Below are 243,793 nucleotides of genomic sequence, written 5' to 3' on the forward strand. Positions count from 1 at the left end.
GTCATCATCGTCACTGTATTTATTTTGGTGGGAGGTATTATTTCTTCCTGTACTTGCAATGATTTTTATGAGGGCTCTGTTTTCATTTATTTACAAATTACATGAGGCCACTGTGCCTGGTATTCAAGTCCCAAATGCTCATCCTGGCAGTTGAGGCCCTCTTTTATTCGTTTTTACCCAGAATAGTTCCACCTCACCTTCCACTGTTATTAACTTCTCTCTCGCCCTTCACACCCCAGAGATCTCCTCTCACAGGTAACCTCCATACTTTTAATCAGGCTGGTTCCCACCCAGGGTGGGAAGTCTTCCTTCTTCACTGTAGTAAAATGTGTTGAGTGTCTACTCTGTGCCAGCCATCAGGGTGGGCACTGTACATAAATGATCTCTTAATCCTTACCTTGTGAAGCAACAAGACTCGGAGAGGTGAATTTCCTGCCAAATCAAGGCAGCCAGGAAGCAGTGGAGGAAGATTGGTGATAACTGTGCAGATCCATTCAATACTGCGAGGCAGGACTGCAGAATGACTTCCTCCATCTCTCTGATCCAGGATCAGGCCTCACTGGGCCTCAGTCCATGTGGTCCAAAGTAGGAAGACAGAACCAAGGGCAGGTGAACCAAGGGCAGAGGGACAACCTAAAGAGACTTGCCTCAGTGAGTCCTACCCACTGTGAAGAGCCATTGGAGGTTAGTGCTAAATTTTCTTAGTTCCAGATGGAATCCTGTCCTGTGTCCTTCCCTTGCTGAAACGTCCAGGGTAAAGTGAGTGCATGGGTACAAGAGTTTCCTCAGAGCCAACTGAGTCAAATCAGCCTAAAGAAGAGCATGACTTTTAGTAGATGGAGAAAATATGGGTCAGTCTTGGAAAGCTATAGCCAAAGAAGAGCTTTTAACAGGAAGCCATCAATAAGTCAAAAGCAAGGAAAATCAGCATGAGTGAGGACGCAGAGCACAAATAATTCAGGGCCAGAGAGTGAGACATAAGGCTGTCAACACTCCGTGCCAGCCAGGGTGGCAAGAAGGTGCTTTTCTGGAGCGCAGAAGTAGGGCCGGACAGATACTTCAGCTGTCGGTTGCTTTCCAGAAACCACGTCCACAAAGCCCTTCTCCTGGCTTCCCGCCAGCCTGGCGTCCCGGGAATGAGCATCCAGGGATCCTGGTGTGATTTAGGCCTGAGATCAGGATTGAGCATCAGCAACCGTGAGGTCCTTCAGGGGATGATCGAGGGGTCTCCCCACAGGACATACTCTCTGATACCAGTTTCAAAGTAATTTTAGGAGACATGACAAAGTGATCAAACCGAAATCCTGTTCGTCCTAAGGGAGTGGATATGTAATGGGAATTTGGGGGTGGGATTGGCCACTTCCACGTGACTGCATCCAAAGTCCCCCCTTCTCCTCCTGCCTGTGGTCACTGTGACCTCAGGCCCCCTGACCTTTGGAGACAGGCAACTGAGAAGGTACATCTAAGAAGCAGTTCTCCATGTACGTGCATATGTGAAAGGAACAGAGAAGTTTGGATTTTTCTGCTGCAATTGCTGGACTCGTGAGGAAGCAAGAACGTTGTGCAGGTTTACAAGCTGAGGTGAGGCTCTGTCCTTCCTGTAAAAGCAGCTGTGGAAGAGAAGACACAGACAGCCAGAGTGCCCTGCTCTGCGCCGCCTGGCAGCAGGCACCCCACAAATACTATTCAAGGGACGAAAAATTAAGAAACAAGTGAGAGAAAGAAACTGCACTCAGTTAAATTGGAATGAAAGGAAGAATAAAAGTTTTGAAGATGCCAGCTCTAAGCTTCCCGGCGCTCGAGCCCATCTGACATTAGGGGCCTCTTCCAGGTGCTCACAGAGGTCCTCTCATTTACCTCAAACATTAGGATGTGCAGGCAGCTTATTGTCCCATTTTACAGATCAGGAAACTGAGAAACCGCAGAGTGAAACTGTGGCCAAGGGTCATACCGGTCATTTGAAGACGGGACCATTCATTGGAAGATTGTTATGAGCTGATAATGTGCTTCTTGATGCAAAATAACAAATAACCATTCTACAAATGAGAGATAAGGTGAGCTTTACTTGAACCAGGGTGAGGGTTATAACCCGGGAAGGCAGTCTCCACAAAGGAAGAAAGCTTTCCAGAGAAGCCTGGTTTCCAGTAGAGTTTTATACATTTTTAGAACAAAGAGGGGCAAGCCCGGTGGCGCAGCGGTTAAGTCTGCACGTTCTGCTTCTCGGCGGCCGGGGTTCACCGGTTTGGATCCTGGGTGCGGACATGGCACCGCTTGGCATGCCGTGCTGTGGTAGGCGTCCCACATATAAAGTAGAGGAAGATGGGCATGGATGTCAGCTTAGGGCCAGCCTTCCTCAGCAAAAAGAGGAGGATTGGCAGTAGTTAGCTCAGGGCTAGTCTTCCTCAAAAAGAAAAAAAAATAGAACACAGAACATACATCAAACGTGCCCGGGATACGTTTTATAGATGAGGAAGCTAAGGCCAGGTGTCACACTGCATTCTAGATGAGTAGAGATTGGTCCACTGCTGGCACAAAATAATTTTCAAGGCCTGGGTTCCAGCATTAGCCTGGAACTGGGTTCACCGAGCGTTAGAATTATTGCCGTATGTGGTGGTATTTCTTATTTCTGGTGCTGAGAAGGCTCAGAGCCAACAGGACAACACCTTTTGACCAGGAGAACATCTCTCTCCACTCTGAACGTTGGGCATGCCTCCATGACTCAGAGAGGAAGACAATAGGGACCACCCCCCTCTGGCTGAGCCCCTCTCACTTACGTCACCTGTGCTGCTTATCAGCTGCTCCAGGAATGGCCGGGCCTGTCTTGGAACGAGACCTGACCCCATCCTGGCCTAGCAAGCCCAGAGCTGTGCACTGGCAGAGTCGCTATGTGAGCCCAGCTGTGTCTGGCACTTTTCAGGATCTTATCAGGACTTTTACCTGTTTTTACTTTTCTTCCGGAATGACACAAGTGAAGACCCCCCCATCCTTCTCAGTTACTCCTTTCCTGAACAAGAGACAGACTACTTCATTTTGTGTCTGGGAAGGGGAGGCCTAGGAAGGATTTTTTATTTTCTTTATTTTTTGAGGATAGAAAAGTAGATTATATGGTTTCTAAATGCTTCTCCTCATTCTCAGAATGCAAGTACTTAGGGCGTGCCCCCACCCCTATTGCAGTCAAAGGCATCCCTCAGGGGTTCCCCTATCCCCGGTTCTTCCCTTCTCAGGGCACCTAGCAAAATGCATTGCCGTTGCTCATGCATGGCTCCCCACTAGACCTTGAACTCAGGAGGAGCAGGGGTCACGTCTGTTGCAGCACAGTGTCCCTAGGGTCCGGTACAGTGCTTAGAAGGTAAGACTATTCACTCAGCAATGTCACTGAAAGAACAAATACCTAGATACAGTGGTGAGAACCAATGTCCCCCTGAGGGCATGTCCTTACAACAGCATGTCCTCTCAGGAGGCACACATCCTCATTCCGGGCCAGGAGAGACTCAGCCCGGTGCTTTGCTGCATCCAATCCCACAGGGAGAGGAATGCAAGTGAGAGTCTCAATGATGCATTGAAAGAGTCAAATCCCAACTCGTCCACTTCCTCACCGGGTGGTTTGGGCCAGTTCCAGGGTCCTCTCCACTGCAGGAGGATGTGCACAATAGGAGAAGGTACATATTCACAAAGAAACAAAAACCAAAAATAAGCAAAAATCTAACACAATGTTTACTAGATGCCAGACACTATTTTAAGTGTATTGAATATTATAACCCAGTTAATCGTCACAACTCCATGAGATAGATACTATCGTTATGCTCATTTTCCAGATGAGGAAACTGAGGCACAGAGAGGGTACTTGTTTACCCAAGGTCACATAGCTGGTTAAGGGGCAGAGCCAAGATTTGAAGGCTGGCAGCCCAGTTCCAGTGTCCGTATTCTTAATCTCTGTACTTACTGCTTCTATCAAGATGATACGGAAAGAGCTTAGATTTCTGAGCTTAGGATTCAGGTCCTCAAGGGTGCTGATTCCAGACCTGCTGCTTCCTACATGTGACTTTGGGCTGATTACTTAGCCTCTCTGGGCTAAGTAACTTCCTTATTGTATGATGGAGATAATAAAACAAGATAATGAAAGACATAATAAATGAAGAGAGCTTTAAAAGCTATAAAGCTCTTTGCACATATAAGCATGAAACAGATATTAACTGTCAGAGGCCAGAGCCTTGAACAATACAATGAGGTGCTTGCCTTATGTGCTGTGGGCCTACGAAAGCAATGGGAAGTTTTTATCCAAACAGGGAGGTAAAGAAAGGAGATGGGGGAAAGAGGAAGGGAGGGAGGGAGAGAGATGGATGTAGAGACAGCTGATGAGTATTTTAGGAGACATACTTCGGGTAGAGGACACTAAACGAGGGAAATGTGTAGGAGGCAGTGTGTTATCATGCTGTTGGATTTGGGAATTAGACCATTGCGGGTGTGGGGGGTCCAATCCCAAGACTTCCACTTTCCAGCTGTTCCAACTTAGGCCTACAACTTCACTCTCTGAGCCTCAGTGTCTTCTGTCAAATAAATAGTCAGTAAAACCTTCCTTGCTGGCTTGTAATGAGAATTAAATCAATCCCATAAGATAAGCATCAGACATGTAGGAGGGGCTCCAAAATGCGCCCCCCCACCCACCGCCGAGTCCGTTGATGTTTCCCATTGCATCCAAATGATACACAATAATACCTCTTTATTGGAATTAATTTCCTGAAGTGGGGCGGGAGGGACCCTGGGTCTTCATCCTTTTCTCACCTGCTGGCAGGTGCAACTGGTGAGGGATACGTTCCCTTCAGCAGGGGTCTTTGTTCTGCTGCAATTAAAGGCTCCTAGCTAATCCTTCTGCTTCCCAGATGCTCTTGGTGCCGGCTATATTTTTAGCTCATCTCTTTCATATGCCTCACTCCAAAAACATCTTATTATTCATTTCAAAACTTGACAACTCCTATCACTTTGTCCCCTCGTTCCATTCTGGTACACAAAGGAAAAATGCGATGTAGCAGCCTCAAGCCAAGTTTTGCTTCTGCTCAGTTGAGTCAGACCTTCCAGCATTTCTTCTGGCCATGTCTGCTCGTGGACCCACTCTGGGTGTCATGGGTTCTCACTCACATCCTCGTCTGCCTCATATTACAGAATGTGCGGGTACATCCTGTATGTACGAGCACCAAGGATGCTGCCAAAGTTGCTGTGTAGACCCAGTCCAGTGGGCACAGTGCAGTCCCGGGACAAGACTGGGAAGGATGTAGGAGCGAATAACAGCAAGGATAAGCTTTTCTAACATTGTCGTTTCCTCAACAAGTGTTTGCTAAGTGTTGACTGTGCACCAGGGTATGTGCCAGGTGAGGGCATATATTTTGCATAAACAGAAAAGATATTTCCACATGGGATATGCTTTGAATGACTTTGAAATAACACTGTTACATTTATTAAGCACTTACTGTGTGCTGAGCACCATGCTAAGTGTGTCATGTGTGTTAATTCATATAATTCTCGTAACAACCATTGTGAGATGGAGACAGTCATTCCCATTACACAGGCGAGAAAGCAGAGTCCCGGAAAGGGTCAGGGACTAGCCCCGCTATACAGAGCTTGTGCAGAGAGGCCAGGCTGGGACCTCTGACCACAGAGCTGTGCTCTTAGCCACGTGCCACAGTCTCTATCCCAGGGTCAGAGTCAGAGTCAGAGAGTGCGTTAGTCACTCAGCCAGGCCCTGCTGGTGCTCTAGGCAGAGATTGTGTCACCTGTGTGCTGTCAAAGATAAACACAGCTGGACGTTACAGGGTGTAAACAGATTTTATTCAGGAACTGCGGCCAGTAGGAGAAAGAGCCGAGCTCCACTCCGATTATGCAGAGATGACTGGGCTTTTTAAAGGGAGGAGAAGGGAGAGGGCAGAGCAGGGCCTCCTGCAGAGTCAGCCCAGGTAGTTTTGAAAAATTACAAACAGTGGAAAGGCGGGGAGGGTTGGTCCGTGTGAAACCCATCTGGGTTTACTCGCTGATACTTATCCAAGCTTAGGCCCCTCCCCTCCCACAGAGACTGGGAGACGCCTGTTTTCAGGTGTCTCTGGAACAGCCAGTTCTCTCAGGCAGGCACTTTAAGGGGGCTGGGGTCACCCTAGGGGTATGGCCTTGAGCTGTCAGAAACTATGTTAGTGCTTTATTTGAGTCTTTGTAGGCCAAGGTTGAGGCCTAGGAGAGAAGAGGGCTTAGAGGAGCCCAGCTTGAGTTTGGCCAAAGAGAATCTGTCAGTGGTGCCTTCTGCTTTCCACCGCGGGTCTGTGTGATCCTCCCACCAGCTCTGCCAAGTGGGTGAGCCACTGGTGTCCTCCCGCAGATTCACGAATGGACACTCAGGTTAAAGAGAGGTGGTTAGAGATAATACATTTTTGCAAATTGTAATAACAAGTATTCTGAGCACAGGGGCAGCAGACAAGAGGCTCAGGGAGCACAGAGGGGGAGCAGCTAACCCAGCTGGGAAAGGAAACCCTGTCAGGAGTGCCAGGCACCAGTCCTTCAGTGGCTCCTCCCGAGGTCTCAGTAGAATCCTCAGAGCGACACGACAGGCCTCTGCCTTCTGCCCTGGCCCAGCTCTCCTTTAGGTGGCACTGGGAAGTTGCCCTGGAAAGTGTACAGAAGGATCATACCTGTCTGTATGACCTCACACCAGGGTCCTCTGAACACCCAACTCTAAACCCCTCAGACTTCCCCAAAGCCAGCTTCTTCCCTCTGGCTTTGTGGATGATGCTGCCTGTGCCTTGGAGTGTCCTCCTCCTTTCCACATTGTAACTCCTTGTATTTTGTGAGTCAGCCTGGATGCCTTCTCATCCTGGCAGCCTGCCCCAGTGGGGTGAACTGCCCCTATTGTGTGCTCCCTCAGCCCCATCTGGCATCTAGCTCTCGCTGAGAACTTACCACGTCCTATTGCAATGGTCTGTGCACCCGGCTGTGTCCTGCAGTTTGTGTGCTCCGGGAGGGCAGGCACGGCCTCTGGTCATGTGCATTTCATTTGCCCTCCACCTGCACAGCATCCAGCCCTTAGCAGGCCCACAGCACCTGCGCTCTGAAAGGACAGCAGGTGCGGGAAGCCAGGTTGTTTAGCTCTGCGCCCAGTGTGCTTTCTGCCCCTCCCCATTGCCGCACCACTTGCATCTGCCAAGCACCTGACAGCTTACCATGCAGCCTTCTTGGTGGCCCTCTGAGAGAACATCTCACACATGGAGCCACCAAGGCCCGGTGCAGCCTACGACTTCCCCAAGGTCAAAGAAAGTGGTGGAGCCAAGGAACAGTCCAGACCCGTCTTACCCTGGCACATAGACCGTGCTTACTCATACATTTCACCATAAAGCCTTATGCTATGAGGTAGGAAAATGTATCCAGTTTTCTCCAAAAGCTACAAGTGCAGCCTGTTAAAGAGGCAACCACCATCCCCACTGCTGCCACCAGCACCACCGTGCAGGTTTCCTCCTAAGACAGAACCTCTGTCCTCTGTTACAGGGAGCTTGGAATCACCTTCTGTGGGTCATGGACTGTGGGCCAGGAGCAGTGCTCTGGGGTGGAGGAAGGCAGGATCATCTTCAGCTGACAAACATTTTGCCAGACTGTCCCCAAACCAAAATGTGTGGCCTTTGTGACCCGGGGCAGAAGGGTAGTTCTCCAAGTCCAGCTGCACAGTCTCGCCAGGGCCCTTGGGCCCTCCTCTCCAGAGGACAGCCAGGTTCACCTGTAACCATTGTCACCTGTGATTCACCCTTCTGGACACTTCAGCTGCGCATCCCCTTGGCACACACGTGCTAGTGGCTCCCGTTCCGATGGCACCCAGCTGGCAGGGACTGCTCAGCTCACGTCCTTCTTCACGCTAGAGAAGGACAGTTGCTGAAAGGGTCAACTGCAGTTAAGATTAACAGCAGAGTCAAGCAGAAAGGAGCCAACAATTTCAACCACCCGGTGTTTTAACCTGGCCTTCAAAATCCTGCATCCCTGGCCCCCGCCTCCCTTCTCGCACTGCTGCTCTCTGCCTAGCATCTTATGGTCTAATAATCCCAAACTGATTGCAGTTGCCTACACATAGCATGTTATTTTATAGCTTCACGTCTCTTTGTTAGCCCTCTGGATTGAACTTCTTGATCCCCACCACCCGCACAGTCACTAATTTTTACCTAGTCAGCTCCTACTGATCGAGTCAATTCACACCCCCTTAACTTTATCATGGCCTGAGCACAATATTCACTTATTTATTCCACAGGTCATTACTGAGCTCCTTCTAAGCGTCAGGCACTGTGCCGGGTGCGGGGTGCTGGGCGTCAGTGGTGACCCAGGAGCTGACGCGGGCCCTGCTTTCCTGGCCTCTGTAGTCTGATGGAGGAGACAGATGTTCACCAGGTAGCCAGGCCAATGAGGGGATAATTACAGGCTGGTGTGTGCCAGGAAGAAAGGGAGTGGGTTTCTCTGAAAACACGACACAAAGGCATCTGCCTCCCTGTCTCCCCAGAGCCTGTGAGCATCTCAAGGGCGGGATCTTGCCAGCTCCAGGTGGTATCCCAGCAGCCAGTGTGGAGCCTGACAAGAGCTTCTGCATCAAGGGCGAGGCCTGGTACTCGGATGGAGTCCGGGGCGAGTCAGAGCTGGGCCCGCAGCTAGTGGTACCGCATGCAGGAAGCACTGGACTAAGCAGGGCTCCCCACCTCTGCTCTCACGTGGCTGCAGCTGTCTCTGAGTCTGGACAGAGGTGAAAATAGTGCCAGGAGGGGTAAATGAGCAGAGAGCTGGGCAGGACCTGCCGACCACTGCCCAGCTTGACATAGTAAAGTGGGCATGAAGTTAGCCCTCACATTGGCTGCTAGCCCCAGCTCGGAACTTCACCATTGATTGAACGTTGATTGGGCAAGTTGCTTAACCCCTCTGAGCCTCAGTTTTCTCATCTCTAACAGGAAGACGATAGAGCCAAGGGTTAGAATGTATTAGTTCATGTCAATTTTGCCCTCTGAGACCCTAAGGTGAGTTGAAGGAGATGGCTACAGGACGGCGTTTGGTGTGTTTTCGACTAAGGGGACAATTTTGTGCTAATTTCTTTTAGTGACAGTTCATTTTCCAAGGCAACAGCCTAACAAATCATGGGCCCAATTAGTGTAAGAGAAACAATTGATCCTGGTACTCAGAGACCTCAGCCCACCACCTCAGCGGTTTGGCGCTGTATTTGGGGAAACGCTACACAGCATTAAATGGGGAATAATTGGATAGATGCAGCTGTAAATTGCATGGCGCTGCACTGCACTCAGCTTCTGATTTAAGTAGCAATGCCTGGCAGCAATAGGAAAACGAAAGAGTTTGCTATTCTGCATTGAAGAGCAGAGCAGAGCAGAGCTGGCGGGACCAGTCCTGGCCCTCATTTTACAGGTGGGAAGATGAAGCCTCCCTGAGGGGGCAGAGAGGGGAGCGGATACCTAAGATTTGGTTGTTCACCACCGTATTCTGTTGGCAAACTCCTCAAAGGGATCTGGAGATAAAGCTAAGGAGACGGCCGCATTCCTTCCCTGGGGCTGCCGAAATAAGTCACCAGGACTGAGGTGGCTTAAACAACAGGCGTGTATTGTCTCATTGTTCTAGGTGCTAGAAGTCTGAGATCAAGGTTTTGGCCAGGTTGCTTCCTTCTGAGGGCTCTGAGACAGGGTGTGTTCCAGACCTCCCTCCTGGCTTCTGGTGGTTTGCTGACAATCTTTGGTGTTCCTTGGCTTTTAGACACATCACCCCACTTCTGCATTCATGTTCACAAGGCGTTCTTCCTGTGTGTATGTCTGTGTCCAGATGTCCCCTTTCTGTAAGGACACCAGTCATATTGGATTCGAGGCACACCCTATTATGATTTTAATTAATTACATCTGTAATGACACTGTTTCTAAATAAAGTCACATTCTGAAGTTCTGAAGTTTAGAACTTCAACATATGAGTTTTGGGAAGGCACAATTCAACATGTAACAATGGCTGACAACTTAGGTAACAATCTTTGAGCTGCAGAGGTCCTGCCGTTTATTGAGCATCATCAGGTGTCAAGCATGAGACCAGGAATTTTACCAGCATGATCTTTATTCAGTTCTCACCCCAGACTAAAGGCGTTACAGATAAGAACACCAAGGTTCGGAGAAGCTAGGTAATTTGTCCAAAGTGATGCAAGTTGTACAGAATAGGTCCAGATTTCAGATGCTGACCTGTGTCCATCCAAAGTGATGTGTTTCCTCAGCACCCAAGTGTCTTAGTAAGATGGATCTTAGAAGCCATGTTCACCATGGTCACCACCTGCTATCCACCTCAATTTATAGACGAAGACACCAGGACCTGGAATCCCAGCCTTCTCACTCTTAATTCCAATGTTCTTTCCATTGACTGCGTTTTAGTCAATTCACTTTTTTGTAAGTTTCTATCTGGCAGGCAAGACTTCTTTATGACCAAGGCAGAGGTTAATTTCAGACTGGTTACAACACAAAAAGTAATTTTCCATTAAATATAATGACTTCACTTCTGCAATGACTTGTGGCAAAACATGCTGTTTCATTTCCATTCATCCACACTCATTTACCTACTTACTACAATAATTTTACACCACAAGCTAAACTATTGAAATCATTGGTTACATTACTAAACACCTACGATGGTTATTAGGATTCTTCATGCAGAAAGAAACAGAAATCAAAATAAGAATTTTAGGAGTATGAAAATATAGGCAGTTAGAGTACTGTGTTCAAAGTGCACAGAGGCTGCCTGGGGTCTGAAGCCTCCATACCTGGCAGCAATCCAGGGTCTACCTTATCAGCAGTGTGACCTGGGGAGAGTTACTCAACCTCTCTGTGTCTCAGTTACCTCAACAGTAAAAGCAGGGAAATAATCTGTAAGGTTGCTGGGTGAGGGACATAAATGAGGATTATGTATGCAGAGTACCTGGCACAGTGCCTAGGCACTCTCTGAATAGTACTGGGTTTTTTTTTTTAATATAATAAAAATAAAATCTGAATCATTATGCATATTTGGAGAATCTTCCAAGCTTGGGATATTTTTTCCCTAGAGTTTCAGAAGTATAAATCGTTCCCATATTTATTCAATCTGAACTCTTAAAAATGCTGTTGTTGAAAATAGAAAGGTACAGGCTGCGGTTTATTTATGCTGGCCGTGGGCGTGCAAGATGAACAAAGAAGACTGGCAACTCTCACTCTAACTTCTGAGCACATTGAAAGACCCTCTTATGTTTTGGACCAATGGCTGCCTGAGGTGGACTTGGTAAAGGCCTTTATTGTCCGCCGCCTACTCTCAGTTAAGTCATTGAAGTGTTCAGTGCCTTGGTTTCTCCTGTTCTCGGAAGAGGAAGAGGAAGTGGGAGGTAGAGAAAAGAGCATGCCAGGATTTAATTTTTTTCTGTAACATATTCCCATGAAAATGTTAAAACAAACAGAAAATTTCACCTTTTGCCATATTTGCTTTCTCTGACTCTCTTTCTCTCTAGATGGGTAAAGCGATCAATAGATAAGTAGAAAGCTAGATAATAAATAGCTCCATAGGGTGAGCTCACTGCTTCTAGGCCTTTTTTTCTGTGAACGGTGCTAGGAATGTAGTTTTTAAATCGTGAGTTCATATTGATATTTCCAATTCAAATTTAAAATTATTGGGTTATTTCGTAACTTTTATATTTATATCGCATTTTTCTTTCACTGAAAATCTTGCTTTCTAATAACAATGTATCTATTGTATCCTAATATATACCCGGAGCAAATTCAAAATTGCAATTCCAATATTAATTACTACTAACAATAAACCAGGCATAGACTCAAGTGTCCCTGAGACTTGCTAAAGACTACGTCAGCCTGATGTTTCTTGGGCAGGTCGCTGCTTTCTGAGCCTGTTTCCTCCTGTCTAAGATAGGGATAATGATGGTCACTATGTTGTTCAGAAACCTCTTGGTTGTGAGTAATACAAAGCTCCCTTAAATAGACTTAAGCAACAAAAGAATTCACTGATTTACATAACTGAACAGTACAGGGTTAAATTCCCCAGGGTGGTGAGATCCAGGCTGTTAGATGACATCACGAAGTTTGAAACCCTAACTCTCAGCTCCTCTTTCTTTCCTGGTGACTTGACTTCCCAGTGGACTCTCTCTCACCATCTGTTGGCCACTCCAAGACTATTATCCTGTCGGCTCTAAAGAAGGGCTCCCCGAGGGAACCGTGCTTGGTGATTGAACACTGTATAACGTAGTCATTAGAGCAAGAATCTTAAACTCAGTTGCCTGGGAAAAGATCCAAAGTATTAAAAGCCTCCTGTCTTCCAAATAGACTGCCAGACACTTCCAGTGACCTTCCTCACATCCCTGTGAGGAAGGGATCATTCCCATTTTACAGATGAAGAAACTGAGGCTCAGTGAGATAAGGTGACTTGCCCATGGCCACAAAGCTGAGATTCAGATCCTTCCATCATACCACATGCCTTTTGGAAATGGGGACAGGACAACACAATATACAAAATACTCTGAGTAAGTAGCCGAAACGGAGCCCCTTTCTTACACACACACATGCATGCACGCACATGCTCATGCACATTGCCGACTTTTGAGAGCCCAGACTGCATCTTACTCATCTCAGTATTTCCAGGGTCTAGTCTGGAAGGGCTTTTGGGAATGAATGAGAGAGGACAGCTAGTCCGACCTACTGCCAAGTGTGACGATGCTGTAGCCACGTCCTTGGTCATGGGACGTGGAATTGTGGTTGAACCCCAGTGTTAGGAAACTAGTGCTTCACGTGGAAGCCAGTTTCCTGCTTAAGGTGGTTTTTACTTCTCCTGAGCAGAACTCTGCTTCCTTGTCATTTTGGTGATTGCTAATTGATTAAGCACGCCTGGCTCCACTTTTCCTCTTAGACAAATGTAAGCCCAAATCACAGGTCTAGGATGCTCTCCATGAGTTAACTAGTTCCTCTCCCTATTTTTAGGCAAGGACTTCACTCACATCTTTTCAGAGCTGTGTGGATAACATAGGTTTTGAGAGCTACTAAGAAGAAGCTGGGATTTTGTAGCTATTGATTTGTTATAAAATTTTAAAAAGGATTGGAAAGTGTCTAGAGCAAAAGAGGACATGAATGTTGACTGAGTCTGACCTGCTCGTTTTCACAGCTGAGGACATGGGGGCTTAGAGACGGAGGCGCTGGGAGAGCCGGGGGTGGACGGGGGACTTGGACTCAGGATCCTGCTGACAGATTTATTCATTCAAATTATTCATTTAAAATATGTACTGACAAACTCAGAGAGACAGAAAGTAGAATGCGGTTGCTAGGGGCTGGGGGAGGGGGAATGGGAAGTTGGTGTTTAATGGTACAGGCTGTCAGTTTGGGAAGATGATAAAGTTCTGGAGATGGATGGTGGTGACGGTTGCAGAACACTGTGAATGTACTTAATGCCACAAAACTGTACACTTAAATATGGTTAAAGTTATCGATTTATGTTATGTGTATTTTACTACAATAGAAATATGTGTGCACCGAATCCTTACTCTAGGTCAAACACTGTACTTGATGCTCAGGATAAGAAGGTGAGAAAAGAGATATTGTTGCTGCATCCTGGGGCTGACTATTGTGTATATGTACCCACATGCATAATGACAAACCGAACAATTCCCCACATGGACAAGTCCAGGCAGCTAAGAGGACTTGTGTTATGGGAACCAGGTCTCTATTGGAAAGTCAGGGAAGCTTTTGAAGAGAACAGACATCTGTGCTGAGGTCTGAAGAGGAGGAGTTGAGCTTTCTAGGCAGATGGAACAGCACGTGCAAAAACCTGAGAGGGGAGTGTGGCGCGTTTGAGGACGGAATAATGACCCAGGGTGGTGGGAAACAAGGGGGCCATGGTGAGAGACCCTGGGGAGGTGGACGGAGGCCCTGGCAGAGATTTTGGTCTTCATCTTAAGAGCAATGGGAAGCCTTTGATGTGTTTTAAGTACTAGATAGCCGTGATCAAATTTGCCAGATTTTCTCTCAATCCCTTCTCACCGTGGTGTGACTATTAGAGCAGAGGCCAACAAAAGTGGACGTGTAGGGACTGAGGCCATTGCACTTATCCAGGCTAGAAATGATGGCTGTGACCTCAGTCTGGTGGTGTAGATGGAGAGAAATGGACAAAGTGAAAGATATTTGGAATGTGACATTGACACGTCTTGGTTATGGGGGTGAGAATGCAAGAGGCTGAGTGGGCTCAAAGATGGTTGTAAAAAGGGATCAGTGATGGTGCCTACACTAAATTCACTAAATTCAAATATGAGAGAAAAAAGCGTCTTATGTTTTTTCTTTATTTTAATACTTAGTATTTTAATATTTATTTAATACTTAGTACTTGAGGTAATCAGTATGAATTAGTATAATTTTTAAAAAATTACTATAAATAAGCAAAAGTCAGGCTTTTAAAAATCACTGGTAATTCCACCACTCAAGAGAGAACTCTTGTTAAGATTTTGTTGCATGTGCTTCCAGACTTTTTAGACACATATATATGGATATGCATCCTTTTTTTCAAAAGCAGGATCATATTAAACATACTATTTTGTAATATGCTTTTTTCATTCAGCAAGATGCTGTGAATATATTTCCACAGCAAAAAACACATACATTCCCAAGATAATTTTCAGTTACTGCATATTATTTCATCTTATAGCAAAATGCAGTTTCTTCAACCAATCGGTTACCGCCCAGCACTTCAGACATTTCTAATTTTTCACTATTCTAGCAGCACTGCAGGGAATATCTTGTATCTGAGTCTTTGCCCACATCTGACATTATTTACAGACAATTGAGTCCCTACAAGAAGAATCATGGGGTCAAAGTTCATGCATGTCATTAAGGCTTTGAAACGTACAGCCAATCTGCCCTCCAGAAAAGTTGCACCAAATCACACTCCCACAAATAACAAAAATGGCCACAATGGCCAACACTCCCACAGCCCTGACTGTGCGCCCTGGCCTGTTCCAAGCCCTTTCAGGCACTAACTCGCTCATCTTCCTAACAGGACCACGGTGGAGGTCCTGTTATTATCCTTGTTGTACACACAGGAAACCAGGAGCCCAGGAATGTGTCTGTTTCCCCACACTTTTATCAACTCTGGGTGTTACCTTTTTTTTTCACTCTGGTGGGGAAAATGGCATCTCATTTATATCTGGTATGTTTTATATGAATCAATTTAACATTTCCAACAGCCTTTTGGCTTCTGTATCATTCTCTGTATTATACAAAAAGAGAAAATGAGGCTCAGAAAGTTGGAGTGACGTGCCCAAAGCTACGTCTAAATAAGAGAGCTTAAATTTGAATTGTCTTCTCTCTGGCTCCAGAGTCCACATTCCTTTCTCTGTTGTCACACAGCCTCTTCAGCTAGAGACTAGGATGTTTGGAACTTTGGTCTTATCCTTGAGTAAAACCTTCTAGAAGATTTCAGGATGGGAACTCAGGGAAGAATTCGCTCTGACCTGCTCCATTTAGCATTTGACAATGAGGGGCCTGGGGGCTGCTGCAGAGGTTGCCACCCAGCCTCACTGGCACTGCAATGCAGCAAATGCATCCAAAAATATGTTAGAAAACAGAAAGGCCTTTATAATGAGTCTGGGCCTTCCTTTGTCTTGTGAGGTTTTAACTACTGTAATTGCCTGTAGTGTGAAGTAGTGTATTTTTCATGTATCTATTTTTATTCTGTGTCTATCTGCTTTTTTGTTTTGTCTTGTTTCGTTTTTTTGTTAACTCACTTGAATCCTGGCGGGTAGTTTTCCTGTGAATAGCATTGCCTCGGGGAAGCACCCACTCTCACACACACACGCACACACATACACACGCACACATAATAATAATATGAAGACTAAAGAGGGTAGAATTTATTCTTTAAAAAAAGCTAATGGTAAAGTCTGAGTGGGTGACTTTCTCATCCATACTGTATTTAATTGGCTGTATTGAGCCATGCTACAAATTAAGTCTTCTCTGTAATTTATTCTGTCAGATAATAACCCTCCAAACAATTTGATACTTCATTGAAACATTGGTAAATGGCTTATGGAAATGCTACGGAAAAAAAAAGGATTTAATGATGTCAGATAAGAAACCCTCTGTTCACAGAATGAATCCTATGTGAAATGTCGTGAATCAATCTGACTCAATCATTCATTGAGCATTTCTTGAGCAACTACCTTGTGCATGTATATCTTCAGATGGCTTAGTTCTTCCTTCCTTCTTGAATTCATCGAACATTATTTAGCACTTACTGTTCAAAAGGAACCGTATTAGGAGCTGGGATAAGACTGAGGAGACCAGACATGGCTGGTTCTGTGGAGTTGATGAAGCTTGGGTCAGGGATGAAGAGGGCAATGGGTGGAGAAAACAATGTGAGCAGTGGCCCAGAGGTGGGAAAGTCCAGAACCCAAAGTGGGAGTGATGAGCTCTTTAGATTATCTGCAGCCTCACTTACCTGAAGTTCACCTCTGGGAGGAAGGGTGGACTGGATAGACCAGGTTGACCTCTGGATTGTTCCTGGAATTCTTCGGTGACAACTTTCATCCACACCGTAAAGAACAGGGTTCAGAATGGGAGGAATACGTGAAGCTGTGGAAGAGAAGCAGGCTGTCTTGAAAACTCTATCTTTAAAATACCTGCTTTTATTTTTTGGCAGTACTTTAATATCTAGACTAGTTTTCCAAGACAAAAACTATTTTCCAAAGGAAATGTAGAAGGGCAACCAGAATCTGCCTTTCCTCTACCTTTTCCCTCCCTCTCCAGCCTAGTATTTTCTGCTGCCTCCAGAACAACCCATGATGCTCCAAGAATTCCCCACAGAAACACTCCTAGAATGAGCAGTCTTTGTCTCCTGTGGCCCTGGACCCCACTTTGCCTTTCCAGCCTTGGCTGCTTAACAGAAACCACAGATGGCCAGGCTCCTGAGAACACACTTCCAGATCACGCTGTCTTGACCTTTCCTTTGAGATCCTTATAGCTGGTCTTTACCCCAAACCTTCTGATACATGACCCTCTCTGACCTCAGATACCTGACAGGACAGCCTCAGCTCTACCTTCTTACCCAGCTCTCCCCTTCTCTTGCCTTCCTCTTGCCAGCTTGTCGGGGGATCATGGCTCTGTTGTTGACTAGGGAGCCAGGAGTCTAAGGGAAGGTGACCTTGATTCGACACAATATTATTTCCTCTTTTGAAAGCTTTGTCACCCTGACTAGGGAGAATGAGGCCTGGTTTAGGACTAGTTCTGCCAAAACGCTCTCTGACCCTCTGTCCTTTCATGAATAAACTCAGAGTTGACCTGTGTGATGTATAAGGTTCCTCTGGCTCCAATTGTCTTTGATTGTGCTGATAAAATCTGCTTAAGACATGGAGCAGTTTTGAGGCTCAGTGAACAAGTATTTGCCAGATCCTCTGAGTTGCTGAGATGAACGTGGTGATACAACTGTGGCATTAGCAGGATTGTGATGTCTTTGTATTTCCAAGTATCTGTGTTTTGTATGCGTGGTTAAGGGTGGAGAAAGTGGAGACATATTCCCTCACTGACTCTTAGTTTCCAAATGAATGAGCCACTTTCACAGTAATCCTTTTTAACATGTCATAAAATTAACTGTGGGAAAAGATAATGGTACAAATATCTTTAAGCACTCCACGCGCACACACAGTTATACTTGGTGAGGCAAGTATATTATTAGGTATCATCAGGCATTAAAAATGTTTTGATTTTAAAACACTTAATGAGGAGGCCCAGATAAATTAAAACATCTCCATCTGCTGTGTGCATAGGAAGTGATATTTGACCACTGCACAGTCATCTCCAAATCTAATTCCACCAGGAAGACTTCTAATCGCAGTTTAATTTCAGAGCAATATCCCACTTGGCAATCAATAAGGCACTGTCGTCAAACTTTGATTTAGTAGGAGACGAGGATAACATTCTGCACATTATCCAGAGAGAGAAATACTTTCAGCAAAGGCAGAGAAGGAGAACATGTTTGTCTCCCACTTTCTCCTGCTGCCTACCATTCGAGCTCACAGAAGCCTATAAATCAATACCCCCATGTTGTGTGAGTGTAAATCTCATCAATTTTACATCATTAACACCATAAAAAAGCTACCGTTCTTCGAGCAGCTTTCCTCTGCTAGCTAAGTATGTCCTCTTAATGAAACGAGAATAAATAGATCCTGATTATTTTACTAACAACGCTCCCTTCTTCGCCAACTTTATTTGTGTTGAAATACACTAAAATTAAACAATTACCCTTATGACCACTTGAGGAGCTGAGGTGACTGGGCAGTGACACCACCCCTCAAGTATGATGTACAGTAGGCAGCAGGCAACCTGGACAGAGCATGAAGCTGAAGGGAGAGCTCCCAAGAGTAGTCAAAGAGGTTAATGAATATCAGACTCTAGAAGGTTAAGGTGTATCAGCAAATTCTACTGCAGAAGTGATTCCTAAACTCAGAAGCCTGGAAAGATGGCAATGGGCTGGGAATGGACATTATGGAAGGCCAGGACGAATGGTCCAGAACTACGATGATGACCATCGTGAGAGCCAGATGCCCGCTGTTCCAAAATGCTGGCTGTGTGGTTCAAGGTCCTAATGCCTAAAGGATCTGGGGAGATGAAACAAGACCTTAGAGAACATCTACTCCAGTGGTTCCCAACATTTTCATAACAAAGTTCCCCTTGTGTTACATTCTCACTCCATGGACTCAGTAACGAGGAAGATTTTTTCCACCAAAAAAATGCATGTATAATCATTCACTCTCCTCTTTGGATTCTTTGAACTCATAACTAATTGCCAAAGAGAATCTGCTCAAAGATTAGCTAAAGAGGACAACAGTAACCTGATACAATTCCAGTAAATTGGTGTTTTTATTTGCATGCACAATGAAATGTGTAGTCTTATCAGCAATAATTATAACTTTCTGTTTAGCTTTTTGAAATATTGAAAATTGCTTAGGACCTCTTTTTATTACCTTTAATGACCCCAGTAGACCCAGGGCTTTGGGTTAAGAGCCATGGATCTGGCACAAACTTCTCATTTGATAGAGCAATAAACTGAGGTCCAGAGAGGTACAGTGAGTGCCTTGGGTTCACATAGTGACTAGAATTCAAGCCTCTTAACACCCAGTATAATGAAAAGGCCCGTTATAAGGACTTTAAACATGTCGTATAACACCCAGACGCATACATAAGCCTTTACAGAATACTGTTGAGTGAGGATTGCTTTAAGTAGGTTTAATATAGGAAAATGGCCATAAAAATCAACATCACCAAAAGGATGGTGAATATTATTTGTTGCAGCTTAGACAATAAAAGCAGGAAGCTCAGTTTCAAAAGATTTTCAAATTGCTGATCAGCTATCCCAATTTACTTTAGATGATCAGTTATCGGCCAGGCACAGTGCAAGGTGCCGGGATGATAGAGACGAGGAAGACAGAGCCTGGTGGGGAAGGCCGACCAGGAATAGGGCAAACATGGCAGAGAAGGCAGGTCCCTGGGAGCAGGGGCCCAGGGAGCTGTGTGCGAGGACTCCATCAGGAGTGTCGTTATCACGGGAGACTAACGTGCTACGGAAACACGGAAGAGGGAGGAATTACTTCTGCAGGGAGAGGGAAGGCCGGCCTTTTTCAGGGACAGTTTCACAGAGGTGGTGCTGTTTCAAATGGCCTTTGCAAGAGGAATAGGATTCGGGTCAGTACATAAAAGAAGGAACAGACAGACAAGACAGAGGAACCAACCTGTGGAAAGCCTCAGAGCTACGGGGGACCCGACCTCTAGCCCAAGCAGTGACTTTGGACAAGATAGAGAAAGGTGTTCGTTCCTCAAGACACCCTATCACCATCTGTCAGAAAGGTGTTGTAACCATGTAAACGTCTGGGTCTATGATGTGAATGGCGCCCCGTGTAGTCGTGCAGTGGACATCTTCCACTGTGGCAAGCAGCTGCTCTGCGTGTGTCAGTGTGTTAAGTGTCAGCCCAGAACTTAGACTGGGCTGTGTCATGGAGAAAGACATCTCAGAGCCCACACCCTGAGTTAGACTGGCTGGCTCCGGCAAGCTCACGGAAGCCACCGCACAGACGCTCGTTCAACATGTGAACGGTCCTGTTTGTCTCTCTGGTCACGGCATTAAGACCAGGGAGGGATGCCTCCATTTCTCAAGGGCAGGCATAGCTCTCCTCCTCCCATCTGGACCAAACAGCTTTTCCAAAGCCCTTGGAGCCTCTTCACACGTAGCTGAAACACATCTCTTATTGATCAACAGCTCGAAGGGAAAGTCCCTTGAAATATGTCTTCCTTTTGTCTCCGATAGGCCCTTCAGCATCATCATGCTGTTCACGAAATTTCCTACATTGCAAAGGACATCACAGATCACCGGGCCTTTGGATACGTTTGTGGGAAGGAAGGGAATCACAGATTTGTGGCCATAAAAACAGCCCAGGCGGTGAGTATCCCACCCAAGGAGGGCGCCTTCCTTGTAAGCTCAGGGGACAGCACAGCCACACTGCTGGTCTTTGAAGGCCCACTCTGATGTCTGGCTGAGCGGTGCTGACTCTCAGGTTCCCATCTAGAAAAGATAGACAGCCTCGGAGTGAGGAAACGTGCTCATGCCCATCTAGTTGTTGGTTTTTCTAATGGATATTTCTTAATGACTACTTATTTTCCTCTCTGATTAAGCTGGATGGAGGCACAGTATACAAATAAGTTTCCTTGTGTTCATAGCCTCATTTAAAAAGAAAATAAGAGAAAATAAATAGCTATTTTGCATAAGGCCTACCCTAATTTTATTGTATTCGAAATTACTAATAAATAAAAGTAATGCTTTTTATGCTTATGATTATTATGAATTTGCAAATATAATTAGTTGAAGAAATGAACTTTAGCCTAGATGCAATTTGCTAAACCAACATAAACAAGGTAGAATTAATTAAAGATGGAATGCTTTCAGTTTAGTAGAAAAAGCAAGGACCGCTGGTTGCAGCAGGCAAAACGGAACTTGGTGGCTGCGGCTCAGGGCCGTTCTCTCATTAATGCGCTTTACCACCTTTTACTCCAGGCTGAACCTGTTATTCTGGACTTGAGAGATCTCTTTCAACTTATTTATGAATTGAAGCAAAGAGAAGAATTGGAAAAAAAGGCACAAAAGGATAAGCAGTGCGAACAAGCTGTGTATCAGGTATACCCGTGACTTTATCCTGGTTCCAGAGACGAGTGGGGCTCAGAGTAAACAGGTGGAAACTGACAGTCAGGGCTTCTCCTCCTGCTGCCAAGTGGAAATGAACAAAGAGCGAAGGTTCCCGTGTAAATCACAGGCACCGAGGCAGGCGCTAGAGAGGCTCCCTCATTCTCTGAAATGCCAGACGCCTCAGAGAAAGTGGGATCTCGAATCCGGAGGAGGATTTCAGGGCAGGAGGACTGAAGAAATGCAGCTGCCTTGCTATTGTTAACGATGGGGGTGGGGAGCCGCAAGGGATTTGATTTTTTTCTCTGTGTTTTCTACCTTAATGACCCAGCAGCCTATGCTGCCCAGAGCTGGTTTCTGTACTGTCCTTAATTTCTGAATATAGTCTCACATCTCTTCCTTTTCTATCCTCTGCTTTTTACCCTCCCTTCCCTCATTCTGCTGTAGACAATTTTGGAAGAGGATGTGGAAGATCCTGTATACCAGGTAATTTCTGAAACCAGTCGGGGTTTAGGGTCAGGAATGGCCAGGCCTGTGGTAGAGAGATTCTGCCAGAGACCTGAAGAATCCGCTGACTGCAGAGCTTGGAGAGCGACCAAGGTTATTTCTGACGGGGAGGGCTCCCAGCCCCTCTGGGAGCGAATTCCCATAAAAACTAACAGAAGTTTGGCTGGCATCAATAACATGGGATTTGGAGATTCGCTTCTCCCTTCTTGCCCCGCCTCAGCACCCTCCACAATCTAAAAGTTTGATCCCAGAGCTGAAGGTTTTCAAGAGTCTCTTGAATATTCTGAGTTCGTTAGAGAGACTGTGAATAATGAGGTGGCCTCCCTGAGTTAAGAAGCAGAGATGGGGACTGACATTTTGACAACATTCAAATGCGAACCCGAAGGACAGTTTATAAGCTTTAGAAAGGCTGTGAGGGGAGTCCTCGCTGGCCGCCAGCAGCCGGGCTGCCCCTCTGATTGCCGGCTCTTGTCCTAGGACCTGTTGTGAGGAGGGAAAGGGCCATCCTGGAGACCTTGCAGCCTGCAGCTTTCTCTGGGCTCTCCTCTAGGTTGCAGCCTAGGTGAGAGTAGAGAGGTGATGTCTCTTGAGTTCAATACGTGCTCTGTTCAAACAGACACAGAAAAGAGGGAAGAGAGGGCCTCTCCTGCCCTGTGCTTATTCCCAAGGAGAGAAAGAAGCCACAAATTTGACTTGTTGGACATAAAAGAAAACCTAAAATTTATATTTCTAACTGGGACACACATGGCTTCTATGTGTGTGTGTCACAGATGCGTTATATGTAAATGCATGTTTTCACACAGCTGGTACCACGATGATGAAAGTAAAATAACATGGATTTTTAAAAAGTGATATAATATGGAAAAGCTGAAGTGGAAGAAGTATCTAGCATATATACAAACGAAAGTCCCAGATGCACTTAACGACATTCGCTTGCTCTAGAATGCTGAGGGCAAGGATTTGTGATAATATGAGCTCAGCCAGATGAAGACTCTTGCCCTCTTTGAAATGGCCCAGGACTTTAGAGTCTGAAATAGGCACTATAAAATTTGATTTTCACTATTTAAACCTGAGAATGTAAAATAAGGTGATATTTGTAGGATGAGGGAGTTTGGGGCTTCTGAGCACTTCAGAGTTGGCTTAAGACCTTGAGCCTTTGGAGGTGAAGGGAGTGGCCCTCTAACCCAAAGCTGACAAAGCTGGGATCCAGGCATTCCCACAAGACGTCATTCCCACTCAGCAGAGCCATCACGTGCAGACATTGCGGAGATAAATGCCACTGAACGAAGAGGTGGTCTCTCCAGAAAGATCTGTGGGGCCCCAGGCAATCATCCCTAAGGGACTGATGGTCAGACCTTTGCAGATTTCCTTAGAAAAGACAAGAACCTGAAGGCATGCGTGGTATTTCAGGAACTCAGTTGTCTCTTTAAGGTATTTTCTCTGGTGTCTGTTTCTTTAATGCTCACTGTGATTTGTATCTTGAATTCCAAATGCTTTTTTTCCTCTTTCTTTTCCCTTCTGAATTTTCCTCTCTGGCTGCTCCGTAATAGTACATTGTGTTTGAGGCTGGACACGAGCCAATCCGTGACCCGGAAGCGGAAGAAAACATTTATCAGGTATAAGATCGCTTCCCTCTCCCACCCTTGCACCGCTGCCCATAAATGCATGAAGGGTCTGAGGAGCCAGGGTGCTCTCCTCACCAGCTCCACGGACCTCTCTCCAGGCTTGTTTAAGCACCCGTGCGTGACTGGCTCCTAGTCCTCCTGCAATTTACCAAAAGTTTCCATGACTTATTGTGGAAATGGTTAATGGCCCGTTGGGTACCATGTTTTAATGTTTCATGGATCTTAACTGTTTTCAGTTGATTCAAAAGTCAAACATTCCAGTTCACTAAAGTAATCCACTGGAGGGTTGTTGTCCATAATATAGTACAGGCAAAGACTTTATTCATCCAATTTCTTTAAGAAGCAAACCGCACTACTGAAAATGAAGTACAGATTCAAAAATGCTATTTGAAGACAACATTGGGAATATTAATGGAATAAAGAAAGTATAGCTAAAGGTTTTACCCCTTCTGAAGGGAAGGTATATCAATATTCTTAAATGTCTGCTTATGGGAAGATCCATGAACACACTTTAGCTCATGTAATTCTCACAAATATGGGATAAAGTAGGTATTTAGGTCCCACCATTACAAGGGGAAACTGAGCCTCAGAGAAATAGAGCAGCTTCCACAGGGCTGCACCACCATTCAGAGCTGAGACCAAACCTGGGCAAGTGTGTAAAGGCAGAACTCACGCTTCTGCCTCTGCCTTCCCATCAAAGAGCCTGAGGAATTGCAGCATAGCAACACATCAAACAAATATGACGACCTCCGATTTTTCACTAATTAGAATTTTAGTCCTCATTTGAATATAAACATTGTGGAAGAAGGAAAACATTTAATGTATTTGTAAGTGATTTTAATTTTCTTAATCTACTTTGTCGTGGGGTCTGTTACCCTGCCTTGGGCATGCATTACTTGTGTAATGAAAGTAAAGCAGATTTTCAATTTCCATCAAACGCACAGAATTCTAAATGACCAAAGTGTAGCGTTAGCTCTACCAGCAACTCGGTTCAAACCGGCCCTGTGGATTAACCGTCTAAGTATTTCTATCCACTGGATCCATCTGGAGTGGATTCAAGTGCGAGGTTGTGCTTTGAGGCTTTGCTTAAAAATCATCGCTTACAAAGTTTCGGTCTTTAAACAGAAAAGTTGCAAATTTGTCCTCAGTGTCAGACTTTAAAGTACAACCTTGCAGTGTCTGAATATGAGGCCAAAGGAACCACTAACCAGTCATCCTGTGAAGACAGAACACCTTTTAAAACATAAATAGGCTGTTTGTCATAGGAGGCTCCTGAATTCAGGCTGAGCTCTGGTTGTCAGGCTCCCATTGTGCTTGGGGACTGCTGGTGGGACATCCCCGTGTCCTGGGAAGAACTGGTTGAGGCAAGTGGAGAACTGCGTCCTAGTTCTGGCTCTGTCACCAACTGCGTTTGGCTGAGTGGTAGTGGGCAAGGCACTTGCCCTCTCTGAGCCTCAGTTTCCCCAATGATAAAATAGGGGTCTAATTTCTCCCTGACTCACACGTTGGCCAGAGAATGTAAAGGAGAGGCTTCATCCTGGGTCACACGCTGAGTCCATAGGATCTTAGTACCAGTGCCCACTCAGCCATCAAGCACCCTGTCAAGTTCCTTTCCTTCTCAGGGCCTCAGTTTACCCATCTGTAAAATGAGCAAATATGACTGGAGAGTCTCTCAGGCAAGGCCGTTTTCTATTCCTTGCAACGAGTGCTTCGTCAAAGACTATGATTCTTCAGAGAAGCATGTTGGCTTGCTTTTCAGGGCACAAGGCTCTTAGAAACGGTGTGTGCATGCGTGTGTATGCGTGTGTGTGCGTGCTTTTGGTAACATTTATTGAGGGCTGAGTGTGGGCCGGCTCTGTGAATGGATTTACAGGCAGTATCTTACTATATCTCACAACAACCCTGTGCGGCTTGACCTGCTGTTCCCACCTCACAGAAGAGGAAACCCCACAGAGATCCAAGACCTTGCCCCGGGTCACAGCTGGCCAGAGTTCGAGCCCCCACTCACACTCAGGCCTCTCTAACCTCTGTAAATAAATACATAAATCCTGGGGCTCTTTCCAGCTGAGGATTCCCTGATACTGAGTTTCACCATTAGATTCTGTGTACGGTTCAAGTCACTATCTAAAAATCAACTTGTTTCACAGTCCTGTTAACAGGAGGCACTATTTAAGAGGTTGAATATTTGATCACCCTCTGTGGGAGAGGCCTCTGGTCCTTCTCTCTGCATTGCTGGTCAGCTGGGCCTCAATTTGCTTAACAAGAGGTGAGCTCTGGGGCCTAAAGATAAGACTGGGCTTTGAAGGAGCTGCTATTAGGAGCCTCCTTTTTTTTAAGGGCCCACAAGTGTTCCATAGCTGTTCCTCCTGAGTAGATTGCCATGTTTCTTATGCTTCAGCTTGGCCCACGATGGTTTCAGATTTTATTCCATCCCCTGTTTTCTGGAATGAGGCAAACAGATGTAGGGCCTAATCCTTTAACTGTTTTGTGTCCTTGGGTGAAGGACATAACTTCTGTATCTCAATTTCCTGGGCTCTAACATAGGGATACTCTGTTACCTGCTTCTGGAAGTGACGTGAAGATGTGAGGCGAGAGGATGGCACTTGGTACGGAGTAGGTTCTATGTCAATGTTAGTTCATGTTACCTCCTCATATCGTCAGTATCAGATGCTGTTCAGGATGTCTTAGGTGATGGAGTGAGTGAGGTAGAAAGCGACTGCTCCCCCGTCTTGTCAGAAGCCCAGCAGAAAGCTGCAGCCTCGCCCGACTTTGCTGTTTTAATCCAGCATAAGGGAGGGGAGACAACTGAGTATGCGGAGTGCCGCTTCAAGGATCAGCAGTCTCGTTTTCCAAACTGGATTCATAATAACAATTGTCTTTCTCTTTGTATGTCTCAGAAAACGTTAGCCTCATCTTATTAAAACAACACAGAATCCCACATACAAAGGGTTTTTGCACCTCACTTAATTGTGACCCTTCCAAGGACTCAGTGGGGTAACAAGACGGCTGCAATGACTTGTTTTAAACGTAAGACACTCGGGCCCCTCCAGCTGAAGCGCTGGGCCCACGGCCAGAGCTCCCTAGAAGCTTAGCAAGCGTCCTGTGTAAGAGAGAGCAGCTTTCCACGCAGTCGTTCTCCAAGTTCATTCACTCGAAAATCGTTTTTAATCACCTACGATGTGTCAAGTACCGTTATTTTAAAATAATAAGTCTCTAATCCTGTGTCACCCAACCCTTAAACTGCCTCTCCACACTACTAATATGTTGCTGAGCTGGAAGTGTCTTCTGTATGTACAGTACTCAATGTATAGTTTTCACAGTAGTTTCACATCTGTTAACTTGTTCGTTCAAAAGGTAATGATGTATGGAGCACCTCGCATGTGCTGGGCACATGGTCTTGTAGTAGTGACCACAGCACGTCCCACCCTCAAAGAGTTTATAGGCAACCCCTTGGATGCTCACAACAACCAGATGAGGAGCCTGAAGTTCAGAGAACAAAGTGACCTCTCTGAGGTCACACAGCACGTGGCAGAGCCAGGATTAGGAACGAGCTCTCCCGTTTCCTTTTGGTCCAGAACTGTTATCACTCTACGTCGTGTTCCTGACATGGTCTACACACTGAAAGGACCAGGCGGGCAGAGCTGAGAGCCAGGACCAAGGCTCGCTCTGGTCTTGGTCCTGTAGCACCTGTGCCCGTGTTCTGCCTCAGCACACACGTGGTAAAGGTTTGATGCTTAGACGTTTCGTGTTTAACCAGTGTTTACAGATGGAGGAACAAGGATGAGAAGATATCGGCCTGCCTGTAGCAAGCTTGCAGAGCAGTGGGGACACAGAGGAGTGATAGGCAGCTGCAGTGTGGTTGACAGTGCCCATAGAAGACAACACACATTGATGCCTTACTTTGGTGGCCTGGTTACTTTCCATCTCCCCAACAAGACAAGGAGCTCTGTTCAGCCAGGGGCCATATCCGTCTTGTCCCCATCATTGTTCCAGGCAAAGCACAGTGCAGGCCACGTAAGATGTACTTAGTAACTTTTACTTTTTAATGAAAGGATGCACCAGAGGTTACAAGAGTACAGAGGAAGGTTCGAACTAGGCCTAGAGAGTCAGGCAAGGCTCCCAAGAAGATGTCCTGGCTGAGATAAATCTTAAAGCACAAACAGGCAGATTGATATCTCGCCCATGGGAGAGCCAAGCAGAAAAGCGTTTTCAATTATGCAAGTTTGGGTCTGTCCGTCCCCCTGCTTCTTCTCCGTTTGCAAGGATAATTGACAGTCAGCAGCAGTTCAACTTGCTAAGGGCCCACGGTGAGCAGTGAATTACGGGGAACAGAAATTCTGCTCGTTGTGCTCAGGAAAGGGTAAGCTAGTAAAAATAAAAGTGAGGGCTGGTGATTTATTGGCCCTCGTTAACAAGGGCTCTGTAGGCATTCTCAGAGGGTTCCTTTTAGATGGAGCCCAGTTATCAGGAGCAAAGAAATTACATTCTTCAATGGCCCCCTGCACACTGAGGTTTGCAAGAGCAGCTCTGAAAGTGTGCATCTTCTGCATGTGCGTGCTTGCTGCTGGGCCAGTTTTCTCCAAGAATGTGCACACGCTTCCAGGAGTGGAGGATGTGGTGTCAAAGAGAAAAGAAGCAACCAAAACAGCTGTAGGGACAGTGGGAATGGGGTGAGACGCGGCTGTCTCTATAGTGTAGTGGTGAAGAGGCACACTGCCACGCTCAGCCACCTGGCCCCGGCCCCTGCCCCTGACCGCAGGGCCCTCTCCAGGCTTCATCTTCCTCCTCTGCAACATGGGGACAGTCGTCATCCTCACCTGACTGACTTGTCCTGAGGGTTACGTGAGAATGTACGTCAACACATACGTAAGAGGGCCTGCCACATAGAAAGTGCCCCGTCCACGTTAGCACACACTGTTAGTAATAAATGTCTTGTTTGGTAACCCGAAAGAGGTAGGTTTGATTACTTACGTGTTTTGAAACTTTGGGCAAATTTCCCTGACATCTCTGAGCCTCATTTTCTACTATTTAAAGTGGAGACTATAATACCAACATTTTAGGGTTATTGTAAGGACTTTAAGTTAAGCTAATGAGAGTGAAAATGACAAAGGGACTCAAGGAATAAGCTCAACTCCTTCCTTCTCTGAGAAGAACGGAATGGTCAGCTGGTCCAAGCTGAAAGATACTTTTCTTTCACTATTCCATGCGTTCCTCTGTGGGACGTTCACCCAGCAGACGTTTGCTGAGTGCCTGCTGGTGTTTGGCACTGTGCCTGCTTTAGGGAGCTCCCAGTGTGATGGAAAGGAAGGTTATCAGACAGTTATAAAACCACTGCTGACTCCTCCCTCCAATGGAGGTGAGCTGAGCTGTGCTGGCTGCTAGGAAAGAGCAACTAATGACTGCTTTTGATCTGGAATGTTCCCATGCAAAGCCAGTAATTGACTCATGAGAAAAGTATTCAACATACCTAATGTTGTTGGTGTTATAAAATATGTTCATAGACCTATTTATATAATGTGTCAATGACAAAAGCTATCGTGTTAACATTTTACTGTATTGCGGTTCCTAATAATTTTTATTTACTATCTATTTTCTCATTTGATCCTCACAACAGTCTGAGCGAGAAGCAGAGCCAACAGCACTCATTTGATAATCATGAAGGTCAGAGATGCTGAGCGACCTGCTCAGGGCCCAGTAAGACAGCTGGTTGAGTCAGAGAAGAGAGGGAAGGGAGAAGGTACAGACATGTGTTAAAAACAATCAGGATTTTCTGGATTCTAGTCTCACGCTTTTTGTGCCATTTATGGGCCTTTCTCTTGAAAAAGCCTTTGGTAATTATCACATAGCCTGTATGTGATCCCAACAGAAGCTGTACTTTGTTCTAACACCTTGATATTTGCTATATTTTCAAGAGCCCGGGTCTGTCTTAGTAAGGAGCGGCTTCAGCTCAGCTGCAAACTATTGTAATCACTTTGGACAACTCAGAGCTCCTCTCTGGGCCTCATTTCTGTCTTTGGTGAAATGAGGGTGACTTTTTGCACCACGTGATCTCTGAGGTCTCTGCAGCTTCCTGTGCTGTGAATCTGTAAGGAGCCAATGGCAGGGACAGCCTGCAAACAGTTGTTGACTGGGTCACACACCCTCTCCTCGTGCGCTATTCCTGAGGGAAGGAGCCTGGCCCGAGGCCTTCACTAGTCAGCAGCCCCTGCACTCTGGGCCCCTTGGACCTCAGGAGCTGTTCTCGTACACACTTAGCAGGCTTCGAGTTGAAGTCTGGTTTCTTCATTCTTAGAAAGTGCAGTACCAATGCTGACCGTGTTGCATTTGATTTTTCCCTAGGTTCCCACCAGCCAAAAGAAGGAAGGTGTTTATGATGTGCCAAAAAGTCAACCAGTAAGTGTAAGTATCCTCCCTTCTGCCAGGTCCCCGTGACCTGCGTACATACTGAGCCTGTGTCTGCAACCTAAGAAAGGGAAATGCTCTTCTGGATAAGTGTCGCAACTCATATGGCTTTGCAGGGGACTGCATGCTGGGGACTCTGCACTGGGGCAGGTGGCAGGAGGCGTAAGGCAGAAATGGGGGTGCTGAGGAAGAGGGGCCAACCTGGACCAAGGTCTGGCCCCTTGAGTGGAGTGAATTGAATCGTGCAAACCAGTGTGTCCAATGGACCCAAGGTTCAGGTGTTCCGCGGTGAAAGTCTTCAGCCAGAGACTGTATTCTGCCTGCTCAAACAGGCAACAGTGCCTTGGTTCTGGGAAGAGAGCTGCCCATCTAATTTGAAAGTGGTGGAGAAGCTTCAGAGGGACCATAGGAGAAGGGCTGGCCAGGTCTTTTGGAGTCTTGAGGGTTTGGGCAATGTGTAGAGCACTGTGGGAAAGGCTGCGTGTAGCGGGCTTGCAGAGAACCCACGGGGTCCACTGCGTCTAGACCACATCTGCTGGTGGGACTCTTGGAAACTGAGACACAAAGGAAAATCCCCAGTTCTGTGGGACTGCCCCAAACCACTGCTAGGCCCAAACCCATGTTTAGGACTTCCAGTTGGCACTCAGAAGGCACCCTCCATACATAATTCAGGCAGCACGGGGGAGCCAGTGAAGGCTCTTGAGCTGGGGACGTGTGACTTTGCCACCCCTATGTAAAAGGAACTAGGGTATTTAGTCAATAGTGATTTCATTCAGCTCCACAACGGGTGGAAAAATCACAGGCTTTGAAATCACGCAGACCCTCAAGAATCCCAGCTCTGGCCCTAACAGAGCAGTTGTGAGGCTAAGTGACTCTTATCCAGAAAATTATTATCAGTTCTGGACCCTACACTGTAAGAGACATAAAGACACACCTGCAGATTGCAACATTAGATTGATAAGGGGATTTGAAACGCCATCCCATGAGGAACAGCTGAAAGACCTGGAGGAAAGAAACCATGAATCTGTGGGAGTCCAAAGGGCCGCTGTGCACGAGAGGCCTATGCTGTCTGTGTCAGCCAGCTCATGGGACTGAGACCAGTGGACCAGTGGTGGCAGTGCAAGGAAACCAGTTCCAGCTCAGAGTGAGTGGGACCTTCCTGACAGGCAGAGCTGTTCAGGGTGGAACAGCCAGCACCTAGGAGAGTGAGCTCCCCATCACCAGAGCTGCACAAGAAGAGCCTGGAAGAGCACCCGTCAGAAAGACCCAGGTGGGGGGAATTCTCATGTGGAATGAGGAAAGTGGGAGAGGAGCTCTTGTGCCTTCCCAACCTGAGCTTCCCGATTCTCCGGGTTGGAGTCTCTGGTCCAGACTTACCCCCCGCCCCCACCCTCCTTTTTCCTGGTGATCAATGTCCCTTTCTCTGTCACACTCTACAGTATCTTGAAACCACCATACCCTTCCTAAATATGCTTTCAAAACCCAGTGCATGTTAGTTTTAATGAAAAAACCTATCCGAGTACAGGCTCCTTTTCACAAACCTGAGTGTGGAAACCTGATAGAGAACATGCAGTGTGGAGGCGCCCAGGAAAAGCAGTTTTTCTCCCTGAGGCCTTTGCGTCTAATCAAGCTCCTTGTCACCGCCACCCTGGTCTGCTCTTCGTGTCCCAGTCTGGTCAGCTCCCATCACACAGCTCCCTACAATTCAATTTGTAGCTAAATTCCCTCACTTGCCCCTAACAGCTTTAGATGCGTGAGGACACACACCGCGTCTGCTGCCTGCCCAGTTTCTATGAATTTATTAGCCCGAGCTTAACAGCTGTGAAAAAAAGATCCAAGCTCCTTAGCCTGTTGTCCGCAGCACTGGGGTCCCAGCTCAGCCTGCATCTCTGGGCTCCCTCCTCCTGGTCCAGCTCTGCTGACCCCACACTTTCCTGGAGGAGTCGCGCCCTCCCCCACTCTGCAGCCCTCCCCTCACCCAGCTGGGCTTCAGGCTCTGCCCTCAGGGAGATTTTCTGGACTCCTGCCCCAAACAGTGCCAGCAGATCACGGCTCCCTTTGTGGCCCCGTTCCCTGTCATTCCTCTGTTAACAGCACTTACACACAGTGTCAGAATTCTCCCATTACTTCCAGCAGCTTCCCGAGGTCCGTGTATTACCAGAAGCAAGCCCAGGGCCTGGTTCCTGGAAGCCAAACAACACAGCTGCTCTAGGAATATTTAATAAATATATGAACGACCTTACCCTGTGGAAGGAATTTATGAAAATCCCTGGTACTTTCTTTTAAGGGGAATTCCCTGTCTTTCTGACTCTAAGATAGTCATTAAGTAAACATCCTAAGGTTTTGCTTGGAAAATATCTGGGCTGCCTGAATGGCCTGCAGTGGCTCCCAATCCCCGTTCCCACAGTCCTAGAAGCATCTGACGGGGGTGATGGCTTTTCCATGAGCCATTTCAACATTTCCAGAAGCCTCAGGGAGGCAGCGGCTGACAGCACAGGCTGCAGTGGAGAGGCAGACGGCTGCCGCTGCTGCTGCTGCCTGTGGGGCTTCTGACGAGTCTCCCTGCCCGCTGAGTCCCAGTGTTCTCCTCTGCTGAAGGGGCTATGGAACCTAACTTGCAAGATGGTTTTGAGGAGAAAGTAGTGTCTGTTTTGCAAAGTGGATCCCACTTTTCTAAACGTCCCAGGGGTGCTTTAAGTACCCCACGTCCCTCCCGTTCTGGATCTTGCTGTCCCCTGGACTTGCCCTGTGGACCTGCCTCTCTGACCAGTGCATGTGCCCTGGGATAGCTCTGCGGTCTCAAAATCCCTGCTGTGAGGTTGCTGTTTGCTCCCTCCCCGCCTGCTCCTTTCCCAGAAGGACAAACAGACCAAACACGACCAAAACCACGCAGGTCTAGCAGCTTCCAGGGGATTTGGGGGCCTCCACGAGTTTCCCACAAGAAGGGAAACTGCCCGGCGGCCTATTGCTCTGGGTACCACCTGGTTTCTTCTTCCTTGGGTCCAGGGCTGCACAGAGCCCTGGTGAGGGACTCAGCTTGGGGCCGTCGTTGGGGAAATCTGCCAACCAGCCCAAAAAGAATGGCCGCCTGGTCCCCAGAGTCAGATCTAGGTGCAGTGTGGTCCCGGCCACTTACTAAGGGCCCTTGAGCAGCTTTTTGCATCTCTGAGCCTCAGTGACGCTGTCTGAAAAAGAAAGTAATGGCTGCCTTGTAGCTTTGTTTGGAGGATTAACGGAGATGTTTATGTAAAACCTTTAACAGGCGATAAGGATTAAGTTAAATGAGAACATTTCCATTTATTGCTGTTACAAGCAATATGCCAGCAAACAGTTCTCACTGAGCTGGGGACTGCCAAGTATTCGAGATGCTTACACACCTCCTCCAGGAGGCCTGCCTTACCCCGGAGTAATCAGCCCCTCTGGGATACCTCTGTGCTTCTCTTTGCAATGATCGCAATGGGTAATCTTTCTTGATGTATCCACATGAGCCGTTGGACTTTGAGTTCCATAAAACCTTGGCTTTGGGGTTACTGATAGCACCTGCCATAGTTTTGCGCGAGCACTAAGTGAGCTGAGGTGTGTGGATGAGCCCAGGGCTTGGTGCGCTAGCTGTGAGCTGTTACTATCCTCTGTTTCCCCTGCTTTTCTGTGAGCTCCTTGAAGACAGCAATCCACTTTTAATCATCACTGCCTCTCAAATAACTCTTGTTGGGATTTCTGATCTCTTTCACGGTTTAATGGTAGCTCTTTGCCCAGGAAGAAACCACACATGCACGTGTAAATGTCTGTAGCCTTGGAGCCCACGAGATCCCTCCATCTCAGCCCTAGAGCCTCTGTCCCAGAGCCTGCCACTGGCTCGTCATCTCTCCTCTGTAGTCAGAGATATCCTCAGGAAGAGGCAAATTTGATTACTGGGCAGCAGAAGGGGGAATCTTTGTATTTCTTACTGGTCTTACCCACCTCAGTGTATCAACTTATGGGAGCAAAGTTTGTTTTGTTTTGATTACTTGGGCTCCACGTCCAGACAGCAAGCCGATTCCGTCTTGGTACTTTGTTCCCTCAAGTTGGCTTATCCCAGCTCTAGTTCCCAGCTCCATTGCCCCATAACCTTAGGATGCTCAGCGGTACTGGCCCTTTTCTTGTTCCGCTTTCTCAAATAACACATTAAGATGCTTTTGTTTGCTTATTTTAATATGGACCTGTAGCGTCCCCTTCTTCTAGCAGATTCGTTCTTCGGGTCATGCTATGCTCCCCTCCCCCCTTTCTTAGGAACTCTGTGTCAACGTAGGGATTAATCCTGCTCCTGGAAATATACATTTCATCTCTTCCTGGTCAAGGCAGTTGGAAGCTTTGCACAGGGGCTAATCTTTCCTGTGTCTTAACTACGTGGGTTTACTTTTATGTCAGGGTCTCTGAAATCCAATGGCATAAATGCTTCCTGACAGGAAATGATAGGTGACTAGAGAGATAGGGAGGTTTCAGAAGAGAGGGTGTGACTTGGGCAAAGCTTTGAAGGATGAACAGGATTTGAGCAGGCAAAAGAGAAATGGAAGCCCCTTCTCGGCTGGTCATTGAGGTCCTTCTGGCACGTGAGTCCGTGCTGCCTTTACTTACAGCCCTGAGAGCTGATGAATTTATCATCCATTCCATCTCAAGGGGGTGACGGGAGTACAGGCAGGCTTCCTTTCTGCCAGCTGATAATGCTGGTCGTGGTCTTTAGACAAACATCCTGGCCTCTTGGGACTGTCAGAAAGGCACACTCCTGATGAGGAGAAAGGTGTCTGCTGAGCAGCCCATTCCTACATTCACTGTTCAGCACTTCGTGCCCTCTGCATTTGGGCCCCATTCCAGGTCACAGCGGGACCCAGGCAGATGGGTGGGGTCACAGTCTGCCGACATACGTACTTCAGACCTGTTCATGCCCCATGACACTGGACTTGCTTGAGACTTACTGTTTCAATGACACAGACCTAACTCAGCATGACTCATGTCATTTTTACCTGAGGAATGCTCAGCACCTTTTTTCCCCCGTCTCCCTCCCCGTGTGTAATATTCTTATGGCCGAAAAAGATCTTTTATTCTTCACCTTATAATTGCCCAGTTTAAAAGCCTTTTATATAGTTGCATTAGGCATAAAAGACTTTCTAATTATCAGTAATAACCAGTCAATGGATTGTAGCAGAACTTTTCTTGGCCTTCAAAAGAGAGATTCTTAAAGTTTGGCATAGCGGTAAAAATAAGGACACAGGTTGTCAAATTGATAAGTGGGACTTGACATTAATTTCCTTTTGATGAAATACGATTCAGAAATTGAGAGACATCATCAACCCCCTGAGATTCTTTCCTCACTTTGAGTATGATCTTTGTCAATCACTTCGACTTTTTGAGACTCATTTTCCTGATCTGAACAGTGGAAATGACAACCATCCCCTACCAACATCTTGGGGCTTTTGTGCGACTCACGAGGTGATGCGAAAGCGTTTTCTGTGAAGATGAGGGGCTGCTTTTACAGACGCTGGGAAAGTAAAGGTTGAGGGATGCTAGGGATTAGTTGCCTCCACTTATTTTCTAGGCTGTCCTATGATTAAGAGAAAGGCACGAGTCTTATAACTAGAGAGGACAAATCTGGGCTCGATAGAAGAAAAAAGATTTGAGACCATCCGAGCTGGTTTTCAGAGGAAAGGACGTCCTCTCAGAGTAGTGAGGCCTCTGCCCCAGGAGTATTCAAGCAGGAGGTGAATGGTTCCATGAGGGGTTCCTGTATGGTGAAGCTGACTGCCGTCATCGACCTCAGAATAGTCACCTACTCTCGCATCCGTTTGCCCCTATGTTCATTAGATCTAGTGTTTACACGGTCGTCCTGCTCCCAGTATCTCAGCTCCCAAGCCAGATACTCCAGAGGCCCCGCTCCTGTCTTCGTCACAATCACCGTGGCTTTGAAGTCACCCACTCTGAAGTGCACAGAGATAAGTGTGGCATTGCCCAGTGAAGTTAGTGCTCTGGATGGAAAGAGGTTTACTGAGTATCATAATCAAGTCTTCTCACTGGGAAGCATTGGGCACAGAACAGGTGCTTAGAAAATCTCTTCCTCTTCAGTTTCCTTCTGGAGAGCTTGAGATCAGAGCTCCAGCTCTATCTGGTATGTCCTGGAAAGGAGCCATAGTGGGATAAACTGATAGAAATCCTGATGATTAGATCTGCAGTCCGGTCCTCTAGTTAGTTCCTTCCTTCGTTTTATAGTGCCAGGTCACCTGCCATGTGTCCTAGAGTCGAGGACTCACTGAACAGTGAAAAAGCAGGTAGACTTTACTGAGCATCTGTCGTGTGCTGTGGACATCCCAGGCCTGGTCTAAGTTTATCTCTTTCAGTAGCCACAACCCTGGGAGCCAAGTGACAATTATATATAAGGAAACTGAGGTTTCAAGAGGTCACATAACTCACCCGCGACCACAAAGCTGATACCTGGCAAGCCAGAATTTGAATTCTAGGTTGCTGTAACTCAGGCACCCACACAATTTCCACCAAAACACACTGCCTTTAAGATTAAAGAAAATGAGCCCTCCACCCCCTCACCCTCACCCTAATCGGAATTAGTACTTAGGCCTCAGTTCTGTCTCCCATTGCTCAGCGTTCTTGTCTTTACAACAGCACGTAGTCCTCAGGAGGCCTGGCACTCAGTGGCTGGCTGTGAACACCTCTCTCCTCCTTGGACCGAGTTTCATGAGGGCGTGCCCACGTCTGATTCATTCCTAAACCCTCACTCTGCCTGGCACACAGCTTTTGTCCTCCTAATATTGAAAAGATGTTTGTGAATCCCAAAGAACAAATGTCATGGAGAGCTGCCCACCTCTGCAGATCGGAAAGCTTCCCATTTTGCCGTCCCTGCCTCCCCACCTGCAGACGCCTGTGCGTTTCTGTGCGACACCTCTGTCTGCTTGATTTCCCTGCCCTGGGTTTAATTCAGTTTCCCTACTGCAAATGTAGGAAGAATCAATCGATTAATGTGAGGAATTGCAGGAATTCTCCGGACAACTCTTCCCTACCCCCAACCCCTATCTTTCATGGCAAATAAATTTTCATTCACAATTCAGCAGTTGGTTTTTCCTTTAGTTTGAAATCTGGATCAAGATGTTGCATAATTGGATTAAATCTCGCCTGAACATTTGTCAGTTTCACTTCCTCATTAAGCACCACATTGTAGAGAAATTATAATTATCACACGGCAGTGAACATCGATGTCACACAAGAGGAGACGGTCCCGAAGTGAGGGAAGGGAATCTGAATCTACAGATTCCCATAAATGAAACAGCAGTTGCCCCTTTTGATGTTTCTTATGCGGGCCTTCTTTCAGCTGTACTTAAAACTCGTCCTGAGGTAGAATTCTAAATTCCTAGAATCTGAGAGTCAGTAGGAACATTAAAGGTGCTATCTGGTTTATCCTCCCCACCAAGGCAAGAACCCCTCAAGAACATGTGTGAGAAGTACAGATGAACATTCCAGACTCTTTGGCTTCGGCTCCCATACCTGTAGTGACAGACCTTCACGCCTTTTGTGATCTCAGAGCTCCAATTGCTAGAAAGCCCTTCTTTTTTGAGTTCCTTTACAACTTCTATTTATTTATTTATTCATTCATTCGTCCATGCAGCACGTATTTTCTAAGAACTTCCTAGCTGCCAGATAGTGTTCTAGTCACTAAAGATATAAAGACGAATAAGATAGGCTGCTTAAGAATCTTCATGGTCTCAAGAAAACGATAGACAATTAAGAATAATTATACTCAAGATAATCAGGGCTGTAAGGAGCTGTGGACAGAATGCTGTGGGAGCCAGTGGAGGAGCAGTAGGCTTTACCTGTGGGGCGGGGGGGAGGGTTCAGTGAGGTCTTCACCCCGGGGACAGAGTTTGGGTAGAGTCTTAAACGATGATGGGAGTTTGGCACTGGAGAAAGGGTGGAACAGTATTCAGGAAGAGGAAACCAAATGTTTAAAAGTACTGAAGAGTGGAAAGCCTAATGTATCCCAAGGGCTGATGAGTATTCTGGGGTGGCATGACCACAGGATGCCTTTGTGGGAGCAGGAGACGAGGGTACCAAAGGAAGCTGCTGCAGCGGGCAGAGGACCTGCAGTGTGGTGCTGAGAAGCTGGGGTCTGCTGGGAAGCCACTGATGCTTTCAGGTGGTGGAATGGCACTATTAGAGTTGCGTTTTTCAACATCACCCTGGTGGCCTGTGGCAGGTGGCTTGGCAGGTGGGGAGACTATTAAGAGACTAATGGGATTGTATAGGTATCCATCACGTTGGAGTCAGGAAAACAGAGCCCACACCAAGTAGTTTAATTTTAATAGCTGGAACTTAATGTGGGGAACTAGTTACAAAGGTGTTAGAAGAGCTGAAAAGCCAAACAGGGTTCAGTGGGGCAACCCAGATTAGTGATAGTTGGAAGTTGCTGCCCTCCCTAGGGCTGGAAGGACAAAGGAAGGAGATGGTGTCAGCAGAACCCAGGGGCTGGGGCTGCCAGCAGGCGCTGGACCACAGAGGCAGCTGCCCAATGGGAGCTAGGACCATGACAAGAGGGGCTGTCTGGTGGAAACTAAAACCACCACAGAGGAGACTCAAGCACTGCCAGAAGGCTGCTGAAAGAGAGCTGGGAAGAAACTCACTGCTTCTCCCTTCCTCCCACCCTCCGGTTCCTGACCACTGCCTCCTGTTGGTCAAACCTAAGTGGAAGTGAGTTGGCAAGGGAGCCTGGGCAATGCAGTTTACAGGGGTCAGCCCCCTGGCATACAGCCCAGAGCAGGGGGGGCACCAAGGAGTTTGAGGGCAAAGAGGTAAGCGGTAGGCAAGTGAGGACCATTGTGGGTCCGGACCGAGGGTGAGAACCTACAGACGCTGCAGACAGAGAGAAAGGTAAGGTGGCAAGCTCTGGGAGGTCAGATGACCATACTGGGTAACCAGGCGCTATGGACCCTGACTCCTCTCCGATAGCTCTGTCATTGACGCGCATGCTGTTTTATATCTCCAACTTCTAAGAGTGTTTGTACCTCAGCCTTCATCTGCTGTCTTCAGGTTCTTGCCAGAGACAGTAATGATCCCTTTCATCTTCTCTGTTGTCAGTGAATGACTCACGTTTGGGTGGTGTCACGTTATCGCTTTGCATGGTATCTGGCTCTTTCTTCCAAGGTTGAAAAACTGGGCTGTCATGAGTGGAATCAAACAGAGTCGTAGACAGCTCGCTGGGAATCGTTCCCGAAGCTTGTTTGCCACAAATGCAAATGTGGAGGAGTAAGTGGGGGCATACGCAGTTGCTCCAGGTTGCTCGGTTGTATGTTGGCAAAAATCACATCTGGATAAAACAGCAGTCACTCCATCCCTCTGCGCACATGCCTGCCACCGATCTGGAGGAATGCTCTTCACACTTCTTATAAAACCTGGGAACCTTTAGTCAAACGAAATGTGCCCGGCAGCCTTCTGTATAAACAGACGAAAGAGGAGAGGTGGTTGAAGCTCTGTTGGAGCCTCAAGGCCTATCCACCTGGAAGCCCTCCCTCCTACCCATTCTGAAGGACGGAAGGTTCTGGAAGGGAAGAGATTCAGAGAGGCTGGTGTGAAAACCACTGTCAAAGGAACCCACTAGCTAATTCCGCAAGTGGGGAGGTCAGACGAGGAGAGGAGATCTTTCGCGTTCTCTCCCATCGGAGGCTTTGTCATTCTGGCCCCAGATCCGTGAGCACAGATTGGGAGTCAGCTCTTCGGAAGGCGGTGAAGCAGCCGAGAGCCGCCGAGTGGAAGTTAGTGGGAGCTTCGCACTGCCCAGCCGCATGGCTCCAGGCAGGGTACGCTGTCAGATTCTCCTCAGGACCCTGAACGACCTGAGTTCTTGTGAGGATTAACTAAGAGGACAGCCATGATTGCTGTTGTGTTTGGCACAGAATGGGCATGCAGTCCTTGATAAGCAACATGGCATTGCAGTTAGGACTGTGAGCCTCGCAGCCTGGCTACTGGGCCTGACATTTCTCTCCCTGAATTACCAGCTGGTGACCTTGGAAAGATTATTTAAATTTCTCTGTGCCTGGTATACTCACTTGTAAAATGAGTGTAGTGACTGTGGTACCTACCTCGTAGAGTTCTTTGAGGACTTGAGTAAGATGCTACATGTGAGGCGTTAGAACAGCGCCAGGCACCAGGCACGTGAGTAGTAAGTGCTCAATAAATCTTAGCCATCATTGTTACTATAAGCCGTTACATTGACAAAGGACTGTACCAAACGCTTCAAGAGATATGAGCATGAGCAAGACTTGGCCCGGCCACTAGGGTGCTTTTAGACTGCTAGAGGGAGTAAGATTGGTGTACAGAGCGAGAGACTGGAAGGCCGTCAATTCTCCATGCCCACGCCATAGTGTCAACAAAATCAAGTGTACCTGGGGTGGGGCTGGACTTGCGGGGGAGTGCCATGGCTATGGGATGGCGATAACAAGCAATTGTAACTTCCAAGTGTTGTGCACCCCAGCAAGCAAGGGACTGTGGTAGGCACTTGATGCATGCAAAACTTTAGGACTCTCCCAAACAATGACAAGACGTAGGTCTCTTCTCTGCCGTGAAGAATATTGAAGATCAGAGATGTTAAATCACTTGGCACTGCTATGAGAGGCATCACTAAGGGGCTGGCCCGGTGGTGCCATGGTTAAGTTTGCGCACTCTGCTTCGGCGGCCTGAGGTTCGCTGGTTCAGATCCCTGGCGCAGGCCTAGCGCTGCTCATCAAGCGATCCTGTGGCAGGCATCCCACATATAAAGTAGAGGAAGATGGGCACAGATGTTAGCTCAGGGCAGGTGTTCTTCAGCAAAAAGAGGAAGATTGGCTTAGCTTAGGGCTAATCTTCCTCAAAAAAAAAAAAAAAGAGGCATCACTAAGAGTCAAATCCAGCTCTCTGACCCTAAAACTAGGGGGACCTTGTTTATCATCCGAACTTGTGAAAGAGGGTTTGCTGTTGACAATGACGTCAGGACAATAGGCGTGTACAGGAGGTGTCTTAGGCAAACCAGGATGTATGGCCATTCTACCCAAAGCCAGCGAATTCTCCTCCTGCTGGGCCATGCTGTCTCTAAGACTAGACCACGTGAGATTTCAAACGAAGGCAGGAAGCGTCTGTCCATCTTGTTCCTGAAACTCTTTGCCAGTAGTGCTACCTGTGTTGAAGCAACCACAGTACCACCCGCTGGATGCAGGTGCCCTGAGGCGTTCTTGCTTCTTCAGTGGGCGTAAAGAAGTACTTGGAGATCTGGTCCATGGTAAGAAGGTGTGATTGAGGAGTATCTGTTAACTGCTACTTCTGTGAGTGTGTGATACTTCCTCTAATGCAGATCATTAACATTCGCAGAACCTTAACTGCAGCATCTCTAATGAGCAAAGCTTTAATATACAATTTCCCCATAAATATCCATTGATGCTGACGCTCGTTCTCTCTTGGTACAGTAATTCAGCTTTTCTGGATAGCATCATGTTGAGGCTCTTTCTTTCTCCCTAACTGCCCTTATTAGTGGTTGCAGAATAATGAACAAGCTCTAGTTTTAAATGTAGGAGAAAGAGATGAATGAATGATCATGGAGAATAAAAATAGATATATTGGTGACAGTCCCAACCCAAAGCATGCAAAACCTGTTTTTGCAATGACTTAGAAAGGAGATAGGAACATTTGCTGAGCACTTACTGGGGGCCGGGAGTGTGCACATTCTTTGGCAAGCTGTATCTAGTTCAGTGGTTCCCAAAGCCTGTGTTGCCTAACAGTCCTTTGTGACACTTAAAAACACAACTTGTTGGGCCCCACTCCTATCGATCTGCTTTTGTAAGGCTCTCGTATATTTATATATAAAGGGAGATTTACAAAGCTCCCCTGATGGGTTCCGATGCTCCACTAAGTTGATCCAGTTTAATTAACATGACAACTGTGATTGTCTCCATTTTATGGAGCCGAAGAGTGAGGTTGAGATGCTAAGGGGAGAGGGAAATAGCCTGGTTATGAAGGAGGAGTCCCTTGCTTCTCGACCTGGGATAAAGCACGGCTCACGCCCACTGTTTACACGACTCTCCCTTCTCGCCTCCCGTCTGCTCCCGCTCAGAGCTCTGTCAGCCTGTCAGCGTGTTCCCTGGGTACTGTTCCCCCTCCCCGCTCTTGTGTGCTGTCAGCCCAATATTCTGGGTTGGTTTTTTCCCCCCTTTTCTATATTTTTTAATCTCTCAGCCTTGTCTCTTTGGCTGTTTCTATGTTGTTGTTGTTTCTATAGTCACCTCGGAAGATCTGGCCCCTCTACCCCCGTCGTCATTACAGGGATAACATTTGCAGTGTGGTCTGGCCATGGGCCTCCAGAGAGGATTGGGGTGGACTGTGGCAGGCGGGCTCCTCAACTGTCCACCGTGGCTGCTTCTTCCAGAACTCTTACCTCTCATGCTAGTCTTAAAACACAGGTTGTCTGACACCTTTTTCTCCTCACTGTAGCATAATGGTTAAGAGCAAACACTCCAAAGCTAATCTACTTTGGTGAAAATCTTAGCCCTACTGTTTACTAGCTGTGGCACCTTGAGCAAGTTGATTAACCCTTCTGTGCCTCAGTTTCCTCCTCTGAAAATGAGGATAGCAATAGCACCTACATTGTCATGATAATTAAATGAGTTAATATATGCAAGTACTTTAGAATAGCGTCTGGTATATACAGAGGCAGGTCAACCTAAGCATTAGCTGTTGTTATTGCTCTGCGTGACTCCTGCCTGGCCAAAAACGGATGATGTCTTCATATTACTACTTAGCCCCTTCCTTCCTCTTCAGACCAGAACGGACTATTTGGGATACATTCTAGAGATAGAATCACCGTTTCATAATGAATGATTGGACCTCAGGGTGTGGGAGAGAGATGAATCAAGAGTAACTTGTACATTTGGGGGCTTGAGCATCTAGGTGTCAGTTGGTGGCCTTTACAGAAATCAGAAGACAAGGGAAGAACAGGTTTGGGGAAATGAAAAGTTCTCTGGACATGTTAAGTGTGAGAGGCTGAACGATATGAGATGCAATGGCTTCACCAACCGCCAGCAACTCAGGGAGGGAGTGACAAGCTCAGATATTGGCTAGACTTCAAGTAGAGAGAACTGTCGCCGGTTGACTCACCCTTGAAGCCTTGATAGGTCTGACTACTGCGAAGGACTGGGGGAATTCAGATGACAGTGCCATCCAGAGATTAGAAGGGCTATGAGAACAGCATAGCCCTGTTCTTAGCACTTTTTCTGGGACATCTCCCTAGTATTTCTTTGAAAGTAGAGCTAGGGCCATTTACTCTGATTGCGATGCCTCATTAGGTCAGATGACAGAGTGGATATGATATCTTTTCTGGAGTTTATAATAGCAAATGCCAAATCTCTGTGAGTGAGCAAGTGTGTGTGCACACACACGTGCACACACATACATGCTGAGCTTTCGAAAACACCATATGGACTCCCATCCCTTCCGCTTGGTGAGTCATGCTATCCCCAAGTTTGTTTCTGTTCAGTTTTATGTTCTCTTGTGTAAGCATGTTCATCTATTCACTCATTCTGTTTTGTTAAATGTGTCAATTCACTATAATTTCCTTCTGTGTGCCAGCCACTGGGCTATCTAGGTATTAGGAATACAAATAGGCATAAGATATAGTTTCTCGTACAAGGAACTGAGAGCCCCTACAAGGTCATAGTCTGCAGCAGAGAAGAGAGAGGTAATCAACCATTGTAGACACGTGTGATGGCCAGAGGAGGATCATCTGATCCATCCTGAGGGCCGTGGAGGAAGGCTTGGGAGAGATAATTAGACCAAAGTCTCTAGGGATTTATTACAGTTCTCCTGATGAGTAAGGATGGGAAGGGCAGCTAGTCACAGGAAATAGCTTGTACAAGGCCTGAGAGGGTAAGGAATATACTGAGTGATCTGTTAAGAGGGCATGTGAAATTATGACACAAGGTTACAAACTATTTGTAGGTTGGACAATCAGAGACAGTTGAGGATAACGCTCTTCCGGATTTCCTCTGCCTTCAAACCTTTAGGCAGCCCCCCAAGTCTAGTCTATCGGTGGACATCGCCTCACTTGATCCTCACAGCTCCATGCAGTAGCCATTTCCCTCACTGTTTTACATATGAGCCACCTAAAGTTTCCTTGGGGACTTAGTTTGCTTGTTGTAAGATGCAAGCCAGGGTTCTCTGCTCTGACTTACCATTGTCTCCTCTTAGTCTACACAACTGAGGGGGATTGTGATGGAGTAAAAAGGAACTTTGAGATTTTCTCACAGCTCTGCCGCTCACATGATCATGATTTTGAAAAAGTTGGAGGCCTCTGTTTCTTCATCTGAAAAAAGTATAGGGTTGAATTGGGTTAGAGAGCTCCATAGTCTCTTCTGATTCTGCTACTCTGCGAGTCTGCAACTTATAAAACCATTCAAAATGCCATCAAACAGGCGTTACAAAAATCATCATATTCCTAAAGGAGATTCCACTGAATTGCTCACTTAATATTTGACCGCAATTAGCAGACACTAGTGGAGGTGTTACTGTGTGTCAGGAGCCATGCTAATTAAGCTGTTACCTTAAATCTTATCTGGGATAGTCTTCACGCAGTCTCCTGAGATGGGTATTTCCTTAATTTTACAACAAAGGAAAATTCAAGAGATGAGTAAGCTAGTCAAAATCCATTCCCAGAAAAACAGCATTCCTGGGTAGGTGGTTTGTGCTGGAGTTGGCTGCAGCGCTGTGAATGGCACTGCAGCCGTGAAAATGGCACACGCTTTGTGAAGATGCTCGTGCGGTACCCGTGTTGTGACACCCTTCGTGCTCCGACCTGAATTAGCATCCTCCAATTTCCTGACTTGCCTGTTACAACTCAAGAAAAGGACCTCAGCCCTCACAGCATTGGCACGGTGCCCTGCTCATAGTGGGCATTCAGGAAAAGTTTGCTAATTATGAAATGCATGCCTTCAGAAGTGAATCCAGGAATGAAGGAGTGAATAAGGAAATTAATGCCTAAGCATGTACAGTCTGCATTCCTCTGGAGAAGAAAAGGAGAAACAGTTTGCACAGAACGGCTGTCAGAGCAGCAGGCAGGGCCTCCTGACTATTTTTTCCTTTGCTGTGACATCTCCCCATTTGTGAATTCCTCTGATTTGCTCCGCGTTCAGCCTGAGCCTCTGCTGCTCTCGCTTGATTTCAACTCCATCCAATATTTCTTGTTACCGTTTGGGTGCCATCTGGACCGCAGGAGTGGCCTCTCCAAGAGAGACAAACCAGCAGAGAAAGACGACTGGCTCCCTAGAGGCCCCTGCCCTCCTCCCCAGAGTGTGTGGAGATCCTGTCATCCTGCTGACGGGAGCCAATTTCACATTCCTCTGCTCCCAACTCTCTCCCTTTCCAAAGTACTGAACTCATGCCAAATCTTGTTAGGAGTTTTTGAAAAATCCTTGAGCTCTTGCTAATGTGCAACTAGAATAATGGAGTTTTAAAAGGAGAAGGGATAAAGGAAGAGATCATGAAAAATAAATCATTTTAGGCTTTGGAAAATCATTCCTCTTTGGTGTCTCGTTTTCTCTGTGCCTTTATACCTGCACAGCCATTAAAGTAGCAAAGAGGTACGGCCTGCCCCTGCCCCTAACAGAGGAAGGGGACGCCTCATTCTAAAGTCCTCCTTGCCAAATGTCAGATCTCTGGAATGAGGTCGTGGGTTGGGACTGTGATCTGGAGCCTAGGAAGCTTCTACGCGTCTAAAAGCATGTAGTCATTCCCAGTGCTCCTAGAGAAGCTGGGATGGTCTTGTCAATGTTTCGTCTTAGTTCCCGTCACTGGCCCCATTTTGGCTATCACTATAGAAATAGCTGTGTCATCATCTCTTTACGCACTGTCCACTATCTCCTGACAACAGCACTGCCACTATCAAATCCCAACCCCACTCCTGCCACCATCTCAACATATCTGCTGCTTCCAGCTTCCCCAGCCCCTCAAGAGGGTTGGGTACCACGTGTTTAGTAATAGAGACAATAGAAGCAGTAACCACCGGCATGAATCACATTGTTCTTCTGAACCAGGCACTATGTACTAAAGGTTTTACGTGACTTACCTCATTTATGACGTCAGTTGTATGATGATTGCCTGTTTTCTTTTCCATCTCCCTCATGTGAGGTAGGGACAAGGACTGTGCCTTATCGTAGTTGCTCAATAAATAGATGTGGAGTGAATGAGTGACTGGTTCTCACAGACTTATGACAGCCGTCACTATTGCCACCACCATCACCCCAAACTCTGGCACTGTCACTTCCCAGGCATCACAGTCAGCATCTCCTTTCCTTTGTCACCATTACTGAGATCAAACTTCCTTAGCTATTAGTATCTTATCACATCAGCAGCAGCAGCCTGCAAATCATGCCACCGACTTCATCCTTATGTGTGTTTTCGTGAAATAATGGGTGTGCTTTAGAAAGTCGGGACATGAAAACATGGAGTTGCCAACAGGGCTCTGAAATAGATGTGAGGGATGGAAAAGAAGAGTGGAGGAGAGCAGGGCACAGGGCGAGTGGAATGGGTGAGGGGCTGACTGCCAGGACGGGCCAGCCTTGCAGGGCTAACCGCTGGGGAGGAGGGCCAGGAGCGAGACCTGCTTTCACAGAGTGTCTGCTCAGTGAAGACCGTGTTGCACCTTCATCTGCTCCTGCAGGTGACCTCACCTCTTCCCAGGAGCAGTGTTTCCCAAATTTTTGCAATGGCTTGGAACCTGCCTACCCTCGCCAACTAAGCCAATAATTCCATGGCTATCCCTTCTTTGCTGCCTGCCGATTCCTTCCTTCCTTCATTCTCTCCCTTTCTCCTTCCTCTCCTCTCCCTTCCCCTCCTCTTTGGTCTCTCTCCCTCTCTTCCTCTCTCCCTCCCATTCTTCCTTCCTTTCTATAATTTTGGAAAGAGAACTGACGTCCTTTGAGATTTTACTCTGCCGGATGCTGTGCTAATCCTTTTCATATACATCAACCTGACCGCAGCTTCCTCCCAGCGAGCCCACATTGTAAGCATTATTATCCCTGGTTTGGGGGAGAAAACTAAGGTTCAGAGTGAGGAAGGAGTTTATCCAAGGAAATGGCAATGGTGGAGCAGCAGTTTGAACTGAGAGCTGCTGTTGCTGACATTCCTCTTTCCGCTACTCCACCTGCCTCTCCTAAAGACATCACACTTCTTGCTTTAAAAGGAGCCATTGTTTCCAAACGCAAGCAAACTGGTTTTCTTGACTTTAGATTCAAGTTGGGAAGCTCAAGACTCCAGAATCAGATCCCTTAGCCACAGCTGTCCTCTGTTCGCTCATGTTAGCTTATTCAGGTCAGCTGAGAGCCCTGACCTTCACCCGAGGGGTCTGCCTTTCTCAAACACCTAAAGAAAGCAGCAGCAAATCCCTTTCACCACCAGTCCCCCTCCTGACTCTCTCCTGCATGTGAAGAAAAGCCATTTCAACCTAAAAGTCCATTGATGGATGAATGGATAAAGAAAATGGGGTGTATACATACAATGGAACATTATTCAGCCTTCAAAAAGAAGGATATCCTTCCATAGGGATCAGCGTGGCTCAACCTTGAGGATGTTATGCTGAGTGAAACAAGCCAGTCACAGCAGGACAGATACTGCCTGATACCTCTTACGTGAGGTCTATAAAGTAGTCAAACATAGAAGCAGGGAGTGGAATAGTGGTTGCCTGGGCCGTGGGGAGAGGAAGATGGGGAGTTGCTTTTCAACTGGTATAGAGTTTGTTACACAAGATGATTAAATTCTAGAGATCTGCATTGTGCCTCTTGTTAACAACACTGTAGGAAGTACGCTTTAAAATTGTGAAGAAGGTAGGTCTCATGTTAAATGTTCCCAACACAATAAGAAAAACGTGTGGTGGAAGAGGCTATTTAAAGGACCAACTTAAGTTTCAGGAAGCCACATGTAAATATTTCATTTCCAAGGATTTTCAGATATGTTTCTCTTGTATGCACTTTCAAGGGAAGATATAACTTTAATTATAAGATCTAAGCTTTTCCCTCCACCCTGTAACCTTTTGGACAACATTTGGGACCTTCCTGAAATTGTCACTGGGGGAAGGAAGGCCATTAGCTGCTAACATGAGGCCCAACTTGGAGTAAATTTTAGAGACTTTTCAATCTTTACAGAGATGAATCATCAAACAAGTTCCTTTGGCAGATCAAGTCAATGAGTCCAACAGGACCACACAGCCCCAGATCTCAGCAGGCCTGGAACATTTGGCATTAAATGGGATTCCATTTTGTTGGAATGATGATGAAGCTTCGTGGATTTCTATTTAAAACATGAATCTTAACTTCCTTTGAAGAACCCCACAAATATCTGGCTCTGGCTTAGCCCAGGCAATGAAAAACACTTTATGTACAGAAGAAGGCTGCTGTTTTTGTGAACAGAGTTTGATTTTATGGTACTGTCTGGACATCGTAAAGAACTGAATTTTCTCATAGAACTTTTCCAGTCAATGCAAAGGTAGAATATTCTTTAAAAGGATAGAAGGAAATATATAAGGAAGGAATATGTCTAGTATTTAGAAAGCACCCAGGCAACTGGAAGTGGTTTTTAAAATATATGTTATCTAGAGCTGTGACATCCAGCACAATAGCCACTAGGTACATGTGGCTATTTAAATTGGGATTAAAGCTAAATAAAATTTAAAATTCAGTTCATCAGTCACACTAACCATATTGCTCTATAGCCACGTGTAGCTACTGGCTGCCATATTGGATAGTGCAGATATGGAACTTTCCACCATCACAGAAAGTCCTATTGGAGGGTGTTGCTCTTGGGAAAAATCATTTATTAACATCACAGTTTCTGTTCCCCATATCCACTCCCACCACCCCCTTCCCTACTTTGTTCTTCAACTGTCAGAGTTTTTCTGGTCTCTCTCTGCTGAGAAGTGGGAAAGTAGCTATTTGCTCTTAGGTAAAGATGATAGAGTGTGAAAACGCCTAGATACCCCAGAGGGAATTAGTCTTCATTAGCATGTGTCTTCCCGGTTAAGTTACTCAGCAGGCAAAGGCACAATGCGTTCAAATACCTGGAATCACTACATGCCTTAATAGCACCCACCTTGGTGCAGTTACAAATCAGTTTAGTTAATCCATTTCTCCTCAGCTTTCTAAATGGATAATTGAATTCACTCTTTTGCAGTATTGGCCTGAGTTCTGAGTTTAGATCTAGAAGCCTTGTGCCCTCCCTGTCCCACGCTTATCCCACCCCAAGCTAGAATGATTATCTATACTGGCTCTGCCCTGAGCTTCAGGAGCGCAGGGACCATTTATTATTCATCGTTGTAGCGCCAATGCCTAGCCAGGACATGGCATGTGGAAAGCACCCAGTGAATGTTTGCTGAAGAAATTAGTTAATCAATTACATCGTCAATCAAGATGCCTTCAGTTTTCCCAGTAGGACTTTCATTAATTATTCCTACAGAGTTCGGTCCCCAGCACGGTGATTCGCAAATCTGGCTGCACAGTAGAATCACCTGGGCAGCTTTTAGACCTTCCTGATGCCAGAGCCCCCGCCCCAGACCAAGAGAATCCAAATCTCAGATGGCGGGGCTCAGGCGTCGGCAGGATTGCATTGTGAAGCCAGGGGTGAGAATCGCCACAGGTGTCTGATTTGGCAGCCGTCAATAAGTTTTCCTCCTTTTTGACATGCTTGCCCCGAGTCCCAGCTCATCCACTGTTGCTTTTGCTGCAAGAGTAACAAGAATATGGTCTTAATAGTTACCTTAGTCAATTATGATACAGTTGTGTCCCCACTGCTCCAAAAAGAGATCATGGGAAGAGAAGCTCCCCTCGGAAGCTTGATTTCAATGTCTTAGCGAAGATTCAGGGAGCGATGTATTGAGACAACACATGAGAATCTCTTCCTTTAAACTTCCTCACTGGAAGTTTAAGTTGTGAGTAAATTTGATGTCATGTTGAGTTTTCAAAAGCAGAATACAAAGCTGCAGGCATGCTATGATAGTAAGTGTGAACAGTATGTCTACATGGAAACAAAAAGTCTTCAAGATAAATGAACTAACTCTCTCGTAGTAATTGTGGGTAAAGCAAGAAGTGGGGATGCGGGAAGAGCAGGGAATGGATTCTAGGTCCTACCATGAGAATCAGCTAGGAAAACGTGCACTGACTGCAAGGATCTCCCCATGGGCTGGATGAAGCGCACTGGGTGTTCCCAAAGGTCAGCCCAGACAGGAGGAAGGAGCTCGGAGAAGTGACTGAGCCAGGGTCAGATCAGGAAGGCAACCCCAAGCACCAGATACAAAAGGTGTGGGAGGAAGAAGATGATCAGGCAAGACTAGCCAGGAGGGCGATGGGAGGGAGATGGGGTCAAGTACGGACTGAGGGCTCAGGACTGAGGCCGGGAAGCGCCAGGCGTCCTGTCACCCGGGCCGGCCTACGCTCTCAGACGGGGTGGCTTCTAAAGAGGGGCCTTTGACAAGATTTTTGTTTCTTCTTCTCCTTCCTTTTTCCAAGTATCATAATAGTTTCCTAACATTAAAAAATGTGTGACTGTGCATTGCAAAAATAAACCAAAAGAAATAGGATGAAAACTACTAATAAAAGCTGTTTTTTGAGCATCTACTATGTGCCAAACAGCAAACAAGTCTTTGCATACATGTCTCAGTTAATCCTGTCGATAAACCCGAGATGTTGTCATTATTATCTCCACTCTAAAAAAGATGAGAAAACTGAGGCTAACCGACCTGTCCAGGGTCACGTGACCACCATGTGGTCCGGCCAGGATTCAGTCCATATCTGCATGACTCCAGAGAGGTACCTCTGCTCACATACCCAGATCCAGCTTCATCTGAGTGTTCAGAGATGGCCTCATCCCACCCCAGCTCCACACCTCACCAAAGCCCACCTATCTGTCACCAGGAAAGGGACGGGCTCACGCCAACGCTGGTTCTCCTCTTCATTTTCATTATATGGTGGGGGTTTTTATGAGACTCTACCATGAGCTGTTTTTCAGATTTATTTAATTCATCCATCATGCTCTGAAGCCATTTGCTTTTTTATATTGGACAGATGTAATGAGATTTTGGACACTAAAAAATGTTTTTATTAAAAGTTATGACCCAGAGCTAGTTGGTAGGGGCCATGCTATAAATCCCTAGAAGGGTGTGAATTTATAAAGGATGTAGCGACATAACCTTAACCTTTCAGGCCACACCGTAGATTACAGGATCACTTAGACTAATATTGTCTCGCCACCTCTCCCCACCTCTGGCCAAGTAATAATGATAATAATGCATGTGGTTATCTGATGTGGCTTGCCCTCCTCTCGGCTGCAGTTGACCCTGGGCCAGCCAGTGCCTGGTGGAGGCAGGTCGTTGATGACAGAGTTCGCTGGCAGTTGGCCATGGTGGCCTCAGGCACGTGGGTCCTCCTGCTCTGCAGCCCTGTAACTGGGGCTGAGTGATGTCACAGCCACGTCTGCTACAAACAGGGTGAAATTGATTATGGGGGATGGCTTCTCCACTCCTCCGTTGCCAACAGGAAGCCCTCCTCAGAATTAGGAAATGATGTGATTATTTCTGTTCATACGTAATAACTCCAACTTAATGTCCATATTACCAGATTCATGAACGTTACACTACTTGGAAATCATCCAAAGAATAATTAGCTTATACGTATAGACCAAAACACGGTCATTAGAAATATATATGTATGTATATATAGTAGATATTATGTGTATTATCTATAATATATGTTCCTGTTGTGACTTTGTTAAATTAACATTTGTTAAGCAGAGCCCTGTCGATGGTGAGCCATAGTTCAACAGAAGACGGGAGACGGCAAGGGAGTTGAAACAGAAGTTTATTAGTCACAGGCCCTGGGGGAGGGGCCACGCAGGGAGGTCAAGGCAGGGTGCAGGCAGAGAGAGCCAGGCAGGACCCAGGGCTCAGGCCTTTGTTAGGGAACCAGGGGAGAGTGCTTCAGAGTTCCTGGGCTGAGGCTGAATTGGTCAGCTCAGACCCAGAAGAGCAGGGTTCTGGTAAGCTTCGAGGGGTCTTATTTAAGAGGCACATGGGAGAGGGCCCTGGCAGGCGGGGGGACTGCTTGTCACAGGGGCTGTTGGGGAGGGCTGTGAGGAATGACACCGACCGACACCGACAGCACTCTTGACTCTGCAGGCTGTGCCCTAGGGCGTGCCTCACTGCGGGGTCTGGTGTCAGTTCAAGGCCCCGGCAGGCCACTCAGCCACACAAAGTGGGATGCTGAGGCCGCAATATTACGGAGTAGTTTGGTGAAATTGTCAACAATTATAAACAAATAAAAAATAAACAAAACAATTAGATTTGGTCAACTGCCGGCTACTTTTAGAACATGCATTCGTGCCCGTATTTTTGAGCACTGCTCTGTGCCAGACCCTCTGTGAGCTGCTGGGGATTCAGGAACATGTTCCCTGCTTCAGGAAGCTCACAGGGCAGCAGGCACAGATGATGTGCTGCTATTCTCAGGAGAGGACTCTTGGCTCACAAGACTGAAGAGGGAGGAAGGCTTCATGGAAGAGGTGGCCTTTCAGCTGGGTTGAGGAATCGGGTGAGCTTGGAGCTAGCAGGCGTGAGGAGATGAGCGTTTCAAGCAGGGAGAACACCGTGTGCAAAAGCACTTACAGAACCAGCTGTTCACAGACTGCTCCAAAGAGTCACATTTGCCTAAAGCACACGATGGCATGTTTTCCTTTTAAAACAAAAATCTCAGGGGTTACCATCATGCTCTTATCTGTTGGCATTATTGAGACTGGCTGGGTAAGGTCTGTAATTTTAGAAAGATGTACTTTAAACTTACAAACTTACGGGGGCCAGCCCGGCAGCGCAGTGGTTAAGTTCGTACGTTCCGCTTCAGTGGCCCCAGGTTCACCGGTTCAGATCCTAGGCCCCGACCCACACATCACTCATCAAGCCACGCTGTGGCAGGCGTCCCACATATAAAGTAGAGGAAGATGAGCACAGATGTCAGCTCAGGGCCGACCTTTCTCAGCAAAAAGAAGAGGATTTGCAGCAGATGTTAGTTCAGGGCTAATCTTCCTCAAAAAAACCAAAAAACAAACTGACCTTTGCTGTGTTTCCTAATCAGGCCCATTTTTTTTTGTTTTTTTAAAAGATTTTATTTTTTTCCTTTTTCTCCCCAAAGCCCCCTGGTACACAGTTGTATATTCTTCGTTGTGGGTCCTTCTAGTTGTGGCATGTGGGACGCTGCCTCAGCATGGTTTGATGAGCAGTGCCATGTCTGCGCCCAGGATTCGAACTGACAAAACACTGGGCCGCCTGCAGCGGAGCGCGCGAACTTAACCACTCAGCCATGGGGCAAACCCCAAGCCCATGTTTTATCATCTGCTTATGCTAGGAACATATTCCAGGGTTTTCACAGTACAATGGCAAGGGCTCCCGCCTACTGAGACCACGGGAGTGTAAACCATAGACCCCATCATCATTAAACTCATAAATCCATGTCATTTGTGTGTCATTAACTTTCATCCTCATTCACCATCCCTTACACTTTCAGAACAGCCATGCAATTGAAGATTTTGAAGAACGGTTTGCTGCAGCCACCCCGGTAAGAATGAGAGGGCTCCGTCTGGTTAACTGTTTTTAACTGTTTCATGTCATCACCCCATCGTTCATCTCACGCTCCTAAGTCGTGCCTTGTGGTTACAGAACAGAAACCTGCCAATGGACTTTCATGAGATTTTTGAGGTAACAAAGGTAAGGCCTCCAGGCTCTTGTCATATGACGGTTGTTCTGGTCATTCTCATGCGTTCTGCATTATCCTCACTTGGCCAGGATGAATGGCAGGCGCTCGCTCTGCTCTCTCCGGTGGGTGCCTATTCTGATGTTCACAGAAAGACTATTGGTGAGCCTGCGGTGAGGTCAATTAGTGAGAATGTGTGTATGTGTGTGTGTGTGTTGGAGAGGAAGTGGCACCCCTTCATTTCATTCAACAAATAGTTTTCAAGCTCCCAACATATCCCCGGCATAGTGATAGATGTTAGAGATGCAGTAGAGAGGAAGACATGGGCCCTGTCCTGAGGAAGCTCATTGTACAGCACAGTGACATAGTGCAACACTGCACAGCAAAGGATGGGATGGGGTAGGGTAGAGAGCCAAATGTAGTGTAGTAAACAGACACATAAAGAGGATGTGCTAAGTGCACCTGTGGGAGTGAAAACCAGGCAAGGCTGCTCTTCAGTGGGTATACCCTGGAATCGATGTGCTGGTTGGCAGCCAGTGTTTACTCAGCTTGGTTGATGCACAGGCCAGTGAATAGTATCAGCCCTGAGTACAGGATGTTTGGGAAGCCTCTAGGGCAGGGGTCCTCAATGTTGGCTGCAAACTAGAATCACCAGGAGAGTTTTGAAAGTCCAAGTTACTAGGCTATACTTCAAACCAACTAATTCTTGAGGGGTGGGAACCAGGCATCTGTATTTTTCCCCTGCTGCACCCAAAATTGAGAACCGCTGATCTGAGAGTGTCACATAAGCTGTTCTGAGCAGTGGAATGGGTGCAAATTGAGTTAGGAAACACTTTCCAGGAAAAAAAAAAAAAAAATCCTTCTAATTTATGTCCTAAAGGATGGGTGGGAAAAGCAATGGGGGAAGGAATGAGTGCTCTGAGGAGGACGAGGAGCATGTACAAAGGCACATCTCAGCCTTCATCAACGGCCCTTCAGGGCTTCTCTCTAGCACGCCGGGAGGCCGGTGGCAGCATTCTAGTTGAGAGAAGGACCAGGAGACATCTTGAAACAGCAGTGGTACAGCACTCCAGATATTATTGTGGAAACATCCCTGTTCACATTAAAGAATGGCTGGGGTGGGGACTGGCCTGATGGAGATATTGAGGGGCTCCTCCCTCCACAGCCAAGCCACTCCTCCTCCCCATCATGGGTTTGGCAGCTTCCAGTGTCACTCTGCTTACCTGGAACCTGCCCAGGGCCTAGAGAAGGGGCAGAATCTGCCATCGACAGATGTCTCCTCTAAGACATCTGAAGTGCTGGGATGGATGGGCGAGTGGGCATCTCGAAGCGAGCTCCCTGATGACCTCCTCAGATGCTTGTGCACCATGGCGGAAATTTTCGGACCTGACTTCTGCTTAGGGAAGATGGTGGGGCTGGGCTTCCCCCATTTAGGAGGTCTAACTAGGGCTTGGTAAAGTGAGCGATAGATAAGCAAGGGGCTGCTTGGTCCGTGGTCAAGTCCAGCTGCTTTTAGCTGACTGACGAGAGGCACGACTCTTAAGCTCTCGGTCTCACTTAGTCATCTGCACCATGAGGACAGTGAGAGACCTGCGCTGCCAACCCGGGGGGCCCCGTGAGCGTCAGGCAGGATGATAATGTAGGAAAATGCACTGTAAACTGTAAAGTGTTTTACAAATGTGAATGTTCGTTTTATTCTCTCGAGGTCTTTAAAATGATTAGTTATGACAAAATTATCAGATGGAACATGGCTTATTAGGTTACAAATAAAAGGACTAGGATTAACATGGGGAGAGAGGCTGTGAAAATAGATATTATTCCAGATTTTCAATCACATATGGTTATTAGAATTATTTTTATTTTATGGCCTAAGAATCCCCTTTTTCTATAAAATTTAATTAACTCAAGGTTCTATTTAAACAGCAAATGCAATGGAATGAAATAACAATCTCTGTTTTATGCCTCTGCATGTTTTTCTCGTTTAATCCTTGAGTGAAAATCATCTGGCAAGAGGAAGTCTCTATCTCAAGAATGAAGGTTATTTTCAAAGTTGTGCTGAAGGAGAAAATTAGCCAATAAATTATATTTATGATGTTAGTAAAAGTGTGCCACGAGTTCAACACATTTGAAATGTAAATTGTGTGACTTAATTATTAACTTCATTTTAATATTTTCCTACCACTGAAAATAGTTGTGGGCCATTTTAAAAGCATTGAGTTCCAATTGCAAGAAAGCCCAGAGGCTTCATTTGAATTGATTAAATAGAATTATTTCTTTTATGAATTTAGGAAAGAGCCTAAAGGAGTGGCCTAGTTTCACCAAATAATATAAAATATTGTTAACAAGTTAAAGAAGCCTTACTGAAGACAAGCAAGTATTTAGGATCCAGCCAGACTTGGGAGCAGCCTGCATGCTGGCCACCTCATTGCTGTCTCCTAAATCTGGAATGGTGTTGTGCGAGACAGAATCAAGGCAGTGAAGAGCTCGTGGAAAAGAAGGAAATGCACGCAAGTCCCACCCGACCTTGCCCGCGTGCACGTCACCAGCCTTCCTCTCTGCTCCTCTCTCCACCCTCATGCTGGTTACACCTTCTGCTTGTATCCAGCTACGCAGGCTGTTCCAGGCCTCTGTCTTTTTGCTCACGTCCTTTCATCTACCTGGACCGTCCCCCCTCTCCTCGATTGCCTGGCCAACCGCTTCTCTCCTTCAGGATTCAAATCGGGGCTATTTCCTTGAGAAAACCCTCATGGAACTTCTTTGCCAAAAGCTGGCTGGATCTCCGCTCATCTGTTGGTGGCCAGGAACGGTCCCTTCTTTGTGGGAATCGCAGAGATCCGGCCGCGCCCGGTTAGAACTGCATTAGAGCTCAGGGCCCATACCCCATGCTGCAGGCCAGCAGGCAGGCGCTCCCCGCTCTTTCTGTGGAGCGGTGTTTTTAGGTTTCCCCGATTAGAAGCTATCACTTAAAATCCAAAGATGAGCAGAACATGTCTTCCCCTCAGTGGGCAGGTTTGCACAAAGCACATGATTATATACTTTGTCAGGCCATTTGATTCCTGGCCACAGACTCCCACGGTCTCTGGAGCTGGAAGTGCATGCAGATTAATTTCTGAGTGTATCTTAAAGGGCTTCTTCCGCTGCTCTGGCTGGCCTTGCTCAGACACTGCCGGATGATGGATGGGAATGTAGACGGTACCGTGTCTATGGTGATGGAGTTCCTAGGAGTGATTAATAGTGTATATACTGGGCTGTTTTTGATGTCCTTCCTGGTATTAAATGATATGTTTTCTTTTCCTCCAACTGCATTTGTTATCCTAAAGATGGACTCTTTCAGGGACTGTCATTGAACCGTATGTTCTTTCGACAGAAAATTCACGTCCTGGCTAGGTGACCTTGAGGTTGCATCTGTGAGACTCAGTCGATTCATCTGTAAGAAGGGGAGTGATGATCCCCAGCTCTCAGCGTTAGTAGTGCTGGGAGCACCTCCTGAGAGGTGGCTGGGAAGTCACGTCTTGTGGTACTTAGCACAGGAAGTGCCTCTTGGACATGTGGATACACTCATGAAAGACAAACAAGTGATGAGGTGGGCTTCTTGCCTGTATCTACTGGAGAAGGGGGACAGTGCTGGCATTCGAGGGTCAAGACGTGTAAAGTGGTATTATTATTGCTTATGGGAGGCGGTTAAGCCCAGATAAACAGCCAGACACACTGAAGCAAGAATTGATTCTGGCCACATCCAAGATGCGTCTTTGGGATCCTGAGGTATAGTAATGACCAACTGAGCTTATCATTTATATAGTCATGATGAAAAAGAGAAATGTGTGTCCTCCTATTCTGTTTTTAAAGCAGTATCCAGCAGTGTCAGCGTTCCTTGTAGTTACATCGTTATCTTTTTGTCTTTTCAGGCTGTGACCCAATTAGAACTTTTTGGGGACATGTCCACCCCTCCCGATATAACCTCTCCTCCCGTAAGTACGCACTGCCCTCTCAATCCTGCCTCCCTCCCCTTTCCTTCTTCGGTCACACGGTGGCAAGAATATGGGCTTTGGGTGGAAGAGGCCTGCTGGTGGATTTCAACTTGGGCTCTTTCAAGCTGTGTGATTTGGGCGAATTGACTAGCAATTCTTTTTGAAGAAAGGAATTATGAGAAATAAATGAGACCATGCATCAGCAATTACAGTCCATCCCCTGGGTACTTACTTTTGTGCTTGGCAGTGGAGAGAGGCGTGAATGGGATGTGGTCCCTGCCTGCAAGGCGCACACGGTCTACTTGAGTAAATGGGCAAGAAACCCAACAGGACAACAGACACAATGAGCATTTGTCAGCACCTGCCCAGAGCCCGCGCAGCCAGGTGGTCAGATCAGTGCAGGAAGCATCTTCTCACGGCCCGTTTCTGCTCTTTCCTCTCTCCTTTCTTTCCCTCCTCTCCTCCTCTTCTTTTTATTTCCTCCCCACTTTCAATCCTCCTCCTAGCTTTGCTGAACTTCTCATGAAGTTTCAGATTCCCAGCTCCAGCTTCAGCCAGCAAGAGATTGTAGGGAGCCCTAATTTGAAAATGAAAAGAAGGAAAAAAAGAATGAAAATCAAAGCAAAGTAGAATCCCAGTGCTTTGAGAACTGGATGCATTCAAAGGCACCGCTGCAGCCACTGCAAAGAACAGAGTGCTGACCGGCCTTCAGCTCCCACGGGCCCACGCCCCGGAGCTGGGCGGAGAGCAGCTGGCTGCAGCTGCAGCAGCTCCTCTGGGCACTGCGCAGTGGTGCCAGCCGAGGGATGGTGCTATGGTTCATTGGCGAGATGCGCCTCACAGAGAATAGGCTGTAACCTCACCACTGAGGACAGATGGCGCAAGGCCCTGCTGCCCACAGCTGCCTCCGGGGGATCTCGGCACAGCTGCCCTACTCCCAACACCTGATGTCCATAGCGGCCGAGGGAGGGACAGCAGCTCCTCTCTCCAGGGAGGCTGGATGGCTCTGGGCATTCTCATCCTCTTCTCCATCCCAGGCTAACAGCTGCATCCTGGGCATTTGGAATCTCAGAACCATGGGGCTGTGGAGCTAGAAAGGTCTGAAGAGATCTTCGAACCTGTCCCCTTCATTTTATAGATAAGCAAACTGAGTCCCGGAGAGGGCATGTGACTCACCCAGGGTCACATAGGGGAAAAGAGAAGAGTGTTGATTGTGTTTCAAAATGCTTAACACAGCAGCTCATGGCTGTGTTTCTGGTCCTGAACCCAAGTGCAATCCAAATGGGTATTTAATAATCCTCAGAACAATGCCATTCGTCCTGCAAGCTGCTGGTCTAAAAATGGACTTGACTAATTGCCGTGGTTTCAGGATTAATTGCTTGCCCCAGTCTATTCCAAGGGAAAAAAATAAGCATATTATGGCATGGAATAGACATACTCTGTAGGCAAAAGGCTGCTGTAATCGGGTGTGGACCTCAAAAAGAAAGTGAGCGCTGGTGTGTGTGTTTGAACACCCTCCCCTTGCCCACCAGCTCGTGCTGCGGACCTTTCTGGAATTTCAGCGCCGGCTGGGCGTGGTGAAGTGTGCCGCTGCTCAGGCAATCTTTTATAATCCTCTTGAACATATGTACTTCTTTATGCAAGTGAAGATTCAGGCAGGATTCTGGGAGGCACCGGGATACAAAGGTCTCTGTCTAGTCGCTAAGCTTTCTTTGTTCCTTTAGCCAACGCCTGTCTATTTACCATGCATTGAGTGACAAGCCTTGAGCCAGGTGCACAGTAGGTCCTGGGTGGGTGTACGTCAGTTTTAACTGACCACCTCTAAAGCATGAAAGCCAAACATTATGGAATTACTTGATGGCCTGAAGACACCTCCCAGGGTCTCAGCACCTACTGTATGCCTCAGCGTGATACCAAGTGGTTTAAATGCAGGACCTTATTTAATTCTCACAGCAGCTCTAGAGGCAGGCATCATTTTTCCGGTTTTGTAGATAATCTATGCAACCAGCTCCTGGTCTCCACACCACCTTAGTGGCCTGGACAGTGGCTCGGTTCAGCAGCACCCTCTTCCGCTTAATTCCTGCCTCTCCTGCCTCCCATCCTTGAGGACAGCTGAGCCAGGTCTCCCGGGAGCCTCATGCACCCTCTGCCTCTTTCTGTCTGCAGACTCCTGCCACTCCAGGTGATGCCTTTATCCCGTCTTCATCTCAGACACTTCCGGCGAGTGCAGACATGTTTGGCTCTGTACCTTTTGGCACTGCTGCTGTACCCTCAGGTGAGCCCTCGTCCACTTGTTTCCCTGCCTTTGGCCCCCACTCATCAAGACAGACAAAGGGTTGACTTGAGCCAGCTGCCCAATATGCTAAACACTCATGGAACCACTGTCCTCGCCTTGTGACTCTTCGGGTGACATCAAGAAGCTGTCATTTGGGGTGTGTGGGTGGTGGTTACAAGCTCTGGTATGCTGCTTGGCTGGAATTCAGTGGTGTCTTTCACCCGGAAAGGTCAAAATTCCTGGTTACTGAAGTGTATTTAGCTTTAGGGAGCTTGGGCACACTCAGCCATGCAAATCAGTGCAAGTCCATTTCCTCCTATCCATCTCAGCCAGAGGGAGGGAAGTCGGCGAGTGGGAGAGGAGAGGAGTCAACCCTGCGAGGACCTCCTGAGATCTGGCTGATAGAAGGCGCCTGCCTAGTTCGGTGAAGACTCAGGAAGGGGAGCTTCCCCACACAAAGGGGGACACCTAAGGGACAAAGCAAACGGCTCACAGTCAATTGGGAGGGTGATAGGGCACCTGGGGATTTGCAAAGAATTTGTTCTGTTTTCCTAATATTCTTAAAAATATATTTACTAATTTTACAACAGGGTAAAAAATATATATAGTAACAGTGTTGCAGATGAGTTACAAACTGGTAAGAATCTCAGGCATCTTAACTTGTTTCCATGGCATCAGGCACTCCATGTAGCCAGGGCACTCTACTTGGAAATGGCCAAGGGTGATATTCTGCTTTTTACAGACACGGGAGCCCTAAAGACTTTTTTCCTTCTTTAACTACATATTTGAAATCGGTGGCTTCATCTTTCTGTTTTTACTTTATTTTTGTAAATGGCAAATAGAATTGAATATTTTAGAATACAAATCTTGCATTTTTTGCTATAAATGATTTCTTTTAATTGTATACTGTTAGAAGCAAATTCTTGCCATCAAATATAAACTTTGCTGTTATTCAAAGTGAATTAAAAATTCATAGTCTTTGCAGAAATAGTTACAGTTATTCCTCATGAGCTCAAGGATCATTATGAACTTTTAGAAGCCACAGAAGTTGGTAGCCACTGGATCTAACTTACAATTTCGAGTCTACAGGTAACCTAGAAATTTGTATAATTGCTAAGCTTCCCAGTTGAGTCTGTTTTACCCATCTCTAAAATGGGACAGTGGTGATGACTAGCTTTCCTTACCTAAAATGGATGTTAAAATTTCCTTGGGAATAGTGTAATAGAGTATGTCATTTTAAATAAGAATAATAGTTTTCCATCAGAAATGCACCACCTGGGGCTGGCCCCGTGGCCAAATGGTTAAGTTTGCGTGCTCTGCTTCGGTGGCCCAGGGTTCTCCAGTTCAGATGCTGGGTGTGGACATACACACCGCTCACCAGGCCATGCTGTGGTGGCTTCCCACATAGAAGAACCAGAGTGACCCACAACTAGGATATACAACTATGTACTGGGGCTTTGGGGAGGAAAAAAAAGAAATGCACCACCTTCCTGTGGCACCAGCCTGGCCCAGAACCCTGTGTGTTACCCCGTTATTGGATCCCTGAAGATATACTGGGACAGATGACAGGAAATCCAGGCACCAAACTTACTAATTTGCAGGCATGTTCATTCCACGAATATTCACTGAGTGCCCACTATGGTCCAGGTCCTGCTCTAGGCGCCAGAGGTGTGTCAGTGAGTACGACAGGCACAGACCCCTGCCCGCAGAGGGCCTACTTTCTTTTGGGAGGACAGACAGCAACATAAAAAGAGTGACTTATGTAACATGTTAGAAGATGTTAAGTGGTATGGACAGAAGGAAATGTAGAGTAGAGGATGGGGTTTTGGAGCAGGCGGAGGGCAGCTGTCAATGGAGGTGTGGTCAGGAGGGGCTCACACAGAGGTGAGAGGTGAGCAGACCGGAGGGGCGGGGGGTCAGGAGGTGTCAGAGGTAAAAGGCCATATAAATTCTATATAAATGTTGAGGGAATTCCTTACTTTTAGTGTTTTCCTTACATTTTAGTCTGCCTTTTTTTTTTTTTTTTCCAAATACTGAGGGTATCCCCCGGTACCAGCATCTGGTTATAAATTGCAATTTTCAACATTTTAAAAAACTCTAACTGCAAGGCAATAATGCAGGTGTTTCCTTTCACTTCACAGCAAGATTTATGATTGATCTGAACTCTGTAACATAAACAGATGCTCCTTAGCACCTCCTCCCTCCACTGGTGAACGGTGAACGTTAATGAGTAAACGGTTACTAAGCTGCTAAGTGGCTGCGGTGGCAGCTACCGAGTGGCTTCCTGTGTCCACTGCTACCACAGCCCTGCCCCTGAGGCATCGCATCAGGCATGCACACACCATGTGACCAGAGAGCCTTAGCTCACAGGTCTGGGGAGAGCCCAGGCGGCAGGGACCCCCCAGGAAAAGCCAGTGAGACCTGCAGGTTCCCAAACGTGATACCCACTTACCCTGTGTTGCCTTTCTTTTTTTTTTGAATGTTGTATTTTGGTCTGAAGCAGATGGCATGAAGCCAGAGAGACATGCTAATAGCTCTCCAGAAAAGTGTGCACAGCCCATCTGTTGGTTCCTTGTGTAAAAAAAAAAAGATAAGGGGGAAAAACCTGCCACCAACAGTAGCATCATCAGAGATCACAGCACTTATGGATTTGGGAGTTTAATTGTACACTTGGAAAAATTCAGTGAAGACATTTATTCTACTATGACTCATTCACCTTTATGTAGAGCCTTTTCCAGTCTCAAGCATTTATGGAGCAGCTGATATATGCCAAAAACTGTACTAGACAGAGGGAGGGAGAGAGAGAGAAAATAAAGGGTTCCTGCTAGCAGGAGCTTTCCAGCCTAATGAGGGAAGTCAGAATAACTGAGCAATTACAACCCAGTGTGACAAGTGCCGTGCCAAAGATGAACACAGGGGACAGCACAGGCCCGGCGAAGGAGAATCAACTGGAGTCTAGAGGGCAGGGCAGACCCCTGGGAGGTCATACTGAGCTGAGTCTCAGAGAGCAGGTAAGAAGTAGTGGCCACGTGAAGAAGTTGGGGCCACTTTCCCGGCAGGTGGACCAGCAGAGACGAGAGAACAGGTTGAGTGTCGTTTGCAGCTGCTGCAGGGAAAGGTGCCAATGGCAGTAACGAACTGAAAATGGGGCTGAAGGGGGACAAAGGGGGCTGACCCCCAAAGGCTCATAAACCAAGCTAAGGCATCTGAGCCTTACGCTCAAGACAATGAAGCACTGTATCTGCATTTTAGAACAGACCTCTCTTGGCAATGAGGAGGGTGGGATGGAAGCAAAGTAAAAAGCAGACTGGCTGGAGGCTGAAAACTTCCATCCATTCACCAACATGGGCATCAGGGCGGGTGTGGTTGAAAGATCCGTGGCACGTCTCGACCCTGTCAAACTCAGCGCCCCCTTTTTATAACAAGTATTTGAATGTCTCCTTTAATATCTTGACGTGAAATATGAAATTCATATATAATATAACCTACCTACCCAGTTTTTCAAAAATCAGTGTAATGCCCTATCTGTAAATAAGGCAGAAACAAACAAAAGCTAACTTATAATAGAAAAATATGTATTTCAATGAGGAAAATACCCAGGTCAACCACAGCAGAGGACATGCTGAGTGGTCAGGTGTGTCTCCCCATAAATAAGCCCCACAGGTGCAGACCGCCCCAGGAGTGTCGCGTTGGCTCAGACAGCAGGAGAAGTCAGGGACCACGATTTTCCGAATTGCTGAACAACTCTTGACAGGGTTCCAAATGAGACAAAATACAGCCTTCCCTCAATGTGCACGGTTGTTACATTCCTGGAAAATTAAGTGCATTAAAACTGCAAAGAAACTTTGAATTTCCACGTCATTCAAAGTCGAGTCTATACTCACACAGCTATAAACAGAATGTGAGATAATCCTTTGTTGTGCGCTTCGGTCCCACCGCTACAGGGTCTTTAGTGTCAATGCTCTTGGCTTCTTAAATACCGGTAGTGTTGCCCTGACCACGTTATTATGACAACCAGCACGCCCCACAAACTTCCTAATCATCCCCTAGGGGGTGTTAGCACTCCCATTCAGAACCACTGAGCCCCATCAGAGTAAACCAGAAAAACAAATTCACAGAATTCTTAGTCTGTTGGTAGGTTCAAGTCAGCGCCTTATTATGTGATAGGTGAGGCAAGAAACAACGTAAGCAAGTTTCTGTTTTAAATGCCAGCACCAATGCCGGTTCACCAGTCTTATTTCAGTGCCCCGGGACTAAGGTGATCTCATGAGGATGAGGTCTATTTTGTTTGTTGACGCCCCTTCCTCATTCCATAAAAGCATTTAACACTGCCAGATTAATTAGCAAGAGCCTGCTGTCCTGTCTCTGGCCCTCTGGAGCCTCCTGTCACCTTGCAAGGAAATGACCTGACTGTGAATGTTGGCTCCATCCCTTATCAGTCAATGGAAGGGCAGGCAGATGTGAGATGGGAGCATGAGCGAGAAACCCTGCAAACGATTTCTCTGGGCTCACCAGAGTCCTGATATGACCTGTGTCATGACCAGTGCCCCGGCGCCCGCCTGTCTGCCCTTTGAAAGTTGCTGGGCTATGCTGCACCCGCCTTTCATCTTTTCCTGGTCTCTCTGCTCTGTGCCTGCAAATTCCTTCTGATAGCCATGAAAATGCTGGTTCTGAGAGGCCGGGCAAAGCTAGCTTCTCCACCCTGTGCTCTGCCTGGCCTGGTCGTCTGTCCCCCAGGCTCAGCTGCAACATGCTGGTGGCCGTTGGGCCCCCTGAGAAAGGCAGGGACCACCGGAAACCCTTGGGAGTGTCTCTGGGCCTCCAGAATGCTAAGGCATCTGATGGCTGGGTCAGGGCTTCTGACTGTGCTCAGATCAGAAATCAGCCTTGGCTTCTGGTGAGGCAGTGTGGTGCAGAGGAAAGAACACTGGCTTTGGGGACAGACAGATGACCTCAGTTCAGATCCTGATCCCACTTCACGCCAGCTGTGTGACCCTGAACATGGTGCTTTTCCTGTCTGAGCACCAATTTCCTTATCTCTAAAAGAGAGATAACAATACCTACCCTGCGGGCATTTTATGAAGATGTAAGCACCTGACACTGTACCTCGCACGTTATAGGCATTCAATAAAGGGAACTTATTGTTATTTTTTCTTTTAAAGATTGGCACCTGAGCTAACAACTGTTGCCAATCTTCTTTTTTTTTTCTGCTTTTTCTCCCCAAATACCCCCCAATATATAGTTGTGTGTATATATATATATATATTTTTTAGTTGTGGGTCCTTCTAGTTGTGGCATGTGGGACGCCACCTCCGCTTGGCCTGATGAGTGGTGCCATGTCGGCGCCCGGGATCTGAACAGGTGAACTGGGCCACCAAAGCAGAGCATGTGAACCTAGCCACTTGCCCACAGGGCCGGCCCCAGGAAATTATTTTTGTTACTATTGTTATTGTAAAAAGTGTCACTTGCACTCCTTTTAAAATGATTATATCTCCCCTGAAAGGAAGAATCCAGCAAGCAGTTATCACAGTAACATATGTGAGTACACCCCCTGGAGTTTTGCAGTGCCCAACCTATGCCACTGTGTGAAGTGCTCCTGAGTGGACAATCACCCACACTTTTTCAGTTTAAAATTGGCATAATAATAATACAGAAATAATGTGTAATTATACCTAGAACTACCATTTATTGCATGGCTACTATATATCAGGCAAGCTATTATGTACTTGATAGGCTCTGTCTGATTCAGACCACGTGCATTGCTGACATTTACTGAATGTTCACTTTAATCTCCATTAATCATTAAACCAACCCAATGAGGCCGAAGGTATTTTATGCCCATTTTCCAGATCAGGAGATAGCTTACGAAGTTGCCGCTCAATGCCACGGATGAGAAGTGGTGATCTGAACACTGACCTCTCCTCTAAAACCCCAGCAGTCTGACTCTTACTCGCTTTACGCTCAGCGCTGATGCCAAGAAGGAAGATGCTATAACCAGGCTCTCCCACAAAGAGCCTGCCTTTTAGAGAGCTTCAGCAGTTGAGAATTCCCCAGGGCTAGCAAGAAGGGGGCAAAATTCCAACCAGAGGGGCCTGACTTATGATCTCCGCCCTTTCCCCTGAGACACGCAGGCTCCCGAGGCTGCACCGTGTCAGAAGCCTTTAACAACTGGAGCAGTATTGTTATCATCCACCCAAGTCTGCCTGGCTCGCCCCCTCGCTGCATCCTAGTTTCTGCTTACAAATCATCTCATTAGAGAGGTTTCGTCTGACCTCTGCGCTAGAAGGCAGGCTCCCTGAGAGCAGGGACTTCTGTCTTACTCATCTTTGCATCCCCAATCCCCGGCATACAGCCTGACACTCAGAAGTCGCCTAGTATGTTTTTGCCAATCATTTGACTCCATGAATCATTCTTTCCCAGGATGCCTGACTCTTCTTTTCCACCCTTCCAGGTTACGTTGCAATGGGCGCCGTCCTCCCATCCTTCTGGGGCCAGCAGCCCCTCGTCCAACAGCAGATCGCCATGGGTGCTCAGCCACCAGTCACTCAGGTGATGCCTGGGGCTCAGCCCATCGCTTGGGGCCAGCCAGGTCTCTTCCCTGCCACTCAGCAGCCCTGGCCAACCGTGGCAGGGCAGTTTCCGCCAGCCGCCTTCATGCCCACACAAACTGTTATGCCTTTGCCAGCCGCCATGTTCCAAGGTCCCCTCACCCCACTTGCAACCGTCCCAGCCACGGGTGATTCCACCAGGTCAAGTCCACAGACCGACAAGCCCAGGCAGAAAATGGGAAAAGAAATGTTTAAGGATTTCCAGATGGCCCAGCCTCCACCCGTGCCCTCCCGCAAACCCGACCAACCCTCCCTCACCTGCACCTCAGAGGCCTTCTCCAGTTACTTCAGCAAAGTTGGGGTGGTGCAGGATACAGACGACTGTGATGACTTTGACATCTCCCAGTTGAATTTGACCCCTGTGACTTCTACCACGCCATCGACCAACTCACGTGAGTGCTCGTCTTTGGAGACCTAAACCCAATGAGAGCGATGCCTCATTCCTGGGGTCAGAGAACTCATCTCAGTTTACATTCACAGGCCTCTTGTTCATATCACTACTGGTAGACTTACTGCTAGACTTACCGATTATTAGGGATCAATCATAACACATACCTACTCTATCTGTGTTATATTTATTATTTTTATACTTGCAACAGTGCTAGGGATGAGTTTGTTAGAAAGATGATGAAAGTGAGATTCAGACAAAGAGAACAGACAGAATGGTAGGACTGAACACAAGCCTGCTGTTTTCCACCATGTCACATTGTTGCCTCCTACGGTTTGTTTATTTGCTCATTCGTTCATTTCCGTATATCCCTGCTTATGACACACAGATTTGGTATGGTTTACTGAAATAAAAATGAATGGCGAATGTGAATTTAAAAAAATTTTCAGGCCCAGTCCCGACAGCCTAGCGGTTAAAGTTTGCTGCGCTCGGCTTTGGTGGCCGCCTTTGGTTCCCGGGCACAGAACCACAACGCTCATCTGCCGGTTGCCATGCCTTGGCAGCGGCTCACATAGAAAAGCTAGAAGTTATAACTATGTACTGGGGTTTTGGGGAGAACAAAGAAAGAGAGGAAGATTGACAACAAATGTTAGCTCAGCGCAAATCTTTCCCAGCAAAAATAATTTTAAAAAATAAATAAATATTGGCCACCATGGAGTGCCTACTATGTGCCAGGCACTAATTGATCACTCTACTAAAAAAAGAAAAGAAAAACATTTTGGGAACAAGGATAACAAATTAGAATAGAAAATTAAGATCAGGAGAAAACTTAGGGCCGAGGTTTGGCAGCCATAACATCTCATACAACTGGTGTAGTTGAAGCCAGATTTTGGCTCAGAGCTTTGGGTGGTCAAACAGGAAAAAAGATGGTGTAGCACAAAGCTCTAGACTGGAAACCCGGGTAGCAGCTTTATTACTTAATAGTTTCGTGCCAGTGGGCAAGTCGTTTTATTTGTATGAGCCTCAGTTTCCTCGTCTGTCTTAGTCTAAGGGTTAGTAAAAGGATTTGGTATACCTGTCCTAAACCATTGCATACCTCACAAAGTTTGGAGCATTTTTATCATCATTATTATCACGTACTGAGTGGTTTGGGGCAGAGTTCTGGACCGGGGTTCTAGTCTTGTCTCCTCTACCACGAGCCGTGTCTTTGGGCAAGTGTGTGACTTCTCTTAACTTCAGCAGTTTCATGGGTAAAATGAGTGAGCTGCCTGGATAGTGTGTGCCTCCTGGTTCGGCATTCAGTGATTCTGCCTCAGCTCACTTTTCCACTGCAAGCACCTGGAAAACTGTAGCCACACAGCCAATCAAAATCCAGGTACCCCTGAGCCCGTCTGTGCTTGGTCGACACCATCGAGCAAGGTGTCTGGTGGTTCAGCCTGTGTCCCGACAGTTGATAGAGGGGAAACAAAAGGCTCATGGAACAATGAATTTGGTGTTTTCATTACTGTCACAGACGATACGGATCACTGCTTGGCCGATACTGTGAATTGTCAAAAAAATCTAATGTTAACCCAATTAGGTAGTGTCGTTTCAGCCAGGTTCAGAAGGCTGCTCTGACAATGAGTGCCTTCTGTGTGTATAAACAATCTAGCTCCACACAGGCTGCATGTTCAACATGGTGGGAACATCTCTGTGAACTGGAGCTCACAAGCTTTCAATGAAGAATACTGAATAAAAAATGAAATGCTAAAGAAATGACAGCCATGCCTAAATAAGCAAGCATCTTTTAAAAACAAGTGTCCCTCTCTCAATGGGCTGTGCGCCAGCTGGAATAAACAGGGGAAGTTTAAGTTCTTTGAGGACAGGGGGTCTGTCTGAATCATTCCTACCCTTCTCATAATGCTGACAGGGTGGCTAGCACGTGGGAGGCATTTGGGAAAGGTTGTAGAGAATGAAATGAACAAAACAAAGGTCACCAGTTACTGTTGTGTTCAGAGTGGGGTTTTGCAACCTTGGCACCATTAGCATTTTGGCCCAGATAATTCTTTGTTGTGGGGACTGTCCTGTGCACTGTAGGATGTTTAGCAGCATCCCTGGCTTTCCCCATTAGCTGCCAGAGTAAACCTCCTCTCCCCTCTTCAGACAATCAAACATGGCCCTAGATATGGCCAATATCCCCTGGGAGTGAAGTGCCCCAGACTGAGAGCCACAATTTGAGAGTACAGACCCTTCAAGATTAAAATGCTGGTATAAATACTTCTAGTTACGCTTCCCATCGATTTCCTCAGATAAGTATGAGCAGTATACCTCTCAGAATTGGCAGCTCAGCCTGGGCTCTCAGCCTGTAGTAAGCGATAAACCACTTCAGACACAGTTCAGAATCCAATTGCACTAATATTTACTAAATATCTGCCACATATCACGATGTTTTCATGTTGCTTATCTCGCTTAAACACACTATGACTAGTTCCATAATCATGAAACAAAACAGACTTCTGTTTCAATTTAAAAAAAAAAAACAACATTTTATTTTAACGAAAATGAGTGAAACCAATCTTTATATCCTCTTCTCCATGAGCATCGCCTTTAGACTGCTTTGAGTGGAGCATTGGCTGGACCAAGAGTGAAGCTCAAATAGGAGTAGACAAACCCAGGACCTGGATAGGGTCAGATGCACCTGGTAGATCCCAGTGTCCCTATTTCATAGCTGTGCAATCCTCAGAAAGCCACTTCACCTCTCTGAGCTGCAGTAGGTTCATCAGAAAAAAACAGTAGGTATAATACCACGTTGAGGCGTTTGTATTAGAGAGCATAGTGAATGCACAGTGCTGAGCACAGTGTCTGACTCTCTGGCGCACCGTAAATAGCGTCATTATTCTAAATACGGGTTCATCGAGGCTAGAGGTGCTCACCAAGTTTCACAATCACTCACTGACCGATGTGCAGCCAGGATTTCGTAAATTCTGGGCAGTTATGACAGGGAGGCCTTATCAATGATGTTTGAAATCCAACTACTAAATCAAGCCACAGCACCCCCTCACCTAGGGCTGAGCTGGTGACTGGTATCTCCAATACCAAATTAGAAATTATCAAAAGGAAGCGTAGCTTCAAATGGTCTATTTGTTATAAACCTCTGGGACAAATGAGACAAGGAAAATGTGGGGAGTATAGAAAATGCATATCCTTATGGAACGAGGAATAGAGTTGCCACCAGGTACTTCTATTTTCCCAGATCACTGAGACACTCTTCATTCAACGTGCGTTCATCAAATGTGTGCTGGGACACAGAGCCTGGTTCTGCCAGATGCCACCTATGTGGCCTTGAGCAATTTAGCAACCTTTGCTTTCCTTATCTGTAAAATTGGGAAAAATCCTACCTCCCATAGGCTTTCTGAGGACTGGAGACAGTGTCTGTAAACTTTCTGACAGTGTCTGACACATAGAAGACACTCAATAAATGTACTGTCCTCTGATCGATTTGTTCATATTGAACTAACTGCATGATGTTAAGAAAGAGAAAAGAAAGAAAATTATAGTCTAGTGGCTCTCAACTTGAGTGTGCAGAAAAACAGAGATTCTGACTCAGTAGGCCTGGGATGGGGTCCAAGAATGCACATTTCTAACAAGTTCCCAGATGTGGCTGATGCTGATGATCCAGGGCCCGTTCCTTGAGAACCACTGCCTCACTCATCAGTGTGGACCAGCTCCTTCCTGATCATCAAGTTTGTGAGAGGACAAGATAAATATGTACAGAGAGGGTATTAAACCGTTCAACTGATTTGACTTGTGATAGGAAGAAGAGTCCTGTGACTGGACTTGAGTATAACCAGACCCCTGAAGTTTCTGTGGGACACTTATGGTGCTTCCTCTTTTTGCATGGTCTCTGTGTAGCTCCAACCCCAGCCCCTAGACAGAGCTCTCCATCCAAATCGTCTGCATCCCACGCCAGCGATCCCACCACAGACGACATCTTCGAGGAGGGCTTTGAGAGTCCCAGCAAAAGCGAAGAGCAAGAAGCTGTAAGTGACCAGTTTGTTCTTTCTGTCTTTGTTTTTCCTTAAAGTTAAAACCTGTAGATCTGAAGTGGGCAATGCATGAGGAACCTACATAGAAAAGAATGCTGGCTCAGACGCTCACGTGCTAAAGGGCTTGACTACGGGGCTTTCTTTTATGTTCGGATGAGCAGCTGCAAACATTGTCCTTTCATTAAGTTATTCCTACAAGTTCGCATAATTGAGGGTGTGGCATCCTCTAACTGAAGTTGCTGCCTCCTTTAAAATAACTGACTATATGTGTGCATGAAAATGTACCCAGCTGTGTTTTATTTTCAGTTGTTGAAAAGAAAAAAAAAAAAGTGTTATCTTCTTGTGTTCTAGCCTGATGGGTCACAGGCCTCATCCAACAGTGATCCATTTGGGGAGCCCAGTGGGGAGCCCAGTGGTGATAATATAAGTCCACAGGCCGGTAGCTAGATAGCGCAGGTCTGGGTAGGTATCTGTTCTTTTTATTCCCTTCACCATTAAGCTATCTGCTTTTCCTTTTGCTTGTTCTTCACTTCTGAAGTCACATCCCTAATGTTTGCACCATCTCTCCTTGCCTGAGCGTATCCCTGATGTTCACACCATCTCTCCTTGGCTGAGCGTATCCCTGATGTTTGTCCAATCTCTCCTTGGCTGAGCATATCCCTGATGTTCACACCATCTCTCCTTGGCTGAGCGTATCCCTGATGTTTGCACAATCTCTCCTTGCCTGGTGTCTGTTTGCCACCTTGATTTTCCTCATGGATGCATGACTTTTGACAAATCCTGGGAGGTAGGGGTAAGGTGAAAAGTGTGGAATGGTCATAGTATTTTATTAATGATATGTTCTGAGTGGGTAGTGGTGTTAGAATGAGGCATAACCAATACCACTTAACGTGGATTCAGTTTCTGAAAGCATCAACATTCCGAGATGGACACATTCCGCCCACCCTGATCATTTCTCAGTGAGACATGGTCCAGATGCTCTCATCTTTTAAGCAAAGTGTCACTTCATTTGCCTACACTCCACAGATCTAAAGAGGTTACCAGCCAAGCACACTGAGAAGCCAGACTAAGAAGCAAAAACAAGCAGTGCTTGCAATAAGATTGGTAGAGACGGAAGATCATGGTAGCCCATTTTGTCTAGCCAAAAGGGGCCTGATGAGAAAGTGAAATTCAAAGCCTGAGGACATGTAGCATTCACTTCCGAGGCTCTGCTGCTCACACCTGTGCTACAGCATGTGGTTTGCCGCCAACCCACTTCAGATTCCATCAGCAGCTGCTTCGAGAGCAGTGTGCTTGCATTTACTAGAAGTGGCTTTTGGCACTTGAATTTCAATACATCTGATTTGATAGAAAGACAGAGGAGCTGATGAAGCAGACCTTCTCGGGAGAGAGAAGTACACCTTGTTACCCAGACAGGATTTCTAAGGTCGCTCCTTAACAAATGTGTTCAATTTTCAGATACTTTCCTAGTTTTCCATAAATGTGTAGGCCTACAAGGCGGTACCCACAGAGCTTCTTTTTAGTCTGAACAGCATAGCCAGAACCATTAAAATGGTAAATAGTTTTCACTGGTCATAAATGGATTCTGAGGCTGCCTCAGAATCATTCTCAGTCCACCTGTAAGTTATTCCGACGGTTATTGAAAGCTAATACAGTGTTTGGAAAGTGCATTTTGTTAATGGATTTTATGATTAAACAACTTAACATACCATATATTTTGCCACATTTTATATCAGTATAATAGTACACGAGAACACATCATGCCATGCAAAGCCATGTAATAGCCATCTGAAAATTCAGTCCTGCAAAGCTGTTTGGGGAGCTGGTGAATTAAAGCAAAGTCAATGTTCCAGGAAAGAGAAAAGTTAGGGATAATGGGTGATGCCTTGGGAAGATTCCCGAAGAGGTTTTCTACCCCTTGCATATGTTTTATTTCATGTACTCAACCTTGCCTTGAAAACTTGATGAATGAACTAGACGTGACAGGAGCCATTCATCAGGATATCAGCAAACATCATCCTAACATTGACGTTCTTCTAGAAAACAAAGATGACTTATACCATTTGCAGAGCAATGTATCAAATCCTCATGTTTATGAGCCTGTTCGGCTTGAGACAGTCATACCAGCTGAACTGTTTCGTAGCGCTTTAGCCTGTTCCACGTTGGATGCTCCATCCAGAACCCCAAGCCAGGGCTGAGCTGTCCATGGACGTAGCATGGTATAGTGGGAAGAGCTCAGTTTGAACTTGAGTTCAAATTCTAGCTCAGCTACTTGATAGCAGGAAATCTTGGGCAAGAACTATCATTTCTTTTGTGTCTTGGTTTCTTCATCTGCTAGAAGAGGCTTATATTATCTATTTTGTTAATTGAGATAGCGTATGTTGAGTCTCTAGCAGGGAGACAGATACTTAGTACTTAGCTTAAAATTCAGCTTAAAGATCTGGATTCTGGAGCAAGACTGTCTGAGTTCAGAATCTGGCTCCGCCGATTACTAGCTATATGACCCTAAAGAAATTTCATAGTAATTTTCTAATTTTGAAACGTAAGGAGAAAAACAGCATCTTCCTCATAGGGTTATTGTTTGGACTAAATGAGCTGATGTATGTGGAGCTCTGAGCACAATGTCTGACACATAGAAAGCACCCAAAATGTATTAGCTGCCATCACACCACCAGCACCACCACCAGCACCACCATCACCACCATCATCATCGTCATCATTGTCATCGTCATCATGATCATCATCACCGTCATCATATGTGCTCCCCACTACTTTGGATCTTATACATTTAGCCCTTATTTTGAATAAATTCTACCATAAGGACCCAGGCCATTGGCTAGGAGGTTTTGCTTTGTGCTTTCTATCCTCAGGTAATTAATTTTCAGTATGCCTCAAAACAGCCTTGGGGGAAAAAAAGAAAAAGAAAAATCCCACTTCTTAGCTCTCTGGCTTGCCATGCCCCCTAATCAGAATGACACTGGTTAGGGCCTCCTAGGCCACCTCTCACTCCAAAAAATGAGCAGTCTTGGATTCACATGTAAATCATAATAAGTAGCTCCCAGCTCCAAAGGAGGGCTGGACTGTAATCTTCATTGAAGCAATTTTCTCCCTTTGAAGGCTTAGCGTGGCAGTTTCACAATTGCCTATCAAGAATTGCATGCCAAGACTCTGATGCCTGCCTTGCAGGAATATCCCCTAAAACACCCACAAGGGAAGTCCAAATGAGCTTTCTGGGCCCCTCCATCAACAGCAGCACAAGCCACATGTGATCTTTCTGTCTCCATCCCATTCACCCATCCACCCAACTGGAAATTTACTAACCGCAATCACTTAATGCTTTTCCAGACATTTGGGGAAGGGATACCATGCAGAGAGAGTTATTTCCCTGGCCCTATTTTCCCCTCTGCCTTCGTACAGTTGGAAAGCAAGAGTCCCATCCTTCTTATCGCCCTTGCAGCCATTATCTCCAGCTGCTTTTTATTAGAAATACCTGCACAATTCTAAGTAGGTAGAGGTGACATCTGTAGATAAGTTAAAGCCATGTCACGCCACAGTAAGAGGAGACAGATGGACTCAGTCTTCACAGGTGGAAGCTTCAGGGCCAATCTCAACCTGTTTTAGCAATAAAGAGAAATGTTTCAATTGCTTCAGTTTCCCCCTTACCCTCCCATCTGGGAAAATCACGTGTCTTTGAAAGACTGGGTCAACAGGAGCAAAAAAGAACCAAAATAATATTATAATGGCTGGTGTGGGAATGGCAGGTAATTTATACTTCACTGATGTGTTGCTGGAGCAATTTTAAGGGCGAAATGTTGGCTTTTGAGGAGATGAAAGAAAAATGAAAACATTTATTTGGTTAAATGGCTAAGTAAATAAACTGCCTATCAGACTTTCCCAGCTGTCAAGTCAAAGTAGCATCTGTAACAATGGGGAATTGTTTGGTCTGTCTCCCTTAGTAACAATAGATATTGCCATAAATAATAAGTCGCTGTCATTTTTTTTAATACTGATCTTTGTAGTGGGAACCTAACACATATAAAATATTACCTGATGGATTTCTAGTTGTCCAAGGGAAAAGAAAGCTGAATTTCAGATGCTTAGGGAGGAAGAATCTTTAAAAAAAAAAATTAAAAACGAAAGAAAGACAAGAAATGCACAGAGTCAGGAGACATGGTTTGAATTATGATTCCAAAGCAGATGGCCTTAGACAAGCATTTAACCCCTCTACACCCCAAGCCCCTCTTAGGGGCAATTACAACCACTCCCTCCCCAGGCTGTCCCAGAATCAGAAGATATCATGAGTATGAAAGTGCCTTGTTAAGCTTTGAAAATAAAATACATATATTCGGGATTATTATTACTATTCTGTTTTTTAAATAGAACCAGACTACAGAGCCTTAAAACAAAGAACCACAAAAACAGAAAATAATCCATTTCATGGATATAGCACTCAGAGGCAAGTCCAACCCAGGCCTTGGAGGAGTTCAGCCAGGAGATGGGACAGGCCTGGCTGAGGGAGCATCAGCCAGGATGGAGAGGTGGGCTTGGTGCCAAGGGATATTAAAAGATGAAATCAGGAGGAGGTTGAGACTGAAAGGGAATGGGAGGTGAGGAAGACAGCATAGACCAGGATGATCCCAGGTTCCTGACCTGGAGATGTAGATGGTGCCAATCTGTGCTATGGAGCGCAGGGCAGCATGCTTGAGCAGAAAGAAGGCAAGTTTACTTTGGGACCAGTTAAGCTAGAGATGCCCATGAGACATCGAAATAGAGATGCCGGTAGGCTGCTAGATAACAAGACTGGAGGAGAAAAGAGAACACCAGACCAGAGTGAGATATGAACATGATTTAAGCCATTGGAATAGTGGGCACTAGAATACACTGATCATTTAGATCAGAGGTTGGCGCACACTCTGTGTAGATACTCATGCTTTGTGGGCTATCCGGTCTCTGGTGCATAATCTCCCCACTATTGTAGCAGGAAAGCAGCAAAACACAGTGCGTAACAAATGAGTTTCGATAACACTTTACTGCATAAACAGGCAGCCACCAAAATTGGTCGGTGGGCCGTAGTTTGCTGACTTCTGGTTTAGATCACGCTCAATGTTTCTAGAATCACTCTGCAGAAGGTAATCACAAGCCTTTCATTTACTACTACTAATAAAATATACTAAAAAATTACTGGCATATTTATAGCACTTTCATAAACATCACCTATTCAATCCTAAAGGGAACACTCAAGTATTTTTATTATTCCTGTTTCACAAATACGGCAGGTAAGGTGGCAAGGTTAATGATTTGCTAAAATCATAAAATTCGCGTGTAATGGGGCTAGGATTTGAATCTAGACCCAGATTAAATGGTCATGAGCACTCAAACAGGACCAGGACTCCTGGGTTTTAGCAGCTTCTCTTCGACTTAATCGTTGTATAACGTGAGGTACATGGCTTCATTTCTGACCTTTGGTCTCCTCTTCTGTGAAACAATGCCAGAGGCCCTTCTAGCTTTGACCATCTAGGACCTTCTAACCTGCCCCAGGTCACCCAGCTAGAACGTGGAAGACCCAGTCCTCAAATAAGATCTCCCAACAGCACCCCTCCCCCAGGCTGTCCTTATTCCCAGCTAACAAAGGCCAAGACCTCTGTGCTCACCAAATGGGTTTCAGTACCCGAGACCCCAGGAAGCAAGTGTATTTGGCAGCTGCACCAATCTCTAAGGTATTATCATTAAATCCATCCTATGTTTTGAAGACTTTTCTACCCTGAAGGCCAGATTTATGGCTGAAAGTGGTCAGAAAGCTTTATATTTTTCCATTCTTTTGAATAAAAAGGAAGGGAGGACTCCCCCCACTTGTTAAAATCCTTTATGTTATATGAACTCACTTATTACTTGTTACAGTCCCATGATGTAGATGTTACAAACCCCATTTCACAGAGAAGAAACTGAGGCCGCGCTGAAATGCTTGCCTCAGTTCGTATAGTAGTTAGGAAGATTGCTGGGGTCCTCTGGCTCTAAAACCCTTGCATTTTGATGACCCTATTCATGTATTCACAAGGAACTTTGAGTTATTTCAGCCTTATTTTTCACTCCCTAGCTACTACCACCTTGTTCATTTGCCAAGCCAGGAAATGTGAAACCCACTGAGCTAAGCCCCCGTGTTGGGCTGGAAAACCATGATGCTGAAGTTTCTGCCTCAGCAGAACAACACTAAGAGACTCAAGCTTTCTCACCTCCCTGCTCCCATCTGACCCCTGGCTTGGCTTGGTGCTGACCTCACCCCTAGGCTCCCAGGATGGGGTAGATGGGCTTACTCAGCAAGGAGATTGCATGGCGCACGTTGACCTCACATTCGAGACGTCCTTTCTCAGCATGCCGTGTCTTCTCTTCGCTAATAATCTTTTTTGGAGATACTTTTATTAGATATGACAAAGCTTTCCAAAAACAAACACAATAAAAATTAAATGGATGCAAAGTAATAAGCACAATTAGGTGGCTTTCAAAAGGGGCTCATTCTAATGTGGGGTAAGAAACTATGTGCCCCTATACTCTAAGCCAGAGAGCTGGGCTAGGTAGGGGAGGTGAGAGAACAAGCTCAGAGATGGGAGTCCAGATCCTGGGCTGCCCTCCTGGCTCCACTGCTCCCTGTGGACTCTTGGAAAAACAACCCTCACTTTGCGGGCCTCAGTTTCTTCCTGCAGGAAAGGAGTCGTCAGACTGAGGACCTTGCCTACTTTGAATCGACACAGGGTGATAGCAAGGGAGTGGGCTTTAAAAGACCTGGATGTGTTGACATGAAACTCCAGGGGAAAGCAATCTGATCTGTAGTGGTTGGACACAGCTCAGTGGCTGCAGCACTGGAAGAGTTGACTGAGAAGGACACGGGGGAGGTGTAGGGCGAGGACATGTCCTATAGCCCGACTGTGCTGGGGAGGACCACACGGTGTATGCACGTGTCAGCACCATCAAACTGTCCGCTCAAAATGGGAACATTTCACCGTATGTCAAATATACCTCAATGAAGCTGATGTAAAAATAAGGTAAATTCATAGAGATGGAGAGTAGGCTAGAGGTTACCAGGGGTTGGAGGAAGGGAGAATAAGGAGTTACTGTTGAATGGGTACAGTCTTTTTGGGATGATGAAAGATTTTTGGAAATAGTGGTGATGGTTGCGCAACATTTGAATGTAACTAATGCCACTGAGTTACACACTTAAAAATGATTAAAACAGCAAAAGCCATGCTATATATATTTTGCTGCAATAAAAAAAAAAACTAAAGGAAATCAGACCTGGTTCTATCCCAGCTCTGCTCTGTGCTGTTTGAGTGACACTGGGCAAGTCGCCAAACTGTAGAGAGCCAGACACTGTAAATGGAGGTGAGGATACCCAGAGCGCAGCCCCAGCGTGATGCCCAAGCGAGAGCACGTATGTGATGGAGCAAAGTCCTTTACAGACGGTAAACGTCTCTGTGAAGCTAAGCTCTTCTTACTCTAATTCGATGATTCTACTTGGCTGGTGTACGTGAGCACATAATTCCTACTTAAAGTAGTCTGCAAACGCGTGGAAGGCTCTGTTATCCGCAGGGCCTTGCAATCAGACTTGTTAGATCGACCCCACATTCCTTCTGCACGGTTTCCCTGGGCTGATCCAGAGCCATTATTAGGGTTCATGACAGAACCTAGTTGCAGTTGCAACTATTGATATGAAGGAGAAACAATTTGGAAAGCGACCTACAGGTGATTATTAGGCCTAAAAACGTTTTCTATAAAGGAAGAATAAAGCCACAGGCCCAGACATAAGGGACCCACTCTTTTTGGACTAGCTCTTCTGTGCTGGACCATCAATGTGCATTTTCCCCTGCAATCCTCATCACACCTCTTGCAGAGAGGATTTCTAGCCTCATTTTACAGATGAGGAAACTGGCACTCAGAGGGGTTAAGTAACCTAACAAGTGGGTAACACTGAGAAAGAGAACAGCAGCGGACAGGCAGAGCCAGCGCGGCCCTCGGCCAGTCCTTGGTGTTCTTGTGTTGAACATGAACACGTTCACAGATGCCCCACATCAGACAAGGCCTCTCGTGACCATGATGGGTCAGGACAAACCAAGATCACTCGGCGGCCACGGCTGAGCACAGGCAGACGTGAACATTGTCCCAATTATAACAGTGACCAAACGTCCTTCTCTCCTGGCTTTAGCCTTGCTCCATTCTTCCTGCCTTCCAGATAAGAATTATTAAGACAATCATACTCCCAATTCCTTACAGCATCCAACCCAGAGAAAAACCTTATTTTCTTGACTCTCGCCCAAATCATCTAAGAGAAGTCCAATCCTACTATAAGCCCTTTCTAACACCCTCTTACAGAGATGCCCATGGGTCCCCTCACTGCAGTGAGTAATAAACCCAACTTGTTCAACTGCGAGTGTGCTTCTGGTGGCCTTGGCTGGAGGGAGTTGGCAGTAGGAGTCCTCACCTAGATCTGCCTGACTTCAGATCCGCATCGTTTCACTGCACCTCCCAGCAAACAGGGTATTCAGCTTAAGTCATTTTTACTGTATGGTTTCCATCTACTTTGTCGTCCTCTAGAAACGAAGCTATGACTATGTCAGAACCACAAGTGAGCTTAAAGTTCATAAGTGTTTGCCAACTCCCATTAAGAGACGAACCATTCATTCGCTCACCCACATCCTCATTCTCCATGTTAGCGGGTGGCCTCCTGTGTTCCAAGCTCTGGCTGAGGATTTGGGACACTGGCGTGAAAGGCGCAGTGGAGCTCACTGTGTGGAAGGGGCTACGAGATAACATGATGACAATGCAGACAGAGGCCTCCACAGGGCCCTGCAGGAGTCCAGGAGCGGAGTGGCCCCCATCACCTGCCGAGTCCAGGCTGCCTTTATATTTGAGCTGGTTCTGAAAGTGTGAACTCCCAGGTGCAAGGCAAAGAGAGGCCCCGAAGGCAGAGGAACTGCTGTGCAGAGTCTCAGAGATGGGAAAGTCCTGTCGTGTCTAGGCAACAGAGTACAGAAAGTGGGGCACAGGGGAGGGAGGAAGTAGATGAAGCTGGGCAGGAAGGTGGAGCCAAACTGGAAGAGCCTCGTGCGCCATCCTGAGGGGTTTGCATTGTCCTTGAGCTAATAAGGAGTCAGGAGTATTGTTATAAGCAGGAGACTGGCATGACCAGATCCATTTCTGAAAGATCATTCTGGCAGAGGCATAAATAAGTTTTTTTAAGCGTGATGTATGTGACTGAAGGTTGAGCTTTGATTCATGGTCTGGAAGAGGCATTTATTAGCTCTAATGGACTATGAGACTAATGGGTCTTGTGTGCCCAGCTAAGGAGCTGTGACCTTACCCTGTGGGTGATGCAGAGCCATTGAAGGATTTGAAGTGGGCAGAGATGTGGTCAAATCTGCTGAAAAAAAATATATCAACAGCATGCTGTGTTCATGTGTGATTTCATTTAGGCCTTTTGGAATATCAAAAATAGCCTAAAGACCCCATCATGACCTTGCCAGAAGCCAGGTCAGAAATTTCTGGATCAAATGATTTCTTAGCTCCCCTCCAGCTCTGACAGTCTAAGATTCTGTAACAGGGAAGGTAAAGCTATTGCCAAAACATATAATGTATCACAGTGTCAGGCTTTGGGATTATCTGCTGCTTGGGGTTTTCCGCGCCACTGCTCCCCTTCATTAGTGGGGATAATTGAGAGTTGACTACAGCCCTTACCGCTGTTGTGATGGGTGTTTGAAGCTGAATTCCGGCAAGAGGCAGTGTGTGAATATTTATCTCAGCCGCAGAAAGTTAATGCCGTGTGGCATTAATTACCCTGTCTGAGCCTGCTGTCTTCTGCTGTTTTTAGGTGTCATTCTCAGTTGAATAAATTAGTTTCCAAAATTAGAATAGAGCAAATTGTAAGGTGAGATCAAGGCAGCCTGACTTCTTAGGGCATCTGAAAAGAGAGTGGGCTGAGAAAGTCTGCCCAGGCAAGATGAAGATGCAGCCTCAGAAATGTTTTTCCCAGAAGTCAGTTAGCTCCCTCACTACCCTACGTTTGCTCCGCCCACCCCACCCCAAACACAGACACACCGGAAAGGTCCATGTTTAGCCTCACAACAGGTGTTTGAAACATTTCAGGACATTGGCAGAGAACGGATGAGGTGCTTAATAAGTCACGCTGTAGATTTTGCTAGATGAGATTTGGAGAGAGTAAAGCCAAATTGGAGTGTATTTAGGACAAAGAGATCAGAGCAGTGGAGCGAGTAGAACCTCGATGCGGCATTCGTTAGTTCAGCAAACCTTCACTGAGCACCTGCTGTGCCAGGGCCGCATGTGTGAAATGGCAGGAGGAACTGGCTGACCGTAGGCCAGAGGCAGGATGTGGAAAAATAGGCTGCCATGCTTTCTGTCATCGGACATTCGGCAGAAGGATTACACTTATTCTTTATGTTTCCCAGGACAGTATGAAGTCCCATGGGTGGAAAGCATAGAGGAACATGTTGGCGCTCTGTTATATTACAAAATAGGTGCCTCGAAGGGTGGGAAGCTCCTCCTCCCTGGAGGAACGCAAACGCAATGAGTTCTAGAAGAAAACATGCTGGATCTGATGGCTGGAGTCCTGGATTCTATTCGTGGCATGGCTACTAAGTAACTATGACCCTGAGGAGACAAAAGCTCTTCTCCGGGCTTCAAATTCCTCATCTGTACAATGATGGAACTGTGCAAAATCATTTTCTAGTCCATTCCCACTTTGCAAGAAAAGCAAGCTATGTGATAAATACATGAGAGACAGCACAACGGCCTTGAGATTACACAACCTCTCAGACCTTCAGTTTTTATCTGCAAAATGAGTTGGAAGGAATAAAAGCCATTCCCAGAACTGATAGGCAGATACCATAAGACGTGAGCATGCTTTATAAACTCCAGAGCACTCTACAACTCTACAGATGGAAGGGTTGTTTTATTATTAATATTTATTGCAGCTGTTATAATAAACTGGAAAAAGCACTGGACCCTACTTTCAGGTCTCATGTCCCAAACTTACTAGCTGTGTGACCATAGGCAAATTACTTAACTTCTCTGTGCTTGATTTCTCATTTGCAAAAGAGATAAAGCATCTGCCTTACAAGCCTGTTGTGATGAGTTAAAAAGACGATGTACTTGAAAATACCCAGTATGGTGCCAGACACGTAGTAGGGCTCACAGAATGTCAGTTCAATCTTATGGTTCGAGAATATCAAAAGAATCTGTACTCGCATGGCAGGAGGCAAGCTGATATATCAAATATGGCAGAATTAAGATATCACTGTGTCCATTTAATTCTGGCATAAACATCCCGGAGTGACAGCATAAAGGTCAGTTTTAACAGACGGGCCTATGCATGCTTAAGACCAGAGTATTGATCTCCTCTTCTTGGCCAGCATGCCCTGGGCCATCTCAGCATGAACTGAATCAGGAGAGGTTTCAACAGGGGCAGACACCGTTTCCCGTTTACATTTGGGTTAAAGGTTCACTGTGTCATACACTGGTGAAAATTCCTGCGTATGTGTCAGGACAGCCCCATGGGAGCAGGCAAATGATTGGCCAAACCTAAAATGGCAGACTGAATGGAAACAAATCCCAAAAGATTCTAACTAAGAGCTAAAGGCACCATTGCTATTTCTCTTGCTGCAAAACACACTTAGTCATCACTACTCGTAGAAACCAGAGTCATTTGAAATAGGCTTTCAGTGGTCTCAAGTGGACATTCATGAAACTGTGTTGGAAAAATGTCCACTTGACTCATGATAATTGTTACTATTTTCTGAAGACCTTTTACTACCCAGCACCGTGCTAGATGCTTTATATATGTTATCTCTAGTTCTCCAGAGCCCTGTAGAATAAACAGTATTATTCCCGTTTCATGGTTGGGGAAACTGAGGCTCAGAAAGGATAAGTATTTTGCCCACATCCCACAGTTCGTCCAGCTCTCTCTGCTATACCATGCTATTTCCCTTAACGTGGCAGTCAGTCTCAGCTGGAAAACCAAGGACAAACCTGGGTGAGAGTTCTTGATGATAAAAAAAAGTTGCCAAAATGATATGCACCATGATCAAATAATCCAAAAATAACCTAAGGTCATCCATTATAAACTGTCACCTTTCTGTTCTAATCCCAAACTCCCCTTCCTAAACCATCTCAGAAAATCCTATTTGGGGAAGAGCAGGTCTCACTTTGTCCCTCTATCCGTAGGAGCTGGAGCCTCTCTATGCGCAGATCAACAGACCTAAGAAATAGCATCGATGCAGGCTCGTGGCGGGTGCTTCAAGACTGCCATGGACATCAGCATCGCCACAGGCTCTCTTGCGTTCTTTCACCTCACCTCACCCCATGAAGAAATCATGATTGCCCAATGGAACTCGTTTGGAAGCGGGAACTAAGAGTTTTTGGCAACCAATGGCAGATATCTATGGCAGCACAAAAAAACCCCTCAAAAGTATAAAAAATCATACCCAACATTAAGTCACAAGTCAAGCAAATGCTTACCCGACAAATATTCTGAGCTCTCTTAGCATGGGTTTGAGATGACCCGGTCTGCAAAATCATAATTCTCTTTTTATTTCTCTACCTGTTGACCATTTGGAGTGACAGGCCTCAGAGAGTTACAACAGGGTTGGCACTGACTTCCTTTAGGCAAAGCAAGAGGTCTTCTGTGACCACAACATCATCATCCATAGGCCTTTTGACAGATGATAATGTTTGTCATGACTCCACAGGGCCCGGTCTGCCATTTACCCCCCTTTCCTTTCTTTGTCATGTTTGAAAATTAATGGGTGTACAAATTTTTGTATTGCTTTTGACTTTTTTTAGGTGTGGGTGAAGAAATCTAACTGGGAAAAAAAAAAAGCCTCATATGAAATGAATTAACTTGAAATCACAAGACAAATAAGTGATTGATTATTCTTTATGATCGAGAAGGTTGCCAAAACAGCCCTTTAGCTATTTTGCATCCTGGTGAAGAAAGACAGCTTTCGGTCTGAACCTTCACTCTGTGAGTAGGAGAGGACATCGAATCCCATTGATGAGAAAGACGAAAAACACATCTGATTTCCTAAGAAGCTCTAAACTCTAAGTACAATTAAATGATATTTTTTATTTTTCCGATATCTTGCTGCTGTGACGCTATGCAGACAAGTGTCTTCTCCACGTGCCATTTTCAAAGAAAGTCATTTGCCAAATAATCCTGGTACAATCCTGGTAATGTGGTTTTGGATCTTAAAAACCAACTTTCTAATGGAACAATGGTGACATGAATATTCAGAATAACAAACTGATTCCGTGCTCACGATGGTTCATCTCTATCTCTTTTTGTACATCAGAAAATTCAAATGGGATTTTTATTTTATAACTTGAAAAAAAAAAAACCTTACCATTAAACTCTTTAAATATTTAAGGGAAATGGCTTTAAGGAGTTCTAATGAAAAAAAATTGCCAGTTTTTTTTGTAAATATAAATGTTAATGAAAATGCTTTTTAATAATGCCATTACACTGTAGAGAAGGTAGCAGGTTGAGTGCGAGATGTGACACACTTGATGGATGGGGCTCACTTTCCAGATGTTATTCTGGAGCGTGCGGCAGGAAGCAGGAGTTCAGGGACAGCTGGCAGGAGCAGTCGGGTGATCAGCAGCGAGTGAGCAAGAAGGGGGCCAGTGGCCCCACCGTCTCCTCTAGCCTTTCCATGGGAGCGCCCGCCCTCTGCCTCAGACAAGAGCAAGACGGCCCCTTTCGGCAGGCCTGTCCTTCAGCTGCTGACACCCTCCCACCTCTCCACGCCCACCTACCCCCACAGAGATCACGGGACTGTTTGTACAGGAGACAGAGGAGTTGAAGCTTCCTTTTTTTACGTTTATGAGACAAAAAGTGCAGTGTTCAGTTCGGATGTTTAGCACATGATTTTCATAAAGAATCTATATATTTTTGCCCTACAGAAAATTGTTCTACAGGTCAAATGTGTTTTCCTGATGTTCCTATGCAGTTACAGTATGTTGAATTTAGTGGTTTAACACTAAGAAGAAAACTTTCAAGAATCATGTGGTTAATTGGATTTGGGGTAATTATTATTACTTGGTTTTAAATTTGAAAAGTAGAATTTACATTGACATGTTTGACTTAAATGGGCCTGTATACGTTGATTCTTCATATCAATGGAAACTAAAATGATTTGGAAGAAGGTGTGCTTGTTCACAGAGAGAAAATTGATAAGTCGAGTTGATTGTTACTGTTTGAAGTCCAAATTTTACATTATCAGGCCACTGGAATCTAAATTTTTTCCAGTTAGGTGAACTGACCAAATGTCCATTCCAGAACGTATGTAAATGTCACCCTGATGTGGAAGGTCTGAAGAACCAGAAAGTGAGGCCCTTTACCTCCGTCCGCAGCGGTCACCTGGGGTCCACATGATTTCTCTGGGAATTGCACACATTTTGTGACTAGGTACTCCTTTCACAGGAAGAGGAGAATGGGAAGGGTGTGATAACCACGAGAGTGGTCCTGAACCCAGCTCGATTGTGTTTTCCGGGGATTCGATGAGAGAGGCATTTCCCATGGGGAAATAGCTTAAATTGCTATATCGTCTGTGACTCCGATTCTAAACAAGCGGTGCTATCTCCTCCTCACTATGGCTGTCTGAGTCTGTCTCGCAGTGTCGCACCACTATACTGATTCTTCGGGCGGCTCCTGACACGCTCGCGGTGAGCTCCGGCTGATGCTGCTGTTTCAGGTACACCGTCTAGAGTTAATTTCATAGCAGAAAGTGACAGCCCGGTGGACTTGTCATCATTCATTGAATGCGATGGAGGATGTAAACTGGCTCTGAACTTAAGATGCCCATGTGATGCATTAAAGTGAGGGAAAGAAATTAAGATGTTAAACTGCCATCCATATTATCATTGGCAGAATTCTGACTTTTAACAAGCACTGTTTGGCAAGCTCAGAACCACCAAATCCTATATCCCAAGAGGACAGTGACATTTCCAAATAAGAGCTGAGGTGCCGATACCAAAAGGCCATGGGGAGTCTGCACAGTTCTGGTTAGATCGATAGAAAATCCACGTGTACCACTGTTAATTCCTCATCCTCCACTAGCACTAAATTTGTCACTTTAAATTTTGAAACCAGGGAAACGCCACCTGTCCTTCTGTCCCCATTCCCCATAGCTCTTCAATCTTCACATGCCGCAGACTTTTCTGATAACTCGTGCTCATCCCAGTGTCTACTGAAACCCTGTCGTGTGATGTACCGGCACCTTCTTTTAAAAAAATGTTTACTCTGTGGGTTTGGTTCATTTCAATTTCTGCATTCTGACACATATTTTTTTAATAAAGATGAGAAAGAGAAAATGACTGTTGCAGTACATTTCTAGACCTACTTTAACTTTACCTCAGATGACAGTTTGTTAACATATACGGACACATTATTTTTAACTTTATGTACAACGCATTCAACAGAACAGCGGAATTTTTAGAGATTTTCCATTAATTTCTGTAACATGCCATGTAAAACTGTTACAAATAAACATGTTTGAGATCAACAGCTTAGCCTGGTTTTATTCCACAGTGTCTGCAGGATATCCAGGCGAGGGGTTGGAAGAAGGCGTTGCTTCCGTCTAAGCTTCCATCTGACCCGGGGAAGACCCCTGTTTTGCTGGCACTGGGCCAGGAGAGGAAGCTTCCTTGAGGAGTTAGAGCAGTTTGTCCTCAGCTGAACTCAGGTACTTGTTACACTTGGAAAAGCAGCCACAGTGAAGAATGAGGAGGATGTTGTCAGGAAACGCACACCCTGTGTAGATGTGGTGTTTGGATCACATTTAGCACTTGGGACTTTCCAAGGTGGGGAAGACCCCGGGCACTAGCCCTGTAGATTTGTGTCTTCTCCTCAAGCCCTGCTAACCTGTTGGTTGGAAAACCAAGGTTAATCTAGACTCTCGAAGAATTTGCCATAGTTCATTTCAAGGTCATCTGCTTTAGGGGACCCAAAGAGGGAGGCATTTGTCTTCCTTCACATTCCCTATGCACTCCACAACAGAAAACAGAAGACAAAACGAAGTCTGAAGCTAGATTTTGACTTTTATATGTACTGAAGAACAGAAACAAATGTGCGTGTGCATATATATTTATGCATGTGTGAATATGGTGTAAATATATGTGTGTGTGTGTGTGTATGTGTCATTTTTATCTCCCTTTGTAACTAAGTCAGTTGGTCTATCCAATAATCAGCCAGGTCACAGATTACAATCAAGTCACTGAGATGCCGGGAAACACCTCGATTTAGGGATGGTCGTGTTAGTAGTCGCATAAACAAACACATGCCTCCAGTCTGGCCTCATTAAACAGAAAGTATTAAATGGATGTCACGGCCGACTTTAAGAAAATGAGAGGAGGGACTTAGATTCCAGCAGAATAAATTTGGTGCAGATAGAAGAGACTCTCACGCAATGAGAAATGCTCACTCCGGGCTTAGAGTGTTAGAAAATGTTGCAGAAGCTTTTCTGAATGACAACAGTGGCTCACACCTGTTGAGCAAGTAACATGTGCACAGTTGGTGCTGGCTGCTCTGTCTGTTGCCTCAGTTCATTTTCTAAACAGCGCAGGGTCGATATTATCCCCACTTGTAGATAAAGAAACTGAAACTCGGAGAGATTGAATAATTTCCCTGGCTAACAAATGGGAGAGTTGATATTTGAATTTTGAGTCTCTTTACTCATAGTCTGATTTTAATTTTTGGAAAAAGCTGGATATTCACTCTTTTAAATAGTTCTACATAGGCTTGTTTAAAGGCATTAACCTTTTATGCCTCTTCCCAGATCTCTCTTTGGTCTTTGATAATAAGTTAGATTTCTAAATTCCTTCAGTTTACAGTAAAAAAAAAAAAAAAGTTACTATCTTATGTAGGTTGCTAAATACATGGTTTATTCTCCAACTGGCATTTTCGAAAGAGTATGTGTCTAAAGGATAAAGAATGTAACTTTTTGCCCAACTAGTTCAAGTTTAGCTGAAACCAAGCACTGGTGATTTACTTTTCCAGCCTAAATGAATCTTGAAGAAGTGACAAATTAAAAGGTGTCCTACTTAACTGCCAGGCAGGTGCCAAAATAGATCAGACAGACGTATCTGCTTTCATTTTGTGCTTGAGAGCAAACCCTTGTTGTTTTGACAGTAAATGTTTTTTGTTTTACTCAGAATGACAGTAAGAAAAATGCCCAGAATAAAAACAGGTTTCACTGAATCAAGCTTCAAAGCTTTGAAAGCTTTTAAAAGATGTTTAAATTCAAGGGAAATGTGAGCAGTGGTGCCTGAAAGATTAGAAAAACAAAAAAAGCAAACAGATGTAAATGGCTTTCAAGCCATTTAGTGACCAGTTCTCAGTATGTATGTTGAAAGATGACTAACAGCTGCCGTGTTGTGCTTCTGCTCTGTATGTGCCACTCATTTTCTAGCTAAGTCCCTGCACAAACCCCGAAAGGAAAGAACGTGGTCCCCATTTCACAGTTTAGGACAAGGAAACACAGAGATGCTATGAAACAGCTCTCAGTTAACAGAGCCAAAGAGCTCACCAGAGGCTGGCATAATTCCCAAGGTCTGATTCCCGATTTCCTTCCTCTCCTCGATGGTTGTTTCTGTCTGCGGGGATTCTGTGATGTCAAATTGCTCATGCACCCTCGATAAAATACTTTTGAGTCGGGGCTGGCCCCGTGGCTGAGTGGTTGGGTTCGCGTGCTCCGCTGCAGGCGGCCCAGTGTTTCGTTGGTTCGAATCCTGGGCGTGGACATGGCACCGCTCATCGGACCATGCTGAGGCGGCGTCCCACATGCCAAAACTAGAAGGACCCACAACGAAGAATATACAACTATGTACTGGCAGGCTTTGGGGAGAAAAAGGAAAAAAATAAAATCTTAAAAAAAAAAGAATAAAAAAATACTTTTGAGTCTTTCTGTATTCAATTCCAAGTAGTGTCTATTATATTAGAAAAATCACACCATGCATTACTCTGACTGATTCAGTACAGAAATTGAGTCTTAAGTGAAATGACTAGTTATTTTAAAACAAAGGAAAAATCCAGTTTTCTTCTCAAGAACAGTAATAGCTCTAACCCAGTGCAATGAATATTTAATCTCAAAACAAAACCCTAGAATTCACTTTATCTTCCAAGGCACACAGATCTGAAGAGGGAACCTTTTTGAACAGGTCTTCCGTTCATCCCCTGCTGAAGAATATTAATGACTGCCAAGTGGAAAATGTCTAAATATTCTTGCAAGACGGCAGCCTCTAGTGACGTGGGTCTTTAATCTTCTGAAGAGACTCTTGCCACTTCTATCACTCACGCTGGGGTCACAGCCTGGAGTGAGGAACGAGCAGGAGTGGGTGAGACAGAATAAGCAGAATAGGGGCTGGTGTGGTCGACAGTAAAATGCTCAACTTCCCTTCTTCGTCCTGTACTTTGAGCAACTCTCCTGTGGCTCCCATTTGGGGTGGGGTGGGGAACCCTGAAATCTCTCTCATTGCAGATTATAGGTCCAAGTCACTCACCTCGAGCTCAGGGCCACACGCTCAAGCATCTAGGAACTTAGTTACTAAAGGAAAGTTGTTTCCTCTCACCTATCTTGTGCCCTTTCAGACCTTCACAGAAGGAAAAAGAAAGTTCTCAACCGTTACACAGCCCATGTTTATCCTTTCAGGATAAAGCAACATCACAGCATAAACTGAAGATAAAGGCAGCCTTACTCAGTGGTTAGCCCGCTTTCAACAGAAGACAGACAAATGATGCGAAAGCCAAGCAGGCAGGTCGACGCCGATGGTTTTGCTTCTTCCTATTGCGCGCTAAACTTAGGCAGAACGTGGGAAGCAGACGGTTTGACCAAAGCTTCACCCTTTGCTTATCGTTTGTCTCTTTTCTCACTTAAGTGAAGCGCACCATTTTTACTGGTGTGTAGAGTAGTTTCTAGATGGTGGACTCTGAATTCAGAAAGTGTTGGTTTAGGTTCTGGCTCCACGACTTGCCTGTTGTTTGACCTCAGACAAGTCACTTAAGCTCTCTGAAATTCAGCTCACTCGCCTGTACAACGGAGACAATAAGGTCTACCTCATGGATTGTCATGAGAAATAAATTTGATGATTCCATACCTAGAACATAGTAAATGCTCCATACCTGTTACCTGTTATTAATATCAAAGTCTGATGGCAACTGCCTATTTTGTACTTGATTCTTTCACTTTCTACTTGGTCCTTTCACATCTATTATATCAGGGCAGTGACTCTCCTAAGTGTGCAGAATGGCAGTGAGCGAGGATTATCTCCATTTCATGTCAAAGAAAGGCAAAGAAGCACACACATTATCTCTTTGAAATGTTTTCACTGGCAAAGTTTAAAACAAAAATATATCATGGATTTATTCATGTAACAAAGAGTTATTAAGCACATGCTATGTCCCGGGTCCTGTGATAAGCACTGAAGATTCAGAAATTTTTTAAAAAATGTACACACGACTCTCCCTGATTCAAGAAGCTCAAAATCTACTGGGGAAAACAGGTTAATAGACAAGTGAATTATAGTAGGATTAGTGCTGGACTAAAGGCACGTGCTAGTATTATGGGAATGATGGGAGAAGGCTGTAGAGAAGCCTTGATGGTTGAGTTGGGTCTTGAGAAATGAGTAGGAGTTCCCCACGAGGCGATGGCGTCGAGGGAAAAGTGTTGGCAGGGCTGGCAGGACCGATGAGCCTGGTGTGCCTGGAGTGGCTCTAAAGGAAGGGAGAAAATGACTCACCATTTCAACTGTTGAGTAACACAGAAAACCAAGTCTCTCAATTCATACTTCAAAGCTAGAAAAATAAAACATCAAAAGTGGTACAAATCATAGCCTAATCTTTCTAATGAATAATCAGAAATTCCTAAATTAAACATTAGCGTGTTAAACACAGCTGTAAACCATGAGTGAATAAAGTTGATTCCTGCAATGTCATTAATAGGTCAACAGAGACAGTCTCATCTTAGTGGATGCCAAAAGGCAGCTGATAAAATTCATTATCCTCTTCAAGAAAAAAATTGGAAACTAGAATTAAAGAATTCCCTTCATACGGTAAAGACCGTCTATCTCAAGCCAACAGCCACTACGAAATGGAGCATTGTAACTGGAGGATTTCCCCATTAAAGTCAATTGGAGGTCAAAGCTGTCAGTCATTACCTCTATCATCTGACATTATTCTGAAATTTGAGGCAATGCAATGCACTAATATAAGATAAAGAAATAAAGTATTTAAATGTCAAATGAGAAAATTATCAATACTTGCAGATAATATTTTTCTAATAGGAAATATCTATCAGAAGCTGTAAGAACTAATAAAAGAATTAAAGTGATTAAGAATAAACATATAAAAATCAGCATTTTCTATATTGCTATAAATAGCCTTTTAGAACACTTAACCAGAAAATAGATTCCATTAATAATAGTAACAAAAATAAAATAATCAAGAATAAATTTAATACCAAAGATATAAGTTCTAAATTTTTAAAAAATGATTACAAAACTCTTTGAAAGGGCACAAAGTAACTGAACAAATTGAGGGAGGAAGGTTCAACATTATAAAAATGCCAATTCTCCCTAAATAATTTACAACAATGCAATTCTAATCAAAACCTTGATCCTACATCTTCCATCACATATTCATATTCACTCATATTCTAAAGCATCTGAAAGGGAAAAGCAGGTGAGAACATTCAAGAAAAAAATTAAGGCAATGAGGATAAACTTATATATCAGATCTCAAAACATAAAGCCAAAATAATCTAAAATTATTGGGACAGGACAAAGAATAGAATGATCAGTGAAACAGAATATAAGATACAGAAATAAGCCTGTGAAATTAATGTCTAATTAATTATGTATAATTGAAAGTATTCAGATCAGTGGGGCTAAAGACAATTCAAATAAACGGAACTTGGATAAGAAAAACTAATAGAAAAAGTTAGATTCCTACCTCATGCTATATAGTTAATTTAATTCCAGGTAAGTTAAATATCACATGTAGACATGAAAGTATATGGGAAGAAATTAATGAATATTCATAAGGTGTAGAAAGGGCCCTCATAAGTATAACACCAAATGCAGAAAATATATATTTATAAAAATGTGGATAGATTTAACATCATGAAAATTTATATTTATGTAAACAGTGCCATAAACAATGTTAAAAAGCTATGGAAAATTAGGGAAATATTTACAGCATACATTATAAACAAAACTTTATTATCCTGAATATACAGAAAGCTCCTAAAAGCTTATAGAAAAAAGTTTATAGAAAAATTGGAAAATAATATGAACAAACAATTCCCAAAGAAGAAATACAAAGGGCTCACAAATAATATCTAGATACAGAAAGTAAGTAAGTACTTCATCAATAGGGAGCACATTACCTAAATTATGGCACTATGCAGCATTTTAAAAACATGAAATAAGTCTAAATAAGCTTATATGCAACAATGTCAAAGATGTATGGAAAAAGTGGGTTTGGTAAGTTCCCATTTCTATTAGTAATGTGAAAAGTATTTATGTACGTGCTTACCTATCCATAGAAAATTTTTACTATAGTTTTCAGGAAACTACCCGTTCACTTAATAGATGTCTATCAAGAGCCTGCTGTGTGCCAGTCTTGTTCCATGTGCTGGAAAGGCAAAGTCTTTGCCCACGTGGAGCTCTGTTGGGCACATGCCAACACTTGAGTGAATAACTCTATGGAGCAGGGCCTCCTGGGAGAGGAAACGACCTTCTCATCTGAACTAACTGTACTTTTTGAAATTTTGTGTTACTCCACACTTCATGTTTCCAATATTGTTAATGGCCAAAAAAGTATTTTTTAAATACATAAATTTTTGTAATCAAAGATATTCAAATTAAGGGGGCCAGTCCGGTGGCCTAGTGGTTAAATTTGCATGCTCTGCTTTGGCAGCACAGAGTTTGCGGGTTCAAATCCCTGTCAGGGACCTACACACCGCTCATCAAGCCATGCTGTGGCAGCATCCCACATGCAAAATAGAGGAAGACTGGTACAGATGTTAGCTGAGGGACAATCTTCCTCAAGCAAAAAGAGGAAGATTGACAACAGATGTTAGCCCAGGGCCAACCTTCTTCATCACAAAAAAAGATATTCAAATTAAGACAAGGTAATCTTTGCCTATCAGATTAGCAATGATTAAAAGGAGATTATCCCTGTGTTACTGAGGATATGAGGAAACAAGCACCCACAAACACTTTGAGTGTTTGATTCAAAGATATTTTTAGATCAAAATCTTTTAAAAGTTGCACAATCTTCAACATGGTAATTCCATGTCTAAGACTGGAATTTAAAAGATGGAAATTCCCATGGTAGTGAACAAAAAGGTATTGAGATGCTCTTCACTTATTATGTATAATAGAGAGATACAGGAAATCTAAATTTCTAGAACTGTGAGACTATATAAATGTTAAATCTGTAGAAAGGGGTGCCATGCCTACATGATCGACGCTCAGCTTCTTGAAGACAGAGGCCGTGTCTCTTGCATTTATCTTCAGCATCACTAGCTATAAGTTTATGAATGTGGACTGTGCAGTCGTTAAAATAATGTCATAGAACCTATATTTTATCCCAGGGTTTCCCATGCCACTTTTTTTATTAAGAATTCAATATATCAGAGTGTAAAATCATGTATACTTTATGATCCTAATTTTGTTGTACAAATATGTGCATTCTCATACATTCATAGAAAAAACATATGCAAAAATTACATATGACTTCCATTTTCTTCTTTGTGCTGATTTTTTTTGTTTTCCAGTTTCTCTATAATGAATATCTATTATCTTTTTAAGCAGAAAAAAATGTTATTTTCCGAAAGAAGGAGCCTTTAGGTAAAGGTGTTAACAGCTATGCAGGATTGTAACGATAGGTAGTATTTGTTGAGTTTTATTGGGTTTTTCATTTGTGCCAGACACCAGCCATGCTTCCCCGAATTGTCTCAGGTCGCCACCCTCACCATAGCTCTGTGAGTTCCAGTTATTGTTGTTTCCACTTTACAAATACAGTCATTAGTCGCTTAACGAGGGGAACACCTCCCGAGAACTGCATCGTCAGGCAATGTTGTCATTGTGCGCACATCACAGAGTGCACTTACACAACCCTGGATGCCACAGTCCACTACACAGCAGGCGTGTGGCACTAATCTTACGAGCTTGGAAGGGCTGAGATTCTCACCCAGTCTATGTCCAGAACTCGGGTTCTTAAGTGCACCAGGTTGACTCTCCAGTGAGCATCGGGATGAAAAGTACCCTTTGAATTTACGGGAGGTGATTTGGTTAAGTTGAGCAATATATGTTGGAGAAAAAGAAGAGGATTTGGAATCAACAAAAGTGATTCAAACATGTAAGCAATTTCTCACTGTAGCTTCCAAGCACCCTAGTGAAGCAGTTGGTGGAGATCTGTCAGTCCCCTTCTCAAAGGAAGCTGACACTTGCATAAGGTTTGAATGATTCACTGTCATCCTCTAAACAGGCCCGAGGAGACCACAAGACAGCCCAGGCATCCCGCCCTGCGTGCTTCATCAGAAGAGGCGAGAACGGTGGGGCAGGGTGGCGCCGTTGCACACACTCAACAGGCAGCGAGTCTGCTGACTCAGCAGGCACAGAATTCCACTCTGAGAGCTGGAGATGTTTTAGAGATCCTGGCCATCGGGGAGCAGGAGGAAGAAGAGGGCCTGGAGATCCCTGTGCCCAAGCCCCACTGCATGCCTTTCTTCTCATCACTGTGATGGTACCATCATCACCAGCTCCCCTCACCTCAGAAAGTCATGCCATGGGGCTGGCCCAGTAATGTACTGGTTAAGTTCAGCACGCTCCACTTCGGTGGCCAGGGCTCACCGGTTCAGATCCCAGGCGTGGACCCCCAACGCTCATCAAGCCATGCTGTGGCAGTGACCCACATAGCAAATGGAGGAAGATTGGCACAGATGTTAGCTCAGGGCCGCTCTTCCTCAAGCAAAAAGAGGAAGATTGGCAACAGGAGTTAATTCAGGGCCAATCTTCCTCACCAAAAAAAAAGAGTCGTGCCATGTCAAAGTAAAATAATCTACCTCGATCTGCGAAACTCATTGTCTATCATTTACAACATATAACAACAACATTCTCTTTATTAGGCATGCACTCTTTAGTAAATATAAAAATTAAAAATATAATAAAAATAAAATATATAAATGTATAACTTTTGTAAGTTTGCTCTTAACTCTGCTCTCTCTGCCAACTTTTTTGCCATTAGTTCCTTAAAATGTATTTTTAATTACATAGAGATCATAAACACATTCTTAATATAATAATTTTTTTAGACGTTTTCTTTTTTTTTCTTTTTGCTGGGAAAGAGTCAACCTGAGCTAACATCTGTTGCAAATCTTCCTCTCTCTCTCTTTTTCTTTTTTCTTCCCAAAGCCCCAGGATATAGTTGTATATTCTACTTGTAAGTCCGTCTAGTTCTTCTGTGTGAGCTGCTGCCACAGCATGGCTACTGACAGACCAGTGGTGTGGTTCTGTGCCTGGGAACCGAACTTGGGCCACTGAAGTGTAGCACGCCAAACTTAAGCACTGGACCATCAGGAGTGGCTCAACAATAGCTTAATATTACAGGGAAAACTAACTCTTGACCATGCTCTTCCATCATTTCCTTCCCAGAGAAAACCAGTTATCCATTCCATCTAGTCTTCTAGATTCTTCTAGACATTTACACACACAAGTGATTGCTACAGAAACACATAGTTTTATCTTATAGGTGTTTGCTTGTTAAACAAATAGTTTGCCATATATACAACTTGTTTTTCTTCGCTGAGCCATGAGTTTGGAATATCATCTTTCACGTACACATAGATCAATACAGATAAATGTGTGTGTGTATGAAACTGAGGCACAGTGTTCCTACGGTAAAGTACACAAATCTTCAGTGCACAGTTCAAGTCCCAGCTGCCCAGCTCTGTCCCTGGCAGCTCTATGACATTGGGTGAGTTAACTCCTCTGAGCTACCATATCCTCATCTGTAAAACAGAGACAAGAATATCACTGTAGTGAGGAATAAACAAGCTGGTGCTTGTACAGTGCCAAGCACAGGTGAACTCTGCATTCGTGTCTGTTAAATATGAGCAAAGTGTCTGAGGTCCACAGCTGGTGAGGAACAGAGGTCGATTTGCTCTCACAAGCCCACATGGCTGCTGCTGCTCCTGCCACTTCATGATGATCCTGTCTTAGAAACAGGAGTGATCACCGATCTCACCCTTCCTTTGGGAAGCAGAGGCCCGGCAGAGGAGAAGTGGCTTGAAATTCAGCATGGAAGGAGCTGCTGCGACCCTCCTCCTCCCTCCCTTCCAAGGCTCTGCCTGGGCCACCCTACACGGCTGGCCTCTCAGCCTCACCCCTTCTTACAATCCCAAACTCTCTGGGCTCCTCCAGTGCAGGGGACAGTGGCGTAGGTGAAGCGTCCCAGTCTTTCTCCTGTAGGTGCAAGGTACCCTCAGGGGGCGAGGGAAGAAGTGCTGCCTGAGCCACCACCCAGACCTCCTCCCCCAGCCTTTCCAGGAGAATGATGACGATTCCACCTTGATCACAAGTGTCCACCTATCACCTCTTCTCCATCCCACAGGCACTGTGGGACCAGCCTCGTAAGTGGTCACCTTGTTTTTCCTCTAACCGACATCTGATAAATGTTCCTAAACACAGCTCCGCCCATTTCCTCTGTTCTTCTAAGAACTTCCATGACTCCATGTCACCCGTAGAAGTTAGTCTGGGTGAGTCTGACATTTCCACGCAGGCTTTCAAACAGATAAGGAGGAATTAAAATTGCAATGAGAGGCAAGTTTTGTGGAGTGGCACCATAAAGTTATGCCCTGAACAGCTGCTGGCTCTCCTTGGGTGCCCCAGCAGCCTCGATGGCAGCACGGCCCTGCTTGGCACTGGGCAGGTCCTCCCCACGGAGCTGGATTTGTAGCTGGCCCATCCTCGCCAGCAGGTGGGGTTGGGAGCTGGCCTTCTGTCCCAAACGGAATGAGTCTCCTTATGATGCCACAGCTTTCCTCTTGGACTGTGGCGGTGAGCACCGAGGCCCGGTAATCAAGTTTTAGTTCTAATATTCAGTATCTATTCCAGCATCGCAAGGTCCCGGAAGGCCAGCAGGGGGGTCCTGACACACTTTCCTGAGCCCAGGGCCTGGGTCTCCCTGGGAGACTGGATCACCTGCTGTCTCAGGCTGCGGTGCAGGTTCAAGTCATTCCCCAGTCTCCCAGAAACCTCCCTCTGACTCATTGCTGAGCTGGGCCAGACCCATTTGAACACGCCCCTGAGACACGGTCCTTTGGCCTCTGACCACCAGCCCCTCTGCCTCCTCACCCCAAACAGCTAATCCAGGAGTCTGTCCCTTTGCCGGCTCTTTAGTGGTCTCCTTCTTCCCCACCTCCTCCTTACGACCAGGTCTCTTTTGTGGGGGATGGTATTTGGGGTGCGGATTAGCATAGCTACATTTTGGTTTTTTCTCACAACAGCCCTATGAGATGAGTATCCTCACTTGCATTTCACAAGGGAGGAAGCTGAAGTTCCGAGGCAGGACACACGCTCTCCAGGGAGATGCTGCGGCCAGAATTCACAGCCTGACAGACAGACCCCAAATCCCGTGCTCTTTCACGACTCCGTGCTCCTGGGGAAAGTGAGAGCAAGGCTGCCGTTCTCCCGCTTTCACCTGGGATCCACCTGGCTCCCAGGAAGCCACTGGGCCGTGGTGGGCCATGCTGCCTTTCTCCAGCTCTTTTCGTGTTTACCTGAACAGAGGACGGAAAGAGCGTAGCTAATATCTGTTACACTAACACATGAGATTTGCCACTAATAATGCCATGTTATCTCGGTGAGAACATCTGGTTTATGGATCATGAGGAAGAGGTTTTATCAAACTCCACATGAGCTTACTCCAAAAACAATATTCTCCAAAGCCATCCGTGCTTTGCGCTGATGGCATTTTAGGTGGGGCAAGGACTGGGTCTTGCAAAAGGTGCTGTAATTTGCAAACCAAGTGCTGCACCGGAAACCGTCATCTCAGTAAGATGTGCTTTAGCAGATTTGTTCTCCGCTGAAAGAAAACCGACATGCCAGAGGCACGAAGAAAGGTGGCCAACGGAATTCTCTCTGTAATTGTGCCAGACTCAAGTTAATTTCATTTTGGATGCTGGGACCAGCCCGAGGAAGAGTGAGGGGCTCGCAGCAGGGTTTGTGGGGTCGGAAACTAGAGCGGGGAGTCCTTATGAAGAAATTGAGAGACAGACTGAGGAGAGCCTCAAGATCACGAGAGCGCCTTGGTACAAAATGCTGGAGGAAGGGCCAGACAAACTCCAAAACCAGTGAGCAGGGAAAGAAAGTAGACAGAACAGCTGTCGAAGTCAGAGCACAGAGTGAAGGGTTCAGAGTCAGGGGCCGGCAGAGCAGTGTTCCTGAAGGGGCGTTAGCTGGCCCCTGTGACCCATGCATGGAAGATGGTCAGAACATTAGTGGGCTGGGGGCAGAAATCTTCATGGGTGCTTTAGATGGTGTGGATAAACATCTGCTGCCCCACTGGACTATAAACCCCTTGGGAGCAGGAAATGTGTGTTAACTCCATTTCCGTACATATACCACAGTACCTAGCACACAGTAGGCCAGCAGCAAAGGTTTACTGAACCTATAGGACTGAGAGAAAGGCACGGGGCTGAATTAGGGGTCCTGGAGCCGACTTGCAACTCTGCTTCTTCTGCATAGCTGGGTAGCCTTGGGTAAGTTACTTTACCTCCCTGAGCCCCAATTTCCAAGTTAAATGAAGACGTTGGGTGATAAATGTAATGCCCTTTTCAATGTTATAAAATATTCTGAGTTTATAATCGGTGAATAATAAAGGCTGATTTGCCTTACCAGCAAGGCAGTATCATAAGAGAAGGAGCTCCCTGCCCGTGCTCGGATATGTAATGAATAGGACCCGGCCCTCTCCTAGAGGGAGTGCACAGGTGGAGGCAGATGGAGGAGCAGGCAGTTAAAGAATCACAATGCAGGGTCGAAGATATCACCCTAGAGAGAGCACTGGGGGCCAAAAGAGGAAGCGGTTCCTTACTTGAGATAGTCAGGGAAGGCTTGGCAAAGGAGGTGACACTTGAGCTGGAGCTTGAGAAGATGAACACAAGTTCACCAGATGGAGAATGGGAATCTGAGTGGAGAGTCCATCCAGACAGACGGAATGACATGTACCAAGTAGCACAAGTCAGGAAATTTAGGCTTTATTAATGGAGACCCAGGCTTTGACCTGGAAGATAAGGCATTATGTCGTAGACAGGAAGGAAAGGAAAAGGGGGGAGGGGAGGGGAGGAAGGGGACGGGAGGAGAGGAGGGGGAAAAAAATGCCATTTGATGCTAGGGGTACGTTTGTTTCCGTCCTGTCGACACTGGTGAGTAATATCCAAGAGTGAACAGACAAAGCTGTGAAACAGACAGCATAGCAATGGGTTTCGATTCTAGAGAGCCAGAGTCACAGAATGTGAGTTCCACAAGAAACCTAGAAGGCGTCCAAACTAAGATGTCCTGACAGGAACATTTCTTCTTTTTGTAATGCATCCCTCTCCTGCTGCCTCCTTCTCCCTCAGCCTCATTTCTGGGATTGGAAATGGGAAATGACATTTAAATAGTTTTTTGGTTTCCAGCTACGTTTGGGCTGGAAAACACAAATTCCAGGTGAACACTCTCACTCTAAAGAGGAGAAGGTTGAGGCCTGGGTAAAGGACGGTATGTTCTAAGGCTTCAGAGCTGGTAAGTGGCAGGGCTGGGAATGAAGCCCCAGTCCTCTGCTGTCTTGGCTCGAGTCCCCGAGCTGTAGCTTTTCCGAGCTGCAGGGAGACTGGCTGCCCGCCCGTCAACCTCCCTTGAAGTGGGCCACCGGGACGGGCAGGATGCCTCCCTGTCCAGAACCACGCCGCTGGGTGCCGGCTTCCAGACCACCGGCCGGCATCCTGCTCCAGAGACAGAGACTCAAGGGCATCGCTGCCTCCCAGGTGGCTCTTGTTCCTCACCCCTAACACCCAGAGACCACCAGGTGTTCACCGGGAGAGCCCCGGGGTTCTTGTCATTCACTGGGGTTTTATAAGCTAAGGAAAGAAATGAGAGAGAGAGGGAAACCAGATTCTAATTTCTCTCCAGCAACTGAGGTTTGCAGGTGGGTTCCCCATATCATCTTCGAGCCCCACAAAAGCCCACAAAGGCAGCATCTTCCCCTTTTGTTGGTCAAGAAATGATCCACGGAGAATTTCAACCCCTCCTCCAAGGGCACACTGTGACTCCTGGCAGCCCCGGGTTGAGCGCACATCACCCTGACTCCAAACTTTATTTTTAAGAGCTGTGCGACCTTGAGCAATGCAGGTTTCTCATCTGTGACACAGTGGACAATAATAAAAATTCATGTTGTGGAAAGACTCACAGAGTAAATAAATCAAAATAAATAAAATAACTCCTACCTGTCAGGATTGCCGTCAGGATCAAGCGAGTTAATATGGGAAAGTGCTTTGTAAACTGCAATACACCATACAAATTTTATCATTATTATTATTTCAAAAAATATGGCTGCCCCGATGAAATAAAACAGTCTGTGGCATATATTGATGACAACACGCCTGAGAAACAATTTCCCTTCTGATGGGTTGCCTCCCTATCATGTTATTAAAAGGTTAAGGAAAATGAACACTGGAGGATTACGATTAGGTCTTTCACACATGAAACCACAAAATCAATAGAGCCCGGTAATCTGTCCTGTGATATGGAGAAATATGCCGAGGGCCCGGACCCATTACTCAAGGAAACGTCAACAGGTATCGACACGGATCCCGGCAAGGCAGCCCTGGCGGAGGCCTGGCCACGGCCTCCCTCCCTCTAGCGCCCTCCGGGCAGCCAGACTGGCATCCCCAGACCGTGGAGCAGTGAGGGAGCTGCAGAGAGAGGAGCTCGTCCCTCTCCCGAAGTTCTGCAGAATTTCTGTTTCTGCAATTGGGTCAGAGCTGCTTGGAAAAAGCGACAGCCTGAGCAGAGCAAGGGGTGCCTGTGATCGCAGCTCTTTGTGGTCGATGTAAAGCCATCTTTGTAAACCTGCTGGGACTGTCCTTATGCTGGATGGCGTCATCACTGTCGCTCTCGGCCAGCGTTGAGAGGCAGCCAGCTCTCTTCCTGGACACCTGGGCCATTGAGGCCCAGGAGGAATACTCAGAGCAGTGAGTTCTCCTCCAACGGCTTATTCTTTCCAGCTGGAAAAGGATGCCTGGAGATCTCAAGGAGAGAGTTCTGATAAGCGTTCTGGGACTTTGCAATCAAAAGTCTGAGACTTGGGGGCTGGCCTGGTGGTGCAGCGGTTAAGTGCACACATTCTGCTTCAGCGGCCCGAGGTTTGCCAGTTCAAATCCTGGATGCAGACATATGCACAGCTTGTCAAGCCATGCTGTGGCAGGTGTCCCACATATAAAGTATAGGAAGATGGGCACAGATGTTAGCTCAGGGCCAGCCTTCCTCAGCAAAAAGAGGAGGATTGGCAGCAGATGTTAGCTCAGGGCTAATCTTCCTCAAAAAAAGAAAACGAGTCTGAGACTTGGCTAAATCTAGGATTAAAGTCTGGCCCTAAGGTGCCCTAAAATAGAATGACCTTCTGATTAACCTTTATGGTTGCATGATTCGGCATCTGTGTGCCCCTCCTCCCACAGGCCTGGACATGGACAGGCCATCATGGATGATAGTGTGGCAATAGTTACAATAGGAAGAGCAGCTTCCTATGTTGAACACGGCCAGTGTGTCAGGCACCATGCAGGAAATGTACGCATGTTGCCTCTAATCCTGATAACTCTCATACAAGTACTGTCCTCTCTATAGTGTAAAGGATCAGAGAGGCAAAGAAACTTGCCCAGAGTCACGTGGCTAATAAGTGACAGAACTGAGATTCGAGCCCAGCCCGTTGTTCCTCTGGTGTCCCCACCCTTTGGCACTGCCTCTCAAAAGTGCAAAGCCTCAAACCAGAAGCAAGTGCTGTGCCTGGACTGTTAATGTCGAGCAGAACTGCCCTCCCACCGCACAGACAGCCTGATGGATGGCTCAGGGGCAGTGGAAGTCATGGGAGAAGGTGCCAAGAAGAAGCCGAGGCTCAGAGCAGCCTGGAGGGGCCAGGGCTAGTTCCAGAGGGCTTGGAAAGAGGCCCCGCCAGCAAGGGCTGCACAGGAAGGACAGGCAGACTTGGGGGCCCATTTAGTGCCCCTGAGAACCCACTCACAGGTGGTTCTTCTCCCAGCCTCTGAGGACACAGATCGTCAGATTTGGAGGTCTAGAGACCCCAGCCACTCACTCTGCAGGCATCTAAGCACAAGCCAGCTGGCAGCAGCCTCTCTGGGTCCTTGCACCCCATTTCTAGTAGCTGGGCTCTAGTCACCACCTACTTTCTGGACTTAAGGGAATCCAGGTGACTCTGGCCCAAACACCTGGACATAGGTTTGCCCTGCCTCAGCGAGGCTGCCTGGATCTGCATTGTCCCGGTGTCACATCCACAAGGAGTGTCGTACTTACTGTGCGGGTGGGAGCCTGAGACTCAGAAGGGAAATGTCACTTGCCGAAGGCCACACGCAGGTGGTATGCAGGTGGCAGGAGTGGGTCCTAAACCTTGTTCTCTAGTGTGGATCCCAGGGCTTCTCTCCCATTCCAGTCTGCCTCATAGAAGAATCTCAAAGATGGGGCCAAGCTCTAGGCTACATCTGGAAAAGGCCACCTCTCTGGCCCTTCTCATACTTGTTCAAGGAAGTCCTTGCGGTTCAGAGTCAAGGTCCAGACAGGGGAGACCTGACGACTGGAGTGAACCCCCACACTTGATGGAGAAGCAGAAGAAGAAAAACGGCTGATGCTTATAAAATGTGCTCATCATGCGCCATGAGTTGTTCTAAATATTTTGTGTATGTTAACTCATTAACCTTCACAAGAGCCCTGGGAGGTAGATGCAATTAGCCCCATTTTCCAGACAGGAAAACTGAAGTGGGAAGCATAGCTAGTAAGTGCCGAAGTCCCCTGCTGTAGACTGAATGTTTGTGTCCCCCCCAAATTCATATGTTGACACCTCATCCCCAGTGTGATGGCATTTGGAGGTGGGGCTTTGGGAGGTGACAGGTCACGAGGACAGAGCCTTAATGAATGAGATTAGTGCCCTTATAAAGAGACCCCAGAGAGCTCCCTCACCCTTCCACCATGTGAAGACACATGAAGCTAGAAGACAGTGGCCCGTGAACCAGGAGGGAGTCCTCACCAGACACCGAGACTGCCGTCACCTCGATCTTGGACTTCCCGCCTCCGGAGTCGTGACAAATAAATTTCTGTTGTTGATAAGCCCCTCAGTCTGTGGTGTTTTTCTACAGCAGCCCAGATGGACCAAGACGCCCACTCCTGCAGCAGGCAGCAGGGCTGCAGAGTCTGCACACCCACTGCTCCGTGTTCCCCTCTCGGGAGACAAAGAATTCCCCCAACGTGGCTCCTGTAGAGAGACTGCAGTGTCAACTGCCAGGGTAGAGAACCTCCGAGAAGAGCAACTGCACGCCTTGGCAAATGTGGTTATTTAAATCATGGGTCCAGAGCTAATGGACTCACGTATTCAGGATAAGTAGAAACTTGCAAGGTAATATTTTGAATAAAAATCAAAACCATATTTACTTTCACATAAGACTGCTAAAATATCTTGTTTGTACATCAAATAATTAAAAAAAGTTTTCTTGGGTTGGTCAGCCAGTGTGATTTAGATGACCAGAAGATTCAGCCTTGATGTTGACTCTGCTGTTTATCAACCCGTGCAGCGACCCAAGCTCATAAGGCCAGGGTTTCCTTTCAGCAAATGCCACAAGGTTGGACACTGGCTGCACACAGACAGGTATTAATGGTCCCTTCTGCAAAGAGGGCTATTATTCTGGTATTGCCCACTCTGGGTGCCAAAAGTTTCAGATCAATGGGCAGATACAGGAGCCCTTCCAAGTCAGATGTCTAGCTGGAGGGAGGGTGTAAATTGCAAATTATGAAATTTAACAGCCAGACATATCAATAATGATGCCAATAGTTAACATTTATTGAGACCCTGCTACATAGGGCACTGTGCTAAACGCTTTCACAATCCCGAACAGAAAAGTTAAATAACTTGACACAAGGCCACATGGCCAGCGAGTGAAAGAGGCAGCTTTAGGACCAATGTTCTGACTGCAGAGCCTCTGCTCTCAACACGTATGCAAGGCGAGCCTAGTGTCAGGTGTCCCATGTACTACACAGCTAAGCAGAAACATGCACAACAAACTGTGGGGATGCTAGGGTGGGTGCTGACGTCTCCTCAGCTGAGGGGACAGCCTTGGTTCAGGGAGAACCAGGTCTCCAGCTTTGCTGTGCTGGTAAGATCTGCTGATCTTCTTCTGCATGTCCCTGCTCTTCTCCCTCGCGCTCCGCTTCCGGATTACATCTTTTCCATGTGTCCGGCTCTTAAAAGCTTTTGAAGGAAGACTTGGGTCTTGGCACCTGCCAGTTCTCCAAGTGCATGGGAAGCCCGAGTCCTGATGGGAGAATTGCTGCTTTTCCTGTGAGTCTGCAGACGACGTCTCCCTGCGGAGTGCTGGTACAGTGGCATGCCTATCTCCCTAAGCAGAAAGCTCCGCCTACCTCTGTGACCATCTTCTCCAGCAGCAGCAGCTAAAGGAAGGTACTTTCACCCTCTCTGGGGGAGAAGGAGCCTCTTCCTGATTTAAAAAACAAACCAACCAACCTCATTAAACAAGCCACTTCCTAGATGTGGTAGCTGGTTTCCAAAGATGGTTCCCAGTGAACCACACCTCGCCGTATGCATACCCTTACTTAGCGCCCTCCCACTCTGAGCCTGGGCTGGCCCTGTGACTCACTTTAACCAGTAGAATGTGATGGAAGCAACGCTGTGCTAGTTCCAGGCTAGAACATTAAGAAGGTCTGGCAGCTTCTGCTTTTATGCTCTTGGGAGACCTGAGCTGCCATGTAAGAAGTCCAGCTACCCTGGGGGAGAGACCGTGTGGAGAGGCCTTGTGGAGGGGCCACCTGGAGAGCAGGAGGCCCTGAGGAGGACTGAGGCTTCAGTCAAGCTGTCCTAGCCAGACCTGAGCTGTCCAGTTCCCAAGATGAGTCAACAAACGTGAATGGAGAAGCCATCTGGGATGTTGCAGCTCCAGCAGACATCATATGGAACAGAGATGACCACTCCTGCTGTGCCCTGTTCAAATTCCAGACCTACGGAACTGTGAGTAATCGTAAAATAATTGATGCCTTAAGCCACTCAATTTGGGGGCAGTTCTATATGGCAACATCGGATAATAGAAATGCTGTGTGATACTGCGTAACATAAGTAATTGCATCAGTGATTCCAAAGTCTGACTATTGAACCACTTCGCTCTTTGTTTTGGGCCTTCCAAGCACAGGGGAGGTTTCTCAGAGTTCCTTCTCACCCCCTGCCACCAGTCCAATGACATCAGGAAAGTGTGTGGTTTCACTGCTTAAAGTTACCCAAGTCAAAATTCTAGATACGCACGATCACTCGAGTTTATTTCCTCTATGAAACTGGAAGCTCCATGAGGGCAGGGAGCCTAGGGTGATATTTACTGCTGCACCCTCCACTTTAGCACAGATCTCGTGCACAGTAGACACTGAAAAAATATATATTTGAATGAGTAAATGAATTGGTGGGAAGAGTAGCTGAGGCAAACAGATTGAGCAATCGTTCATTTGCCAGGCTAAGAAGTTTGAACTTGATCCAGTAGTGAGAGAATGAACAGATGAACAAGGAGGCTTAAATTTCACCATTTGCCACAGTTAATCCACAAAATCAATGCAACTACATAATCCATTGAGTTGTTTAAAGTCCCCCAGGGAATTAGTTTCCTGGCACGTTGCCAGGAAGAATCCCATTTTCCCTCCTCGAATATTTCTAGTGTTCTTGGAAATATCTGAAATAGAAAATGAGTAGTCAATATTTTCTTTTTAAGAGTTGCCTGTACTTTAATATAAAAACATTTATGAAAATGTGTTGCTCTGAGTTGAACTTGGATGTTGCATTGCCTTTGCCAATGATGTCAATGGGCAACATGAGGTCAGTGGAATATCCTAAGATTTTACCAAGAAAGTGTTTAATAGGAAATATGCTGTACTGTGCTCCAGTATTAAACACGTAATTACGTACAGACACAGAACCACTGGGTGACCTATGAACCAGCCACCTTGGCCCACATATGGATCCTGGAGACACTACTGCTTCGTGATCAACTTTCAGAAGTTTCCTCCAGTTCGGGGGCCCCATTGAAAGCATAATTTGCATCACTGTTATGGCCCACCTGTCCTCTAGTGTTTCTTCTTTACTCCTTATCCTCACATACGCTGTTGAGTCCTCTCTGATCAGCACTCTGGTCAAGGACCAGAAGCCAACCAATGTGCCCTAAATCAGACCCTAAATCACTAGCACCAGTCCAGTTGTACCTAAAAGGGCTCTCTCCCTGGTCTCCCCAGTTGTATTTGGCAAGTGCATCCCAAGTGATGGCGGCAAAGCCTGCAGAGTCAGCTCTCCGCTCGGCAAGCTGGCCAACCCTCGCCTGGCACCCTGCTGGCGCCTTCTGTCTCCCTGATCTTTACAGTGCTGACCTATCATCGTTAGTGCTGACCTCCTGTTCTTGGTACACTGCCTATGTTTTCCTGAACTATATGGCTTACACTCAGTGTCCTATGTCTGTTCCTCCCTAATTACAGCCGGGGAGAAATATGTATCTATACTTTATAGACCATATACCATAGAAGAAACAGGGCACCTGTGTGTGTCCATAGAGAAATACACATCCGGACTGACGTACAGAGACATACGTGATAGAGGACACAGAATTCCCATATCTGGCAACACAAAGGACAAGCAGAACCCTGAAATAGACAGTGAGCCTCCTCTGTTGAATAGATGCTGTCCTTCTGCCACCACCAGAGCTGGGTCATAGACATTGGCTGCTTACACGGTTGTTTTCAAGGTGGCTCCGTTCCAGTGAGTGCGAGCCAATCCCGTGAGGTGGGCAATGGGAATTGTGGGAAGGAGGGTGTACTCGTTCAGGTTATACTAGGCAACGCACCAGAAAAACTCGGAAAGCTCCGTGGCTTAACACAGTGGAAGACTGTTTCTTGCTGGTGCGCGGTCACATCTGCAGAGAGCGGGAGGATGCCGCCCTGTGCAGCCTTGCAGGAGCCCAGCTGCCTGCGGCCCTGCCCTCCTCAGCGCTGCCTTCCCAGGCCTCCCACTGCCACATCCAGCTGGCAGACGGTGCGCAAGAGAAGGTGGGATTGCACACAGGAGGGTGAAACAGCGCCTGTCCTTCTCCCGATGTTCCAGGCCACTGTAGTCACAAGGCCAACTGTGATTGAGAGGGGCAGCAGGATCCACAGTGTGGCTGGGTGCCTCTGAGGAAGGGGTTGGGGATCCAGGAACAACTATTTTCTTTGCCACAAAAGAGTAGGACAATTAATTTTGCTGGCTTTCTTTTTTTTCTCCTTATTTTTCTCGTTGGGAACAGAGCTGTTTCCTTGTCTCATCTGGGTCTTATTTTTCCCCGGATAATCCTCCAAAAACCTCGCTGCCCACTCAGCCCACCCACACTTCTTTCTGGTCCAATTTTGAACCACGCCCCGGTAGTGATCACACCCCCGTGTGGACAAGGATTCCAGTTTGCAAAACCACCTCAGGCAATGCAGGAACCACAGCGGTCTGCTGAGGGCTCCGGTACCATCAGGCTCCCCCGGCTGCAAGGGGGAAGCCGCAACGACAGCCTTGGAGATCGGGGGTCTCAACACTGACTGGGACTCTGGAACAACAGGAGGGAGATAAAGCCTGCCCTCCGGGACCCAGGAGGGTGAGCCTGGAAGACAAGGAGCTTACCTCAAGGTGGACAAGCCTGTGCACTTTGACCCACAGGCCTGCGGGTGACCAAGAAGGAAGCGGGTGCTGTGCGGAGCAGCGCTGCTATGAACCACCCGAAGCTCGGCCCGGGGACTCCATGTCCGTCCTTAACAGAGACCCGTAATCTCAGCCATGGTGCTCCCGCCTCTGCGCAGAGCTGCGGGGTTTCCCAAGCCCTCCACAAACAGGATGGTATTTACTTCTCTCAACAACAGAAGACAGATACTATGTTGCCGCCCCTTCCCCCAACCCCGCCCCTTCCCCCAACCCCGCCCCTACCACCGCCCTAGTTCAGGTGTTCAGCATCTCTCCATCGACTACTGTAACAGCGCCCAGCCGGCCTCTCCGCTCCTCTTTACCTCCCCCTAGTCCATTGTCTGCACTGCAGCAAGAGTAGTCTTGCACAAAGAAAGCTGCGCCCTTCCCGCCCCCGGAAGCCCTTCAGTGGCTGCCCTCGCACTTCGGATACCATCCACCTCATCAGCACAGCCACCGCGGGGCGATAAGCTCCTGCCTGCCTCTCCAGCTTCATCTCTTTCAACGACACACGCTGAACTCTAGGCTCCCGCTACGCTAAAGGGCTGACCGTTCCCCACAAACACTGTGAAGTTTCTCACCTTTGTATCTTGCTTTTGCTGGCCTCTCTCCCCGTACTGCCACAAGCCGCCCCTTTGGTTCTTTGGTTTGTTAATTCCTGCTCACCCCTTAAGGGCCAAACATCACTGAGAAACCTCTGCCAGTGACCACACACACCCATACACACACACTTGGCTGCACCCAAACTGAACTGAGCCGGTCTCCATCATGGTCCTCATCACACCGTACTGCCCTGACACATTGCTGTGTCCACCCCTCTCACCAGGTTGCCAGCCCTGACAGGGAAGGTCTGTCACCTGTTCATCATTAGGCCAGCACCTAGCATCACGGCTGGCACTGAGTAGGCCGTCAGTAAAGGACCATTGCAGCATGATTTCAATGAGCCTGTGTTTCAGACTAAGGAAAGAAACTGTTGCTCAGAGGGCTTAAAGGATTTGTCCAGGATATAAACTAATAAATGGGAGAAATGAAATACTAATCTAGGTCTGTCTGACTGCCAAACACGTCAGACTACTCCGCGCTACCTTCAAAAGGACCACAGATAATTTTGTGAGCTGAAAAAGTTGTATCTCTTGAGGGAATTTTTTTTTTGCTTTGTTTTGTTTCATTTTTATTCCTTTTGAACCTCAGGAACCAGAGGAAAGCTATGGACTTTCCCCCCAGAAGAACACACACACATACTAAATTTTGTATGTAGTGTAAGAGTATGTAAGTCAGAAGAGGGAAGCTGTGGCTCCAGTGACAAATACATTGTAAAATCACAATGAAAGTTTAATTCTCACTCATGTACAGCCCTTTGTGGGTCAGCAGGGGCTTTCCTCCATCCAGTGACTCAGGGGTGAGGGCTCCCTCCACCACAACACACTGTGACCTCAACACACGCTCCAGATCGCCAGCACAGGAGAAGAGAGAAATGGAGAGGCACACCGGCTTTCAACGGCTCCAGCGTGAAGGTGACGCATGTCTGTGGTAAACTGCAGAATGTGCACAAATTATTTCAAACTGTGTACACATACACCTGTGCAAAGTGACCCTGCCACTCGTCTCATCAACAGGCATTGTCTATGTCTCCATCTCTTGACTGTCAGCTTGGCCATTCAACAGGACATTAAATTATTAAATTGCTAAGAACTGTCCATGAAAAATATGTGTATTATTATGACTGCAGCCTGAGGAGGCCATTCTCCTGGCATGACCTCAGGTGAGCGGCACCTGAAACCACCAGGGGGCGCTATGAGGTTGGAATGCCAGGACACCTAGTGGAGTCCAGAACCAAAGAACCCCAGGACAGTGCATTGAGAAGCCTTTCTTGAGAAAGTGACATTAGGGTGAAACCTAAACGATGAGTTGTATTTGGCTAAGTGGCACATATTCTGGGCAGAGGGAACAGCATGCACAAAAATCTGGAGGTGAGAAAGCACAGGATTCATTCACATAACTGTTGTCTCGAAAATTTGCAGATTCCTCCACGTGTCCGTGAGGTCGAGAAGGTGGAAGGGGAGCCCTATCTTGCAAGGATGTGACTTCTCTTAAATGCAAGAAGACATGAGAGAGGACATGGATCATGTTTTGAAACACAATTTTCTGCTTGTTTACAAATGATTAACTAACTCGATCAATTGTGTCAAAGTTCAGGTCGCTGCATCCTCTGGGACAAAGGTGAGATGGCGCCTGGTGCTCGGGCTGATGACAGGTGGAATGCACCCAGGATGGGCTGACTACAGAGCCGGGTTTGGGGATCCGGGCACAGCTGACGCGAAGGGACTGCTGCCCGCTGTGACTTCTCAGCTGTCCCCTGGCTCTCTTCCCTCTTTGCATTTCCAGCCCCCTCTGGGACTCTGGCAGACAGGGCAGGGTGGGGAGCAGGCTGGCACTCAACACGACTCTAGCCCCTGTCAAGAGAGGTTCAGGGTAAGCCTGTATGTTTTATACATTCAAACCTCAAAACCACCTTATAGTAATGAATTATTACCCCCATTTTACAGATGAGAAAACAGAGTCTTAGGGAAATTAGGTAGGCTGTTGAGGAAGTCAAATCCAGTGTGTGTTCCAGCCCAGCCTCAGGGCGCCTGCCCCTCCGAGGCCCCTCAGCCACGCCCGGGACATCCACGGCAACAAGATGGTCATCCGCCCCGTTCAGGCGGCGCTGTGTGGGCTGCAGGCCGGTTTGGGAAACGCCGGGTCAGTGCGGTCTGGACCCTAACTTGCTGATTTTGAGGCGTCGGTGACGGCTTCGAGAGCCTGGCATTTGCGTCTGGCTCTCCAGCTGGCGTTGGGCGGCTCGCCTCCCGCTCCTGCGCCCTGCGCCCTGGGCGCGGCACGGCGGGGACCTCCTCCAGGCCGGGGGAAGGGCGACACGGGCGGGCGTCCACGCGGGAGACGCCCGTCCCACGTCTGTCACGGGCAGTCCGGATTGCCTCCAGAGGAGGTGAGGTGGACACTGGCTCGGACCACGCCATTTCAAGAGAGCCTATGTGACATCTTCCTTTAATCCAGTTTATGGCGAGGCCACTGGAGATGAGGGAGCAATCAGAGCGCTCTTCAGAATAACGGGAGGACGAAGGGGTCGCGTTCTGCTGGGCTCGGATAAAACAAGCTGGACTCGCAGGCGTGAGTGGCACCTGCCTCTGCTGTGCCGCTCCCGGCGGAAAGGCAAGGCCCTGGTGGCCTCGGGCCTTGTCGGCGGGGGAGGCGGGGCCGAGGTGCTGTACGAGCGAATACTGGAGGCAAACGGGGCTCCCCCAAGCCGACCATCGAGACCCTCCCCTTCCCCACAAGGTCCGGGAAGCCGCCTGCTCCCCCCAGTACCATGAAGTGTGTTATACGACATAAGTTAGCTAACAACAACAACACCTGTTTGCACAATTCCTCTCTTACAGTTACCATTTTTATAATGCCTACTTGTGAAAAGAAACATTTTCACATTTAGTATCTCATCTGACTCTCCCAACTCTGAGTGACAGGTAGCCATAGCCCTCCCAATTTTACATATGCTATTATTATCCCTGTTTTATAGATGAGGACCCTCGGGCCCAGAGACGTTAGGAATTTGCCCTGGGTCACACAGCTGGTGAAATATCAGAGAGAATTTGAACTCAGGTAGACGGACTCTCGGGCTCTCCAGCCTCTTACTCAAAATCACACAGCTAGAAAGACACTGTGGATTCAAAGCTCAGCCTGTCTGACTCCAACGCCTACATTCCGTCAGGAATAATAGCCGGCATGTCTGAGTGCTCGACACGGGGCTGTTCGAAGCACTCTGCTTGTATTCACTTATTTAATCCGCACCATTTGTCAAGTGAGGAGACTGAAGCGTGGACGTGAAGTAACTTGCTCAAGGTCACAAAGCTAGTGAGCGGCAGAGAAAGGGTCTGAACCCAGGCCCTGGAGCCCACAGTCCTTGTTGCCTCACTAACACCTGTCCCCTCGGCCGCTCACCCAAACGTCTGCCACACGTGAATAAAAGCCAAGCTGCTGCAGACCTGGCCGTCGTTCTGGTTGGTTCCCAGAGTCACAGTGAGTCTTCTGTCCGTGCAAAGTCTAAGGAGCTTGCAGTCACTGGTGGCCTCTGTTTATTTTGCAGAACTGTTTGCTCTGTGGGGACAGAAGTTGAGGGCAGCCCTCCCTGCCAGGGGCTTTCACGGATCCAGCAGCCTCGGCCGGACCACCCGCCACTGAGAGAAGATGAGGACGTCCGAGAGCGGGGCTTGGAGGGCGCTGGCACAGCTGCTGCTTCTCTGGGCCGCTCTGGCTTGGCTCGGTTTGCCTGGCTCCAGGTAAGTGATGGTTGCAAACGATTTCCTGATCAATTGCATGACAGGGAATATGACGCCACGTAACGCCGACCGTCTCTTTGTTGCCTGCCTGTTGAATAAGGAACATCTCTTGAAGCCATTTGCATGTATCTGAAAAAATAATATCTACAGCTTTCTTCAAATTATTCAGGAACCAAGAGGCTGACTTCAACAAACGTTCCCGTAAGAAATGGGTATGTTTAGATGTATTTTTTTCAAGCTGAGAAGGATTGGACACTTGTTCTGTATCCTGAACAGAGCCTCGTGTAACTCTTTATGCAAAAGAAGTTTTGATATGTATGGAATAAAAGAGCCAGTTCCTATGGATGCCCTCCATAACCCAGAGTGACCCACTCTTCCTGCTCACCGACCCACATTCTTTCGGTTCCCAGGCTGTCTCCTTTCCTCCCTCTCTCTCACACATACACACACTCTAGATGTTCCCAGCAGGTAAATGCCAGCTGATTTATTTAATCATTTTTTATGTCCATCGATAGGGTACAAAATAGGCTAAAGAAAACACCTGAGTGGAAGCTCACACTTGAGCTCCAGTGAAGGAGGCGCCAGAGACTTGGCAGGATGTCGAGTGTCACCTTGATGACGAGACGGCCCTACCACGGGATGCTGAAGCGCTCCTGCATCCCAGACCTCCTTGTGAGCAATCCTACGGAAGAAGGACTGTCCATGCCGGCCCTCTTATTCATTCCATAAATGCTACCTGAGCACTACCTCTCCTTTATTGTGAGGGGCTCCTAGTACCCACTGGACACACCCCTTGATCTCCTCTCTGCTGAGCGCTCACCAGGTTGGGCATCACCCTGAGACCAGGATGAGTCTTCACTACCCAATGGGCACTCAGTAAATCATAGCTCTTATGATTATCAAGAATCTTAACTTGGCGCCAAGAAGAACCAAGCTGCCAAGGCCTTCCTTGTGTGTACTGTGTATACAGAGAAGGATTCAAGACCCAAGGAAATGCGTCTGGAATGGAGGGTTTAAGGGATCATAGCAACCCTACCCACAGCATTGACCCGTACGTGAGGCCCCTTGTCCCGCTCTGAGGGACACAAAGAGCTCATGTTCTCATGGAGAAAGCTGACGTGTGAGCACATACTATGTGCACTGTTGCCAGAGAGGATTCAGCGGCAGGCAGGAAATGAGAGAGAGTGATCCACTCCACTGGGCATCAGGGCTTCTAGAAGAGATGATGCTTGAGCTGAATCTTTACATATGAAAAGGCGTTTGCAAAGGGCCAAGGCGATGAAGGGTATTCCAGGCAGAGGGAGCAGCAGAGGCAGAGGCATGGAGATGTGAGAAGACCTGGCTTGTTCTGGAAACTGCAGGCCTCCCTTCAGCAAGCCTTGAGCACAGGCCACGGCGGGAGTTCCCAGGACAAGATAGACCAGGAGTAAGCAGGAGTCCGGTCATGGCTGGGGTTGGGGGCACTAGAGCGCCAGCTGAGGAGCTCAAAGTTATCCTCTAGGCAACCGGGAGCCATTGAAGGGTTTTAAGCAAAGGAGCAACCTGCTCACCTTTACGTCTGAGGAGGTTTACTCTGAGGTCGGAGGTGGAGATGCGAGCAGGCGAGCAGAGTATAGGCTGGAAAGCTCGTTTGTCCTTCAGCCACATCGTGAGATGCGTGTTGTTTCTGATTCACACTGTGTAGAAAAGCAAACTGACCCTCAAAGAGGAGAGGAGGTTCGCTCCAGTTTATGAATCTCAAACCCTTGCTTGAAGCCAGGTTCAGTTCTCGGGCCTCTTACCCATGATTCCCTTGGGCAGTCCTGACTGCGGCACGTATTCGAATTCCACACACAAAGTGCAAGAAGAGCCTTCAGTTCTGGCACAGAAAATGCTGGGATGTCCTCCGTATTAGCTAAGGAAGGTTTTGTTTTTAGTTATTCCTAAATAACTATTTCAAATCAGATGAAATAATCATCACATGGCCATGAGACCTTTTATTTTTTTTATTCATTTCTACTCTGTGTCAGGCACTTCAATGCGTCTGCTCTGATCTGGATGTAAGTGCTATTGTTTACAGTTTTTCAGAGAGGAAACTGAGAATTGGAGAGAGAATGGAACTGTCACAAGGCTACTCAATATGTAACAGAATATGGGTACAAATCCAGTTTTGTTCTGGTTCCACAGCCCTTGCATCTCCCTGCACCTTCCTGCCTGGCACTAAGGCATTATCCCCGTCCACCTGCCTTGTGTATCTGATTTGCTGGACTCCCATGCCATTTCTCTATCTCCGGGCCACAGGTTTGTTGCCCTGAGATATTGCTTTAAATTTCCTGTCTACAACTGCAAATGACAGAGAGAAGAGAAATTGAAAATCTGCCACCCAGAAGCTGCCCCTTCTAGCAAAGAGGAAGGATGCTATTTGCAAAAGGATGCCGCTGCCTAACAAATTGTGTGTGACGAGAAAGTTGTTGTGTCAGGGCAATTCCCCAGAAAGCCAAAATATATTGACGCACCCCATCTATATAAGCTGATGGCTCGCAATTTACTGCTGACCTAATCCCGCCGCACCCGGTGGATCCATCTTTATTTTGATCAGAGACTCCTGTTAGAAAGAGAGTGGGAGACAGGGACCCAGTGAAATATATTCTAATGCTGGCAACAGCATTACATGCACGTCAAAGAAAGACACATCTTTGCCAGTCCTTATGTAGAGGGATAGGACTTGTAGAAGCGTTATTGCAATTGCAAATATAAATGTCCTTCAAAAAGAAAAAGAATAAATTGAATGCAGTATATGTCCCATGGTGGAAAAATCTAGATAAAAGGGAAGAACTAGCTCTCTTTATGAATCAATATGGCTAGGCCTCAGAAATACAGTGTTGATTAACAAAAGCAAGTTGAAGAATAATGTATACTATATAAGTCAAGCACACAAAAGCAATACTATATATTGCGTGTATATATATATATGTAAAAATATTTATAAGACTGGAAGGACACACACTCATTCATGACAATAGTTTCCTCTGAAAAGGAGGAGAGGGAAATGGCATTGGGCTGATGTAAAATACTGATGTGAAATTTATAGGAATATTTTTTATTAAAAACAGACTTCAAAGAAAGCATACCAAAATATTAATAATTGCCAATCCTGGGTTGCGAGTGTATGGGTGTTCATTATCTTATTTCCTGTGCTTCTTAGGGCATCTTTAATTTTTCAAAATTAAAATCATACAGAGATTTTGAACGACAGAAGCCAAGTCAGTTGGTCAAAACGTCCATCTGGCATGTTTCTGTGGAAATTCACAGGCACGAGAGGCACGTGCTGTATCTGTACATAGAGGCCCTGACTGAGCCTTTCCTTACTGGCTTCATGCGATTCCCAGGAATTAAAGATGACATGTAATGCTAGCCTTTCTTTCAGATTTGCATGTGTAGTCCTAATAAACCACACACATCTGATGTAATTTACAAACATACTATTAATTCAGCTGATTACTTCATTATTTTGCTGCCTCCATAATGAAAATTGCGTGCAAAAATGAGAGATCTGGTGGCTACAACTACTTTTTACCAAGTTCCTTCTATAAATGATCATCCTGCCCATTAACTGTCTTCCAGATCTCAGAGAGGAAAGTAATCGTGACTCTTAATAGTGTGTGTGTGCATTTCTTATCCACTCCTCTCAACCGCAGCCCTGAATTGGGTTGGTAGTTGCTAAAAATCACCATGTAACTGTTTCATAGTTGAAGCAGGAAGAAGATACCCTGCAGAGCTGTCAAATACATACTTTGGAGAAGCCAAATCACAGACAATATTGTTTTGTCAAACCAGGGCAAATTAGTAGATAAAAGCAGATTCTGAAGCTCCCCTGCTGGTGTGCAGCATCCTGCCTCAAGGAGCCATTTTAACGTATCCACCTGTGGTTTCCAAGAGAGACTTTGACCTTTCGCTAAAGATCCAACTTTACTAGGCAATTGATTTTTGCTGCTCTCTGGGGCGGTCATGGAGATGGATTTCACTGTAGTTAATACTATCCTCTTTTTAGGACTTTTGCCAAGTGAGAATGTATTGTTAATAACCTTGTCTGGAGTGATGTACTATGTATTTGAGACGGTGGAAACGATGTGATGCTCTCTCTAATGACTCAGTCTTGGATGGAGAGATGAAAAGGCCTTGCATGGAGACGGAATGCCTGGTGGAGTGGATGCTGGCCCGGCTCCTCTTCCAGGCAGTGTGGGGCAGTGGACACAGCACAGGCCCTAGAGTCAAACGACCTCGGCCCAGACCCCTAGACCACCACCGCATGCCGCTGCGTGAGTCTCGGCCCTTCCCTCATCTGTCCAGGTGGCAGCGCTGCGTGGCTGCCGTCTAGCACTGCTGTGAGGATGAAATGAGGCGGCGCGGGTTCAACTCCTCACGCAGGGCTTGACATGTTCTGGGTACTCAGCAAATCTTGGTTCTCTTTCTCTTCTCTTCTCCTTTTTGCCTTGAAAAGGAACACAAATTACAAAGAACCTTACAGTGTTATACACTCTTTCAGATGGAAGAAAAATAAAAATCGTCATACACTCAGCTTATTATGCACATGACGGAACTGGAAGCCTGGACAGCTTCGATAAAATGCTCATTCATTCACTTTTACTGAATGTCCCACGGTGTGCTAGGAACTCAACAAAAGTGCCAACTTACCTTCTGTACGTGATGTATTTCAGGTCTCATGTTGTTTGACTGCTCTGCAGATGGGCCTCCACCTGCCTCTCCCTTCCCCTCCCACCCCTGGTCTCACCTCATCCCCCACTCACCTCTGTATACTCTCCATGCCCTGGACAGGCAGGGCACAGGCTCTCCTGCTCTGCTGGTGGTGTGACATCCCCCAAGGGTTGTCTTTGGTCTGTTCCCCTCTCAAGAGCAGTCTTACCTCCCTCATAGCTTTCCACGATCAGATCTGTAACTCCGGTGTGAATCTCTCTCCTGAGTTCCAAAGCTGTGTAGGGACTGTTTATGGAATGGCTCGACATAGGGGTTCTGTGGGCACCTGGAACTCAGCATACCCCAACCACATCTTCCCCCATAAGCTCCCTTGCTCCTGTGTTCCCCACCTGCCCACACTCTCAAACTGGAAACCAGCAACAACCTAAGCCTTTTCCTCTCTCTAACCCACACCCCATCTAATTACCCATCACTTTCTATCCCTTCCACCCGAGAAATGTCTCATAGGTCTGTCCTCCCCTCTCCCTTGGACACTGCCATAGTTCAGGCTCACATCACTCATAGGTACTGCTGCAAGAGCTGCCCACCAGCTTTTCCTGCCTCCAGGCTCTCCCCAGCCCTGTCCAGCCTCCACACAGCAGCCACGGTGATGTCCTAAAGCACGGCTCTGACCATGGAGCCTGCATGCTTAAAAACCTTGTCTACCGGATAAAGTCCCGAAGAGCTAAGACTTGAGACATGTTTCTCTTTTCCTAGTCAAAGACAAACTGTGAGTTCCAGAAGGCAGAACCTGTGTCTTATGTTTGTCTGTATTCCCTGTAGCACAGTACCCTGAATGTGGTTAGTTGTCAGCAAATGTTTCATAGACTCTTGACCTGAGAGTCTTAAACACTGTATACTCCAAACCTTATTTTTCAGGGGATGAAACTGCAGCTCAGAGATGGGGAGTGAACTGCTTCAATCCTATATCCCGCTGTTGTGGGACACCCTGCATATCTATAGCACTTTAGAGTCCGTAAAGTGCTTTCACATATACTTTCTTACTTAATCCTAGAACTAGCCTTATGAGGTAGGCGTGACTCTCTCATTATAGAGGTGAGAAATGTGAGGCTCGTACAGGTTGAAAAACTGGACGAAGGTCACCCAGCTGCCGACGGCCTGTCTTCTGATCTGAGTGCGGTACTCTTGATCACAGCTAGCCATAAGGTCAGCACTTACTGGGGGTTCAGTACATGTTTGTTGGATGAACTGATCTATACTTGTTGATAAACTAATAGCCTCGCACAAGTCAGCAAATATTATAGGATGAATACTTAATTCCCTTCTGATACTTGACTCTCTTCTCTCATGATGACCTTTTAGAGGTGAAAAGCCATGCTCTCTCCAGTCAAATGCCGTCAATGAGAGCCTTGCCAAGCATAGACAGACGCGGAGCGTGGATGTCACACCAACGCCTATTGATTGTGAACTGTCCAGCTGGTCCTCCTGGACCACATGTGATCCCTGTCAGAAGAAAAGGGTAAGTGCCTGGCCCTGGGGGAGCCTGAAGCTTCTAGGAGCCCTAATTCTTAGCAAGATTGGCTGAGGCACCACCAATAGTGCCTGGCACTGGGTAGGACCTCAATAAGTCTTGGATGATTTAATCAATGAATTCTATTCCTTTGTGCCTCCCAGCAGCAATTAGATCCTTTCTTTGATTTTTCCGTTTTTTCCCAAACATGTGTGTCCTTGCTCATGTTAGCAGCTTCCTAATTAGGCTTCCTGCCTCCAACCTTGCTCCTTCAACCCATCTTTCCTGGTGCAACCAGAGGGAGCCATCAGAAATGCAAGTCTGACCTGTCTTTCCCCAGCTTGAAACCATTCAAAGTCTACCCATGGCCCTCCAGACTCATGGTATTCAAGGCCCCCCCGACCTAACCCTACATGTACACAAAACACCCCCACTCCAGCACACCGGACACTTGTGTTTCGCTGACCCTTACACTCTCCCTCTGTGCCTTTATTCATGCTGCTTTCTCAGGCGGGAGAGACCTGCCGCACTTCCTTGGCTGGCTAACACCTACCGGTAATTTAAAACTCTGCTCAGAGGCCATCTCATCTTAGAAGGCTTCTGGGCTTCTTAGCCCTACTTGCAGTTAGTAGACACCTTTTTATGAGCTGCAATAGCTCCCTATTCCTCCTGTATCCTAACATTGATCATTTACTTTCCCTTTTTTTTTTTTTTTTTTGCAAGGAAGATTAGCCCTGTGCCAAACTTCCTCTATTTTGTAAGTGGGTCATCGCCATAGCGTGGCTTAATGAATGGTGTAGGTCTGCATCTGAGATCCGAGCCCGCAAACTTGGGTGGCTGAAGCGGAGTGCACTGGACTTAACCACTGCACCATGGGGCTGGCCCCCTACTTTTCTTTTATTATTTACCTTTCCATTAAACTGTGAGCTCTTCAAGGCTTATTCACTTCTATACCTTCAGTGCGTAGGCCTATTTCTGGCACATAATAGGTGCTCCATAAATACGTGTTGTTTGATCTCATTATATTCTCTGACATCTCTGCGAGGAAGGAGGAGAGTTGTTACTCTTTCCCTTAGGCAGATAGGTAAACAGAGACTCAGCAGGTAAATGATTTCTTGGGGTCACCTAGTAGCAAATACAGGCCTTGAACTCAGGCCACTGGCTTCTTGTCCAGCGTTCTGCCAATCAAAACACAGTCTCTGCAGTGTTAGTCCTTCAGGCTCCCTTGTCAGGAGGGCTGATTCAGGATCCCAGCTCTAGAACAGCACATGTGCCAGAGAAAAGAGAATGGTTGGCATTCCAGGGTCCCTTGGGAAACCAAACCAGCCATGGGCTAGGACACTAAAGAGGCTGTGGAAGTTGGCCCAGGACAATTACACACTTAATTGGATCAATGTGGAAAGCCAAGCAGGACCATTTAATTCCTAAAGTGGGCTTTATGCTAGCTTGTCAGCATTGATCCAGCTATCTGGATAACTGCTTCATCTGCACCATAACCTGGGAAGCCTCAGCATGAGCCATCCATCCATCCGGCCAGCCGGAGCTCTTCACTACACGCTTTCCCTCCGGTGGACATCATCACTGTCTGCAGGGTCACTGGCTGAGGATTCATCGAAACCTTCCACCTGGGATTGGGAGATGTCTGTCCTCCATCATTTCCATACTTCTCATGCCCGGTTTGTCCTTGGCTCCTGGGGCTAGTCTTCTGGCAGTCCTCTTTGCAGACCTTATCCTGTCCTGCTAACCTCTACCTTCCAGAAAGAAAGGCCCTCTGGAAACGTGAAGGAGCATGGGTGAGTGGTTGTCTGTAGTTCTTTTTTGGATTTCCAGATGCCATACAAGCAATAACTATGGCTGGTTAACATGACATTCAGCAAAGGGGCTGCTATCCTGGTTTGGCCCCTTTTATTGTACCAAAGTCTTGACTGCAGCCAGCTTTTGGCAACCACCTAAATCTGATTACTTCCCTCCCCTATGGTGGCTTCTCAATGCCCCATGATAAAATGTTAAATCCAGCCTTCCTGAGGCCTGGAGGAGCCTGCCTTACTTGCTCTTGGCTACGTCTCCTCCAGCTCTTGCCTCTCTCTCCCGCTCGCACTGTCTCCAGCATGGTGAATTTCTTTTTGTTTCATGGAACAAAGCACATTCTCTCTGGTCTCTCAGCTTTGGCACAACAGTTTCCTCCACCCGGATTACTCTGCTGTTGCCTGCTCACGCCAGCTCTCCTTGTTTGCCTGACGTTTCTACTCATCCTGTGGGTCTCAGCTTAGACGTCGCTTCACCATTTTCACGACTGGGGACTCCCTGTGAGTTTATAGAGCACTCTGTACCTTCTCTACCAGGACGCCCACCGCACTGTGCTGTCACTGCCCGGTGCCTGCCATCACCACCACCACCATCTGTGGCCTCCTTGAGGCCAGGCCAGAGGGCATGATTATGATTAAAAGCAAACAACAAGCAAGCATAAATAACACCTACCTTTTTCAACACTGGGTGGGTCAATCGATAGTTTGGAAATTCAATCAAAATTCTGAAATAAACAAACAGGAAGGGACAGAGAGAGAAATATTGACTGCTAAAAATTATCACTAATAAAAAAGAAAAACACGTACAAGAAATTGAGTGCCTACTATGTACCAGACAACATGATGAGATTTCATATATATATCGTACGTATAATTGAAACTCCATAGCTGTACATTTAGGTAATTTATTATCCCCATTTTACAGATTTGGAAATGGAGATCACAAATGTTAACTAACTTGCCGAATGTCACAGAACTAGAAAGTATCGGAGTCAGTTGTGGCTCCAAAGTGCATGCTTTTTCATCTGTAAGATACCGAGTAAATGGCGATAATTGAACCAACCCGTTAAAGTAATCAAGCTGAGAAACTCGTTTTATGCTTACTACCTTCTGACTTCAAAGCCCATGCTTTTCCCACATTCAGCAAATCTTTACTGATCCCCGCAGACGCAGAGATCAGAGACAAGGTCCCTGTCCTCAGAGAGCACAAGTTCTAGTTGGAGAAACAGTCAGGCAAACAGCCAAATGCAACATGGAGCCTGAGGTGTATGTAATGGGGAAGCATAAGGGGCTGGGAGAGCAGCCATCAAACGATCAGATGCTGTCCTGGAGCCCAGATCCCGGCCTGGGGACCCATTTGCATACAGAATTGCTCAGTTCCATGGTCCCTGAGGCCCCACCCTTGGCTCACCTTGCTCCTCTCTGCTACAGTACAGACATGTCTCCTTGCTCCGGCCGTCTCAGTTCCACGGGGAGCCGTGCAACTTCTATGACAAGGAAGTCGAAGACTGTGTTACCAACAGGCCCTGCAGAAGTCAAGTGCGATGTGAAGGCTTTGTTTGTGCACAGACAGGTATAAAAGGTTACAGGAGTGGGAGGGAAAAGCTAGATGGCACATGATGCTGGGGGGCCTGGCCACTGCGTAGTCCTCAAGACCAAGGTCGTGTGTCAGACCAGGAGGCTGCCTTGTCCTTGAATTTTTGACCTCCCTTTACATGTATTATTTCATAAAAACAAGCCTAAAAGTAGGTGTTATTGTTATCCCCATTTTACAAATTAGGAAATTAAGATTTGGAGAAGTTACTTCCCCGAGATCATAGAGCAGGTAGGTGGAAGAGCTGCAATTAGGAATTTGGGGATTCAGATTACATTCACTGACATTAAGGACACCAAGAGGATGTGTGCTAGAATCAGAAATCCTGAGTGAAGTCTTATTTTGACTCTTTGACCTAGAAGAAGTCACTTGACCTTTCTGCATGTTGGTTCTCTCAACAGAAAATCGGAAGTGAGGTTAATACCTACAAGTGTGTTATAAGCATCAGGTGACACAATGGCCATGAGCACTCTTTGCAGACTGTGGGCTCTGCCGGCTCTCAGAAGCCTGAGGCTGAGTACAACGTGGCAAAGCCTCCAACAGTGAAATAGGGCGGCTAGCATCAGTCATCTCCGAAAAATCTTTGGAGAGATAGTCCCTGGCTTTTACATTTTTGCATCACCAAGTCCAGCATAAATACACCTAAAGCGTAATATAGTCAGTAAAACATTTCTGATTAAAGGAAGGAAGGAATAAGGGGACAGATGGATGGTCAGACAGAGGAAGGAAGGAAGGAGCACACGAATGAATAATCATCAGCTGCAGAACTAAGTAAACACTTGTCTTTTCAACTCATTCATGTAGCTAATTCAAGCTAACATATGCCTCTCCATTTCTTCAAGTCGCCAGCAAAAATAAGAATATTTTGCTTCAAATTATCTCGATGGGAGGTGCAGCTCTCTACATTCACCGTGCTTCAGGATATTGCAGGAAAGAGTTAGGGATTCTTAGAGCAATTTCTAGGGCTTATTGCAAATGCAAAATTCCATCCAATAAATCTGAAAGACTTTTTTACAGTGTGTCCACGGACTCATTATGGCCAGCGTTCCGTGATGCTGACCACAGCCATAATGGTTACTCGGGCAGGCTCTAGTTTAAACGCCTTGTAAGAAACAGTTTGAAGACCAGATTGTTATTCTTTTGCCTTTAACCCCTAAGAACTTTGGTTCAAGTGACCAGACACATGTCAGGAAACAGGGTCACCGGTCGCCTTATGGCTTTACCCCAAGAACATACAGATAAGAAAGGAAACCAAGTCAGCGGGGCAAAGAGTTTAAAGGAAGCCAAAGTGCTGTGAATAAGTTTAAACATACAGTCCAAATATTTCTATCGTCTAAAAATAGTCCAAGTAGCTATGGTGCTGAAGACAGTGTGGTTTAGTGGGAAGAATTTGTGATTAGACACTTATAGGTTCCAATCCTGCTGCAAATATTTATTAGCAATGTGGATGTCGCCCACAAAACACGAACTGTAGGAATAGCAGCACTTATCCGCACCTACCGTGAGTCAGTGCTGTGCTATTTGCTCACTTAAAGCCCCAACAACCCTGGGGGGCAGGTATGCTGACTTGCCCATTTTACAGATGAGTAAATTGATGCGGGGTGGGTAACATATGGAAGGGCACACAGTTAGTACTGCTTACACGACCCACCAAACCCACCTCGTCTCCGCAGCCTCAGGGAGCCGAGTGCAGACTTCCCTGCTGCCTGGCCACCTGACCCCTCCCTGTGAGGCACTTCCTCTTTCCCCACCCTTAATAATCTCCCCTCAAAGCTTCCAGAAATGCAACACTGGCCTCTCTGCTGATGCCGTTACCGATCACCTGGGGACATGAGGACTAATTGTTCCAGAGCATTAAAGGCAGCAAAGTGTCTGGCGCACAGTAGGTGCTCACGCGATGTCAGTTCCCCTCTGGACAGCCACGTGACTGTGGGCCACACCCTTTCTCCGTCCAGGGAGGTGTATAAACCGCAGACTTCTCTGCAACGGGGACAACGACTGTGGAGACCAGTCAGATGAGGCAAACTGTAGGAGGATTTATAAAAAATGCCAGCATGAAATGGACCAATACTGGGCAATTGGCCGTCTGGCCACTGGGTAAGTTACCGTCTTCCCATTGTGTGGATGGGAAGGCACAACACTGCATGTAATTCTGGAGAAGAGAGAGGAAGGGAGCTGATAGAAGCAGCGTTCCTTCTTTTTTCCTTCCTGGAAAAAGACTGTAGTGTCAGTGGATGCTTGAGGCTGCTCTCTGAGGACGCTTCCAAGGAGCCTGAGGAGCATGTCCCCTAGGGAGATACGGGCCACACGGGGTGGGGTTAGGAACCCCAGGGACAAGCTGTGCATGGAGACCACACAGGCTCCGGGCGAGGGCTGGGGTGAATGTTTATCTCACACCTGCTGTGTGACTGTGTGAGGTGCTTTCTCAGCTCACCTCGCTCAACTTGCGAGGGGGGTTCCATCTTTTTTTGCATAGCTAGGGCCCAGCAGAGGGCCTGGTCCAGAGGAGAGGCTCCTAAGTAATTAGAGAAGGAACGGATTTCTGGGATGGGCCTGCGGTCGATCTGTGTTTCAAGCTTCTGGGGATCTCTGAGTTGGTCCAGTCCTCTGGTGAGGTCAGAGAGCAAGGTCAGAAGAGGCGGGACTGGCCTGGCGTTTGTCCTGCTTGCCTGCCACCTTCTGCAGTTTCTCAGCCTCCAGGAGGGGGAGTGCGGACCCCTCATATGCAGTAGAAACCGTCCTGCATGACGCAGAGTGGGGAGGACAGTGACCATGAATGGAAGTCACCTTCTTCCTAAACAAAGATCACATTTCAATCCTCAAAGGCTGTCATTAGACAGAGAGACCCCTCCTGCAGCAAGGCCTCCCGTCAGGACCACCTTATGAGCTAGTTATTATAATCCCCACCTCCTGAATAAGGAAATCGAGGCCGGGAAAAGTCACGAGAGTTCCTGGGGTCACACAGCTCGGGAGGGTGACAGAGCGGACATTCGGAGCCAGTGGTAGAGTCCGCTGCACCCTGGAGGAGGGGCAGAAGGACAGCTCCCTGGCTGCGGGACCTCGGGCGGGCCACCTCTCCATGAGGGGCTTTCACCTCGTGGTCTGTAGAGGAAGTGGATAACACCCCTCTGTGAAGGTCTGTGAGGACTGAAGAAGCCAGGGTGATTGTAATCGGCTCGTGCAGTGGGAAGAATGCAGACTCGCTTCATGAACCAGACCCTCAGACTTCCGAATCCTGGCCTACCAGTTGCGGCTGGCCGTGAGACCTGGGGCAGGTCAATCACCCTCTCTGTCCCTCACTTTCCTCATCTGCAAAATGGTATAATAGCAATACCTATCTCATAAGGTTCTTCCTCACAAGGGTGAAATGAGCCAACAGGTGTAAATTAATTAGAACAGTGCCCCACAGAGTAAGCACCACATTATATTTGTTAAATAAAATAAATAAATATGCACTATTATGATACCTGGAACTCTGTCTTGGGAAAGAGAGCCTAAGACAATTCTGTTAGGAACAGAGCCGAGGCCGTGGGGCGGAAGCTGCAAGGAGCCGGAACTCCTTCCACAGAGCCTTCCGTGGAAGAGGAGTCGGGATGGAGGCCGCCCCGGGGGAGGTGAGGGTGCTGTCCAATGAGAGGCTGCATCCATCCTCTCTAAATGGACATAATGGTCTCCACTGCCCAGGGCTTTGGGGACACTAAATAAGGCAGTGCTTAGAGCCACCCACTGCTGTGTCTGTTTCCAGTTAGACCCACAGGAAACGATGACTGTTTTAGTGCCTTGTGATAGGGTCACACAGAATTTCAGAAGGAATCCACCACCCTCTCGAAGCACACACTCTAGTGGGGGCAACAGACCCATAAATAACAGCACACATTTGTCACCGACCAAGCAGTGTTCTGCACACCCAACACGTACGTTCTCGTGTAACCCTCTCAACAACCCTGTGAGGGAGGTGCTTTCCTTGTCCCTGTTTACAGATGAGGAGACCGAGGTACCGAGAGGTTAACTGGTTTGCCCGAGGTCACGTAACTAATAAATGGCAGAACAGGGATTTGACCCCAGGCGTCTGACTCCAGAGCCCGTGTTCTTACCTGTTATGCTAGACCATTCTTGTCAGGCAAGTGTAATAGTACAGAACAATAAATGCACAAGGGGGTGAGCACGGGGTCTTACGAGGGCCTCTAACCCAGCTTGGTACAAGGATCAGTGGAGCCTTCCCACAAGGCAGCAACAGAGCTCATCTTGAAAGATAAGAAAGAGATAAGACTGTGAATGGCTGGAAGGGTGTTCTGGGCACAGGGAACAGCACTAAAACAAAGAGGAGGAGCAGAGCAGGTTGGAGGAAGAGCAGGACCTGCAGATGGCTGCAGACTGGGTACAGTGTGGCTGGGAGCAGCCAGGGACAAAGCTGGAAAGCTGATTCCATCCCATATCAAGGGCCTTGAATACTGTGCCAGGGAATTTTGGTTTCAATTAGTAGATCTACCAGTCGAGATCACACACCTGGATTACCCTAACTTGCCTCCTCTGTGTGCCTCCCCTACAGGATAAATTTGTTTACAAACCGTTTGGAGGGCCCGGTTCTTGATCACAGGTATTACGGTGGTGCATGCTCCCCTCATTACATACTGAACACGAGGTTTAGGAAGCCATACAACGTGGAAAGCTACAGCCCACAGGTACGTCACAGCCAGGATGCCACTGCAGGGCAGTGGAGGGAGCACTCGCTAGGAGCCAGCTAGCGCAGTTGAGGGCCGGCCCTGCTCGCTGTGGGTGCTCACATGCATCACGCTTTCCCTTTGAGCTTCACTTCTTCAAGTGTGAAATGGGTGGTTCCTTCCTGGAGCCTCAGTGGTGAGGCCGGCATGCTGTGTCTACTAAGAGCAGTAGTTGCAGTGGCAGTGATCATACTAACAGTAATTTCACTCGCTACCATGAAGAGAGCCAGCCCGGGGATCTGCTGGTTCAGACGGGGCGCTCTCACACCGAAGCCCAGGTTCGTTTCCCAGTCAGGGAAGCACACCAACGACTGCCGGGTGTATACTGTGGCGGCTGTGTGTTGCTGGGATGCTGAAAGCTCTGCCACGGGTATTTCAAAGTTTCAGTGGACCTTCCAGACTAGACAGGCTAGGAGGAAGGACCTGGCCACCCACTTCTGAAAAAATTGGCCATGAAAACCCGGTGAACAGCAGCGGAGTGCTGTCTGTTGCAGTGCTGGAAGGGGAGAGGCTGGCGCACAAAGACCCAGCCGATTCCACTCTGCTGGATGCGGGCGCCAGGGGTCGGAATCGACTGGACGGCACCAACCACAAACCATGAAGATAGACGTGTGCTTAGGACCTGGAGTCTCAGAGGCTCGGGGGCTCTGCCATTTCCCATCTGTGTGATCCCACGTGTCCCTGTCTTTAAATCGGGGGTCATCGTGGTTCCGCCCCGCAGGGAGAGGATTAGGTAACAGGTGTAAATGCTTCGTGCACACAACACCTGGTTAGTGGTGAGTCCTCAGGAAATGTTAACTCTGGTTGTTACCAAGTCCTGGCCTGTTAGAACCATAATGGTTCAAAGGATAAGTTAGAAAATGCCCTCCTGATAGAAGCCTGTGCTTTGCTTAACACGCAGCCCTAAAGCCAGCCTCACAGAGAGGGCTCAGGACAGACGATGCTACCGCGTGACACGTACCCTTGGGACCGAGGCAGACGCCGTTCCAGGCCCGGCTCTGCACAGCCTGCCATGTCACCTTAGGCTGAGTTCCCTGTCCACTCTGCCTCAGTTTCCTCATCTGTAAAGTGAAGGCGCTGGACTCGGTCAGCTGGATGGTAGCTCCCACTTCTAAATCTGTGCAGCCCTCAAGGCTGGTGCTGCCTCCTCTCGTCTCCTCCTCTTGCCACCCTGCTCCAACCCTGCACAGACTTGTTGGCCAGAAAAGAAGAAAGGGGCTCAGGAGAAACAGGCTCTCCCGGCCCGGGCCCACCAGCTGCAGCCGCTCTGGCGCAGGTGATCGGCCTTCCCACGGCCAGTGCTGAATGCTGTGCCAGTGATTACCGTATAAACTCAACCCTCAGAACAAGCCCAGTGCGAGGAGGCATCTCCATTTTACACGTGAAGAAACTGAGGCTTAGAGAGGTGAAGTCATCTCTCCAAGGTCAGACGACTAAAACTGGTGTTCCACCCCAGGCCGCTCTCAGAGTCACTCTGCTCCCCTTCCTTCCTCAGCAGCTGGGGTGTTATGGGAACTGCAGGCATCCAGAGCCACTGGGAGTGAGGTGGAGACGATTCAGGTCTGGTCACTCCCGGGACACCGAGGCAGCACCCTTGGCAGCTCCCCGTGCACAGGACGATGAGCACTGACTTTTGAGGCAACAGCTCTCCTCTGTAGCCTGCCTCTCTGCCCCCAGTTCCACTGCCCTTCTGTCCTAGAATGATCTGAGGCTCGCTGCCTCCTCTGCTGGCCCATCTTTGGATGAAGTCCAAATTTCAGAGGCGATCCCAGAGCCTCAGCATTGCGAGCCAGCACATCCTCTCATGTGCCCTCCCTTCCCCTCGCTCTTGCGCCTCTGAGTCAAGCGTACTAGAGTCCCTGCAGCCTCTGCAATTCATCCTACTTTTTCCCGCCTTTGTGCCTTCGCCTCCGCGCCTTTGCTTCCGCTGAGCCCACAGCCCCGAATGCTCTCCCCCACGTCTGCCAGTTGGAATCCAAATCAAGCACCCACCTCTGAGTACCGCCCCGCAGTATTGAGCACCTCTGTCTCTCCCAGTGGATCAGGAGCCCTGGGTGGGGACACAGTTGGCCCTGAGTTTTCTGCATTCAGAGCACCTCATCAAGAGCCCAGCATGTGCACAGCGGATGTCTGTTGACTTGGACTCAGCTGATCTAAGTCAAATGAAGTAAGAAACGTTTTCTCTTTTCTTCCTTTAGACCCAAGGCAAATATGAATTTGCGCTGACAGAATATGAGTCGTACTCAGATTTTGAACATAATGTCACAGAGACAGCAACTAGTATGTCTCATTTCAGCTTTGGTTTTAAAAAACCTGGAACATTTGAACTTGGCATTAGTTCAGCAAGTGGTAATGCCAAGCATTTTATTAGCAGAACCAAACGATTCTCTCACACTGTAAGTACCCTTTCCTTCCACTGCTCTTTAATTTCTATGTATTCGTTTGAATTTTCATGCCCACAGATGGTCTGTATTCTGCATCGCTACTAGTCCCAGCAACCAGTCATATTTCTGTTGTTTTGAAAAGCTTTTCATAAAAAATAACTTGGTCTTACATTAACTCACTTTTTAGAAAGACCAGGCGGTGGTGGTCTTTCTTCCATAATTATTTTCTCTCATTTTCTAATAAGCTTCTTTCCTTAGTTTCCATTAAGCTTGAGATTGTAGCCTTTCCAGACAAACCATCTCTGGAGATTTTCACCCCCAGCAATTTGACTTCCATCCTAAGCATTCAGCTGAAATTCCCCTCTGAACACCACCCAAGACTCGTCTCTGACTTCTTGGGGCGTCTGGTGGAGCTGACCACACCACCACCGCCTGTTTCTCCTGCTTTCTTTCTGCTCTTATCAGTTTCCTGCCTGGGTTCTAATATCCCCACCTGTACTTTATTTAACTTGTGGACATCTTCTCTTCTTACTCTCTAGCCACCCCGGGCAGCCTCTTCTGCTCGCCTCCCCTCACCTCTGCAAGGACAAGCCAAGCCCTTCGTCACTGCTTCTGACCTTTCTGTTCAGCTCTGACCGGCACCACCCACCTTCCCGGCCTCATTACCTGGATGCCTTGCTGACACTCCAAAGCAAGCTCTGCCCCTAAATTTTCTGTGTTAAATAGCAGTTTTGTTCCTTCTACTTCTCCAGGCTGAGAGTTTCAGAATGGTGCTTGGCTCTCTTTCCTCTTCATTTCCACATTCATTGGCCACCAAATCCTTCAGTATAATTCTCCACCCTTCTTAATCTAACTCTGATTACATCTTAACCAGCCCAGGCCCTTTCATCTCTTGCTCGGCCCCCCTAAAGTGTCTCCTGTATCCAACTTACCCCTTCAAATTTATGGGCTGCCAGAAAAATGTTTCTGGGGTACTAATCTATTCATATCGTCTGCTCCCTCGCCCCCGTAAGGTGATGGTGAAAGCCGGTGACTTAGAAGAGGTGGGATCGGACTGGGAAGTGAGGGGATGTGATATTGGCAAACAGGTGACAGGCAGACGTGAGGAACCTTGAATGCCAGAGTGAGGAAGGTGCATTTCGTTCTCTAGTCGCTGGGAGTTTTCAACATGGATGTGATGTGGTAGAAAATTAGTCCAAGGCAAACATGGAGGAGGTCAAGATGTCTACGGTGATTCATATGAGAAAAAAGAGATGGTGAGGGCCTCAGACAGGTCTCTGCTGCTGCAAATGGGTAGCGAACATTAGTTAGACTGTCATTGTCTTTCCCTATTCTCCCTTACCATCTAGGCTGTGAGCTCCTCGGGGGCAGAGGCTGTTTCTTTCATCTTTAGATTTAGGATGGCGCTTAGTAGGTGCTCAAGACTGAAAGACTGTGATGAAGGATTGGACTGATTAAAAGGAACTTACCTTGTGAGGGGAGAAAACAAAGAGTCTCATCCATTTGCTCACTCCGTTTCACCTTCCTCCCTCCTTACACAGCCAGTTATATAGAGGGCTTATGTTGTGCTAGGCCCTTCGCTAGAGACTTGAGGCCTAAAGACAAATATAACATGGTTCTTGCCTTCAAGCTCACAGTCTAATGGGAGAGGTAAACGTGTATGCAGATAGCTTACTCTTAATTTTGCATATTGGTTGTAATACAGCATGCTATCCACTATAAAGGAAATATAAGCAAAGTGCAATGCAACCCTGGAAAATGCAGTGTGTGTCTCAGAAATTCAGGGATGGTAGCAAATAGGCAGCACAGCTAAGCGGGAATTTAAAATATAAGTAGGTGTGTGTCAGGCAGAAAAGTGGGGGAAGAGCATTTCACGCAGAAGGAACAGCATGAGCAAAATTGTTTTATGAAAGAGAACGGCAGATGTGGGTAACAGCGAGAAGGTGACGAGTGCTGATGTACGGTGTGGACGGCGGGAAATGGTAAGTTATGGGGAGGAGTACTTCAGGGTTGTAGACATTGACACAGAGAGACCATGGGGGACAGATTGTGAAGTTCTTATGTGCACAGTAAGGGAGTTGATTTTATCCTGGAGGCAGTAGAGAGTCAGTTCAGGGTGTGTTTTAAGCTTAGAGGGGCATTCTAATAATACCATCAGAGTTTTCGGCCGTCGACTCTGATTGGAGCATTGAAGGCAGGCTGGAGGAAGAAGGGTGATCAGTGGGGAAGCTCCTATTATAACCCAAGCAGGAGATGAAACCTAAAATATTTAGAAAACTCATGAACAGAGCACCTCGTGACTGCTTAGGTTGGAAGGGCGAGGGAGCAGGAAGAGGCATGAGTCTTGGGGCAGGACTAGCACGGGCGAGAGCAAGGCAGGAACCTGAGGGGCCTGGCGGTGGGCACGGCCGGAGCTGGCATGGCTTCATAGAGCTGATAGGTCAAGCTGGCAGGAAGTTTTAAGATTGGGGCAGAATGCACCTTCCGCACTTTTCCCCCCTCCGCCTCTTCCTTTGCCGACATCCTGGTGGAGGAACCTCTCCCCTCAGATCATCCGAATCCTCCTGCGTGCTTGCGCCTCATCAGTATCACTGTGTTTCAGTCCGCCTCACCCAACAGGGGTCACCAAACTTTTTCTGTAAAGGGCCAGAGAGTAAATATTTTAGGCTTCATAGGGCCATACGATCTCTGTCGTAACTACTCAGTTCTGCCATGTAGTGGGAGAGCAGCTATGGACATTAACAAATGGGCCTGGCTGCATTCCAGTAAAACTTTAGCCACAAACCAGGCACCAGATGTGGTGTGCGGGCTGTAGTTTGTTGAGTCTTGCCATGAACGGCAATGTCCAGCCTTCCTGAAGCCCCAATTTTACTCTTTCCTGAGTGGATTTTCCTTAGAGTTTAAGAAGCACAGACGAAGAGGTTGCCTTTGTGGGTCAGCAAACCCTGCCCCTCATCAGAGCTGCCCCCTGCGCACCGGCTGCTCCTTGCTGTGTCTGTTTCTGGTTACCCACCCTTCTCGTTCCTTATGTGTTGCTGTAGTGGGGTGAGTTAAGAGCAAGCTCTTCCAAGCCGAAAAGGACATCAGAATATTTATGAGACATGAGGGCTTGTCAAAGAGGCCGTCTTCCCTGAAGCATCCTAAAGGAATCATAAGAGTGCTGACCCCAGGCCACGACATTGGATGGTATTTGTAAAGTTCATCTTCTCGTTCCAGATTCCTAACTTTAAAGGTCTGGTTTTCCCATGTTGGTATTTCATTTAGAAAAGCACATTTCTGCACGCGCGTTCTGACCTTGAAGTGGCCCATTACAAGCTGAAACCCAGAAGCCTCATGCTGCATTACGAATTCCTTCAGAGAGTCAAGCAGCTGCCCCTGGAGTACGGCTACGGGGAGTACCGGGACCTCTTCCGCGACTTCGGGACCCACTACATCACCGAGGCCGTGCTCGGCGGCATTTATGAGTACACTCTCATTATGAACAAAGAGGCCATGGAGAGAGCAGGTACTGCCCGCGGGACTGTGGCCTCCCTGGTGGGGCACGTGAGCTCCGGGAGTCGCTGGGCCCACTTTACTCTCTCTAGACAATGGCATCCCGTCTCACGGCTCTAAATGCTGTCAACATGCAGGGGACTCCCAATGCATGCACCCACCCTGGACCTCTTCTCCACGCCCCAGAGCTTACGGCCAAATGCCTCCTTTATATCTCCACTTGAATGTCTTACGACCATCGCAAACTTAACATGTCTCCAAAGAGAACTTTTGCTTTTCTTCCTCAAATGTGTTTCTTCCACAGGCATCCACATCTCAGAATGGTTCCACCCATCCAACCAGTGGCTCAAGCCAAAAGTCTAGAAGTCAACCTCGATTATTTTTCTTTCCTTCTAATCTATTAGCAAGTTCCATCAGCTCTGTTCTCAAATTGTATTTTCTCTCTCTCTTTACTGTTACCACCTTATGCTCACCTCAGGACCAGTGTTTTGCAAAATTTAATGTGAATGCGAATTATCTTTGAATCTTGTAAGAGAGAGATTCTCGTTCAGTAAGTTTGCAGTGAGACACAAGATTCCACATTTCTGACAAGCTTTGAGGTGATGCCAATGTTGCTGGTCATAGTTCACACTTTAAGTGGCCAGGTCGCAGGTTATGACCATAGCCTCCAAACCAGAACCCGCCTGCCACTCTTCCTCTGCAGTCTACTCTCCATACGGAGATTCCAGGTCTTTCCAAGTGCAGTCAGGTACGAGTCTAAGGGGTGAACCCTGCTTCTCAATCCAGTATTCTTTCCTACATCACGACATTTGTCAGCTTAAGGGACCTGCCCTGGGTCACACGGTTTGCTGTGGCGGAGCCAGGCGTTGGTTGTCAGTCTAGTGAACTAGCAAGAGGACCCATGGTACATAATGTAAATTTATGTCAGCGTGGCCCCAGTCTTGCCAAGATCGAGGGTGCCTTCCTCCATACCAGTAGTTTCAAAAATAGTTTTCTCAGTTCCTCAGACTGCTTCCTATGAACGGGCTCTGTGATCAGCTAAGTGGGGAAAGCATGATAGATCCCACTTCTGGAGTCCCGCAAACACTGCCGTGAAATGACTTTGCCGCTTCTGCTACAACACTGCTCACACATACTTGGCCACAGAAGCTCTTTTCTTGTAATACTTACTATTACAAGAATTGTAAGAGATGTTCTCATAGATTCATGTTTCAAGGAACATGCTTTGGGGACAACTGACCTACAGGAATGTTACTAGACAAGCTCAGTCATCACAGTCGCTCTCCTCTCCTTGTACTGGCCTCAGTGCTACGAAAAGGTGCTTACAAGTCCCACCTGAGATTCCAGCAGGCCCAGGAGAGAAGGATGCCTTGGGGAGAGCTGGGGAGGAACCAGTGGCAAAGGGTCCAAAAATGTTGAAGAAATAAGGGAAGTTGGCTTCTTCCCTTGGCCAGGTCCTATACCCGACACTCCGCCTTCATCATCTCAATTAATCAATCAACAAACTCTTTCTCCTGTAGCAGAGAATGGAGAGGGTGGGTGAGGGAAGGTGGACAGATCACTGGATCAGCGCCTCGAGCCTTGATGAGGAGCCGCAGTTTTAGAAAACAGCTCTGAGCGCTCTCCCTCTTTGGAGGGCAGCAGACCCCTTGGAATCTTTGAGGTGGCTGGAAGGGGCGGTTGACACTGCTCTCTTACGAGGTCTCTGCCCTGAAGCTGCCTGCATTTCTTGTCATCAAGCTGCTCACCCATTCATTTGAGTCTGAGTCCCTGCGGGGCCCCAGGACATCCAGGAAGGGCCGGGCCTTTGGAGTCAATCACAGAAAAGGGACAGGACAAATTACCTTCAGGTCCTGAGCCTCTTCCTTTGCTTTCAGATTACTCTCTCAAGGATGTCCTTGCCTGTGCCAAAAATGATTTTAAGATTGGTGCTGCCATCACAATGGTCTATGTCAAGCTGGGTGTGTCGGTGGACAAATGCCAGCGTATTCTGAAGGAAATCGAAGGTGAGTGGCGGGGACGTGTGACTTCTATGCTTCTCAGCTTTCCCTCTCTAGCACCCTTGGATCCAATCTTTCTTTAAGCTAAAGACTGGATATTCCAAGGCATTTCGATTGAAATAATAGTAATTCATTCAATCAAAATTTACTCCTACTATGTGATGAGTATACAAAAGTGAATAAAATTGTATTCCTACCATCATGGTGCTCCCATGCAGGAGGCAGACAATGAAAGAAGCAATGGCAAGGCAGTGATAAGCACCAAACGCCAGTGTGGAGCATCAGGGCGGCTTCCTAAGGGAGGGATTGTTTGAATTGCCTCTGGAGGAGTAAAGTGTCAAGGTTGTGTTTTAGGCAGAAAATAAAAAGATCTAACAACGGAAATTTACTTCAGGGTCTGGGAGTTGGCCTGGCTAGTGGTGGGATCTGGGGTCGGGGGCAGGGGGAGGAGGTGGGGAGGCAGGTAAGGAAGCTAGTCCTTACCTAAGCCAATGGCAATACAGAAGAGCAGGCAAAGCCACAAAGTGTGAAGCAGGGCCCACGAGGCAGGAGAGACCAGGAGGTGGGTATTGAAGCCAGGAGGTAGAGCCAAGTGTCTGGGATCAGGGAACTTGGAGGCCACGCAAGGGAGCTGGGAATCCACACAGCCCCCGGAGTTGGAGAGAGGCTGATCTGCGGCGCTCAATCCCCGAGCCTCTGCGCCCCGAGCAGCTCTCCTTCCTCTGCTCTGCTTGCTAAGCTTGTGCCTGGATGATCTGTGAAGAAAGAGGTCCATAGCTGAAACAAAACAAAATAAAACAACAGCAACAAAAACTAACTGGTGGTCTAGAACCATCTCTTGCACTGTTACCGATGTGTGGTTGATGTTGTTTGTTCATTTGGTGGGACTGGGTTGAAAGATGCGTCTTACACAGGGAAGCGTGCATAAAATGTAGGTGCTGTTTAAAAAGGCTTTGTAAAGGAAGCTCCCACTGGTCACTAGGTAGAAGCTTGCCAGCACCTCAGAAGCCCTTGCAATCACAACTCCCCCTTCTTTTTTGGAGATAACACCATCCTGACGTCTGCGTTAAACACATCCTTCCTTTCTCAGTAGTTTTACCACCCACAGGTATCATTAACCAATATGGCTTAGTGTTGCTTGTTTTTGAACTTTTACGGATGAAATGTAATCTTTTCTGTTCTGTTTTTTTTTCATTCCACATCCTGTTTTTGTGTAATTCATTTCCATTGCTGCATAGTATTTTATTGTATGAATGTAACACTTGTCTTTTTCCATGCTACCGTTGAATTTGCGTTATTTCCTATTTCAAGGGATTATCAGCAATGCTTCTGTGAACATTCTCGTACCGTCATCTGGTGCACATGTGCAAGTGTTTCTCCAGGGAATACCCAAGGAGTGGAACTGTTGGGTTATAGAGTATGTACTTTTGCTAGGCTAGACAATGCCAAGCTGTTTGCTAAAATGGTTGTACCAATCCACGCTCCTACCAACAGTATACAAGACTCCTTTATGATGCCCAGGTGTTGCAGGCTCAGAGCTGAGTGGTCACTTCACACCAGTTCCTTTGGCATGGGGCACACAGACGAATTAGAGTGAGAATAACTCACAGATATGATTGAAGGCTTTCTAGCAAACTCCGTGAGAAGTCAAAATAATGATCACTTTAGAGTAGACAGTCTTCAGAGGGTATCTATCACATGCAGAGCCCAGGCTTTACAAATGTCCCCACCTTTGACATCCACACAAGGAAGTGATAGAGCTTACAGCTTGGCCAGGGTAGTTGGGTAAATTCTTTCACCCCTAGTGCCTAAGATTTCTTATCTGCAAAGTAAGGATTATATAGTCCTCTTTCATAGTGAAGATTAAGTGAGTTAATACTCATACAAAACTTAGATTAGGACTGACACGTAAATCATCAATAATCCCGCTACCTATCTATTAATCTACTTACCTATCTGTGATTTATCAATTTATCCCTGTGTATGTATGTGTGTATGGATGGATGGATATATCTACCTACCAATCTATTTACCATCTATGGTCTATCAGTCTATCTGTAGGTATGTATGAATCTATCTATCTGTTTATTAGCTCTCTATCTTCCATAGACTCATTTAGTGACTGGCATTTATAGGTGCTCAATAAATATCCTTTCCTTGTCCTGCCCCCAGCTTGTGTCATATATGACCGGGTGAGCCTCTTGCACCATGACTCCCTGGCTGGAAGGGACATGTCTTGTCTAACAGCATCCCCAGGGTAAGCTCAGTGAATATTATGATAACCAGGTTGTTGGTTGGGTTGTAGTAAACTCCAGAGTGAGAAAGTCAATCCTCTGACATGCTGGATCTCTGTCCTTTCCAGAAAGAAACAAGAGAAACACCATGGTGGATGACTTGGTGGTCCTTGTGAGAGGAGGGGCAAGTGAGTACATCACCGCCCTGGCATACAAGCAGCTGCCGACAGCAGACCTGATGCAGGAGTGGGGAGACGCAGTGCAGTACAACCCAGACATCATCAAGATTAAGGTACAGCTGGGCAGCTGCTCAACCCACCCTTTCCTCTATTCAGAAAACAGCTTACGAGGGGCTACTATGAGCCAGGGGATGGCACACAGAGCTCAATAAGACCCAGACCCTAATCTGGAGGCACATACCTTATAGTGGAATATATATCTGGAGTGAACTGCTTACAATATACTGTTCCACACCAGCTAGAAACCCCTGACTCCCTCTCACTTGGGCCCCCAAGTCACTAAAGGAAATGAAACATCGGCTTCTAATTCCAGGCTTCTTCAATTTGTATTGTTTCCATTTCATCAGAAGATCACTCATTCAGTTATTTGTTCATTTAAACATTCGTTCATTCAACCAACAAACAGTTGCTAAGTTCCTGTAATGTAATAGGAGCCAAGGCCCTGGAGGAAAGCAGGGGAAGATGCAAGGATGAAAAATACAGTCTCTGCTGAACAGTAAGATACAGACAGGCATGACGGTCTTACAGGACAGGATAGTACAACCTGCTAGTCACTAACATGTTTGGGGCACCTATTATATTCATGACAGTCTGCCAGGGGTTTCAGGAATGTTATTTCATCTAATTCTCCAGAGGCTGCAAAATTAAGTCTGCTTACCTTCATTTGGTGGCTGATTAAAATCAAGGTCACAGAGGTCGCATCCATCTGTGGCTGCTCAAGAGCCTCTGTTAGGTCCAGACCTGAGACTTTGACCTCTTCCCTCTCCTCCTGACTTTCCTGTGGGTGTGGTGAATAACAAATAATGATCCCCACCACCTGTCACCCAAACAAGAGAAGTTCTGCAACCTTAAACTAAAAAGACATTTGCTAGGACAGGACTGTCATACCCATCAGCAGTGGTAGGTCCTTGCCTGTGGGGACTTCAGCTTGGTATCCATGTCGCATCTTGCACTGTCTTCTTCTTGCCGTTGTCTGTGCAGTCATTGATGGTCCAGGGTCCACCCCCTGGAGATTTACTCTTGCAGCCAAGGAGGGGAGTTGAGGGGCTGGAGCTCTGATGGGAGGCGCTGCAGTTCCCAATGCTGGCAATTTCCCATAGTATCTTTTTTTGTGTGCCAAATGCATAGTTGCTGTAGAGCAGGAAGGCTGCCATTAAGATCCTTTCTTCTGCCACTTATTTAGTAGTGACTCTTAGTATATAGTTGCTGGCAAGCATCAAGAAAGATGCAGTCAGCCACAGGTTGCAGGTAGCTCCAGAGAAATCTGGAATTGGCTGAGGGCATGGTGACATTGGTTGGTATCACATTTGGGCATGGGAGAGAACAGAGTCCAGGGGAAAATAGATCCCTGGTACTTACTTTTTATTTATATCTTACCTAAGTCTCTTTTTTTGTTAACTGAGAGTCAATGGATTGCCCAGGTTGCCTATCTAAATAGGTTGGATGTACCAGCCTGGGGATCGGGAATGTCAAGTGCCACGCATATGACGTGATATGGGATCTGGGGGCAGAGTGTGTGAGTGTGTGTGAGAGAGAGGGCATGTTAGCATGCTAAGCATCTCAAAGAGGCCTGCACACCACCTCAGAGCACTTTACTGAAGGCACGAGGCTTCCCAGTACACGTAGGGTAGAGTGGAAAGTCACACCCACTCTCAGTGTCGTGCTATGAAGGGCTGTGTGGGCTGAAAGGGGCAAGACATCAGAGAATGAGGGGCGTTTTCAGGAGTAGGGGAGGCAGGATTGTTGAAGGTTTTTATGCACTTTCCCTGAAAGTCCGTAACCTGAGTTGGACACATACATTGTGTATGTCTCACTCTTGCTGGCAAGGGAAAACGGCAGATGCCTTCACAATATCTCAGAACCATTCTTCTCTGCAAAGTCAGCTTACCAGGTGGCTGGAGTGGCGATTGCTTTCCAGGACAGCAGAACCCACTAGATAAGCAATGCCTACACAGAGTGTTGGCCAAGGCTTATGTACATAAACCAGTCTTGAAGATCAAGATCTGAAAACATGATTCCTACAGAAGGCAGGTGGGCAGGGAAGGAGGCCCCAGAAGAGCCCATTCACACTGTTTACTGGCAAACTTTAGACACAGAGAGAGAGTTCTTTTGTCAAATAAGAGTTAAGAAAAAGCAATGGACAAATAAAGAGAATTTTGAAAACAAAAGATTGAAATTACATTCAAGATGCAGAAACAAGCATATGTCTAAAACTAGAAGTAAATTTTAGAATGCATTTACTTTGAGATTATAATAAAATTCAAGAAAATGAGGAATTTATGAAATAAAAAATAGAAGCTGAGATGTTTAGACACTAATCAAATGAAAAGGAAAGTGGCGGAATATATGAAACCAAAAGCACAGTAGCAGAATTAAAACTTACATTGACAACTATAAAGAACAGAATTGACGCTGCAGAAAACTGAGTCAGTGATGTGGAAGGTACTATAAAAATGTTCTTGTAATGCAAAAGCAAAAGACAAAGAGATTAAAACAATGACAGAAAAGAAATGTGATGGACAGAGTACAGAAGTGGAAATGTACAACTCAGAGACCTCTTCCTGAGAAAGAGACGAGATTAAACGTGAAGATGCATTAATCAAGCACGTAATAAGGGTAACACTCCTGAGCTGATGATGCAGAATGAACAGCTGAGTGAAAAGTTGGCAAAAGTACTGAAAACGAAACAATACTGAAACACATCCTGGTGAATTTCTGTTTTACTTTTAGGAAAGAATATATCCTACAAAACTAAAAGTCGTTCTGGCCTTAGAATTCTTTGCAACACTAAATGCCTCAAGACAATGAAGGGACAACCACAAAGTCTTGAAGAAAAAGCCCAGTGAAATGGCCATTAGTGGATGAAAAATCCCAAAGACATTCTGAGATATTAACGAGGTCACATAAAGTGTTGCCAGATTTAGCAAATGAAACTGCAAGATGTCTGGTTAAATCGGAATTTCAGATAAATAAGGGCTAATTTTTTAATATAAGCATCTCCCAAACATTTCATGGGATGTACTTACACTAAAAAATTATTTGTGGTTTATCTGAAATTTGGTTTTAACTGGTTATTCTGTATTTGCTGGCAACCCTAGTCACGAAGTCTATCAGCTGTGTACATTTCTGCAACAGTCAGGGTGGTAGGCTGTGGTCCGGGACCCGGGCTGATGGAGAAGTCATTGCGCAGAGCCTGGGCATTGCCTGCCGCAGAATGGAAAAAACAGAGTAGTGCATGGTGCTCACACAGAGGTCAGGGAAGCCTATGGTGTGCTGCAGTGAAACAACCCCTAAACCTCAGCGACTTAGTACAACAAAAATTTCTCTCTCAATCACACAATGTGTCCCAAGTGTATTGGTGAGAGGGCTTTTACAATGCCACCCCAGGACCCAGGCGAGGGAGGATGTATCTTGTCATGTGCTCCCAAGATGAGCACAGCAGTGGGGAGGGAATGGGGAGTCACCTCCCTCGGCTCCAGAAGCTTCAGCCTGGAAGGGACACTCCCTCTGCTCACCTTTCCCTGCTCAGAACATGTCACGTGGCAAGCCTGCCCTTAAGGACAGCGGGGAGTTGCAGCCCTCCCACGTACGCAGAAGGAAAAGAAGCTGATGTGTTTGGTAGGCAGTGATAATGACCATCACACCTTTCTAAATCAACTTACCCCAAGATTCTCTGGAAGCAAATTCTCTGGCCAAGAGAAGGTTCATGGTACAGACATGGTGGTGGCACCGCCTGGTGAGATGATGTTGGGCGTGGACTGCTGGATCTCACCCCCAAGATGAACTCGGAACTTCAAAAAGGGAAGCTGTGAATATATAATTAAATGGCAGATAACCCATCCGCAAAATAATTTTGCCACAAATGAAATCCTTAATGTGTAAGGAATGATGCAATTTATAAGAAAGACACATCTCAAAGGAAAATAGGCAGTGAATAGGATGAATAGTGAAGAACTCAGACAGTGAATAAGGATGTAAAATTTCGAACTTCTCTAGGAATGAAAAATGAAAATTAAAATAACCAGGCACTATTATTTTTTACCTATCAAATTGAAAATGATTAAAAATCTATAACATTCCATGAAATTGAGAGCAACGAGATGGGCACTTTTATAAAATGAGATGGGACTATAAATTGGTACAATACTTTAAGAAAAGAACGTAACCATATATATCCAAAACCTTGAGAATGGTTATAGCTTTTGATCCAGTAACCTCAAATGCAAGAATTGAGTAAAGAAATAACTTAAAAGTTGGTAAAGATGTATGTGTAAAAACATGCCTTGTTTTATATTATTTGTAGTAGCAAAAGAGAAAATAAAGGAAACAATCAAAAGATTCACTAATGGGAAGAGTTGAATAGACTGTCGTTCATCCCTGCTCCAGGACACTACACAGCCATAAGAGATCATTTTATCAAGGAATAGAGAATGGCATGGAAGAATGCTCATAATATGACGTTAAGTGAAAAAACTAGAATATAAAAATGCGCTTTTCTTATGCCACCAATTTGCTGTGCATATCTGTCCATCTACCTCTCCAAAAATATATACTGAAAGGATACAAACCACAATGGTAACAGTTCAGATCCGTTTCCGCTACTTATTGTGTGACTCTGGTCAACCTACTTTTCTGTGCCTCAGGCTTTTCATCTGTAGAATGGGGATACAGAAGACTACCTAGCTGGTAAGATTGTTGTGCAGCTTAACTTAGGTAATGTTTGCATTCACTTCAGCGCCTAATCAATGCTTGCTATGACAACAGTGATTTGTTCTCATTAAGAACGGCCATCACCAGGGTCCATTATAGAGGACGGCATGGACTTTAATAGAGAGCACCAATATCTCCTTGCAACAATATGAGAAATAAAATTTTCACAAGGGCAAGTGTGCTGAGCATCCAATGATCAATGTGAGTAGTTGGGACTGTGTATTTGGGGGAGAAATGAGGAAGAAAGAGGGAGGGAGGAGTTGAGGGGGAAAGGAAGGAAGAAGAGAAGAAAAGAGATCAAAAGACAGGGAAAAGGGACCAGCAAGCCAAAAACACAGATAAATGAGCCAAGTTAAGTTAAAAAGGGAACCGGAAAGTCCTGAGGAGTTGCTGCTCAATTCCAAGGCCAACCGTAGTCTGCAAGATTTGGAGAACCCTGGCAGAGTGGTTGGAAATGGGAACAATCAAGCCATTTTTGTCAATAATGGACATAAACTAGCAGTGAAAGCAAAGACTTGGGGTTAGAATCCTGGCAATACTCTTTTATGAGTTCCCCGACTTTGTTCAAGTTACTTATCCTCACCTGAAATGGGGCTCATAATTGCTGCCCTATGACGATGAAGTGGGATCATATTTGCAAATGGCCCCCACAGCTCCTGGCGCACAGGATATGTGGCAGGTATATTCCAGTTTTGCTGCTGACTTGCTCTCTCTCCTGGAGCAAATCTCAGTGCTGGTGGGAAAATACCTGGTGGCTAAAGGCAGCCTTTCAAGGTGTTCGGGCAGGGGACGTAGATCGTTGGAGGAGCCCATCACTGGCGTGCAGCAAACCCCCGCTTCCCTCACAGCCCGCCCCCGTGGGTGGCCAGCAGGCTGGACGGTTCTGCAAACAGCCTCTGGATCAATTCATTGACCACAAAACGGTGAGACAATGGGACCACCAAGGGGCCTTGCTTTGCCCACTGGCGTGAAGGTCAGCGTCAGGTGCATTAAGAAATGGAAGCAATTTTCTTCCCACTGGAGGCTTCTATTAGGCATGATTGCCTGCATTTAGACAGACCCTAAACTCTCCAGGTCTGGATTAGGGAGGATCACAAACAAAAGCTGGAGAGGAACCTGGCCCTGGAGCTGAAACAAGAGCCAAGAGGCTCTAAACATGTGTGTTTTTGTGGGGTGTTTTTTTGGCTTTGAACATTTTTAACCACCTCTCTGGGCTTCGCCTCTGTTTTTTTCTAGCCCACAAACACCATCACATCCATCTGTGGCTTCCCCTTCTCAAACACTGCTGTGCCCACGGAGCCACCAGCGTGGCCCTCTCTGCTTCTGTGTTTCTGCTCCCCATACCCTCTCCTCCATGCCAGCTGCCACTGCCCTGCTGAGGCCTCACATCCCACCTCATTCATCCCTACACTGCCATCAGGGGTTCTCCCTAGGCTCCCGTGGGTCCCCAGAGACACCGAGCTGAGCGGTGTATAGTCCTGATCTCCAGGAGCTTGCAGTCTAATTAGAGGGGGAAGAAAAGAGACTTCAACACACAAAAATGTAATGACCACAAAGGAGTCAAGAGAGAATTTGTGTCGGATGGGTAGTACAGACGATATTCTGAGTGTTTCCTGGCAGGAAGGTGTTCTGTGAGCCTTGGAGGTCGGGAGAGGCTTCCTGCTGGTGGCTCTTGCGTGACATGAATGATTTTGACAGGTTTGGAGCGGGGAGTGGTGTAGGGACAATGCTCCTATAATGCTTTCAAAGAGCTACTTGAAAATCACCTCCTCTCCCCTCCAAAGACAGATCAGCCACCTGCTCCGCTCTCCCCATCACAACCTTCCGCCGGCACCTGGCTGCCTGTGAGAGCCCGTTAGAGGGCCCGTCTCCATCTGTGGAGGCTGGGGTTCCTGAGAGCAGGGGTTTTATCCGAGTCGGTACTCGTGCTCCATGCCTGGCACTTAGGAGTACTCAGCGAGTGTTTGTTGACCTGAACTTGAATGAGCTTATTTGTGGATTTTGGGTGGGGTGGGACACAGAGAGGATGGGGCATGCATCTACAAGGTGTGACAGACATTTACTTCCATACGAATCCGCTGGTGGTCCCCGGGCGTCGACACCTCGCCGACACCTGTGGAGCCTTGCTTCATGCTCCTGCTTGATGAACGCTGTCTGTTGAAATAAATGCCTTTCCTCCTGCCCAGGCAGAACCTCTGTATGAACTGGTGACAGCCGCAGACTTTGCCTACTCCAGCACAGTGAGGCAGAACATGAAGCAGGCCCTGGAGGAGTTCCAGAAGGAAGTCAGCTCCTGCCATTGTGCTCCCTGCCGAGGGAACGGAGTCCCTGTCCTGAAAGGTGCTGATTCTGGACAGCTGGCGTCCCTCGTGGAAGCCGTCATCTGGAGGGGCTGGCTGTGGGGCCTGGGCACGTTATCAAACCCACAGCCCCTCCAGAGTACCTCGAGAAGAGTTTCTGGGCAGTCCTAGGCCTCTGCCCCGGCCCTGGGGCTGTCTTCATTCTCTGAGGGGAAGAAAGAGCGCCCCAGCCCTGTGGAGCCTCTGAAGCTGAGCTCCTCCGCCCTGGTTGTGCCTTAGAGCCACCTGAGTCCGGATCCCTAACGCGAGGCTCTCTGGAGGAGGCCCCGCCCCAGGTAGTTCTGATCCGCGGCCAGGTGTGACTCGCTGTCACTGAAACGCCCGCTGCCTGGAGCACAGAGAGGTGGCACCGGAGCAAGGAGGCCCCGCACTCAGGCGAAGCGCAAGGTTCCTCTGAGGCGGCAGAGCTCAGCCCAGGCTCACGAGAGGGTCACCCCTGGCGTTTGTCATAGACACGGAGCCCTGGGCCTCGGCCCAAAGCCAGTCAAGTGCATCCCTGGGATGGACCTTAGAAAAGCCCACCAGCGGATTCCGCTGTAGGGCGAGGACGGGGAGGCTCTGCGGCTGGACTCCCTGGCAGATAGGACCCGTGGTTCGCTGAGCTTGTAGGCTAGTGGGACAGGGAGACTTGAGCAAAGAGTTACGCTGGGGTGTACAGGTGTTAATCTCCCAAGACGTCAGGATGCAGGCCACTAGCACATGCTATTCTGGCCATCGGGGTACCCAGGTTCCAGCCGCAGAGGACACCGTGGGTGACAGCAGCATTAAACTAAGGACAGGAGCAGGCTGAGACTGTGTGGTCTCCACCAAGGAGTGGGGCTGGGCTCAGGGAGTCTCTCCTGGTCAGAGAAGGGGCCCAGGCTGAGCAGGAGAAACTCTTTGTGCATCTCCTGAGAGTCCGGGGCAAGAAGATTGGGAGTGGCGGCATGGATGGGCCACTAGAACTTGATTGCTAACTTCAGGGGTCACACCAGGACCACTGCTGTGGGCAGGACAAACTTGGGAGAGGCTGGGACCCGAGATCTGATGCTCCTGTGGTGATGGGCGAGCAAAACTCTAAGGAAGAGTCTAATCCAGCAAGACGCCAAAACAGGGATCAGGAGCAGCTTGTCACAACAGATCCCAGCCTGGGGAGCCAGCTGCGGTCAGGGCAGAACCCCCGTGGATGGAGCAAGCTCAACAGAGGGGACTCCAGAGCCGATCTGTTCTCAGGGAGAAAGAACTGGCTAAAGAAAGGATGAGACATCTAAGGATAGTGAGTTCCCCATCACTAGAGGTATTCAAGCAAAAGCTAGACAGTTACTTCTGGTGAAACTGAGAATCAGTGACCATTGGCCCCAGCGACCTCAGTAATGTAGCTTTTGACCCTGAAAACTTATAAGGCTAGATCAGATGTCAGCTAATGAGTAATTTTCCTCAACAACTCCATATAATTCCCCATGAACACCCTTTCATGAACAAAGGATCCTCAAGAAAGGAGTAGGTATTCTTGGCACTGAACCTTCTTATTTCAAACCACTCAACTAAACGTTTGCCCGATTCTAACCTACTAGGAAAGCGGCGATGTGGAGGGCTGGCTCCGCGAGTTCTGGGCTTCGCATGGTGTCATTCACTCTCTCTGCATTGCCTTCTCAGAGTCACGCTGTGAATGCATCTGTCCTGTCGGATTCCGAGGCCCAGGCTGTGAGGTCACCGATCGGAAAAGTAAGGAGTCTCTGAGAGTCGGCTGGGAATGGGTACTCTGGGGAAGTCCAGAGAACGTTCAAAGGGGCAAGAGCAAGGAGGGGGTGCAGGGGAGGGAGCTGGACGCTCTGAAACTCGAGGCCCATCCTGGCTCCCGGCTTTATATTCGTTATTTTCACAAACGGAGAGTGCTTCATGTTGCAGGACTCCTGATGCCTGGCGCTTGCTTCTTGTCTTTGGGAAGCTTAGCTTCTTTTTTTTTATTTCGTGAACTCTTATTCATCCCTCAAAATCCAGCACAGATGCCCCTCCTTCTGCAACAATTCTTCTAATCCCCCAAGTAGAACGAGTTAATTCCTCCTCCTGGCTCCTGTAGAACTTTGGTCCTATGCCTATTCTAGCTCTTAGCACATCATATTTTGGGCCGTGTGTGTGTGTCTCCCCTGCGTCTGTGAGCGGGGACCATATTTTATTTATCGCTGTGTCCCCACAGCCTGGCACCGTTGCTGCTCAGTGACGTGTTGAATTAACAGATGAAAGATTAGACTCTCGTTGAGATGCCATCCAGCTCTGTCTTTTGGTCGGTTTACTCTAAGAGCTCTCAACCCTCACTCTGCCTCCCTTTCTTTTCCTTTCTGTGACTTTTTAGTAATACCATTAAAAAAGGAAATGGCACATCCAATAAAAACAACAATGTATTAGGTACTTTACTGTGTACCAGGCACCTTGCTGAGTGCGTGGACACAGCTTGGGTTCAAATTCCATCTCCATCATTTAATAGCTGTGACCTTGAGCAACTTCCTTGACTTCTTTGTGCCTCAGTTTCCTCCTCTGTGAAATGGAGATGATGATGTTAACTACCTCACGGACTTGTCTTCAGTTTCTCATGATGCATATAAAGCACCTAGAATGGTGCCCAACACATTGTAAGAGCAAAATAAATACTGGTTAGTTTGTTTTAGAGCAAAATAAAGAGTGTTACTTTGTATTTGACACATATTAACTCATTTAATCCTCACAGTAACCTCAAGAAGTAGATATCATCGCCATGCCCGTTTTCTAGATGGAAAAACTGAGGTTCAGTGGGTCGCTCACTAACCCGCCTGGTGGTCACACAGCAAGTGCGCACAGGTTCAGGTCCAGGGTCCGGGGACACTGCGTTCCCCGTGCCTGCCCGCACTGCTCCCTGCCCGGGAGGTGCTCAGGGCTGGCTTCCCGCCTCTCTTCCTGTCCTGCGTGTGTCTCAGCAGCTGCGCATGCTCTCCCCGTGAGTGTGCAGGCACACAGCCGCAGACTTCCGCCTGCAGGAGGAGACCGGAACCCTCCTCCTGCAGCCTTCCCACTGCACGAGTCGGGAGCGCCCAGAGATGTCGAGTAGTGCATCCCGAGTTACGCTGCCACTTAGTGACTCAGCCAGACACACATGATCATGATGGACGTAATTAATTATTTGCCAATCTCATCAACAACCAAAAACTCCTCCAGGGAGAAACAAAGGTCCCCGGGGGCGGGGAGCACAGTGTGTGTTATCACCCTGTCTGAAATACACGGCGCTCACACTCAGTAACGGAGCTCCTGTTTCACACCTTGCGAAGACATAGCCCATCCAGTGTCCTATAGCTGGGAAGTGTCTAAGCTGGAAACCATTCATTCATTCATTCATTCAATGAATATTTACTAAGGACCTCCTATGTGCCAGCTTAGGTGCTGGGATTCAGTGGTGAGCAAATCACATACTGTTGCTGTCATCACAGAGCTTACTCTTTAGATAGAAAGACCAATATCATTTGAATTGTCCCAGAAATACATGTAAAGTTTCAATTGTAGCAACTGCTATGAAATGCCCCGAGGGTTTAAAATATGGAGAATAGATGGGGAGTTAGGGGTCAGAGAAGTTTTCCCTGAGGAAATAACACTTAAACTGAGACCTGAAGGGTGAATAGGATTGACCAGATGAATAGAGGAAGAAAGAATATTCTGGGCCAGGGGGAACTGCATGTGCAAAGGCCCTGTGGTGGAAGGGAGCATGGCAAGCACGATGACCTGGAAGGAGGACAGTTGACCGGAGTGGCGAGACCGGATATTGGGATTCCCAAAGGCTCTTGGCTTATATACCCCACCCCACCTGTAGGGCACCAGAGTACAATAAGAGCTAATTAATATTCATTGGCCTTCTTTCTTATAGATGTCCCCATTGATGGGAAATGGAATTGCTGGTCAAACTGGTCTCCATGTTCTGGAGGACGTAAAACAAGACAAAGGCAGTGCAACAATCCACCTCCTCAAAACGGGGGCAGCCCCTGCTGGGGTCCCGCCGCAGAAACACTCAGCTGTTAAGGAAGGGAGAGCTTCCAGCAGATGACACGCCTGTGGACTGCGAGCGGGAGAGCTCTGAGCCCGGGAGCTCAGGCCGGCTCACTCCCACACCAGCTCCCGCCTGCAGCTGGCCCAAGGGTGGAGGGCAGCGCCATCAGGATGTTTAAAATAAAGATGTTATTTGTAAAACACACATTGATTTGAGCGAATAGTTAACAATAATTCTAGGCTCCTCGAGGGCTTAAGCGTCTTGGCAATCCTCGCTTTACTCATCTCTCCGATGTTATTCCACTCACGTTAAGGACCAGCCGGGAACTTGTGTTGGGAGTTATTCACACTGAAGCCCTACTTCCCCGCAGCGACTGGCACACGGCAGGTGCCCAGGAACGAAGCCATGACTATGTGTATTGAGATGTTTCTCCCCTGAGGAGTGCACTGTCGCGTTCCACGGCTGTGGCAGTTAGTATTTATTGAAGGATTACTGTGTGCCGGCCGTGGTGCTCGGCGTGTTAATTCACCCCATCCTCGTGCAGCCTTATAAGGCGGATGCTGCGTCAGTCTCACGAGAAGCTGGGCACCTGGAGCTCAGGACGCTGAGTGACTTGTCCAGGGTCACACGGCTGGGAAGGGGCAGAGCTGCGTGTCGCACCTGGGCCCTCGGGCTCCAGGGTTTCAACTTCACCTATCATATGCTTCTTTCCTCTCAATAAGCGGGCGCTTGATTAACAAAGGACTTTTTATGAAATAAAATGTAGAAGAAAGTGCTGACGGCGGGGTGTGCTGTCGACAAGTCCCCGCCCACTGCGTCCCCAGGAGAGTGGATCCTCGGTCCTCAGCTCCCTCGATGCTGAGCACAGGGAGGGGCTGGTTGTGTATGTTGGAAGCAGGAGTTCTGGGGCACAGCTGAATTGTAACGTGAGTGCTGCCCAGAGACGACCCTGAGCTGGAGACAAGAGCCCGGGAACCTGATCACTGAATGAGAGTTAAAAAAGACAGAAGAAAGCTAAAGAAAACAAAAGAGGAGGGGTGGTGGTGACTGGAAGAGGAAGCACTTGAACGGCCAAGTTCAAGGGGACGGCGGAGGGCAGTGTGCCCTCCCCAGCTCTGGGCAGTCTACCGTGCTCACCTGTGCTTTTGAGCAAATCCCATTTTGGAGAGGGAGGTGTTTGAAGAGGAGAATAAAAACGCGGTCCTAAAAACCAAAATATTTCTTTTAGGTTGAGTCAAGTGATCATGGAAGCTTTATCGCTGTCATTCATTCCATCACACTAAAACACCCCTTTATATTTTCTCTGTTCGTGGCTGCTTCCTGTCTGATTGCAGAACTTCATATAATTTGTTGAAATCAAATTGCTGGGGGAAAAAAACCAGTTGGTTGACAATGAATTGGTTCATCCTATTCATTTTCAACCAATTTGTTCTCAGCCACATCATCTGCTTCAAGTTGGCCCCTGGGCTTGGCGCTGGGGCCTCAGCCTTAGCAGGTCCACGACACAAAAGCATCGGTCACCACTGCCCCCAGTCTGGCCCAACAAGCCGTCCTGGAATGGAGTCGATGGAACAACCACAGGGAGGAGCTGATTCTTACTGCTCCAGGGTGTGGCGGCAGGCGTGGGGGATCCGTCTGCCTTGCTGCGTCCCTGTGTCCCCGCCATCGAGCTGACGGCTCTGGGCCTTGTTTGCCTTAATATTATTGCTTTGCTGTCTGCTGTTATTTCAACAGGCTAATCCAATAATGTTTTATCTCTTTCATTATACCGAGGCCGTATAATCTTCTTGAGTTATAATCTATCTTCTTTTAAGATTCCCCAGAGACAGGGACGAGCAGTTCTGTCTTTGCTTGATGGGAGGGTCCCACGAAGCCGACACCGGCACGTTGAAGCCAGCGCCGCCAAATTAAATTCCGAATCGCAATCACAGCCCCCGCTTCTAATGGGAAATTTGAGTTGATTATGGAGATGACAGCCCGGGTTCACATTTATTGCATTTAGCAGAAATTGTTTATCCTATTAAATATGGTCTTGAAGGAGAGACAATTGAATTGCGGAGCACCGGTGAATACCCGGGTGACGCCCAGGCACTACTAAACTGTGTCGTGATTATATTCTTATTTGTGGGCTGAACTTCCCCTCGTGGCTCTTTTTGCAAGCAAATGCATTTAGGAGGAGGCTGAGACATAATGTAAGAATTAAACAAAATAAATGCAAACTGTGCTTTTGGAAAATCTTGGCAACCATAGCTCGCACCGGTGTATGCGTGCAGGAGCTGCCGTGTGCGTGGGGCCCAGGCCGCGCCGTGTAGACGGGGAGCGGTCCTGGAAGCTTGAACCCAGCACAAGATACCTGGATGTGGAAGAGTTTTGCATCCAACAGCAAGAAGCAAGACTCTCTGAAATGCTGTGAGCTCCGCCGTGCACTTGATGTCCGGGCTGGGGGAGGTGGGGGGCCCTGTGTCTTTGCTGCCTCCCTGTGTGACCTTGGGCTAATAACATAACTTCTGTGGAAATTATAATTATTATAATTATTTTAACAATAGTGATAGTAATAATAGCTGCCAATTATAGAATGCTCTTCAGTTTATGAAGTCTTTTAACCCACATTATCTCATTTAATCTTTCTCTGCATTTGATGGGGTAGATATTAATACAATCACCAGGTGACACATAGAGAAAGCTTCAAAGAGAAAGCCGATCCTTAAAATGAATGGGCTGACGCTGGAAATCGAGGTGGGTGCAGAGGGAGGGTGGAAGACAGAGCACCTGCTGGCAGAGAATCCAGAGGAAAATGCCATCTCTGTTTTAAAGAAGAGGACTCTGGCCTGCTCCCAGACACTTATGAAAAAAGCCCCAGGCAGAGAGTGGGCCTGGAGCAGAAAGCATTTGGGACATCGGCCAGTTTTCCCCAGGGATCTTTATGGTTAGCATCTTGATAGAGAAATAGTTTGTTTCACAGTTTGAAGATGTCCTTAGTGACAGTGTGTCTACCCACCAGGGTTTCCAGGCTTTGCAGATATTGTATTTCCATTTACCTGTTTACCATCTCCTATTCTTCCTCAATATGGTGTCCGTGAAGGCAGGGCGGGTGTCAGTCTGCTGTGCTTTTATAGCCCGAGGACCCACCCCAGAGCGTGGCACAAGCAGGCAACAGCAAATATGTGTTGCAAGAGTGAATGAGCTAACGAAGAGGGATGTGAGCGTGGCCAAGGGCAGGCCCCTCCCAGGCTGGTGAGAAATGTTCATGAATTGGCGGCACATGATGGCGGCCTCGAGAAATTTGGGACACAGCAACCCCTGAGACGGGGGCAGCCCACACTGCAGTGCCAAGGGATGCAGCTTCCGCCAGCTCCGTGGGCAACTTTGCAAAAGAAAGTGAAACGAAAGTGGTGGAAAGATGGCTGGTGTCAGGTGATGGTACTTTAGGGGTGTTGGTGACACCCTGGGAACTGCCAGAAATCTTCAGGGAAACTTTACAGAGGAAGGCAGAGAAACTCTGCAGGCACTGGCCGGGGTAGACCTGAGAAGCACGTCACAGGTTGATGAAGAAGCCCCAGAGCGTTAAAAGGCCTGCTAGTGTGCGGCAGATTAAGACACGAATGAAGGGCAACTTAAAAAAGGTGGTTGTCCCACATTCTGCCTCCACCTCGTTCTCTCATCTACAGATTTGTTTCAAACCTGGAATGCCCACTGGACACCCCACAGCCACACACTGGAGCAGTTCACTCAGTCCCCGGGAGACCTGTTTATTGACTGTTGTCATGAAATCAGATGTTTATCTATGGTGTTTCCTCTTTGAGTTGTCTTTCTTCAGTGTCAGGCCAGATTCCAACACTGGGGTATTCAGGACTTGGGGGTGGGTTTTTGGAGATCCTGGGGGTCACGGCACAACGTCTCAGGCGGGACTGGAAACACAGCTGAAGAGAGGAGCGCGTGCTCCGTGCCAGACTGCCTGCACTGCGGACACTGCCTGGCTCTGCGACTAGCCTTGTGGCCTCATGCAGGTTACAGACCCAACTGTACCCCCGTTTCCTCGTCTAAGATGGGGATGGGGGCACTAGCAGCCTCTGCGGTTGTGAGCATCGTAGGAACTACTGTACTCAAGAGAGGGCCTGAGACAAAGTCCACACTCCCTGGTAGCTATATCATTGGCATCATTGTTTCTGGGGATTCTCAAAACAACAAGGACTATGGTTTGTTGATTTTTAAGTCATTTAAAACTGCTTTAAGGACACTTCAGTGCAAAACCCACTACAACACATGAGAACAAAAAAGACACAAAATAGCTTAGCTCCTAGGCAATGTCTCACTAAAGGACATGGAGCGCTTTTATATGCCAAGCTCTGGGTTATTAAGGGAAAATGTAACAGCATAATAACTAATATTTGCAGAGGGCATTACCAGTTACAAAGAACTTTCACGAGCCTAATCCAGCTTAATCCTCTCAATGCCTGCAAGAGGAAGGATTTATTATCTTCCCTTGACAGGTGATGGACGGAGCCTCGGAGACGCTGAGCCATCTGCCCAAGACCACACAGCTCGAGAGCAGCAGAATGGTCTCAGTCCGAGGGTGGCTGCTTCCATGCTCCCATCTTCCCACCGCAGCAGAAACAGATCCAGCTTCACTGTACAGCGGCCGTCTGCGCCTGCGTGGCAGAGGCAGGGAGAGGCCCCTTCTCCAGAATCCCTGCTGGGGGGAACCACAGCCTTTCACAGGGCTTTGGGGCGGACAGACAGAGGCAGAAGGCCCAAGGCCACCACTTCCTAGCTGAGCGACCTCCAGTAAGTCGCTTACGTTCTCTGTGCCTCAGTGTCCCCATCAGAATATGGGGCCAGTACTCCCAAGGAGTGAATGATATGACATATGCAAAGGGACAGCTGTCACCCCAAAGTGCCTGGCCCATGGCAGATGCTCCACCGCCTTTCCATTTTTGTGTGCTGGACAAACCACCCCTGCCAGCATCTGCCTCCTTCTGAGCATGCACATTGCATTTTACAGAAAGGAAAAGGAGAAGAAATAGGGGTTGCTTTTGCAGTGGGGAACTCTTGGAGGATTGTCAAAGGGAGTCAAGTGGCTGGTCTGACATTCACCCCTGTGCAGGAGGCTTCTCCGGAGCCCGGGCGCTCCCATTATCGGCGCCTGCTTCCACCAGTTATCTCGCGTCTACACCTTGCAACCCCGGGTGTTCCTTCATCCATCACTGGCCATTGTCTGGTGTCCACTCCTCCGTCCCCACCACCTCCTGCCAGACAGGGCTCCTTGTTAATAAGCCAGTTTGTTCATATCGTGAAAACTATCTGATTCTAGTCCCTTTTATCCCAAACACCATCCATCCATCAACTGCTGACTCCACATGCTTGGTCAGGAAAATGGGAATGGGGAGGGAGGCAAATACTGGATAAAACTTCTTAGCTGCTCGCTCTAAGGAAAGAGGATGGATAAATTAATCCGTCAGATACGTATGACGCCCCCGGACAACGGAGGCCATTCGTTAAAACCAGGTTAGGATGGGGGATTTATCTCACATTTTAAGCTGTTAATAAAGAAGGGAAACATGTTTTCCTTTCTCTCTCCCAGCAGAGGGAGGAAACCCCCTCCCAAGGCCACGAATGCAGAATTTTTAACTTGATTTCAGGGCCTTTCCTTCACGAAGGGGGATTTTTAGTACAATGAGCTCACAGGGTCTGCAAACAGATATAAAGATGGAATGGTGCCCTGACATCAGATCAGAGAGAACCTTGTGAATCCAGCTGAAAGTACTTGGGCTTTATGACAATGGCTGTGGGCTGTGGAACCACCAGGCGCACCTGAGGCGAGCAGGCAAGTGGCTGGGACCAGCACACTGTGGAAATCTTCCCAGGACCAAGCACCAGCTGCCCCCAGGTAAGGACCAGTGACCAAACCAAAAGCCAGTCCCCAGCCTGAGAAGGGCCAGTACCCACACCCAAGGAGCTGAGCAGTAACCGCCCCCACCCCGCCGTGTGGTTTGCCCGCTCTGTGGCTTTGCGATGCTTTTTCCTCTGCATCGTGCTGCCCCTCCTTCAACTCTCTGCATAACTCCTGCTCATTGCCTGGACCCCACAGGCCATGCTCTCCTCCTCCAGGCTGTCTTCTCTGCTCCCCAGCCGGGCTAGCTCCCACAGCGCCCTGGGCTTCCCGTGCATCCTTCACAGGCTTCTGCCAGCAGACCGCACATTCTTCCATGGCCGGACCACGGCTGATTCACTTCGTACCTAAAGCATCTGTCTCGGGGACTGGCCAGAGCTCGCCGGAGCACTTCGCCCATTTCCCAAGAGAAGGGGCAGCAGCCTCAACTGTCTTTGTGGGCGAGCAGTGTGCTTTGCTTGCCAATGCGCGTCACGTCGCTTCCTCGCCGTGCCCCTGGCCTCTCTCTGCCACCGCTCATCTCTGCAGTGTGGTGTTTGAAGCCTACCCTCTCCCTCGGTCTGTTGTCTGCACCCTAAAGGCACGTGGGTCAGAGGAGAGTCATTGGGTGCTGATCTCTACATCTTCCTCTATCTCAAGGAAGGAAAAAAGGGAAAAGCCTCTCCTTATTGCTTTCATTCTGTTGTTAATTTACTTTTCAAAAGACACCTTGTCAACCTCAAGATTGTATCTTTAAACCATGCGTTTACGTCCCCTACCTCTAAAATCTTCGATTATCTGTCTCCTGAAGGAACTGAGGGCGTGTGACCAGGTTTCTGCCCTGCGCTGAGTGAGAGCCAGCTGTTCTGGAAGGAACAGCGCTGACTGGGGAGGGCGCTGCTTCTGAAACTGGCTGCCGCTGCCATCTCATTTCTACCCCAACCCCGGGCCGCAGCCTCGGGGGCTGGGACAGACCTGGCCTTGGGTCTCGGGCGCAGACGACAGGAAGATGACCTTGTTCAGCAGGCGATTCTGGCTCACAGGCGACCCAGGCCTGTGCCTAATCGCAGCGTCTCGCCTTGCCCCTGGATTAGTACACTTACTCCTAAGGAGCCTCCTTGCCTCTGGTTTCTTCCCTCTTCCTCAGGCCCCACGCACAACCCTACGAGTCCTTCCACTGGCAGACAGCGCAGAGCAAGGGTGGGGGAGCACGTGCTTGACACACTGCATTCAAACCCTGGCCGGCCTGCCAGCTCTGTGACCCATGAGGCTCAGCCTTGCCGAGACTCAGTTTCCTTAGCAATAAAATCTAAAACAAATCTTAAGAGGTCTTTGATAAGACTAGATAATAGCACAGCTAAGCCTTCCTGGGGCTGCCCTTTTGTTTTGCTACACACCCCATTCCCCAAGAACATGTGATAACTCCTTGACTCTCAAAGGTTCTCAACCTTGGCTGCACTGGAATCACCTGGGGAGCTTTTTGTTTGTTTGTTTTTTGGTGAGGAAGATTGGCCCTGAGCTAACATATGTGTTTAGCTTATTTTGTATGTGGGATGATGCCACAGCCTGGCTTGATGAACGGTATAGGTCTGCGCCCAGGATCCAAACCTGTGAACCCCGAGCTGCCAAAGTGGAGTGTGCTAAACTTAACCACTGCACCACCAGGCCAGCCCCCTGGGGAGCTTTTAAAACTACTCCTGTCTGGCTCCCACCTCTGGAGGTTTGGATTTAATGCTTCTAGGGTGCGGTCTCTGGACATCAGGGTTTTTAAAACTCTCCAGGTGATTCTAATGTGCAACCAAGACTGAGAACTACCGCTTTCAGATCAGGCTTGAACGTCCTCTGCAAGGCGGTCAGTTGGCCTGGCCAGTCTGGCCTCCTGTCACTTTCTAGCACGTAACTACCGCTCTCCAGTAAATAATGAAGGGAAGTGAATTATTAATGTAAATTAACTTAAAAAGTAAAAAGTAAATTAAAGACAGGACAAGAAGAAATAAAGGAATCTTCTTTTTCCTTCTTCCAGATAGAAGATCTGAAGAGTTCAGAAATAAACTTCTAAACTATAAGCTTTAATTAATACTGGTAACAATAACAATAAGGGCGATGCTAATAATTTTGTGTGAGACAGGCATTGTGCTGAGTAATTTATGTAACTTATTTTATTTACATTCATCCTCTTCCGCACGCCCCATTCCCAATGCGTATACACTACGCACACCCCCAATATTCCTTCTCGCCTTCAAGCTTTGTTACATGCTGGATCTCTGTCTTAAGGGTCTCCTCCTTTACCTAGTTCAAAAGTCCTTCAAGGCCTGGGTCAAGCCCTATTCTGTGTAGAAAATTCGCGCACACAAAGCAAGGTCAATCTGTCTCCCTCCTGGCCTCCTTTGGCACTTATTTTGTGTGCCGCATATTTTGTACTAACTCAGCAATTAACTTCTTGTGTCCTTAAAACCCCTTCTAATTGTCTCATGTGTATATGTCTTATTATTACGCTAAAAAGACTGAGGATTTCAGAAGGATAGAGAGCACCCATATATATGTCAGTCAACAGACGTTTCTCGTGCTGACGGGGAATGCAGATTCCGCCTTCTAGGAGTTCACAATCTATAGGAGAAGCTTAGAGGGGAACAGAAAAGTCAGTGCAACACAACACGTTCTCTCTCTGAGGCCTGGCTGGGGTGCTGTGGGGAGACCGAGGTAGGCTGGTGGGGTTGGCTCTCCCACAGGTGGGGCAGGCAAGGTGCACCTGTCCCCACTGGCGGCCCCTCCAGACCCATGCTCCACTCTGGGAGGCTGACCAATATGGACCACATCTTTGAACTGACTCGAGTCCAGTCTCTCACTTCGTCCGCAGATGCTTGCTGGGTCCCTCCCAATTCTAGGCCCAGCCTGGCCTCTGGGAATACAGAGCTGAAGCAAATGAAGCTGGGCCCCGTCTTCAAGATTCCCGGCTATGGGGAGACAGGTCACAAACAGTCACGGCAGATACAATATACACAATATATAGTCACTACCGTGAGACACACAGTGAAGGGAAGAATAGCGCGCCTTGAGAAAACCATTGGGAGAAATGTGGTATCTGTGGTAAGAACTTAAGCAAACAAGAGAGATTAATTGGAGGAATACAAGAAAATGTTGAGTCCAAATGAAGGAAAATTGAAGGAACTTCAGTCAAACTTTAATTATTTCAGTGCGTCTGCTTATTAATGTCTTTTAATAACGTTCAGTGCGTCTCCCAATTAATAACGGTTCTATGAATGAACAAATATTGCTATCAAAGAACTGAGATAATTCTCATCATGCTTTTATTGGCCATTGGTGGTTTTAAGAGCATCTGCCTGCCTGGTACCTCTAACATCCTCTAAGTTCTCCTAAGACATGGATCGAGAGTTCTCCTTTATTTATTGATTGATTTTTTGAATGATCCAAGGTGTTGTGAGCAGGCCTGAGCCTCTAGTTAACACTCAACACCCAGGAGTCGAATGACTGAGTTTTGTGGGTAACAGAACAGTTGGTTGTAGATGGCACAGCCTGGTCTTAGGCCTGAGAACTGGCAGGACAGAGAAAAAGTCCATGTCGGTTAGCATTTTCCATCAGCTGAAAGAAATCTTTATCCAGCGGTGGGTGCCGGTGGTGACATTCGCTGCTTCTGTCCCAGCTGGTGCCCAGAGGCCCTCAGCAAGCCCGGGTCTGCACTTCCCGCCCTGGACATGAGGCGCCTCCATTCTGGGGTGCGGGGTTATTGCACTCTCTCCTCCTTTCCTGGGTGCCTGCTCTGCAAGCAGACCAGGAGCTCCAGCAGCTCCAGTGACCATTCGCCTTGGCTCCTGCACAGACAGTTTTCCAGGGGAGGAGGAGGTTAGCACACAAGAAGCAGCCCAGATGGTAAGGAGGGAGGCCCATCACATTGCCCTAAAGTGGTCTGCAGCCTCTCCTTTGGGAAATGCCTTGGTGTAGCCAACCAAGACCTCCATGCTCGCCGCCTCACACTTAATTTGAAAGTCTGGATGGAGTGAGAAGAGGCCACCAGGAGCCCATCTCATGAAATTGGAATCCGGGGTTCCACGGAAGATGGATAGCCAGAGTAAGGCAGGGAGGTGCACTCCTCTGGAAGAATGACACAGAGCCACTGGAGGGCGGAAGAGCAGGGAGCACAGCCCAGCTGGGGATTCACAGACAAGGGCCAACCAGATGCCCCTACTACGGAGAGGATGGCTGGGCTTTTGAAGGAGAGTTTGCAAATTAAACCCCCTCAGACTCTGATGATGGGGCCATGGTGGGTGACAGATTCTCTGCATAGGACATCAGAACACATGCCCTGACTCGGGACTGTCTCTGGAAATGCAGCTCCTCCAATCCCCCTAGCGTGGGGCTGCTGCCTCGTACCGGTTCTGTGCCTCGGGCAAGCCCATCTCCTCTCTCAGCCTAAATTGTCATCTCTATAAATGAAAACGATGGACTAGTCTGCTGGAGTTTTTCCATCATTATTTTTTTCATTACTGGTTTTTCTTTCTTAAATGAAATCTTACATGGTCCCCAACGTGGAAGTAGATGAAAGTGGAGTTGTTCTATTTGAAGGTGGGGTGTCTATCAGGTTCTGCCTGCTCCCCTGGGGCAGCCCCTAAGACCCCAAGTTTCCTCAGATCCCAGTGTGAATATCATTGGCTTCGATTATCTTCACGTCCCTTCCGGCTCTGTAATTATACTCCCTGGTGGGGCAGCCACAGCCGGGCTCTCTGTCTCTATTTCTCCCACCTCTGTGACTCAGGCCTCACCAGCAAAGATTTTCTGGGAAAATCCCTAGTGACCTACATCAATGGTCCCCATGGTGGCCGACTCCCAAGCCTTAGATTTCCTTGCCAGATTGATCCATCAGGCTGAAAGTTCAGTCTGATAGCCCCAAGGCCACCTGATGCCCATACCCTGCTTGCAACAAGGTTAATGGAACACCATGAACTGCCTGCAACGGACTGAATGTAATCTTGCAAGACGAATGGGGCTGTGAGGAGGACCCAGCCCTCTATGTCCTGCCACCGCCCCCAGATCATTGGCATCATGTCCCCCTTCTCCAATGCCCATCATGTGTACATCTGACTCAGCATGGCCGCCACTGAGCATTGGACCATTGAAGAGGCATATGTAGGTAGTCCATACTCCCTGTTCTCTTTGCCCGTATGCTGGCAATCACTGGTTCTGAGGGCCCTTGACATGCTAATTATATTTATCCAACTAGGGCTCACGTCTGTCCCTTTAAGTCACATCAGGCTGATATCCATGAACTGGGACATACCCTCCCTCCCTACTCCCCCAAATGACAGTCAATGCAATCATCTTAGACTCTCTCTCACATTCCTCAAATTTGCTGACTCAGAATGTAAATCAGTAGACTGTAACAGTGAAGAGCTTGGGTTCCAGCATCCGGCCGCCTGGGTCCAAATCCTGGCTCTGACATTCCCGAGCTGGAGGATTTTAAGCAAGTTATATCACCTTCCTCCTGTCCCAGTTTCCTCATCTGTAAATTGGGGCTAATAGCTGTATTTATCTCACAGTGTTCTCGGGGGGATAAATGAGTTCATGCACAGGACGTGTTGCGATAGTGCCTGGCACAGAATAAGGGTTATTCTTTCTGTTCATTGACCTTTGGTCCCTCTGGGAAAGCTGCCTGGCCAATGGGGCAAATGGGCGCTGAAACCCAGTCCACACTCTGCTTGAAAAGTCAAGAAATCCCCAGGCCTTGGAGCTGGGCACTGTCAGCCAAGTGGTTTTCTTTGTTTCTCCCAATTTACCCACCTATCAGGCAATACCTTTTTCAAATTCACACGAGGAAACTGAACCAGGCATGGCCCTGGTAACTGGTCTGCTTGGTTTTTAGTCTCTGTATTCTCCTTCTTTAGGACTCTGGAATTCACTCGCCATCTTGGCTCACCTCTCTCAGAGCCTCTTACAGGACACCAGGCTGCTTGTTAGGACACCGTTTGTATAGCCAGCAAAGGAGGGGTTAAGACAAAGCACCAACCCAGGGCAGAACCTCTACCAATGGAGCTCTTTCTTCCTCTTTTTATCATTATAGCACCTGCCACATGCCTTAGCTGGTTTAATCCTCAATACAAACTGTAACTAAGGTACTGATGTTATCTCCATTTTACAGGGGATGCCCAGATGAGAACTGGCAGCATTGGGATTTAAAGGCCTGTCTGACACCAGAGCTAAGCTATCCTGCCTCCCACTTAGAACTATCTCCCAATGAGGAAACTATAACCCACCATCGCCTCATTTTAAAACCAGGCTCCCACCCCATCTACCCTGTGCTTTACCAGTTTGTTTTATGGGCCCAAGAGTAACGCCTTAGACATATACACCCATCCCGACTTCTTTTTTCTGTGCATTTTCTTCCTTGCAGCTGCCAATTGAGATTGATTTGGTAGCCCCTGTGTTTTTGCCGTCATTCCGTGTACCAAATAAGCAGTTTCGTACGCATGGAAAATTGGAGGCTTAGGTTTTGGAGAATGCCCAGAGATTCTTGGAGCTCAAAGGTAACTTAGATAGGAAAGATAAGATAAGCCCCAGACAAAAGAAGTGACTAAGCAGTGTCTCACAGTAAGTTAGTGAAAGAGTTGAGATTCATGTGCAGGTCTCCAGACTTCTTCATCTCTAAGGGATAAGGATGTCTAACCCTGTTTGAGAGCCTTCTCCTTGGTACCAGTTGGTTCCTGCTGCAGCTCTTCATGTTTAAGCCTAACTGGCCCCAACCTTGTTTTTAGTCATAACTCCTTGCACTATAATGACAATGACTTAACCCTTGTAGTGGATTGAATTGTGTCACCCCAAAAGATATGTTCAAGTCCAAACCTCCATTACCTGTGAATGTGACCTTATTTGGAAATAGGGTCTTTGCAGATTAATTCAAATTAAAGTGAGGTCATGCTGGATTAGGGTGGGTCCTAATCCAATGACTAGTGTTCTTCTAAGAAGAGAAGACAGAGATGTAGACTGGAGAACACCACGTGAAGACAGGCAGAGATTGGAGCGATGCATCTATAAACCAAGAGATGCGAGGCATTGTCAACAACCAGCAGAAGCTTGGAGACAAGCAGGGAAGTCTCCCTCAGAACCCAGAAGATAGCAGCCACAATATCTCAACAAGCAGACTTAAATCTTTTTCCTATCAAATTCTCAGTAAGCAACCTGGCTACCTCACCTGAAGGTTGGACTTCCAACTTCCAGAACTGGAGACAATAAATGTCTGTGGCTTTAAGACCCCCAGCTTGTGGAAACTTGTTATGGCCAGCCCTAGGAAACTTATACATGCCTCCAGAAATGAACCCTGCTGTCCATATGCACCTTGGTAAAAAACAGACCTCATCTGAGAGAGAGTGTGGATGGCAGGGAGAAAGCATAAGAACCATTAAATGTGGGGGGTCAGCCATAAAGCTCAGAGCGTGTGTTCCTAGAGTAGCGGGCAAGAGGCACGGAGAGGGGAGGCTGGGAACCCCAAAGGCCTTTCTGTGCTGGCCCTCTGAGCTGGGCCAGGCTTGAACCCGAGTGAGGATGTAGGGGCCTTACCCTCCAGCTTCATGTGTTCACAGGCAAGGCCCTCACGACCCAGGGGGCACTGACACCTGCAGCTGGTGCCCTGAAGGATGGGCTCCCCATTGTTGAAGCAGGGCCCACAGCGGCAGGCGTTGAACTCCATCAGGTACTGGTCCAAGGCCCGGTGCAGGTTCTGGCGTTTGGCCTCCAGGGGCCCCAGGTTCGTGTGTCGCAGCACCTCATGGATGGGCTGCATCTGCAGGTACAAAAAGAACAGAGGGCCCCTCCCTGGGCTCTGTCCAGCTTCTCAGAGCCCAAGAACTGGCCATCAAGCTTCTGGAAGGCCTGCTACAGACATTCAACTTTATCTCACTGCATTCAATCCTTGCAGCCACTCCATGAAGCAGGTACTAACCTCCCCAGCCTGGGTGAAGAAGTGGAGGTTCCGAGTGTCTGAGGGACTAGCTCAGGATCATGAAATTAAGTGCAACAGCCACTCTGAACATGGACCTGCTTAACTCTGAAACCTGTGGTCCCCCGATCCCAGAGGAAGACAAGAGCTCAGAAGGCGCCTACGTCAACTCATCTGCCCCCTCCAGCACTTTTCGGAAGCAGGAGTGTAAAGTATTTGTGTGTGTGTATGTTTTTGATTGTCATCCTTCAATGCAGAAATTAATAAAGTTCTTGATAGGTAATTGTGTTGCCACTGCTGAACACTTCCCCTAATGGTGTAAGTGTGGTGGTTTTGTGTGTGTGTGGTGGGGGCAGATCATTTACATTTGAGGCAACCCATTCCAGTAATGACTATAGTCCAGGGTTTCCCAACCTCGGCGCTATTGCATGTCCAGCCGGGTCATTCTTTGCTGGCTGGGGTGGGCTGTCCTGTGCACTGTGGGATGTGAGCCACATCTCTGGCTCTACCCACTAGATGCTGGTAGCACCTTCCAGCCACGAAAACCAAAACTGTCTCCTGACGTTGCCCAATGTCCTCTGGGGGGAAATCGACCCCCTGTTGGGAAGTAGTAGGCGTAGTAGAGAGCGCTGAATCTGGAGCCAGAAAATCTGGCTTCAAATGCCAGCTCCACCACTCCAGCTGTGTGATGTGTCAGGGCACACACAGAGCCTGCCTGCCTCGTGTGTATAGTGAGGACCACAGTGCTACCCTCCAGGTCCATCGTGAAGAATAACGTCGACAGATGGGAAAGCCTGTCACACAGCAAAAGCTACATAAATGCTGCTCCCTTCTGCCACATGGCCCCGAACTCTTCACTGGCCCTCTCTAAACCTGAGCCACATTACCTATAAAAGGGGAATAACGACCTGCTTCCAAGAATTCTGATGAGGATCTAAAGAAGTAATGAATGTGAGATACTGTTGCGAAAGGGAAGAACAATATAAAATAAAGCACCATTTTCATTAGATAGATGTGATCATAGTAAAAAATAAAGCCGCTATTTTTCAAATTGCATGTACGTGTGGTTATCTTCAGCATGCTTACAATGCTATATATTTTAACATGCAACCCTAAAATGAAAGCTCTTTTCCAAATCTCTCATTTTACAGGAGAGTGACCCAAGGCCCTGAGAGGGGTGTGACTTGCCAAGGTCATAGTGCAATTCAGAGAGGACTGAGCCACATGGAGCCACCTCACTTCCCCGGAGTCAAGGGTCCCTGGAGGGCACTGGCAAGAGCCTTGAATGGGTTCCTGGAAATGTACACCCAAAGACCTGTGGCACACAGACCTTGGCCTGTGGTCAGGGGCTGCTGCTGAGGTTACCGGGCTGGTCACATAGGGACTGGCTGGGCCCCCAGCCAAGGGGAGAAGGCCCCTTACTGGAAGTTCAGGGAATCTGGCCCTTTGTCAGGAAATCAGTGCAGAATGGGCTGCCCTGTGGCCCTAGTTAAAGTTGACTCAGGTCCAGAGAAGGCAGGACCATTAGGCAACTCCCCTTTGACCTTTGAGTAGGGCTCAGAACTCAGTGCCCCATCTCTCATGGCTCCCTCCTGGAACCCTCAGGCAAAGTAAAGGGGGCCCTCCTGGGGAGGGGCTGGCGGGGTCTTAAAGGAGGGAAGGGGGTGCAGAAAAAGAATCTTTGAATGTTAGAGCTTGAAAGATGTTGGCAATGGTCTTCTTCCCATTTTACAGATGAGAAGACAGATTCAGAGAAGGCAAGTGGCATGATATATAGCGACACAATAAAACACAACACGCAATAATATATAACATAACACAGAATCATAACGTGACCCGGTTTCTACATTCACTCATTCTAAGTACCTGCCATAAATAAGCACTGCTTAGCTCTGGGGATATGCATCTGAATAAGACACTGTTTCTACTGTTTCTACTGTGTGCATCAGTTTCCAAATAATGACCAAACTGGCCTCCTTGTCAGTAGTCTCTCTCTCTTCCATTCATCCTTCCTACCTCTGTGGCATTCTCTTTTTAAAGCACAGCTCTAGCTATGTTGCTTTCCTGCCCTGTAACCTTAATGCGTCGAATCCAAACTTCTCAGTGGGCAACAGGGGTTGTGAAGAGACTGTGGGGGTTAGAGTCAGTCGGGATGGCTCAAGTTGGACGCTGCCATTTACCAGCTATGAGATTTGGCCAGCTTACTTAACCTCCATGAACCTATTTTGACTAACATTTACTAAATACCCAGTTCTCTCTCCCTAACCATGTAACATAACATTTTATTATCCCCATGTTATAGAGCAGGAAACTGGGGCTCAGCAAACGAAGTAACTTGTCCAAGGTCACACACTGAAAAGGTGGCTGAGCCATGAGCCAAACTATATCTTTCTCGCCCCAAACCCAGGCTCTCTTTCCCCAAAGAAAGTATTTGGTCTTCTCCAAACCTTGAATGTCAGCCTTTCCCTTGGAAGTGTTGCTCAGACACAAAATTTTTTTCACCTCTTGCCCATGAAACTTTATATATTACTCCTGATATCAATTTTACAGTTTTTGCCCAAATCACCAGTAGCTCGATGATAGCAATTTTCAGACCCTCTATGAATTACAGGTGCGTGAAAATGGTCCCTTAGTTATTGGAGAAGAAATGAATTCAGGGTTAATCCATCTGACCTCTTTCTTCATAGAGAGCAGAGTTTATAATAGACTTTTATGTTGAACTGTTGGTACATGTTTTAAGAGGAGGAATGTATCCATACCTGGGATTTTACATATATGTAGAAAAATGGGCAAGGGTAGGGAGAAATGGGAAGAAAACAATAACATTTTATTTAAAAGCCCCAAATACAACTCTTTTCTTTAAAATGGACTGAGCTTGCGTATGAATAGAAGTAGCTGACAGCTGGTGGGATGATACACTTCCTTCGCAGTCTGAAGACAATTTTACTCCCTTTGTGAGGTCAGAGAATTAATTAAGGCAGTGTTTCTCAACTTTGGCACTGTTGACATTTGGCCTGATATTTATTTCTTTGTTATGGGGCTGTCCTGTGCACTGTAGGATGTTTAGTATCATCCCTGGCCTCTGCCTCCTGGATGCCAGTGGCACCCTCCCAGTTGTGATAACCACAAACATCTCCAGATATTGCCAAATGTGCCCCGGGGAGCAAAATCACGCCTAGTGGTTGGAAACCATGGCTTTCAGGAAGGTGCTAGGACAGGGGGAGGTGAGAACTGGACATGAAGTCCAAAGTTCTGCGATCTAGATCCAGCTGCCTATGAGCTCTGTGACCTTACCCCATTCATGTGATTGCTTGGAGCCTCAGTTTCCTAATCTTTTCAATGGGGATAATTGTGTCCGGGCCAGAGGTTGACGTGATGAGAGGAGATCATTTAGAGCAGAGCGGGCAACTACTGCTTGGGCGCACACACAGGCCACAGCTGCTTGTTGTATGGCCTTGAGCTAAGAACGGTTTTTACATTTTTAGAGGGCTGTAAAAAAAACAAAAGAACTGGTGCGACAGAGACTGTTCCAGGCCCACAAAGCCTAAAATATGTACTATCTGGTCTCTCACAGAAAAAGTTGGCCCAACTCTCAATTCAGCAAATAGGAGTTTTAAAGTCTTTTGTGTATAAATGCAAATTATTATTTTTTCAATGTGGCCTAACCCTGAAGAAATTCCAGGACTACTAGTGTAAAACTGGGTACTGACCAGATATTAAGTTTCTGATCCCAGCTCTCCCGTGGCCGGGGCTAAAGTTCCGCGCTCCCTATAGCCAGGCGTGGGGAAGGCCACCAGTTCAGTGGCCATTCCATTTAATCTTGTTCTTTGATGGGCTTATAATAAGAAATATGAAATGATCTGGTTGGCTTCACTTTCATTCCCTGTGGACATAGAGTTTCTTCAACTGCGAAAAGACTTACCTCAAAATCAATAACAACAGGATTATACTTTAGCGACCTCCCCCAGGAACGGTATGTAATGATGCTCTCACTTTGTGTCAAGCCACCACCCCAGCCAGAACTGCCACCTCGCACTCGAGAAATGATGTCTTCCACCGCCATGGTCTTCCTGCTGCTTTCTGCCATCAAGAGGATAACTGCATTAGCTCATTTCCCAAAAAGCCAGAGGACTGGTTGGCAAGCTCCACTAATAAGATTTAGGACAAAGTTTATGTGCTCTTCTAGAACTGTCCCGCTTTCTTCTATCTTGCTCGGTTAACTAGCAGACAAGGCAGAAGAGAAGGACCCAGACTTAGAAATGGACTCAACCCCTGGATTAGAGCAAACACTGGGAAGACAGCCTACCCCAACATGGAGAAGGGAGAGGATGGGAAAATGGGTGATCATTCATTCATTCTTTTATTCGTTTATATGTCAAATGTTTACTCAGTGCCTGCTACATGACAAATAGATTCAATTAAGTATTATATGTGCTATGACAGATGTCTCTATGGGGCTCAGTAGGAGTGCAGAGAAAGACGTGGCTAGGTCTATAGCAGGGATGGGGGGAGTCGTCAGGAAGAAAGGTGAGTTGACTATGAAAGTGAATGAATCTTTGCAGGTAACTGGAGAGAGGAGGGAAGGGCATCAGAGAGGAGAAGCAATTTGACTTAAGGCCCCAAGGCATGAGTAGCCTAATGCAATGGGAGTCACTTGAACCTGTTTCATATCTACTTCATCTATTACACTATAAACTGTTTCATCGTCCCTGCATCCTCTGTGTCTCCCACCTGAAAAAAATTATCCTATACTCATTTGATGAGTGAATGAATGAATACATGAACACTCATATTGACTTGTTCTGGAAATGCCACAAAATATTCTTGTACAATCTTTCTCTAATACTTATTCTTTGAGCATGAATTTGGTAGCCGTATTGTTCACTCTCAGCAGACTTGTCTCCTCCCTCTGGACTGTAACACGATGGTCGTTCATCCGAACAGTTGATTTCCCAGGTTCTGTCTGCATATTCCTTTCATCCTAGTTCTTACTTGACCTTTATCTAGTGCTTGAAATCCAGGAGGCTGCACCACAGAAAGTATTTCTAAGGTGGTCTCAGCCCACGGTGAATTCAAAATAGAGCCAATACAGGTGATTGGTTTGGGGTATTTCGCAGCTGCAGAGTGTGACCATTGACTGAAATGGAATCAACTAAGGGGAAAAAAATAGTATCCACGCCCTGAACGTGTGTCCTAGGGAAAGTCTGGCTTCTCTTTTTGGGAGGCCCGTTACTAAATACTCGCCAGTTTTGCCATCCTCAAATTTCTCACAACGTCCTCCCGACAGCCCTCCTCCTATCTGTGTGCCATTTGTATCGTCGTAGGTGATGCCCAGGGAGACTCCAAAGCAGGTCTGGATGTCTTTGCTGCTAAGACCTGCAGTAGGGAGACAGGGAAACACAAGATGCGGAGTTGCTAAAAGAGAGTCAACGTGGTACAACCAGCTCACAGTCGTAAAAGCTAGCTTTGGTTTTGAGTCTAAGAGATCTGGGTTGAAATCCAAGTTCTTTAACCCAATTTCAGTGTTCTCTTCTGTACAGTTTTAACCCAAATTATTCTTGAAATGAGAAGGGACATGTATTGCATATACTAGTTGCTCAAAAGTGCTCGTTCCCTCGTCTTCGCACATTCTCCACGGAGCCCACTTGAGGCAGTGATTCTATCTCATCAATTTCCATAAACCCCTGTGCCTGGCACGGTGCCTGACCCATGATTGGCACCATTTTCACTTGGCAATTTTTCACACGTTGCCCCTTCCCTTCTTCCTTTTTACCATCCTTCCAAAATCCACTCAAGCTCCAACTCAAATATCGTTTACTCCATGAAGCATTTTTGGGCCAGAATACTTCCCTCTTTCTTCAGAGCTGCCAATGTGCTTTGTTTGGGTCTGAATGATTACATTTGTCACTATTCCTTTTGCCCAGGTCCTCTTTGCACCCCAGAGAGGTCAGAGCCCTGTTAGAAGATAGATAGATCTCCATGGGGAGTCTGTCTACCTTCTGACCCCACGAGAACTGAGTCCCACATCACCTGTCTCTGCTTTTGTCTACATCTGAGGACCCACTGAGGAACCTGCGTCTGGCAGGTGGGGAACATAATTCTCCAAGTAGTAAAGTCATCTTGCCCTGATCCCACAGCCTGTAAAGGAACAAAGCTGGGTTTCCAACCCTTGGTCAGCCTGGCAAGATAAGGCCAGCGAAGTAGACTGGAACAAGAGTTCAGCTTTATCTATGGCTAAAGGCTGTGAGCAGGAGTTTGTATTTCTTAAATGTCATTACTTTTAACTGCAACTATACAATAACTTTTACCAGTATCTTCCCGCAACCACAAAGGAAAAATTGTTTAGACCTGTAATTCAAATGAGCTAAGAATTAGATTGAGTATTTTCAAGGGAGTATTGAGCAACAAAGTTGACCTGCCTGCATCCCCACTAAACTGCAGGCTCCATGAGGTCATCAACTTGTGTCTTATTCACCACTCTTGTCAGCACAGCAGGACAATGTCTGCCATGGAGGAGGAGTTCAGTAACTATTTTCAGAATAAATGATTGTTGAATGAAAAAAATGAGTGAATAAATGAATGCATGAGTCCTTTGGTAAGGGCTTCTGACGGCAACAATCTTAGCAGTCAGAAATCCTGAATTCAAATCCTAGTCACTCAGATAAATGGATAAAGAAACATAACGGAATATTATTCAGCCTTAAAAAATAAAGAGATCATGCCATTTGCAACATGGATGAACCTAGAGAACATTGTGCTGAGTGAAATAAGCCAGATTCAAAAAGGAAAAAAAACTGCATGATCTCACTTACATGTGGGCTCTAAAACAGTCAAATATATAGAAGCAGAGAGTAGAGTGGTGGCTACCAGGGCAGGGGTGGGGGCAATGGGGAGATGCTGGTCAGAGGGCAGAGGGAAGAAAATGGCAGTTATGTAGGATGACTAAATACAGAGATCTAATGTCCAGCCTGAGGACCACAGTTAATAATATCGTACTGACTATTGGAAATGTACGAAGAGTGGATTTCAGGCACTCTCATCACATGCACCAAAGGTAACTGTGCGAGGAGGAGAGATGTTAATCAGCCTGACTACAATAATCACTTCACTTCGTATGTGTGTATCAAACCATCATGTTGTATACCTTAAATATATACAGATTTTATTTTTAAAATAGTAAAACAGAACAAATTCCAGCCACTGACACCCTATAGGAGCTTAGAAAGGGCCCGTGATCGTCTTGGGCTTCGGTTTCCCACTTATGGAGAGAAGGGGTTGGACTTGCTTGTCTCCAAGGCCCATTTCAGCCGCAGCCTCGGTGACCACGCGCACCAGGTTCGGAACCCCTCCCAAGCGGAACGAGCTTGGGAAAAGCGATGCTCTGAGCTCCAGCTCTCAGCACTGAGCAAAGGGCTTCTTCCACCGTTTCCGTTCAAGCACTTTTAGTTTTTAATGCATTACTAATTGAGGACGATTTTGCATATTTAATTGTTTTGATTAAAAAATGCTTCAACGGTGATAAACAAAAGTGGGTGAAAGGAATTCTCGGGCAGAAGCTGGAGTGATTACTTAGGTGAGTGGTGGAGAGCTGAATTACAGCCAGAGGACCGGCTGATTAGTTGGGGCTAGAGGGTGCCTGCGGTGTCATTATGCCCATGAAGGGGCTGCCGACAGCCTGCCACATGGTCCTGGGAGAAGAGAATTCCAGCTTGATTTGAGTAGCATGACTTGACTGTAAAGAATTGCCTTCTGAGGACCCCAAAATAGGGTACCAGAACCGGAGGGCTAAAAGTGCCCATAGACACCTAGGCCACACTTCTCATTTTCAGTTGAGATGCCCAAAGTTCATAAAGGTTCATTATCTTGCCTAAGGCCATACAGCTAAAATCAACGGTGGAGCTGAGATTCAAACTCAAGTTTGTCTTGCTTAGAAGCCTGTAGTGTTTTCACTACTTCCAGTTTTTGCATCAGACTCAACAATCCTTCTGTCAGAGAGGATAATTTAGTAGGCACTACAATGTACCATCCCCAGCACATCGTGTGTTGGGCAATGTAGACACTGTGAGAATAAACTAATATGAATGGGATGCAAATCTGAGTAAGTAAGGTCCTGTCCTCGAGAAGCCAGCAGGTTTGGTAAGATATATTAAATGAACACTAATTTGCATCTCAAGAGTGGCTTGTTTCAATACACTAGGACTAGAAGAGGAGTCTCTTGTCAGGAGCTCTGGGGGAATGCCAAATCAGGGCTGCCTACAGAGTACCTGTGAGACACCAAGACCAGCGAGCTGAGGTCGGGGTGGAGGAGGTCAAACCTGGTGCCAAATCTAGGCCTTGAAACTGGTTTTGGAAGCCAAGACGCAGAACCAGGGAGATGGAAGCAAAGAGCAGAGCCGGGCAGAGGAGCAGAAAAACAACTGGAGCAGTTGTGTAGCACTTGGCCACACTTCTGAAAGGAATAAGAAAATAGGACATTCATTGGACACTATTCAGCCTTAAAAAAGAAGGAAACCCTGCCGTACGCAACAACATGGATGAGCCTTGAGGAAGGTAGGCTGAGTGAAATAAGCCAGTCACAGAGGGACAAATACTGCATGATTCCATGGATATGAGGTATCTAAATCATCAAACTCACAGAATCAGAGAGTAGAATCGTGACTGCTAGGGGTTGGGGGAGCGGGAAATGAGGAGTTGCCAATCAACGGGCATAAAGTCTCAGTTATGCAAGACGAGTGAGTTTTAGAGATCTGCTGCACAACATTGTCCCTGTAGTTAAGGATACAATACAGTCTCCTTAAAAATTTGTTAAAATAGGATATCTCCTGTTAAGTGTTTGTACCATAATAAAATAAACTAAAAGAAAGAAAGAAAGAAAATAGGGTATGATTGGAGAGGAATAAGCATGAGAGTTAAGAAATTCAAAGCCATAACCTTTGGGGAAAGTTTGAGGGGATGAGGGATGCTCACCTGAAAAAGAGAGGAAAGGTCTCTCTTTGAGAGACCAATGGAACTAGATGCACGTCTCCAGACGGTTGTCTTGAGCAAGAAAAATAAGGCCTGTGTGGTTACAAGGGCAAGAACAGGGACCAAAAGGGCAGAAGCTGCTGGAAGACAGGTTTAGGCCCCACATAAGGGAAACTATCATGTTGGTCAGACGTCCAGGAGATGAGTTGTTTCATAAGGCAGTGAGCTCCCCATACCTGGAGGACGCCAAGCAGAGGCTGGCTGTTCACCTTTGAGGGGCACAGAAGTAGGGTTTGAAGAGGTGACCAATGGTCTTCTAATGTCTCCTCCAAAGCCAAGATTCTGAAATTTGAAGAGCATGCCAAAACACCTGAAGAGCTTTTGAGACAACCTTGACAAGTGCTTACTGATTTCGTACTGTGTGCCAGGCACCTGGGCAGCACAGGACCAAGGAGTGTTTGCTCTCGTGGGTGCACGGTCGAGTGTGGAGAAATGGACAGGAGACCATTATCGTACAGTGTAATGAGGACTTGAAAGAAGGCAGCAGGGCCAGCAAGTCTTCCTTGGGAGTCAGAGGAAGGATACCAGAGACAAGTCTGAAAGGATGGTAGGGATTTGCCAGACAAGGCAAGGAGGACATTGAGAGCAGAAGGAGACCATGCAGAGGCCTTGTGTCCCCAGCAGCAAGATTCTTCTCAGGAAGACCAACGTGACCTACACTCAAGAGTGGGAATGGGGGGCATGCGAATCAGTCAAGAAAGTTCTGGGAGATGCCCCTGTGTCCCTTCCCACTCTAGTCTGGTCCAAAAGGAACTGTTGGTGTGCCTGCCTGGTAGGCCAGGAGCCCAGAGGATGTGTCTTTGGCCACCATGTCTCCTGCTTGTTTCCCACCTGGTGTTGGCTGGGGTGCAGGTGTGAGAGTTGCCCTCATGCCTCTGTGGAGATGCTGCATCAATGTGGCCTGGAGACAGAACCAGGCAGCCTGACTTCTGAGGAGCCAGAATGCAGCAAGCCTCTGTCATGCCCAGATTAAAAGCATCAGGTAGAAAATAGCAGGTGTAATGCATTGTTTATCTCTTTGCAACAAACAAACTCCATTCAGTTGCTGGGATCTATCTGCTGTGTTCCTCTGCTACATTGGTTGCTCCCAAAGACAGCCTCACATGGAAAGGAAGAATCCTATGGTCTATCTCATGCCATAACATTGGAAAAGAAGATCGCGTAGTGAGTGGCTGTATGATCTGGGAAGTGTTGGCTGACTTACCTGCCCTCTCTGTGCTTCTGTTTATCCACTAAAACTCATGCTTCTTCCCAAGATACTGAGAACAATAGTATCAGTACCTCCATGGCTTTGCATGTGCTGTTCCCTCTGACTAGAAAGCCCCCTTACCTCTTTCATTGGGTTTCTCCCACTCAGCTCTTCCCACTCAGCCTTTCCTCACTCCCAAATGCCCCATGTCTGTGTCCCCATGGTATCCATGTGTCCCCCAGGTGTCCCCTTGCTTCCCTCCAGCATAGTATTTAGCGTATCCTAGTAATTGTCAATTTCTTGGTCTGTTCTTCCAATTATACTGCAAACTTACAAAGTCATCTCTTGGGTTTGCAGTGCTCAGCACAGAGCCTGGCATGTGACAAGGCCCCCAGGAGTGCTCAGGGATGGGCTGATTCCAATCTATCTAGACAACATCTCTAAAATGTTTTTGGAGTCACAGGTCATCTTTCAATTGATGATACAAATCACATCTTTGTAATATCTCATGCTTGATTAAGAGGTGATACTTTATAAGGCACTCTCATCTGCATCATCTCATTGGAGGCTCACAATGATCTTATGGGGCCAGGAGGATTTACCTGTGTTACAAGCTCACTGGGGTTGGGAAAGGCAGTAATTATGGTGGTTAAAAGTGTGAACTCTGGAGTCAGAGTTCCCCCATTCAGAAGCAGTATGGCTTTCGGTAACTTACTGAACCTTTGCGCCTTATTTTCTCCATTTGTAAAACAGGGATGATAATAGTTTCAAATATAAGTCTGGCACAATTAAGTGTTCAACAAATCTTGTAATTTTTGCTATTGTAAGGTAATTTGTCCAAAGTTACAGGACTAACCAGCCCAAGAATCAGAGTTTGATGCAAGGTATGCTATACCCACATTTGTTGCACACTCCACTTCATCTCACTAGTGTCACTCTGCAGGGAAACGCTCATTGTGTGGCAGGAGTAGCAGTGGCCTTACCAAATCCCTCATTCCACAACCAGCTCATCCTACAAAGCAGCTTAGAAAAAGAAATCCACGCTCCCAATGGGCAACGTGGGGACTGCAACCCCAGGCTCCCTTCTGGCTGGTATGGGGCTATCTTCAGGGACTCTGCTCCTTCTAGACGATTTTGATCATGACAAGAGGCAGTACAGCCGAGGGCCAGGCTCTGAAATGGAGACTGCCTGAGCTGGAATTCACTCACCCATGCCCACTTCCTATCTGGGCAAATTGTTTCACCTCTCTGTGCCACAGTTTTCTCATGTGTAAGATGGGGATTTTAACACTGTCTACCTCACAGCGTTGTTGTGGCGGTTAAATGAGTTAATCTAGGCTGAGGACAGTGCTTAGGGTAGTGCCTGGCTCAGAACTAGCAATCACGGTCAAGGCTTACTATTATTACGCTTGTCAGAAATGCCACAGCATACATAGAATGGACTGGGTTCCTGATTCTGAACTGGAAAATTAGAGAATGAGGGAGCCTGAGGAGTTTGTGAAAACAAATGTTTTCATCAATTTCTCTGCAGTGTAAGCTGTAGTATAAACTGAGCGAGAGGGACTGACGGAGATCGAGGGAAACCCACATTTGATAAGTATCTATTATGTGCCAGGCAAAGACTTTCCCTGTGTCATCTCATTTAATAGTCACACATCACTCCACAACAGGTACAATTTTTCCTATTTTAGAGATGAGTAAATCAAGGCTTAGATCGTTTAAGCCACCTGCCCCAAATTATACGATAAATAAATAGTAGAACTGGGATGGAACCAAGGTCTCGACCCAAAGCCAATTTTCTCCATGCCATGTTACCTCACCTGTGGGAGAGAGAGAGCGCTAAGGGTGGCTCGGGGAGTAGTTCTGACATCATCACACCTATTTCTCCTTTAAGGTTGAGGCTGTTTTCAATGAGAGAGGTGGAAATTCAGAATCAGGACAAAATGAGGATGGTGCTGAGAGTCTCTCAGTTCCATGTGTATGCAAATTACTTAAGGGGGGTGGGGACAGAGCCAAGACACCAGGAGTCTGTCAGTCAATCAATACCATCCATTACCATGAAGGCTGGTTGTCATGGTAACTGAGGATAAAGCCTGGAGCTTGTTAGAATCTAGTGCCTGTCTGTTCAGGGTGATTGGTTGGTTAGCAGGCATAGCAAAAAACCTGTGGGCCAGCCCACACTGCTTAGCCATTAATATAAGGCCCTTCACAATCAGGTTCCTGCCCACCTCACCCTCCCCACTGTCCAATCCAGCTCAGACCCTTTAGGAATCCACCCTGGACTCTGCAGAGTGTAAGAAAAGTTCCAGAAGATGCCCTGCGTATATGGGCTAGGATTCTGAACCACCTCAGGTGGAAAGACACTGAGTCTCTACTGTGGGTCAGCCTCAGTCTATGGGCAAGACTCTGGGGGCACACCATCGAGATGCATAAAGGAAACAGGCAGTTGCAATAGTGTGATACACAGAGCTAAGTCCCAGGTGCACTGAAGCACCCAAGACAGGCTTCCAACCCAGAACTGGGGAGACAGAAAGACTGCCTGGAAGAGTCCTATCTAAACAGAGGCCAAGGATGAGTAAGCATTAGCCAGGTAAAGAAGAGACGGTGAAGGGAGGGGAGCAGAGTTCCAGGTACAAGCAGCAGCGCGTTCCTTCTTATAAAGCCCCAAGGAGAAAGCGAGTATGATCCAGTCAAGCGACCAGCAAGGAGCTCAGTACAGCCCAACCCAACGATGAGCAATGGGGCTGGAGGGCCGAGCAGGACCAGAGCGTGCTCACTTGACCGTTGGCCATTTTGTCCAGTGGCAGGGACCCTCCTGTTCTCAATGTTCACCTTTGCACGGCCCCAGTAGCCTGCTATTCTGAAGCTTGTCATCCTCTCTGGGGCTCCCTGGAGGCCAATGCTGACGCCATTTCCAGGTTGCTGATATCATCACTCTTCCTGCCAAAACCCAGCCACAGGATTGCTCTCATTTGTGCACTGGCCTCAGGGGCAAGCCCTCCACAGCAGTGTCTGGCCTTTGGGTGAACCCAGACACTTGTCTCTTACTGCTCACCCTCACCCGCTGGCTGTGCCAGCCACTCTCCCTAAACTCCTTCTGTTAGAAAGCCCGAGCTCCCTTCTCCATCGGGCGAGCTCCTACTCTCACTATTTTGGATGATCAGGTTTGAATGTCTTTGGAATCTAGAAAGTGGGAGGGTCCAAAAGGGTGGGTTGCTCCTTCCTTTGTGCTTTTACTGTGTTTATTTCTATTTGAGTATTTATCATAATATATAATTCTCAGCCCCCAACTGACTGCATGTTTCTCCAGAGCAGGGATATGCGAGTCTCCTCCCCATGTCCCCAGAAGTTACGGGATCTCAGGGAGTAGTCACTGGATGAGTGGATGGCTGCATGGAGGGAGGGAGAGTAGATTATGGGTTTTCCTCAGAGACTGAGTGTTCCCTGTGCCCTACTTTGGGTTACAAGGGAAAATGCTGTATTCAGAACCCTCCTGAAAGAGAATTATAAATAAACAACAGCAATAATATGTAAATGTGGTGGAAAGTATAAGAAATTTGAGGGACTTAAATTATACGCCCACCCCACCCCAGTCACTCTCCATCTACCGCTTGATCATCGAGGCTGCCTTTGTCTCATTCTCGTAAAAGAATAATAAATACACAGCCCAGGGCCCTGTTCCCCCAGTTCAGACCCTTTAGGAATCCACCCCCGACTCTGCAGAATATAAGGAAACCCCCAGGGGATGCCCAGAATATAGGGGCTTGGATTCTGAGCCACACCAGCAAGAAGGACAATGAGGCTCTACTGTGGGTCAGCCTCTGCCTCTGACAGAAGTCACTAATGGATCATCGCACTTCCTGGCTGAGCCCATGCCTGGGGTCACAGTCCTCAACTCAGCAGCCCGGCTGGCATTTTCTATTAAAACCACCTGCCATTGCTGGCTTGGACACGTTTTCTGGCCTATGAGTCTCTTTGAGTGCCATGGGAGCCAGCACACCGTGCTTGTTCCTGGCTCTAAAGACTCAACCTGAGCTTCAGAACAGACAACACAAGCTGGTCAGTTTAACCTTTGACAGTTCCTTCAGTTGCAATTCCCAACCAATGGGTCAAACTGACCCCATACTTCCTTTAGGAATGAATATTCAGTATAATCCTCCCTTAGCTAATTTTAAACCTGATTTAACCACTTTCAAAGCTACCACAAGCAGTTTAATGTTTTTTTAAAGAAGACAGTAAGTGAAATAAATACCCGGATGCACCACAAGAAGCATTGAACTGGGAATTCAAAATCCTCATTTTGAAGTCCACTCTGCTTCCAATCAGCGGTGCCACCTTGTCATTTAGCCTTTATGTGCCTGGTTTTCCTCGTTTGTAAAATGGGGACAGCCATAAAACACAGCTCAAGGCACTGCTGGGAGCTTAAATGAGACGACGTGCATGCTAGAGCTCAGGGACCGCTGTCCTTTCATTTCCGGTTGGATGAACTGTTTCATTACACGGCTTCCCACACCTGTCCTGGCAGTTGTTACCTCTGTCTGCCTCTAGCTTTTCCCCTCGTCTACCTTCCTGTGATGGGTCATTTTGTGTGTCAATTTGACGGGGCCACGAGTGTCCAGATATTTGGTCAAACATTATTCTGGGTGTTCGTGCGACGATGTTTTTGGATGAGATTAACACTTAAATCAGTAGACTGAGTAAAGCAGATGGCCTTCCCTCATGTCAGTGGATTCCCTCATCCTATTATTAGAACTTCTGAATGGAGCAAAAAGGCTGACCCTCCCTCAGTAAGAGAGGATTCTTCCTGCCTGACTGCCTTCAAACTAGGATATCCGCTTCTTTCCTGCCTTCGGACTCCAACTGAAACATCAGTTTCTCCTGGGTCTGAAGCCTGCCAACCTTTCGACTGGATCCACACCGCACGCAGCTCTCCTGCTTCTCAGGCCTTTGGACTCAGACGGAGCTGCACCATAGGCCCTCCTGAGTCTCCAGCTTGCCGACTGCAGATCCTGGGACTAGTCAGACTTCATAACTGTGTAAGCAAATTCCTTCAAATAAATCTCTTCATGTGTATGTACATGTATATACGTATCCTACTGGTTCTCTGGAGAACCCCAACTATTACACTTCCTTCTAGACGTTGATGATTTTTCCTTTATTTAAAGTGATTAAATACATGGCTATAGTCAGCGGTGCACACCGGGTTAAGTCAGAGTTTTTAACACTTTTTGACTACCCCCGAAAGTAAGCAACGCATTTGGCGCTGTGATCCAACCCACACGTGCCCAGCTAAAGTAAGTCTCAATATTTAACCACGCTTAGCCTGGTGCGCTCTGATCTCTCCCAGCCTATTGTATTCTATTTCATTTTGTTAAATGCTGGTCAGGACCCACCAAATTTCTTTTACAATCTACTAATGGGCTGTGGCCTACAGTTTGAAAACATCCTACGTAAAACGTCTCCGAGACGTAGCATGTTGGTTAGGATGCCCAGTTCTTGCGTTTGACCCCTGGCCCCACCAATCAAAGGTACTGTGACCTTGGGCAAGTTATTTAACATCGCTCAGCTTCAGTTCCTCATCTGAAAATTGGGTAAATTTGTAAATTCTTTCCTGAGGATTAAACGAGATAGTGCATCGAAAGCGCTTAACCAGATGTCTGCCACACAGTAAAATGCTCAGTAAACATCAGCTGTCTTACCACCACTGCCAGAGTCTAAGCTCTGGTAGGGAGAGTCAGACATTGACGGAGCGTGTGGGGAATGGGGGGGCGATGAGCACAGGAACAGTCCATAAACCCTACATCGGAAGACCTTGATTCGACACCACTGAATCACGCTGAGCTGTTTACTTGGCTCTTTGGACCTCAGCTTTCTCTCTATAAACTTGGGGACAATAACAATACAAGTCCTCGAAGATCATTTTGAATACCAGATGTGAGTGTGTTGTACTTTCCCAATAATGGGAGTTAGTACAAGTAAACATATTTTCTTAAAACCAAATAGTTCAGTTAACTGTAAGTACAGTGAGTAAAAAGATAAACTGTTCGTTCATTTTAGGTGGTAACCAATTTGGCTGTTCACATAATAAATCATCCCTGATTGTAAAGAGACGATTATAACGAAGAGAAACCTCGAATCCTCTATAAACCCTTGATGAGAAGGACCACGTTGGTGTCTAGACAGTGGTTGCCATGTTATGTGTGCTTGTCTATAATGATAAACAATAAACGCTAGTAAACATTTCTTAAATTAAAAGCTAAAGGAATGAATGAGTAAACGAAGGGAAGGAGGAGGGTGGAAGAGAATGTAGAACTGTAACTGACATCAACTTAGTGGCGTCTTCATTGTGTCCCTGTGGCTGTTTCCTACCCCGTGTGTTAGACGGTAGACCAGCTGTTCCAAGGACCCTATCTGGAAGGTGATGATCAGCGACTGGCTGAAAGCACTGCACTCTCGCTGGAAGGGGCTTCCCTGGGGTCACTGTCATCTGGCACCCATCAACGGGAGGAAGGACGGAACGCAGACACTGATTTGGACAGAGTCGTTAACGCTTTGAAAGATAGTAATGGGAATTCAAAGTGACCTTGATAAATGGGAGGAGCACGCCCTCCAAAACTGGATGAAGCTCTAGGGGCCAGAAATGAATGACGTTGATCAAAAACATGGGCAGGTGGGGGAGGAGGCACGATTGCTGAGGTCCCAAGTCTACAGCAAAGCACTGGCCACTGCAGGCCGGACATCACGGTAACGACTTCCCTTCCATCTGAACAGTGTTTCGGAGCTGACCAATTGCAGGGCCCCATGAGAGAGGTCGTCTTCACCACTTTACAGATGCTGGGACAGTTATAACATCATGGAATTAATAACCAGAAAGCTGGCAACAATAAACATGTGGTAATAACAACATCAACATGGGGCAGGAGTAACAGGTAAGCATTTTGGCTCTTACTATATGCCATGTCACATAGATAGTTTCATTTCATATTCACAACAACCCCATGAAGCATGTCCTGTCCTTGTCTCACTTAGAAGAACAGGAAGCTGAGGCATGGAGAGGCTGACTGATTGGCCTGAGGGCCACACGGCTGACAAACGGTAAAGACGAGACTTGAATCCAGGCAATCTGATTCAGAGCTTGTTCAGCCATGGAGCTTTGCTGAGTGCTTATTAGAGTGTGCGCTGCACTAAGTATTTTCTGTAGATAAGTTCACCTATTCCTCACGACCACCTGTGAGGTAACTGCCATTAGTGCCTCCAGCTTAACAGGTGGCTCACTGAGACCTAACGTGAGTCAATACCCTGCCCATGGTCACACAGCTAGCAGGTGCGAGAACCTGTTTTCAACCACTATGCTAAACTGATATCCCATATTAAAGGGAAAAAATACCTACTTAAACACTTATCATGCAAGATGGACTTGGAATTATTCTCAAACAAACCCTTTTTATCATTCCTATTTGAGTCTTGAAGAAGCTGAGGTTGAGGGGAATTAATTACCCTCATTAAGGTTGTGCAGCTACTAAATGGTACAACCAAGACCCCCACCCAGACATGTCTGACGCCAAAGTCTGGAGTCCTTGTACCACGTCACCAGCATACTTCCTCATTCCGCAAACCTCGGCCAAATGGCTTTACTTCCTACTGATCCCACTGGAAACTGTAACCCACAATAATAACTGCTGTTTAGGCAGTTTTTTACTTATCGCAGTGCTTTTTAAAAGTATTGATTAATTCTCAAAAAAGCCTTTTGAAGTAGTTTATTATCCAAACATTAGTTATGGGAAAACTGAGACCCAGAGATGTGAAGTGTTAGCTTTTAAAGGGTTAAGCCGACAAAAAAGGCAAAGCTGTGTCCGTGAGAAGTCTTTTTCTCCCTACCACTCTGCTGCTGGCCTGTGTGAGGCTGCAGGACTCTACTGCTTCCACACGAGCGAAACAACAACTGGGGTCATTTTCTGTAAGCTCTTCGCAGAGCCCTTTCAATAGAGCCAAAAGCCAGAGAACCATGAAGCTGTGGAATCTTGAGGACTCTTAGTTTACCTTCTGTTCCATGCGTGGTTTTCATGACAGCATCCCTGATAGACAGAGGTACCCTATCAGATGGACTTAGATTCTTTAACTGATAGGAAACTCTTTTTTCAAGTTGCATTTTGAGGCAAAGGGCACAGAAGCTGAAACAAATGTGTCAAGCCCTACCTACATTAGCAAAAAAAAGGGGTCTGAAGCAGACCCCTACCATCTTTGTCCCAAAGGTATTTATGGAATATCCGTCTACCCTCTGATACTTTTCTCATTTTACATCACTGCTTGGCTGGAGGGACCCTGCAGAGGGCACGTGGCACAGCATGGTGAGTAGTAGTCACGGGAATGGAGAGGACAGGACAGATTGTAGATACAGAGGAGGTGACTAATGAGATATGTGTGGAGAAAAAGGGAAGAAGTCAAAATTATTCCCAGGTTGTGAGTCCTGACAAAGGCAGCTGGGATAAAAAGGAAGGAAGCCTGGACTGCAGCTCAGAGCATCTTGGGTATTTTTCACTTACTAGTGATAGGGCTTTTCAGTCTCAGTTCCTTCATCTGTAGAAGTAAGGAAACCTCTCCTCTCACATAGAATCAATGGAAGATTAAATGAGATGTACAAATGACCAACACGTATGTGAAACGGTGCTCAATATCACTCATCATCAGGGAAATGCAAATCAGAAGCACAGTGAGACATCACCTGACACCTGTTAGGATGCCTATTATCAAAAAGATAAGTGATCACAAATGCAGGCAAGGATGTAGACAAAAGGGAACTCTTGTGCTCTGTTGGTGGGAATGTAAACTGGTACAGCCATTATGGAAAACAGTATGACGCTTCCTCAAGAAATTAAAAATAGAAATACCATACCATCCAGCTATCCCTCTGTCTGGGTATCTATCCAAAAGAAAGGAAATCATTCTCTTGAAAAGATATCTGTATTCCTATGTTCATAGTAGCATTATTCACAATAGCCAAAGTATGGAAACAACCCAAGAAAACGGATGACTGGACAAAGAAAATGTAATATAGATATACAATGGAGTATTACTCAGCTTTTAAAAAGAAGGAAATCCTGTCATTTATGACAACATAGATCAAGCTGAAGGCCACTATGCTAAGTGAAAGAAGCCAGACAGAGAGAGACAAGTACTGTGTGGTATCACTTATATGTGGAATAAAAAAAAAAGTCGAAATCATAGGAAAGTGGTTGCCAGGGGCTGCGGGGTGGGGTAAATAGGGAAAGGCTGGTAAGAGGATACAAACCTTCAGTCATAAGATGGCTAAGGTCTGAGGCTCTAAGGTACAACATGGTAACTATAGCTGATAACACCATATTGTATAATTTAAGGAAGGGAGGAAAGAAAAGAAAAAACACATACTCCAACACGTCCAAGTGAGAGATCATGCTGGTTTGGACTAAGCAGACGGTAACAGAGATGGGAAGGACAGATACCACATCTGTCACATTTACTTTACTTCACGTTTACTTTAGAAGTAAAGTCAACAGATCTCGCTAATGGGGAACAGGAAGTAAAGAAGGAACCAAGGATGACAAATGGATTTTTGGCTGTTTATTTAGTTTCTTCCACAAAAACAGGGACCATATTGATTTTGTTCACCTGGCACATGACACAAACTCAATAAACGTGGTTGAATGAATGAATGTGTGAACAAACAAAACTTGGGCGAAGGGGCAGGTTTCACAGAGGGGAAGAAACCTGCACAAGGTTCAGAAGGATGAGTTGAAGTCTGTCAGGTTGGCAAGACAGGGAAGAGCATTGGAGGCTGACAGCACAGCCTGTGCAAAAGGAGGCAGGAAACATACGTGAATAGAAAGGGTCATGAAGTACTTGACCTGCCCAAGGTACAGCGCCAGCTCGGTAACTGGGCCAGACTCCAGAGAAGCCAGAATGGTGAATACACTATTCTCTCTGTCATACCTTGCTATAAAGGCAAATAATAAGATCTCCAAAGGAGGGATGAAGGAGAAAAAAGTCTAGATCCAGGAATTTGAGCCCAAAGCCATCCTGATTCTTGTAGAAGGTAGAAAGCTGTCGCCCACAGCCCTTGAGGAAAGTGTAGGATCCCATTGAAGTCTAACATCACCTCCCCAACATCCAAGACTTCCCTTGGTTTTTGATGCATGGTTTCATGCTGTCTTTGGGGCAGAAGCATTTTATCTAAAGGACGCATTAGAAGAAAACAGCCTTGTGCATCCTCTGGGACGAACCCAGAGCAGATCTGAGGCAAATCGAAGGACAAAAGATGCCCCCAGAGCAAACCAGCTGATGTGTTCAGTTAAATCATCCCATACCAAGCTCAGCACTTTGAGGACATGAATGTACACCACACGGAGTGTTTCTTCGAAACAAGCACTTAAGAGAATATAAATATTATTAAAGTCGTATAGCTCAAAGATACTCAGAGAGAAAAAGACAGCGACAAAGAGGAAAGACAGAGAAACAGGTGGAGAGAGAGAGAGAGAAGGAGAGAGAGAGAGGCACCTAGAAAGAAAGGGAGTAAGAGAGGGGATGAGAGAGACACAAAGAGAAAACTAGACAGACACCAAACATGAGCGTGGAGGGAGGGTGTGCATGATTCCATTTGCCAAAGGGAAAGAAGGTAGATGTTTTTGTTCTTTGTAGGTTAATATGTAAATGACATTCTGATTTATTAGCAGTCTCCAGCAGATGAGGTGATGATTAGCACATTTCCATATTTATAGAAAAGCAACACTAACTTTCCGGATTTATAGAAAATCAGCTCTCCACAAATAGCAAATTGTGCTATTACGGACATATGGTTTTCTATAAACAGAGCTGAGGTAATTAGCCCCAGGACAGTTTGCTGGTGGGCTCCTTTTGAATATTAACCACATTGGAAGCCCATTTCTGCCTCACAGATTTTAAAGAGGAGGGGCCACGAGATACCCCAGGCAATTAATTAGTAACCCAACACCAAAGACGAGCCCGAATGAAAGGCTCCCCTAAGAGCACATGGTGGAAAGACCGTAGGTGCAGGCCTCTGATGCTGGCTTCCTGCAGCCGTGGGCCAAATATTGAACCTCTGGGAGGAGCCGCATAATTTCTGGGGCTAAAACTGGGATAACGCCAACCTCCAAGTGCTGCCAAGAAAATTCAATGAGAATATACACCACAGCACCTGGAACATAGTAGTTGCTCAACAAACGTTAGCTCTTTTTCCTTCCTTACATATTCAAATGATTCTACAAAGACCCACTTGAATTAAATTTTTCAGATTCTTTTTTTCTATTGATCCATACTAAACTATTTATTCTGTATCATGATTCTGTACGTGTATGCATGTCTCTAATTAACTGGAAGAAGTTTCTTGAAGCAATAACTTATCTTGACAGCCTACAATCCACTATGATATTTTCTATTCGTCCTTTGTTGCTGTTGTTGAAAACGTTGTTGGTAATCCGTGCATTGATCTCAATACCTGCCATTGGGTAGCAACCTGCAGTTTGAAAAGTACTGTTCTGCAGGACGGTAGGAGCCATATTCAGATTTGCTCACTATGTATCCCCCAGCACAAACACATGATAGATACTCAATAGATATTTGATTATAGAAAAGTCCATTCATGGATAGATGGGTGAATTAATGAATGACCCTAGCCGGGAATCTAAATTAATGGCCCCCTTTCAAAGTCCATGTCTTGTTTTGCACGCTCACTATGTAATAAGCCGTGTGTTGAGTAATAAAAGAGAGAGAAAAGTGTCAGAAATGCTATTTACTTTCAAAGATTTTGCTATCTAAATGAGGAGAAAAATATTAACATTTGGAAAATTATTTTTTAAAGTCTAAGCAGTGTGGAACTTGTACGAACGTGTTGAAGGAAAAAAGTAGGCTGTCTGGGCTAGTGCAGTCAGGGAACTTCTTGAAACTGGGAATTGGAACTGGCCTTTGAAATCCGGGTCGGTCTCTCACCCTTCCTCTCATTCATTGACGAGATTGGTGGTTCTGGGACTGTCGTGAGCATCAGAATCGCCTGGAGGGCTTGTCAAGACGCAGACTGCTGGGCCCGCTCCATTTACTGAGTTAGCGGGTTTCGGATGGGAGCCTGAGAGTGTGTATTTCCAACAGGTTGCCCAGTGAAGTTGTTGCTACCACTTGGAGCCCACACTTTGAGAACCACTGTTCTAGTAGTTTGGAGTGAGACCATGAAGGTTGTTGATGTCGTGCTACGGAGTTTAGACTTTATTCTCAATTAGTCAGGATATTAGGCAGGGAAGTGATATCATCAGATCAGATCTGTGAAGTAGAAGGAGCCTTCTAGTGGCGATTGCTCAGAATGGATCGGAAGGAGCGAGCCTTCCCCCAGAGATCAGTTAGGAGCCAATGCAGTAGTAAGTGAACGATGAGAACCCAGCCTACCACTGCAGGAGTGGACGTGGAGAAGAGAGGATGGAGGAGAGCTGTCCAGGAGAAAGAGCTGAAGGATCTTAGAGACGTACAGGGGTGAAGCAGACGGGGGAATCTGCGACAACGCCAGGTTTCTGGTATCACTGCCTGATTGTATGGCAGTTCCACTAACCATGAATCTGCATTTAAAATAAGTTTTTAACATCGCAAATAACAAAATCCCAAAGATCCTTTATTATTAAAGAGGTAACTGTAGTGTAATAGCAAACACATAGTTCTAGGGGACCAAACAAGTCTGGTTGTGGTACTTATTAGCAAGTCATTCCACCCTCTGGAGCTCAGTTCCCTGTAAATACTACTGATGCTACCTTATAGGTCGTCATGAGACTAAACGAGGTCATAGAGGGCTCATAGTGCTAAGAAAACCGCAAACCGTGTCCTGGTGTTTGCACCGACCACTGTGTGCATAAAGCTTCTGCTCTACTTACCAAATGATGCCATTTTTTCATTGTCAAGCACCAGGATATATTCATAAATGCCACCCATTGATCCAGACGTGATGTAATGAGTGCCATAGTCATTGATGAACTTGGCATACATGCCGTAATTGTACCGCTCCGGAAGCTCCCTCAGTGACTGCAGCATTCCTTCATCCAGCATGATATTGTCCCTCCTCATCTTAAAGTGAGCAGTCTGCACCTTTGTGAAAACTCTGAGGAAGCTGTATTCCTTCCAACAGAAACAACCGCCATTGAATGAGGAAAAGAACAAAGAGTATACATTTTAGCATACGAGATAATGCAAAAGTCAGCTTTAGGTAGCTGTGGGAAATATATATACTGACATATAAATATATGAGCATAAATACATAAATGGCATATTATTATTTTACAAGCATGTATTAGACACCAGTGTGTGCCCAGCTTCTTCTCCCACGCCTTCATCTCTGTCCCCACTGCCCTGTCCAGGTCAAGTTCTCATCAACTCGCAGCTGGATTAGTTACCACAACGTGCATCACTGTGCTCCTCACTTCTATTCTGCTCCCGGTCCGTTTTCACCCCCACATTTCTCCCTGCTCTAATTAAAGCACTGCATCAAGCAACCTCCTTCAACAGTCTTACGTATCCATTAAAAATTATCCTCAGGAATATGGTTGATGACGTGGCGAAATGCCAATATTATTTATTTATTTAACGTATTGAACAAATGTCTATGAGCGCCAGTAGTCACATGCATTGTGCTAGGTGCAGAGGACACAATCTTGAATGAGGTAGGCCCCTGCCCTCATGGAGCGTACGTCCTAGTGGTAAGCTTGCACTATTAAATAATAAAGCAAAGCAGGATCCTGATATAATCAAAAAGAGACAGGACCGGGGTGATGTTGGATTGGCTTAAGAGGAAGAGGGGGAGTATGGGCATTACTTCCAGGTGACGTAAACCTTGACTGATCGCAAGCCACAGTGAAAGTTGGAAGAGGTCATCCGCTTTTACAAAAGTCCACATTAACGTGTAAAAGCCAGATCTCAGAGCAGCACTTCCCCTTCAGATCAATAGCTAATTAGTAACCAATCTCCCAAATGGAATTTATATTTGTTGAACAAGTTAATTTTTGTAACTCTATTTTCATCATCCAAAATAATTTTTTGAGCCCAAACTAAACCCACAGTTCTGGTACCAATGTTACTGAGGCCCTTTGGTAAATTTCTAATCAATTCAATAAATATTTCTCTGGCTCCCGATTACCTCTCCATCTTCATTTACTCCCCACTTTCCTTTCCCACCCTGAGCTTCAGCCAACTGAAGTACTTTCAATCCCAAGTTAGTGTAAGGCATTCTCTCATCTCCGGGCCTTTGCACATGCTGTTTCCCCAGGCCTAGAACACCCTTATGTTAACTTCTGCCTCCCTCCATCTGGACCACTCGTACTAGTCTTTAGATCTCAGTTTAGGTAGATGCCCTTTCTTCAAGGAAGCACTGCCCAACCCATCGGCATAGCAGGCAGTTCGTGGTGAATGTTTGATGAGTAAATGAAACACAGATTGAGCACTCCAGCTCTGGATCTATGTGGAAAAGCAAAGCTCCTTTAGAATTCTCCAAGCCTCATGTAGAGGGCCTGGCTACTTCTCTTTAAGACATTACCATTCTGAGTATTTCCCTATCTGCTCCAGGTAACCGTGAAAAAGGATGGGTTGTGGTGATAAGAGTTCTAGACTTATTGTTCAATTTTATTCCCTTCATGATGATTCTGTGCATAAAAGCGTAACAAGAAAAACAAACATGATTAGCACTGATCAGACATTTCCAATCACACAAGCAAATGAAGGCTCAATTACTACTGTACTTTTTAATGCAGTTAAGGTAATACGTGTTCAGTGTGGATTATGGAACACTGCACAACACAGGCGTTATGTCTTAATACCTTCTTATTGTACTTGCTTAACTTATCCAAGAGCGAAGAGCCTTGTGAGTTTGACACACCCACATCCACTGTTACAGGGGTGGATGAGAGGCCTACGCCAACGGTCACGCCAGTTGACACAGACCTGTCATTTTTTACTTTAGAAAGAAGGTCATTTGCATTATCGTACAACTCTGAGGAGATTCTAGTATCTGCAAGGGCCTGAAAAGAAACAAACAGACGTTAGCTTCGTGCACACAGAGTTACATTCCAATTCACACTTAATAGTTAAATCTTTGCTTCACAAAATATCTAAAATTTCAGATTATTATAAATAATTCTTTTAAAAGGCTAATCCAGGCATCAGATTGATATTCACCAAAATACAGAAAATACAGCAGTGTAGTTAGTGTTCAGCGGTACTGCTAAAACAGTTACTGAAATGCACACACAGATGATTCTGATAAAATGCTATATTGTTCAGAGCACGGATTTCTCTGTAGCTGGAATGTCCTTCCTGTAGGGAAGATCGTTGGCTCTGCAATGGACAGACTGAAAGCCACGTCTGGGCGTGGACCTGGGAGGAAGGGCACAGGAAGCCATGCAGACGGTGATAGTTCTAGGCAGAGACACATTTCAGTGCTGTCCACTAATGTTCTGTTATTTCATTCCAGGCACACAGTAGGGCTGTGTTTCTCTGCCAAGTTGAACTGAGGCATGGTCTCATGCCTTGCTTGAGCCAAGGAAGCAAGAGTTAAGAGCCCATGAGGGGTTCACTCTGCGGTCACAGGAGCATCTATTGAGATGGAGCCGCCATTAGTTTAGGTCCTGAGTCCTGTGATGACGAGTTTCCTTTCTACCTCAGGATGGACAAGTAGCGTAAGTAGGGCATTGTTGCTTTAAGGCAGTGGGATTTCAGAGTCCTTTGTTGCCACAGCATAGTCTAGTCTATCTTGCCTGACACATAGGTCCTAGACCATTCTCAAGGTCCGGTAAATGGTCTTGTCTGTGTCTTCCATCTTGGCTTACCACAGGCCTGATGGAGGAAGTGGAAATGTGGTGGGAGGAGCCAACTTCATAAAAACAGACTCCATCAGCCTAGCCTTATCCTCTGTCAATATTTTTCTCTGATTAAACTCTTGATAAAAGAGGGGACATGTGGCTAGATAGTTGTTGAGAATTCTCGGATCACGTCATCTCTCTTTATAGACAGAATATATACATGTATGACTATATAACGCATATCATCTGTCCTCCCTTCTATGTGACATATGGCCAGACTTAGTTCAGATGTGGGTTTGAATCTTGTGTCTGCGGCCTACTGCAGTACAGATTTGAGCCTGACACTTTATCCCTCTAAGTCTTTGGGTTTTTTTAATATCTAAAATGAGCAATGAGAATATCCATCCCGTTGTGTTGTTATGAGGATTAAACGGGAGAATTTGTGTGGAAGTAGAAGATCTGACACAGGATAAGCATCCAGGGAAAGTTTGCTGTGTGGATGTCTCACCCAGAGGGTGAGCAGTACAGAAACAAGTGGTCAGGAGCAGACTCTGGAGCCGACCATGGGCTATGCTCCAAGTGACCAGGAGAGCAGAGAATTTTAGAGAGGGAGAGAATCTTAGGGATCATCAGCAGTTTGCAAGCACTTTTCAACAGCAGAACTCTTTCTTTGAACAAAATCGTATACAGAAAACCTAGATGTGAAAGTGATCAGTGGAGCTGCCCAGAGCTTCCGCAAGAGGGAAGCAGGGGAATAGGTCTCGGAACCCTCCCAGCCACCTCTTGTTGGGCACCCCACTTTACATCTTAGGAAATCCGGCCCAGGGAGGGACAGTGAGCTGCTCAATGTCTTAGACACTTATGTTCTGACAAAGTCACAACTTGGAAATAGGTCTTCTGACTAGTAGCCCAGAGAATAGGGCCCCAAATCTATTTTATTGATTTTGGGATGGAGCCAAGATCTGGCAGCTGGGTGGTCACATTTACATGACGTCTCTCAGCACCCTTCAGCCCTGAGCATGTGTGGGGCATCTGAAAAGGGACCTTCAGCCACCTGCAAGCTCTACAGGAAATAAAATCTTCCAAAGCAAGCATCTCTCTCCACCAAGAGCCTCTCCCTCCCTGCCCCACCCTACTGTGGCCTGTGAGCACCCCATTCAGACTTACTTCAAAGTGGTACTTCAGGAAGTTGTAGGGTTTCCGGAAATACTTCTCATCATCTCCATAGTAGAGACGCTCACAGGTGGGGTCATATCGCAGCTCCCTCCATTCCCCGTTGTACACCGTCTCGCACTGGCCCCCGTAGTACCTGGCGTCATACACACTCTGACTTTCTTCCTGGGTCAGGATATTATACCTAAAGTGACAAGGCAGGCAGCTTCTGGGAAAGAACACTGGAAAGGCAAAAATAACACAAAATATCCTCTGGAAGATGTTGTAGCTGGTGGTTTGAGCAGGGTTTCTTTGACTGTTCTGTAGAGCCCTTGGGTTCCTTGAAGCACCTTAAGGGCCACACTGGCAGGCTGAGTGGGCTGGGCCTAGGCCCCTAGTTTTCCTTAAACCGGAGCAGCCAGACAGCTCCATTCAGCATCTGGAACAGTTCCCCCACATAGAAGGGACTACTCAACATTTGTTGAAGACGTTAGAGAGGAATGTGCACAATTATTGAGAGTCCAAGCCTGTTTCCCAGCTCTGTCATATCTAGCTGTGTGACCTTGGGCAAATCATTTAACCTCTCTGTACCTCCGTTTCATCAGCTGTAAAAAGCAGTTGATATTACCACCCTCATAGAGTTAAATATGTGTTAAAACACGTAAAGACATCATACGGCACTTAGCACATATTAAGTACTGAATAAATGTTCCTGTTGCTTTTGTTCACATTGTTTCAGAAGAGGTCTCTGCTGCTAAAAAAGAGATGCTTAGCTGAGAATTTGGTCCTCCGAAAGGCTGCGGTCTTTGAGGCACACGAACCGCTGGAGGTGCCCCGTTTGGAAGTCAGGAGACTCCTGTTTAATTTCCAGCTCCGTCATTTACTGGCTGTGTGGCTTTTAACGCGATCTAGAAGATTTCTGAGGTTCATTTCCCTCACTTGGAGAACAGACGTAACGAAGCTACCTCTCATGGCTTTGTGAAGTCTAAGTGAGTGTTAGAGTAAAACAGAAGCGAAGTTGCTGGAACCTGTTAGATCCTCAACATGAAGTATTTCCTTTCCCCTGGCCCAACACTCATCCAGAAACATTTCCCAACCTGCTGTCTCTGGAGTATTTCACATCTATCTAACCAGGTTCCACGTTTTAGGTCATGGACGGTTTTACCACATTTAAGTAAAAATAATATTAAACAGGTAAAATACAGTTTTAATTTTCTAAAGAGGGAAAGTTAAACTGCACAAAAACGTTTAGACTTGGCTAGGAGTTCCCAGACCTGACCATCAAAGCCTTCTATGTTATAGAGAATAAAATGACTGTTTGTCTCTGCTTCTCAACTCCTCTTCAGCCTTTCAGACCCAACTCAAACTTTGCCTCCTCTGTGATTATCCGGGACAGACAGTTGTCCCTTCTTCTACGTGCCCATGGCATCAGTGATCATCTCTGGCATGGCATTTACCATGCTTGTTTATGCCCTCTGTGAAAAGGCACAAGTCAAGAAGATGAGCAGAGAAAGAACTGTAAATAAAACCGACCTCAAAGGAATAAATAGCTAATTACAGAGCAGCTGACATATGGTAGAAATTCAATGTATGTTAACTTCTGTCTTCTCTTCCTTTCTCCATCGCTTTCTTCATGTTAGTGGAGGTGATGTGATAATAGCGATGATGAATTGAATACACACTCTACCAGACGTTTAGCATACATTAACTTTCAACCATACATTAACTTTCAACCTCATGACAATTTTGCAAATGCAGAAATTGAAGCTCAGAAAATAAATAACTTACCTATAGTCACAGCTAGATTTTTTTCCCTAGATTTTTTTGACACTAAAATTTGTACTCCTTCCCTTTACTCCACCCTACAGTTTCTATCTTCCCCCTGTTGAACATGTTTCTGCCTGCAGGTTGTAAATACAGGGTCTCTAATAGGCCAAACAAAAACTCAAAGGAATAATAAGCCCTAAGATTGTACTATAACCTCTAAGTATAAGTAAAGCCTACATGTATCCTGGCTGCAGAAGCCCCGGTGAAAATGAAAAGACATAGTCTGAGAAATTCCACTTTTTGGAAATCTATGTGAAAATATCACATAGGTGTGTAAAAATACGTGTACAAGGATATCCATTGCAGCATTGTTTATAAAAGGGAAAAAATAGGAAACGATCCAATTACCTTTCAATAGGAAGTAGTCAGATTTCATATAGTTATGCTGTAAGAGAAAAGTCAGCAATTTTTTTTATAAAGGGCCATATAGTAAATATTTTAGGGTTTGTAGGCCATAATTCTCTGTTGCAGCTACTCAACTCTGTCATTGTAGGGCGAGAGCTGTGTTCCAATAAAACTTTATTTACAAAAACAGACAGTAGGCTGGATTTGGCCCTGGTGCCATAGTTTGCTGACCCCTATTCTAGAACACTATGTTGCTTAGATAAAGGCAATAGAAAATATGGGGGAAATTTTTCCAAATATATTATTAAGTGGAAAAAGCAAGTTACAGACAATATGTATAGTATGATCACATCTGTGTAAAATACACTTATAATGCACAATACATATAGGCATATTTTCCATATGATGTATATCGTAAGTGCATTTATACACGGTCTGGAGGTACCCACACCAAACTGATAACAGAGGTCCCCTCCAGGGAGGGAGTGGGAGGGGTGATTGGTGGGGTGCAGCTGGGGAGGGTGAAGGACGACTTTCCATTTTTATCTCAAACACGTATTATTTCTGAAACAATAAAAATTAAAAACGGGGAAATGCTTATATTAGAAAAAAGAAAAGGGGATATCAGGAAAGACCTCTAAGGCCTTGAGATGAATAGGAAAACCATCAAAATGTCAGCTGGTGGGAGCAGAGCAGGAGCCATTCTGTTGGTTTCAGTGTTCAGTGTGGGCAAAGTACACGATTCAGGATGTGTATTTGAAAGGCTCCTGACTGAGTCACATGGCAGGAAGGTCATGGTCTGCAATCTTTTTGCCAAAAAGGAGGGAATTATTTTTTAAGTCAACACCTCCATATTTCATGCTTCTACTCTGTTCATCTCACAGTCACTTTGAAAATCGACAAGAATCACCTTTTATTGGTGTTGGGTCTGAATCATATCCCTTCAACATTCATATGTTGAAGTCTGACACCAAAACTTCCAGATTGGACTGCACTTGGAGATGGGGTCTTCAAAGTTGTAATTAAGTAAAAACGAGGGGATGCGGGAGGTCCCAAATCCAATATGGCTAGTGTCCTTAAAAAAGAGGAAATAAGGACACAGACACACACAGAGGAAAGACCAGGTGGTGACACAGGGAGAGGATGGCCTTCTACAAGCCAAGGAGAGAAGCCTCAGAAGGAACAAACCTGCTGACACCTTGGGCTCAGACTTCTAGCCTGCAGACTACGAGAAAATAAATTTCCATTGCTTAAGCCACGCGGTCTGTGGCCCTCTGTTATGGCAGCCCTAGCACAGCAACACTATCAGTGGGCAAGACAACAGGATTGGGTCAACTCTCCCTATGTGTGTCCACCAGCACTTACAGGCTTCTGTCCTATCTGGTGGGTGGGCTGTGATCTCCGAGCCCTGAAATGATGAACGAGAGCTGCATTTCCCAGAGCCCACGCCCGACCTGAGTGGGATGCAGCAGGGCTTGGTGACTACGTGGTTATTACTACTCTCCCCATTTCCTCATCTGTAAAGAGCTAGCTGGTCATATTGATTTGTTTCAATTCAACCAATCTTCAGTGAGAGGCTTTTATAGAAAAAGCTCTGAAGAGGCAGAGGAGATGGAAAAGATGAATCAGAAGCAGCCTCTCCCCTCAAAGAGTTTGCATTCAAGTTAGGGGACAAGACCCAAAGCAAAGACAGAGTGGCAGGGAAGTAACAACACCAAGTGTCACTAGGAGCTCGGCCCTGTGCTGGGTGCTGGGGAAGCAGAGATGACAAGGAGCTCTTAGCCTGGGCAGACCGACACTCCAACGGATGTCCCAGCCCTTTTGGAGAAGCACTGGGAGGGCAGGACACACAAGGGACTCTGGGATCAATGGGAGGGGACGAAGCCAGCCTAGACAGCGTCTAGGAAGGGAGGAGGGTGTCAAGAAGAGAGCCTAGAGAAGGCAATGCCTACGTGTCTTACTCAGCTTGAGCCGTCACAACAAAATACCACAGACTGGGTGACTCAAAGAAGAGCTATTGATTTTCCCCCAGTTCTGGAGGTTGGAGGTCTAGGATCAGGGTGTTGTCAGGGTTGGGTTCTGGTGAGAGCTCTCTTGTTGGCTTGCAAACAGATGCCTTCTCCCTGTGTCCTCACATGGCCTCTTCTCTGTGCACATGATGAGAGAGCTCTGGTGTCCCTTTCTCTTCTTATAAGGACATCAGTCCTATCTAATTAGGCCCCACCCTAATGACTTTAGCCTTAATTACTTCCCGAAAGGCCATTTCTCCAAATATGGTCGCACTGAGGGTTATGGCTTCAACATGTGAATTTTAGGGGGACAGAGTTCAGCCCGTAACACTATGTAAGGAGTTAACCAGGTTAGAAACATGGGGAATGACATTCCAGAAAGAAGGAACTGACTTTATTAAGTCTAAGAAGAAAAGAGGGTCAAGGAACTGAACCTGAACCTAATGTATACGATGAAGAGACGTTAGAATCAAGGCTGGTTGAATCTCAACAGATAAGGACACTGTGGCCTGCGAGGTGTAAGTAAGTAATGGCAGAGCGTAGATTCAAGCCCCTCTCCATCTCACGCCAAAGCCCATTTTCTTTGTACTGGGTCGCACATTAGCCCTGTAGCCCTGGTTATACCAGCAACTACAGTGCAAAGCAGAATGTGAACAGGGCTACCGGAAAGTGTGCTTGGGTCAGAGAAGAGCTATCTTTGGGGGACATCAGGGAAGGCTGCATGGAAGACGTGGCTTTTTAAGTGGGCCTTGGGAATGGAATTGGGGTGAAAGGAGTGAGCAGTAGAGTGGTAAGGGGTGAAAGGAGAGGAGGACCCTCAGGTAGAGACATGGAGGGGAAAGCATGAGCTGTGTTAAATAGGCGAGACTGGGCAAGCCACCTGTTGTGGACCACATGTCTGTGTCCCCCCAAAATTCAAATTTTGAAACCCTACCCGCCATGGGATGAATTAGGAGGTGGGGCCTTTGGGAGGTGCTTAGGTCATGAGGGTGGAGCTCTCATGAATGGGATTAGTGCTCTTGCAAAAGAGACCCTACAGTGCCCCTTCCACCCGTAAGGATACAATGAGAAGTCTGCAACCCAAAAGAGAGCCCTCACCTGACCATGCTGCCACCCTGATCTTGGGCTTCCAGCCTCCAGAACTGTGAGAAATAAATTTCTGTTGTTTATAAGCCACTCAGTCAGTCATATTTTGTTCTAGCAGCCCAAACAGACTAAGACACCACCTTAGGGGGACCGTGAGAGCTGCCTCACAGGAGGCACTCCAGTGGAATCCTCCAAAAAGACCCTCTTCTGTCCCCAAAACTAATACTCACGTTTGAAGGGAGATCGTTCCTTGGCCCTGAGCAGCCAGAAGGCAGAGACTCACCCCAAGGCCGCCCTCTCTGATCCTGGAATCGGGTCGTACTGGCTGCAGTCATCTTCAATGGCCCTGACATCTTCACAGTCATCCTCATCAGAGCCATCAAGGCAGTCCCTGTCTCCATTACACACGAGGTGGCGTTTCAGGCAGCGACCTGAGAGAGGAGAGGCTGCGAATGCTTCAAGAGCCTCTGGGACTCCTCGCTCTTCCTCACGACCCACATCCGTAGTTACCAAGTCCGGTCCACCTCTGAAATAGCCCTTCAATCCTCTCCGTCCTGTTCCATTCCTCACTGCCTCTGCCCTCCTTCCAGCCTCAGTGTCTCCCACCCACAGCCCCTCAGCTAAGGGCCTGCCCCAGGATCCCCTCTAAAATCCATCCTCCACACCGCAGCCCAGTGATCTTTCTAAAATGCCAATCTAGTCATGTCATCCCCCAGTTCTTTATCCTCCATTGGCTCCCCATTTCCCTTCTTCCAAATGCCACAGTCCGGTCCCTGCTTACCTTCCTGGCCCATCCCCTGCCTCTCTTCGCAAGGCCCTGACCTGCAATTATCCTGCACTGGTTGCCAGTCCCTAAAGCCCAATGCTTTTGCACATTCTTTCTCCTGGAAAACTCTTTGTTATTTTCTAAGTCTCAGCTCAAGTACCATTTTGAAGCCTGCTCGGACACCCCAAAGCAGCTTTGGGCGCCCCCTGCCAGAGAGTCCAACTGGACCACGGACGTATCACATGGACCATATGATAGTCCGTTACACTGGCTATCACACAATATTGTCATCGACTCCTTGTAGGTCTCTTTCCCAGCGAGACTAGGAGTACCTTGATGTCAGGCATATTTTTTCATCTCTATGTAACCAGCAGGTAGCACACTGCCTGGTACATAATATGTGCCATTATTCAATGAATGGATGAATGAGTGAATTGTACCATTTTTAAGTGAATCAACAGATGTTCCTAAAAATTTGCATCAAAATTACTTAGGCTGGTGGCTTGACATAAAATCCAGATTCCTGGGCCCCATCCCAAACCTACAGAATGACAGCTTCTAGGGGAAGGGCTCAGGAGTCTGCATTTTCACAAGTTCCTGGATAACTGTTTTGCACATTAAGTTTGACAAGCATAGCACTTGTCCTGCCGGAATGCTACTCACCTGTCTCCTTGCACTGGAAATCCTGTCCACACTGTGCTTGCTGTAGACAAGATGCAGGACTGTGACAGCTGGCTTGATCCCAGACGTCGCCACTGCAGATGGTTCCCCCATACTTGTTTGGCTGCAGGAGGCTCCGGTATCGGTACTAAATCAGATTTTGAACCAGACACATTCATTGTCTGTCAATCAACCAGGATTTGTGCAGGCAGATCCCAGCTCAACATAAGGAATAGCTGTCTAGTGATTGAGAGCTGCCTAAAGAGCTGTCTTTTTAGGGGATTTGTTCATCAACGGTGGTGTTCAACCAGAGGCGGCACGATCACCAGCTGGAATGTTAAATAGGGCCTCCGAGCATCAAGTGAAAGGTTTAGACAACAGATTTCTGGGGTCTTCCTACTTGCTAGGAAGGACCTCTGTTCCCTCTTCTTCAACCAGTTAGTACCTATTCATCTTTCACGATTCATAGTTTACCACCTCTGAAGGCCTTCCCTAACTCAGCAATGTATTCTGCAGTTCCCTGTGCTTCCGTCTTTCCTGGCTCTTGTCATATAAGGTTGTGATCGATTATCCACTTATTTGTTTACCTTTCCCACTAGTTTAGGAGCAATTTGCATATGGGGGCAGGGCTGCTAATGGGAACCCATGTCTTATTTGGCTTCATGTGCTTGATCTAAGGTCACGGACACAGAAGGCACTTTTAGAAGATATTTGTCGCTGTTTCTTTGCAGCATTTCTTCTGGTCATGGCATCCCCTGTTTCCTTGTGACATAGCTCAGGGTTCAGTTGGGGCTGACCGAAACACCTAAGTCACGGGGATGTGGGAGTAAGAACCAGGCTGGCCACCCAGGACACCATGTCTGCCAATTTGCAATGACTAATTCAGGGACTGGTTCACGACTTCACCTCACGCAATCATAGTCTTCCTTGGGGATTTGCATTCGGAACTACTGGAAAAGACAGTTTCTTTTTATTGAAGTTGCTAGGAACTGCGGGCATCAAGCGGTCACCTTGCCTACTGTATTGAAAGAGCCGATCCGAGAGACAGAAAGAGAGCTGTGAAAACATTGTCTGACCCAGCTTTGACTGCCGATGAATAAATGCTTGTTGAAGGAAGGGCAGAAAGAATAAAAATGCATCCCAATCTTGGAGCTCTATGGTTTCACAATACTGCTTTCTACAGGGGGTATAGTGTCAGGCCCTAGTGCAGAAAGAGGAAGCTGAACAGTAGGCCATTCAGAGAAACACAAGAAATATGAGGTCCCATCCCTTCCTTCCAGAAGTTTAGAGTCCAGTTCAGAACATAAAATATCTAACAATACAAAACATGCTGACGGAGAACGCCATACAGAATGTCTAACAAGGGAAAGTGCGGTGCCGTATTTTTGGCTGCATCTTACCTTGGCTCAGCCCACAGACCCCTCCTTCAAGACTGTTGTAAGTAAGTAAGAAGGTGATGATTTGAGCAGCAAGAGAAATGAGTTCCTGACTTGAATCTATTTCTTACTCGCTGTGTAAAGTATCAGTGCCTAGTACTCTGTGCCTCAGTTTATCAATCTGTAAAATGAGGTGGCTGACCTAGTTGACCTCACTAATTACCATGCCTAATGATTCTTTCACCTGTATCCTCTAGATGAAAGAGCGTTGGTATGAGAATTTAGACCGAGTGGGTCCAGATCCCAGATTCACTTACCAACTGACCATGAGCAAGTCACTTACCTTTTCTGAGCCTCCGTTTTCTAATACGTAAAATAGGTGTGACGACACCTTCTCTTGAAAGGGTTTTGTGAGAACTGAATGAGAGAATGTACTAGGAAGCACCTAGTCCTGTGCCTGGCATATCGCTGGTGCTCAATAAACAGAAGTAGTTTCCACCTCATTATCCTTATCGGCGCAGCCTTTTCCAAGGCATTGCAGTGGGGCAAGTCCAGGAGTTGTGGAGCAATGCAGCTTTGCCCCCCTCTCCACTGGCCCACTTCTGTCAGCCTAACTGCTCATTAGCAAAGAGACAGAGGTAGCAAAAAGAGGTGAAGAAACCCGCCTATTCACCTGCCTCGCCTTTCAGTTGAGAACACTGATAAGAGATTTGTAAACTGCAGGAAGAGATTATAATTACTGATCAATTTGGGAAGATGAGGATATTTTAATTTTCTACCCACATCTTGCCCCACTATGAAGTAAATAAAACAGTGCTCAGCATTCCAATGTAGAGCCAAGTCTCTTCCCGACTCTTTAATAGGTTCATCAGAATTTTAAGACCTGCCGTTACCAATGTGAGGATAACAGTGATGGTAGCTACTATTTTTTGAGTGCTTACCATTGGCCAAGCACTTCACAGTCTTTATCTCTTTTAATCCTCACAAGTTTAGGTCAAGTACTCTTATGAATCCCATTTTAAGCTGGATTGGAATTCCAGTTCTGCCACTTACTGTATATGTGTCGCTAGGTAAGTTACTTAACGTCTCTGACTCTCAGTTTTATCATCTGTAAAATGAGATATATCTGAGAGTGTTGTGAAGATTAGCGATAATTCGTGTAAAGAAATCAGTATTTTGCCTGGCTCCTGGTAGGTACTCAATAATACTAATTATCGACGACATCGTTATTCTTGTGGCCAGCTGTTGGGCTACTCCAGAGGATTTTTGACTGAGTGGGAATTGGATTAGGTGACCATTAATATTACTTATTACTGTCCATATAGTTCTGAGTGAGGCATTAGAGAGTGAAGTGATCAGGCACATGGGCATTTTGGAATCAGAATGACCAAGTTTTAAATCTAGGCTCTGCCTCTTTCTTAATGGGAACTAACCAAAGGGGACAATGGTATTTATCACTTACAGTTGGCTGTGAAAGTCAAATAAGACAATTTATTTAAAGCATTAAAACAGTGCCTGGGAGGAAATAATAAAAATCAGAGCAGAAATAAATGAAGTAGAGAATTAAAAAACAATAGAAAAAAATCAATGAAACCAAAAGCTGGTTCTTTGAAAAGATACACAAAATTAACAACCTTTAGCTAGACTCACCAAGAAAAAAAGAGAGAAGGCTCAGATAAATAAAATCAGAAATGAAAGAGGAGAAATTACAATGGATACATCAGAAATACAAAAGATTATAAGAGAATACTACGAAAAGCTATATGCCAACAAATTGGATAATCTAGAATAAATGGATAAATTCTTAGAATCATACAACCTTCCAAAATGAGTCAAGAAGAAATAGAGAATTTGAATAGGCCAATCACCAGTAAGGAGATCGAAACAGCAATCAAAAACCTCCCAAAAAATAAAAGTCCAGGACCAGATGGCTTCCCTGGTGAATTCTACCAAACATTCAAAGAGGACTTAATACCTATCCTTATCAAACTCTTCCAAAACATTGAAGAGGAGGGGAGGCTTCCTAACTCATTCTATGAAGCCAACGTTATCCTGATACCAAAACCAGACAAGGACAACACAGAAAAAGAAAATTCCAGGCCATTATCACTGATGAACATCGATGCAAAAATCCTCAACAAAATACTAGCAAATTGAATACAATAATACATTTAAAAAATTATACACCATGATCAAGTGGGATTTATTCCAGGGACGCAGGGATGATTCAACATCTGTAAATCAATCAACGTGATACACCACATTAACAAAATGAAGAATAAAAATCACATGATCATCCCAATAGATGCAGAAAAAGCATTTAGCAAGATTCAGCATCCATTTATGATTTAAAAAACTCTGAATAAAATAGGTACAGAAAGAATATACCTCAACATAATAAAAGCCACATGTGACAAACCCACAGCTAATATCATCCTCAATGGAGAAAAACTGAAAGCTATCCCTCTAAGAACAGGAACCGGACAATGATGCCCACTTTCACCACTCTTATTTAACATTATATTGGAAGTCCTGGCCAGAACAATCAGGCAAGAAAAAGAAATAAAAGAGATCCAAATTGGAAAAGAAAAAGTGAAACTGTCACTATTTGCAGACGACATGATTTTAGATATAGAAAACTCTAAAGAACCCACCAAAAAACTTTTAGAAATAATAACTGAATATGGTAGTTTTAGGATACAAAATCAACATACAAAACTCAGCTGCATTTCCATACACTAACAATGAAGTAGCAGAAAGAGAAATTAAGAATAAAACCCAATTAACAATTGCAGCAAAAAGAATAAAATACCTAAGAATAAACTTAACCAAAGAAGTGAAAGATCTGTGCACTGAAATCTATAAAACATTGTTGAAAGCAATAGAAGAAGATATAAAGAAATGGAAAGATATTCCACGCCCTTGGATCGGAAGAATTAACATAGCTAACATGTCCATACTTCCTAAAGCAATCTACAGATTGAATGCAATCCCTATCAAAATTCCAACAACATTTTTCACATAAATAGAAAAAGAATCCTAAAATTTATATGGAACAACAAAAGACCCCAAATAGCCAAAGGAACCCTGAGAAAACAGAACAAAGCTGGAGATATCACACTCCCTGATTTCAAAATATACTACAAAGCTATAGTGACCAAAACAGCATGGTACTGGCACAAAAACAGACACACAGATTCATGGAACAGAACTGAGAGCCCAGAAACAAACCCACACATCTATGGACAGCTAATATTTGACAAGGGAGCCAAGAGCATACAATGGAGAAAGGAATGTCTCTTCAATAAATGGTGTTGGGAAAAGTGGACAGCCACATGCAAAAGAATGAAAGTATCTTGCACCGTACACAAAAATTTACTCAAAATGGATTAAAGACTTGAATATAAGACCTGAAACTATGAAACTTCTAGAAGAAAACATAGTACGCTCTTTGACATCAGTCTTAGCAGCATGTTTTCAAGTATTATGTCTGACTGGGCAAGGGAAACAATAATGAAAATAAACAAATGGGACTACATCAAGCTAAAAATCTTCTGCACAGCAAAGGAAACCACCAACAAGACGAAAAGACAACCTAACAATTGGGAGAAGACATTTGCAAACCATATAGTTGATAAGGGGTTAATATCCAAAATACATAAAGAACTCAGACATCTCAACAACAAAAACATCTAACAACCCAATTAAAAAATGGGCAAAAGATCTGAGCAGACATTTCTCCAAAGAAGATACATGGATGGCCAACAGGCATATGAAAGGATGTTCAACATCACTAACTATCAGGGAAATGCAAATCAAAACTACAATGAGATATCGCTTTGCTCCCATCAGAATGGCTATAATTAACAAGATAGGAAATAACAAGTGTTGGAGAGGATGTGGAGAGAAGGGAACTCTCATTCACTGCTGGTGGGAGTGCAAACTGGTGCAGCCACTGTGGAAAACAGTATGGAGTTTCCTCAGAAAATTAAGAATAGAACTACCATAGGATCCAGCTATTCCACTGCTGGGTACCTATCCAAAGAACATGAAAACACAAATGCCTAAAGATATATGCACCCCTACGTTCATCACAGCATTATTCACAATAGCCAAGACTCGGAAGCAACCTAGGTGCCCATCAAAGAATGAATGGATAAAGAAGATGTGGTATATATACACAATGGAATACTACTCAGCCATAAGAAATGATTAAATCTGGCCATTTGTGACAACATGGATGGACCTCGAGGGTATTATGCAAAGCAATATAAGTCAAAGGAAGAAAGTCAAATACTGTATAATCTCAGTCATAAGTAGAAGATAAAAACAACAATAAACAGAGACTGAGATTGGATTGCTGGTTACCAGAGGGGAAGGGGGGAGGAGGAAGGGTGGGTGAAAGGGGTGATCAGGCACATGCGTGTGGTGATGGATGGTAAGCAGTCTTTGGATGGTGAACGTGACGTAACCTACACAGAAATCAAAACACAATGATGTACACCTGAAATTTATATAATGTTATGAACCAATGTTACTGCAATAAAAATAAATAAATAAAACAGTGCCTGGTATATAGAAATTATTTAATAAATGGTAACTAGTAATGCCATTATCATCCTTCCTGTGGTTTCTGTACGGTCACGTGCCACTTAATGATGGTGATACATTCTGATAAATGTGCCATTAGGTGTTTTCGGCATTGTGTGAACATCATGAGTGTACTTACACAAATCTAGATGATGTAGCCTACTGCACGCCTAGGCTCTATGGTACTGATCCTAAGAGGCCACTGTCATGTATGCGGTCCATCGTTGACTGAAGTATTGTTATGTGACACATGACTGCACTTGGAATGATGGTGCAGCCATGGGGTTTGTTCCCTCCAGCTCCCTATTTTCTAGGTTGTTATCAAATAGAGAAGACACTGTGTTGCAGAAAGATTGGTGCAGACACGCCCTTAGGGACTTCTCTGTCTCTTGCCTGTGGTTGGTATCATTAAGACATAATTTTATTTCTAGCTAGCAGATAATGTGTCTGTCCCAAAATGCACATCTTTGTTTGGATAATTTTGAGAGGAAGAAACATATTAATAAAAAGAAACTAGGGTGGTCTTTCATTTAAGTAATTAACAGAATTTAATTACTTTAAGGATTACTTTAAAGACCTTTTTTGAGTCATTGAGGAAATACTTCAATTCTGATTTAAACTGTAAGTCATTCACCTGTGCTGTCTGCTATAGAAACTGCAACACATGAGAAAAATGTAGTCTAGGATGTATGATAGGTTGAGTAACGGCCATGCAAAGAAATCAAGTCCTAATCCTTGAAAGTTATAAGTGTTACCTTATTTGGAAAAGGGTCTTTGCAGATATGATTAAAGTTTTTGAGATGAGGTTACTCCGGATTATCCAGGTGGGCCCTAAGTGCCATCACAGTGTCCTTGTAAGAAGGTAGAGGGGGATTTAGCACAGACACACAAAGGAGACTCAGAGAACAGGAGGAGGCCATGTGGCCACAGAGGCAGAGATTCCAGTGATTCGGCCACAAGTCAGGGATTGTCAACAGCCACCGGAAGCCGGAAGGGGCCTAGAACAGACTCTCCCCCGGAGCCTCCAGAGGGAGCGTGGCCCTGCCAGCACCTTGCTCTCAGACTTCTGGCCCCCAGCGCCGTGAGAGGGTAAATCTCTGCTGTTTTAAGCTAGTCGGTTGGTGGCAATTTGTTACAGCAGACTCAGAGAGCTAGTACAGATATCAGAGGAAAAGGAGGTTTTGGTGGCAGATGTTGTTAAACAGGCGTAGTCTAGGATTTCTTGGCATATCTCAGAGATAGGAGAGGTAAAATAACCAATTTCAGGCTTTGAAGTTGAATAAACTAGGCCCAAACTGCATTTCCATCTGTGATGATTTAGAGCTCTGTGTGACTTGGAACAACTTATCAAACGTGCACAGGGTCGCTCCACACCTGACTGAGGAGTGGGTCTGCAGGCAGGAGGACATCAGGCGACTCTGCAAGAGCTCAGGTGAGAGAAGAGCTGGGTTTGAGTCAAGGCGTGGGAGTGGGATTGGAGAGGAGGACACAGATAGAAATAATAAAAACAGCTAACACTTATTCAACACTTGCTCTGCGCCAGATGCTATGAAAAGCACTTTGCATGCATTACTCATTTAATACTCACAAAAGCTCTAGGATGTAAGTACTATTACTACTCCCGTTTATAGATAAGGAATCAGAGCACGGACAAGATAAAAAATATGCCCAAAGTAACACAGCAAATAAGATGCAAAGCCAGGACCTAAAGTACAGAAGTGGGGCTTAAACACTTAGACTTGACAGTAATGTGCCAATAGACAAGGTTCGGGCAGCAGTGTACCAAGTGGGGCAGGTGGGACGCTGGATGCATCCCATCCTGATCCATCCAATATAGGAATGTGTCATCAGAAGAGATTTTTAAACAATAATAAACCAGAGGTTAGTCTGATTTTTACCACCACAAGCCAGTGATTGTGAAAAATGTCAGAATTTTAATTTTGTTTATTTATTTACTTATTTTCATTGAAGTATAGTTGACATACCGTATTATGTTAGTTTCAGATGTACAACATAGTGACTTGATATTTATATACAACATGAAATGATCACCATGGTTTAAACCTCGTAAGCATCTGTCAATGCAAAGTTATTACGATATTATTGACTACATTCCCTATGCTGTACATTGCATCCCCATGACTGACTTGTTTTATAATGTACCTCTTAATTCTCTTCATCTATTTTGCCTGTCCCCCGCCATCTTCCCCTCTGGCAACCACCAGTTTATTCTCTGTATGTCTGAGTTTGGTTGTTTTGTCTTGTTTGTTCGTTTTGGTTTTTAGGTTCCACATATGAGTGAAATCGTACAATATTTGTCTCTGTCTGACTTATTTCACTTAGCATAATACCCTCTAGGTCCATCCATGTTGTTGCGAATGGCAAGATTTCTTTTTTTTTTGTAGCTGACTAATATTCCATTGTATATATGTCCCATATCTTCTTTATCCATTCCTCTAGCAATGGACACTTAGGTTGCTTCCATATCTTGGCTACTGTAAATAATGCTGCAATGAACATAGGGGTGCATATATCTTTTCAAAATAGTGTTTTAGGGTTTTTTTGGTATAAATACCCAGAAGTGGAATTGCTGGATCATATGGTAGTTCTATTTTTAATTTTCGTGTGTGTGTGTGTGAGAAAGATTGGCCCTGAGCTAACATCTGTTCCCAATATTCCTCCTTTTGCTTGAGGAAAACTGGCCCTGAGCTAACATCTGTGCCAATCTTCCTCCATTTTTATATGTGGGATGCTGCCACAGTATGGCTTGATGAGCAGTGTGTGGGTCCATGTCCAGGATCTGAACCCGTGAACCCTGGAGCACACAAATCCAACCACTACACCACGAAGCTGACCCCTGTATTTTTAATTTTTAAGGAGATTCCATACTGTTTTCCACAGTCACTGTGCCAATTTACATTCCCACCAACAGTGCACAAGGGCTCCCTTTTCTCCACATCCTCGCCAACACTTGTTATTTGCTGTCTTTTTGATAACAGCCATTCTAACAGGTGTGAGATGATAGCTCATTGTGATTCTGATTTGCTTTTCCCTGGTGATTAGTCATGTTGAGCTTCTTTTCAGGTACTTGTTGGCCATATGTATATATTCTTTGGAAAAATGTCTATTCAGGTCACCTGCTCATTTTTTAATCAAACGCTTGGTTTTTTAATATTGAGTTGTATGAGCTCTTTATATATTTTGGATATTAACCCCTTACCAGATATATAATTTGTGAGCATCTTCTGCCATTAGGTAGGTTGTCTTTTCATTTTGTGGATGGTTTCCTTTGCTGTGCAAAAGCTTTTTAGTTTGATGTAGTCCCATTTGTTTATTTTTGCTTTTTTTGCCCTTGACTGAGGAGATAGATCCAAAAAGAATATTGCCAAGAATGATGCCAAAGAATTTGCTGCCTATGTCATCTAGGTGTTTTATGATTTCAGGTCTTATATTTAAGTCTTTAATCCATTTTGAGTTTATTTTTGTATATGGTATAAGAAAGTGGTCTAGTTTCATTCTTTTGCATGTAGCTGTCCAATTTTCCCAACATCATTTTTTGAAGAGATTGTCTTTTCCCCATTGCATATTCTTGCTTCTTTTGTTGTATATTACTTGACCATATAAGTGTGGGTTTATTTCTGAGCTCTCTATGCTGTTCCATTGATCTATGTGTCTGTTTTTGTGCCAGTACCATACTGTATCGATTACTATAGCTTTGTAGTATAGTTTGAAATCAGGGACCGTGCTGCCTCCATCTTTGTTCTTCTTTCTCAAGATTGCTTTGGCTATTCAGGGTCTTTTGTGGTTCCATGCAAATTTTAAGATTTTTGTTCTAGTTCTGTAAAAACTGCCATTGGTATTTTGATAAGGATGGCATTGAATCTCTAGATTGCTTTGGGTAGTATGATCATTTTAACAATATTAATTCTTCCAATTCATAAGCATGGAATATCTTTCCATTTATTTGTGTCAGCTTCAATTTCTTTCATTAACATCTTATCGTTGTCAGAATGCAGGTCTTTCACCTCCTTGGTTAAATTTAATCCTAGGTATTTTATTCTTTTTGATGTAATTGTAAATAGGATTGTTTTCTTAATTCGTCTTACTGATAGCTCGTTATTAGTGTAAAGAAACACAAGAGATTTCTGTATATGATTTTGTACCCTGCAACTTTACTGAATTCATTTATTAGTTCTAATAGTTTTTTGGTGTTTGGGGGGTTTTCTATACACGGTATCATGTCATCTACAAATAGTGACAGTTTTACTTCTTCCTTTCCAATTTGGATGCCTTTTATTTCTTTATTTCTTTTCTTGTCTGATTGCTGTCTAGGACTTCCAATACTATGTGGAATAAAAGTGGTGAGAGTGAACATCCTTGTCTCATTCCTAATCTTAGAAAAGCTTTCAGCTTTTCACAGTTGAACATGAAGTTAGCTCTGGGCTTATCATATATGGCCTTTATTATGTTGGGGTATATTCCCTCTCTACCCACTTTGTTGAGAGTTTTTATCACAAATGGATGTTGAATTTTGTCAGATGTTTTCTCTGCATCTATTTAGATGATCATATGATTTTTATTCTTCATTTTGTTAATGTGGGGTGTCACATTGATTGATTTGTGGATGTTGAACCATCCTTCCACCGCTGGAATAAATCCCACTTGATCATGGTGTATGATCCTTTTAACGTATTGTTCAATTTGGTTTGCTAAGTTTTGTTGAGGATTTTTACATTTATATTCATCAGGGATATTGGCCTGTAATTTCTTTTTTGTAGTGTCTGTCTGGTTTTGGTACCAGGATAATGTTGGCCTTATAGAATGAGTTTGGAAGTTTTCCTTCCTCTTCAATTATCTGGAATAGTTTGAGAAGGATAGGTATGACCTCTCTTTTATTTATTTATTTTTTAATTTTTAATTTAATTTTTTTTTGAGGAAGATTAGCCCTGAGCTAACAACCACTGCCAATCCTTCTCTTTTTGCTGAGAAAGAGAGGCCCAGAGCTAACATCTGTGCCCATCTTCCTCTATTTTATATGTGGGATGCCTACCAAAACATGGCTCAATAAGTGGTGCCTAGGTCCGTGTCCAGGATCTGAACAAGTAAACCCTGGACCGCCAAAGCAGAGCATGTGAACTTAACCACTATGCCACTGGACCACCCCAACACTCCCTTAAATGTTTGGTAGAATTTCCCTATAAAGCCAACTGTCCTGGACTTTTGTTTGTTGTGAGTTCTTTGACTACTGATTCAATTTCAGTACTAGTAATTTATCTGTTCAGATTTTCTATTTCTTCTTGATTCAGTCTTGGCAGATTGTATATTTCTAGGAATTTATCCATTTCCTCTAGGTTGTCAAATTTGTTGGCATATAATTGTTCATGATAATTTCTTATGATCTTTTGCATTTTTGTGGTGTCAGTTGTAACTTCTCTTTCATTTCTGATTTTATTTGTTTGGGCCCTCTGCTAAAGATTTATCAATTTTTTCTTTTCAAAGAACCAGCTCTTGGTTTCATTGATCTTTTCTACTTTTATTTTTTTTTAGTCTCTATTTCATTTATTTCCACTCTGGTCTTTATTATTTCTTCCTTCCACTAACTTTGGGCTTTGTTTGCTCTTATTTTTCTAGTTCTTTTAGGTGTAAGGTTAAAGTGTTTATTTGAGATTTTTCTTGTTGCTTAAGGTAGGCCTGTATTGCTATGAACTTTCCTCTTGGAACTGCTTTTCCTGCATCCCATAGATTTTGAAACATTGTGTCTCCATTTTCATTTATCTCAAGGTATTTTTTTTATTTCCTCTTTGATTTATTCATTGACCCATTGGCTGTTTAGTAGCATGTTGTTTAGCTTCCCTGTGTTCCTGTTTTTTCCAGTTTTCTTCTTGTAATTGATTTCTAATTTCATACCTTTGAGATCATAAAAGATGTTTGATATGACTTTAATCTTCTTAAATTTATTGAGACTTGTTTTGTGGCCTAATATGTGATCTATCCTGGAGAATGTTCCATGTGCACTTGAAAAGAACGTGTATTCTGCTATTTTCAATAGAAGGCTCTGTGTATAACTATTAAGTCCATCTGGTCTAATGTGTCATTTAAGGCCAATGTTTTCTTATTTTCTGTCTGGATGATCTATCCATTGATGTAAGTGTGATTTTTAAGTCCCCTGCTATTATTATATTACTGTCAATTTCTCCCTTTACATCTGTTAATATTTGCTTTATGTATTTAGGTTTTCCTATGTTGGGTGCATAGACAATTATAAGTGTTATATCCTTTTTTTGGAATTACTCCTTTATCATTAGGTAATCCCTTTGTCACTTATTATAGTCTTTGTTTTAAAGTCTATTTTGTCTGATTAAAGTATTGCTACCTTCCCTTTCTCATTTCCATTTACATGGAATATCTTTTTCCATCCCTTTTCTTTCAGTGTGTGTATGTTTAGATCTGAAGTGAGTCTCCTGTAGGCAGCATATGTATGGGTCTTGTTTTTGTTTTTTTTTTATCCATTCAGCCACCCTATGTCTTTTTTAAAAATTTATTTTATTGAGGCCACGTAGTTTATAACATTTTGTAAATTTCAGGTGTACATCATTATATTTCAGCTTCTGTATAGACTGCATGATGTTCACCACCAAAAGTCTAGTTTCCACTCATCACCATACATATATACCCATTTACTCCTTTTGCCCTCCTCCAACTCCCTCCCTGTTTTGATTGGAGCATTTAGTCCATTTACATTTAAAGTAATTATTGATAGGTATGTACTTATTGAAACTTGGCTAATGTTTTCTTGTTGTTTTTGCAGTTCTTTTCTCCTCCTTTCTTGTTCTCTTGCTCTCATCCCTTGTGACTTGATGGTTTTCTTTAGTGTTATATTTGTATTTCTTTCTCTTTGTTTCTTATGTATCTGTTATAAGTTTTTGTTTTGCAGTTATCATGACATTCAAATATAACAACCTATGTATATAGCATCATTTTAAGATGATGCTGGCTTAAGTTCCAGCACATTCTAAAAGCACTACATTTTTACTCCTGCTCCCATACATTTTATTTTTGATGTCATATTTCACATTTTAAAAATCTGTTGTATCCTTTAACTACTAATTGTAGACATAGATGATTTTACTACTTTTGTCTTTTAACCTTCCTACTAGCTATATAGGTGGTTGATCCATTACCTTTACTATACGTTTGCCTTTACCAATGAGATTTTTTCTTTCATAATTTTCTTATTTCTGTTTAAAGAAGTCTGTTTAACATTTCTTGTAAGGCTAGTTTACTGCTGATGAACTCCTTTCGCTTTTGTTTGTCTGGGAAACGCTATATCTCTCCTTCAATTCTGCAGGATAACCTTGCAGGATAGAGTATTCTCGGTTGTAAGTTTTTTCCTGTAAGTACTTTGAATATATCATGCACTCGCTCCTGGTCTGTAAAGTTTCTGCTGAAAAATCAAATGATAGTCTTATGGTGGTTCCCTTGTATGTAGCTAGTTACTTTTCTCCTGCTGTTTTAAGATTCTCTCTTTATCTTTAACTTTTGATATTTTAATTATAATGTGTCTTGGTGTGAGTCTCTTTGAGTTCATCTTATTTTGGACTCTCTGTGCTTCCTGGACTTGGATGTCTGTTTCCTTCAAAGTCAGAATTTTAATACTCTTCTCTGCCAGGACATAGTTAAGGAATGCTCCCAAAATCTCCTTTGCCTTGGTATGCCACTGAGTTTAGTGATGATTTTGGACCATTCAAGACCATTTAAATAGGCAAGATAGACACATGTCTGTTCATCGGATGTGTCAGCCTTTTCAATCCATAAAAGTAGAATCCTCAGGAACACCCTCTGTTGTATGCTCTGGTTTATCTCAGCTCCCCATAGGTCCTGGACAGCTTGGCATTTTGTTACCAAGCCATTATTCGCTCCAGATGATCCTCTTTAGAAGGCAATTGATTGGCCAGAACCCAGAGAGGCCATTGGGGATCCAGTGTGCTCCTGTCCAAATGACCACTTTTCTACATATAAGCTGTGACATACAGTTTTTGCAGCCTTACCCAATAATACCTTACAAACAAAATCAAAAGAGGCAGAAAAAGTTCCACCATTCATGTGTTCATGGCTTCTGAATACCTATTTCTAGGCCCAGTTTCTCCCCAGACCTCCAGATTCATAGACCCAATCATTCATCTCCATTTGAATACCTAATGTATAATTAAAACATTAAAGTCCCCAAAACTAGTCATAAATGTCTTACCTTTTTTTGCTGACATGGAAAGCAATCTGTCCACTCTGACCAGTTGCTCAGCTGGCAGGCAACTTCTGTGGCAGCGGAACTGTGAGCAGCCCGACTTACTCTCCTAAAAAGAGGAAAGACCCCTGCTTCAATTGTTTAAATTTTTATTATGGTAATTTTTACTTTGTTATTATAAATTCAAAAAGGTCTTTTAACATGAAAGTATCTTAATAATATGAAAACAGATGCTGAATTTTTTCCTAGTTTTACTGAGGTATAAGTGACAACTAAAAATTGTATATATTTAAGGTATACAATGTGATGGTTTGAAATACATATACATTGCGAAATGATGACCACAATCAAACTAATTAATACATCCATCACCTCCCATAGTTATCCTTTTTCTTTTCTTTGGTGTGGTGAGAACACTTAAGCTCTACTATCTTAGCAAATTTCAAGTATACACTAGAGCATTATTAACTACAGTCACTATGCTATACATTAAATCCCCAGAACTTATTCATCTGGTAACTGAAAGTTTGTACCCTTTGAGCAAACTCTCCCCATGTTCCCTACTCCCCAGCCCTTGTAACTGCTATTCAACTGTCTGGTTCTGCAAGGTCAACTTTTTTAGATTCCACATGTCAGTGAGATCATGCTGTATTCTATTTCCCATAGTGCTTATTACACTTAGTATAATGTCCTCCAGGTTCTCCAGGTTGTTGCAAGTGGCAGGATTGCCTTCTTTTTTATGGCTGAACAGATGCTGAATTTTTTAATTTGTAAAGTTTGCCCATGGATTTGGGCATCTGGGTACCTGTAGCAGCAGAACTCGAGGCAATATGTTCCCTTAAATTTCCAGTTATGGGGAGGTGGGAGGGGGGACGGCGCAGGGAGAGGAGGGGAATGTCAACAGATGCACAGGTATTCGCACTCAGAAGGTTTGGCTGTGAGGGTGCTTCCAACACTTGAAAGATTTCATCTTCCTTCTTAAGAATTCCACATGCTGTTTTTAAAACAAAAGATGTGTGGCCTATGGCCTTGCCTTTTTCTCCAATTATTTTTACTGTGGTAAAATGCATATAACATAAAATTTACTATCTTAACCATTTTTAAGTGTACAGTTCAGTAGCACTAAGTACATTCATGGCATTGTGCAACCATCACTACCATCCATCGCCAGAACTCTTTTCATCTCCCTGTGTCAATTTTCAGATGCAGAATTTAAGCAAAGGAAAAAGCTGTGCGTGTTTTTCCTTCCAGTCAATCGCAGTTTTAAGAAATGAAGAATGAAAATTTGTTGTGCTCCTACTGTATCTGGTATGATGCTGGAGGGCTTATATAAATTCTCTCTTTCAATCCTGTATCAAGCCTATGTGGATCAAATTATTCTAATTGTAGAGAGACAAGTATTGAGGAGGGCTAATGTTTTTGAAGAGTTTGAGCAGCAGAAAGCAAGTGGTTAAGAACCTGGGGTCTGGGGCGAGAGAACTGAGTTTGAATCTTAGCCACCTGAATTTGAAAACTTGAGCAAGTTGCTTAACATCTCTGAGCTACAGCATTCCCATCTGTAAAACTATGTTAAAAATAACAGTGCCTAATAGGGTTATTGAAAGCACATTAAAATGCTTATGAAGTGTTTATTAAAGATTGGCTTTTATTTTTCCATGCTAGGACATTACATGGATTATCTCATCTAATCTCTGTAATGATTGTAGGAGGTAAATATTATTAGCCCTATTCTATATATAAGATAGTTAAGGTTCCTAAAAGCTAAGTCGTCCCTGAAGTCATAGCCCAGGAAGGACAGGCAGAATTTGAACTGGTTGTTTTGATGACAAAGCTCATTTCCTGTTCCTCACCACGCTGTTGCCTCCTCTTTTTACAAACCAGCCAACAGAAATGAGAGCGTGAGACCCCTGCCTGGGGTAACACAGGTAGAAGGTAGCAACTGGTCTGCTCTAACGTTGTGTTCTATTACCCCATGCTGCCTCCCCAGAGGTTACAAAGTTTGCCCAAGTGGCTCAGCACTCAGGGCGACGGGGTCCAGCCACCAGCTCGCCTGGCTCCAAGCCTGAGCCTCTTTCCACAGCGCCATTGCTGCTGTGGAGGCTTCACAGCCCGGTCAGCCCACTAGGCAAAGGTGCAAGGTTGTCTGTCACCACCAGGATTGTCACAACCTCCGAGAGCCAGGCAGCCTCTGCTGTGACGAATGGCACAATTACCTCCCTAGTGTAGGAGAAAAAGTGCTTCAAATTCCTGCTAATTCTGCTGTGAGCTGCTACTCATGATGAATGATGGCGCTTAGGCTGAATCCCTAGACAAAGAGCCACGGGATCGTCAGCAAAGTGATGTTCATCTTTAACACTGATTCTCAAACTCTGGTCCCAGGCCCCTTCTACATTCTAGTATATTACTGAGGACTCCAAAGAGCTTTTTTAAGTGGGCTAGATCTATAGATATTCACAAAATTCAAAATCAAAACTGACAAATTTTTAAAATACGTATTTATTTAAAATTGCAATAACAAACACATTACATGTTACCATAAACAACACAATTTTACCTAAAAATACATTTCCAAGAAAAATAATTAGTGAAAAGAGCATCATTGTTTTACATTTTTTGCAAATCTCTTTAATGTCTGGATTAGTACAAAGCAGCTAGATCCTCATTTCTGCTTTTTTATTCAGTCTGTTGCATTATGTTGTCTTGGTTGAAGTCTATGAAGAAACTCCAGCCTCATACAGTTATGTAGTTGAAAAAGTTATATAGTTGAGAGGTGTTTTAGTAGTTGAAAAAGTTATGTAACTGAGGAGTGCTTTAATGATCCCTTCAGATAATGGCGGATGACCTTCTTTGATACTATGCCAAAACTTGACAAGTGGGAATTTCTTAAATGTTAGTTGCAATGTGGAATCTGAAAGCATATCAATGAATTTTTTTGTATACTGCTACATTGAAACCATTTGTCATTATACACTTTGAATGGATCTCATACCCATACATGATTTTTGTAACATCAGGCATTGGAAATATGGAAAATAATGATTCACTGCATGTGCATATGGTATAAATATTAACACATTTCACTATACAATAATAAAAAGTTAAATTTATTAATATCACCAGTAATCTCATCAAACTCATGATAGTGGATATGTTTTCCAAAATTTTAATTTTTGCTTGAAAGTTCAGGTTTTGTCACTTGTAACAAACATTGCTATTTGTTTTCCTTGAAGTGATAGGCTCTCTGTTCATTTTTGAGACAATGTCTGCCAAATATCTAAGACTGAATAAGTGTAGTTTGTCTGGTAGTTATTCTGTCAAGTAAAAACATTATTTCATGAAAGCAAAGTGGCTACTTCAACTTACAACTCAAACAATTGCTTTTTTTCAATACAATCATTATACTTGAGTACAGCACAAGTTCTTTATGCATTCTTCCTATTTTGTCACATAGAGTATTTAAATAACATGTATGCTAAGATTGAGATTTAATGAGATTAACAATTTCTATTATTTCAAGAAGGACTTTCTTAAGTAAAACTTCATTTCTCTCCTGTGAGTTTGGTGCACTGCCTTGATTTGTGTCAAGGTCGCAATAGTTTTATCCACCATTATTTTTGTATCATCAATGCAAATATAAACACAGTGAAAAGGGCAAATAATGTCTTCGTATTATTGTGAAATTGTTGTGAACTCACAGGCTCCCCTACCTGAAAAGATCCTGGGGCCTCCCTGAGGTCTGCAGACCACATTTTGAGAACCTCTGATCTATAAGTTGATCCCAGGATACGACAGCGGCCCCTCTGCCCCGACCTGTGCTCAGCTCACAGTCTTCCTCTCTACTCCAATTCTTCTCGCTGCTCTGGGAGACCTCACCATCCCCACAGATGAGCATCTAACACTCTCCCTCTCACTTACTCCTTTTCCTCACCTCCGATGACCTTTTTCTTCACTCTGCCATCTTCCAGGGTCACATCCTGGACCCTCTCACTCTCTGAAACACCTCTTCCTCCAAATCACTGATTCCTGAGTCGCCCGTGCAGAGGTATTTGGGTCTCTGCAGCCTCCTCTCCTTCTACACTATGTGCCTGAGGATTCCCACTGTGCTTTTGTGGGATCTCATGGGGGCCTCCGTTGACACCTGAACTTCCTCTTGAGCAATAAGACCCCCTCCTGTTTTTATTTCCATTTATAATTAGTTTTGATTCCATGATCCATCATTTAAAAATCTTAACTATATCCTAAATTCCTGGACCACAATCTTCCCTTGATCACACATACATGTAAAACCCAATCCTGAATGAACTCACCTATTTATCTCTTCACCTGGTTAATTCCTAGGTATCTTTCAGCCTCGTCATAAGCATCAGTTCCCTAGGGAGACATTTCTCAACTCCCAGCCTGGTTAGATATCTTCCTTTGTATGATTTGGTCAATCTCTGCACATCTTCTTCTCAACACCGAATTATCACACTTATAATTTTTGTAGAACTTCTGTCTTCCTCACCACACTGTAACCTCTCTGAAGGTAAGTACTTTACTGTCTGTATGTTTGCTACTGAAGTTCCAGCACCTATCACGGTGCCAGATCCAAGGAAGGTGCTAAGTAAATATTTAGAAAAGGCCAAAAAAAAAGGAAGGGAAGAGGGAGGAAAAAAGAGAGACATAGAGGGAAAGAGGGAGAGAGGGAAGGAGGAAGCTAGGAAGGAAGGAAGGAAAGCAGGGAAGGGAAAAAATAAAATCAATCTATGGGAACTAAAGTGGCATTGTTCAGAGATTTATTTGAACCTAATTCCCAGTCAGAATCTAATTAAATAATCCTGGTATCTAGACATTCAAATGGCTCAAGCCTTGGTCCATATATCATTTTTCTGATAGATAATCCCAATAATAAAGGTTTGAAGCATAGGAACATGGAGAAAGACAAGAGTTCTAACCATTAAAAGGTGGGAGAGAAGGTAGAGGGCAAAGGTTTGGAAGCAGAAAATGACTCCAGCATTAGTTCTGCAGCTCACTGTGGAATTGTCAAGATAATGTCATTGTAAGCCCACAGAGACTGCATTATGATGTCAAAACGGAAGGAAACAGTATTAATGGATGGAAGCAAAAGCTTAGGCAGAGCGTGCTTTGTTGCTGTAGTTTTAAAAGCTTTGTGACATGATGTCTAGACAGAGGCACACACAGTAATGCTATCACTGAAACAGGAGGACAGAAGGTACCCAAGAACCGCTCATTAAGTCATTACAGGGCTCCAACCTGCCAGCCAATAGCAATATGACCAGCATTTTCTCTTATCCTCCCAGTGAATTTTTTAATGTAGTTTATTTTTTGCTGATTATAAAAGTAATACATTCTCATTAAAGAGAACATAGGAAAGATTATAAAAGAAAAAAATTGCCCCAATCCTACCACCATTAATACTTTGTTATATTTCCTTTCACTCTTTATTTTCATAATACGGTTGAGGTCATGCTGAGCATTACATTTTATATCCTGATTTTTCCACTTAATATTATAGCAGAAATGTAAAATATTTATAATGATTGCATATTGTTCCACTTCCCTAACATTAAACAATTAGAGTATTGAGCACCCATTTTTTCTCTAAGTTACTTACCAAAGATGTATCCTGTAGAATTGGAGGGCTGGGTTGAGGATATAAATGAGTTTAAAGCTTATGACACATACGGTCAAATGGCTTTCCAAAAGAACTGTGTCAATTTTTCAATTACTTAAGGAACCATTAATAAATCTGTGGCCTAGAAAATCTTGACAAATAGTTTTAAAGCATCTCCCAGCTACTGAAAATCTACTCAAGTGGTAAGACATTTAAGATGAGCCCTGGGACCCAGGAGTCTTTGATCCTAGTCTTTAGTGTGCATCTACCTTGCTGTGCTACTATGGGCAAGTTTCTTTACCTATCTGACGTTTCGTCTGTAGAACCACCATGAGTCAATCTAGTGCTATTTCAGGGTTTCTCAAAGTGTGCTCTGTGGAGGGCTAGTTTCTGAGATATACACCTGAGGAGGGGGAGGAAAAGAGGAAAAGTTACACGGTCAAATACATTTGCATGTATTGCATACACCATACTACTCTTGGAGATTTAAAATGCCCAACAACATATTAAAGGTTCTGAGAAGTTCTGCATTTTAATTTACTTAACCCAGCATTTACCCAATTTTTTGAATACAGATCATTTCTTTTTTCATGTAATATCTGTAAGACTATGTAACACAGTTGAAGAAACATTGATGTAACAGAAAGGCATTTAGAGTCCACCACATATGCATTTAAATCCAGTTTCTGCTACTTACTGAACTTCAATCTTTTATAGCTAAAAAGCAAGGACAATAATAACTGTGAGGCTGTTTTGAATATGGAGTGAGATCGTTTACGTAAAGCTCCAAACACAAACCTGACATACATGCTAGTTTCTTGTCTCTGACCTTCTCAACCTCATACATGCTCATCAAACCTCCATCTTTCATCAGAAATGTATTGAATGCCCACTCTGTACAGGGCTATGGGCTAGTGAGATGCTTCCCAGCTGCCTTTTTAAATGGGGTGGCGTATTGGGCAAAAGGCCTAAACTCTGGAGTTGAACACATAACCTATGAGTCAACTGCTTGACCTCAGAATGTGGCCACCTCAGCAATTTAGATTACAAAATAATTAATTAGCTACCAAGCCTAGGCTAGAAGTCAAAAGGCCTAACTGATGATAGCCAGGGGTCACCCTAATAAGTTGGCTCAGCTTACATTCAAGGCTGATTGTCACTGTTTATATCATCTTGAGCCAGTCCCCATCCAGTTACATGAAAATTACATCATGAAACTGAGGTATTTTGAATTGACTTTGAACGTGCTGAGTCTCCAGTGACCTCCACGTTGCTAAATCCAGTGAAAAGTTTTCTGGCTTGGTTTTCCTTGCCCTTTGTTAACCGTTAGTTCCTTCTTGAAATCTTTCTCCTCTTGGACTTCTTTAGCACCACACTTCCTTGCTCTCTTCCTCCCTCTGTGGCCGGTTCTCTCTGACTTCTCTCAGAACTGGAATTCCTCAAGGCGAAGTCTTGGCTTTCTTCTTTTCTCTTTCTGCTTTTCTCATTCTTCAGAAGGTGAGATCCACTCCCTGGGCTGCACATACCATCTATGCTAATGCCTCCTCCATTTAAATCATCAACCTAGACCACACCTTGAAATCCTGTTTTGTTTATTCAACTGCCCCATCTTATATCTCCACTAGGTGTCTCTCGGGCATGGCATGTCATGGTTCCAAATCGAAATTCGTAATCTTCTCCTTTTAACCAGCTCCTCTCTTGATTTCACCCACATCAGTAAGTGGACCCACCATAGCATGCAGTTGCTCAAGCCAGATACCCAGCAGTGGGCTTTAATTCCTTCCTTCCCCTCACCCGCATATCCAGTCCTTTGGCAATTTCTGTCAATTTTACTTTCAAGATTTCTCTCAAATATCTTCCCTTCTTTCTCTCTCCCACCCATGTCCTAATTTAAGGCACCATTATTTTTTACCCAGATAATTGCCATGGCCTACTATGGGCCAAGACCTACCATTTCACCTTCCTCCAGTCCCTTCTCTGCACAGCCACTATGATGATTTTTTCAAATTAGAATCAGATAATATCCCCCATTTATAAGACCCTTTAGTGTTGTTTATTTCTTTATTTTTTAGGACATATAGACTAAAATCCAAATTCCTGATCATGGTGCCCGAGGTCCTCTGTGAACTGGCCTCTGCCACCTTTCTGACGTCCTCTCAAGGCACAGTCCCCTGCCCTCATGCTGCTCCCGTCCTTCAGTTCCAGGACCGTGGGGAGCCATTCCCACCGGGAGGTCTCGGCACGTGCTGATCTCTCATCTCCCCTGTTCTGCACGTGGTCTCCCCTTACCATCCTTCCTGCCCAGCTTAAATTCCATCTCCACAAAGAAATCCCCAACCAGCATATCCTTAGGGTGCTCTGATATCTTCTTTCAAAGGGCCCTATTTGTTTCCTTCATGGTATTTATGACAGTTCTCACTGAAATGTTTCATTTCCAAGTTTATTGACTCACTCCTCACTACACTGTAAATTCCCTGACAGTAGGGACGTTATTTGTTTAGTTCACCGTCTAGCACCTAACATACCTGGAAGGTGTAGTGAAGGAATGAGCAAACGAACGAACGAAAAAATGAAGGAGTGAACAAAAAAAGAGAATCTACTGTGCACCACATACACGTAGAATTCCATGCAGAACTTCTGGTACTGAGCATGTGCCAGGCTTTTGTGCAATGTGTGCATAACGCTAATTCCTCCACACAGCACAGTCACACCTTGTCCATCTGGCTGAACCCTCCCAGTTCAGTGAGGTCTCATTTCACGCAGACAGCCTTCTTGATCTGACCGCCCTGTGTGAACATAATGCCATATACACCGAGCTTCTCACACTTTGTTTCCACCACTACATAGCAAGTTCTGCAAGGCAAGGATCATGCCTATGCTGTTCACCATTGTGCTCTAGTGCTAAGCTCAGCACCTTGCAGATAGTAGGAACTCAATAAAAATTTTTGGTATGAATATAGTATCTCATTTAACCTTATATTATCTCATTTAAATTTCACAAGAACCCTGTGGGGTAGGAATTATTATACCCATTTTATAGATAAGTAACTCAGATTCATGGGAAGCTGAAATAAGTTGCTTAAGGTTATAGAGATAGTAAATGGCAAAGCAAGGGCTTAGACCAAGGCTGTTTGACTCCAACTCTATGCATTGTTCTAGCATCCCAAGATGAAGCACTTCTGACAAAAGGGAAATAGAGTAATAAAAATAATATTCTAAAAGCTTACCATGTGCCAGCTTCTGGGCTAAGTACTTTATATGAACTTTCTATGTCAGTTCCTGACAAGCACTCTATGAAATATGTATTATCTCTGTTTTACAGATGAGAAAATTGAGCCTTAGAGAGTTAGAGGAACTTGCTCAAGTTCTGTAGCCAAAAAGTGGCGAAGCCAGGACTTTACTCCAGTTTCAAGTATAGCTAAAGATTAGTCATCCTGAGCAAAAGTATCCACATTCACAAGACTCCCTTTTGAGTCATGTTCACTATGCCATTTGTTCATATTAATTAAAAACTCATACAGCCTGAATACATATTGATCCCCAGTCATCTGGACAACCACTGAAAATATTCGCATGGCCCTGGCCCAGGATGCTTTGGTGAACACCCTCTGATGTCTATGAAAGCAAGAAAATAAAAAGGAGCATCGTGATTTAGGTTTATTTAGGGCCCACTGCCCATATGGCCTATTTAAAACAAACAAACCAACCAACAAACCCTTGCGGTTGTCCTCCATGTTTGAGGTCCTCACTCATGTTTCTTCATCAGTGTAAATGCTGGGTTGAAACCTTATGAAAACTTTGGGTATTTTAACTCCAAATTAAACATTTGTCTTACTTATCAAAATGGTTGCTTAGTTTTGATAAGATTCTTATTTCTGGTGTGTGAGGTTAGCGGTAATGGTGGTGATAACAGTGATCTGAGAATTAGAAGGCTTGACTATGCCACCAGGGAGCTGGGTCACTTAGAACATATCAGATTGCTTTGTTTCCTGTCTGGCCCTCAATTGGGGGGATAATAATTACAATCTTGGAGGGATGTAATGAAGATTAAAATGGCCAATATTCATAAAATGCCTGACAGAGTGGTCTGCTTGTTATTTAATGTTCTCCTTCTCTCTGCAGGGCTCAGTTTCTTTATCTGTAATATGAGTGGGTTAAACTAGGTGTTGTCTAAGTCCTTCCCAATTCTCAAGATCTATGGAATTAGCACACAATGACTTTAAAAAAGTTATTGTAAGTATGTTAAAGTGTTTAAGGAGAATTGTGAACATGATGAGAAGTCCAAGATGCTAAAAAGTACCAAATGAAACTTCTGAAGCTTAAAATTTTAATAATCAAAATGAAAAGTTCATTGAATGGGCTTAAACACAGATTAAACACTGCAGAAGAAAACATTAGTAAACCTGAAGATATACTGATAGAAACTATCCCAAATGAAACAAAGAGAGAACCAAGACAGCCAACAACAATAAAAAAAGCCAGAGCCTCAGTGGGCTATGGGAATGTATGAAGCAGTCTAATATCTTCAGTAGGATTAGCAGGAGAGGCAAGAGACAGTTTGGGGTGGAAAACATATTTGAATTAATAACGGCCAAAAAATTTCCAGATTTGGTGAGAACTATAAACCCACAGAACCATACCAAGGCACATCATGATCAAACTGCTGGAAACCAATGATAAGAGAAAATCTTAAAGGCAGTCAAATTTTAAAAAATATGACACGCAAAGAGGAACAAAGTAGATTTCTCCTCAGAGACAATGCAAGACAAAGATAACGGAATGACAGCCTTAAAGTGATATGAGGGGAAAAAAACTATTCACTGAGAATTTTATATTCAGCAAAGAAATTCTTTGAAATAAAGGCAAAATAAAAACTTTTTCAGACCAACAAAAATGGAGAATTCATCATCAAAATTTATTCTGCACTACAACAAGAAATGTCAAAGAAGTTATTCAGGCAGAACAAAAATGCTACCAGAAGTGGTATGATATTATTTAAAGGTAGACTGTGATAAGTAAATGATATACATTGCAAATTTTAGAGTAACAACCAAAAATAATAAGGTAGAATACTAATAAATCATTTGAAATTGAAAAATATTAAACTTAAAAGATGACAAAAAGAGAGAAAAATGGAAACAAAGGACAGATGGGACAAGTAGAAAACAAGGAGAAAGTTAGTAGACTCAAATCCAAGCATATCAGTAATTACATTTTATATAAATGGCATAAATACTACGATTAAAAGACATTAGACCAGATAATAAAGCAAGACTCATCTGTGTGCTATCTACATGACGAATACTTTAAAATATGAAGAGTCAGATTAGTTAAAATAAAATATTGGAAAAACACTCACCACGCAAACACTGATGATGAGAAAGCAAGAACGGCTGTATTAATAACAGACTGCAGGACAAGGATGCTTGCCAGAGATAACAAAAGCTTTTTATAACGATAAAGGAGTACATCATCAAGAAGACATAATAGAACTTCAAAATACGTGAAGCAAAAACTGACAGAACTGAAAGGAGAAATAGACAAATCCACAAATATAGTTGGAGATTGCAACATCCCTCCCTCAGTAATTGATAGAACAGGGGGATGAAAACTCAAGGAACATTAACCACCAACTTGACTTAATGACTTGGAACTACACCCAACAACAGAAGACTTTTGAGTAAACACGGACCATTCATGAAGATAAGTTATATTCTTCACCATAAAACAACTCTCAATAAATAAAAACGATTGAAAAATTGTTAAACTTTTTAAAGAAACACATATGCTAAATGTATTATTTGTATAAAATATGTAATAAAGATCCATTGATTTCTGAGGCTGAAGTTTATAACTTCCTTTTTATCACCATTGTTTTAAAATGTTTTTCTCAAACAACCCCCTTTTTCTATTAAGACTTTAGAATAAGCAAATGGTAAAGATGAACTTGTAAAAATAAACATATACCATTAAAAATGTAAATGTATATCATCTGTTTACAATGTTAGAGTTTTATTTGGGAAAAAAGAATGCCATGTTAAATTTTTTAAAAGTTTCAAATCACTGATAAATCTAGAAAATCCATGCCAATTGGCACATTATTATAAATTTGTTCTGTCTAATTTTTGTCAACCATCAGACAGAATGGAAATACCAAAAAATGACAACAACAATCCCACAACACCACTGGCAACCGATTTCACCGAATGCTTAGTAAGTACCAGGCACTGTTCTTAGTACTTTTCATGCATTTAATTCTTCCTCTTACTTTCCTCCTGTTTTACAGCTCAGAAAACTTAAATAACTTGCCTGACATCACACAAACAGTAAATGCCAGTGCCAGCATCTGAACCCAGTGACATTACACCATGTAGTTTTCCAGTTTCAAAGTCAGGGTCAGGCACGCTGACACAGAGACCTCGTGATTTCCTACTTCAGCACTTTGTAAAATATTTAATTCGTTCTCTTTTGCCTTGACTTCAAATTTGCCTCTTCACTGGTCTGTCGTACTTGATAAGTTCATCAAACATCAAGACTCTTTGTTCATTTTCAAAAAGGATTACAATGATAAGCTTTTATAATTAAGAGTCTCTCAGCAGATATTTCCTTTACCATAGTTCTCTTGCCTTTATTTCCTAATTATTAGAGGTGAATTTTCTGATTTTTCACAATTGTGTTTGCTTTAAATACAAGTTGCAAATTAACTGCTTATAAAAATGCCTTTCCCTCTTCTGAACTGTTACTTCAGGGAAATCTGTCTTGCTCTAGCATTTAAAAGCAATAATGATTCAAAATTGAATTAGCCAACAAGAATTTGAATAAAATAACTCTGCTTAAAATCTTTAATGTTTGAGAGACAGAGACTACTTTAAAACCATCCCACAGGCGAAGTAAGGGGCTGTTGAAGCACACAAAATACTTGATGTTAAGATATAAAAAATATGAAGACAGTTTGGGATAGTCAAGGAAATGGAATGGGTGAAATGCAATGTATATATAAAAATATCACATCCACGAGTCACCCTATAGCAAAAGGTAAACTCGTTTCTGGAATGAAATGATCCAACATCTCTACAGCCTCTTCCCTTTCCCAAGATGATTTTGTGTACATTACCTAATTTTATCTTCCTCCAAAATACTGTGAGACAGGTGTTCTTATGTTTCACAAATGGATAAGTAGAGGTTAGCTGTCCAACATACTCAAGAGAACTACTATTTATTAATCTGAGTATATTTTATATCCTGGATCTTATTTCATGTTCATTAACTCTTATAGAAGAGGCATTATTATTCTCATTTTACAGCTGGGGAAACTGAAGCTCAAAGAAATTAAGTGATTTACTCCAGATTTCCCAACTCCTTCGTATTAGAACTGGGATTTGCACTCAGGCCTATCTGACTCCAAGTGCATGCCCTTTTCACAGTCGGCTACTCCTTCACTAGATTATTAATAGCATGAAAAGAGGTCACATTCCATCCTAAAATAGCTGGTCACAAACATGAAAGTGTCTTGGTTCCCCAACAGGTGATCCCTACGTGTGACCGACTCACCAGATCACATCCTCCTGTATGGGTACCCCAGGCTGACAAGTCGTCAAAGCCAAGATCAGAACAGCAACAGCAAACATCTCATCCAGAAGCCACCACGCTGTATGACCTAGAAGGAATAAAAGTGTCTAGTCAGGGAGTTGGAGTCAAAGATGTCTACAGGCCAGGATCTGTAAGATCTATCTAATGTTTGAAACTAACAGAACTCACATGATTCTCATTCAGATGTGGTTAATCAGTCACTAGGGTATTGATTAGCCAAACACCCTAAAATTTCAGACACCAAAGGCCACTGTCTTTCTGACTTTTTGAAAAATAATATGTATACGGTTGAGGAAAGGCTATTTAACTAATACCAGCTTAGCAAAGGGATCTTATTTTCAGATGGAGGCAAAAGCCAAACCTCAGTTCCAGAATTCATGGTCTTTTTGAGTGGCTCTTGGAACTTCTAAAGTTAGATCAATCTGTTTTTCAAGACTGAAACAAGGCTACTACTAGTATTTCAGCTCAGCTGTAAATAGCCAGAAAAAAGTAGGGAAGACTAGCAGTTACATGAAGGTTCTACAATGTATTGCCAAACATCTGGAACCTGAGAAACGTAGGTAATTGAATGGACTTTCCACTTTTCATGTAGACTTTGGATATCATTAAGACCCAGCATATCTGTGTCTTGAGGGGACCAGACATCTTAAATGGACATCTCCAGAAGCATTCTTAGAATTATAATAACAGTCACACATCTGGACTGATGATGCCATCCCTACACACAATCTCTTACTCTTCCAGACATGTTCATAAATTAATTAGAGACAGACAGAAAGATAGACAATAATTGAACACGTCTCATGTGGCAGGCATTTCAGACACCTTATTTTACTTAATCCTCACAAGTCTATGAGATGGAAATGACTAATTTCATTTTTCAGTTGAAGAAATGAACGTCCAGAGAAGTTAACTAACTTGCCCAAGGGTGTGCAGATGTCTTGATATCTTTGGGAATATTTAGATTCTCTCTTTAGCAGGATTGGCCAGTAGTATCGTTATTAATCTCAAATAAAGTTATAAAAAATTTAATGAATAGCTTCTAAGCTAAGAAATGTATATCTGATTTCAATGTGGAGAGTTTAATAAGGAACTCTGTTATTATTGCCTCCATTTCCTCAGAGATTTAGGTAAAATTTCACAGACGTGCACCCCAATTCTGGGTCCTGGCAAACCCATCAAGCCCCTGATTTCTAGGTCTCTCTTCCTTCTTCCTCTCTTTGTTTTGACTCCTGGGTCCTCTTGGCCTCAGTTCTACCCTCCTCCTGACCCACTTAGAAAACTCTGCTCGCTCTCTTTTTTCTGCAAGCAATCCAGTCACGACTGGCATTTCATAATGCTTTCACTGAAGATGTGGATGTCATATCTGGACCCCTTGCGGCAGCTCAGAGTGGCACATCTGGAACCCGCTTTTTTCCACCAACTCCCTAGCCATCCCCCTCCTTACCTGTCCCACCCACAGTCCAAGATCCTGACACAGTCCGCAGAGCCCCCTGGGGAGCGCAGCTCGGGTTTCTCTCCATTTCTACAGCTTTTCTCAAGGGGAGCAGATCTCTTCCTACAACAGGGCTTTCAACTGGGGGTGATTTTGCCCTCAGGGGACGTTTGGCAATGACTAGACACATTTGCAGGTCACAACTTGGGAGGTTGTGCTACTGGCATCTAGAGGGTAAGGACCAGGGACACAGCTAAACATCCTACAATGCATAGGACAGTCCCCACAACAAAGAATTATCTGGCCCAAATTGTCAACAGTGCCACGTTTGGGAAGTGCTGCCCCACAGAAAGGCGGGTCTGCCTTCCCCTGAGCCCTGACACTCCGGTGACTTACCTGTCTTCTTCTTTTTACATATAGGCAATATCACCTTCCTTCCTGGACCAGCTCCTTCTGGCATGTCCCTGATGGCTTTTCTCCTCACCCAAGACCTCAGTGGCAATCAGGACTCCTCCTTAACCCCTCCTCACCTCTCTCCCCCTCTACCCCCCAACGCGGTCACTTAAATTCTATCGTATGTCCTCTGTCAGAGTTCCTCATTCTCACTGCCCTTGATCCAAGTCAGGGCCTCGGCTCTCTCTGAAATTAGCGTAATGGATTCCTGGTGGGCCTGTTTCTCTTCACTACAAACCTCCCTGCACATTACTGCTGGATTCCCTTTGAGAAAACTGCCTCTGACGACACTGCTCTCCTGCTCAGAAACCTTCAGTGGTGCCACCATCATCTCTCAGATTAGAAGTCCCAATTCCTCCAGCGATGGGTCCCAGCCCATCTGTGCAACCCCATCAACACAGCCCTCCAATTACCCCCACACTGGAGTCAGGTTCCCCTTACCTTCCTTATAAACACATTACCAGCACTTTGCATTCTTGCCACATATTATGTTTATCTGGGAGAGTGGAGCGTATCTGGAGAACAAAAGTTCCTTTAGGGTAAGTTCTGTGTCTGATTCTTCTTTATAATCACCCATATCACTTAATACTGTGTCTTTAATAAGAAATACTGGTTGGTTGATTGAGTGAATTAGCAGATGAATCAACTAAAATAGTTTACTATTTCATAATACATTCAAGTATATTTTCTCATCTAATCCTCAAAATAATCTTGGGAGATAAATATCATTGTCCAGAAGAGAATCCTGAGGGTCAGAGAGACAGTGATTAAGGTGGGAAACAGAAGCAAGATGCACAGAGCACCAGGCCCTGCCCCTGCTGCTTTACACAGCACGCTGTTTCATCTTTGCAGTGATCGTGCAAGGCTGGTAATACTAGTGCTGTTTTAAAGGTGAGGATATTGAGTTGCAGAGCGGTTAAGTAATTTGCCTGCAATCGCACAGCTGGTGAGTCTCAGAGTCATGGATTTATAATCTGTCCGACTTCATAACTTGAGATCTTTTTGGGTCTGGCCACGTGGCTACTCAGCAGCATATCAGGACGAAGGCCAGCACCTTCTGGCTCTAAGTCCAGTTCTCTGTCCATCATGCCTTAACTCAAAGAATAACTATCATCTCCAGGGGACAAAGAAAGCAAAATAAAGTGAATGGAGAGAGAATCACAGGCTAGAATCAAAAGGGAGAAGCTAAGTCAAATGGGATCATTCCATGCTTCTATGACTGTGTGTGTATGTGTGAGTGTGTGTGTGTGAGAGTATGTTGGGATGGGGTGGAGCACTCATCTGCTTTCAGCCAAAATGTGCTAAGATGAATGGAAAATGCCAAAAACTTGTTAGGCTTGCACATGTGGATTTCACCTTATTGTAACAGTCTGTTGTCCAAGACAGATAGTTATAAAATACCATGCAGAATAGACAGCGAGATGCAACTCATTTTGAAAACGTATTGCTTGTCTTGGGGAAACACTTTCCACTACCTAAATCAGCCTGAGAGTTACGGCCTCAGAGTGAACATGTCCTGTGTTGGCCCAGACTGCCACCGCAGGACGACGTCCAGGTCTGTGCTCCCTGAACAGCTTTAGAAGCTCGGGGCCACATTCCGCCTGTGCTAGGTCTGCAGCCCTCCCAAACCAGATGGAAGATCAAAATGCTGCAACCCCAGCACAGATGGAGGCAATTCGCTACAGCGGAAAGAACATAGCTGAAGGTCAGAAAGCACCACTAACCCGTTACTGGCTCCCAGCCTCAGTTTCTTTGTCTGTAAAATGGACAAAATAATACCTATCAGGAGAGGATTAAGAACTGAAGACTAAGTGAGGAAATCTATCCTCATCTGGGAATTTTGAACCCTATTGCTGGGTTATTTAAACAATCCTTCCCCTCCTCTTTGCTCCTCCTTCCCACCATCTATCTGTCTCCATTCGGAAGCGCGGGAGCTTTCATTTAAGTACCAATGAAGGGGACAGTAGAAGAAGGGAGGGGCCTGGCAAAGGGAATAATGGAGTAGGATGGAATGTGGGAGGGCCATGTCCCGGGCGGGGGGCTGGTTTTGAGGCTCTCTCGAGGGAGGATGCTACTAGCAGAAGCTGACGGAAGGATTTCAGCTGTAGGGCCCACATGACACAGTGCTGGAAGGGTTCGCTGCTCCATCTCTGCCCGGGTCCCAGTACCATTATGGCATCTTAGGGGTGAAAACTTCAGAAGGAAGTCAGGGTCGGACTTCAGCTTGGATGTGGCCGGTTGCTCTGTGGCCAGAAGCAAACGAAGCTTCTCCAAGCAGCTTGCTGGTTGCAGTCCACGTGCATGGCAGAACGGCTTTGTGAGTTGGTTTGAGGTGTATCTGTGTGCGTGTGTGTGTGTGCGTGTGTGTGTGTGTGTGTGTTGGGGCCAGGTGATGGTCTTCTGCTCCCTCACTGGAGAAACCTGCAAAATATTCAACACGAGGCCCAGCACCAAGTCCACAGACAGTAATGAACGTCCCCTGCCCACTGTCTTGCCTTCCTCACCCTCCTCTCCCAACCTTTGTAAGACCGCACACCTATCGTAGCTGTTTTTCCTCCTGATTGTTTCACCAGCCCTGGGCTGTGGCCAACCGACATTAGTGGTGGGTTTTTGGCTAGAAATCAACTGGGGCTGGTTTCAGTAATTGGTCTCAATTAGAAGCTTTAGAATGGAAGGGCTAATGCACGCCTACTGCTCCCCACTTTGTGCTGAAGATCTTCATTTGCATTTAGGGGGTGGGACGAGAGGGAGTCAGTGTCTGGCTCATTAGCGTAGAAATTAAAGACCTCCCTCAAAGAAGGCGCTGAACACTGTAAGCAGCTCTGGTCTAATCTGGCTGGCCCTTTGGGAATTTCCTCTTGGCATTTGGCTGCAATAAAGGCTAGAGTCCATTTTACACCTGAGCAAGTTCTCCAGGCTTCGTCAATTGATCACTCGTCTCCTTCTCTGTGACGCCATTGCTCACAGCATGGTGCAGGAGACCCCGCTCTGTGTTCCCACAGTATCTTGGCCATAGCTCCTTCTCTGAAAGACCCCCGACTTGGTGGTTTGTGATTTGTCACACTTGTGACTTCTGTGAACTCTTGGAAGGCAGGGCTGTGCTGGCGCATGGTCTCTGTGCACTGGACGTGTGAGAGCCAGTGAGTGCAACCAGCTCTCCACAGCCTGGCCAACTTTGTGTGCCCGATGAGCAGGCAATAAGGGACTGCAGCGGGCGCACAGATATTAAAAACAGTACTAAAACCTACTAGAAGTTGGTCAGCTTTGTATCATCACCATGTGCAGAAATTTCTAAACAGTGTCAGTGATAAAACCCCCTCACAGCATTCTATCCTCCTTTCTCTGCCAGCATCACACCAAGAGAACTGGTTACTTTCTACTCCCCCACTACGCTGGGAGCTTCTCCAGGGCAGGGGCCATGTTTTGAATCACTCCTGTACCCCCAGTGCCGGCACATGGCAGATGCTCCATACTTGCATTCCGTGCAGCACATGAGGAAGACCGCAGCTTTCCAGCCCAACATCCCAGACTGAAACATTAACCAGCTGTGCAGCTTTGGACTAGTTATTTCACAACTATGCCTGAACTGCCCCTCCGGCATAACGGGCTTGATGGTAATTTTATATATATACGTATACATTGCACACACATACACATCCACCCATAGCGCCTAAGAAATGTCTGTTGAATTGACCCAAATTAACAGGCATTTCCAGGCAACATCCAGATGGATGCTGTTTTTCTTTGTAATCCTCTCGCTTCCTGCCCTCTCTGTCATGGCCCTCTGCTCCAGAAACGTCCCCTGCGACCACTCAGGTGGGGGCTTGCTCTCAGCCGGTGCTCAGGGAGTGAGGAGGTACTCTAAGAGTCAATAATGGAATGAGGGTCTCTGAGAAACTGATAGAGTAGACCCACGCGTGTGCCATTTTTCTGCGTGTGCTAGGCATCTTTATGTTATCAGGCCACAGGTGCTTACTGCTTACATGAAGCTTCTTAAAGATACTGTAGCCTTTAAGCTTCACACCAACAGTGACCCAGTGGGTTGATCAGTGAGAGCATAAGTTCAGCAGGGCTGACCAAGCCCATTTTGCTCTCCATCATAGCACAAAGTGGCTGCACATAGTAACCAATCAGTCATTATTACATTCATTCCATCAAGGGTTGGGGTTAGGGTCTGTGCTGGGCACTGAACACCCAGATGTGAAAGAACACAGCCCCGCCATCACAGCGCCGTGCCCCGGACTGAGTGCGCCTTGGGGATCTGCAGGGGGTGACGCTGGGAGCATCTGTGAACGGCTGCTTCTCTGTACTTTGGGCTTTGAAGGAGGCAGTCGGGGGAGGGGTAGAAGTTTCTCTACCGAGAAGAAGAAAGGGCACTCCAGATAGAGGAAGCAGCTTGAGCAATCCTTGAAGATGCAAAGGGCCATGGCCAGTTTGGGGACCAACAGCTCTCTGGTGAGACAGGCAGAAGCACAGGTAAGGGCCACATCAGATTTTTTCTTTTTTTTTTTGCCAAGACTAAAATTTAAGTTCCATCCTTCAGGACTTGAAGGGGCTCCAGAACAAACTGAAGCAGCAGAGCCCAGGATCAGACTTGTCCTTTGCTCTCTGGGGGACACGTGGAGGCTGGACTGGAGAAGGCTAAGCTGGAGGCAGAGAAACCAGCTGAGAGACTGACTCTCAGGCCTGGGATTTGGGGCATCTGACACACAAGGGGAAGTGCTGGGGCAGGAGGGAGTGGTGGGCAGAAGTCAGGCCTCTGGATTTGTGCTTGGACCTCTAGGGGATCCCGTTGCATGACCCTGGGACAGTCGCTTGACGTCTCTGGACCTCAGTGTCCACGCCCCAGGGCTGACTCGTTCCCCACTGCCTCCTCCAGTCTGAAATCCTCTGCCTCTATAATCCTGATCTAAGGCGGCCCCCTTAGAACTACAGGACTAGGAAACAAATGCATATTTTCAAACCTACAAGTCTCTCTTAATACTTTTATTCAGGCCTTGTCTTCCCATGAGACACTCCAGGCTGTCAGTCTGTAATTAGACTTTCTCCCGCTCATAAAGCCAGGCTGTGTGGAGCGAGAGACAGAGCGGATTAGCCCTCAGTAAACAAATTCGGTCAGTCCCCTTCTCGCCGGTCTCCGTTCCAGCTGAGTGGGTTTCAGCAGCTCCTGGGTGAATGTTAATGCCTCCTACGAACACGGCTGCAAGAAAATAATCACGTGTGCTTCCCTTTCTCGAGAGTGCTATGGGTTTCACTTCTCGAGCATCTCTCTGACGCAGCTTGGGGCAGGGGAGTGGGAGGGGAAGGGGTGGTGTGGGGGGGTAGGGCAGGGAGGCAGTGCAAAGAAACTAGAAAAAGCCTAAAGCAGGAGATAGGGCACCTGGGTTTCAAGACAAGCTCAGCCACTAATTTTCTTTGTAACCTTGCAAAAGTCACTTCAGCTCTCTGAGCCTCAGGTATCTCAACTGTAAAATGAGGCTGAGAGCATCCGCCCGGCAGGCCTGCTGGAAAGAGTAACTGAGATAATGCTCCTGAGAGCCTTTGGTAAGGCTCTGCGCCAGGGGCCGGCGTCAAGGATCTCAGGCCCAGCTTTCCTGCGCAAAGGCTCGGGAGTCAGGGCAGGTGCAGGGCATGCAGGATAGCGAGGTTCAAAATCCTCTTCACATCTGAATCCTAGAAAACAGGAGAAGGACAGACCTGATGCCCCAAGAACTGCCCTCTGATTGAAAGTGCCCTGAAATTGGATGTAGGTGTTTAATCTATGGCGGGGTAGAAAAACAGTACGGACACTCATTGAGCACAGGTGTTCTTGGAATGCTCTGTAACTTTAGATGAGAATCCTTATACCCAGCGTGAAGATGAGCAAACCGAGACTGGGAGAGGAAGGTGGGAGGGAGAGAGGAGCTGAGGCCACGTTGGTCTGACTTTAAAGTCTGCCTATGCTCCCCGTCTTTGGAATTACGAGCAGATTAAAATCAGATTGAGATGAGGGACAGATGTGTAGTAGGTTATGAAGAAAACAAATGGTGTGTCTGGGGGAGCACTACTAACCGTTTCACAGGTCATCGAGGAGGGTGAGTCCATGTCATAAACTGTAAGCACTGTGAAGGTGGGGTTGTACTCAGCACAACGTGCCCAGCACCCAGGCCACCGCCTGGGACAGAGCAGGCACTCTGTAAGCGTTTGTCGAATGAATAAATGAACCCTGTGAAGCTCATAGTCATTCCGTTAGCTTTTCTGGCTGATCACAAATAGTAGGAAAGGAAAAGAAAGTCCTTGACTTGAATTGTCCAAGGAATTTGCACACATTTGTTGTCCACTTGTTTCCGTTTCTATTGCTGTGTAACAAAGCACCCCAAAGCTCAGTGACTGCAAACAACCTTGATTTATTCTTTCTCAGGATTCTGTCGCTCACAGGGCTGCCTTCAGCTGAGAGCTCAGCGGGGCTGGAACGTGCGCGACGGCGTCTTCTCCTCCAGGCTCTCCGTTCACAGGCCTCTCATCACGCAGTGGTCTAGCCTAGGATTCTTTCCGGTCTGGCAGCTGACTTCCAAGAGAGACTGCTTCTGCCTATGTCATGCTTGCTGATGTCCCACGGGCAAAGCAAGTCGCATGGCCAAGCCCAGGATCAGCGTGGAAGAGGACCACATGAGGTGTGAATATCAGGAAGGAGGGTTCACTGAGGCCACGTCAATCTATGAGCAGCACATAATAATGAATTTAGGCATGTAAAGCAGTTATGAGTGTGCCTGGCACTTAGTTTGTACTACTGAAACATTAGTAATAGCTAATTATTATTAATAGCTTATTACAGCATATTACTATAATAATTACTATTTTCTCACTGCAACTGCCTTTATTTTATTGAAAGTGAAATAAGAACCCCCAAGCTAGATAAGGACTAGTGTATCCTACAGCCTCTGAGCTCTGTATTACTAAAAACTAACCCTCCATATCACTGAAACTACCCTATTGTTTGAGTAGCTGAGTCTGTAACAAAACATGAAGTGGAATCGCGGAATCTTCCTTTCTCTTCTTCCCCTGTTCATTTCTTTTTCATGTGTTTTTGCTAAACCTAGGCATGTTTTTGGCTTGTTCCTAAAACTGATGTTGGAATTTAAAGGAGAATTACTCATTTCTATAGGAATCCATTCACTCAACAAGCATGTTCTAAGCCCATAATGGTGAGCACTTTCCCTTTCCCAGGGATTCATTTGAAGATTGCCATGGGGCCCAGTCCCGGCAGATGCGATGAAAGACTGCTGGGTAACTTCTGACAAAGACTGTACACCTTGATGAAAAGAAACAGGTATGCAAGGAGAATCTTTGTTTCCCTTCCTAACTTTGGACATAGTTGTATGAGAGTGTGATACTTGGTGATGCCTTTTATGCCTCTGTTATCACAGGAGAAGAATATGCTCCAGGTAGGCCTCTAGTCCCAGAGGAAAAGAGACACATGGACAGAACAACTCAGCCAGGCTGCAGACCTTCGGCTTGAAATGGAGTTGCTTAGTCAGATCCAGACTCAGTCTAGTTGCCACAGCTTAAAGCAGAGCTTCTTAGCTGACTTCAGATCTGTGAGAAAAAATGAGATTTAAACCACTGAGTTTGGGGATAGTGGTTATGCAGCATGATGTGACAACAGCTAACCAATACAGTGTGTTCCCCAGTCTGCTGTCAATGGAGCTGCAGAATCTCTCGGCTCTCAGCCTAGAACCACTCTGATTTGGAAGAGAACATGGTAAGAAAATTCTTGAGAGAGGTGCTCTTGGTGTTTGGGAACTTATGAAATCATAGAGACTGGGGCCTGCTTCTCTCCTGGTTTCTGAAGGCAGGGCACTTGCTGGAATAGCCCACACAAGGTCAAGGAGGGACAAAGAAGGAGAGTGGCTGCGACAAGGAAGTTAAAACACTGGATTGAGTCTATCCTCATTGCTGAAAGTGACCAAAAAGCTACAGAGTTACCGGTAAGATATGAGAAAGTGGATTTAAACAGAGCTTAACTGAAGGCAGTGACTAAAAAATAAGTGAAACCATATCTGGTTTATATCCCTTTTCCAATTATTCAATAAATCTGTTCCACTTAGCATTTCTCTCTGCCTAAAAAATATGGTGTCACCTTCAAAGTGGAAATTCCATTGTGCACTCACTCACCTGGAACATCAGTACAATTGTGGGCACTGGTCTCAATATGATTTCCCTCCTGTTTATCTTTACATTTTATTTCTTTGCTTTGTGTCAATCTATTACTTAGATAACTGGCTTTTGCAGGAGAAATCTTTCAAATGGTATTTGAATGTATACATAATTTAAACTTTGTCTCCAAGCTTATAGAAACTTTCGAGGAATGTTAGGAATTGAGTCAAGGGTGCTCAACAGTGTTATTGCTGAAATTACAATTATTGATGGCAGCAGGAGCAGCTACCTTTCCCTTGGCTCTTCCAACATGCCCAACTCTAGAGGCGTGCTGCGTGCAATTTCTCCCATCCTCATCCCAGTTGATTAGATGGGTATTATTTCCCAAGTTCTTCCAATAATGGTAAAGCAGCATCTGTTTGGCACTACCTCTGCATCAGGCGTTGAAGTGAGCTCTTGACATGCATGGCCTCTGTGCCTTCTCACAACAACCCTCTCAGCTGGAATCATGATTTCCTCGTTTGTCAGAAGAGAAAGCTGAGGATCCAGGGTATGAAGGGGCTTTCCCACATCACACCCTCAAGAAGGGACAATGCCTGGATTTGAACCCTGGTCTGCCTGCTTCTAAACGCATATTCATTTGGCTTCATCATTGTCTCCCAGAAACAGAAACCATGTTGCCATCCCTGCTTCTCTGAACTTTTGGCCCCAATCTAGATTGGTCTGCTCATCTGCTCCAGAAATCTGTCCTAGCACCAAATGTCTGGATTACTGGATTTGAGTGTGATCCCATGGAGACGAAATCTGGCGATGTCGGGGCAAAGGTAAGCACACAGGAAAGGAAAAGACGAATGGCCTTCAGCTGACGTCCAGCCAGCAGCTCCCTTTCCCAGCCTCTGCCTCAGAGACCAACCTGTCAACAGCCCCAGGACAAAGGGGACCGACCCTGCTGATGCTGGGGCTTTGACTAGGGAGCAACCCACGGACATTAACAAAAGAAACAAACACACGCTATTCTTTCACAAAACTTTAGAGTTTACAAATCTCTTTTGTATATTTTGAGCCTTGCATTCACTCTGTCAAATAAATGTCATTACGCCCAATTGATTTGCATATCTCACGATTTTAAATTCAACTCTCTTTTATTGAAGACCTAGTATACGCCAGGAACTTTTCTGGGCAGGTTGCAGTACAACACCTCATTTAAATCTCACAGAATCTCTGTGAAGTGGAGAGTATTACTGCCATTTTGAAGAAAAGGGAATTAAGGTTCTAAGCAATGGAGTGACATTCACCACAGCCCGTAAAGTCAGCAGTGGAGTCTGGATCTGAACCCGGGTCATCTATCATCAGACCTGTGCTCAGTCCTGCTACAAGCTCAGGATGCTACAAGAAATCTCCCCTGAGACTCTGACAGCGCACCCCAGCCTCTGCTGAACGCTGCTGCCCCGCGGGCTTCAGATGCCCTGCCTCACTGCTGTGTGTGGAAGCAGGTGATTTATCTCTTTAGTTGACAGGATCCGGAAGGAGCTGTATCTGAGGAACTGAACCCAAGGAGCCTCATTGACACCTTGACCTGATGAGATGACAAGATCTTGAACCTCGAGGATCCTGAAGCTAACACCACAATGGGATGAGACCTTTGGGAGATATTGGGAGGTACTGAGCAAAGTCAGCATGTGGAATAAATATAAATAATTTGTGGCCAGAGGGCAGACTGTGCCACGGCCATTTTAAAACATCCCAAACTTGTTGATACTCTTTCCATTAAGGACGGGGATGTCCTCTCCCCTTGAATCTGGACTCTAGGACTGCTTGGCCAATAGAATATGACAGAAGTGGTGCCCTGCCAGGTTCAGGTCCATGTCTTAATGGATCGACAGGTTTCCCTTCCTGTCTCTTGGGTCCCCTCCTCTTCAAACCTAGCCACCATTCTGTGAGGAAACACAGGTCACACTGTGGAGAGACCCCTGTGGAGAGGAACTGACAAGCAACTTTGCAGCCATGTGAGAGAGCCATCTTGGAAGAGGTCCCTGGAGGACCACCCCGGCCAATGCTGTGTGGAGTGGGGGGAAGTCTCTGCTGAGCCCTGACCAAGCTGCAGATTCATGAGCAAAATAATGATCATTGTCGCTTTACGCCGCCACGTTTGGGTAGTTAGTTGCATGGTAATAGATAAGCGGAGGCGGTGATGTGACGTCCGCAGAGCTGCTGCTCATCGACAAGCCCGTTATACCGACCACCATGTTGAATCCTTAGAGCGATCCACTCAACAGATGAAGAAACTGAGGCTTGGAAAGGATAAGTGACTTGCTCCAGATCCCACACCTGTTAAGTGGATCAGCATGGATTTGGATCAACCTGGGTCAATTCTCTACCCTCTCCAGCCCACCAACCATAGGGCAACAGCACAGAGACAACTACTGTCCGGCTCCCTGACTGCCTGCTAACCTCTTTCCAGCAAGATCCTGCATGGACTGAAGCACAAAACAAGTGTGCCAGCTGACTCTGTTCTTAGGTCCATGATGCTTATTTGGAAAGAATAAACACATCCAGGTTTGAATTCCAGGGAGCGTTCCCCGAAGTGGGGAGTCAGCTGAGCAACCTTCTGGCTGTGTGACCTTGGGCTCATCACTTAACTTTCCTGAGGCTCCGTTTCCTCATCCATAAGATAAAGACAAAAATGTCAACCTCACAGAGTTGTTGTAAGGATCTCATGAGGGCAAGTGGAGAACTAGCTTAACACAGAATCTGGCCCGAAAATAAATATTCAAAACATTGAGTGTCTCTTACACAGAGGGCTTAGAGTCAGAAGAGTTCTCTTTGCTCATCACTCCTACCCCAAAGAGAGAGCTCCCCAGGGTCACGATGAAACTGATGCATCCTGGCCCTGAGCATCATTTATTTTATCCTCCTCAAAGATTCAGCCCTGTTCGCCTCCACTCCTGAAGCCCCTCCGGACAAGAACGAAGCTCAAGCCACAGCCACTAAGCTTTGCTCACAGATTCCTCCTTCACGACTGACTGAGCCGATACTGGAAAGAAACATTCCGTGGAATCGTGTAAATCCCCACTCGTCTTCAAATTGGGTGCTGGAGTGCCTTGGGGAAGAGGTTTTACAAGCTCACCGACTTCAGCCGAGGCAGGCTCCAATTGCTCTTGGGAGATAATTCCGCCTGCACGTGGCAGCGAGACGGCCAGGGGCTCCCTGCCTTCTCACTAGAGAAACGGCTCCCTGGGCTGAAGGGGGACAGTCTCTTCCCTCCAGAGGCAGACAGAGAGAGGTCTTAAGCCGCCTGCCCCCTGAAGCCCTCCCCAGATGGCACAGGTGGATTCAGTGACTCATCGCTCACATTCTCACTTGAACAAAGGATCTCAGATTCTGGTGGGGAGGGCCATCTTGAGAGACAGTGTCTCGAATACGAGGTCAAGGTTACCTGCTCTTTCCCTCACAACCTCCTGGATTTCAGAGGCAGGGTAATGCTATGACGGACCAAGCCCTCGTTGCATCTCCACGCAAGAAAATGCTTTGTAGTCTGCTGTGCCTCTGGGGAGAGCTGTTATCTTTTCTTGTACCACTGCCTTTTAAAAAAAATTTATTTTCAAATCTGGGCTTCACAATAGATTATTCAATGCACAGCCAACTGAGCTGCATGAAGTACACAGCCAGCCCTGTCTATCCCAAGACACTGTGGCCGCCTCATCTTAGATGGCACAACTCCTCACATTGGTTTGAAAGATGACTTTCCTCCCAAGTCATTGGGAGCCCAAGTCCCATTGCAAACATTAGGAGACAGGTCAGTTGCTCCACCAATAATCATAATCATAAAAATTACTGTCTGTTTCTGAGAGCTTAGTCTCCAAGGACTTAATAACCACTATATCACGTACTTCCTGCTTCAGCTCCAAAAGGTAGATCTTATTGGCTGTATTTCATATACGCAGAAATGGGTTCAATAATCAAGTAACTTGTCTGAGGTCACAGAGCTAATATGTGGCAGAGTGAGAATTTCAGCTTTGCCGTCACTAACCATTGCTAGGCTCCCTAGGGAAAGTTCTCCTCCGATGGCTGTCCCTGCTACTGAGGGACATGCTATCCAGACTGGCTAAGTGACAGTACTTGCCTTCCTCAGCCATGCTCAGCTGGACTTCTTCAGGATCTCCATCCATAGCTCACCCTTTCCGTGGCCTGAGTCAGTTCAGGGCAGGCCAGAGTCCTGCTCAGTCCTCACCAGCAGATGGTGTCCATTTGTTTTTCAACCTCCACCTCACTCTCAGGTGTGCTTGGGGACAAATGACCTCACCAAACTCAGATGCCTAGTGTTTGGGCCCAGGCCACATTCCTTCTGCTGTCTGGGCCTTGTTTACACAGCTAGAATAGATCAGCAGAATTCCTGATGGAGGATGGAGCCATGACAGACTCCCAGGGGCCCCAATGGGTCAGAATCACCAAATGTTCACAAATCATCCACAATTTCTCTACGAAGAGCAAAAATGATTTGCAGTGTTTCCCTTGTCTGCTGTCCTCTTCTAAGGGAAACTGCCCTACCCACATACGCCACAGCCCCTGAGCTGCCATGTTTAGCATGTGAATACCTTGTAACCCCCAATCGCACTAGGTGTGGACATCTGACCAAAGGCCAGCTATGAGGTTGCCAAACGTGGAAAGTTCTGCCCAGAGAAGGGTGAGCTGGCCGATCAGATTTCCACTCTGGGGAACCTGAATGGAAAGATGCAGGGAAAATCCAGTTATTAGTAGCAGAAACGGAGGCTAGGTGGATGCCCAGAGAAAAGCTATGAAGTAGAGCAGAGACTCTGAATAAACTGATGTGATGTGCAAATAAAAATTATGACAGTGAGGACTCCCAAGTAACCAGCAGCTCTGAGGAAGACCAAGGACACGTGAGGAAGCCAAATGTTGGCGGAAAGAGAAGCAGCAGCAGCTAATGCTTGCATATAGCTCCGCCGTCCTGGTGGCAACACGAAGATGGAGATCCTTCCGCTGAGGTTTCTGGAGGCACCCCAGATGCAGGTGCCTCACCTGGGAGGCCGGGCCACACTCTCGTTCTCCTGGGGCCTCCCCTCCTCCCTCATGGCCAAGGGCATCCTTATGGGGAGGCCCTGCCCTTCTCCTTCCCTTTCTGGTGCTGTCCGTGGACGTCTCTCTTCATTACACCGGAAAGAATGCTGCTGACACTCCCACCTCCACACGTGTGTATTTGTGCAGGGTAATTGGCTTGCTTGTAGTTTACAGACTCTGAATTTAATAGATGCTCTACTTTATCTGTGGGCATTTGGAAAACAAGCGGCTGCACGTGTGGCCTGCCAACAATCAAGAGGAGAGTTTACGATGCTGTGCAGCTTTCCTCGTTTTATCTTTGGTTCCAATTTATGCCTTTGTTCCCATGTTTTCTAATTCTGCTTTTACCTTCGTCGATTTCACATTTTATAAATCCTTATAAGCTCCTTTCTAAAACAAGGAACAAACAATATAGAAATAAATAAATATTTACAAAGGGATGACATATAAGTCAGGGCCCTGGTGGAAAACAGAATTCCCCTCAGGAAGTTCCAAAGGAGACATGTGAATGCCGTGACCTCTCATGGAGGGAAGGACAGGGTTGAGGGAACTGACAAGGATGGTGAGGTGCCCAGGGATTAGCAAGAGGAGGAAGCCATTATCAGCCCGATGGTAGGAGGAACCAGGGAGGAAAAGGTTATGACTAGAGTCCAATGGGTACAGGGCCACGAGGAGAGTGGCGGGCACCGTAGCGATGGAAGGATGCAGGCACTTTGAGAGAGGCACTCCAAGGCAGGGGGAGGGGCCCAGAAGAAATGCCCGCCCTCCTTCTCATCTCGCCTTGGGACTTCCTGCTGGTGCTTCCCAACCAGGACCAGGCAGCCGGGAAGTCCAGGTGGTGTAGTCTGTGTGGGTCAGCCTCCCAGGGCACAGGGAAGGACTGAGAGAGGTGGAGGATGGTGGTGGAGGGGGTTGAGAATAAGCAGCCGTGACGAGCACTCGTCTTGGGCTTGAGCTGGTCACAAACAGGGATCGGATCAGGAGGAGCAGGAGTGAAGATAGATAAGTGTTCAGGACCCATGCTTTACAAGAAGAGCGGATGCTGGGCTCACCATGCAGCCTGATGGCTGTCCTTGTGGCATATAGGGCTTTCCTTCTAGGATCCTCCATTTTCTCTCAGTTCTGGAGCGCTGACCTGACCCCAGAGTCCTGGCAATCCACAAGATGCCTGCCCCCACTCTCCTTCCGAGTTCCCCAGCCGCTGGCTGAGGCTCTCATCTTCATCAGCTCCTGCTGTTCTGCTGCTCACGCAATCAGGGGAAGGACGTCTAAGATGTCTAAGGATGTCTAAGTCGTCATTGCAGCTGATGGAGGGCTGGGGGCTCCCATGCTCTCACTCCCATCTGGGCTGCTTTGTTCCCCATCCTTGAGAAAGCACTTCTCAGCTCAGGTAAGTGCCCAGACTCTCTGGAGAACACACGTCTACACAAACAGGCCCCCCGTTCTAGAGCTAACGAATCAGCGAGAGACTGCCCACTCTCAGGTGGGCCCACCGTCTCCCACCCCTCATTCCTGCCACCGCTTCAAAGTAAATCCTCACGAATCCAGGCCCATGGACTCAGAGTTTGGGAAAGTGCAGAACCAGACTCAGTTCAAATTTATTTGTTACCATCTTTAGGAAAACAAGTGAACTTATCAAAGAAGAAAGCTAATATTTATTGACCACCCATGATGTGGTAGGCACTCACATCCACGACTTCATCTTTACGTTCATTCTGCGAGATGGGCACTGTAGACACTGAAGATCAGAGAGGGTAAGTAATGTGCCCCAAATCTCACTTTTACTGCCTCGCAGAGGCAAGACGGGCTCTGCCTCCCAGGGCCGCGACACATGCTTGGCCATCACCCCGTGAGGTGCTGCTGCCCAGCAAGGGGGCGCTGCCCGCTGCACCGGTTGGGAGGGCAGAAGCCTCTTGTTAATACAACAACCTGACTTATGAAACAGAGATTTTCTGAGCTCCATTATATGGTATGCCTATAGAGCTGGAAATAATAAAACCATACTCCCTAAAATACTTCTACAATGTTCATTATTCAATTATTTGGATAAGATTATTCTGACTTCCCTCCCTCGTGCTGAGGAAAGAACAAGGAGTCCTACTCACTGTGGGTGTGAGCCCACGCATACACACCCCCACATGTACACATGTGCACAAGCACACACACACACACGCCACCTCCCCCAAGCCCATCACATTCCACTGCCTCAGCCCAAGTACCTCACACCCACCAGGCTGGGATTCACATCCTCTGATTTAAGTTTTAAATACAGAGGTTTGTACAGGATTACAATCTGTTTTTTGGTTGTGGTTGATTCGGATTTCCATTGTCTGAATCATAGCCACGGAATAAATTGAATCTTTTGCTAACATAGAATATATTACTCTTGAAATAGTAGGAAATGTTGATAATTGCCTTTTATTGGACTCACAAATAATTTATAAGTTGGTCCGGTTTGGGGGAAAAAAAAAATCACAGTCTTTTCTTTCTTCAGCTTCTTCCTGGAGGCTGGCGGCTGCCTCTAAAAATAGCTGCCAGTGCGGGGATGGGCCCAGGGCTCCCCCTCGTGGCCACAGCGCAGGATTGCGGGCTCAGTAAATGGACCTGAAGCACAGACGCCACATTTGAATAATTCTTTCTCCCCTAAGTACACAGAGAAATTTGATTTATTCTTCACAGCCATGTCTGCATTACAGAGCACGTCTCCTTATAAAGTCCATCTGCTCTGAGGATAAGTAAATGATCAATCCCTCATATACATTATCGTGCGGTGAACACTTCTCTGAGGTAGTAATAGCTTCTGTGGTTCTAGCAAATGTCAGGGAGCCTGGGAGTTTCTACTTTCCTTAAGAAGATACCGAGGAAAAAATACAAATTGACCTTTACATAAGCAGGGTAACTACTTCCTGAGGGTACTAATGAATGTGTATGGGGTGGGGGACGGGAGGCGAAGGCAGGAACAGGAGAAATAGAAGGCTGTGGGCGTGCAGGGCTTAGCCTGGAGCCACTCCGCTGCTCACACGTTCTGCCGGCAGCATCCTGAGACGGTGCTCCACAAGGGTGAGGATGGACGCGCTCCCTCTTCCCATGGGCACATGGGAAGACTGTATTCCCAGCCTCCCTTGCAATTGGGAGCCATGTGACTGAGTTCTGTGGAATAGGATGTGGGCCAGTGGGATGTGGGTGCTTCCAGGCCTTCCCCCTACAGCATCCCTAGTGACTTTTCACACTCTCTGTTTCCATCCACATTGATGAAAACAAAGTAATCCAGGATGTCAAGGTCACACGAGGGAAGTGAGCCAAATCCATGAGTCATTACTTAAAGGACAGGAGAGCCACCTGATTCTTACCAAACGATGCGAGCAAGAAATAGACTTAGATGTGCTAAGTCATAGAGATTTGAAGCCTATTTGTTATGGCAGCCAGTGTAATTACCCTGGCTATTAAAGCAAGTCAGTTCACCTCTCTTAGCCTCAGTTTCCCCAAATAAGAATAGGGATGGAGTAGGAAGGTGGAGTGAAACTATGTGAAAATATGTGGCACAGATTCAGGGCTCAATAAATGCTGGTTAAAAAGCAATTGTGTCTCACATAAACAATATCTTCATTCTGAAGGAGTATTTTTGCTGTTACACCACACGTTTCCACTGCAACAGAAAGAAGACTCAGCTCCAACTGGCAGGCCAGATGGGGATTTCATTGGCCCCAGAGCTAGAACCTCCAAGGGTAGAGTTAAGCTTAGGGCTGTTTTAATCCATCCAGCAGCTTGAGGACTCAGATTCTTTCTGTGTCTCCACCCTTCCTTCTGCCTGGTAAGGTTGTTCTAAACCTGACTCCCAGAAGGGTCAAAGATAGCTGTCAATAGCTCTACTACTGCATGTTCCCAGTCTACTCTGAGAGCATGAGGAAGTCTCATCCCAATATTCTAAGAAAGAATGCTCCAATTCCTCTGATTGGACAGGCTTAGGTCACACGCTCACCCCTGAACCAATGTGTTGGAATGTGTTGATGACCTGCCAATCAGGACCCATACCTGGAGCTGCGGGTGGGGTCAGCTTTCCTTCAGTCACTTAGGCTTGTGGGGAAAGAATGAAAGCAAACTTTTCTTTAAAGGCTGTTTTTAAGCAGGAGAAAGAGGGCGCAGGGGGAAATGAATGCTACATAGGCTACCAAAAGTGTGTGCTATGCTTGGTATGTTTATTTCCCTTGAAGCAAGAAATAAGTTGTAGGGGTAGATGGCAAATGTTATTTTGTGATTACTCAAAGTAATCACCCAGCCTTTCAGAAATCTGTGAGTTAACTGGACGTTATGGTTTTCAACTTCCTAACCTCTGACAAGAAGTTCCCTAATATACCCTCGGATATTGACTTCTTGAAATATACTCAGATATTGACTTCCTGTCTCTCTTGACAGTGCAGTGTTAAAAAATCATGTCTCTAAAGAATAATTTAGTTTCTTCCTCTGCCGCTTTCTGTTCCCCTCTTTATTCCCTGTACTTTGTTTTGATTTTGTGCAAGTGTGTTAGAAAGCGTCAGATCCGGCACAAATGGGAAGGATCATTCTTTTCATCTGTGCTTCACGCCTAAAGTGAATCATTCTATGCTTAATCATAAAATAATGAGGCCGACTTTTAACAGACTACTTAGATATCTAAATGAGTGCTGCTCTTCCGAGAAGTCACCTAGAGAGGTGACCTTCATATGCCAATCATGTGGCCATAGCTCAAAGTGTATTAACTATGCCTCAGTTTTAACCAAAAGAAGTGCAGTGGCTGGATTGATCACACTATGCATCTGATTTGGTCCCAAACCCCTGTAAGTTTTTCAAAAAAATGAATCTAGCCTCCAAAGCAAAGACTCGTCTTTTCAAATAACATATCTTGGGATCTGAAGACAAGTCAATGGAGAGTCCCAAAAATATTTTTAATAAATATTAAAGAGTGAACATTCGGGAAGGCACTTGAGTTACACATTTGTTTAAAGAAAGAGACGGTCACACGATATCGCCCTCTTCTACAAGGAACATGATCTGATTACCACCCCCTTTCAGTCACCCTACAGCTGAATTCTCCTGGCCTACAGGCTAAAGCTGGACTCAGCACTCCCTTCAGGCCTTGAGCTGCCCCGACATCCTGCTGTTGGCGGCTCTCTGGCCCACACACCCTGCACTCCAGCCAGGCTAAAGCTCTCTCCACTCCCTGGATGCTGGTCCCTCTCCAGAAGCTGTGGTCCCCTCCTGCCATCGCCTCTCCTGAAATGCCCTTCTCCCTGCTTTCATTTCATGCTCTCCTGCCTCACTCAACACCTAGGTCGTGTGTTGTCTCCTCTGAAAAGTTTTAACCCTTCCTCTCCACAAGAACAGGATTTTGTGACTCTTTCTTTTGTGATCTTGTAGATTTTTTTTTTAAAAAAGTTTATTATAACACCACCTTTTGCCCTTGTAATAGTTTTATTTATCACATGTGCTTGGCCTCGGGGAGGTTGCCCCCAGATCCATTCCTTACCCGGCCACGCTGTCTTCTCTGAGGCAGGGTGTCTGACCCCTGCAGGCTGCGTGGCTCCAGCTCCTGCACCGGTCGACTCTGCCTGCATTTGGCCAATGGGAGGCACGGAAAGGAGACTGTAGGATGGCAGGAAGGGAGAAGCCGGGGTGTTTTGTCCCTTCTCCAGAAGCCTCA

The 243,793-nt window shown here is 45.8% G+C and overlaps 3 protein-coding genes across 8 annotated transcripts in view; 2 read left to right on the forward strand and 1 right to left on the reverse strand.

The window, feature by feature from the left end:
- Window positions 1-86,331, forward strand: part of DAB1 (DAB adaptor protein 1) — a 395,398-nt gene extending 309,067 nt beyond the window's left edge. For 4 of the 6 annotated variants that reach the window (XM_046660109.1, XM_046660108.1, XM_046660106.1 and 1 more), the window contains 13 exons: window positions 20,353-20,484; window positions 21,097-21,216; window positions 21,670-21,708; window positions 23,280-23,345; window positions 29,694-29,753; window positions 53,339-53,389; window positions 53,491-53,538; window positions 57,430-57,492; window positions 59,659-59,767; window positions 66,219-66,767; window positions 70,655-70,782; window positions 71,140-71,250; window positions 83,014-86,331. In XM_046660109.1, coding sequence (XP_046516065.1) covers window positions 20,353-20,484; window positions 21,097-21,216; window positions 21,670-21,708; window positions 23,280-23,345; window positions 29,694-29,753; window positions 53,339-53,389; window positions 53,491-53,538; window positions 57,430-57,492; window positions 59,659-59,767; window positions 66,219-66,767; window positions 70,655-70,782; window positions 71,140-71,235 — 1,461 coding nt within the window. In that variant the 3' untranslated portion in view covers window positions 71,236-71,250; window positions 83,014-86,331. The remainder of the gene's footprint in view (window positions 1-20,352; window positions 20,485-21,096; window positions 21,217-21,669; window positions 21,709-23,279; window positions 23,346-29,693; window positions 29,754-53,338; window positions 53,390-53,490; window positions 53,539-57,429; window positions 57,493-59,658; window positions 59,768-66,218; window positions 66,768-70,654; window positions 70,783-71,139; window positions 71,251-83,013) is intronic. The other 2 variants (XM_046660110.1, XM_046660111.1) reach the window with 2 other exon arrangements.
- A 24,527-nt stretch (window positions 86,332-110,858) lies between these two features.
- C8B (complement C8 beta chain) lies at window positions 110,859-148,208 on the forward strand. The gene is made up of 13 exons (XM_046660438.1): window positions 110,859-111,016; window positions 111,990-112,182; window positions 118,240-118,396; window positions 121,624-121,765; window positions 123,742-123,883; window positions 126,336-126,468; window positions 128,706-128,903; window positions 132,156-132,396; window positions 134,261-134,389; window positions 136,746-136,909; window positions 143,753-143,906; window positions 145,562-145,630; window positions 147,795-148,208. Exons 2-13 carry the CDS (start codon window positions 112,091-112,093, stop codon window positions 147,944-147,946), a joined length of 1,773 nt encoding a protein of 590 aa, XP_046516394.1. The 5' UTR covers window positions 110,859-111,016; window positions 111,990-112,090; the 3' UTR covers window positions 147,947-148,208.
- Window positions 148,209-156,939: 8,731 nt separating this feature from the next.
- C8A (complement C8 alpha chain) lies at window positions 156,940-223,132 on the reverse strand. The gene is made up of 11 exons (XM_046663487.1): window positions 222,975-223,132; window positions 209,816-209,918; window positions 195,605-195,749; window positions 194,459-194,606; window positions 188,924-189,113; window positions 186,776-186,976; window positions 184,844-185,084; window positions 166,973-167,104; window positions 165,651-165,808; window positions 161,350-161,572; window positions 156,940-157,613 (listed from the first exon to the last, which is right to left on the reverse strand). Exons 1-11 carry the CDS (start codon window positions 223,049-223,051, stop codon window positions 157,462-157,464), a joined length of 1,770 nt encoding a protein of 589 aa, XP_046519443.1. The 5' UTR covers window positions 223,052-223,132; the 3' UTR covers window positions 156,940-157,461.
- Between the last annotated feature and the right edge of the window lie 20,661 nt (window positions 223,133-243,793).

Source organism: Equus quagga, chromosome 5, assembly GCF_021613505.1.
Source record: "Equus quagga isolate Etosha38 chromosome 5, UCLA_HA_Equagga_1.0, whole genome shotgun sequence".
NCBI lineage: Eukaryota > Metazoa > Chordata > Mammalia > Perissodactyla > Equidae > Equus > Equus quagga.

Excerpts from the sequence above, each read along its gene's own strand:
- C8B (XM_046660438.1), top strand. The coding sequence starts at position 112,091 with ATGAGGACGTCCGAGAGCGGGGCTTGGAGGGCGCTGGCACAGCTGCTG. Across the intron at positions 112,183-118,239 it reads CTCGGTTTGCCTGGCTCCAG|AGGTGAAAAGCCATGCTCTC; the intron begins GTAAGTGATGGT and ends ATGACCTTTTAG. Across the intron at positions 118,397-121,623 it reads ATCCCTGTCAGAAGAAAAGG|TACAGACATGTCTCCTTGCT; the intron begins GTAAGTGCCTGG and ends TCTCTGCTACAG.
- C8A (XM_046663487.1), bottom strand. The coding sequence starts at position 223,051 with ATGTTTGCTGTTGCTGTTCTGATCTTGGCTTTGACGACTTGTCAGCCT. Across the intron at positions 195,750-209,815 it reads TTCCATGTCAGCAAAAAAAG|TACCGATACCGGAGCCTCCT; the intron begins GTAAGACATTTA and ends AATCTGATTTAG. Across the intron at positions 167,105-184,843 it reads TGAAAAAATGGCATCATTTG|GTCTTAGCAGCAAAGACATC; the intron begins GTAAGTAGAGCA and ends TCCCTACTGCAG.